Here is a 288,358-nt window from a genome sequence, read left to right as displayed (position 1 = left end):
TGTGAATGGATAAACAAACTGTGGTACATTTATACACTGGGACATTCTTCAGCAATAAAAAGAAATGAGTTGTCAAGCCACCAAATGGTGACTCTTGAGTGCATATTTCTAAGTGAAAGAAGCCAGTCTGAAAAGGCTACGGAATGAATGATTCCAATTATATGACATTTTGGAAAAGGCCAAAACTTTGGAGATTGTGAAAAGATTCATGGTTGTCAGTGGTTTAGAGGGAGAGAGAGGAGTAAATGCGTGAAGCGCTGAGGATTTTTTAGGGTGGAAACTATTCTGTGTGTTACGTGATGTGGCTACATGACACTGCATTTGTTAAAACCCACAGAACTTTGTAGCACAAAGAGTTAACCTTAATGTATGCAAATTGAAAGTATGGAATGCAGAATGTGACAAAACAATCTATCACAAATGAGTGAAATAATCTCAGTGAAGGGCCAGGAAATATACAAGTTGATCCTGTAGTCTCTTGTAGTGCCAGAAAATAAGGCAGTGTAAAAACCAAACCAAACCAAACCAAAACCCCCCAACACCCACATAGTGAGGGTATGTCAAACGGCACAGGAACCAACTGGGAGAGCTTCCAATGGCCAAAGCTGGAACAAATTGAGCAACAAAATAAACTGGTTTTGGATTATAACCCAAAGTATAAAATAAAAACCCATGAGTCCATTCTGATATGAATGAATGAAGGAATGAATGAATGGCAAGAATAGACAACTCTTCAGTGCAGAAGAATTCCCAATCATTTATGTAGCTATTGCGGCTCTGAAGGAGGGAGCGCATAGCTCCCCATTCCGTAAGTGTGGTCTGTGCCTGGTGACTTCTGTCCAACAAGCTCAGTATGGAAAGGGGAGGACATGACCACCATGACCTCAGCCAGGAGCTCAAAGTCGGCGGGCAGTGGCTTCCTGTCGAGGGTCCGTCCCCTCGATACGGGGCGAGGAGAACGGCGCTTTATCTCTGTGGTCTTCCTCTTATAAGACCTAAGCCCCACTCTAAGCACGAGAGAAACATCAGACACATCCCAGATGAGAGACAGTCCACAAAATACCTACCCATTAGTCCCTGTAGCAGTCAACATCATCGAAAACCAGGGAAGTCTGAGAAACCAAGCCAAGAGGAGTTTAAGGAGACAGGGCAACTAAACGTAATGGAATTCTGGATGGGATTGAGGATCAAAGAAAGAACATTAGGGAAAAACCAAGGAAATACGAATGAAGTGTGGATTTTAGTTCATAATAATGCATCAGTACTGGTTCGTTAATTGTAACAAATTTCCTACACGAATGTTAGATGTTAGCATTAAGGAAAACTGGGTGTGAGGTGCACTATTTTTGCAATTTTTCTGTAAACCTAAAACACTTCTAAAATAAAGAGTTCATTAAAACTGATTAAAAACAAACAATAAAACACTGAAAAAAATTTTTTTAATGTGGTAGGAGAAAACTGAACTATTTCAGGATTTAAGCATGTGGAGTCCAGCTTCTTCCATAACCCAGGCATGGGCATATAAACCCTTTAAAACAAGAATTCCGTGATGTAATCTGAGAGCAGTTTCATGGTCAGAGACACAGTCCAACTGCTCAAAGTAAGAGCAAAATAGCCCAAATGCTTAACTTGCACACTGAAAACAAATAAACAAGATAAACACGCATGGACAGAGTGTGACGTCATCACATCTCCACCCTGGAGCCAGTTTCCTTGTTCTAACCCTGAAATGTTTTCCCCGCATGCTGTGCTCAGCCTCAGCCGGGCAAGGGGATGCTCGGTGTCACTGCCAGTCGGATTCAGTTCTCTGCATATTGTTGCTGGCTGCTAGATATTGCACCTGCTATCTCCTCATGCACAAAGTGGGGGTTATGGCATATGCAAACATGGAACAAAACATGCGTCAAGCTCCTAGCAAAATGCTTGTTGCGTGCTAAGTGGCCAATAGCAAGTGGCGATGCACTGCATTTGTTAATTTCACTCCTCAAGATCTCAGTTAGGGAAGATATTTTTTTCTCCGCGATCTTGCTTTCTTTCTCCTTTCGGAAGGTCAGGAAAGCTTTCCAGCCCTTGGGCATGTGATGTTTAATTGATTTCTGGAAGAGCACATGGGGATCCTCTGGGGAGAGCGTGTCGCTACAGGCAGTACCACAAGGGTCCTTCTCTGTCCTCTGCCTGAGCAGCGTTTTCTGCAGTGGGCGCCGGTCTCAGCCTGGGGCCGCCTGGCCTCAGGTGCCGTCTGGCCTGAGGACGGCAGATGGCAGCTGCGGCCCGTCTCCCACTGCTGCTGCCCACCCTGTCACCACCGAGGCGGGCGGCTGAGCTCGTACAAGGTCAGAGCCATGTCTGCTTCTCCAGAACCCTGTTGCCCTGTCCTGCACAACCCCAGTGCCACAGAGCAGTGCCGGTCATCCTGAATCACTAAACGCGCGTCCACAGTGCTTTGGGGACCCTGGGAATTTCACCTCCTTGAGTGGGAAGAGGGAAAACGTGCACAAGCATTGGTCTTTTTTTTTAAAGATTTATCTTATTTATTTATTTCTCTCCCCTCCCCCCCACTTGTCTGCTCTCTGTGTCCATTCCCTGTGTGTTCTTCTGTGACTGCTTCTATCCTGATCAGCGGCATGGGAATCTAAGTTTCTTTTTGTTGTGTCATCTTGCTGTGTCAGCTCTCTGTGTGGGTGGCACCATTCCTGGGCAGGCTGCGCTTTCTTTCTCACTGGGCGGCTCTCCTTACGGGGTGCACTCCTTGCGCGTGGGGCTCCCCCATGCGGGAGACACCCCTGCGTGGCACAGCACTCCTTGCACACATCAGCACTGCGCATGGGCCAGCTCCACACGGGTCATGGAGGCCCGGGGTTTGAACCGCGGACCTCCCATGTGGTAGGTGGAAGCCCTATCCATTGGGCCAAGTCCGCTTCCCAAGCGTTGGTCTTTTAAACCAGTCTCTCCTCTTTCCACACCATACAGCTTCCTCTCTTGGTACACTTTCAGTAAGATTTTGTCTGAGGCATTCGCATGCAGGCAGCGAATTACCTGATTTCACTGTTGCTGAAGCTGAGATTACCCAAGGAATGCTGAGGTAGTTTGGCAATAGAGTAAATGAGGCCCCTCACTGGCAAGAGATTATGAATTGGGCCAAAAAAAAAAAAAAAGGGTGGAGGGAATCCTCGAATTCAACGTTCACCTACTTTTGGGACAAATTAGGAAATGTCTTTGAGGATCCTTTTAGAAAACGTGTGCATGTGGATACTCTCAGGAAATATTGTAGATGATTTGAGGGTTTCCCTGCTTTACTGCTTCTACTCTGGTGAAACAGGCTGAACTCTTGAAAGTCCTCACAGCTGTTATTCTGAACTTCCTTTCCCCAAGTTCAGGACTAGTAGGGAGTTGGTGCAGGTCTCAGCTGTGCTGGCAACGAGAAGGCTGGAACTCCTACTCTGTCGTTGGAGCCCCACAACAATCATCGCTATTTCACCATAGCCCTAGCCCTCTTCCTGAGGGGCTGTTCCAGGCAGCCACGACCTGCTGACTGCAAATGACAGTTGAGGTGAAGTCGATTTGCTAGCCTGGGAAGATTTAGATGTCCTCCTAACCTCTCTTTTTAACTAACTTCTTAATATCCACTGACATTTCTGAGATTTGTTCCTTTTGCCTAAAAAATGTAGGGACCTCCCCAAATCTGAGCATAGTCAGTAGATCCTTCCGTTTCGTGTGCATTTAGCTTAAAGTATTACTATTGATTTAACTGAATAATTGTTCAATTATTTTGCTTTGCCCCGGTTGAGCTCAATATTCATGGGTTTGGAAGTAAACATGTTTGTTTTCTTCTGGGCAGGAACTGCACTTAAAAAAAAAGCCAGCTTTGCACATCTCTAGGAGTTATTGTCTCTTTGCCTGAAGAAACCCTTTTTTTCTCCCCAACTAACTCTGCTCTGCATGTCCCACTCTCGCTCCCTGATTCTTGATTCTCCTCACTACGCAGTTCTCACGATTCCCGACCTTCTTTCATGGAAGCCCGTAGGGCTGTGCTTAGTTGACTTCTCTGAGGGACAGATTGGAACTTTGTCATCTTTGTCTATCCGGTCGTGCTGAGGATTGTACTTGGCATATACTGAGCTTCTAGTAAATGCCTGTGGCAGGAACGGACATGCGCAGAGATTTACTGATTATCAAGTTACCTTTCAAACACATCATTTCATTATTAAATCGTCCACCTCTATAAGATAGGTGATTTTCTAGGAACAGACTCAAGCTCTGAGAGATTAAAGTCGTTCTGAAGATGCATATCTAGAAAGGGGCAGAGCTGGCACTCAGACCCTATTTTTGTAATTCTAAACTATTTTTTTTTCCTTCATATCAGTACTTCTTGATTATGGGCTGTTATGTATCACTTACTGCTATTTTCTGGGATCCCATTGTCTCTATAACTATATTATAAACTCCTCAAGGGTAAGGTAAATAGCTGGCTTCTCTTCTTTCTTCATTTCTTCTCTCATTATTGTAATAGGTTAGTAATTCCAAAAGCATGTATGCTGTATTGTCTGATCACTGGGCTTCATAAATTACTGTGAGGTTTTTAAAAAAATTTCTGCTCTGCCAAAAAATTGATTTGTCTAATGAGGTCATTAAAAAGAAACATGAAAAATATTCAAAAGAGTCTGGAATTTTATGCTGTGATGGCAGTATCTGAGCTGCCTGAGCACATATAAAAAACCATTAAAGATGCTGGTGTGCTTATTAAATCTTTAATAAAAAAAATTTCCTTTAGTCATTATAATTGAGAGGATGTCAGTGTAACACTTACTTGATAAGAATCACAAATGAACTAGTAGGACAGAGCATAATAATAAATCCTGAAACTTGGTGACAGGTCTTGTTTCTGTGAGGGTCTCTTGCCCTCTTTTCTGAATAGTAATTTTCTGGGCAAATGAATAATGGTTAGGCAAACCTGGTATGCTTTTGTGAACTCATCGTTACCCACTAATATTTACCAAAATGTATATATTAATTCCCTAAGTGAAGTCAATAGGGCTGTTTTAGTTTCCTTGGCTGCATAAGCAAATCCCATGCAATGGGTTGGCTTAAACAATGGGAATTTATTGACTCAGGGATTTGAATCTAGAAAAATTCCAAATCAAGGTGTCATCAAGGTGATGCTTTTTTCCTAAAGACTGACATGCTGGGGCTGCCTGCCAGTGATCCTTGGTGCCTCTGTCACATGGCAATGCATATGGCAGCCTCTCCTGAGCTCTCCCTTCTTTTCTCGGTTCTGTCAACCTTCAGCTTTTTGCTTCCTGTGGCTTTCTTTCTCATTGCCTGAATTTTATTCTGCTTATAAAGGCCTCCAGGATTAAGACTTAACCTGAATGAAATAACATCATCCATAGGTCCTACTTACAGTGGGTTCACACCTGTGGGAATGGACGAAGTTTAAGAAGATGTTTTTCTCGGGTACAGAGCTCCCAACCAACACAGGGACCTTCTGGGTTATACATAGAAACACATGATAACTAATGTTCCTCATTAGCTAACCACTGGTTGTGATACAAACTAATTTTGCTCTATAAACATATAGTCTGAAATCGTACTCCCATTTAGGAAAAGCTAGAGGCAAAACCATCCAATTGCTTTGTAATGCTAGTTGGAGAAATCTTACAAAATCTTATATTTAGCCAAATATATATACGGCTTTAAAAGGAATTTAAAAGAGTTCCCTCCAACCTATAATCAATTAATTTGAACTGGAAGGCTTTCATCATTTATCTAAGATATAGATGTCTGGTCTAAGGATGGGGGTGGGGTATTCACGAGGATGAAGGACACTGTTTATACCCTCAAGTAGTTTACAGTTGAGTTTGGAGTTAAGAAAAGTATGTGTTTAAGGTAAATTCTTCAAGAGACATTCAAACCTAGGGCTACATGGAGAGGAGGAAGAGGCTACAACCAGCTTAGAAAATCAGGGCAAGCTTCAGGGAAAAGACAGAGCTTGGAATGTCTTTCAGATGAGGAACTAGATTTTGAGAGGTCACAGTAAACCATGAGTGAAAACACTCTGGAGAACAGTGAAAAATCCAGTTTACACCACTCTCTAGGTATGGGCAGAGAAGTAGTTGGAAATAAAATTGGAAACATGGAAGGGGCCATTGTATATGTGTGGGCTCATATGTAGAAGTCAGTGTGATCAACAAAGACTTTGAATCTCTTTCTATAGGCTATGGGATCTTCTACTGAAGGATTTTTAACCAAGATGCTGGTGGCTAAATTATTTGAGCAGGTAAGCCTTCACATTTATACATCAAATTGAGACTGACCTGTTGGGCAGGTAAGATCACAGAAGCTGGTCAAAGAGGGACCGATTAAAGACAGAACATAATCACCTAGACTTCAAGTACTGAAAGACAGCTTTCCTGTATTGCCGATAATCAGTTTTCAATCCTATGCTGGATATTCTCTGTGGGCCCTTCAGATCCACCTCCACCCTGTTTTAGGCCCCAGGAATTGGATGTGGCCTGCAATCAGTGGGGTTTGCTTGTTCTTTGACTTCTGGTTTGGCCAGTGGGCACCATTTGGAACTGAGACAGAGAGAAAATGGTCATGGGATTTACTCCACTTGGCTATTGCAGGCCTTGCCGTGGCATAGGTTGGCAGTGGCTGAATCCTTCCTGGTCCCTTCAGACGTAGCGGAATAGCCCTGAGGTGCTTCACCTTTCTTTTTGGTCTCCTTAATCCTGCTCTCCTTGAAATCTCCTCAGTGACCCTTCTCAGAGTGCCATCTGCTTCCTGACAAGACTTTAATAGTTTATGTAAACCTTGGTTTTAACAATGACAAAACTGTGGTAGTTTTCCTTAAAATGAGAAACCTGGAATTGCAAATTGAACTTTGAAATGCAGAAGAGAGCAGGGCCTCACTCTTCTTAGCCTTTAAAAGCCGGGTTTCTATTTATGCATAATTAATTTTACTTAGAGAAGAATTGCTTGCAACTAGATTAGCGCAGTTTTATTTCTATCGTTAGCCTACGCTGGCCTGTAGGAACAGCAGTGGTGGCAAAAGCTCCTTTTATTGCAGTTTTATTATACTCAGCTTTCACTGATTTACCACAAAGCCAAGTCTGCCCAGGAAAAGTCAGGTGGACTGGGAGGTCTGTAGAGCATGTCTACTGGGACACTCGGGCCCAACTCACCAGGACCCCCGGGGCCCCCACAGGGTATGCTCTCGCAGGGTTGATTGGGGAGTCTGTCTTCATCGTCACCACTAAGCTTTCAAACCCGTAGACGCCCTTTTCTTTTCAGGAACGTTTAACTTATATATTCTGAATTAAACAGCAGAATGTTTCCATTTACGATTTAAGTTTTGCTTTTCCTGACTCTCCTTTTTCTCCCCTTCATTCTTGCTTTATGCTCCGACTAAAAAGCTCCTTTCAGTTCTTTAAGGTGTCCCTGCAATTTCTTCTCTGCAGTCTTCTGTTGGGGATTGAATCATGTTCTGTGGGTGTGAACTCATTTGTAAATAGGCTCTTCAAAGATCCTATTATGATGAGGCTGTGGAGGGAGTTACTGCAATGGTGCATTGTGGAAACACAGATTCAGGGCACAATAGAAACTTTCAGCAAATGGTCCCTTTATTGAACGGAATAAAGAGTCCAGAAAGGGCAAATCTCCTTGTCACTTACATAGTACAAAAAGCCCAAAAGAGCAGGAAAAGAAGTCCCACCAAGCCTGGTCTCCTGGGGTGACTGAAAACCGCTCCAGGTCGTGATCGATAGATAGGAGCGCTGCACACCTCACTTCATGCTGGAGAAGGGGGACAAATCTATATTGTATGGGTGTAGTTTTTATCCACCTTGCAGGAAGGGGCCTTGCCGCTGAGAATTCCTGTTCTGATGAGTATTTGGGGCTGCTTGTTTCTGGATTTAAGTTCTGGCAGGTCCTTTTCATTAGATTTAATATCTCCCCCAATTTGTGAAATGACACGAAATAGAAGAAAGATGTGGTGACAGTAGAAGGTTGGAGGGTGGCCACTTAGTGTGTGTTTGTAACTTCCACACAGAAGGAGGTGGGAAAAGGTGAAATCTGGGCGATGGACACTTCACCTATGTCTGTGATTTCTCTAACAGAGGCCAAATTGAGTCAGGGTGGGTCTTAATCCAATGTGGCTGGATTCCTTATAAGGAGAGGAAATCTAGAGAGAGATCCAGATACTGAGCAGCAAGGGTGGAAGCCAGAGGAAGAGACAACGGAGACAGGTGGCCATGTGATGGGGACAGAGATTGAGCTACCACCAGAATGCTACAGACTTCGGGGAGAGCATGATAGTGCTGACACCTTGATTTTGAACTTCTAGCCTCCAAAACAGTGAGACAGTCAATTCCTGTTGTTCAAGCCAACCAGTCTGTGGTGTTTCGTTACAGCAGTCTTGGCAAATGAAGACACCGTCTATCTTAGTTTCCTGGCTGTGCTCACGAATACCACAAGATGAATTGGCTTAAAGAATAAGAATTTATTGGCTTATGATTTTGAGGCTAGAAGAACTCCAAATTCGAGGTGTCAGCAAGATGATGCTTCCTCCCTGAATACTGTGGTGCTCTGGGGCTGGCTGCCATTCGTCCCGGGGTCCCTGGGGTTTTTCTGTCAATGGCAATGCACATGGCGGCATCTTCTCCTATCTCTTTGGGGTTCCATTGACTTCCAGCTTTGGGCTCTTTCCTGTGCCTTTCCTTCTGTGGTCTTCTCTCTAAGGTTTTCAGCAATATGATTAAGGCCCATCTAGATTCAGCTGGCCACACATTAACTAAAAATAACATTTTCGAAGGGTTTTGCTTATCATGGGTTCACACCCATAGAAATGGATTAAGATTAAGAACATGTTTTTCAGGGGTGCATAGTTCAGTCTACCACAGCCTCTTTCCTGTGTGCAGAAACAAGGAAGGGTCTTTCAGTCCTTTTGATGTCTCCAAGGAGAAAGGATACTGAAATGATCTCTTGCCTAAAAGCGTTCTGAAGATGTGAACTCATGTATGCATTGCTCAATTAAATGAATAATTGTAAGTTAAATATTTATAATTTAGAACTGGAACTATTTCCACATGATGGTTCTTAGCTCTTGCCCATCCTTCAGATCTCATCTCAAGACTAAGAGTGTTCTGTACGTATCTTATGTCCCACCACCACCACCTGAGCCGAGTTTGGCTGCCCTTCCTCAGCAGGCTTTGACAATCTTGGTCATAAGACTTCACAAGATGCACATTATTCTCCCTCTGTATTAAGAACCCCTTGAAGGCAGTATCCCATTGAACACTCAACGCCAAACACAGAGTCTGCATACAACACAATGCATATGCAACAAATGCTCACTGAAACAATGAATAAAAGACAATTAAAGTGAAAGCCACAATATGTGATTTCTCTATTTTCACATTTTGAGTTTCAGTGCACACAGAATAACTGGGGAGCTTGTAAAAAAATTTAAATTCCTACATCCTGCCCTTCTCTTCCTTCCCTCTCTAGGAGATTCTGATTCATCAGACTGAGATAAAGCCCAAGAATGTAAATGTTTGAAAATATGCACTGGTGTTTATGATGGAGGTAAAGAGTAGGAATGATTGCTCTAATTTTTCCAAGGAGCAGGAGAGATGCTGATAAATTCTACCTCTGAATTCATAGACAACTGCAGTAAACTTGAGGCTTCAGAGGCTTTGCCTCATTCTGTTTTGTTATGAGTCAGTGTTTGAGGGATGTAGATAGGCTTTTGCCCTTCTCAATTTGAAAGCAATCATTTTTTAAGGCTTGAAGGGGGAGTTGGTTGGATGGCTTTATGTTCAAACACATTGAAAGAAATTCTGGTGAAAATTAAATGATTTTTTTTTTGGTGCAAATTTGTAATTCTTAAGAGATTACACAGGATGTCAGAAGCTTTCAGGTTAAGTTCCTCCATTTTTCTCTGGGCGAAGATTATATTTCCCCCTTTAAACTGATTGCTTGTAATGAATTATTGCCTAGGTAAGAAATTTGCTCCTGGAAGTTTTCCTCCCCTGCACTATTAATTTTTTCACATTTGCTTGGATCATTTCTAACAGAAAAGTTGCTATAATATTACATGGTATATGAAAAAATACACCTGATGTGAACTATGGACTATATTTAATTGTAATATTTTAATATTCTATCATAAATTGTAACAAAGATACCACACTAAGGCAAAGTGTCAACAATAGAGGGACATATAAGAACATTGTATTCTTGCATGACTTTTCTATAAACCTACAACTTCTCTAATTAATAAAAATAAAAACTAAAACAAAACAAAACAAACAAAAGGTCATAGTCTTTTTCTCTTGAGGCCTCATTCTAATCAAGACGACAGTGTGAAACCCTTCAAGGTTCTGTCCTTCCATAAAAGCTTTGATCAACAAGGAAGAATTAGTAGAAACATCTTTTATCAAAGCTTTAGAAAACAGTTAGAAGCCTGCAGTAAGAGGGTTAGCACCAAATCAAGGAAAAGGCTACTTAAAAGTGGTAAGATCTCATGGTGACTTGGCTGGCCCTTCCCTCATGGGCTCAGTATAGAATCAGTCCATGTTCCCAATGCAGATCCTTAGTCCCAATTCTACAACAAGCAAAGTAACCCTTATGCACATGTTAGGAGTATAAATCTGTGGCCCAATCTGTTGGTGGTGTCTTGTGGGAGGAGAAAAGTCTCAGAGGGGTATTATTGGAACATATGAAAAAATTAGAATATAGGCTGTAAGTTTTATAATAATGTCAAATTTCTTGAACTTTATAACTGCACCTAAAGTGGCTACATAAGTGTATATCCTTGTTTGTAGGAAGTGTACGTGGCAATATTAAGTGTTCAAGAAGCCTGAGGTATACGACCTATACACAAGTGTTCAGAAAATGGGTTGACAGAGTAATTGATGGATAGAATGATATGAGAAATATGGAAAACGTTAAAATTGGTAGATCTGGGTATCTGGAAGGTATAGGGGTATGTTGGAGTTCTCTGGATGAGGTTTGTATTAGTTTTGTAATGGTCCTGTAAATTTTAAAGTAATTTAAAATAAAAGTTAAAAAAATCAAAGTCTCTACCTTACCTTCTGCTAATACCATATTCTCTTTCTTCCCTTTATCGTCAAGCTGGATAAGGGAAACCTGAGGAATAGTTTTCAGGGTCCATTTTCCCTGGGCGGTAGACTGACAGGGACAGATTTAGGGCCAGGCCCATGAGCAAAAAGGTTTGATTATGGAAAAGGCTCTAGGAAAGATGTGAGTGTGAATGATGTGGGATAGCAGAGCAGCCGTCCCCAATTACGAACTGGACACCATCAGTGGCCTTGAGGTGGTGGTGGGACAACAGTCCTGCCAGCAGGAAAAGAGTGAATGGAGGCAAGGAAGCAAGACAGCAGGCCTGGAAGTTTTCCCAGCAGCCTGCCTATAAAGAAAGCAGGGGCCTGCTTACAGGACTTCAGGGATCGGTTTGAAAATTATAGGGCCCTATCTACCCTGGGCAAGTGTTGGGTTATTTGGAGGAATAGGATTAGGATATTTAATTAATTTTGGCTGCAATTGTCCCTGTGAACTCATTCCTGTTTTCTACTCATAGATTAATTTTCCATTTTTATTGTCCAAAAGTTGGAGGTGGGATCACATGCATCACAGAAAGATTCCCTTCTTTTGTTTGCAGAATAAAATAAACTATGTGAGGTATTGAGTTCACTGGCCATCTGCCATGGGTAGTGAAGTTTCACTGAAATTAGGCAGCACCCAAAGTTCAATTGCGTTCAATGACTTCTCCTTCCAACATGAATGGAATACAATAAATCCCATCATTAGAATCCATTTGAAAGATGCTGTATTTATCATATTGAGTCACATCATCTTAGATTTGAAAGAGTCCATCTAGTCTGATCTACAATCCAGTTTTGAAATTAATTCTGCCATCACCCTCTAGTCTTAGTTTGAGCATGCCTAGATGTGGGAAACTTACTCATTCTGAATCTCTATGTCTCCATGCCCTTGGAAATATATCACTAATTGTCTTCTGAGTTAACCAGACCAGTTTGCTGTTATTAGTAATGGTGAAAGTTTGCCAGAAATGGGATCCAAGGCAATAAGTATGAAAATATGGAATATACTTGAGTGAGGCATGAGGCATAAGAGTGATGGTGGAGGGTACATGGAGGTAACTGTAGTGGTTGGAGAACAAAAAAAAAATATAGAGAGTGAGTGTTTTTCTTTTCCCTGCATCATTTTGCTGAGCTCTGACTGTGAAATCAGAGCCCCATGACTCAGTGCCTAGCAGAGTGCTGTGTACATAGTGTGTCCCCCCAAAATATTTGTTGATGCACCCATAAAAGACTATTGACTATGTGCCTCATGATGAAGTATGTGTCCTGAGCTTGACTGATGATTTCATCATTTATTTGTTGTTGCTATTATCTCACTAACTCTGATTTCTCTTCTATAAAATGGATGTAATGATAATTCTTATCTCTATAAAGAAAGATAAAACTGCACTAGAGTCATATTTACATGGCAGACACTGTTCTGAATAAATCCTGTGAATTTACTCATTTAATCTTCACAATAAATCTATGTGTTAGGTAACTTTACACATGAAAAATCAGACACAGAGAGGGTAAGGAACTTGCCCAGCTAGTAAGTAGTGAGCTGGGATTTGAGTACATGTTCTCAACTGTTACAGCATCTCACCTTTCCCAGGTATAGAGATTTGATATGGTTTTGAACTCCAAAAATAGATATTGGATTATGTTTCTAATCTGGTCTATTACTGGGCGATTGAGTTATTATTAGGGCTTTGATTGGGCCATGTCATTAGGGCATTGAGTCCCCAACCCTTGGTGGGTGGAGATTCACAGATAAAAGGCATGGCAAAGGAAAGAGTTGGAGCTTTTGATGCAAGGGTTCTTAATGGTGGAATTTTGATGATGTTTGATGTTGAAGTCTTAAGCTGGAGTCCTGGGGAAAGAGACAGAATCATTCACCTGATAGTCTACAGCTGACCTAGTGGAGAGAACAGGAGCTGAACCCAGAGGAACCCAGGAAGCCTGAACCCTCGCAGACGTCGGCAGCCATCTTGCTCCAACATGTGGAAACAGACTTTGGTGAGGGAAGTAACTTAGGCTTTATGGCCTGATATCTGTAAGCTCCTGCCCCAGATAAATACCCTTTATAAAAACCAACCAATTTCTGGTATTTTCTATCACCACCCCTTTGGCTGACTAATACACCAGGTAGTGCACCTGGTACGATTTTCCCTCTTTTACTACTATTCCTATTACTTTACCTCAGGTTAAACTCTCCCTTCGGTTCAGAGGCTCTTTATAAAGTTCAAAGAACAAAAGCTTCCTAAGTTGAGAGGCTGAGATGGGATTGTCCTTATCCAGGAAGACAAAAGTGTATCGCCCTTTGGCAATAACTTCTGCTTCTCCAGCACAGCATCGAGTTTTAATAAATGTGATGACGTGATACACTCATTTAGGGGGAAACCAATTTCCTTGTGTGCTCAACACAGCATCCAGCATAGTACATGCACTTGACAATTGACTTTCAAAGTGATTATCACACTTGTGTTAATCTAACAGCCAGCAAATGACCCTAAAAGAGTCACAGAGACTGAGCAATGCAGTGCAAGATCAATATCATATTTCACTTTGTTGGCCGTGGATGTCTGGGATAGCTGAGTAGGATGAGAGTGAAATGAGGTATTGGATTATTGAGCAGGTCCCCTTCTGAGTCATCTGGGATTCATCAGATATTAACTAGGAGCTGAATTTTTGTTAACCATAGACCCAGAAAGACAAAAATAATCTTTTATTTGATAACTGGTAAAGTTCAAACTATGGAGCATGGTATAGTTAATGAGAAGTTTTCCTGCTGATAAACTAAAAAAACACTGTTGTATTGTGATAGTAATTGATTACATGTGTATTATCCTCAATTTCCCCAAATTTACACATGTATTTCCTCAAATATCTGCCACTCTCCATCCTAATCTCTTCTCATTCCTACTCTTTCAAGCATTTTGGTAGGAAAAAAATTCCTGGAAATTATTTCTCTCCCTTTTATTCGTATCACTGGATTATGAGGTTAGTTATTTAACAAATATTTGTGTGATGCCTTTTCTGTGCCAGATTCTGTATTAGCTATTGGGACACAAAATTGAAGGAGGCAAATTCCCTATTATCACTGAGCTTGCAGTCAAACAGGAGAGAGAAACACAGTGAAATACCTGGATATCTTGGAGCCAGGTTTACTCTGTAACATGACTGATGCTTCAAAAGGGAAGGGAAAGAGTGTGAGAGGTGAAATGGTTCAAAGTTAAAAATCATAAAATGGATGCACAGAGGGAGCATTTGTTAGCAAGGAAGTAGGCAGCTGTGCTCTGTGAGTGTGTTTGGCATGTGTGATACAAGGGTGGATATACAGAGTTCTTCCATTTCATCACTTTTATGGTTGGCTCAGGTGTGAGTGGTGGGGGAAGGATGTAACACTGTATATAAGTCAGGATAGTACATGCTATGCTGCAGAAACAAACAGTTCCCAAATCTTAGTGAAAAGGACTTTCTCTTGCTTATACTTGCTGTCCACCTCAGATCACCTGTGGCTTCTGCTCCATTTCCTCCTGGACCCAGGCTGTCTGAGCAGTCGCCATCTCGAATGTTGCCAGTTGTCTTCTCAGAGGGAAAAGACACTGAGTTTCGTGCAGTGGCCATCAAATGCCTACAAGTCTTTGGCCAGAAGTAGTCCCACAGCTGTGAAGAACCAGAAAATGTAGTGGAAGTGATGTGCTACCATGTGCTAGAAGTCGAGAGCTAGTAATATTTGTTGAATAGCATCTATGACAACCTCAAACTCCCACAGAACCTTAAACAGGGAAGACCGCTGCCTGGTGAAAAAGACTTCAGGCTTTTCCCCCAAGACCAGGAAGTACCAGTGAACAGTAATGAAATGGGCAGAGGAACCAAAGTGAGGACAGCGGATTCAAATCCCAAACCAGCAGCTGACCAAGGCCACATCTCTGAGTCACAATTTCCTAATCAAAACCAATTTATGGGATTTTTCTGAGGATTACATGATGAAATTTTTATGCATGAGGAAAGTGAGGAAATGTGGCGAGGAGACCAGAGTTCTCCTGTTTTTTACTTCTTTTCCCTTCTGTAGGGTCTTCTGCCCTACCTAAGCAGTTGTGGTAAATGAATTTAAAAAGACTTGTGTGTTTGTCTCAGGAAGGGGCAGGTCTCAGTCTACAGGAAAAAAGGAGTAAGAGGCTGAATGAGAGGCCAGTTGGCAGTGGCTCTCACCCAGGGATCCTCTGCCCCACACTAGGGATATAGGAACATGTGAGGGGGGCTTTTTGGAGGTTTGCAGTGACTAGGGAGCACTACTAACATTCAGCAAGTATGAATTAGCCAGGGATGCTAATTGTCCTGCAACGCGCAGGACAGTCCTGCACAGTAAAGAATTGTACCACACAAATTACCAAGCATTGAGAAGCATTGGTAGGGTAAGAAGCCGCTGTCAGCTGCAGAGAATAAAAGCACTGTAATTAAGGATGTCCATGAACTTCAGAGAGGCTGCCAGATTCTTGAGGATAGAGTTTTAGCCTTCTTTTGCTACTTAGGCATTTTTATAATACAGTGATTGTTCAGTTAAATACGTGATAAGCAAGTGTCAAAATTACTGTATTCCTGGCTCATGCATGACAATGTCCCTTAAGATAGTGAGAAGCTTAAAAAAGGAAGGGTTAGGCAAATTCATGGATGGTATTTTAACAGTTAAAAAGGGCAGAGAGGAACATCTGGGATATGTCCTTAAAAACCTCAAGTCAGCATCAAGGTCAACTGCTGGTACCTGCTGGCCCACGCCCCTTAGTACTTTGACCCTTATCAGAAACAAGACTGTCTCCTCGAAGTACAGAGCCTGGTCTGAGGTCAAGTTATTCTTTTGCTCCTGTGCTCCCCTGCCTGTCTACACCTGCCCATCTCTCCAAACTCCACTGTTCTTCAATGTCAGGCTCCATTAAGCATCAGCAGGGAAAATGCCCTAGAGCTCCGGACAAACTATGATCACCCTGTCCTTTAAAGTCCTGTCTTGTTTGTCATGTGAAACATTCGTCTGGAAGACAACATGGATTGCTGTTTCTTCTGAGAGCTCCTAAATGAAAAAAGTAGAAAATCTGGATATAGCTCTACTATACTGCTTGCTTTGAAAATGCACATTTGTTCTAACATGATTGAAATATTAGGGAACAATTTGAGCAAAATGTGAATTTTGAGTGTGCTTATGTATGATTTTGTCCATGAGAAATACTAGGTGAATGTAGAGGTTGCACTCAGCTTAACTGAGCCATGGAGGAATATGTAAAATGCATGCATGGCACACATCACGAACATCTATTGGCAACCTTGGTTCACTGTATGCATTTTGAGCCACATCCGTCAATGTTCTATCTGATTCAGATAGCCTTCCTTATATCACTTCACAATTTTGCACATGTTGCAACCCTCCAAATGCCTGGTCCACAAGCAAACCAGGTCTTTCTCAGGTTAAACGCCAAACTTATCATAGTAAATTTACGAATTTAACACATGTAAAACTGTGCTGCCATTTTTGTTTCTTATCTTTTACTTATGTGTCACTGGCAAAGTTTTTGCATGTTGCACCCCTTAACCCTGTTTCCCCAATAATTCCTGTAATTTTTATTGCATGATTTTACTTAGCCTGGTGGTCTTTAAGAACACATTTGTTACATTATAGCACTACTTTCGCAAGCCATTTTTTGGGATACTTGGTGAAGAGTGATTGTACAGGGGAGAAGGTTGTAAACAACTTTTACTCCACTAGTCATCCCCAAAACTCACATGGCATAATAAAGAACAATGATCTTTATCAAAATGGGACTTAAAAGGGAAGTTTTAGAAAAAAAAAAAGAAGCCCAAACATCTGCATCTGTTTATCAAATGACTAAGAGCTCGTTCTGTGTTACATGTGCTTTCTTGTAGTTTGGACCCTTTTACTTCCTTCCACTTGGCAGGTCAATAGAGAGAGGATCTTTCTCATCTCTACAAGCCTCTGATGATTTCCTCTATGAAGCATTCTTATGGCAAATTCTTGCTCACTCTTCTTACTTTATGTGTTCAAGACATGAAATTGAGTTGTTTCTTTACATAGATTCCATATATAACAAAATCCCAGAAAAAGAATAGCTTATCAGAAGTTTACTCAACAAGAAGAAAATAAATAACTAGTATCCTCTTTAGATTTAAAATAACAGCTGAAACCCATCTTTTGTCTTAAATAATAAGACAGCATGAGTTTTGGAAGAGGCTTTATTTTATACAGCAAATGAAATCGGGTCCCTGAAAGATTAGTAGAAAAGTCTGTGAATTAGAGGAAAGGACTTATGCATAGGAGAAAGGGTTCTTTCTTCTAGCTCTGGCTTCCTGCTGTTCTCGCCTCTTCCTTCTTCACTCTTGGCTCTTGACATCTGTCATTTGAATGGGTCTTGGCCTCATGTCCCTGTAAAAAATTCTGTGATTAAAACAGAAATGATACTAACCCTTCCAGGGAATGTATACTTTAGACATGACTTAGAAAAAAACAACTACAGAACCTTTGAGATTCTAAGGAAAGAATTTCTAATGGTAAAATTCCAGGAAATGTGAAAAGTGTTTCTGAGCTTGAGGGTTGAGGACTTACTAAAATTATAGTTGCTGTTGGAGAAAGAGACGTATCTAAAAACAGAAAACACATACAAAATTGGGTCAATGGTATCCATAGATTAAAGAGAAGGAGTTGGTCCTCAAGTCCAAGCCCTTTGAATTCTGGTAAGAGGTTTCTTTGGTGGGGTGGGATGCAAATGAATGGAAAAGCAAATAGTCAGATTTTGACTTAAATTGGTGTGCATTTTACTTAAGATTTTGTTTAAGAAAAAGTTAGGTTACTTAATAAATGCAAACCACTGGTTTAGCCCCATGTTTGTGGGGCTCCCAGTTCAATACTTTTTTCAATCTCTTGTCCCTTGGAGAAGTTTCCTAAAATTAGGGGACTGAGCAACTTAGCTTCCCTGGTACCTCAGAGGAAAGGTCCACCTTGTTGGGTGGGAAAAGGTGGACAGGAAATATGTTTAGGAATTATTTATTTGGGGTAAGATGGCTGAGAACACTTTCCATTTTCTTGTTCCAACAACACAAGGAAGCAGCACAAAAGCACCCCCATTTGATAGTTCAGTGGTTAAGTTCCACAGCCCAGGCCACGGGACTCAGCAGTGGCAAAGCTCCCACGGAGACCTGGTCTTTTGCTTGCAGAGGCCAGTGTCATTCCGCCTCTGCACTAGGTCGAGTAGGGAGAAGCTTCAGGAAAAGGCAGACAAAATATGTCATTCTATGTCTGCTGCCAGCAGAGAAGTGAGGTGGAGACTAAGACCCACTCAGAATTAATGTCTGTTATCCTGGAGGGGAGGGGTCTCTATTTGAAAGTGCGCTTGGCCTTGGCAGCCTTAGCTCACAGTCTCCCAGCCTCCTGCTTTCATCCATTCAAATAGGATAACATCTCCGATAGCCTTGATGATGCATGTGCTTTATTTCCCTGTTCAATTCTTGACTCCCATTTAACCTGTGAGGCTGCCTTTGGCTCATTCATTCCAACCTCGGTGCTTAAGGCTTTCCCTAGCTCTCCATTCTTAGAGAATGCGTGTCCCAGCAGGGACAGGGATGCAGGGTGAAGTCTCCAGAACAGGAGCTGGAGTTCCACTTCAAGGTCTCTGCAATTACCAGCTCTTTCTTTCTGTTCCTCCTGCTTTCCAAGCATTTCCTGCTAGACCTGTACCATTCGACTGCAGAACCTCATATTGAGCTACAGCAATCTGAATCCAGCCCCGCTTTGGTTTCTGCAAACACCAGACTGAAGTAGCCCTGTCCTCCCCAACCTAACATTACAACAGTTTTAGTCGCTTAGTTGATAAACAAAAGGGCCCAATTTGTTTTGAAGGGAAAATGAAGCCTGGAGCTGTAACTGAAAGTTAAGAATTAATAAATAACTATGATTACAAAATCATTACATAGATGTCTTTATATTGTAAAATAACAAAAGCAAATATCTGAAATTTGCTGAAACTGACTGGAGTTAGCCTAGACCTGCTATTGTGATGGTTATTCTGAACAGGTCTCGCCCCTGTTTATGGTTACTTTGGACCTAGCCTTTCCCTTGTGTGTATTTATTATTGTGATGGTTTATTCTAAACTGAACTTACCTTTGTTTATGGCTATTTCGGAAGGCTCACCTTTGTGTACACTTGCTATTGTGATTGCAACCACTCTCTTAAATCCATAAAAACTCCTGCTCCCCATGGTTCGGGGAAGGCAGATATGAGACACCACTGTTTCCTGTCCTTTTGCCGGTATTAATAAACCTGCATTCTCTCATGACCATCCAGTGTGGACTCCAGTTTATCTGCTGTGGGTAAGAAACCAGAGGGCCCCCTATGGGGTTTCCTTCAATATCACTGAAGCTTCAACTTCAGGGGCAGAGGCAAAAATTGCTTTGTTGTTGCTGCGGTGGTTGCTTTCATAGAATTTCTAGAAGCTGGCCAAGGAGAAAATCAACCGTTTAAGAAGAATTCACAATTGCAAGAAAGAGCATGTCTTAGAGAGCAGCACCCTGAACGAATTTGAGGAAGGAAGCAAAGTTGCCACATGTGCACTTTCCCCATTTCTTTGTTCATCTTTGGTGCATCTATGAATTGTCTGTGGAAACTTGGGTTTCTGCTGGGTTTTGTTTGAGGGTCTGAGATGTCTGAAGTGAAAGCAGGTGAGAGCAGCGAAAAAGAAAATTATGGGAAGTGGACTTGGCCCAGTGGTTAGGGCATCCGCCTACCACATGGGAGGTCCGCGGTTCAAACCCCGGGCCTCCTTGACCCGTGTGGAGCTGGCCCACGCGCAGTGCTGATGCATATGAGGAATGCCGTGCCACGCAGGTGCGTCCCCCACGTTGGGGAGCCCCATGCGCAAGGAGTGCCTCCCGTAAGGCGAGCCGCCCAGTGTGAAAGAAAGTGCAGCCTGCCCGGGAATGGCGCTGCACACGTGGAGGGCTGACACAGCAAGATGATGCAACAACAAAAAAAGAGACACAGATTCCCATGCGGCAGACAACAACAGAAGCGGACAAAAGAAGAAGACGCAGCAAATGGACACAGAGAACAGACAACTGGGGTGGGGGAAAGGGGGGAGAAATAAATAAATAATAAATCTTAAAAAAAAAGATAGAAAATTACTAGAAGTGCTAAAATGTGCAGTTTAGTTTTCCCCCTTCTAACCATATCACCAGGATTCCTTTTTATCACAGAGTCGGTGATGGCTGTCTGGTCAGGGAGCAGAGGGGGCCTTTTGTATGGGATTTTTCACTTACTAGACTTCTGGTAATCAGGTCCATAAATCCTTGTCCATGCTGTCTACCTAGTTAAGGCCTTTATGGGGGAATAACTTCCAGTTTATCTTACCACATTTTTACAGCTTCGTTTTGTGTTTGTTTGGAGATGGTAATTGCTTTTCTACAGCTTTTCTAAATTGGATGTGGAGATACCAGGCCATGGGGACCATACACATGGATTTGTTAAAATAAAATATTAGATAAGGTATCCTTTATGGGATATGGGAGTTTATTTGAGCCGTTTACTATTCATGAGTCAGGCAACATCCAAACTGTGCATGGAAAGGCGCTCTACCAAGGAAGGGGATGCTGATACAGGGCAAACACAGAAGTAAGCGAGGAAATGCTTGGATGGGCTGGCATTAAGCTTCCAGCTTACATGGGTGGAGACTTACACAGTGGGGAGCAGATACACATGGATTAGAATGGTATGAACGTCCATCCTGATACGCTCTCTCTATTGGACCAAAGCTGGTTTATTGCTAGGTGTTGCTTATCCACAATTCTGTAGGGTTGCCTTCCCGTGTTCTATTTCCTTGGAAAGCCCTGGCAGGTCAATTGTTTTAGTCTTCTGGAAAATCCTTCTTGGAAAGAAGTCCTTCCAGGCAATGCCCAATGCAGGCAGCCCTTTTATTTTACTTAACAGATTAAGTGATAAATCCCACTCCACGATGTTGATGGTGAGAAAATGCATCTAGTGACTTCAAACAGTACTCACTGGTAAGTACTATTTAATGCTAGCTGACAAGAATCTACAAGATGCAAATAGAGGGCCCCCAAAGAAAAACATGAAAGCTTTCTCTTGTTTGTCCCTTTTGATAGGGGTCTGGTGATTTCTTACTGGGCATGGTTTGTACTTTTACAATGGGTACCCAAACTGTGAGGGGACTGGAAAGAGATACAGACAGAAGTGTAATCCATTAAACTTTTGAGCTACAGCAGTGTCCTGGCATTTCCTGCTCCTCGGGTATGGCAAAGGCAACATGAAGTCAATTAAGGTGCCTGAGATTTCTAGGCCAGACTGTCCCAGAGTGAGCACAGCTGTAACAGCAAACAAAATTACAGAGAACGTGGCCTCAGGTGAACCTTTAAAACCATCAGCTCTCCGGTGCAGAGGGGTTTTCCTGTCCATGAGTCAGCAAACATTTCGTAAGTGCCATTTTGTTTGAGGCACGTGAGGAAGAAAAGAGATGGGGAGGTTTTCATTAAATTTTCCCGAATCATTTGCATGATTCAGGAACTTGAGTAGCTACGAGATGAGTGAACAAACCTGGAAAAGAGTTAACCTGGGATTAAATATTTGGTGACTATGGGTAGAAAGATCTGCATTGTCAAATCTCCCATGCCATAGACAATGAATCAAGGAAATGCAAGGGTGTGAGATAGCTCAACTAACTTCTTCCTGCCTCATCTTTCTGGGCTCTAACTGCTCTGGGCACCTGTGTGAGAAGAGGGGCTTCTAGAAAGAGATGAGAGGCATGAGGAATTGTCTCATTTGCCAGGGTCAAAGAAAGAGAGGGGAGAGAGGGAGTTAGGGCATGTAAGCACTAGCGCTGAAATTCGTGTCCCTGATTCTGCAGGATCCCCAAGGATTACAGAAGCAGAAATCTCTAGTCTAGCAAAGCCCTCTGCCTGGTTGGCACATCTGGTGACAGCCTGCCACACTGCTCAGCTTCCAGGGCTTGGAGAGTTTTCCATTAAAGACAGCTGGCGGACACACACACAATGGAGATGGGTTGGGTCCTGGTAGCCCCTTGAAGTCCCAGAGGGGTTGAAGTGTCTCTGTGTTTCATCTAACTCAAGTTGAGGCACTGTCTCTCTTGCTTTCTCTTCAGAACATATTGCAAGACGCCAAAATTTTGCATGCAAAACATCAGATGGGGCTCCCCAAAGAGAGATGCTCAAAACTCCTTTTGTTTTCTTGCCTGTTCCAATAATGATTCCAACAGTCTCTTAGGATTTTTTATGAGATTACTGCATTTACCAACAGTACATCAAAACTTGAGTTGCAAAAGCACTGAGAGTTTCTAGGGTCCGCAGTCTGCTGTTTTTTTTCTTTCTTTCTTTTTTTTTTTTTTCACAACCTTGACCCTCTTTTGGGGCATCCTTCTGCAAACCTGGAAACACCTCTCAGGTCCAGTTCTCTAAATGCCACCCTCTGCAATCACCGCTCTGCCTTTCCCACCACATGTTGGACACATTCCCACAATTGGCCAAATGCAGAGTCTCTCTGAAAGGGGGGCGTTCGTAGCTGCTACATCTAAGGAGAGGAGAACCATCCTCAGTATCCACAGATTCACTCACCTCATTGGAGGTTTCAACCCTCCACTGCCTGAGGTTTTAGTTGCAAGGAGAGTGTGAAGACATTGTTGAACTTCAGGTTTTTACTGGCCCATCTGGGTCCCTCAACCACATCCTTCCGGCAGTTAAACTGCTCTCCACCTTCCAGATTAACTGGACTTTCTGACCTTGACCCTTTCTATCCCCTGGTTCTCTCCTTATATGGAGAGAACAGCTTTTGGAATTTGGAAAACCATTTACTCTCTCAGCACAGGCTTTTAGGATTATTATTTACCTGTAGATCTGAAAAACACAATGTGAAACTCAGCCTTGAGCAATGAGCCCTTTCTTTTAGGCTGGATAATTCCTCCACTGATTCATGCTGTGGTGGGGAGTGACTGGGCAATAACATTCTGAGGGAAAAGAGGGCATTTAGTTTAATACCTGGATATATATTACTGAAATGGAGTTTATGAATAAATACACCCATGCTAATTGGTTACCACTCAGGTTTCTGAGAATCCGTAGTCTCTTCTGAATGCAGCGCTTCTTAAAACAAGATGAGCGCCCTATTTCTCAAAATCAAGTAATGTGGGGAAGCGGCTGTGGCTCAATCAGTTGGGCTCCCATCTACCATATGGGAGGCCCTGGGTTCGCATCCCAGGGCCTCCCTGTGAAGGCAGGCTCTCACACATGCCGCAGAAAGCTGACAGCCCACAAGCGCCGTGGAGTGTTGCCGGGCCCACAAGTGCCACAGAAAGCTGACTCAGCAGGGTGACACAACAAAAAGGGAGACAAGTAAAAACACAGAAGAGCACACAATGAGTGGACACAGAGAGCAAAACAACAGGCAAGCCATGGGGGTGCAGGAATAAATAAAAAATAAAATACAGACACACTGAACAACACACAGCGAATGGACACAGAGAGAAGATAGCAAGGAAGCTGCAAGTAACGTGCCACATGTTTCTATTGTAATATTTTTGCATCCTTAGTACAAATTCGACACTAGAAGAACTATCAAATGGAAATAAATGCATTGTTTTCATATAAACAATTTGTTTATTATTTTAGTAGCATTCAGAAGAATATTAATTTAATATAGTTGATAATGTTTTATTCAAAGAAATCTACCACTTATAACATGAATATGGCACTCATGGCTTAGTTTGGGTTGTTGGATATTTTGCATTTGGGAAGTCTTTGCTACTGTGCTGTGTGAAGATTTAATTCTCCCATTCATCTGTGCTTAAGCTAGTTCAAAACCTTGGTTTATAAAATACATTAGGGCTCCATGTGGCTCATAAACTGTCTGTCTAATTCTCATTAGCCCCAGCAATTAAAAATTATGCCTAAGTGCCTTTTATTTCCATAGCATAAAATAAAAACATCATTGTGGTAGGCAGACTTCAAAGATGGCTGCCAATGATCCTCTCCTCCTGGTATTCATACCCTTTGGTTATAGGCTAGACCTGGTGATTGCTGGTTACCAAGAGGATTCTGCAAAGGTAAGGGGATGCCACTTCTGTGATTAGCTTACAAAAGCTTATCGTTCTATTGGCTTTTTGGCTAGTACACTTTGGTGAACAAATTGCCATATTGGGGAGACCCGCATGGCAAGAGACTGAGGCTCTCCATCCAACAGCCTATGAAGAACTGAAGCCTGCCAAGAACTATGTGATCTGAGAAGTGGGTCCTTTTCCAGCTGAGCCTTGAGATGACTGCATGATTCAGCCTGTGAGAAACAATGACGCCCAGGACCCAGCAAGGGTGTGTCCTAATTCCTGCTGTACCCAAACTGGGAGATAAGAAATGTATGGCATTTTAAGGTGCTGTGTTTTGGGATAATTTGTTAGGGAGCAATAGATAATGAATACAATCAGTTTAGTAAATAACTTAGAAAATTAGAGTCTTATTTTAATTTGAAGTGTGATTCAGTTTTGTCTGTTAAAAGGGTAAATTCAGGGTTAGTATAATAGACAGATGTGGAAAATTTGGGTCGTATTTTGTTTTAATTTTTTTACATTTGAATATGTCTACCTAAATTTCTCCCGAAGTGTCTCTCAATACACTAAGTAACATCATACTATTGGTGATAATATTTAGTAATAATTTAAAGCCAACTTAGTTAGGCAGCTATTGCAAAGGCAGGAATTGAAATAGTATATTTCAGAACTTGAGGATCCTTGAGACTATATTTAAGTAATACCGGACTAGACCAGTGGACTAGGACTAAAATAGGTAGTAGAATTAGCTCTATCAACAGTCATGTCACTAGAGACGGTATAAATACTTCAGGTAACTGTGGTGGAACCTGTTTATTCCTAATCTACTATTTTCTGTATTAAAAGACAGTTAATTTAAGTTCTAAGCCTGGAGCAGTTTCCCAGGTGGTATGAGGAGAAAGTCTGCATAATATTGTTGATGTTGGATAAGTAATCTCAGCAACTGCATTGAAGTTTTTCTTTTCTTTTCTTTTTTTAAAACTGCAGCTAGGCTTTCTGTCTTCCTCTGTGAGATACAGTTCTGCCTCCCTGGACTTCTGTCATCTTCTAGAGGTAAGTGGGGACCCAGCATGGGCTCCAGCACCTCCGCTCATGTCGTTATTATGTTTTCCAGTTCAGCATCAGTGTCCAGAAAGCTAATCTTTGAGAATTCCTTTCCTGGGTGTGTTTCAGGCCATGCAGACCAAGAACTGTGTATGCAAGCCTGCATTCGCACCTCCATGACGCATTTTAGGAGAGGTACTACTAAGATCTTGTTGTTGGGGAGGTGTTCAATGTTGTTTCCCAGGAAACGCCAAGATGTCCGCATCTTGAACTGAATTGAAATCTACTTTCATTCCCATCATCTCAGATGGAGATTATGCCACAGATGCACAGAAGGATGTAGGACACTCAGCACTCAGCTGTAGAAAGACAGAGAGAACCCCAACACCACACCCACAGAAAGGATGAACATTCTTGAAACATAAAACGTCTGGACCATCACAGGTACTAGTTCATATTTGTCAAATTAATAAAAAATCATTAAATGATATATCAGAAACAAACTATCCTTAACAGAGTAATTGATAAAAGATCTGAAAAGCAAATTTTAAACAATTGCATGAGAAGAAATGGAGAATTTCCAAAAGCAGTATATAAGTTCAGATGAGCAAAGCCTAGCAATTCCATGGGGCTTGCAAGAGAGGATCAGAATAACCCAGGTAATAGGAGAGGAAGAATCTTACTCTGCATGACTACAACCTGGCTTGCTAGTGATAATCCTGATATATGCTTGTTGTCCTGGTATAACTATTCATAGTGTTGTCTTTTACTTCTTGAGTTCAATATGTTCTGGCTTTAACAATAAATTACATAATCACTTTACTCTTAGAAAAAGTCTAAGAATTGTCATGGAGTTTTTAGGAAACTAATTGGAAATCAATATCAAAATCCCCACTTCATAGACTAGCATGGTTCAATAGAAATACAATGCAAGACACATAATTAATTTTAAACTTTCCTGTAGCCACATTAAAAAAGAAAAAAGAAATAGGTGACATTAATTTTAATATTATATGTAACCCAACATATCCAAAATATTATCATTTCAACAAGTAATCAATATAAAATTTTTAATGATGTATTTTGCATTCTTTTATTCATAGTAAGACCTCCAAGCTCAGTGTGTACATTATACTTACAGTGCATCTTAATTTGGACTTGCCATATTTGAACTACTCAATAGTCACCTGAGGCTAAGGCTACCACATTGGATAGCACAGCTGTAGAATGTATAGTTTGTTGACTCTGATGGTATTAAGTTAACTGTATAGTGAAATTTGTGTAGCTCATATTCAGCCATTCTTGAGTCATCTGCTGTCGTTATAAAATCAGAATAAAAAATCCTGTCAGCATTAGGACTCTGTTTCCCCCTCGGGCTCTGTTTTACTCTACTTAATTCTCTAGCAAGCTCTTCCTTCCCCAAATTAATATGATTGGTAGGAGTTCTAGACTTATTTTCTACCAAAGCATGAGTGATTTTCTCTTTCTAATAGTTCTAACAAATGTCTAGGGATTGAGTCTGGTTTGAATAACCTGAATTACACACTCATCCCTACGCAGTCACTGCTGATTACACTTAAAATGCAGACATCTGTCCCTGGAGCTGTAGATGAGGGGTTGATTTCCATCCAGATATGATGAAGAGTGGCTGGGGAAAGGCTTTCCCGGGAGAAGTTACCAGAAGGGAAATGCATGTGAGATGGTAAAACGTCAGAAGTTTAAGAGTTATTTGGAGACCTCAAGTGAAATGGACAACCAGGATGATCCAGGGGCATGGCAGCCTCAAGCAGTTCTGCAAGAGCAGCCCTCTTCCTCAACTACTAAAAGCCTGTTCAAGGCTCTGGTGAAATCCCATCTCCATACTTCTCGGGCAGTGGACTTTGGTTAGTCATGTAGTATGTGACACAGTGTCTGAGAGATCCAGTGCCACTTCTCAATGGGAAGTCTGTGATGAATTTGGCCATCAAACTAGAGAGATTTGGTCTTTCTGGGGAAAGAAGGGAAAGCATCTACTACACCTAGGTTTCATTGGGATACTTTTTATGTTCACTTCAGAACAGAAGGGAGCAGGGCCTGGGACAATGGATACCCCACAAGGCACACCTTAAGAAGAAGAAGAGTAGCAGCCCCAGAGCCTAAAAGGCAAACGGATCCCAGACCAGCAGTGACAGTTTGATGGGTTTTGTCATCTGGAAGTGGACCCTGACCAGATTTGGGGGAGCAAAGGCCTACCAGAGAAGGTGGGGAGCTCTAGAACTTTGTGGTCTGAATGGACCTGGCAAGCAGTAACAGAAAGCCTGGCACTGCCTCCTCTTAGCAGTGTGACTCTGGGCAAGTCCTTAAAATGTTCTGCACTTCAGGTGCTTCATCTGAGAAGTGGACAAAGCAATAATGCCTAGCTCATTTGACCTTTCTGGTAGTCATCTACTGAGTCATTCATTCACTGCATATTTATTAAGTGCCTTCTCTGTACCTGGCACTGACTTAGGCACTCTGTATGAGACAAATCCTGCTCTAATACAGAGGATCAAATGAGATATTTGAGCATTTGAAGAAAAAAAAAAAGCAATCCTATGAACTTTAAAGTGTAACAGGCAGGTAAATGATAATGATGATATTATATTCACGATCCAACTTCTCACTTTCTGAGGCAGCTGTTTATCCCCCCACTCCACCCCTCCCTTGCACATGCTTGAATCTATTAACATTGGCACTTTCCCTCCTGCAGAGCAGGGATTTCATTTTCTCTGTCAGTCTGGGCGGCTGCTGCAGTGTTTGTATTTATAATTGTCCCCCGCAGAGGCTCCCATGGGGAACCCCCAGGGCCGGGCCTGCCAAGGCCATTACAATGCAGCCTTCTTGGCTCTCAGGCACTGCACAATCACCAGCCACCAGGGCCACCAGTCAAATGTGTCCTTGATGTGTAATTAATGAAGACGGAGTAAGGGGCTTGGCATTCAAACACACCAATCGAGGCCTTTGAGCCGGGGAGATGTTGATAGATTTTCAATCTTGTAGCAATATCTATTGTTACAAAAAATGCACAGTCTAGGGTGAACAAGAGTGACTTTGTGGCAAGGGTGACGTGCCTGTTCACCACAAGCCCTGGGGATGGGCAGTGGCAGGATCCAAGCTGTTAATTTAAAGATCCACAGGCTCACGTTGATGAGGCAGCTTCAGGGAACATTCTGTTACAATGCGCACCCAGGGTCCATCTGATTGTGACCTGGCCTTAGTGTCTGCAAGCCCAGGGGTTTTAGGAACTTTTGGTCACCCCAGCTGTTTTGGTTTCTTGGCTGCTAAAGAAAATGGCATGCAATGGGTCGACTTAATTTATGGGTTCATGGTTTTGAGGCTAGGAGAAGTCCCAAAGCAAAGCACCATCCAGGTGATGATGCTTTGTGCTAGAACGCGGTGGCCTGAGGCTGGCTGCTGGCAGTCTTTGGTCTTTGGCTTCTCTAGCCCATCTAAATGTATATAGCAGCCTCTCCTGACTTCTATGGATTCCACTGAATTCTGACTTTTTCCCGTGGATTTCTTACTGTGGGTATGATTTCATTCTGCTTAAAAAAATAATAGTATTAAGTCCTGATTGCGTTGGGCCATACCTTAACTGAAGTAACAAGCTCAAAAGGTCCAGTTTACAAAAGATTCATGCCCACAGGGATGGATTAAAATTAAGAACATGGTTTTCTAGGGTATATTGCTCCAAGCTACCATAGCCCAGCAGTATGAATTTATTGAGGATTCCCTGTGCATCTAGCACCGAGCCAGGCCCAAATGAGATAGAATAAGACATGGCTTGTGAGCTCAGGGATTTTACATTTTGTTGATGGGAAGGGGATTCCCTGTAAATCAGGCAATCAGAGTTGGAAGGAATCTTAGAACTCCTGTTGTCCCATGCCCTGGGCAGGAATCCTTTCCACCTGCTGGCTGCTAAGTTCTTAGCCATATTTTCCTGGCTATGGTTAGACCAATAAAACAGTGGGTGACAACACCTCATTCTTGCTTTTTGGGAGAAGATAGAAAGGAGGGCAAATCAAAAATGAAGAGGAAAATGACATTTTTCTTCTTCTCTGAAGGCTCAGTTAGAGCCCAAAGCATAACAAATGGCAAATCCAAAGCAGTCTGGTGCTGACTCGGTGTACTAGGGTCTACTTCCCTTCCTGGTAGTCACACCACACATGCTGAGTTGTTTAGTTCTGGGGTTTTGATAGTGTTCCCTTCCCATAGCCATTTTTTTGGTCCTTACTATCCCCTTAGGACTGGTCCATATCTGAAATTTTATGTATCACTTTGCCGTTCTCTGAACAAAAATTCCTCTGCCTTCGACCCTCCTGCTTCTTTTTGCGCACCACACATACCCTTCAGCCTCATCTCCTACTTGCTCCCTTGACGCTCCAGGTACAGCTTTGCTGTCTTTCCTGTGCATGGCGAATTGCTTCAGCCCCTCTCTTCCCATGAGCATGTTCAATTTTCTCACCCTGTGGGCTTTACACTGCAGCTTCCCTATGCAGTCCCTTCTTTTGATCAATTTGACCATCTGCTTCTCAGTATCTGCTCCCACGAGGCTGGATGCTGTGGGAAAGGGAAAGCCCATGACTGTGCAGGTTGGGTTTCCAACTTTAGCTGGGTTCTCAGCACTGCTCCGCGATCCTTTTAAGAGGTCCAAGTTGGTATCCTCATCTGTTCTTCACAATAGTTCTTAGACAACTTTGTTCACTCCTCACCTTTCTTTTGCAAAGATGACTTCACATTCTGTTTTCACAGAGGAATTTAAGGCAACTGGCCTTGAGCTTTTCCCATCTTTCTCCCCTAACTGCTACAGATGTATTCATTTTAACTCATGTAGCAAGGTGTCTTTGGGGTCCCGCCAAGTCAGTCCCTGAGAAAAGGATTCTAGTGCGAGTAGTTTATTTGAGAAGCAATCCTAAGAAATACCAGTAGAAAAATAGGAGTCGGATAGGGAAGGGAAGACAGCCAATAGAGGGCGTGCTATCAAGCAAGTTTTCTCTTAAGTACTATACCTTAATCCTGCTGAGAGCTCTGGGAGCCAGCATAGAACAAATGCCTCCGAGTTATCCCATCAAGTGGTGAGGGCTATCACCAACCAACTTCCGTCAGTCTCTGGGAGGTTGCTCCAGGGTTGTTAATTCCCCAGAACTCCTGGCATGTTGTGGTCACATTCTCTTGCAAGGGTAAGCCCTTGTACCAGCTGGTTAAACTTTTGAAATGTTTGGGTGGGACCTATCTGCTACATATTCTAGATTCCCTTGGCAATATATTATTGATCTATAAATATTACATCTTTTTTTTTTTTTAAGATTTATTTATTTATTTATTTCTCTCCCCTTCCTCCCCACCCCGGTTGTCTGCTCTCTGTGTCCATTTGCTGCGTCATCTTCTTTGTCCGCTTCTGTTATTGTCAGCGGCATGGGAATCTGTGTTTCTTTTTGATGCGTCATCTTGTTGTGTCAGCTCTCCGTGTGGGTGGTGCCATTCTTGGGCAGGCTGCACTTTCTTTCACGCTGGGCGGCTCTCCTTATTGGGTGCACTCCTTGCGCGTGGGGCTCCCCTACGCGGGGACACCCCTGCGTGACACGGCACTCCTTGCGTGCATCAGCACTGTGCGTGGGCCAGCTCCACATGGGTCAAGGAGGCACAGGGTTTGAACCGCGGACCCCCCATATGGTAGACGGACGCCCCAACCACTGGGCCAAGTCTGCTTCCCAATATTACATCTTTTATTTCAAGTGATGGTTATTCATTTTTAAGTCGAGATCCTTAGACTAATAAAAATATCTATCTCCATCAAGGACCTGGTTCCTGCATTTGAAAATCATGGTTTTCAAGATTTTGTCTGTGTGTGAGTGTGTGTGTGTGCACATGCACTACAGATTTAGAGAAGACTGCTTATAGCCTGGTTCTGTTGAGTTTTGTCTTCATGGGGTTAATTAGACACATTCTTTTGCTCAAAATTTAATAGTGGAAGGAGCAGGTAGTGATGATGATGATAATGGCGATGATAAAATAACCCCTGAGAAATAAAAAAAAAAAAGGGAAATATTTAAAAATAGTATCTTCCCACATCTTAAGCATTCTCCCCTACCCCCGTGCTTGATTGCCAATTTCAGTGAACATACTGCTGATGTTGGCAAATGTGCATGCTGGCCACAAGTGCTGTTTCTGAAGTTGATGTCCACCACTGATGCCCAGAATTGAGTTCACTTGGGTCTGGCTTAATCCTTTGCTGCTGAAGCTGTTGGCACTAAAACTGCTTCAGTTTTGAGTTCTCCATGTCCCATAAGACTTTGGCAGAACAATATTTTACTTTTGCTCCTATCCTGTTTTCAGCCTCTCCACTCCCTAAGAGTTAGGCATAAATTCTGTGGGCTACAGTAGATAGAATTCAAATGACGGTACACCAAATATCCCTTCCTACCCAATTTGTTCTCTTCAACTTTTTCCTGCGATTTCCTTTTCACTTAGGAAAATCTCTTCCCCTCAAGGCTGGGTATTCTCCTATGCAAAGAGACTCCCAGCAGCCCATAGCTCCCCCATCCTCATCCTCCACATCCATCCTTACACGTATGACTCCTTTTATGAGCAGAACTGAGGTTTCACCATTCCTCCAGTTTCAAAAGAAGCATGGTCCCATTTTCTGACCTCCCTTTTCCCTGTATTTTCAAGATCTTCCTCCATCAATTTCCCCCTCTCTTCACTGTATTTTCAATCTTTCTCTAGGAGCTGCTTTCCTGTGTCAATAACCAAGGTTAAATGTTTCATGTGGCAAAACAATTTTCCTCTATAAAACTTTCAATCTCAATTTCCCCCTTCCTTCACAGGTTAAATTCCTTGAAGCAATAGTCTACACAAGCTATCTCTACATCCTCATCATTCACTCATGCTTTAGCACTCTACAATTGGACTTTTGCACTCATTACTTCATGGAAGCTATTCTAATAGGGTCACTGTAACCTTCTAATGTCAAATCCCATGGACTCCTCTCACCCTCATCATATTTGACTCCCCTGTGGCATTTGACACTGTCAACCACTCCATTCTTTGTGAAGATCTTTTCTTACTTAACTTCGGTGACCCATGTTCCCCTCTGGGTCTCCTCCTATCTCCTGGATCATTCCTTCTCATCACCTTTTGTGGATTCTTCTCAGATGAAATGAACTGAAATTTCTTATTTATTATCCCCACTATCATGTTCCCCTGCGGGACTTGCCTTTTAGCCTATCTCCCATTTCACTGTACATGTTCTCCTTGGCCAGATTTCATCTTCTCCCAGGTTTTCTGGGAAAACGTTGCTGTACCTTTCTGTATCTTCATCACTGATAAGAAATCACCAACTGGGTAATCTATAGACCAGTCAATTGGGGACAAAACTAAATTTGAACTCACTGACTTTTGCTGTATTTCTCCGTTATTACTATACTCAATAAATGGGATCGTCATCATTCAACCTACCTGTGACTGTTTGAATTTGGTGAATCCCAAAAAGAAAAAAGATTATGTTCTTGAACTAATCCATTCCTGTGGGTGTATACTACTTTTGATTGGACTACACCAGTGAGGCGTTGACTTAGGTTGGGCCTCTTGATGGAGTTTCATACGAATGGAGACACAGAGAGAAAGACACACAGGGAAAGGAAGCTTCCATTGTGTTCTTAAGAAAGGAGGTCACTGCACCTCTACAAGACCCTTGTATATAAAGATAGAAGGTGACAGTATCAGCCAAATAGGTGGCTTTCAGGATTTGATGATATGACATGATATAAAACTTGTAACTCTGCCAGATGCAGAGTAAATACATAATACAGGTTATTGATATTAGTATTTTAGAGCAGTCTATTGAGAAGAACTCTGTAATGCATCTTTGGCATCAGCATATGTATTTTTCACTGCTTACCAGATAGGAGCTATGTCCTATTCATCTCTGTGTTTCTAATATTTAACATTATGACAAATAAATGAATGAATGAAAGCTACTGCTGCTATGAACTGTCAATTACCTAGAGTTTTATAGACCAAAAAATACCCCTTCATTATTTCATTTAATTCTTAAAACTGCTTCATGAAGCAGTTAGGACTTGTGAGGGGCATTCTTGGAAATCAGAAGAGTGGTGCGAATGTCATATAACTGAAAAGCCAGTGACAGGATTCAAGTTTTCTCAGTACTGCCCTTTCTTTTATACCGTGTTCTCAACCTTGATTTTTTTCCTCCGTTATGAAATGCTTACATAGTTAGTGCAGGATGAATTTTTAATCTCCATTCAGCTCTTTGTGAGAAGTAAGGCAACCCTGTCATTGAAATTCTCCTTTCAGCACTTTTGGAAAGTAAGTCTTATGTGGAGTGGAGTTTATTAAGGACTGGATGAGAATACCCTTCACTAGACTAATTTAGAGTCTTTATGATACAGTGGAGGCTGTCAATCCTAAGTTATTTGACGTTTAATTCCTGGTGATGTAAATTTTATATGACAAATAGTTTCATTTAATTGTGTCACCTCTGGCTTATATACACCATAAAAGGTTTCAGTTTTAATAGCCAGCAACAAAAGAGCCCTGGCTGAGAGGAATAATGTTGAGAAATCTTGCAAGGGCGCGGCTGACTGGGGAAGGGCAGGTAGTTCTCTAGAGAGAAGATCTCTGGAGGGAGGCTGGCTTTAGAGCAGAAGTTCACTCGCACGCGTGCCCGTGCTCAGCATCTGGACTTGCCAGGACACTGCTTGCAAGGACACTACCCTGACTGATGTCTGTCCAGCCTTCCTCAAGCTCATCTTTTCCATAGGTGCATCTTCCACAAAGACTAATTGTTTCACAACATGCTCTGGAATGTTTTGCGAACAACCACATTGAATAAAACTTCCTTGACTCTGCATCTTTGTTTCTCCATGTCATATCTCTGGGCTTAGAGAGGATGGCATGACTGAATCCCATTAAATCCTAGGAAAGTGCTTGATATGGACCTATCCATCAACAAACTCTTTTCCAAGCACCCACTCTATATCAGGCTCTGCAGGAGGTGTCAGCACCCTCTTCTCTGTGCCAATCTGGCGGTCAGAAGGAGAGACACTGGTGACCACCCCCAGGGGAGGGGTCTCATAGCATAGAGGGTCGCAAAGAACATAACAAGACCTGCCACCAGGAACAGCAGTCCCAGGGTCCCAACCCATTCCATATTGGGGTCACCACAACTCACCCAGGCAATGGATGGAGAGATGTTTACTCACATAGAGAAGAAGCAAGGTCAGCTTCTCTTGTGGGTGTCGGTTCCCAATGGGCAGCATGTCTCAATCTATGGCTCGGGCAGGGAGGTGGTCATTGCACACTTCTTATGCTGAGTCACAGTGGAGGGACACTGCTCCCTCTGTGCTAGGAACAGATATGGCAGTGGAGGTGGGCCAGGAGTCATCAGACCGACATATTCTAGCCAGACTGCCTTGCGTGAATGCTTACATGTGCAGGGACAACAAGGAAGAAATGCGCCTGGTAGGGGAGGTGTTTTATCTCAGGTGCTACTGAGAAGAAAAGGGAGTCAGCCCACATTTATCCTAGGTGCCAGGCTAAGCACAGGTTTATTTGTGGGTCACAGGGAAAGGTGGCAAGCTGTGTTTGGACCTACCAGAGTAGGTCCTCCAGGAAATGAATTGTCTCTTTTCCCAAGAAGCTTTGTATGATCTAATCATATGATGAGGCCACAGGGAGTGGCAGCGCGCATGCATGTAGCAGTAGATAACTTACGTAGAACTTTCACGTACCCATTACTACTTCAGTCTCTGGATGAGTAGAGTGGATCTTTTTTCACATGTTACTGAAGGACTCTGAGGTTGACAGAGAGTGACCTGCCCATGATATGACAGCTGACTTCCCACTTCCAAGGTCTGATATGCTGTCTTGGCATGTTTTGTGCACCTGCCTCTACATACACTATAAAGTTCCCCAACCAAATATAAGCTCCTTCAAAATGTTAATAACACAAAATATATGCTGCTCTCATGTATGCCATTGTCAACAATACCATGGTACAGTTCTAAAATGGAGAAATGAAAGTAGAGATTGGTTAATGACTGTTCAGTCTACATTTTACCATCCAAGTTAGCATCCCACTGATGAAATGTAGGATGAAACGGATTTTATCAAGGCACCCTCTCTATTAGACTTTCCTCGTTTCAAATCTGTTGTACCCATGCAGTCCCAGCCTTTGCCTCCTTAGCCTCTCCTCTATGCAAATGGTATGATCCCTGGCACATCTTTGAGGGGTGGCTCTTGCTGCTTGCACCAGATACCTTACATTTGCTCTAACAGATCTACTCTTTTTTTTTTTTAAGATGAAAACTTTGAGAAATCTGCTTTATATATTAAATACTTTTTCATTCTTTCCATTTATTGAGCTCCTGCTTAATATTAATTTGCTTATTGACTGGTTTTTAAACAATATACACCATAACAAACTGTACATGCATAGTTACATTCATACCTGAATGTAACTGCTTTTTTTTATTTTAAATTTTTAATTAATTTTTTGTTGTTGTTGGTCTTATTTCTTTTTTCTTCTTCTTTATTTTATTTTAAATGTTACATTTAAAAAATATGAGGTCCCCATATACCCCCCACTCCCCGGCCCCACTCCTCCCACACCAACAACCTCTTCCATCATCGTGGCACACCCACTGCACCTGGCAAATATACTTTGGAGCACTGCTGCACCACATGGACAGTGGTCCACATTGTAGTTTACACTCTCCCCCATTCCACCCAGTGGGCCATGGCAGGACACACAATGTCCAGCATCTGTCCCTGCAGCACTACCCAGGACAACTCCAATCCTGAAAATGCCCCCACATCATATGTCTTCTTCCCTCTCCCGACCATCAGCAGCTCCCGTGGCCACTTTCTCCACATCAATACTACAACCTCTTCCCTTACTAATCACAATAGTTCCCCAGGAAAACACCAGTAAGTCCACTCTAATCCATACTCTATTCTTTCATCCTGTGGACCCTGGGATGGATAAGTCCAGTTCCCCTCTACATCAAGAAGGGGCTCAGATTCCACATGAATGATTGATCAACTCTCCTGCCTGCAGTTGCAGGCACTCTCAGCTCCCTGGTGTGGTGGCTGATCCTCTTCACCTCCCTGTCAGCTGGTCAGGGTAAGTCCAATAAATAGATGGGAGGATGGATCAGATGGTCCAAGAAGTTGGGGGGAAGGTGGGGGCAACATTTGAACATGGGAGATTGTCAGGTATGTGGTTGAAATTATAATGTAGAGAAAACTCTTTAGGAAATATAATACAGAAGGTTACCTGTTTAAGATGCTTAAGGTGGGGGGGAGGCTTCTGACACAGGGCCAGCTTCTAGGGAGTGTGTGAGTGCTCATTTTGTCATAGAGGGTTATATCATTAGGTGAAGACCCATACAATGAGAGTGAAGGTATACCCACATCCTGGGGAGGACTGATGTTCTCAAACAGATCTACTCTTCAACCTTCTCCACCCTGCTCTCTGCCCAGGAGGCTGACCTTTATGGACGGTAGAAGTGGCTCCCATGCCCTTAGGTGTTGTCCTGTTGAATGTGGCCAATGGGGACCCTAGCAAAAGGTCAGAAGGAAAGAAGAGAGTGAAACAGGGTGTTTATTTCCTGGGCTCTTCCGGCTGCCTTCTCTCCTTCCTCCATCTGCTCCTTTTCCTTATCCCTCAGGTCTAGGAGCAGCAACAGCTACTGACAAATTTTACACCCATTTACACCTATTTACATCCATTCGGAAAGAAAACTTGTGACTTGTAAACAACCCCTTATTAAATCCTCAAATTACCCTAAGAGGTCCATGCACTTTCAAGGGTCTGTGCCCAGTGCACCTGTCTCTCCCTGGTTCATGCTTTCCACTGATAGACATTTTACAAAGTAAAACTAAGCAGAGTGATCTAAGTAAGAAAACCCAGGTGGAATGAGGGCTGGAAAAAGTATATGTGATATGAATAGCAGGGTGTGGTAGGAGTGAGCAGAGCTGGGCATGAGAGGAGTGATCCCCTACCAAGAAGTCTTTTGATAGACTTACAATGACTGTGGAATACTTCCAGATACCCCCAGAACGCAAGAGACAATCTCCCTGGGAAGTCCATTTCTAAAAATGTGTACCTATGTTTATTAAGGAAATGGAATGGTGCAAGGAGAAGGGACCCGAGAAGAAATTTGTGATCCCCTACTTACCAGTTTCACCATCTGTGATGGTTAGGATGTTGTGTCAACTTGGCCAGGTAATTGTGCCCAGTTGTTTGGTCAAGCAAGCACTGGCCAGCTGTAATGCAAGGGCATTTATGGACTTTAGTCACTATTGACTTTACTGCAGTGGTGAATCATAGATAGCTGGTTATAATTACATCCATCAGGGAGATTGCCATCAGCAATGAGTGACGCTTAACCCAATCAGCTGAATGCCTTAAAAGGGGAAGTGATTCCAGCATTGAGAGAGAATTTCCCAGCTCGTCTTTGGACAGCCAGCATCTCCCAGAACTCATCAAGAATCTTCACTGGACTTTCATTGTACCCCCTGGTTGCAGCCTGCCTGTGGAACCTGGACTTGTGCATCCCCATGGCTGTGTGAGAGACTCTGATAAATCTCTTACTATCGACGGATATCCATTGTTGATTCTGTTTCCCTAGAGAACCCTGACTAATACATCATCTGCTAACATCTCTGAGGCTTGCTATCTTCACCTCTAAAATAGAGATACTGTCGTCATAAGCCCTTAATAAATAGACAGGTGTTATTATTTGGGGTTCAATTTTAGATATAGAGAAATGTTCGTCCTGAGTAAAGAAAAATATTTAGTAAAACTTCATTTGTGTGTCACATGTTAAGAAGAAGTATGGGTTTATTAAGGTTCAGCCTGAAAACTAAGTGCTTCCCCTAATATCCATCAGTCAAGGTCAGACAACCCAAGGTTGGGACAATCTCAGTTGGCCTTAGTCCACCATGAGAGAACCTTGTAGAAAAAGGATTGATAACACCACATTGCATCATTAATGAGTCTCTTTGCAAGGCTTTATGCTAGGTGCTTCAGATATAAAAATTAATAAGCCAAGGTCCTTGTCTTCACAGGACCCCAGCTTAGTTAGGGAGAATGGACGTATTAGGACCTCTCCAGATAAGAGGTAATGTTTCTTATTATCCTTTGTCTTCCCAATGCTAACAGAGCTTCCACCACATTGTATCGTAAGAGCTTGTGGAATTTGCATAAGTTAAAAACCAGCCGTTTCAGGCATAAGAGAAAAGACAGTCTGTGCATGACAAATTCAGAGACCAGATAGCCTTAGAAATCTTCATGGAGGAGCAGGGGAACATTGATCTGGGTTTTTTTTCTCTTTTGTTTTTGTAGGTGCTGGGGATTGAACCCTGGACCTCGTAGGTGGGAAGCCGGCACTCAACCACTGAGCCACATAGGCTTCTCTGAGTTGGTTTTCTCATTTGTTTTGTTTGGGAGACTCAACTACTTGAGCCATATCCATGCCCTAATCTGGGCTTTGATGAAGGTATAGCTTTGGATAAACATTCAGGAACCTGGACAGTATTTCTTGCTTAACATGAATTGAAGGAATCAAATTATCAAGTAAAGTGTTATGCATTTTCATAGGACTTCATTTACATGAAAACTTTACAAAGATGTGATTTTAATAAGATTTCATTTGCCTAGAGGATTCAGAAGGTTGTCCTATCTTTCTTTACCACAACTGGCAGTATATGAAAATACTTACTTCACCATAACTGCACTAGCATAGTGTGCTATCTTTGAACAAATATTTATTAACTAGGGTGATAGGTGAAACCATATATCAATTTTTAAAAATGCATCAAGTGAAAATTTTAATTACTTGAGCAATGATACCATGATTACAATAAGGTAAGAAGGGACAGGTAGGTTTGAGGCTTGGTAAGAAAGGTAAAGCAAAGGTGTGAAAGCACCATGAATATGTGCAGACTATGTTGAGCTGTCTAGGATGCAGTCAGCAGGGGGTTAATAGGCTGTGGGAAATGAGCAAGGGAGAAGTTTCAAGAGTCATGATATGACAGGTGTGTTCAGCAGGTGTGGAGGAGCAGGCAAGGTGAGCAGATCCGCGGGGTAGGCTACCAGTTGGGAATCTTGTCTGTAGAGCAATTATGAGTAAGGAAACAATATGAAATAGAGCTTGAGGCTGCAGATGGGGGCCACCGCAGGCAAGGAGGATAGAGAGCCTCCAGGTTAGGGGGTCAGATGCATTAGCAACACTTTTCAGATGCATCTAAGAATGAGGTTGTGGCGGTTTGATACCATCCCAAAAATAGATATTGGACTATGTTTGTAAACTGGTCTGTTCCTCTGGGTGTATTAGATTGTATTTGATTCGAAAGTTTCACTTTCACTTGATTAAATTAAGATTGGGGTTTTGATTTGGCCACATCAGCAGGACGTTGAGTCCCCGCCCCTTGGGAGAAAATGACTTGGCAGAGGAGTTTTGAAGCTGGAGCCCCAGGAAGTAAATACACAGAGAAGCAGATACACAAGGAAAGAGAGAAGTCTCCATTAGACATGGCAGAGGCCCTGGGAAGAGAATGAGCCTGAGTGTCCACAGCCGACCTTGTGAAGAGAGCAGAGCAGCCGAGCCCGGAAAGAAATGAGCCCCGGGGAGAGAGACAAACTTTATGCCAGCCTACAGCTGAAAGTGGAAAAGAGCTGGGGCCACGGAGCCTTCGGAGGAAGAGGAAGGCTGAGCCCTCACAGAGATGGGCAGCCATCTTGCTCCAACGCGTGGCAACAGACTTCTGTGAGAGAAGTAATTTATGCTTTATGGCCTTATGACTGTAAACTTCTTCCCCAAATAAATACCCTTTATCAAGGCCAACAAATTTATGGTACTTTGCATCAGCACCCCTTTGGCCGACTAATGCAGAGGTCAAGCATTGTGGGAGAACCAAGTGTCACTTAGGGCTAAAAAATGGTGGGGATGCTCAAGAAACATCCTGGAACATGGGGAAAAGTGGACTACTGTGGGAGTGTAAGTGTGGCTTGGAGAACGAGGCTAGAAGGAGAGGTGTGTGCTTGGGTCAGCTTGTATGGGGATCCCAAAGGTCAGTAACTCTCAGTGACAGAGAATGGCCTGTCGCTTTCATTTATTAGCTATGTGATTTGGGGCAAGTCACTTTAACTTTCTATGCCTCAGTTTCCTCACATGCAAAACGGGATTGTCACTGGAGTTTCAATGAACAAATGATGTGGGTACGTAGCCCGTGCTGTACTTTTGCTGCATTGCTGATACCGGAGATGGTGTTTTTCCGGTTATTTCAATTGTATTGTTGTTGCAGTTAGTGTTTTCTGTTGCTGTTGTTTTATCAAGGATGAGAGGAAGAGAGTTCAGGGGCAGGGATATTTGGGCCTATTCTCTAATCCCTTCTGAAAATTGGAGGCAACTCCAAGGGTTTCTGGAAGAATGCTTCAGTGCCCTTATGGGCATCTCATCCAATTAGCAGACGCCTCACCTTTTTCTTTCCCTTGAACACTTGAGTTCTTTTATGTACAAAGTGGCTATCCAAAAAGAAGGCCCAGATCAGGGAAAACATTTAATGTTTGCTGCAGAGTTTTTGCCTCACTGGGAGGGAGGAGAAAAGTCTAGGCTGACTTTTTGAACTCAGCCAAAATGTGAGTCTTTCTGGTGGCAGTCGGGGGTACCAGGCTGACTTCTAACTTTCCTGAAGCCCAGGGGTCCCTAAGTGCCCATTTGCTGTCTTGGCTTAATCTTGGTTTTCTGCCCCTTTCTGTGGGGTTTACACAGCTGTCATCTATTTTGATAGGCTTCTCCCCACAAGATGAGCTTACAAGCTTTGCAGAAATCTTAGCCTTGTTCTTTAGTATCCTCTGGCTCCTTGGTCTGTCCATTTTGTCTGTCCCTTTGGTCGTGTGAGCTTTGTTTCCATCTTGGTGTGGTCTGATGAAAACAAGCAAACATTTCCTGAAAGTTTAGCCCTCAGTTTATAGCTTCTGCTTTGTTTCTGATTATTCTAGTCTTGCCTAAAGTCGCAGCTGTCTGAGAGGTCTGATTCTCATGATGATTCTCATAATGACATCTTTTGTGTGCACAGAGACAGGGTGCCAAAAGATCCTGAGCTAGACTCCAAGTATGCCTTTCAGCTGGGGAATGGGAGCAGTTCAGGTGGGATATGGGAGCAGAGCTTCCCAGCTTTGGGTTACAGATGAAAGCCCCCTTCCTCTTTAGATACTAAGCTGCACAATACAGCAAGCCATTATTTGACTATAATCACCTTATAATTATACGTATGAATTAGTTTATAACACTCACTCTTCTCTAGTGTTCCAGTAAGATGTGTCACTTCTGGCAAAAGGGGAGGGGAGAGGGATGGTCCAAGACCTGCTCAGGAAGGGAGGTTGTATTGGCCACAAATGGGACCCTGGAGAACCAAGGAAATGCAATGCAACGCAAGCTATGTCTGTTTCTGTTGGGAATGTTGGGTTGGGGTAGGGGCGGGTGAAGAGGCTTATGGAAAGAGGGAAAGGAGCCTGGAAGAATCATCACAGATCTTTGCTGACAATCTCAGTAGCACTGGGCTATGTTGAGTTAGCACTGGATATAAGCGAATCAGTGTAAGAGGTCCTGGGAAACATGGCAGTGATCTCACGTGATTGAGAAGAAACCCAGGGAGGAAGGGGTAGAGCTGGGATGACAGATGATGGTGCCTTCCAGTAACAGCCAGCTGGAGGGGAAGGTGCTCCCCTTTACGAAAGAGCAGCATAGGAGGTAGCTCACGATATGATGATTCTTCTTTACAGAGAAAAAATGATTCTGTCTACATCGTTCCATTACTCAGTATGCTGGATCACAAATTGCTAGTGTCTGTAGGCACAGTGTATTTAGAAATGGTGTAGAATACTTTGTCTTTAAGGGGTAGAGGCATAATTCTTTACATATCCATAGGGGAGAAAAAAGACATATAACTGCTTTATCAGGATCCACTCAAACTAGCCAAATCTACTCACGGTCTCCAGAGCACACTTTACACACCCCTGTTTCCGAGCCTGCTTTTCATTTTTCCTTCCTAAGCTCATATATCCAGTTCACATTCTGCTTTCCTTACCTATTCTTCCTCTATGTGTATAAAGTGATGTTCCTTCTCTTCTAATTATTTTTCTGAGTATGTTCCAAATTGTCAAATGTCCTTCTTAAAGTATTATGTTAAATTTTTTCTAGTTTAAGTGATTTAATACAGGTAGTTTTATGATTTTATTTGTATTTTGTAAAAATTAAGAAGATAAGTAACTTATTTGAATACTGTTTATAGTGACTTTATTACTAAAAGAGAACTGCCACTTAGCTAAATGCAATGCATACGGGCAGACAGTGATGAAGCTGGAGTGTTAACACTCAGGTTACCGAGACATACTATGCAGTCACAGTAACTAAGAGAATATGACATTTGAATCAGTAAAAATAAAACAATAGGAAAAGTGAGAGTCCAGAAATTGTTACACACCTACACAGACATGCAACTTAGGACAAAGATGAAACACATTCCATGGGGAGAATATTAATCAGGGTTCTTCAGAGAAACAGAATCAACAGGACATATACCTACATACATTGAGAGATTTGTTATAGGAATAGTCTCAGGGGACTGCTGGCCTTGGCAAGAACAGATTCTGTAGGGAAGGTCACGGCTGAAAACTCCAATGATGTTGAAGTTGAAGTCCCTGAAGATGCTGGAGAGCAGAAGTAGGGGCAGAAATGCTTCCTTCCAATTTCCAATATCCTCAGTTTGGGATTTTTTAAAATAATCAATTTTATTGAAACATATTCATAAATCTTGCAATTCATCTAAAGTGTATAATCAATGACACTTGGTTTAATCACAGAGTTGTGCATTAATCACTTCAATCAATATTAAAACATTTTCATTACTCAAAAAACAAAAACCTACCTCTTGGTAGTAACCTTCCAATCTCTCTATCCTTCCCCTGCCATACATAATTGCTGATCAACTTTCGTGATAAAATTCAAACACAAGATATCAGCTATGACAGACAGTCAAACAGAACAGCTATTTCCCCATTTTCAATGTCATGCTTCTGCTAATGCCATTGAGGATGGCATCCACCCTTCTGGCAGCCACATTCCACAATCTGCTCTTTGACCTTTTAACTTCTGAGAATTTTTCCCATTAGCTGTTGCCGGGTCATATTCTTAACACAGTTGTTTAGAACCAAGTGTAGGAATTTGCATTGATCCTTATACAAATTACATCTTGCAAGACTCAGTCCATCACTCCAGCCTGTCAAAATACTTTCGAAACTGGATTATAAGGAATTAATATCCTTTTCAGCCTAATGTCAACCAGGCACATGATGAGCATGGCTGAGAACTTATAAAATTGTTGACAAAGGACACAAGTGAAGCCACACTCCTGTTTCGGAGAGTTGTGTTGAGTCCAATAGGCTCAAGTCTGTTTTGGATGTTATATGAATGTTCTTTGGGTGATGAGATGCAAACACCAAGAGTCAGCCAGCTGAGAATGCATGAAATTGCAGCTTCATTAGATCAAAGAGCCTAGAGGAAGAGAGAGAACGAGGGTCGTGGCGGGGGCTGGGTGTTACATAACCTGGACTTCTGCTAGGATTCGAGGTTCAGCAGAGAAGAGCAGATGTAGGTCTGTGTTCTTGCTTTTATTTCTTATGACCCAGATGTGGAGGGGTATGATTTTTCTCATGGATACTGGGGATTGGGAGTTTCAAAGTAAATGGGCACCCAAGGCTGGAGTGGCAAGGACTGTTTGGAGAAGGAGAGGGAAGCTTCTTATCATCCAAACCATATGGGAGCACTTGCCCTGCTAGTAAATTGTGAGGTGCGAAAGGGTAAAAGGGGCCTTCGTTATCCTGAATCATACAGAGGCACAGGACTTGCAAATGTTTATGCCCAGGGCAGGGCCAACTGGGGTTGTTACTTGTAAGGGACACTTAGGACCAGGGCAGGCACAATGATGAGGCACCAAATACAATTTCTTCTTTGTCTTTACAAACTCCCAAACCTAGCAGGAGCCTGAGATTCCCTGGGATCCAGACTTCCTTCCAACTTTAGCTCCCAGCTCCTTCTCTCCATGAGCCCTCTGCTCTGGCAGCTGTCCCCACCACTCTTAGGCCTCCTCTGAGCCTTTGCTCAGGTAAGGAATGGGAATGCCTCCTCTCTAAACTGTACCTTTTGTTCTTGGGTGGTCCCGTGACTCAAGTCTACCTTGTGGTCTCCTATTCCTGGACCACTCCTTTCGGTCCTGAGCATGTATTTCTCATTCCTAAAGTAATGATCAAACTCACAGCAGCTAATATTGCTGGAGCTGTTAATATATTTCTGGAACTGTGCTGAGTGTGTTACATACAATATTTCATTTATCTTCACAGGAACTTTTTGTGCTGCTTTCTATCATTGTCCCACTTTCTAAATGAGGGACCTGGGGCTGAGAGAGTCTAAATCACCTTTCCAGGCTCTCAGGGCTCTAGGACTTGACCATAGATCGTTCAGATGACAAACTCTGTGCTCTCCACATGCCTCCTCCATTGGCTTGTAACATAATTGAAAGTAGAAGCCTGTTATATATTTGTTTTCCCACCTAACAGAGATACCTCAAAGAGGACTGACAGTGAACACATAATAGTGCTTATATGTGTATATTGAATGAAAGAGCAAGTTAATGATTGAAACAGGGGTTTACAATGTTCTTCTTCCTGTTAGTATGTAAAGATCTGGAGACTTTTTTCTGTGGCAAGACAGCTGAGATATGTTCATCTAGAACACTGGAAAACAGAGTCCAATGGACACCATAAAGATTCCGGTAAATGTATCTTTCCTGGACTTTCACCAATTAATGCTAATGGATTTGATATAGACTAGGGGGAAAAATCAAGCTTCTTTTTGGACATACCATTCTCAGAGTCTGATCTTTTCCTTTTAATCAAGTCAAAAGTATTTTGGATATTTGGTGGTCTTTGTTCCTTTTCTAAAAGTAGAATTGATGAAGCTTATAGGGTGAGATAAGGTGAGCCTGTTGAATGAGAACAATCTAATTAGGAGGCTAATATTTCCCTGCCTATTGCTTTCCCTATTTTGGCTCTCTGAATATTTTACTTAAAAGCATTTGAAGTTAACATTTGACAAAGTTGACACGGAAGATGTTAAAGAGCGATATTGGGACGTGGCATGTCTAGATTTTTATTGTTACTTTATTATCAGCTGCCAGATTGAACGTTATTTCTTCCTTATCTGTCATTTGCATGGAGACATATTTATTGTCTATGCCACTTGCATATTCAGGATCTGCCAATGTATTCTGATTTCAAGGGTGCCTAGGAGACTGATGGCTGGTATCCTGCTCTTAACGCCAACACTTTCGCTTAATTTTGATCCCAGTGAAAGAACGAATTCCCTGGGAGGGTTATACTAAGTTATTTGCACCCTGACATGACTGAAAGCTCTGAATAAGAAAAGGAAATGAGCAGCATGAAGCTCACCACAAATGAGAAAGGGGTCCAGAATTGGGGAGCTTGAACCCAGAAGACAAACACACCCGCCTCACTTGTTGACCAGGGTCAACTCTTCACTAGAGATAATAAAGACGCTTTGGTAAGGCTTTTGCTATGACCCCATCACGCGCCTCTGATGGGCAACAGTGGTTCTTTGTATTCGCTTTCTATTGCTGCATAATAAATTACCACACACCTAGCACTTTAAAACAACACCCACTTATGATTGCACAGTTCTATAGGCCAGGAGTCAGGGTGGACTTGCTGGCGGGTTCTTTGCTTAGGGTCTTGCAAGGCTGAAGCCAGCGTGTTGCCTGGGCGTCCACTGTTGGCAAGCTCTCTCGGGTTGTTGGCAGAATCCTGCTCCTAGCAATTGTGGGTCTAAAGTTTCTTTCCTTGCTGGCTACCAGCTGGGGGTTGCCCTCAAATCATCAAGGCTGTCCACACTGCTTCTCATGTGGCTCCCTTCTGTTTCAAGTTTTTCTGACTTCTCCTTTTGCCTCCCTTTTCTGTGAGCAGCTGGAGAAATTTCCATGTTTTTAAGGGCTAGGATGATTAGATTAAGCCTCCATATCTTGAGGTAGGACTTTAATTACAACTGTGAAATCTATTCACAGCAATGCCTAGAGTAACATTTGATTTGAATAACCCCGGGACAGGAATGTTGGTGGGGAATATCACCTTCCACGCTCCTCTTAGACACTTCCTGACCTAGTAAACAGCATCCTATCCCCCTGCATTCACCATGGAAATGAAATGAAGGGTTCATCAGGGAGCTGCTTAAAAAGTCCTAGAATCTGATAGTTCACAGTCCGTTTGGTGAACAAACAGTTCAGAGTCCACTTAATTTTCTCTTTTAAGACCAGTGCAGAGCCCTTGGATTTGTCGCATGTCATTTTGTGCCCCTGTTCCACCCTGTGACTGGGATTGAGCTTGTGCATGGGTGGAGTTGGTGTTGCTTTGTGATGAGCTTGGGAGTCTCCCACACACCTTTTCTGATATGCAACTAGTACCACATATCCCCCTACACATACATTGTAGGGAATATCTGACAAACGGCAATTCAGACTCTTTTTTTGAGTTTCCAGCCTCCCACCATCCTACAAAAAAATACCCTTTTCACTATAGTCAGATGCAATCATAACAATATTCTTGCTCAAACTGAGCACAAATCTGCTTCCCATTGGTCCCAGTCCTGGCAATATTTAGAAGAGACTATTCTAACAGCTCTGTTTATTTTTTCTTATTCTAGTTTCTGTTTTGCTAATTTTTCTTTCCCGGGGAGCTGTACATGTCTCGGTCAGCTGAGATGCAGACCACGACCTCCCACTTAAACAAAAATAAACCCTGCTCTTAAACCTCTTGCCCCTCACATCTGTCCTTGACTTTCTTCTCATCCGCATTTCAGACAGGGGGCCACACATCCCAAACTGGGGCAGCTGCTGCAGATCACAGAGACCCAGGACCTGCTCAGGGCACCTCAATAGAGAGCGTGTTTTGCCATGGTGGATGTGTCTTCTGGTCACCTTTCAGAACTGGATCATGATGCAATTTGCAGGGAGGGTGTGATGAACACACTTAGTTGATATGTCCAGTGTACGCCTTGTGAAGGTCTGGTGTCTGCCTGTGCAGAGGCATTCCGGGAGAGCAGAAAACCAGGGATCGGCACAGAAAAGAAACACAAACCTCCGTTTTTGTAAATGGGGTACATGGGTAAGGGTGGACCAGGGACTGATGCGATCTGGGAAATTTCAGTGTCTGCATCACAAACAACCCTTGAGATATAGTTATCTGTCGTGTTTTGTGTACTCTGTACTTATGGTGGTCAGAGTGAATGACAGGCCTTTCAGATCTTTTCAGTGCCTACTGGCATCACCCAATGCTGAGATGTTTCTCCAAAGGCTACAGTGGGTTGGCTGCCTTCCTCAAGGAGTGTGGGGTTCTGTGTGAAAGAAACAAAGTTTGTTCCCTCCTTAAATCTCTCCCAGCACACACCCATGTCACTACCCTGAGCTTTCCCTACAGAGTCCCAGAGCCTGTCTTCTTAGCTACTGGAGACTTTCTTGCATCCACTCTCCCTTGGTTGCGTGACATTCGTTTGATTTCTTCTTTCAAAATCATGCATCTCCTAGGGTTTACTCCACCATGCCCCCAGATAATGGCAGGATGGGCTTAGAGACCATGGTTAGGGGTGTCAGGTGTTGGGAACCAGGAGACCACTTCCAAAGACTGCTTTTTTCCTACACCCTAGCCAGTGGCTCTCAACCTTGGGTGCACTTGAATCACCTGGGGAATTTAGAAACAACTGAGTCCTACTTTACATCCCCTCTCTAAGAGATTCTACTGTAATTGGCCTGGGAATAAGATTTAAAAGCTCTCAAAGTGATTCTAATGTGCCTGCAAGGTTGGTAGCCACTGATCCTGATTTGATTGCATGGTGTGACCTGTGCAATGAGGAGGTCAGCTGGAAGTGGGGAACAAGATGTTGAGATTTATCATCTAATTTTTAGCTCTAGTTGGGATGTGTCCTCCTTCTGAGTCTTTTAGATCTTAGATTTTTGATGTATCATTAGTAATAGTTAAATTATTTCCCACTTCCTGTTGAATCCTTGCTTATCATCCAAATTAGGCTGAGTAGCTTAAAGCAAAAAAGGTCTCTTTAGATGTGTACACTGATCCTTTCTCCATTTCTTTTGCTACCTTTGCTAAATCCACTTTTATTCAAATTTCGTGTTAGTGTCAGGGGTGAATTGGGCAGGAAACTCAGCCCCACTGGGCTGGGTGGGAAGGGAAAGAAGCTGGGATGGTGGGAAAAGGGTATTGAAGGAAGACAGCTCAGCTGCACAGAAAGGTCATTGTAAATGTTCAAAGTACAATGTCCTAAAGGCAAGGAAGCTCAGGAGTGATTGAGGCATTTGTCAGTTCCATAAAAACTAACTAAGGCACAGTGGTAGCAAATCCAGGGGATGGTCGAATGTTTGGGAGCCAGTCTGACATGATTATGAGACATCCGTCCATGTATGATTGGCCGTACTTACAATGTGGCAATACATTCCTCAGAGATGACACCAGATCCAGAATCCAAACAGAGATCAGGGAAGAGGTAACACGATGGAGTAGAATTGGCAGATGAAAGATGAATGGTATAGAAGCTGGAGAATCAGGAAGCAAGGCAGATGGGATAGATGATGGTACTTTAAATGGTACCTTAAGTCAGGTATTATTTTCAACCTTAGGGGTCTGGTTTGAGTCAAGGACCCATTAGATCCTGCTGCTGCTAATCCCATTGTGTCTCACGAGGCTGGTTTACAAAGAAGGCCAGTACCAGGTTGACAACTGAGGGACACTATGGTGGTTTGAAAACATATGTACCTCCAGAAAAGCATGTTCTTAAAGTTAATTCATTCCTGTGGGTATGGACCCATTGTAAGTAAATCTTGTGATGAGGCTTCTTTAGTTAAGGGGGGACTCACCTCATTCAGGATGGGTTTTAATCTCTTACTGGATTCCTTTATAAGAGAATGAAGTCCAGACAAAGAGCAAAAGCCATGGAAGCAAGAAACTGAAAGCAACAAATCCTGGAAGAGAAGGGAGTGACTAACAGACATTGCCATGTGCTTTACCATGTGATAGAGGAGTCAGGATCACTGGCAGCTGGTCTTTAAGAAGAAAGCACTGTCTTGGCATTGCCTTGATTTGGACATTTTCATGGCCTCAAAAGTGTAAGCTTGTAAGTTAATAAATTCCCATTGTTAAAAGCGAACCCATTTCATGGAATCTGCCTTCAGCAGCCTAGCGAACTAAAATAGGCTCCAAAGGTGACCAAAGCACTGGCTAGAGCTGCTGGATGTGGGAGACTACATAAAGGCCTGGACTTCATCAGCTTATGGGCCTGGAATAACGAGGCTCCTTTCTTCCTTCTTTTTCCCCTGTTTTCTAGTTATTAAGTGGCATAAGCTGTCATCTGGAGGCTGGACTGTCTTTGGGCTGTGATATCTGTAGCATGTCAGAAATGTAATTGCTCTGCTTATCACATGCATGGCAGGCGTCAAACTTCACCAACAATTCATCATGCTCTCAGGGGTCACTGGGGACTTGTCAGGAGAAGATTAAAGCCCTTGTCTATGGAATTCTCAGGCAGGATTTTAGGCTTATCTCCCAACCTGCCCCTTAATGCCTTCTCTCAACCATGTAGCCACCTACCACCACCTCCACTTGACTCCTGGCCGTTCATCCGAACTTTCCCTCTTCTCTCTTTTCCCTTCTCTGCCCTCCAAATCCTCATTCATATTTTAAAAGAACTACCCTTTCCTTCTAAGATAAGCATATAAAAGCCTCTTCCATGGAGATATTTCATATGTATCAGCAGGGATTGCCTTTCTCTCCAGCATGTTCCCATCATAGTCTACTTGTATCTTCCACACAGCGCTGATTACAAGCTGGTTTGAGGCCAACATTTAGAGAGCATTTGCACTAAATGTGTCAGCTATTTCCTATTTATCTCATTTTTCCCCTTCAATAATTCTACCAGGTGGGTGTTGTGATAAGTGCTTTATACACATGAAGAACTACCTTTGAGAGATTAAGTGGGTGCGGATATAGGATATGAAACAGACAGTCTTCATTTGTCTACTTCACTGGACTGAGAGGTCATCGAATACAGGAATGTGTTTTTACAAGATTCACATTTATGAGTGCCTAGTATTCTTGTTTCTACATGGCACTATGATCCTATTTCCCAATATACACAATGTTTATTGGGTTGTTTGAGTTATGTAAATAGAAAACATTGAGACTCAAGCAGTGCAGTGATCAATGGGTCCAGTGAAAAGACTTGTTAGTTTAAATTTAAAATGCAGAGTTTTGATTACTGGAAACAGGGCTGCCCTAGGTGCACAGGGCTGTGCACACAGCTTTTGTGGGGCTCTTGTCTATCGAAACAACTTGAGGCACACCAAATGAGCACATCAGCTCCATTCTGGAGGTCCAATCTCATGCAATTCCACTAAAGAAATCCTGCTCCAGACAGCAGGAGTGCTCTTTTCCAAAGGGGGACTGAAGTCCACATGAGCGTCCCCCAGCTGCCCTGAGCCAGCTGTCATAGTTCTGGCCACCAAAGGGGGCTTTTAAAAATTAGGGGCTGGTGCTCCAAAGCATGGCAGTTCCCTGAGGCATGGACCAGAACAGGACCCTGTGTACCTGGGTGTACTCTGTAGAACTGACTGGAAATATGTAACAGACACAGAGTTAAGATAATTGCAATAGAAGGCTTTCGAGGCATACACCAAACTCTATATGCAGTAGGTGCTTAATAAATAACAAGATCTTTGTGTCATACAAATTATAATTGAGCTCTAAGCTTATAAGCACTTTCTTGCTTTCTCACAAGTTCTGTGATTGAATGAGAATAAGTTGGCTCCCTGTCCTGGGCAAAAGTGCTGTGATGATAGCCTGGATTTACTGCTATTGTATACTGCTGGGTTTGAACCATGTCTCCACAAAGAAAGGTTCAAGTTCTAACCCACAGTCCTGAGAATGTGAACTCATTTGTAAAGAGGACCTTTGGAGATGTTATCAGTTAAGGTGTGCCCAAACTGAATGAGGAAGGGCTTTGATCCAATATGGCTGAAGTCCACGGAAGCAAAGGAAATTGGACCTGGAAGAAGAAACCAGAGGAGACAGTTATTTTCAGGCCACTGTGTGATGGAGGTAGAGATTGAGCCACCACCAGCTGGCAACAGACTGTGGGAGAAAACATGGCCTGGCAATATCTCGATGTTGGGCTTCCAGCCTCCAAAACTGTGAGACAATAAATGCCTGTTGTTTAAGCCAGCCAGTCTGTGGTACATGTCATAGCAGCCTGGGAAGACTAAGGCATGTGCCAAGCACTGTTCTAAATGTGCTACATGGGTTTTCTCATTTACAACTCCCAACAGTCCATTGAGATGGTTCTCTTACTACTCTCCTTTTACAAATGGGAAAATGACGCACCGAGAGATACCCCCAATTAGACTTAGGACTCCAATGCCCAAATCTAAGCATATCACCATCACGCTTATTGCCTCGTTCAGCTCATCTCAACCCTGGCTGCCTGGTGGACTTACTTGAGGAGCTTTAAAAATGTACCAAGGACTGGGCAACATCCTCCAGAAATTCTGACTTAATTGGCCTGAAGTGGAACACAGGCATTGATGGTTTTTAAAGCTCCCCAGGTAGTCTGCATAGCAGCCAAGGCTGAGTCCAAATAGAGAGCATGGATATGGTGAGCGTGCGTTGACTCTCACCCAGAGTGACGGTATGAATGTGCCTGTGTGCATTTCAAGACGAAGTACTCCACATATACAAGAAATGCTCAGTCAAGGGACTGTTCTACCATTCAGTATTTAAGCTAGTACTTCTCTGTTCATACCATAGATTAGACAAACAACCTGGTTCAGAGCATCTCTTAAACAAGGTTGGGGTGGGAAACTAGGGGAAGTTGATGGGATGGTGGGATTGTTATGTGACATTTTATTTTATTGCTGACCATGTTTAGAATTTCCAGGGCTCGGAGATTAAAAAAAAACAAAAAACAGGCTGAGTTTTGGTTGGTTTTGTTATTGTTTTAAATTTCCTATAAACAATGGAGCCCTTTATTGCCAACAGTTAGGGTGGGCAATTCCCATCCTCTGCCCTTGGTAAACCACCACTTGATAGGTCGCTGCTGGTGCTTTTAACTACATCACCCAAATTACCAATTAAATGTCTATGTGCATAAATAAATCTATAAATGAAACTATTTTCTCATAATTATACATAAATAATATATGCTACACAATATGTTAAATTATGTATCTATAGCATAAATTTAATTTACATTTTAGTTATATATTTTGTATGCAAATAAATAAAGAAAATCATAAACATTACTTCCCACAGCAACCTTTTGAGAATAGTATCATTATCCTCATTTTGCAAAGGAGAAACTTGAAACAGAGAATTTTTTTTAAATTATAGAAGCTGTAGAGTTACAGAAAAATCATGCATAAATACAGAGCTCCCATATACTATCCTATTATTAACACTTTGCATTAGTGAGGTATATTTGTTGCAATTTATGAAAGGACATTTTTATAATGAACTATTAACTGTAGTTCTTCATTTACAATAAGGCTTACTTTTTGTGTTGTATAGTCCTCATTTTTAAATGTTTATTCTAGTAATGTGTGCATGACCTAAAATTTCCCCTTTAAACCACTTACATAATTCAGTAGTGTTGATTACCTTCACAGTGTTGTGCCACCATCTCTACCATCCATTACCGACACTTCACAATCCACCCAAATGAAACAGAGACTTTATGTCATTTGTCTAACGCTGGGAAGCTAGTGATAAATAGACAACATTATTGTGTACTTACTGTGTGATTTACCCATATTCTTTCTTTTATTACTTTTAACAATCCTAGGAAGGGTATCATCATTATCCCGGTTTTTTTTTTTTTTTTCACCGATAAGAAGTCAAAAGCACAGATGTTACAGTAATTTTCTCAACCTTTCTCAACCAGGAAGTCGTTGAGCCAGAACTTGGCACCATGTAGTATGCACCTAAGACTGAGTTCTTAAGCCAATGTTGTACTGCCTCTTAGGCAAGGTAGTAAGGGGTGCAACCTAAACAATTTTTCTGTGTGCTGCCTTCTCTTCTTTACCCTCTCCTCTTCTTTGATGCTTACTTCCTTGCCTTCACCTTCCAGAATCCTATCAATAATGCACACAGCTCATCACATTGGCATTGAACACCATGACCCAAGCCTTTCTTCTTGATTCAATCATGGGTACCTCACTGAACATGCCAGAAACTGGACTTCTCTCCTAGCATGGACATCTACATCTTCTCCCTTGCTCAAGAGCCTGGTTAACTGCATCTGCATCCACCAATCTCTCACACTAGACCCCTGTTTTTCATCCAGGAATTGTTTTACTGCCTCATTGGGCAGGGACGTGGCTTCAGTGCAAATAGATCCCAGCTCTGCTCTCACAATTGCCCTCTATTTCCTGAGTGCTTCTTTGCTTCTACTACTGTCCTAAATACTGCTAGAATGGATGATAGTACTAGGAAGAACTTGAATCTAAACTTAGTGGCTGTGTGTGACCTTGGAGAGGCTAGCTAACCTCCCTCTTAGATACTTCATCTTTAATATGGGGATAATGATAAGACTCTGAAGGAGGCCAGAGGTCAAAAAGAATGTTAGAAAAGCAATCATTATTACAGGAGTTATACTTTCTTGCAGGAGAGGAAGGATGTATTTATTTAGTCTACCCTTCTTTCTAGGTTCAGTGTGAGACAGAGGTCTGGAGTTTGGAGATCTGTTTGATAGCATCTGTGTTTGGAATTAAAAATTTAATACAATCACCTCTGCTTACGTATCCCATTTGAAGGCAGCTGGCTCCAAGGTGTTCATTCCATCCTGGCTCAGCAGAAGCATGCGTAAGAGGAGCATTCAAGACAGGACCCGGCCATCTTCAAAATAACTTTCATCATTTCATTATAAGAATAAAAATGATCACCTTCATTTGCATACTAAGAGTTCTATCTCTAATGATCCAAGCTGCACAGACATCACCTTCCTGGGAGGAAAGAGAATCAATTTTTTCTTCATACTGTACTTCTTGTCTTTTCTGTCTTTTAAGGGGTCCTGAAACTTTAAAGAGACTCTGATGTTTGTCTCAACTTCAGTTTTGTTACTAAACATCTATGCCTGGCAGGGATCCTCGCTGGAGGACCTGTGCCACCCTCCCTCTTTTTTTTTATTAGAGAAATGTGGGTTAACCAAATAATCATGTATAAAATACAGGATTCCCACATATTATTAACACCTGGCAAGTTGTGGTACATTTGTTATAGATTTTTGTAATTGTGCTATTAACTATAGTCCATGATTTAACTTAGGGTTCACTGTGTTGTGCAGTTCCATGGATTTTTAAAAGAATTTTATTCTAGGAACATATGTATCACCTAAAATCTTCTCCTTTTAACCACATTCAAATATATAATTCAGTGCTGTTAAATATGTTCACAATGTTGTGCCACCATCGCTACCATCCATTACCAAATCTTTTCCATCACCCCAAGTAGAACTCTGTACCTTTTAAGTTTTAGTTCCCTATTCCCCACCCCACCCTGTCCCCTGGTAACCTATATTCTAGATTTTCACTCTATGAGTTTGCTTATTTGAATTATTTCTTATTAGTGAGAGCATACAATATTTGTTCTTTTGTGCCTGGTTAATTTCATTCAATATGCTGTCTTCAGAGTTCATCCATGTATAAAATGCCTCAGAACCTCATTTTTATGGCAGAATGATATTCTGTTTTATGTTCATACCACAATTTGTTTATCCTTTCATTGGTTGACAAATTCTTGGGTTGCTTCTATCTTTGGGCAATTGTGAATAATGTCACTACTGAACATCAGTGTGCAAATATCTGTTTAAGTCCTTGCTTTCAATTCTTTTGGGCATATCTAAAAGTGGTATTGCAGTGGTAGTTCTATACTTAACTTTCTGAGGAAACACCAACCTGTTTTCCAAAAGTGGCTGCACCATTTTATGTTGTCACCTGCAATGAATGAGTGTTCCTATTTCTCTACATCCTCGTCAACACATGCAATTATCCCTCTCCCCCCCACTTTAAAAAAATATATCAGCCATTCTAGTGAGTGTGAAATGGTATCTTACTGTGGTTTTGATTTGTTATTTCCCTAGTGGTTAATGACATACACATCTTCTTTTATTTGCTTTATGGTCATTTGTATATCGTTTTATGGGAAATGTCCTTTCCAGTCTTTTGCCCATTTTTAAGTTGCATTGTTAGTCTTTTTGTTATTGAGTTGAAGGTTTTAAAAAATGTATATATTCTGGGTCTTAAACCCTTATCAGATACGTGGCTTCCAAATATTTTCTATCACTATGTAGTTTGTCTTTATACTTTCATAATAAAGTCCTTTGAGGCACAAAGTTTGTAATTTTGATGATGTACCATTTACCTGTTTTTTCTTTTATTGCTTATACTTTGGGTGTAAAGCTTAAGAAACCATTGCCTAACACAAGGTCCTGAAGATGCTTTCCTACATTTTCTTCTAGTAGTTTTATAGTTCTGGCTCTTATATGTAGGTCTTTGATTCATTTTGAGTTGATTTTTGTATATGGCGTGAGGAAGGGGACCGCCTTTATTCTTTTGCAAATGGAGATCCATTTGCAAAATGTTTTGCCAGCACTATTTGTTGAAGGCACTATCGTTTTCCAATTGAGTGGTATTTGTCCCCTTGTCAAATATCTGTTAGCCATAAATTTGATTTCTGAGCTCTCAATTTGATTCTATTGGTCTATATATCTGTTCTTGTGTTGGTACCATAATGTTTTGATTACTGTATCTTTGTAATAATTTTAAGATAGGAAAGTGTGAGTTTTCCAATTTTGTTCTTCTTTTTCAGGATGGCTTTGGCTGTTTGGGGTCCCTTACTCTTCCATATAAACTTGATGATTGGCTTTTCTATTTCTGCAAAGAAGGTTTTGGAATTTTTATTGAGGTTGCATTGAATCACTTTGGATAGAATTGAATTTTTTTTTTTTTTTTGGGTACCAGGGTCTGGAGATTGAACCCAGGACCTCATGTATGAGAAGCCAGCACTGAACCACCACTGAGCCACATCAGCTCACTTGAGTTGGTCTTTTTTTTTAGAAGGCATTGGGAACCAAACCCAGGACCTCTCATGTGGGAGGCAGGGGCTCACCTGCTTGAGCCACATCCTCTCCACCCAGAATTGACATTGTAATAATAGTTTTCTTTTAATTCATGAATGTGGAATGTCCTTCCATTTATTTAGATATTTAAAAAATTTCTTTTAGCAATGTTTTGTAATTTTTTGTGTCCAAATCCTTTACCTCCTTGGTTAGAGCTATTCCCAGATATTTGATTCTTTCAGTTGATATTGTGTGCAAAATTTTTTCTTGAATTCTTCTGATTGTTCGTTGCTAGTATTTAGAGACAGCACTGATTTCTGAATGTTGATCTTGTACGTCACCATTTAGCTGAGTTCATTTATTGGCTCTAGGAGCTTTGCTGTGGATTTTTTAGGATTTTCTGTGATTGGGATCATATCATCTGCAAATAGGGCAAGTTTTACTTCTTTCTTTCCAAATTGGATGCCTTTTATTTCTTTTTTCTTGCCTAAATACTCTGGCAAGAACGTCTGGTAAGATGTTGAATAATAGTAATGAAAGTGGGCTTCTTTGTCTTGTTCCTGATCTTAGAAGGAAAGCTTCGGTCTCCCACTTTAGGTACTATGCTAGCTGTGGATTTTTCATTCATGCCCTCTATCATGTTGTGGTAGTTTCCTTCTATTCCTAGTTTTATACGTGTTTTTAACAAGAAGTGGTGCTGGATTTTGTCAAATGCCTTTTGTGCATCAATTGAGACACTCATGTGGTTTATTCCCTTCATTCTGTTAATGTGGTATATTACATTAATTGATTGAGATAAAATCCACTAATCCTGCTGTATAATCTTTTAATTTGCTGTCAGATTTGGTGTGCTGGTATTTTGTTGAGGACTTTGGCATCAATATTCATAAGAGATATTGGTCTGTAATTTTCTTCTCTTGTGGTGTTTTTATCTGGCTTTGGTATGAGGGTGATGCTGGCATCATAGAATGAATTAGGTATAGTTCCCTCCTCTTCAAATTTTTGATAGAGTTTGAACAAGATTGGAGTTAAGTCCTTTTGGAATCGTTGGTAAAATTCTCCTATGAAGTCATCTGGTCCTGGGCTTAGCTTTGTTGGAATGTGTTTGATTAATGATTTTCTTTACTAGTTATTGGTTTGTTAAGATCTTCTATTTCTTCTCGAGTCTGTATAGATAGTCTGTGTTTCTAGGAATTTTTCCATTTCATCTAGGTTATCTAATTTGTTGGTGTACAGTTGTTCATAGTATCCTCTTTTGATCCCTTTTGTTTTAGTAGGTTCAGTAGTAATGGCTCTCTTTTCATTTCTGATTATAGTAATTTATGTTCTTTCTCTTTTTTTCTTCATCAGTCCAGTTTAAGGTTTGTCATTTTGCTGATCTTTCCAAAGAACCAACTTTCGGTTTTGTTGATTTGATTTGATTTTAATTCTGTACTTCATTTATCTCTGCTCTAAACTTTACTTCCTTCTTCTCTTTGCTTTGGATTTATTTTAATCTTCTTTTTCTAGTTTTTCCAGTTTTAAGGTTAGTTCTCTGATTAAATCTTTCTTCTTTTTTTAAGGTAAGCATTTAGAGCCATAAATTTCCCTCACAACACTGTCTTTGCTGCATCCCCTAAGTTTTGGTACATTGTACTTTCATTTTAATTCACCTCAAAATATTACCTAATTTTCTTTTTGATTTCCTCTTTAATGCACTGGTTGTTTAAGCATGCATGCCTTGTTTAATTTCCACATATTTGTGAATTTTCCTTTTCTCCTTCTGTTATTATTTCTAGCTTTATCCCATTGTGGTTGGAGAAGATATATGGTTCATTTTTGGTAATTTTAATTTATGGAGACTTGTTTTGTGTACTAAGATATGTTCTAACCTGCAGAATGATTCATGTACATCCAGAAGAACATGTATTCTGTCGTTGTTGGGTGTAGTATTCTTGTATGCCTGTTAGGTCTGGTTGGTTTAAAGTACTGTTCAAGTCCTGTATTTCCTTGTTTATCTTAAGATGAACATCACTTGAAATAATCATATTGTTAATTCTCTTCATTCTATTAATGTGGTATATTACTTTAATTGATTTTCTTTTACCTTTTTACCTTTTTGTGTCTCTTAGTTCTTCTGTTAATGCCCACTTTCATATTTATTTGATTTTTTTGGATTGCAACATGTTGAGTCTCTTCTCATTTCTATCTGGATGTATTTTTCAGATATTTTCCTTGGGGTTAAAATTTAGCATCGTAAATACATAAAAAACATATCTGATTTGATACTACCTTGATTTCAATAGCATTTACATAAATGTTCCTATATCCCACTTTGTCCCACTCAACTATTTTTGTATATGCTATGTTATATCTTTGTACATTGTATTTTGAAAACCAAAGATACACCATGACTTTTTATGCATTTACATTTTAGCACCTGTAAGAAGTAAGAAATGGAGTTACATGCCAAAAAATACAATACAATAATTCTGGGCTTTATAATTACCCAAGTGGTTACCGTTACCAGAGGGATTTGCTTCCTATACTGCTTTGAATCACTGTCTAGTGTTCTTTCCTTTCTGTCTGAAGAATTCTCCTTAGCACAGCTCATAGGGCAGGTCTAGTGGTGACGCACTCCCTCAGCTTTTGTTTGTCTGAGAATGTCTTAATCTCTCCCTTATTTTTGAAAGACAGCCTCACAGGATATAAAATTCTTGGCTGTTAGTTGTTTTCCTTCAGCACTTTCCTTCAGTATTTCAACCCACTGCCTTCCTGACACCATGGTTTCTGATGAGAAATCAGCCCTCAATTGTGATTCCCTTGCGTGTAACAGGTTGTTTTTCTCTGTGGCTCTCAGAACTCTCTCCTTGTCTTTTGCATTTGATAATGTAATCAATATACGATGGACTATAGTTTTCTTCATGTTTCTCCCGTTTGTTCTCTGCGCTTCTTGGATGTGTATGTTCATGTTTTTTGCTATGTGTGGGATGCTCTCTGCCATTATTTCTTTGACTATCTCTTCTGCCTCTTTCTCTCTTTCTTCTCCTTCTGGGACACCCATAAAGAAAATACTGATGCACTTGATGTCCCATAGCTGTCTTAGGCTATTTTCACTTTTAACATTTCTTTTTTATTTCTGCTCCTCAGCTTCATTTCAAGTGTCTTGTTTTCAAGTTCTTTCTTTCTTCTTTCTTCTGTCAGCTCTAATCTGTTCTTGAAACTCTCCTGGGCATTTCTCATTTCGGTTATTGTGTGTTAAACTCCAGTAGTTCTATTTGGTTTCTTTTTAAAATTCTGTTATGGAGACTCTCACACTATTCATTCATCATTTTCCTGATAGCTTTTAGTTCTTTTTCTGCATTTTCCTTCATCTCCTTGAGCATATTTCAGATCATTTTTAAAAAAAGTCTTTCCAGTATGTCCACAGACTGGTCTTCTTTGTTGATGTTTTCTGGATTTTTATCCTCTTCTTTCGGAGGGCCATCACTTCCTGTCTTGTAATGTTTTGTTGCACATTGCTCATTGTAATAGTTAAAGTACTGTCTCTGAGATTTATTCTGGGAGGTGTCTGTTTCTTGAGTATGTAGCCAGCTGCTGATATGACAGAGACGTTCTTGCATGCCAGCCCTCCTATCAGAAGGTCCGCCTGAGGTGAATGCAAAGCCCAGCGTCCTCCCTGTCATTCTGTGCCTTGTCCTGGGTTTGTTCTTGCTAGTGGTTATAGCCTTTGAATGCCTCCTCTACGTTTCAGCAGACGGACCTTCTCGTCTTCCAGATGTTCCCCTGCTGGACTTAAAGCTGATAAATCTTTGCTCCAGGCCATCAGACTCAATGTTTTCTTACCCTGTTTTTTTATGTTGCCTCAAGTTGCTTTTGCCTGGAAGGTAAATTCTGAGAGGTGGGGTGCAAGAAGTTTCCCAAGTGATCTTTTCTAGCAAGAATAAGGCCAGGAATCCATGAAGGGAATGCTGGCTGCATCCAAACTGCCCTGGCTCCCTAAAGCTGTGCTTCCTTGACTTGCCCGGCAACTGTAGCTCTTTAACCATCCTCTGCAGCTCTGAGAAATTGAAGAGTGTTTAACTCTTCTCTGCAGCCTTTGTCCAGGGCTGGTTGGAACAACGGCCGCCTTTAGAGCTGGGTCCCCAGTGATCTGAAGGAGCTAAAGAAAAGCTGTGATCAGCCATCAGCATCCTCCCCCACTGCAGATTGGGGAAGTGGATTTTTATGTCCCTTTCTAACACCAGCCAGCTACGCTTCTTGCCATGAGAATGGGGATGGGCAATAGTAACTGCTACTCAGGGAGAGAGCAATTTACTGGCATTTACTGTAATTTATCAGTCTCTTCCTCCTGTTTTTCTCTGAATGCTGCAAAATGTTCTACCAAACCTTGGAATTTCAAAATAGTTGAACAGTTCCTGCCTGTTTAATAGTTGTTCTGGTAAAGGGACTGATTCCTGGAGCTTTCTAATCTATCTTCCCACAATGTTCTCCCTCTCTTAATTGGACCCAGCATTGAGAGACAGATCAAACAATCTTAAATTAATAACAATGAGAAATTGCCCTCAAGTGCCACTTGTATATAAAATGAAACACTTCCATTAAACAAATGTTATGTCGTCTGGAAACCCATTAATACCTATGCCAATGATCATAACTGTGTAATTTTTCTCATCACTGTTAATAGCCAGCAAAGTTATAATTGCATATGAACCTTGATTAAAATTTTCTATTCTATTAATGAGTGTCCATGCTTCAGATCTCCCATTAAATGGTCTGCAAAATTTAGACCATATTTCTTGAAGTCTAAATTCTTCCAAGATATGAACAGAGATGGGGTTGAATTATAAAATCTCAATATGTTGTAATTACTAATCATTGGATGCTAGAGTGAGAACTGGGCTTGTATATTATTTAAGCTAATTCCAATATTTTAGGCTGACTTTTACTTTATATATTTTACATGTAACATAACCCAAATGATAAAGAAGAATTGTCTGTCTCCTAAGTAAAGAAACCTTTCACTTAGCAAGTAAGCCTATTTCCTTAGGAAACCAAGTCTCCATTTTTATATCTTCTCCCTATTTAGTCATATACATGATATACTGCAGACAAGCCAGATGTTCACCAGACCCACCTCCTTTTCTTCTTGGCATCGTCCCCGTAGACTACATCTTCCAGCACCTTTCATCTGGGGGTGGGGGCAGTGTAACATGTTCTTGCCTATGCTGGTGAGCAGAAGCCATGTTTGTCACTTTCAAGCAAAGGCAGTTTAGAGCAGGTAAGTCTTCTCTACCCTCTCCTTTCTTCTGTCTGCCTGCCAGGGGATGAGGTCCTAGAAAGTGGTCGAGTCCTAGCCGGAAGGGCTAGAAGGAGGAACTGAGTGGAGGACAGCCTGCCCACCACTCCCCACTGACTTGAACTGGATTGTCACGTGAGTGAGAAATTAACCGCTATTGGTTTTAACCATTGGGATTTTGGGATTATTTTTGTCTCACTTAATATATTTTACCTAACTTTACAATTTTTTATTCAAATTTTTTTTCATTTGACATTACTGGAAACAGATTTTCTATGTACTAAATAGTCTTTCCTGTGTGCTATAGAATATTTTAATGCCTAATAATATTCCATGTTAAGTGATGTGCCAAATTTGACATAACCATTTTTCAAACAGTAAACAGATTGTTTCCTGTGTTTTCCTCTTTGGGGAATGTCTTCATGGATATAAAATATTTACTTTTATTTTTTTTAACATTTGTGTGTTGGTTTACATGCTCCTAGCCATTCTAAGAGCATATCTAAGTTTCAATCAACCTTTCTAAAATTGAAACTTTATTTTTCCTTTAAAAATTACTTGAAATTAAATGACTTTTTATGTATAAACACATCATTTATCATTTATATGATATATAAGTATATGTAAACTTTATATAAAATATAGACTTTATACATATACTATATGTATGCACATATACACACACATTACAATTTGTGCTTCTTTAAAACCTGGTGAGGCTTACATTTTCCATCTATGTTTCCACTACTCATAGCTCCTTTCACATGGAGGATATAGTCTTGCCCAGTGGGGAGGATCCAGCCCCTCAATTTAACCACTGACAGCTGAGGGGTGTTAGTGAGGGGAGGTGATGTAAGATAATGCCTGAGTTAGTGCAAGGATACAGATCTTTAAATTTCAAATACAGCACACCCTCCACGTTTATGAAATATGGTATATCATTCTGGTCCTTATGACTATCATCCAGGAAAGAATGATGATGACATAAATAAGACAAGCATCTCATCCTAATCATTCCCTGTCACTTAACAGATGAGGTATATTCAGTAAGGACCTCAGGTGCCCAATGGTGTATGTACTTGGAAGCACAGATATGCTTCTAAGCTCAGTCTTGACAGGGGTAGAGACAAGCACAGCAATGTAAATTGCAATCTAGCCTCCTGGGTTTTGTCCATACGACATAGAGATGGATGAATTTTGGATGAGTGGCTGCATATTAGAAATGGCAAGCAGAGGAGCAGAGGTGCATGCTATTTGAGCAGTGGTGGGCCATCCTGAGCAGAGTGTTTACCTAGAGTAGTGAGAGAGAAGGCTGGAAGGACAAGGTACTGCTGGCATAATTCAACTCAGTAAACAAGCACTGAGTTCCTACTATGTGCTAGGTGCCATCCTGGGTGCTGGGATGATAAGGAGCAAATTGAATCTAGGGGCCTGCTTGAGCTCCTAATCCAATAAAAGAGATGATATATTAGTGAATTAGACAATAGGCTTTGGAATTAGGTAGCTTTGGATACAAGATACACCTTTGACTCCTGTGAATGTGGAAACTACATGATAACTCAGGTTAGCTGTCCTCCTCTGTAAAATCAAGATAATAGTAATCCATAAATTTGTTGAGAAGTGAACCTGGGATTATAACCATAAAGATTAATGCACTTCTTGGCGCATGGTGTGCACACTAAAATGCTCGTCATTATTTGTAAAGTATCGTTAACTGGGAGAGACCAGCTGTCCGCACAGTTACAATACATCATGATCAAGTACAAGTAGACACACACACACACAAGATACAATGTCAGCGCAGAAGAGACCTGGAGGTACAGCACGCCTGAGGGTGGATTGTCTTGTTGGTAGTAATTCCTCCCCCCTTCTGTGTCCATGGGCTTTGCTCTATGAATTAGGCAGTTCTTCCCATTTCCATGGAAGAGTTACACTTTTCTGCCCATTGGCTTTGGTTGGCTTTATTATTTGCCCTGATCAGTGGGATTTTAGCAAGCTTGAGGCAAGCAAGGGCTTGATCTGTCCTTGGAGAAATGCACCTGTGGTGCTTGCATTTCCTCTAAGCTGTGAGAAGAGAAGCGCGTGTCCTGCCTATCTGATTGCCCCAGCAGGAGGATGAGAGACACCTGTAGCTGACCTGGACCCACAGGCCTGCATTTGAAGCAGAGTTACCTTTCCAAAGCCGGTTTAGATCAGCGACCCCTTCCCTACCCCTTCAAAAAAATCTCATGAGAAAGAAAGAAATGTTCATTGTCATATGTGAATTAGATGTGAAAGGTGTTTGTTCCATCGCAATGCTTGATGAATACAAGGTTGATCTAGGAGAGATTTGTAAATTGAATTTTGAAGGATGACTAGGAATTTACCAGGTCAACAAATGGGGTAAGCATATGACAGAGGAAAGACAAGGTGAAAAATCGCAGAGGGGTGAAGTTCCATGCTCTAACATTTTCATAGTTGGGCCCTGAAAGAAGCATATAGTGTTAATAAAGGAATTATGAAAGGAGAGACAATTACATAAAAAAGTACTTCCCAGTATACATGAAAGAGGCTCCAAGAGTCTAAGAAGTAAGAGAAAATTAAAATAGTATCTCTTCCTTCTGAAAGAAGAAAAATCCCTTGTGGCCCTACTTTAACGTATCACGAGATAAAATGGAAGTAATTCTCATTAATTTCCTGTCGGATTTATTTTCAAGCAGGTAAACTGCACAGGAAGCTTTTGGCTTCCTGTCTCCCAAAAGCCCTCCTATGACCAAATCCATCCCATCACAAAGCGTCCTCTTTCCCCGTTCTACTTTATTTTCTGTAGTCAAGGAACTTCCTTCTTTACGTCTCTTAGGACTCTTCAACAGAACTTCTTTCTTTCTAATTTAAATTATAGTGGAAAGATCACTGCACTGGCAACCAGAAGTTCCTGGTTATTGTCCTGTTCTGCTACTGATCTGTTTTGGACCCTTGGAAAAGTCAGTGCTTTTTTTTTTTTTGAGGAACTGGAGATTGTACCCATGACCTCATGTATGGGAGGCAGGTGCTCAATGACTGAGCTATATCTGCTCAAATAAATGGGAACAATGTCTGTTACTGATAGGTGTTCTGCAGAAGAATTAAAATGATGTAATATGGTGACTATTTTAAGTTGAGTGGATGGTAAGAAAAGGCCCTTCTGAGAAGGTGACATTTCGACTGAAAATCAAATGACACAGAGGAGCCTGTCTTGTCAGGATCAGAGAAGAGTATGTTTTATCCTGAGTGATAACTCTCAGGGGCTTAGTTTATCTATGTGGGGGAGTGTGGGGCCATGCTACGTGGGGCTATTGCCAATTTAGCTAAATAGCTTGGATTACTGCAAAGACTGGTGAGTTTTTTACTGACTGCTCTAAAGATCGTACTGCTTGTATATGGGCAAGAGGCATAGGATGCAGGAAGAGGCGTAGGAAGTAGGCTTGAAATGCGGATGGTACAAAGTATAAATGCTACCACCTGAGGGCAACATAATCACTTGGAAATCTAACAGGAACATTAGATGGCATCTGACCCGGCCCTCTTATTCTCAGATGGGGGAACTGAGGCTGAGAGAGACTGAGAGAGAGAGATTGCCTAATCACAAGGCTTGCTCTACTCTGCATGTCATGTATTTTATTCCTAAGTATCATTTACTTAAGTAAATAATGAGTCAAGTCTCTGATGAAATTCATGAATTTGGGAGGGGGAAGGTAAAGTTACCGATGATTGACAAATTTCATTGCTTCTTCGTCTTTAGGTTCCATTTGGGTTTTTAGAGCAAAGTTATTGCTTCACTGACACCCTCACCCATCCATCAAGAGCTCTAAAAAAAAAAAACCAGAAGAGACTGATTGGCTGCTTCTATAGCACAGTTTAATTCCAATTTGGTTTATTCCCGCAGATCTGAGTCCTACAACCGATTTGTGACTAACTAGGGAAAGGCTTGTGTAGCACTAGGAAAACTCCAGACTCCTCGAATCAGAGTCAGAAGCTCTGTGTTCGTCCCTGTGGGCACCCATTAATCTTTCATTCCCCAGACTTCAAATGATCATGTCACCTGTCTAGCCTACCACATGTGGTTATCAACAGTTAAGTGGGACCTCAGGAAAAGATGATTGGATTATTAACTAGCTGGCTTATTTCACTTCTCTGGGTTGCAGTCCCCAGTTTGTAAAAAAAAAAAAAAATGTGTGTTTGTGTGTGTGTGTATATATATAAAGAGGTTTAGATTTTTAAAAAATTCTAAGGTCCTTATCAGCTCTAACAGTCCAGGATTTTATGACAAAAGAGTAGCCTTAAATCCTTGTCAAAGTACCTTTTAGACTTTTTTTTCCTTTGCTATAGAGTTTGCCACTGGCAGCCTAACATTTATATGGTATCTAAGGGGGAATTTCATTATTGAAAAGTTACCTGTCTCAACTCACAAAGGCACAGAATGCTAAAGAACATGTGAATTGAAGCTGGAAAAGGGTGTTTGAAGCAACAGCATCCTTTTCTGGGATTGACTGACAGAATACCACCATTTCTTAGGTTTATTTTGGGACAATAGCTAAACAAGAATTCTCTGATGCCTTTTGCTAGGGTTTTGAATGAATACCCGATAAACTGTAAATTTAAGCAGATTCACACTGCAGGAGTCAAGTCCTTCATGAGTTCCTGGTCATAGACAACCTACTCCTGTTTGGGTTCTCAGGGCAGGATTCTGTAAATCACTGAAATGAATTATGGCTCCCTGAATAGTAAAGCAAATTCACTAGAAGCCCATGAGAAATTAACTCTCGTTTTGAAGGGGCAGATGAATTGGCCAATCTCCTAGATATTTCTGAAGATAATGGGCACCCTGAAGACCTGCAGCTCTTAAACCTCTTTGCCAGAGCTCACTTCTATGGGGCAAAATACAATAAAGACTACCTTTTCCAATTGCTTATACTTTCAAAAGGAGGGGAAAAATGTTTAATTGTGAAGATGTGGTACTGTACAAGCAAATTTTGTGGGGAATTATGCATCTATCTCTTAGCAAGGAGGGTGATGCATCATCTTTTAACTACAAAATATATGTAACTTAAAGTTTAGTTATTTCAAAGTCCTTATATATGTGTATAGATAGCAGGGTACTATGCTATAAATCTATGTGTGGTAGATTTAAACATAGTAAACCCAATCAATAATGATCAGACAAAACCCAAAGTATTTCCAAATTGCAAAGAAGAATGTCAGAAAATGAAAACCATGACTGCAAGACATGAATGAAAGGCAGTGCTCATGAGGCATTGACAACCTTGTCTTATTGTATTACTGAAGATCTACATGTTTACGTTGGCATCAACAGCCATACAGTATTGCCAAGAACTGCAGAACAGAGACACTTAGTAGAATCCCAAACAACAGTCTGTAGTAGTAAACTCTTGTAATACCCTAGTTCTCATTTGATTATCAAATTCTATTAACCTTTGTGGTGGTTTGAAACTCTATGTACCCCAGAAAAACATGTTTTTAAAGTTAATCCATTCCTGTGGGTGTAGACCCAAAAGTAGGATCTTCTGATGAGGTTACTTCAGTTAAGGTGTGATCACCTCATTCAGCGTGGGTCTTAGTCCTCTTACTGGAGTCCTTTATAAGAGAATGAAATACAGGGGAAGAGAGAAAGCTATGGAAGCAAGAAGCTGAAAGCGACAAAACACGGAAGAGAAGGGAGAAAACAGCAGATGTCATCATGTGCCTTGCCTTGTGACAGAGGAGCCAAAGGTCTTTGGCAGTTGGTCTTTGGGAAAAAAGCATTGCCTTGATGATGCCTTGATTTGGACATTCTCAATGGTCTTAAACCTGTAAGCTAATAAATTCCTGTGGTTGAAGCCAACCCATTTTATGGTACCTGCTTTCAGCAACTTATCAATCTAAAACAACCCTTAGTAACTAACTTAGGAGGTCAGCACATGAGTCTAGTAGAAGATTTGCCTATTGTCCACCTCTGAAATACAGGAAGCTTATAACCCAGGAGGAAGAGGTCATGGGTCATGGTGCACATTAATTTTCTGATGCTTAATGTATTTGCTTGCTTTTTATGTGGAAGCTTTGGTATTTTCCATGATACTACATTTTAGTATGGAACAGATCTTACCCTCTCACTGGATCACTTAATTCTAGGAATCAAGAATTTAGAGGACTCAATCAAATTTTTTTCAAGGCTTATGTATTCAGTTTAATAACCATTATATAGAGGGAAGGAGGAACTATCCCTAACAGCTCACTAAATATCAGGAATTTTGACAAATATTTTATGTATGTTATTGTCTGTAATTGTTTAAACAATCTTAGGAGATATGCATTATTTACCTTGATTTATAGTCCAGGAATCAGAGGTTCAGAAAGTTAATTTGCTCAAGTGTATACAACTGATAAGTAGTAGATTTTGGAGTGAACCAGTATCTTCTTAGTTTTGAAAACCTGTTCTTTTCACTTTATTTTCTCCTACAAAGGTGATAGACTTCCTTCCCCAACATTTTGGACATATACTTTCCACACACTCTTCCTGTCAGTATGATGGATTTTCCCATAATCTTGCCCACGGTCTGGGGACCACTGCGACCCTGAGCTGCCGAGCAACGATGAATGGTCAGTATCCTGGGTTCACACATGACATTGGCTTATTGAGAGATTTTCTAGAAATCAAATTTACCAATTCCTGTTTCTCCATGTAATGACACAGGACAGTGGTTTGTGTGTTTGTTTTTTTCTTTCTGCCCCCTTTTTAAGAATCAAAGGAATGAAGAGGATGGTAAGTGTCATCAACTCAATCATCTGAGAAGAAAACCAGTGAGAGGAAGATTTAGTTTTCTGGGGATGTGATAAAATTTCAAAGCCAGCAATATGATTTTCCATCTCTCCTAATCTTCCAGGTCTATGCTACCCAGGAATACCCCTGGAGAATTCTGATGCATTTGAGAGCAGAATATCAAAGAACAGGCAATGAATAAGTCATAAAAGTGGGAAGAGTCTTTAGCCACTTTGTTTTTGGCGCATGGGGCTCCAGGGGCAGCTCTACAGCAAAGACAGGTGAAAGGAAACATCTTGCTCCTATGAGCAGAGCACTGATAGCCTTGCCAGATAATTTATGTGCATAAATGCCTCTAATTACATATGTTCATACATATTCATTCACATGCTCCTGGTTTTAGAGAACAGAGATGTGAATAAATTGATTAGTCATTTGATTGTGTCTGATTCAGCTGGCTCTCTAAGTTCCTTATAAATGTCTCTGAGCAAATTTCACCTACTAGAGAATTCAGCCTGGGACCTTGGAGAGCTGGTGATGATGGAGGGATTAAGCCATTCATTTATTCAAACACTTCATTCATTCAGTCAACAATTACGTCCTGCCATGCCCAGGCCCTGTGCTGGTTCCATAAATGATGGATCTGCAGAGCCTAGTCTCACAGAGGAAGATAGCCAGGTAATGAATGCATTGATTACAGGACAGTGTGGCCAAATATCAAAGACATGCAAAACAGGCTGGAGTTTTGGGAATGGATTCCTATAGATGGCAAAACATGAGCAGCTTCAAAAGAGGATGACGAGTTATCTGGATGACAGCGCAATGGATGGTACTCCAGTGCAGGCGCAGAGGTCTTTTAAATTTCCAACAATTTTGTTCCATTAGAAGGAGATTGGGAGAGTGGAAGAAAAAGTCATTCCATTTTCAAGGAGAATGGCCTTTGGAATGAGCTAAGGAATTAAAGTTTACCTCCCTTAAAAACTAGAGTGGGACATGGAAGGGCTTTAAGCCAAGGGGCGATACACAAGATTTTCATCTTAGAAAAATTACTCAGCCTGCAGTGTAGAGGCTAGATTGGATGCAACACAGATTTCAGGGAGAGAATTGAGTTAGAAAGCTCTTGGAGAAATTCACATGAGGAATGATGAAGCCTAGAGATTAATTCATACCAACTTTGAGGTGGGGGTAATAAATAGTTATGAAAAGTTAAAAATTGGACAACATGAAGATATGAAGGTAAGTGAGGGGGGTCTGAAGGTAAACCCAGTTCCTGTTTAGACAATTGGAGAACTGGGATGGCATACATGAGGTGGAGAACACAATGGAAAGAACCGTTTGGGGAAAGAATGTGTATAGAATTAGTTTTGGAACAGGCTGAGTTTAAGGATAGAAGTCATAGCGTTTTTGTGCTGAGCTGAGGCTTAGCTGCACTATCAAAGTACCAACAGTCAACAGAAAAGACATTTTCCATCCTTTTATGGGACTATTTTCAGACCTCTCTGCCTTTGCACATGCTCTCATCTCTACTTGGGATGCCTCCTCCTCCTCTCTTTCCATTTTTCCCAGAGAAGCTAATACTTCTCATTAAGGTCCATGCCAAATATCGCTTCCTCTGTAAAATCTTCTACCATTTCACCTTCTCCCCCAGGGGCCTGCTCTATGCTAGCTCCCCACTGTTGCCCTGGAAGAGCTAAGCCCTACTTCTCTTTTAGCTCTCTTTTAGTTCTCTTCATATTGCACTGTCATTATCTGCATATGTGTCCATCGTTCCTGACATAGTGAGGGCTCCTCGGGGAATCCATATCTTCTTCACCTTTGTAATCTCAACACCTAACCTTGCTTGGCACCTAAAGGGCACCTTATAAATATTTTTCTTACCGGACATTCTATTCTCACATTAGGTATACCTATAGTTGTTCAAGAGAGTGAAGAGGAAATTACACCTTGATTTTCTCATCTACCTGAGGACTTTAGCCCTGAGAAGGGTTGGAGCAAGGTGGCACTGATCTCAAGCCTGTTTCTCACAGAGGGTGGGAGGGGACCTAGGAGAAGCTTCAGGTCAGAAAAGAGCATTCTGCCCACTCATGAGAACTCCCCCTTATGTTTCTAGTTTTCTGGTGTTTGGTTCTTGGCAGTCATAGAACCCTCAGAAGGAGAGGGACATGGGGAGCTCATGGTTGTCATACAAGGTTTCTCTCTGAACTTGGCCTGGGGAAACACAGGCACTCCGTATCCATGGCTGAAAGAGTGCAGCTTGGGTGGCAGGCTGCCCCTTACAGAATTTTGACTTGGAACCTTAGTGAACTCCCAGCTGGGAGTCCCAGTCTTCTCCAGCTCCACAAGACTGCCCACAGATATAACCTGCAGTGGAGCCCAGTGCAGACAGCCCCTATCTCAAACCAAAGCAAACTCAGCCTGGGACCTGGACAAGCTCCAAGGATATTCTTTGCCGAAGGATCAAAGGCCTGGAGGTGAGGAGCCCAAGGCCGAAGGTGGAAGGCTCCAAACTCACCCATGTGCCCACTCCCTCACAGGCATTGCGTCTGCCCAATCAACCCTTCTTCTAGCTGGGTTTAGACTTTCTAGCTGGAGGATTAGACGATTAGCCAGCTTTCTCTATCAATTTCCCACAGAGGAGCTGTAGCTCTGGGACTTCAGTTGTGAGCCCAGCCCGTTGTCCAGGTGGCACCAAATTGTCCTTGCCTGTTCTTATACCTTGGCTTCACGGCTGAACTTTTCTTCTTTTTTTTTTTTTTTTTTGGAGAAAATAACATAGCAGGGGTCCCAGGTAGAGAGGAAGGGGATGAAAAGGGATAAAGAAGACTGATTTGCAAGCTACAATTCCCCACTACAGATTATAAATGCCCAGGTTTACTTGCATGACCACATGGCAGAGGAAAAATGGGGAGAGCAGCCCCAGAGGACAGGTATGGGTCCAGAGGCCAGAGAGCAGGGCGAGAGCACACGCTCAGGCCTGTGCCTGGCTTTTTTTTTTGAACTTGCTTCTTATAATATGCCACACCTCCTGGACTTGGCTCAATGATCTCATCTTCCCTTATTGCAGATAACTGCTTCCGATGGGCACTCTCAACGCACTTTCTACTCTCTTGCCTTTGCACGAAAGCCCTTAAGGCTCCTACATGTTCCCAGGCTGTTTGTAAATACTGATAATGATCTTGGAAGTCTGATCTTGGCTTCAGGATGACCCCCTCCTGCTTTCTTGCTCCCCAACTCATCCGCCTTCCACAAGTAAACTGTCAGTTTACCTCGGCCTCTATTTACACTGGGAGGACTTGACTGTTACTTTGATCTCCTGGCTTCTGAGGGAGTCCAGCAGGCTGAAAAGCCAGTGGCAACACTAATCTCTTTGGTAGGTTTGTTTAACCTATACCAAGGTCACCCTGTGGGGCTGATTCATTTACTGCCCTGGAGTTTGTGGAAGGAAGCAATCAAGGGAGAAGAAGGAGAATTTTTTTCTGGAAGTGAGTCGGGGAAGCCAGATCTGTCACTTTTTCCCACAAGAGTCATGCAGGGCAGAAGACAGGCCACTTAACTTAGGGGAGAAAGAGAGAATACCCAAGTGACAGGTGGAGATTCAGGAACTGCACTGCCAACACCCATCAGCCCAGGCTTCAGGAAAAGGAGGTGTGCAAAGACAGTAGAAAAATGAGAAATCAACGAGCCTGAGGGAGGTGGACATCTTCAGCGTGAGGGAGGTGGATTAAACTTGCTTGAGGTCCATTTGCCAAGACCACGCTGAGAATCAGAACATCACAGTCTCACAAAACCTCAGAGCTGGGCAGCTTGCGGGACCATGTGAGAGAAGGCCAAGGGGGCAAGGAAGGCAACCTAAATGAATGAAATTGTGGGGATGGTGGCAGTCTGTGGGTGGAGTCCCTCACACAGACAATTAGTACCATGTAGGAAGTTAGCACAATGTTGTAAGATCTTCACATTTTTTCAAGAAAAGTCAGAAATCCAGATTTTTACGTGAACTTTCCTGACTTTTAATGTTGTCAAATAGTTAAATTTTTTTTCTCAAACACAAAAATATCCTTACTGATACTCTATTCTGGAACTAATGTGATTAGTAGGGGAAGTAAATGTAACACCAAGATGGAGAAAGTGGCCATGGTAGCTGCTGAGGGTGGGAATGGAAAGAAGAGATGTGATGTGGGGCGTTTTCAGGACTTGGAGGGGTCCTGGGTGGTACTGCAGGGACAGTCACTGGACATTGTATGTTCTCCATAGCCCACTGAGTGGACTGGGGGAGAGAGTGAACTATAATGTGGACCATTGACCATGTGATGCAGTGGTGCTCAGAGATGTATTCACCAAGTACAATGAATGTTCCATGATGATGGAGGAGGTTGTTGTTATGGGGGGAGTGGGGTGAAGAGGGTAGGGGGTAAATGGGGACCACATATTTTTTGAATGTAACATTAAAAATTAATTAATTAATTTTAAAAAAGCCACATCTGTGGACTGGCTATAGCCTCTGACCTGAATGTATCCCTTATTTTTAGTAATTGAGGCCCAGCAAAAGGAGCAGGCTTCTGTGAGTTCCAATGGTTAAGTAGTAGAAGGGGAATGATTTGGTGGCTCAGTATACTGTCTTTTCTCTCTCTGTCTTCAATTCAATACTCTGTGGAGATGAGGGGAACTTAAGGTGTTTTTCTCTTTCCCACATCAGAGTTGATAAGATGGGGCCAGAGATCCTCAGCTGCTTCTTTTTTTTTTTTTTTTTTTTTTTAAGTCTTTTTCTGGTATATCTCAGTTCTGTTCCTCTTTATTTTCATTTTTTTAAGATTAATTTTATTTATTTCTCTCCCCTTCTCCCCCATCGTCTGTATATTTGCTGGGTTTTCTTCTGCCTCTGCTTGCATTGCCAGGCAGCACCAGGAAACTGCATCTCTTTTGTTGTGTCATCTTGCTGTGTCAGCTCTCTGTGTGTGCGGTGCCACTCCTGGGTGGGCCTCCACCCACGCCCACCTCCACGCGGGGGCGCCCCTGCGTGGCATGGCACTCCTTGTGCGTGGCAGCACTGCACGTGGGCCAGCTCACCACACGGGTCAGGAGGCCCTAGGTATCGAAACCTGACCCCTGATGTGCTAGGCAGACATCAGTTGAGCCACGTCCGCTTCCCTCTGCTGCTTCTTGACTTCCTATCTGCTTCATGCCTCCCCAGCGAACTTGGCTCCTGCTTAGTGCAGTGAGAGCAGAAAGAGAACTGGGTTGTGCTCTTATCCAGGTTTAGCCACTAACCTTGTGACCTTGCATAATTCACCTCTGTTCTTTGAGAACACTGTATCTTCATAGATACAATGAGGTTATTGGTCTAGATAACTTCCAAGTTCCCTTACAAGTCCCTAACCCAAGTGAAACCAAGTTGATATTAAATATAGCACTATAGCTGGCCAACAGGAAGCTGTTAACAGTGTGTCATCATTCACCTTCTGTTCACTGGGCCCTCAGTGTTTGCCACTGAGCAGGGCCCAGGGAAGGAGTGGGGAGGAAAAGAGGTATGGCTTCTGCCCTCTTGGAACTTATGGTCTCATGGGAGCAACAGTGATGGGTCAGATAATTGCACAGGTAGAACTACAATTACAACTGGGGAGGGATGTGAGGAAGGAGAAGAAGAGGACATTCTGAGAAGCAGAGCAGGGATTTTGATTTAGTCAAGAATTCCCTCTGAGTAAATGGTGCTTACGTTGGGAACTGAAGACTAAGTAGGCGTGTCCACCTGAGGGGATTGGGGGTTTGTGTGAGCTTTCTAGGCAGAGGGACAAGCTTATTCAAAGGTCAAAAAGAAACACCAGCCCATTTGAGGAACTGAAACAAGCCTAGTGAGGCTGAAGTTCAGTGGGGATGGGGAGGGGGGAGGCATGGCCTTGGGGTTCTTGGGGGGTCCACCATACCTGGAAGCTGGCAGCCTCCTAGTATGGAGTGAAAAAGAGCCCATTATTCTCCTTTCTGCCTGGAGTCCATGCAGTGAACTGTCAATAAGAAATTTAATAGAGTTTTCAGTGGGGGGCGGGGGGAGCGTCAAATCCTTAATTATACAGCATTAGTTTTTATTATGGAGTTGACCCTTCAGGTGTTTAGAAATAAGATCTAGAGACTGCACTGAAAATACTGGAAAATTAGTTATGGCTGACAGCATTTTTCACAACTAATTTTAATAAACAGAGTGGAACTAGCATCCTAAATTAAAAGGTTGTGGTATCATGTCAAGAATCAATTGCATTGTAATGAGAAGAATTTTATAATCTCTGAAATGTACATAACATTATAGTATCTCTGTGACCAAAAGTCAGTAGTTGGGGGTTAGCAGTTGTAGTAGGCAGTGTCTTGGGGGGATGCACACTCTAGAAGCTAATCGAAGAGTTTAATGAAATGACTTTTTTAGATGTGTGCCCAGGGTTAAGGTAACTCACAAAAATGGGGAGATGGTGCAGCATCCATAGACCTTAAGGGAAAAGGGAAGAGCTGTTCTCAGAAACTAGTGACAGCTGCAGCCATAGAAGAGCATCTCTGTTCACCAAAACATCTATGGATTTAGGTAGGGGAACGCAGCTGCTGCCAAACCACAGCCTGTCTAAGAGTAAGTCAAAAGAATAACTACCCAACCTCTTCTTCCTCCTACTCCCTGATCTCCTGCTGGGTCCTTCATAGACCAAACTCAACTGAAAGCTGGAGGTCAAGGGAGTCCAGGTGATGCAGGCTTAGAGATCAGCTCCCTGTGGCACAGAACAGGGCAGAGAAGAGTGGCGAATGGATCAGGAGGCAGCACATGGGTGAAGAACTTGCTCAGCAGTCCTTTCATGAATTTAAGCCATCCATGCTATCTTGGCTGCTGTCTTAGTTTGCCAAAGGGTTCCTGATGCCAAGTACCAGAATGTGTTGGCTTTTATAAAGGGGATTTCTTTGGGGTAAATGCTTGCAATTCCAGGGCCATGCAATGTCCAAATCAAGACATCGGAGATGCTTTCTCATGAAAGTCAGCTATTGGTGATCCTGGTGTCCTGCCACGAGGGGAAGCAAGATGACAACTGATTTCTATGAGGTCCCTGCCTTCCCAGACTCTACTAGAGCTACTTCTTGGGCCCAGCATCTTGGAGGCTTCGTGCTTCAGCTTTGGCTGCTGGTGATCCTCGAGTCCTTTCTCACACATGACCAGGTCAAAATGGCAGTTTTCTTTTCTGTGTTCTCTTTATCTCTGTGTCTTTATTTGTATAAGAACCTAGCAAGAGGGCAGAGACCCAACCTATGTCATGCCTCACAGACATAGTCCAATCAAAAGTCCTAACACAATCTAATCAAGTCCCTTGACAGAATCTAATGCAATCAAAGGGTCTCATAGCCACAGGAATGGATTAGTTTAAAAACATAACCTTTTTTTTGGATTCCCCAAATTCAAACTGTCCAAGAACCAAAGGGATTTTGACCATAACAAAGATTTGGCACATGGTAATGCATTGAGAGGAACAAAACTCACTGTCAATTTAGCTGATCCCTAATGCTCACACCTCCACTGAAGAGCTAAAAAGTCAAGAGCAACCCAGCTGTTTCACTAGCACTTCATCTCCAGTATCTCCTACTTCCAATCCATATTTAATCCTTCAGCCAGTTACTTTTCCAGAACACATAGGCCAATCCACCTCTTCAAAAACCTACAAAGGCTCCCTTTTACCTTTAGAAGCAAGACCCCTGAAGTTATCCATTTATCCTGGACCTGTGTACAAGCCTCTTGTTTATCTTTTCCTTCTTCTTTCCATTTTCCATGCCTTAGCATGGTGAAATTCTTTTTATTCCTTTGACATATCAAATCTTTTCAATTCCAGAGTTCTGAACCTTTGCATATGTGTACTTACTGCCTTACCTACTTTTTCCAGTCTTTGTCTGTCAAACTTTTTTGATGACTGAGCTGAAATATCATCTCCCATAGGACAGCCTTTCTTTCTTCCGTCCCATACCAACTAGAATTATATTATCTCTCCACTTACATCTATAATACTTTGCTCAAAGATCTATTACAGTGTAGCCTACTAGTATTCATAATCAGTTCTTCCCTCTGTGTTCCTGTCTGAAGAGTGTAAACTGTGCCTTTATAACTCTAGCAGTGCTTTTGGGGCTGACGGACATTATTTGAATGAGATGAGTAGACAGCAGTTGAATGAATAAATGAGTAATTAAATTCACACCAATATATGAATTAGTCCTGATCCACTGAAGAAATTGTAGATTTAGTTAGTAATTTGGGGGTCAAGATGAGGAAGGGGGCGGAAAGAAGTAATTGCTAAACCTCATACGTTTTTAGGGTAATGCTGGCTGATGGACTGACAGTATTGGGCATTCTCGTGCTGGAGGCACTAGGGATTGAGGAAGGGGTGCCCTGGAGATGGGAGTGAGGTATAGAGCAGAAATGAAGAAGAGGCTAGAGAAAGAGGAGCTCACATGCTTTTAGTGCAGTAATGCCTGAGCTTCAAGTATCCAGGTACTACTAAACAATTTTGCCATAGCTATGCGCCACTTGCATTGCTTTGATTTAAAAGTTTTCTTTGAGTTGAAACACTTTAATGCTGAAATACATTAATTTAAGAAGAAAAATCGATTGCTACCATAATGGAAAACCATAATGTCTTGCCAAAAATAGAAAGCAATGATAAAAATAAACATAGAGAAACTTAAGTTCAAGCTGAAATTGTGAGTCTAAGACCTAGACCCTCTTAGTTAAAATGAAGTCTTAGAAGGTGTTAAGTGCACATTTGCCCCAAACCAATAAGATAGTTTCTCTTGTAAATTATCAGAAGAATTACATGCAAATTGAGAAGGAAATGAACGGTCACAGTGGGTGTCAATGCTGCCTGCTTTAAATCAACCAGCCTGTACCCACGCTGCTCTGCAGAGCACAGCTTCTGGCAGTCCACTGCCCTTTCCTCTAAGCCAGAAATTTCCCTGCTTTCCAGAGTTCAGAACTTAAGCCAAAAAGCAATACGTTAATGGGCTTGCCTGGAAACCTCATCACCAATGCTGACATCGTTTCTAGGTAAAAATGTATTCCACATGCCCCAGAAACAGCTTCCTAAGGAACTTTCTGAAAGGAGGACTAGGCAGATGATACCAATGATATCTTAGCTCTCAAACCTAGAGCAAGTGCCTTGCCTTCCATTTGGCTTAATTTTCCTTAACTGTGAAATGTGCATAATGCATCCAATTGAATTGCATCCCCAAGACCAAATTAGCAAATGGGTCTGAGGGGCTGAACCAAATGTATGGGGTGTGTTTCTGTCTGTGTGTGTGGGGTGTGGCAGGCAGCACATGGGAAATATATTTTTAGTTTGCATTGCCTGCTTTTAATTGACCGCCTGGAAATTATTCCTAATCATTTAGTTTATTGCCATGAAACATGAAACATGTAAAATTAAGTCCACTACACATCTTACAATGTGATCATGGTTAACATTCAGCATATTTGTTGCAGATTGTTTTTTTTAATTTTTATTTTAAAATAAAACCTTGCAGTGTGGTTTGTAGTTCTCTTTGTATCTTGCCGAATCACATTTATCTCCTTATCTTGCCAGATAAATTTTTATAGATTTGTTACTTAAGTATTAAGCCATAGACATTTAGATTGTACTATTTGGGATTCTTAAAAGTTTAAATAGTAGTATACTGTAAATTTTATTTTGCAACTTCTCTTCTTCATTGAAAATTTTGCTTGGGAAATTTATTCTTAATGTTATAGGAGTCAAGTTTGTAGAATACGGCATTTTACTTGGGATGCCAAAGTTTTGCTACAGCAAAGGAAGCCAGAATGGAAGTAGCTTTGGGGTACTGGGGATGGCAAAGGATTTTTACTGTCATAAAAAGGAAATTAACATGAATCCTATTGATTGGATGAGGGTTTGTCAACTTATAGAGGCAGGTTTAGTGAAGGTGGGCTTTATTTTGTATTGGGTCAAAGGTAATGAACTAGGGGCTTGATTGACTTTGGGATAATGGGAATGGTTAAATCCCATAGCCACATGGCTAATGGTGGATGCTGCATTAGAAATCTTCTGCTAACATGTTTTTTTTCTGCCGGATTCTTCAACTAGCAGAGCTACCTGTACCTCTGTAGGAAATATTTGTTCACTGTCAGAATAAGAAAATGATTCAGTGCTCAGAATCAGGGCTGGTCTTTAATTTCCTCTGCCAGCCCCCGCCCTACCCCCTGCCACTCCTACCACTTCACTCCATGATCAAGCTCTCGAACTCTGGAGAACCTTTTATCTTTGCTGTATAGAAAGATATTCTGGCTACACATTGGAGTCACCTTGGGAGACATAGAAAAAAAATATTTATACCCAAGTCCTACGGCCAGAGATTCTGATTTAATTGGTTTGGAATATGATCAGGACACTGGGAGTTTTAAGACCTTCCTTGGTGGTTCTAATGGGTGGTCTGTGTTCAGAACCACTTTTCTGGATCTTGAAGTTTTTTCTTCTCCTCTGAATAAGTATTATAACTACCACTCTAACAATAGCTTATAAAACATTTTGATTTCTCTTCCTCTGTTTCTTAAAGTGAGGCTCAATATTTCACACAGAATTCTCTACTTTCTCCAATAAAATGATAACACACACGTGCTTGAATTCTGTTTGGTGACTATCCTAGTTCTGTGCATGTAGTAGGTGCTTAATAAGTACTCAATGGGCAGCACACTGAGATCAGAGAGTGATGAGAGCTCCTAATTGTAACCAGCACCCCATTCCCCAGGGAGCTAAAGGCTGCAAAGTCGAGAAGACAAACTGGTCTTGAGAATGTCAACATGAAAAATGGGAAAACTACTTTTAACAGTTGGAAACCTATTTAAACTCCTAATCCTTTTATTAAACCTGTTGGAAGACAGCCTAGAGAAATCAAAGCTAGAGATGCTTCCATTTACTGTCCAGATGCACAAAATAAATAATGGAATTTCAATCAGCTGGAGAAGCTGCCTAGCCCTGATACCTGATGGGATTCTTTCATTCATTTCTTCCCCTGGGAAAACTAATTACAGCAAACTATTCCATCAAACTGTCCTGAAGAGTGGTTGCCCTTGGCATTGCCACCCTTTAAGGGAGGGAGTGGACTTACTAAAATGATATGACCTTAAATGTACTATGTTAAGGCAAAAGAGACCAATTGTTCATGTGCCATGAGGGCTCTTGTTATCAAAGAGTTTGAAGGTGAAGGAAAGTATTACTGTTTGGAGAACCATTGCCTCTGTCTTCAAAAGTGTCGTTTTTCATTGTTTCAAATAGGCCCCTCTATACGTAGTTGACACTAGCTAATACATACGTTTCCTGTGACCCACAAAGGACTCCTATGCTGGGAACCAGAAGGCCAGCAAGAAGGGCTGACTCCCTTCTCGGCAGGGTCCCCTCGCAGAGAGAGTGGCCTGCTGGCCTTTGCTTTGAGCATATGTGAACACTCGCTGGAGGCAGGCTGGCTAAGGTATGGAGTTCTATGGTATCTGGCTCACCTCTGCCAGCGTAGATCTTCCTGGAGGGGAGGGAATGGGGTCCCTCCACTGTGACGCAAGCATATGGTACGCAGAAACCATCTCCCTTTGTCAGCTGCAGGTCGAGACCCACTGGCTTTGGGGGCTGACATCACGAGGGAAGCTGACCTGACTCAGTTTCTCCTCTCTGTGGGTAAATGCCTTTCTATCAGTGCCTTTGTGAGTCATGGCTTGCTGGCAACCCCAACACCTGCTAACCAGGTGGGGACTGCTATTTCTGGTGACAGGCCTTGTTATGCTCTTTGCTGCCCTCCCTGTGGAGAGATCCCTCCCATGGAGGTAGTCGCAGGTGTCTCTCTCTCTGACTGACAGTTTGGGGCAGTGAGGGTGCCAGTTCCTTTTTAAACAAATAAGGAAACTGAGTCTCAGAGAAGTTAAGTTGCTTGCCCAAATCATACACATTTTAGTGGCAAGACCAAGATTCAGACTGGTCCTGAACTTTCCAAGCGGTCTCCAAGTATGGTGAAAACAAAACAAAGCAAGAGTGAAATAATACAGCCTAAGACTTTCTTGGGTATACAGTGAGCACATAAAATTTGTTCTTTTAAGACATATGAAGGTAGAGATTGGATTATGACCCTTGACCTAAAACAGCACCATCCAGGGGTATGGGTGAGGGAAGAGTTTTGTGACCAGTGTACCCCTCCCTCCTTGGAGACAAGCTGGACCAAGACACTTTGATGGAAGGAGATATTATTTCTTCTGGATATTAACCTGGCTTCTGCACTTGAGTCTACTCTTTTTTTTCTTTTTACCGTTTCTCCTCCATTAAATGTTTACTTTCTTTTGTTTTTTAATAATCTTTTTTTCTTTAAAGGCACATAGATCACACAAAATGTTACATTAAAAAAATATAAGAGGTTCCCATATACCCCACTCCCCACCTCCCCACACTCCTCCCACATCAGCAGTCTCTTTCATCAGTGTGCCACATTCATTGCATTTGGTGAATACATTTTGGAGCACTGCTGCACCACATGGATTGTAGTTTACACTCTCCCCCAGTCCATCTAGTGGGTTATGGCAGGATATATAATGTCTTGTATCTTTCCCCACAATATCATTTAGGACACTTGAGTCTACTCTTGTTGTTTCAGTAACTGCAACTCCAGTCTTTTCTGGTGATGGTTGCTTCAAAGTGTCTGGCATATTTTGTCACCATCTCCAAACTTTGGCTTTATCTCACCACTTCACATCTGGATTAACATGGTTTCCCTACTAGACTGAATGCTTCATGAGGGCAGAATATTTGTCTGTGTTCCACAGAAAACCTACTGCTTAGCACATTTCCAGTGTCTGATATTGTGGAGTGGAAGAACCATTTGTGTGGGTAACAGAGTATACTATGCTACCAAAAATTCAACCGTCCGGTTCTAGTTTTCAGAATTTCTATCCACATTTATTTGTTCTCCTGCATCAGTCAAGTGCAGAGCAGTAAGTATTAAAGTTCCCACCACAATTGTGTTTCTGTCAATGTCTTCCAGTATTTCTGGCATATTTTGTTCATAGGGCAAGGCAATATTGTTCAGAGCATATGTGTTTTTTGACAGTTGTAATTTTGTATGAGTTAGGGCTATTTTGGTTGTAACTAACAGAATCCAGTGTGAGCTCATGACCCATTGAATAGCAGACCATTCAAGAGGAGGTTTATAAAGTTGTATGGGGGTCCCATAGACTTCAAGGGCAGTGTCTTCGTTTTCTAGGCTGCTGCAACAAAATACCATGAACCGGGTAGCTGAAAGCCGTCCTTGAGACTAGAAGTCCAAGATCAAGGTGCCAGCAAGACCGTGCTTCCTCTGAAGTCTTAGGGAAGACCCTGCTCTGTGCCTCTCTCCTGGCTTCTGCTGGTGGCTTGCCAGCAATCCTGGTGTTCTCTGCCTCACTTTTCACAGGGTATTCTTTCCTCCTATGTCTGTCTGTCCATGCCCTACTCTCCTCTTCTATTAGGACACTGGGTGTATTGGATTAGGACCCACCCACCCTCATTCAGTCTGCCCTCACCTTAACTAATCACATCTTAAAAGACCCTATTGTAAGATGAGCACTCACCCACTCCCTAGAAGCCTGCCCCTGTGCCAGATGCCCCCTGTTAAGCACCTTAAACAGGTAATCCTTCCTTATAATGTTTTCTAAAGAGTTTTCTCGACATTATAGTTTCAACCACATGCCCGATAATCTCCCATGTTCAACTGTTCCCCTCAGCCCTCCCCCCAGTTCCTTGGGCCATCTGACCCATCCTCCCAACCCTAAACCCCCTCAAGACTGCAAAGGCCCACCCAAAGGTATCTCTATGCCCCCATCTTATCCCTTCCCTGTACAAATATTTACCTCCACTTTGTCATAGATTTCACCAATCTAGGCATCAGCTCACAATCTTCCTTTCCCCCCCAATTTCCTGTAAGCCTATTATCCAGTATCTAGCTCTCTGAGACAGATTGGTTTGCTTACTTCATATCAGAGAGGTCATGTACGTCCTTCAATACCTGGCTTGCTTCACTCAACATAATGTCCTCAAGATCCATCCATGTTATCCCATGTGTTAGTACTGTATTTCTTCTTATAGCTGAGTAGTATTTCATTGTACAAATATACCACATTGGGTGTATCTATTCATTTGTTGATGGGCGTTTTCCAAATTGGATCACATTCATAGGACTGAGGTTAGGACTTGAATGTTCCTTTTTGGGAAACACTATTCAACCCATAATAGGAACACAGCAAAGCTTCAGGATCTATATATCTATATCTATATCATCTATATCTATATCTATATCATCTATATCTGTACACACATATATGCTTCTGGCTCTATTTCTTTTTGCTTAACTTGGATGGGTTTTAAGTCTATGCAGGTTTAGAACTTGCCCAGAAAAGACATATGTAGAATTTTCTCTTGTTTTTCTCACTGACCACCAAATGACTAAATGGCTTAGACTCTTCTCACATCATAAACAGAAGCCATCTTGATCTCCACACTGTGTCTTGCCTATGTTTGGCAAAGTACCCCCTATACCTGGCCTTCTATCTGGCTAGACTTCCAGATGTTCCTTAGCCCTGGATAACTTGAGCCTGGTTCAATGACCTCCTTCTTGCTGCTCCTGACTGGCTTTCGGCAAGGTGGTGTGATTTCCCCACGATGTTGAATTATAGCAGCAACACAGAAACCAAAGACTTTGACCCTGACCTGTACCACAACCCATTCTCACCTCTGTTCATCAACCCTCAGTGTGTGGTCATAGGAATGGGTTCCTTCCTTTCCCTCCAGGCAAGTCCTTGCTCCTGCCATCATTCTGGCTTTCTGCCCCATTAAGCACCTCTTCATTCCTGACTCTCCTAGGGTTGTGTTTTAGTCTGCTGGGCTGCCCAAAGCAGTATACTAGAAATGGGTCCATTTTTACAATGGGAATTTGTTAGCTTACAAGCTTATGGTTCTAAGGCTGTGAAAATGCCCAAATCAAGTCCTCATCAGTAGTTGCTTTCTGGACTCCTCTGTCATGTGGCAAGGTACATGGTGGTGTCTGCTGGTCTCTCCCTTCTCCTCTGGGCTTACTTGACGTCAGCTTCTTGCTTCTGTGGCTCTGTCTCTCCTCTTATTCACACCATTTATTAAGGACTCCTGTAAAAGGATTAAGACCCATCCTGGGCCATGCCTTAACTGAAGTAACCTTTTCAAAACGTCCCACCCACAATATGTTCACACCCACAGGAATGGACCAGGTTTAAGAACATAGTTTTCTGGGATACATGCAATCTCAACTACTACAGGCTGCATCTCCAAATACTGCTTCCTAACAGATGATTTTGAGAGGGTTATTTACACACACTTTCTATTTTCTCATCTTCCATTCACTTTTCAATTCATTCTAATCTGGCTTCTGCATTGAAGCTCCTCTTTTTTTTTTTTAAGTTACCAATGACCTCTATGTTGCCAAGTTCAATGGTCTTTTCTCAGCCTTTTCCTAGTCTTTGATAGCTTTTGGGATAGCTGACCACTTCTTTGCTCCTTGGAATAGTATATGCTCTTAGTCTTCATGACATGCTCTACTGAGTGAGCTCTTCTTATGGAACACAGGAGCTATTATATCTCCTTTGTCTGTTTCTTCTCTGTCTCAGTGTCTAATGTTGGTATTTCAGAAGGCTCAGATTTGGGTCCTCTTCTCATGTCTCATGCTCTCTTGAGATTACCACACCTTTCAATATCATATCTCTGTCCATGACACACCAATTTAAATACCCACACCATACTTCTTTTATGAAACCCAGACCCATAGATATGGTGCTTGAAATCTCTATCTTGTATCTAAAGGAATTTTAAACTTAGACTACCCCTCACATGAATTAATCTTTTTTCCAAATGTGCATCTCCAAACTTCTCAAATACATTCCATCCAATTAATTGTCTCTGGAAATTTACATACTCCAGTCTCTTCACTTCTCTCTTCAAGTCCATTGCTAAGTCCAGTTTATAAATATCAGGACATATCCTGAGTCTGTCCACTTTTCTCTGTCTTCACTATCATTCATAGTCCAAACCATCATTATCTGTCACATAAATACTGCTGTAGCCACTAACTGAGTTCCCTAATCTTATCATGTTCTCTACTTTGTCAGTTTAGCACATTATGGTCAGAATAATCTTGTAAAATCCCCTGTTCAAAGCATATTTATGGCCCCTTGTGGCTGTTACTTTAATCTGTTAACTTGACCAGGTCATTGTGTACAGTTCTTTGGCCTACTTATTACTGTGAGGGTATTTCTTAGGTGGGGTTTGCACCTAAAAATAGTTAATTGCCTCTATAATCATTGATTGCATCTACAATCAACAAAGAGATTGCTCTTAGCAATGTGGAGAGTCTCTTCATCCAATCAGCTGGAGGTCTTAAAAACCAGAACTGAGGATTTCAGACGTCAGAAGAATTTCTGCCTCAACTTCAGCATTGGCTCTTGCCAGAAGTTCTAGCCAGCCAGCTTCCCCTGAGGAATATAGACTCATGACTTCAGTGTCACCTTTATTGAAGTTTTCAGCTTTCAGCCTGCCCTACAGAGTTCACACTTGCTGGCCTCATGGTCAGGAGGGCCATTTTCTTCTAATAAATCATTTATAATCCTATTGGTTCTAGTACTCTGGAGAATCTTGACTAACACACAACCCCTGCACTTGAGTTAGAAGCCATAATCTAGAGGAGAGTTTTTTCAACTTCCAAACTACTGACATTTCTGTCTGGATAATTCTCTTGTTGTTGGGGGTGGTCCTTTTCATTGTTAGATGTTTAGCAGGATCCCTGGCCTCTATCCAGAAGTACCCCTTTCCCAGCGGGGGCAAACAAAAATGTCTGCAGAAAGTGTCAAATTTCTCCTGGGGGGGGGGCAAAATCACCCCCATTTAAGAACAACTGGTCTACAACAGGGTTTATAAGGTCCTGGATCCTATAACCCTGTCTTCTCTGTAGCTCCTTCTTCCTGGAATGCCTCGTCATTGCCGTTCACACATGTTCATCTATCAAAATTCTGCTCAGTTGTCAAGATCCAACAGAAATGTTACCTCCTTCCTGGATCCTTTCTGAGATTTCCAAATCCCCAAACATGATCTGCCAGCAAAATAAATTGCTCCCTCCCCTCTTCTGTCTTCCTAGTCTTCTGTTTATACTCCCAGTACAGCATTTATCACATTGTATTTGTCACAACTAATTAGCTATATATATGTATATTTTATTCCTCATTTGAATGTAACACCGGCATAATATCTGAAACATTTGGAGCATAATAAATTTCAATGGATTGAATCATTTTATCACATTCCTACAAAAAAGATTGCATCTCTCATGCCATTCTCTCTCCTTGAATATAGACACACAAATTTCATGCTGCATTCCCTTTTGAGATATTTTTCTCTAATGACTCTTTTGATCTACTTCCTCCCCCCAAAGACATTTCAACTATAGGTTTTTCTCTCCCTACCACTGATCCTCATAGACACTTTTCTAGCTGCTCTGCAAGGTGGAAAAACCACCAGAAAGCAAGATGATCCAAGATTGCAGGGCTTGCATGAGACAAAGCTAGCACTCAAACATAATCTGAAAACCCTTGTTTCCTACACTGCTCTTCTAACAGATAATCTACTAGAAAGGGCACCTAAGCCCAAAAAGGACTTACAATGGCTTATTAAGAGGCAGTAAGGGAGAGAGAGAACGAGATTTGCAGTGGCCAATAATGGTATAAAACTATGCCCTAAAGTTCTACAAAACCTTCTGAAAATATTTTATCCTCCTGTCTATCATATAAGATGTTCTTTGTGGCCAAGGCTCCCTCTTTTGGCAGGGAGCAGAAGTATCCCTGATGCTGTGAGATAGTTTCTGGGGTCTCTTTTCCAAGGTCCTCTTAATACAGACACTGGACATTTCAGTCGGTGCTTTCCTGTGGTCTGTAACCAAATGGGGACGTTGTCCAAACAACTAAAGAATTCCTGTAGAAGGTCTTGATATATGCTTGCTCAGTGAGTATGTGCATAATAGGAAGGAATGAATGGATATATTAGAAGCTCCTTTTGAATGAAGTTCATCAGTATTTGTTTCAAAACAGGTTTGGGGACTAGGTTTAAAGATAGAAGAAAAGTGTCTCAACCCAGAATTTAGAAGAGGGGGAAAAAAATGACAAGACGGTGAGCGTAAAGACCCAAATATCTCATTAACACAATAGAGGGAAGCTCTTTCTCACTCGGGATGGGCTGTGAATCCTTGGGGTTTCAGGGACAGCAAGCAAGAAAATGAAAACCACCATTTACAATACTGGGTCAAGCTGGCTTGGATCTGGATATATTAGAGTCTAAGAAATGTGGGTCAACCAGAAACTTATCCCAGCCCCTTGATGAATTGTTGCTGTGCCATTCGTAAACAGAATCTTATGAATATTTTGGATTCTGGAACCAGAACTTTAATTATATATTTGCTAAAACATCACATACGAATATGAAATGGGTATTAGAAAACACTCCATTATTCTGATAACCTCTTTATATACATTTAGCTTTTTCTTTATTTGTTATTATTTGAAAAGAAATATTATTACTTGCCAGTGGATAGAGCACACCATGTATTTGTATACAGTGTTGTTCTTCTCAATATCTATATGTGTAATTAAAGAGATGAAAAATAGTTGTAGTTCTTTGTATATGAAAAAGAGAAAATGAGAGGAATTATTTTTGGAATTGATGAGATGATGTTTCTTAATGGTTTGGAAAACAAATAGGATTAGAAATGAAAATAAGCTACAAACTTCATTCTAATCTCAGCTGATTAAATTGTTATGGGGAAATATATAACAACCTGGGAATTTTATGACTTTTGAAGCCACAAACATTAAGTTAACTCATGAACAAGTAAAAAACAATCACATTCATGCACACATACATTCATTCATTGAATATCATAGACTGACAGAATTAGGAGTTTGTATATTATTGATAGAGGTTTTGCAGAGAAACAAAATGACTTTTCTCAGGTCACACAAAATCTCCATTAATCTCTAATCTTTGCATTCCTCCAACCTCCAGGGTTATCCTCACCATCTCAGATTTGTCGTGCCTGAAGGACTGAGCAGGGAAGAGAGAGAGGCTATATTTTATAGCCTATGCGGTCCTGGTGTAAATAATGAGACCTTCACATACTGCAAAGGCCCAAGTCAAATCCACTGGGGTCTTTCAGCTAGATGATCCCTGAGGTAGAATGAGCAAGGTATGAGGTGGGAGGTAGATGAGATTAATCCAAAATTGAGTATCAAACGCAGGGCTGGGCGCTGAAGGACCATAATTCATCTGAAGTCTCCGTTCTTCCTGTAGGGAAGATGGCAAGGATCACCAAGGCCACCATTTTGGATGGCCACTTTTATTTTGGACGAGTCGTTTGCTCCCCTAAGGATGAGACTCCCACTCAAAATGAGCCATTTATTAGTTTAATAGTCTGTATTAGTTTCCTTGAAATGCTGTAACAAAGTACCACAAACTGGGTGACTTAAAACTACAGAAATATATTGTCTCACCGTTCGGGAAGCTGGAAGTCCAAAATCTAGGGGTGAGCAGGGGCCTGCTCATTCTGAAGGCTCTCGGGAGAATCTTCCCTTGCCTTTTCCAGTTTCTGGTGGCCCCAGGCATTTTTTGGCCTGTGGCAGTATGACTCCAATCTCAGCCTCCATCTTTACATGGCCTTCTCTGTGTGTCTCCCTGGATCTTCTCCTCTTCCTATTAGGACACCAGTTGCTGGATTTCGGTTCACTCTAATCTAGTGTGATCTCATCTCATATCTTATCTAATTGTATCTGCGAAGACCCTGGTTCCTCTTGGTGGACATTGATTTTTTAAGAGATACTATTCAATCCATTGCAATTACTTATCTCCTGCCTCTGCCTTTGTTACTCCTTCTTTCCCAGGACCCAGTCTTGACACTTTTTCATACTTCCCTTTCATTTGAGTACCTGGATGGATTGACCTCTTTTCCTCACCCACAGCTCTGACATTAAACTTTTGTCTCAATATGTTCTTATATATTTTATTGCCCTTTCTATCCTGACTCTCTCCCTTTCTTTCTGTATTAATTGATCTTGTGTATCTCTTTTATTCCAAGAAGGCCATGTCCTAAGTATGCTGATGTTAGAGAAGATGTTGGGTCAACGTGGACAGCAAGGATTATACTTATAAGGTAATATGCATCAAGGATTCCTTCAGGATGGGCAGTCCATTCAATTCTCTAAGGCTGTGGTTTTCAGCTGACAGTGTGTAGCAGGCTTCTCAGAGGGCTCTAGTGCCCTCCCACATCTGCTAAATTGGAATTCGAGGAGTAGGAGCTCAGTGGATTTTGAAAAATATCTAGCACTAGTTTAGATCATCTAAATTTGACTCCAAGACTGTGGTGGTTTGAAACTATGGACCCCAAAAAAGCATGTTCTTCCTTCCTGTGGGTGTGAACCTAGTGTAAGTAGAATATATATTTTGGGCAGGGTCTTAATTTAAAATATGATCTACCTCATTCAGGGCAGGTATTAATCCTTTTATTGGAGACTTTATAAGATAATGAAATACAGACAAAGAGAAAGAAAGTCACAGAAGCAAGAAACTGGGAAAGGAAACCCCAAAGAGAAGGGCAAGACCAACAGATGCCACCATGTGCCTTGTATGTGGTGGAAGAGCCAAGGATGGCTGACAGCCAGTTTTTAAGAAGAAAGCATCACCTGAGGATGCTTTCACTTGGACATTTTTCCCAGTCTCAAAACTGTAAACTTGTAAGCTAATAAATTCCCATCATTAAAAAGCCAACCCATTTCATGGTATCTGCTTTTAGCAGCCTAGCCAACTAAAACAAAGGTCAAAATGCTTTGTCAGAAAATTGTGTGCTTGAACTACATTCATTAGCATCCAATAGAATCACATTTAGAAAATTGCACTTTGGCCTTATGTGCTCATATATGAAACTTGATAATGTCCAGTAAATTGGGTATTATGGAATTTAGATCACAAGGATATTGTCTACAACTTCATACACTATTTTGTATCAGGCTCCTGGGTAAAAATTTCTCTTAGTCACCAGGGCTGCAGCTGAGGTGGAGCAGACAACAATTATTTTTTCTGCCTCCTTTTGCACTTTAAATTTTGTAACTAATCAGGTTTCCCCCCTTTTTTGTATCCTACTACACAGCTCTAATTTCAAGCTAAGCCTCCAAGTAACCCACTTTGAACAACTGTGCATATCTTTCTGGCATACATTTCTGTGTATATCCTTGGATTAATTTTATTTGTTAAATTACATTTTCCTTTGGGCTTCATTTCTTATTCCATTCTATTATTTTGAATTTATTATTGGAAACTATGTAAAATTCTTTCTGGAGTGAAGAAGAACAAGATACAAGCATGCACATAACAGCATTTGCATTATTTTATTCACTTTATGAATTTTATTATTAGATTTGGGAACGTATATCATGGACTCTAGGGTTTGAAAATGTGTAATTAAGGACAGTTGAAGAAATTAAATTAGAAATAATATCTTAAATTAAACTTTCATTAATGCATATTATTTATCATTAACACAATCTTGCAAATGCAATTATTACATTTCTGATGTGACTTTTTTCCTGAACATTTTTCTCTCATATTATGTGGTTGATATAACTATGCTATATTATAACTAGTATTATAATTCTCTTTTTAAAGTTGAAAAACCAGTCTGTCAAAAAGTTTTTTAATATCCACGGAAGTATTATTCCAAGATATTGGAGGCATTCATAAATCCCTGCTTTGGTCCTCCTGCTGATGATTTAAGATCAACTATGTCTACAAATTCATTTAATAATGTTTATTAAATGCATGTAGTATGAATGGCATTGTGTCAAAGGCTATGGCAGGTATAGAAAGAATAATGTGTTCCTTGGCCTCAAGGTACCTATAACTCAAGTTGGAGAGAAAAACATATAAACAAGTGATTTTAAGGAAAGACTAAACAAAATAAAAGTGGCATAATAAAATATAAATATAGCAATTATAGATAGAGAAATTAAAATGATTTTCCGCTGTTGTAAAACTAAAATACAAATCATATTCAAAGTTGGCAAAGGGGAGATGAGCTTAATATATTTTTGGTATATAATTTTTTCACACATACACTTCAGGACATTTTATAATTATGTATAAAGGATTCTAAGAATTTCACTTTCACTGCTCTAACCTGAGAAAGCAAAGGCATAATCAAAGATGTATTCATGAGAATGTTTAAGGCTGAAATATATACACACACACATACAACCACAGGAAAAAGGCAAGGGAGAAAGAAATCAAATTGTTGACAATATTTATCTCTGAATTAAAAATTTTTGTACATGTTGAAATATTTCAAATTTTTATAGGACAGTAGATGACCTTTATAATAAGAAAACAACAACAATAACAATAACAAAAAGCAAATGTAATTTAAAAATTTCCCATTGATAAAAGCAGTTATCTGAATTCATGTAAAGCCAAGTGTCCAGATGTTTAGAAATATCATTTGTAGTATCGCCTTGTAAATAATTAACCTTGCAAAGGGAAGTCTGGGTCTGCCCTTGGCTGCTGGGAGGTGATCTCTAAGCCCTTGGAATGCCCTGCATGATACAGGAGTGTTCTTGTTTACTTGGGGGCCTTGGGCCACACCCAGACAGTCTAACTGTGATTTCTAGTGGGTTTTTAGGCCATGCCATATCAGTACCGACCTTAGAGGGACTGGACAGTAAAGGTCAGCCATGCGTTCAGTGACCTCAGGAGGGCTGGAGAGAGTAAAGGTCATCTGAAGGCAGTCAATCATGTCTATGTGACCAAGCCCAATGAAAACCAGGGCTCAGGTGGGCTTCCCTGATTGGTAATACCCCAGGCATATTTGTCACACAAAATTCCTAGGGTGAAGTTAAGGCTTTCCATGATTCCTCTAGGAGAGGTCTATTAGAAGCTCCACATGTGGAACTCTCCTGGGCTCTACCCCATGTGACCCTTCTCTTGGGTGATTTGAATTGTCCTTACTGTATTGGCCTGTAATCCCTGAGTTCCACGAGTCCTTCTAGCAATTCATCAAGACTGAGGTGGTCTATACTTGCAATTTGTGAGAACTGAGGGTGATCTTGGTTACCCCTGAACTTGGCAGTTGGTGTCAGAAGTGAGGGAGTTTCTGGGCACTCCTGAAATCTGCAAGTATTCTATTTCAACTCCAGTTTATGGAAAATGGAGTGAGAAGAAAAGAGTTTTCAGCCACCACCCCCAAGTGCAGCTAAAGCAATTAAGAAAATGATGGCAAACGGATGTAGCTCAAGTGGTTGGGTGCCTGCTTCCCATGTATGAGGAGGTGCTGGGTTTATTCCCCAGTTCCTCCTAAAAAAAAGTACTTCAAGGAGAAATCTTTATACAAGCAGCTAATGTGTGTCACCTTCTGTATGATGGAGTGGACTTTGATCCGCTCCTTTTGCCAAAGTTGCTCGAGCTGACACAGCCTGTGCAGAGAGGAGAGGCACTAATTCTGAGAGTGGCTGTCATGCCACAGCTGCTCCTGCCATCTGTTCTGCCTTTTGATTCATATTGTTTGTCATTTCCCTTGTGCCTTTTTCATAGGCTGCAGCCCAGTGCTCATTTTTAAGTGACTTCTTTGAGACCAGGGGATGGATCGTTCATAACAGCATGATTTCAACTCTATTTTACCTGGAGGGCTTCTGTTTCAGGAAAAGAAATCCAAGTAATACATCAATGACTCAGGTGGGGCATTGGACGTTCACTTCAAGAAGTTAATCAAGTTTTTGTGATCCTTTTGTTCTGATGACCTATTTAGGTAACTTGAGGATGCATGAGGGGATATGTTTGACCCAATTAGAATGTAGATGGCTCTGGAGGATTGAGGTGTGGTACAAAGATCTCAAGAGACAGCCAAGAATTGGCTTTTACTGTCCAATCAGGCAACTATCTCTTTTTGACTCAATTTCTATCAGCTTAGTGGTTTACTTAATTGGTAGGGTTTTTTTGGTGTGTCATTTTCAGAGTATCAAAGAACAGAAAGAAGTTTTAAATAAAGTAATCAACTGTATTCATTCATGCACTGGTTCATGCTTACTTGGAGCCTGGCACAGCATGAGGTTGGAGCTACAGAGAAGAGTAAGGGGCATTCCTTCCTTGAAGCAGCAAACATGAATTTGTCCCTTTGCTGGACAAAACAAACATTGGAGGCTCAGCACCTGTCTCACCAAGGGGACGGGTGTGAAGACTTAATAGAAGAAAAGCAGGGAAGGATTTGTTATAGCAGGAGGGAGAGTAAATGGAAAGGGAAATGTGAGGAACTTAGAAGAGAACCATGGACTATTAGGATTGAAAACTATAATAAATCAATCAACTGGTTGCCCTCTTGCTTTTAGGTCATCCAAAAGGTGGTTTATTTTTCACTTCCTGGAGATTTTTGTGGAAGGTGTCTTGAAATATTTCCTTAACAGCCTACTTAGTTGTCTCATGTCTCCCTATGACAACATTCTTTTCCATGTTTAACCCATCTTCTGTTGTTTTAACACAGGACTGCTTCCTCCTATTTGATAATAACAATATCTGCACACATTCAGTGTGCTTTGCATTCATTACCTCATTTAATTCTTTCAGTGAGCCTTGGAGGCAAGTGTTTTATTATCTTCACTTAATAGATGAAGTCATTCAGACTCAGAGAATTAAGAAAATTGTGAAAAACCACTAAGCAATAAGGGGTATTTGTGGCTTAGACCAGTCTGACTCAAGAACTTAATGATATTGCAGGGACAGATGCTGGACCTTATATATCCTGCCATAACCCACTGAATGGACTGGGGGAAAGTGTAAACTACAATGTAAACTATAATCCATGTGGTGCAGCAGTGCTCCAAAATATATCCACCAAATGCAATGAAAGTGCCACAATGATGATGAGGTTGTTGGTATGGGAGGAGTGGGGTGGGGTATTTTTTAATGTAACATTTTTTGTGATCTTCAAAAAAATACACTTAAAAAAAAAAAAAAGGAACCATGCTCTAAACCACCAATTATTTTGAGGATATGAAGAATAACCCTGGTTGTCATTGGTATCATTTGCCACATTTTTCAGGTTCTCCTCTTCTAAGGAACTGGTAGGATTGCATTTCCTACCTCCCTAATGGTCCCGTGTGGCCACACAAGTAGTTCAGCCCATGAGTTGGGGGGTACAAGGTAACTGTTGGAGTGAAATTCTCCAGAGGTTCTCTCTTTTGCTTAAAAGTCAGCAACTTCCAAGATGGCGGCTATGGTTGTAACTACCTCAGCTTGGGTCTCTGAGGGACTGTGAAGAACAGAGGTCCTGCTGACCATGATGTTCACGTTTGCAAACAACAAAAACCCTCTTTGTTTTAATCCACTGAGATGGTAGAAATTGTTACCACGTCATAAATTAGCCTTTCCTGACTGATGTGAACTCTAAACTCTTGCACTTCTGGAAAGAAGGTATTCCATGCAAGTGTGCTTCTTTTCTCTTCTGTTCTTTCTGGGTTCTGGGATAATGACTGAAATTTGCAATGAGGATCACTCAGGATTTGCTCTTCTGAGCTCTGTTACAACTGTAAATAGATACTTTGAAAATGAACTTTACACATTTATTGAAATAACCCAGTGGTTATTATGGATGTATCTTTTTGATTGGATTGCATCAGAGGGGAGACAATTCTCTTCCTCTGTGAACTTTGAAACCACAAAATCACCATTATATTCCCCGGCCCCCTGGGATTATTTCCTAGGAAAACCGTTGTTAAATGTGAATGGCCAGTAATGTTCTAAGATAGGAGTCCCAAACTGAGGTTTACTCATAATGATCTGTAGAGTCTGTTTTATTTATTTCCCTTTTTTTTTTTTTTTTTTAACACTAAGAGAAACCATACCTGGAGTTAGTAAGACCATTCCGAAGGCTGCGTTTCACCGGCAGGACTCATGTCATGCCCATGTCTGGGGGACCTGCCACCCTCCACCTGAAATGCACCTCAGAGACAGGTGGCAGCTTTCCAGGCAGCCCCCAAATTCCACTCCCAGGTAATGTGATCCATAGACAGAGTTCTTCTACCTGCTTGGGCACTGTGCAAACATCTTTGCCATCACCTGGTTCTCTGAATCCTACCTAAAGGTCCTTGGTGACAGAATTCCACACTGGCTTGACCTGAGTCACGAAGTGGTGTGGGTTCACCATTATCCTTACATCTTTTCTCTCTTTTCCCTGTTAAATAGTCTCAGCCCTAGTTATTTATTCATTAATAAACAATGGCTCATCTAGAATTAAAGCGCAATCAGTGACAAATGTCATCCGGATTTATGAATCTTTATATTTCTCCTCTTCTTTAGGGATTCTCTATGTAACATGAAGTAGTGCTTAAGCCTGCTGCCAGGCTGTGCGTATTTGCAAGTTCACAACGTTCCTAAGAGGCATAGGACATGCTCGCCTCTAGCTGGTGAACCGAATTAGCCCAGTTCAGGTCCCTCTCACTGTCACACTCATGCGGGTCCTACTCTGTTTTACACTGTTCTGCATAGGGAACTCAATTTTGAATTTTCACAAAACTAAACAAAACAATCATAAGGCACACCCAGAACGAATGTGTGTGTGTGTATGTGTGTGTGTTTGAAGCTTCACAAAAGATTGGAAGGGAATGGAGAGATTGACCCAACAGAAAAGCAAACAACCTGAAGTTGAATGCCAGGGTCTATTCCATAGCTCAAGCATCAGCCTTTCTTACATTGCTCTAACCTCTTCCCTTCTTTTCCACCTCTCTTTTTTCCTGGGCCTCTCCCAAGATCTTGTTCCTTTCACAGAGCACTTTCCCCAGTGCCTTTGTGGCCGTAGATTCTAAAGGCCAAATCCTCAGGCTCCACTTTCTATTTCCCAGAGGGTTATCAAGGTTTTCTTCTGAAAGACACAATTCCTTCCTTAACAGATAAGATCACTTGCTGAAAATACATGAATATATGTAAGTGTATATGTATATGAATATATGTAACCCTCTATAGAATTATAAAGCACAAAATTGCAAAGAAAGTCTGAAGTTAATTTTTGTCTATATTTATCTCAGGAAGAGATCCCTGTGCACACTGATGGGACCGCATACTTAAAAGAGGGAACTAAGTGGCAAGAAAGAAAGAAAGAAACCAAAGTCTAAGACCACAAAGGCATTACTCTCAAACTCTTAATAAATTAAGAATGATACCACATTAGTAATTTTCGACAAAGCAATATAAACCCCAAGATACAAATACCTTTTTTGACTGCATACTCGTTTACTTAAAAAAAATTTTTTTTTGTATTTTCCTATTGAACACCTGACTATTTTACTGCAGTTTTATTTTCACCCTGATATTATACACAAATCCAGATGGTAGACTTGAACTTGATGACTTTCTTTGATGAGGTACTTTCTCAGTTAGAGATTGCCCTTTCAGCTCATGCCACCCGTTGCTGAGCTTGTCTGCAGAGCACACTTACAATGAGAGGAAAGAAGCAGAGACCGGAAAGGCTCTGATCCAGCCAGATGGAAGTAAGGAGAGAGGGCAGTGATCTCCCAGATCTTGAAAGTAGATGCTAATATCTAGGCAGGGCCGATGTAGTAGCTGGGGCTTAGCCCCTGTAATAGATGGATGCTAGCACACAGCATCAGGCAGATGGCAGTGTGGATCCATTCAGAAGAGTAGAAAGCTAGCCGGTTGGAATGGGAAATGGGATCCAACCCTGCCCTCTCCAAGATTTAGACAAGGTGTAAGCAGCCCAGCCTGTGTGATCGGTTCCCATACCATAAACCGGAGAAGCACAAATTGGGAGAGGGATGCAGTGCCCAGCAGAGTGGGTGCTGAGTGCAGGCCGTGATGCCCTGAGGCTAACCAGACAACAAATCTCACCTGCTGAGTCTATAGTGATGGCACCGAGGGCCTCTAGCAAACCTGCTCGGGAGTAGGGTAGGACAGGGCTTTTAGGTGAAGCGTTCCAAGTCTCCAGGTGAGCAGAGCTGGGGAAGGCAAGAGGTGAGAACTTCTTCCGGAACTTCTTCAGGACATAGCTGTTGACTACACTCTCCATCATTTTTTCCATTAAACCAGTTTTGTGTCTTTCTGATTTTCTCTTAACAAGAAGACTGCATTTATCCCGGGCACTAATATTTTATCTCTGGAAGTTCACCCCATTCGTATTTATATTCTAATGCTTATCAATTATTCAGTCGATTCTTAATCTTCAGATGCTCTTAAATCCCTATAATTTGACTAATGTTAGTCTGTCTTCCTGGATGTTTTCCTCCCCTTCCCATCCTCCTCCCTTTGCTTCTTCTTCTTTTTAAGTACTCCTAATAATTCTCCAATGCTTAACTCAGGTGTTACTTCCTGCTGGAAGCCTACTCAGAGCCCCGAAGACTCAGGGAGCTGCGCCTGCTTTGTATCCATGAACGTCCTATGTATACGCCCTCTTAGTACTTAGTACATTATATTAAAACTTCTTGGGAAGCGGATGTGGCTCAAGCAAATGGGCTGCTGTCTACCACATGGGAGGTCCAGGGTTTGATTCCTGGGGCAAGCTGGTCTGAGCAGAGAGCTGGCATGGAAAGCAAGATGATGCAACAAAAAGGCACAGAGGAGAGACAGTAAGAGATGCAGCAGACCAGGGAGCTGAGGTGGCGCAAGAGACTGAGCACCTCTCTCCCACTCGGGACAGTCCCAGGATCGGTTCCCGGTGCTGCCTAAAGAGAAGACAAGCAGACACAGAAGAAAGCACAGTGAATGACACAGAGAGCAGACAACGAGGGAGGGGGGGAGAAATTGAAAACAACAACAACAACAAAACTGCTTTTGGGAGTTGGTGTAGCTCAAGCGGTTGAGCACCAGCACACCACTCACGAGGTTCCAAGTTCAATCCCTGGCCCCAGTACCTGAAAAGAAAAAAAAGTTTTTCTTGCATTTTTGTTTCCACCATTAGACTGCAAACTCCAGGGTGGGAGTTTGTCATCTTGAGGCCCTCAGTCCCTAGGCTAGTGTATGGCACTGGGGATAATCATGCTCAGTTAGCATCTGTGGAATAAAATCAGCTACATGGTTATAAAGAAGTGTTTTGCCAGGAAATTGGAAAATGAGCCTTTCAATGTCTGCACAATAATTTTTAAGAAATAACAGTTCTCTTTGGTTTTTATAAAAATGATACATGCTCATTAAAAAATTAAACAACAGAAGAAAATACAAAGAATAAAAAAATATTAGCACAAATCCCATGAACCAGATCTAAGGTTAATATTGGGAGAATGTTAGTCTGACAACTCTTTATGTCTTTATGTCTATATCCAGATAAATGGATACTTTATGAAAGATCCATTTTATGAAAATGAGATACTATGTATTATTTCAATTAAAAAATTCAAATATAATTTTATTTGAATTTATCAAATGGAAAAGAAAATAAAGTAAAACAGAAGGAATTACTGAATTTTGGGTAAATATTTCTCACCCAAGAAATAATCAGCTTTAAAAGTTGCCTTTAAGTTGAAGGCAGAAAGATTAGGAGGGATCTTAAAAGTTTAGGACCATTGTGCTTTTTCTTATTATGGAATTCAATTTTATATAGTATATACTCCTTGTCCTGACAGAAAAGGAAAGTGCCACTCTCACATGTCTTCTGACCTTTTCTCCTGCCACCTCTGGGTTGTTAGTCATACGATAACTTTTTGAAAAGATTTATTTTATTTATTTAGCTCCCTGCTTTGTTGTGTTTCGCATTGTTTTTTCTCTTTGTGTCTCCTTGTTGCATCAGCTCATTGTTTCTGCATATTGTGCCAGCTTGCTGTCTTGCTAGTTTTCTGCAGGAGGCACCGGAAACTGAACCCGGGAACTCCCATGTGGTAGGTAGGAGCTCAATTGCTTGAGTCACATCCATGTCCCCATATGATAACTTTTATTATATTAAATACTGTAGTGTTTCTAGACATTTTAAATTAAACACCCTAAACAAGAAGTATCTTGGTGTCAGTGATTTTGTATTAGTTTAAAACACATACACACAAGATATGTTCTGGAGATTGAAAGCTTTCTCTATTTCAAAGAAAAAATAACATTTCCTATTATATACCCTAATATTTTTCCCATTTGATGGATTCTTGATCCTAAGACCTCAATTACTCTTATTTGGATAATTTTAAAAATTTTCCTCAATTATTTTCTCTCTAATTTATGTAATCTTTATTATTTTTTCCTCTTCATTCATCGTGTGAAAAACATCTTTTTGGGGAATGCTTTTCTGGAAGGACACATCTGTCTGGGTGTCTGGAAGCTCTGTGGCAATACTTGAACACCTTAGAGCCTGAGGCAGACGTGGGACCACTTAGGAGAATTAAACGTCAAGAGGATGTAAATTACTAGTTAGTTGATCAGCTAGTTTTCAGGCAGCAGACCCAACTGGGAATCCTCATACAACCTTGATTGGGCTATTTAAATTTGTGGAGACTCCAGCTCTTTATTTTTGATGTGCAGTAAATAACACATGCTTTACTGTGTTGTTAGCAGGCCAGAAAGATGATGATGATGATGATGATGATGATGATGATGTGACTGATACATAATAGACACTCAGTATATTTTAAAAACAAAAACAATGTAAGCAGTTTGCAGTAGCAAAGCAGCATGACTTATTTTCATACTAGACAATAACCTGATTTTTCTAAACACAAATTTTATTTCTTTAATTTTTATTTTTGTAATAAACTTGTTTTCAATGAAAAGTGGTAAAAACTAGAGAATTTGGGGGTGATTTAAGTGACTATCTTAGATCAGCAGAGGCTAGTTACTGACAGAAATAAGGGTAAAGAACAAACAGAACCTACAATGTTCAAATTTGTCCCAGACCACTGCATAAATGAGAAAATGGATGTGAAAGTGTTTCACAAAATAAATAGTCCAACGGAAAAATTTGCATTCACTACCTTTTGCTTTGAGAGGTGTCATGATTTGAAAAGAAAAAGAACTTCAGATATGTTTGTATCGCAAGAAGTGTTGTTAGATAATACTGTAAATAATCACAAACAAATACCATTTTTTAGGCTTGATAGGGTAATACAAACTTGACCCTGGTTGCAATCTCTTGGAGAATAGGAGACCCAGGCCAGGAAGCCTGTGTTGTAGAGATCCCATTCTTGCTGTTAATTGGACCTGAGTTCAAATTCACCATTTCCTAGCTAGATGGCTTGGGCCAAGGAAATACACCCTCTCTGATGGTTTGAATTTGGTGAATGCCCCCAAAAGATTATGTTTTTGAATTCATCCATCCCTGTGGATGTAAGAACCTTTGATTAGCTTGTTTTTGACTGGACTACATCAGGGAGGTGTGACACAGGTGGGTCCCTATCCTCTTGTTGGGTCTTACATAAACTGAGAACACACAGGGAGCCACAGAAAAGGGAGCTCTGCCATTTTGACATGGCCATGTGTAAGAGAGGACTCCGGATTTGCCTAGAGCTGCAGACAGACAGAAAAGCCCAGAGAGGCTCAAGCAGACAAGACCCAGGGGTAGATGCTTGATCTCCCACAGGTGAGGCCAAGGAGAAAGCAAAGGGAGACCAGCAGACCCGCCATCTTGCCTCACCACATGGCGGGACTCCAGGATCTGCCAGCGGCCCACCTTTGGTGAGAAAGCATCTCTGATGATACCTTGATTTGGACATTTTTGCAGCTTTGGAACTGTAAGCTTGTACCCCAAATAACTGCCCTTTTTGTAAGTCAGCCTATTCCTGGTATTTTTGCTTTGGGAACCTTTGGCAAATGAATACACCCTCTGAGTCTTACCTCAACTATAACATGGATGATGGGTGAGTTAAGCAAGATCCCAGAGTCCCTCGCAGATGATTGAAGGATGAGCAGAAAAGCAGGGCCATCTCTATGCTTCTTCAATCAGAGGATTCCAAGTTAGTGCCCCTTAGCAAGGGTGGAGTTAGTGAGGTCTACACAGCCCATACGGGTCTAGAACGCACACCCATACTCTTCCCGGGGCAACCCTTGTTTTCTTAGGTGGCCATTCCTATGGCTTTCCCACCTTAAATCTATTTGCATTCTATTTTATTTGAAGCCCCCTCATTCCACAGTTTAAACTCTGCAGCTCCTCAGAGGATATCCAAGTTAGTAGCCTGCTGTCTTCTGACTTGAAAATTCATCTGAATGCATGCTCCTCCATGGGGGGCTGTCTCTGCAGCCGGCGCTCTGGTTTTTCACAGCTTTCTGCCCTCAAGCCTTTCTTTGTTTCTGTGAAACTAGGTTTTAAAAAGGGACCCATGCCCAGACAGTTTACACATCTTCATAAAAATATCATGTACTAAATAATGAGCGTGCGAATGCCAAACACTGTACACAAACTACCTGGCAACCTGGTCCCTAATGAATCAGAGCACTTCTATGCCATTCAAATGCCTTAAAACATCAGTTCCCTGGTCCATCCGAGGCATGTGAAAATTCCAACCATTTATTCTCATTATTATTTATATCTGTCACTTGCCGTTGCATTTTAAATATAATGCGCATGTTTTGGCCACTTTTAAATGGGGGACTCATCCATCACTTAGTCTACTTAATAAAGGGAAAGAACAACTGAAATGTATGATTTTGAAAAGAGAATAAAACTACAGCACTGAGGCATATTAAACATGGCAAGAATTATGCACTAAGATGCTGGTGAGCTGACATATTCCAAATGTTTTTCTCCTGGATACCACTCAACCTCATCTTTTTGGTTTTAGAATTCAATCAAAGAAGGAGTATGTTAATGGAGTCTCTTAATGCCAAAGGAATGGAGTTGTATTGGAGCCACTAACAGAGAAATTGGTAAGTAATTACAGAGTATGAAGACATTATGGGTATCGTCTTTGAATTTCATTCAAAATTATTCTCCTTGGTGGCTATTAATAGCGCCTCATAATTTGCTCCATTTGTCTCACATCTTGAAGAGAGAGGTAGCTCCCTGTCTTCTGAATGGCTGCTGTACATTTTCATCACTCCCTTAAATTGTGAAAATTGCCCAGGTTTTACTTATCTGGAAGTTGAGGAGTGCTTTGCCCCCATAAGGATATTAAAAATTGGCATTTCATAGGTCTTTTAAAGATGCCATCTCTGAATGTGTAAACGAAAGGATAAACCTTTATCTTCCAGAACTCCTCAAACCAGCGATCGGAGCACGCACAGTGTGGCTGCTTCCTTCTGGAGGAACTGTCCCCTGTCCGAGGGGTTGGGTTGATTGACATGGAGTTCAGCTTTATTCTCTGCACTGCGCTTCCAGATCATACTTCTTATAACCTACTTGTCTAATTTGCTAGGCAATCTACCTGGGGCTATTTGCCACTGTGAATTTTTACCACCGCACATCCCAACCCGATTCTGTTTGCCACTTCCTATAAGCATGAAATCATGCTAGGAGTTTAATGAGCAGAAAATACTAGAAAGCTCATAGAATAATATTAAATGTCTGAACTGCAAATGGATATTGACAATGCTCACATACCCTCAAGCTGTTTGTCTTATTTTCTTATATATAAAATCCATTTACTTCCTCCCTTTCCAGGGCTTGGAAGATGAAGCTTTCTATTTGAGCCACCTAGTTCCTGGATTCAGAGACTACTTTCTAAGGGTTTCATTTCCTTTTTTTTTTTTTTAACTTCCTGGCATGCACTTCTCTGAACTTAGCTTAGAGTGTTCATGCTTCTCTAAATTTAGTTTACAGCCAGAGGAAAACAAGCATATTCAGATTCACATTTGCAGAATATTTTTCTCGGCAGCCAGAACTTAGGATCTTTTTTCTCAAATGGATTTCTCCTCTAGAGTACCCCTCCTATTAAGAAATACCTCAAAATGTAGCCCTCTGCCCACTTTCACCAGAGCCACATGGGGGTGCTTTTAAAAAATTTCAAATTTCTGGTCCCTTCCTACAGCTTGACAGAACCAGAGTTTTAGGAGTTCAGAGCTCTCCAGGTGGTTCCTATGCACTTTATTTATTTATTTTTTAAATTTAATTTAATTTAATTTTTAAAAAAAATATTACATTAAAAAAATATGAGGTCCCATTCAACCCCACCGCCCCCACCCCCCATTCCCCCACAGCAACACTCTCTCCCATCATCATGACACATCCATTGCACCTGGTAAGTACATCTGTGAGCATCACTGCACCCCATAGTCAATGGTCCACATCATAGCCCACACTCTCCCATGTTCCATCCAGTGGGCCCTGGGGGGATCTACAATGTCCCGTAATTGTCCGTGAAGCACCACCCAGGACAACTCCACGTCCCGAAAACGCCTCCCCATCTCATCTCTTCCTCCCATTCCCCGCACCCAGCAGCCACCATGGCCACCCTTCCCACACCAATGCCACATTTTCTCTGTGGACATTGGATTGGTTGTGTCCATTCCACATCTATGTCAAGTGGGAGCTTAGATTCCACATGGATACTGGATGCACTCCTCCTGCTTTCAGTTGTAGACACTCTAGGCTCCATGGTGTGGTGGTTGACCTTCTTCAACTCAGTGTTAGCTGAGTGGGGTAAGTCCAATAAATCAGAGTGTAGGAGCTGAAGTCTGTTGAGGCTCTGGGCCTGGGTATCATATTGTCAGTCCAGAGGTTCAAATCCCCTAAATATATCTTAAGCCCCAGCACCAACTACAATTCCAGTAAAGTAGCATGCAAGTCTTGTGAAAAGAGATCCCCTCTGAGTCCAGTTCCATCACGCCGAAACACCAGCTCCAAAGAAGGGCCATCTGACATGGCAGTGAACCCCATCTGCCATGACCATAGAACCCGTGGGTCTCTTTATCCCTCAAAAGAACCAATACCTGGTGTTGTATCTACTTTATCTGTCTCTTAGACTCTGCTCAGTTGTGCATAAGGGCATTCCTTCTGACAACCTCCAGACTCTTTTTTAGAGACTCGTAGCCTTATAAACTCATTTCTCCTTTCCATTTCCCCCTTACATTAGGTCTTTAGAGAGGACAGCCACATTAAATGGCAACATTAGCCTCCCAGTTGCTCATGCCAAAATCCTGGCAGTCAGTCCTGACAACCTTCTGGCCCTTGCCCTCCCCACATTTAATCAATAACTTAATCTACAAATTCACCTCGAAGGGGTATCATGACGACAAGAGAGACAGTCTGAGGAAGTGATTCATAATCTGATTAGGTGGGACACTGAAGCATTAAATTAATTAATTCCTATGTGCAATTTACAGTCTTCCTACAAAACTTACAGATAAGTACTCCGCAGGGAAAACGATGCCAATTGGTTGAACAAGATGCTAGATCAAAGCATGTGATGTCCAATCCACCTGATGTCCTCATCCCTTCTTGGGTTTCCTGCTCCCCTTACTTATTGTTTCCCATTTACCACCCCCAATATCAAAGTAGACAATGTAATATTCCTTAATTCCTGTTCTTGCTCAAAGGGCACTGTGAATTTTTCTTTAGTACCTTAAGGATCAGAGTATCAGAGCAAATATTTTGCTTGTAGTGACAGAAACTAATTTTCCAGAAGCTTGAACTAACCCCGAAAGTTTTATTTTTGTGACAGAATAAGACAGAATAGGAACTCGAGGCTGATATTTCTTTTAATTGTGTCTTATGTTACCACTGGCTTGAGCTGCTTCCTGACAATTCCTTTAATAAGGAAGCACTATAGGTAATGCTTCAGAATATATTACCTTGTTTTTCTCTGAGCTGTCTTTGCTTCTTAAAACCCTTAGTTTAATATGATGTTTTAATGTTCTTTAAAATCTCCAACATTCATTTATATTTTCTTAAAATTAATGTTTGCTTCTGATTATCATGCAATAATGACTAATGGATACAAGTTGAAAAACAAAAAGTATAAAGATAAAAAGAAAATCAACTATAATTCTATAAAATACTTATCTCTACATAAAACCAGGTTTAAGAAGGATTCCTTAAAATTTCAGACATTTGCCAAATAGAGAAAGTGGCAGTTAATTTTTATTAAGCACAGACTTTGTGCCAGGCATGTGCTGATAGCTGAAAATTTTGTAGTGAATAAGTCAGTTAGAGATGCTATAGACTTTCTTATGGAACATGCAGTCTAGGTTTTTATTTTATTTTACTTAACTTTATAATTTAATTTAATTTAATTTTGTATTGTTTTGGTAGAAGGTGCTGGAAAAATCCTAATAAGTGCAATGATATCCTATACCAACCCAATTCACTCATTCAACAAGCATTTAATAAGTGCTACTTTAGTCAGTATAAGTAAGATTAGCTGCTTTAAGAAAAAGCACCCCCAAAATCTTAGTGGCTTAATCTAATATTTCATGTTCTTTCATGTTTCAGACTGATGGAGTTGAGCTTTCCAGGTTGTGCCTCAGGGATTCTGGTAGCTCCTGCTTTGCCATGCTGCTATTTTCAGGGAAGACCTTCATGGAAGAGTGGGGACTATTATGTGGGATTGTTCTAAGGGCTAGATCTGGAAGGGGTTCACATTCCTTTGGACAGAACTGTCCCACGGCTTCTATGGACTGCAGTGAGGGGCCAAGGAAAGGAAAGCAAAATGGTGATCTATGAGCACATAGCTCTGGCTCTGCCAGAGTTCACTAGGTGTCCACCTCAGTATTTTCCCATGCACAGATCCTTCCCTGTTCCCATCCTCTCCCCATGGAAGATAACTCCAAATCCCATGTAGTTAATGGTCCAATATCCCTAGGTAATATGCAGTCCTGCCTGCCACATTTGCTTGGTACTTTCCTCATACCTACATACAAGGGGGAACAAGGACAGGCTAACAGGGATTGAGATACAGGCAGAGAGGCAAAGAATGGGCCCTGATCTGCAGCAATCTAAAATTCCATTTTCCAGATACTGGCAAGTCTTCCATCCTGGGTGTGGGAGAATGAAAACATACCCTATTTGAAGAACTTATCTCTGAAAGTGATTTCCACAAGAAATAGAAGTAAAATTTTAAAACCGATAAAAGTGTCAAGCTCATATGGGTCTTTAGAAAAGTGATGCTTTATTTGAACATGTCTAGAGCAACGTCTGCCACATACTAAGCTTTCATTTAACATAAAGTGACAATATCAGTTACACGCTTTGGCTGCAGGTAAATAAAAGAATAACTCAAACTTGGTTTAAAAATCTGGAAATTAATATCTCAGGGGCCTGGAAATCAGACCAAGTACAGAGCCGGGTTACTGAATGGTTCCCTTCTTTCCTTCTCTTTGCTTTGTTGCAAGACTCCTCACATGGAGGCCACCAGCAGCATGAGGGGAAGCACATTTTCTCGATGACACATTGTGGGACAAAAGCAAGAACCACTGCTCTAATTCCATGGGAGTTCTTTCCCTTCCAGCCTCGTTGTACCAGTTCAGGCCTCATACTCATCCCTGGCCAATACCATCCCCAGGATATTATCAGGCGCTGGTTGGTTTGACCTTAGAATCCACGCCAATTGCTGAAAATGAGCTCCACGTTCCCTGAGTTGCAATGGACCAGTGGAAGGGGGGTAAGTATCCGAGGGAGGCAGGTGCAGAACTGTCCTGAGCCTCCATTCTGTCGGTGCTGCCTGCGCACCCCCTTTGTTATGGCCTCTTGGCCTGTGCTCTCGTTGCTGTCCACATCTACACCCAACCTCAGTGCACCTCAGTCCCCTCCACCCAACCATCTCCACCCACATGCCCCACACGCCTCACCCAGGACCCACAGCTGGACCCCAATGATAAGCTCACCACCCCACCATCTTGGATCCCCAGTCCTGTTCTCCTTTTGTGTGCATTTTCTTTCAACTAACACTTAACTCCAGAGGGAAACCTAACGACCACCACTCCTGAGCCACAATGAAGGCACGAGCCATGGGTCCATTTCCACCAGCTTGTGTGCTCCCCACCTGCTGGTTGAGCCCCCCAAGCTGCTCGTGCTTCCCTGCCTTCCCTAGGGAGCCCCTCTCCCTTCTAGTACCTGTGAAATGTGACCAATGCCACATGTTGAAATGGGACTATTTGGGGAATATTGGGCTAAGTACTAGCCTTTATTAAGATTCACTTCACCTATTTCTTTTTCCTTTAAAAGAAATATGGCTACCCTACCTATGGCATACCTGGTGTTCTTTTGGGCAGTGCTGGCTTAGCCAAAGGAAAAGTGAGAGGAGGGGTGTGGGAAGACATGAGGTTGGGGCAGTAAGTGGAGGCTAGCTCCTGAAAGGTCTTGGGGTTTAAATTTTATCAATTTATCCATAAGAGTCACTGAAGACCTGATGTGCATTTCAGCAAGCTTGCCGGCTGTTTTAGGAGAATGGATTGAAGGGGGTAAAGCAAGTGGCAAGCAGCCCAGGAGACACTTGGTTATAATTCAGGCAAGAAATGATGAGTCCTGAGAAAGTAGCAGAGGGATGATAAATGAACAGATTCAAGTAACACTAAGGTGATAGAATCAGCAGAATTTTGTGATGGATTAGATGTGTGGGCAGTTCTGAGAAAGAATCTCGCAGGACTCACAGATGTCTGGCTCAGGTACCTGGGTGGCTGTGTTCCTTGATGTGGGAAATACTCAAAAGGGAGGCAGTTTGGGGTTAAAGTCAAGACAAAATGCCACATGGTGGGAGAGGGGGACAAAATGAAGCAAGATGGGGGACAGGGGTTGGAGATTGGTGTCTTTGCCAGGCTCTCAACAATGTGGGCTCTTTGGAGAAGGCAAAATGGAATTGGGTTATAGGAGCAGCAGGGTGGCTTTTGATGCCCATTCTTTCACTCTTTTATTGGCATTCTTCTAAGTCATTTTCTTTTCTGGTGTTACAGACCAAGCACACTTTTATTCCTCCTGGTTCTCTAATAATCTAGTTTATTCTCTGACTTACATTAATGAATAAGGAATCCAAGTCTCTAGGAGTTTTTCAGTGTGTGTCTCACTATTATAAATGGGAAGGTAATTTTAGTTTTCACTCACATCAGGAATTAAATCATCTCTGAGCCTTTCAACAGTGTCAGTGCAGTTTTGGCCTGGCACGGCAAAAGGCCTGGACTGTTCCAATTTCCTTTTCAGTTGCTAGGATTTGGGGTCCTCATGGTTATGTGTGATTTCTTGCCGTGTAGCCTACACTCTACTGTGCTCTGCTACATAGTTACTGATGTTGGCACGTGTCTGCCCATATAAATAAGATTCTATTTTCCTGGGGAGGTAATGAAGGACAAAGAAGTTTTCGTGTCCCCTTGGGGTGTGGACTTATCAGTGGGTCTGCTGGAGCGGCATCAGGTGACAGAATACAAAGGCCTGACAGAGGCTGCTGTTGAGAGCATGGCTGTCTGGAATAAGGGCAGCTTTTGAAAATAATGAACAATTTTCCTGCTCTCTTTGGTTAGACTTTTGTTACATCTATTTTTTAACCAGTACAGCAGAGATGAAACACGTCATATTTTCTTTCAGGATTTTGAATAGACTCAGCTCAATAAGATATACAAGTAGATGAGTGATTTGCAGGGATAAACAGGAATAGAGGGTTTTGTTGGCAAAGCACCTTTAAGTCCTCTTTCTGTAGCTAAGATAAATCCAGAAAATTAGGATGTGGCCATTTATTCCGAAATGAGCCTTTTTTCTCCTTCAGCACTCATAATAGTCTCATAATGACCAAAATAGCTCCTGAAGTTTGAGTAACTACCATGCACCAGCCACTTTATATGTGTTTATTTTTTCGATCCTTAAGTCAAGTCTATCAATAAGATATCATTATCCTCATTATGTTATCATCATTATTTGGACTTTAGTTACAAATCACTGGATTTGGTAAAATCTCTGGTTCCTGACATACTATCATCATTAGTAAATGAAACGCTCTTTTATTTGTTTGTTCTTAATAATATCATAAATGCTTATAAACCTACCATCCAACAAGGAAACTGATACTTAGATGGCAATTAACATCTCTTTTGCAGTATTCTGCCACCTTCTCCTCTGATTTCCCCCGTCTGAGGGAACTTCTATCCTTAATCTCAATCTCAACTTACTTGTACACCTAAATCTATTTAACTAGTGGTATTAGGATAATTGGATATCCAAATGCAAAAATGTATATTCATACCATAAACAAAAATTATCTAAAGATGGGTCATGAACCTACATGTAGTAGCTAAAACTAAAACTAAAAACTTCCAGAAGAAAACATGCTTGTTCTTTGTTTGCCTTCTTTAGCAGACACCTGAATGGAACCTGGGACCCCCCATGTGGGAGGTGGGCACTCAACTGCTTGAACCATATCCTATTCCTCAAACATTATATTTTTATAACTACTGTTGTCACTTAGTATCTTATGTGATTGTTTCATAAGGTTAATATTATATTTATTTTGCTTATTATAAAATTTCTTGTTCCATTTTTTCTAACACCTATGCCTTTGATAGCATCTATCATCCAGTTTGTTGTTTTCTTTTGAAGAGATTTTTCAAGCTTATTTGTCCTAAGGTCAATGTTAAGACGAAGGGCTGAATGCCCTTACCTTTTTCTGTGGTTGTGCCAGGGAGTTCAAAGGGGGAGAGGGAAAAGCTCTGTGGGGTAGAATGCAGAGAAACGACAGTCACTCACTCTTCTTCCACCTGAAACTACCACTCAGACAAGGATTTTGTTCTCATCTACTTCCCCATCACTGCCCTTGATAGGGAAGAGATATTCCTTTAATGACAACCTACCATTTGGGTTTAAAGGGAAGGATAGGAGATATTTCTCAGCTCCTCTCCCTGTGAGAGATTCTGTGCAGCCTGCGACTCCCTATACACCTGCACCGGCGGTTTACCTCTGAGGGGCAGGCTCCGATGGTCCCAGGCAAGGGCAGGTCTCCAACAGCCCTCCCTGCTTTCTCTCCTCTCTCCTTGGCTGCCTCCTCCCTCGGGTGGAGCCCCTCCACCTACACACACCGTCCTTCAACCAGCCGGCCCCTCTTCTCAGGTGTTTCTCACAATTGTCTTTATTTAAGTTTCTTTCAGTTTCCTTACACAGTTCCTCTTCTTACCATTGGTGCTGGGAGTAGGAACCAGCTGCCTATGCCAATTTTCCTCCGTGATGGGACCCAGAATCCAGTGGTAGTGTTTGGCATCCTTGGGTAAGCGAGGTTCAAGTGTTGGAAGCTCCCTCACCAGGAAGGAGCTCAATGAGATTTCAAACCATGCCCGACCCACTCCAAAGTCTATGTGCTTTCCCCCCTGCTCTGCTCTGTCTCTCGGAGGGTTTTAGACTAGACTGAATCTACTCTTCTGTGGTTCTGTAGCGGTCAAGCGTTGTCTTTAGACTCCCATCGGGACCCGAGGTACAGGCAATTCGTGTGGCCTCAGAAGGTCTGCGGTGGCAGGTCTTGGAAATGCCAGCAATGAGAACCACGGTCACAACAGCTCACCGTCCCTTCTGTATTTTTCCGCAGAGCAGATTCACTGTCCGTGTGTCTGACCTTGAAATCTCTGTGCTGGTACGTTGCGCAATTAGAAGCCTCTAAATGTGTATTCAGGTCACATCTGTGCCGAATTGTTTTATTTATGTTGATTGATTGTGGATTATGACACAGCATCCTTACTTATTTAGGGTAAGTGAAGTGAGGAGCTCTAAGGACAAGCGGCGAAGCAGCTGCAGAAACGTCGAGAAGACAGACCGTGTGATATTGCAACTTGATGTACACGTTAAGAAGGAATGTTTTATTAAACCATAAAGAACATCTGTACCTTCTTAAGACTGTGAAAGTTCAGGCTTATTAGGCACTGGCTGCATTATGAATTTTGCATACAGTCATCATAAAACTCTCTTCCACCTGCCATGGCTCCTCAGGAAGAGACTACCTGGGAAGTGTTTCAAACTATTCTGTCAATTTTCTCTAATGGCCAACAAGAGTAAATGAGTCTCTTCAGAGTGTTTGGGTCACAGCCTGAAGCAGCTATAGCAATATCTTTTTGAATGATCGTTTTTGACTTTAAAAAGTTATGCAGCTTTGCACTATACTCCATAATAGAGTCATGTTGCTGTAACAGATAAGCAATGTTGCCTGTTGCTGAAATCTTGTGATTTGGGACCTACCTCGGTTCTACTGAATTAGAAGATCAGAGATGTGAGTCTCTGCATACTTTTTTTTTTCTTGTAGAGGTGTGCAAACCAAATCGTGTGGCTAAATTCAAAGCCACTGCTGGTGGGAGATGTCTTCATTGCCAGCACCGTACTCTGCTAGCCATGGGAATGAATTGTCCTTGAGAAGCAAGAAACTGACCTACCAAGATTGGATTCTAGCTGAAACCTTTAGGGAGCTGGGGAGCAGATGGAGCTCAGTGGTTGAGTACCTGCTTCGTATGTACAAGGGCCTAGGTTCAAAGCCCTGGTACCTCCTAAAAGGAAAAAAAGAAAACAAACAAACAAGCTTTAGGAGTCATTACAGCCATGTGGTCACAAGGACAAAACAGAAGAGTGTGACAATTATTTCAGGGGAGATTCTCACTAACTGAAAAGCCTTGGATCTGACAAGGTGTCTGTGCGGAGATAGCAAGGCCCTGAGAAGGCAAGCTGCAACTTTGTCAACCCTGAGCCACTACAATTTCAGGAAATGGGCTGCTGTTCAAAATGCCTTCTTGAAAGGTTTGTGATCGCGTTTGGTCTATTGCTTATCCACATGTGTAAATACCAAGCACACAAATCCACCCCCAACAAACAGAAGAAACGCTTTTTGGCTCCTCGTCAGGCTGTCTCTGTCAGTAGCAGTGACCCCTTCATGTCAGCTCTGCCCAAGGCCAGCGGCGAAATGCAGAGAGAAGAGCACAAATGTCTATGAAGAAGTAACTTTCTCCAGTTGGGTTCTCAGGAGAGGAGACTCTTGGAAAGGAAAATCATTGTCACACTCTTCTGTTTTGTCCTTATAACTGCATGGCTGTAATGACTCCTAAAATTTATTTATTTATTTTTTAGGAGGTACCAGGGCTTTGAACCTAGGCCCTTGTACATACGAAGCAGGTACTCAACCACTGAGCTCCATCTGCTCCCCAGCTCCTTTCCCATATTCGTTCCCTAATCCTTTTTATTAATAGAATCATGATTTACCTTCGGGTCCTCGCCTCTGCCCCACAGGACTCTGGGTAAATTCTGGTTAAAACATGGGGGTCTCAATGTCTTTCTAGTGGTTTGTTTAGAGTGGGCATGTGACCTCATCTAGCCAACAAAAACATGAGGACAGGTCTTCTCAAGGGCTTCTTCTCCTAAGAAGGAGATACTGAAGAACACTGTCCTTTTGCTGCCTTGGGATAATTTCTTGTATGGATGAAATCTTTTGAATTCTAGCAGCCACCTTGCTCTGTGAGGGGAGCCAGCCGAGATGCAAAGATGAACCACTGAAGATGGCAGAGAGAAGAGGTAGAAAGAAACTGGATTCACGGTGATGGCACTGAGCCATTGCATTCCTTTTTATGTGGGACAATAAGCTTCCTTATTTCTAAGACCCTTTGGTTTCTGGCTTTCTGTAACTTGGAAGGTTAAGGAAAAGAACCGATCAAATCTCTCAACTTCTGTACAATGAAAATAGATGTAAGGAGACCCATGCTTCCAAATTGGATTAGGCACTAATTGCCTGTGTGATTTAGGGCAGGGTATTTCTTTTCTGGAGCTCAAATGTATATGTGTCATGGTGGGTCAAATGAAAGTGCATGCTGGCAGATTAGAAAGTCTAGTGGGCAGATTACAAAATTTAAATTCGCTACAAATATACCATCCCTCCCATGTTTAATGCCATGTAATGGAAAAGCTCAATTCTCTCATGGTGAAATATTTCAAAATGTGATTTTGGTAACATTAATAAGCATGAACTGGTCTATCTAAGGGACAGCCAAATTCTTATAGAAGCTTATCACTGTCAAGTTCATTGTGTTCTGGTTTACAGGGAATAAAAAATAACCATTGTGAGGGAATTAACACAGAGAAATATAAATCTTGCAAGTAATTAGGCAGCTGTATATTTATCAATACAGAATGTATTTTAATTTTTAATCAGGGTTTTTGTTCCAACTGACAAAATAATAGCTTGTTTGCAATCTTCCGCTGAAACAGACTTTCCCAAATGGGATTTGGTGCAGCACTGGTCCCCTGTGTGTCTCATTTGCCATCAAGTCTGATGCACCATGTAATAGTGTCAGTGAGAAGTCCCAAGGAAATTCTGTGCTGCTTTCAAATCAGCTGTATTTTTTCCATATGTGATTCACAAGGTAAATAAAAATGGTCTATTTGAGCAATGCATCCCCATTTGCAGGGAAATGAAAGAAAAATATTATTACAAATGTACTGGAATTATTTTATGAGCCTCCAGAATGGTTTTTATGGCTTGAGAATGCAGATTAAATTTCCAGAGAAACCTCAAAATTGAAGAATGCCAATTGGGATTACAGCTCTATTGCCTGTGGCAGAAAATCTCCCCCCCTTACTTCCACCCAGACCATGAATAACATGTACATAATTTAGCTGCAAAGGGTAATGGGATTTCAGAAACACACCTCTCTATCCCTAGCAATTACTTCCTAAGGAAAGATTATTTGTTAAAATTAGTAAATAGGAATATAAGTGTGGGGCCTTGGATAAGATATCAGAGGCAGCTCTAGAATCCAATCAGAAGACCCAGTAAAATCACCTTTTACAGGACTTGAAACACAGGCTCCCTGCTCCTTTTCTTCCTCACCACAACCTGCCGTACCCAGGCACGCTCGGTCCTGGTTTCTCAGGATCTGCAGAACACGTTTCTGCTTGTCTCACCCAGAGTCTGTGCACTGGAGCTGAGGAGGCAGTTCAGGGCAGGGGTCACTGCTGCAGGTTGTGATGTCCGGGAAACATGAGTTCCAGTCCTGGGTTGGCCTTCTGGCATTCATCTGTGTGCCCCGTCTTCCCTTGGCTTCTCACCTGTAAAATAAGCACAATAATAATACCTGCTTTGTGAGGAAATTTTAATGATTAAACGTGACATCTATTATTTGGAATCTAGTAAGTTTTCAAAAATAATCAACTCTGTTTTTTTTTAATCCTCTGGATCTCCTTAGAAAATTAAGTGTTTCTCTAGCATTAGGAAGATAGATTTGGAAGACATTTCTTGTTTCCTTCTCTTTGGCACTCATCGTTGGCCGCTTTGCTGTTGAACTAAGCTGTAGGGATGCTCTGAGCTTGGTGGAGACGGCAGTGGTGACAAACAGGGGCAAGATGCAAGCCTCCTATTAGGGGACACAACCTCACACTCTTCACTAGCTGCTAGCATGTTAATTAAGGCACAAGGAGCCTGGATCCTCAGCAGAACAAACGCTAACTGAACTAAGACTTGCGGATCTACTTTTAAAGGTATATGCTGGGAAGCTGGGTGTCGGTGGTTGTGGATTCAAGATAAGTTACCAACACCAAAGGTTTTCAAAAGATTCGGGCAATGAGGTTTAATGTATGTAGAATTTTTCAGTAGGCTTATTGTAAAAGTATGGAAATGAACAGAGTTGACAGAAATGCATTATAGGGGTGTAACTAGCCCTGCTGATTTATAAACGTGATTGTGAATGAAAGGGGTAATCTGTGGATGTAAATTATTTCAGTTGAAAGGAAGCTAGAGAATAACGTAGGGACTGTATAACAGTGATTTCGGTGGTGGAGGAAGATTGTAGCTAATAGGATAAGAATGTACTTTTACAAAATGTCAAGAATATGGTAATACATGGGAAAATTACAACTAATGTAAATTATGGACGATAGAAATATGGTAATATTTTTGCAGCAATGGCAAGTAAAGGTATATCCATACTAAAGGACAATGGGGAGTTTTAAGGGGGTATGGTATTTTTCCTTTTGGAGTAATGAAAACGTTCTAAAATTGACTGAGATGATGACAGTGCAACTCTGATGAAAACGAGAGCCACTGAGTGCACGCTTTGAATGGATTGCACAGAGCACGGGACTGTATAACACAATGATTCCTATGGTGGAAGACGGACTGTGGTTAACAGAACAAATATGAGAACATTCTCTCGTGATCTAAAATAAATATATAACACTAATGTAGGGTGTTAATAACTTGATGGGTTAGGGAAAAATACCCTTGGGTGATGTGTGGGACTCCTGTATGACGATATGCATGTTTGTTTTGTAAGTTCACAACTTTTACTATGCAGTTATTGTTCATGTATGTTCACATATGAATGTCAAACTTTGAGAAACAAAGTTAAAACATATAAAAAAGAATGAGAGATCCCTGCAAAACTAGAGCAGGTAGGCAAGACACAGGCTGGGGACATAGGGAAAGGGAAGGTCAGGAAAAGGTGGGTTTACAGCGAGGCTTTGCCTAGGACTGAATGGCAAATATTTGGCCATGTATCTCTGCCATATCTACTCTGCTCTGCCACAGACAAAATGTAAACAAATGGGCATGGTTTTATTTATGGACACTGAGATTTGAATTTCACATTATCCTTCTTTAAATTTTTTTTTTTGGGGGAATTTAAAAATGTAAAATCCATTCTTACTTGCTGTACAAAAACAGGCTGTGGGCCTCACTTTGGTCTAGAGTCACATTCATGGACGTGCAAATTACAGAGAACTGAGAAAGAGAGGATAGCAAAAGTTCGGAAAAACAACTGGAGGCTAAAACTCCCTGGGTATCCATTTGGCAGGCCTTGGCCTCAGTCAGAAAATGGCCCCATGCTTTTGGCGGCACTGGCTAGTACTTTTTTTTTTTTTTTGAGGAACTGAGGATTGAACCTGGGACCTCAGAAGTGGGAAGCTGACACTCAACCACAGAGCCACACCAGCTCCCTGAATGGGTTTTTTCATTTGTTTGCTTGTCGTTTGTCTTTGTGTTTAGGAGGCACTGGGAACTGAACCCAGGACCACCCATGTGGAAAGCAGGTGCTCAACTGCTTGAGCTACATCTGCTCACCTGGCTAATACCTGAGTGCTGGCTGAGGGCGTCTGATTTGGGAGAGGAACGTAAAGGAGAATGAAGACTGTTGAAACACCGGCTCTGACTCTGGCAGGTTCTAACTTACTTTTTCCTATTATTTCTAAAATGTTTTCTCTCAAAGCTATCAAATCTTCCCTCTTGTTAAAACTTTCCATTGTCTTCTGGAAAAATGTCTTGAACCTTTGCTAAAGCATAATTTGTTCTACAAGGAGATTTTGTGTAAGATGGATGTACTCTTGGATTTCATGGAACGAGTTTTACTTACCAGAGGGCTAAAATGAGTTCCTGACAAGACAGTCTTGCCCAAAGTGAATGTTATAGAGCAGATTCTCTCATACACACACACAGAAGCTGTCTTAAATGTCCTCTCTTAATTATTCCCACTCTGAAGTCCTGTGCTTCTTTCCCTTATTTGCATAAAACACCTGAAAATGTGCATCACTGAAGACAATGTTCAGCCTGGATAAGTTTAAGTTCTGCCACTTTCTAGCTAAACGACCTTGGGCATTTTATCTGAATTTTGCTTAATATGGATTTTTGAAAACTTTCAAGTACATATAATATCTCCCTGTCTAATGATGCAAGTATTTATCCAGTTTTTTTTTTAATCCCCCCCCTTGTGGCTTTCTTTTTGCATGCTGTCTGCTCTCTGTGTCCATTTGCTGTGCATTCTTCTGTGTCTGTATTTATTTATTTTATTATTTCCCCTCCCCCTTGCAGCATGCTTGCTGTCTCGTTCTCTGTGTCCATTTGCTGCACACTCTTCTGCATTTTTGCTTGTCTCCCTTTTTTTTTTTGTTGCATCACCTTGCTGAGTCGGCTCTCTGAGGCTTGCGGGTTGGGCGGCGCTCTGCAGCGTGGGGGCCAGCCTGCCTTCACAAGGAGCCCCGGGACGCGAACCCACGGCCTCCCATATGGTAGACGGGAGCCCAACTGATCCAGCCACAGCTGCTTCCCTATTTGCCCAGTTTTCAAGATGTGTGGAAATATGTGTATTAGGCAGATTTGAATTTCCAGTATGCTTGTGTTTTAAATAATTTGGAAATACATTTTAAGTATGTTACAGTGTCTATTAAAAGTGTTTGCACATACACACACTGCAGTAGATGGCACAGAGAGATAAAATGGTTATACACATGTCTCGTGGTTTTAAAAGTTTATCTTTGAATGGGAGCAGTATGGGACAGCACAAAAGGCACTGGCTTTAAGAGAAGGGAGACTTGCCTTGCAGACCTGGGTCCATCCTTGGTTAACTGTAATGATGGGAGTTGCCTAATATCTCTGAATTGCTAAAATGGATATCAACCCCATGCTCAATTAATAGTTTTACAGAATCAACAGAAACAATGAAGAGTTTTATAAAAATATAAAGTGAAAATGTAAATCTTGCCTTATTAGGATCATTTTCTCTTCTGTGGAAACCTGAACGTCTTTTCAACAATTCTAGGTATTCACAGTTTGGAATCCACTAGCAGAAAACATTACCTAAATTAGTGAATTTTCACTAATTTAGTGGAAAGGTAACGGTTCACCCATAGGTAAACTATATTTACTGAATTTTCTAAGTGAGACTAGGAGACCTACATCAAAGTGTGTTTTATTAAAACTGAAAAAGTGCCCTCAATGTTCAAAAATTGAATTTTTACTAGCTCTTCATTTGAAAAATTTTAAGTGAATCTCAAAAGGAGAAGGATTATATTTTTGAACTAATTGACTCCTGTGTGTGTGAGACCCTTTTGATGGGAGTATGTCAGCGAGATGTGACTCAGGTTGAATCTCTTCTCTCTTGGTGGGTCTGAGACACAGAGACAGAGAGAAAGACACACATATGGGAAAAAAGAGCTCTGCCATATTTAAACTGGCCAGTGAGGGAAAGGACTCCAGGTCCTCTCCCACAGCTGCAGAAGGGCAGAGAAGTCCCAAGAGATTGAGAGAGGAGGCCAGAAAGAGATGAGCCCTATGCCTGGTTGTGCACAGCTGAGCCCTTGGAAACAGTAGATTCTGGAGGGGAAGTAGGGACCTCCGCAGAGACTGGCCGCCATCTTTGCCACGTGGCAGGACCCCAGGATTGCCAGTAGCTGACTTTGTTGAGAAAGCATCTCTGATGGTACCTTTTTTTAAAAAAAAGATTTATTTTTATTCATTTCTCTCCCCTTCCCCGCCACCCCCAGTTGTCTGCTCTCTGTGTCCATTCACTGTGTGTTCTTCTGTGACTGCTTCTATCCTTATCAGTGGCACTGGAAATCTGTGTTTCTTTTTGTTGCGTCATCTTGTTGTGTCAGCTCTCCGTGTGTCCGGCACCATTCCTGGGGAGGCTGCACTTTCTTTCACACTGGGCGGCTCTCCTTACGGGTGCACTCCTTGCGCGTGGGGCTCCCCTACACGGGGACACCCCTGTGTGGCACGGCACTCCTTACGCGCATCAGCACTGCACATGGGCCAGCTCCACACAGGTCAAGGAGGCCTGGGGTTTGAACCGCAGACCTCCCATGTGGTAAGCAGATGCCCTAACCATTGGGCCAAGTTCACCTCCTGATGGTACCTTGGTATGAACATTTTACAGCCTCGAAACTGGGACGTTTTACCCCCAATAAAATTCGTATTACAAAAGCCAACCCTTTTCTGATATTTTGCCTTGGCAGCTCTTTGGCAAACTAAAATGATCTTGAAATAGGCACTTCTTCCTACATAGTCCATAAACGTGTATCCACTAGTGTTCCTTATGTCTGTGAATGCAATAAAATGTTGGCTCAGTTAAGTGCCAGGAGCCTGATGTTCCCCTTTGAGGTTGAGAAAGAAGAAACAATGACTTTGTTGGTGTTGTGGGGAGAAGAAAATTCCCTCCTAACTTCTGAAGAAGGTCAGATAACTGGCCAATTTTATAAGAGCAGTCAAGCAGTTAGTTGAACTAATTGCTTCCCTGAAATCACTTACCCTGACTGAATATATTGTGATGGAGTCAGGAGGGCAGATCTCACATCGCTTCCCTGACCAGGTAGCCTCCAGTGATGCAGGCAAAATAGTTTAAAACAAACAAAAGCACTTAGAAAGGTGTCCATAGGTGTGTCCACTGGGACCCGAGGTACATAGGGTGTGTGGGACTGTCCCTCCCTCCCTCCCTTTCCTCCCTCCCTCCCTTCCTTCCTTCTTTCCTTCCTTCCTTCGTTCCTTCCTTCCTTCCCTCCCTCCCTCCCTCCCTTCCCTCCCTCCCTCCTTTCCTTTCTTCTTTCCTTGTTGTAGTGATACTGAATATACTAAAAAGAAAGTACAAATAACCCAAGATTTCACAGCTTAGTTATAATAACTATTAAACTTCCTAAAAGAGAAAGCATCCTCTTCTCTTCCATGTACATATACACTCTCATGCATTTTACAGAAATGGAATTATACATAATATTCTATGATTTTTGTTCACTCACTGATGTGGCAGATATATTTTTCATGGCAGTATTTTTAATTTAACAAAAGTTTTGTAGTGATTTTTATGCTACAGATACTGTTCTCAGCCTTTTACAGCTTTTGGCTCATTTATTTCTCGTAGCAATATTAAGAGGTAGGAACTATTAGGATCTCCACATTATAGATGAGGAAACTGAGGAACAGAGAGATTCAGTAGCTTGCTTATATCACACAGCCAATAAATGATGGAGCCAGGCAGCTGTCTGCTATGTTATGCTTGCTGATTAAAAAAAAAAACCCAAACAAACCCAGTAAATGTAGATTTATGACATTTTAAAGGGGTATGCATTTCATTGATTGCATGGGCCATAAATTTCACTTCATTGGTCTCCCATTGATGGACACTTAAAGTTGTTTTTTATTTTTTCCATTGATTTAAAAAAAACACAACACAACACTATGCAGGTGAACAGTACTGAGGATACATTTTTACTTCTTTAGAGCTTTCTTTCTTGTTTTGGTATTGTCATCTCTTATGGTTTCAAAAGACAATTTGATTTTGAATATTGGCTCCCCAATGAAGACTGAATCAAAACATAAAAATCAACAGAGGGCCTCCTATGATAGCCTCTGCTTACTCAGCACAAGAAAATAAAATGAGATAAAGGAAACAAAATACCAAATGGTTAGGGGAAAGAGGATCTGTTTTTCTTTTGGTAAGGCTAAGGGAGCAAAGTCTGTAAACATGCATTCCTTCAAGGATACACATTTGGCAAGATTTTATTGAAATTGACAGCAGGCTAAAGGCATGGTAAAAGGTACTTTGAAGAGATAGAATTTGAGCAGGCTATAGTATTTTGAGAGAAGACATGCAGTTGACAGAGTTGGAGAACCACAATTAAGTCTCATGAGAACACGTGCAAGCTCATCTTTTAGGTCCATGTTTTCTAATCCTGTCTGCATGCTAGTTAGATTTGTAGCTCTAGGACAATTTTCTTCTCTGCATATCAGATGCATAAATCTAATTATCCATTTTATATCTCTATGTGGAGGTCTCAAAGACATCTCAGAGTCAACATGCTCAAACTGAACTCATAATCCCTCTCCTAAAATGAATCTAATTTCAGCATCCCCTATCTTAGTGATTGGACTGCCAGCCATCAAAGAACAGATTGGAAACCAAGGGGTGATTTTTTGAATTTAGTTTCTCTTCACATATCACAACTAATCCATTCCCTTATTTTTCATCCATTAAGTGTGTATTGAAAACTTACTATGCCAGCCTTTTTGCAGTGCTAGGGACATGGTAATGAAAAATGCAAAACACTTCCTTTCCATCATGAAGCATTTTGGTGGCAAGGAGGTGATAAATACGTAAAGAGATAAATATTGTAAAAACTGTTGTAAAGGAATTAGCTCATGACATAGGGAGTAACTGGTTGGGGCAGAAGGGCAGGCTAATTTAGATGTAGTGGTTAGGAAAGGCCACTTGTAGGAGTTTCCATAAAGTAGTGAAAAGCATTCCAGGAAGAGGAAACAGCACGTGCAATGGCCTGAAGGCAGGCAAACACCTGGTGTGTTAAAGAAATGTAAAGCAGATCAATGTGGCTAAAACAGAGTGGCCAAGGGTAAAAGAGAAAGTGGAGATGGAAGTAAGGTCCAGATCAGGAAATGCATGTGGGCCAGGTAAAGCATTTGGATTGTGTTCTCAAAGTGAAAGGAAGCTAATGAAAGGGTTAACATGAGGAGATACCTTGTGGGGTGTGACAGTTTGAAGTTTTTGTGAATGCCAGAGAAGACCATGTTCTTTGAACTAATCCATTCCTGTTGGCACAGGACCATTTGATTGCATTAGGTTCAGTTAAGAGAACTTTTGATTAGATCACTTTAGAGCCTCTAATTGGACTATGAGGGTGAGGCATGACCCAGGTTAGGTCTCTACCCTCTTGCTGGAGTCTTGTATAAATTGAGAACTGAAAACAGAAACACACAGAGAAAGACAGCTGCCATTTGACCCTGCCATGTAAGAAAGAACTCCAGGATCATTTATAGCAGCAGAAAGACAAAGAAACCCCGAGAGGTTGAGTGAGAGGCCAGAGACTAGAATCAGTGGAGCAAACTAAGCTGAAGTGAGGAGGCCCAGGAAGAGACAAGCCATATGCCTGATCACCTGCCGCTAAACTGGATTGAAAGTGAGCCTGGAGAAGAAAGCAGAGACCAGCTGCCATTTTACTTTGCAATGTAGTAGGAGTCCAGGATCTTCCAGCAGCTGGCTTTTGGTGAGAAATCATCTCTGCTGATGTCTTTTTGGACATTTTTCACATTTTTGTTACTATAAGATCTTCTTCCAATAAATTCCCATTAAAAAAGTCAACCCATTTCTGGTTATTTTGCTCCCAGCAGTTTCAGCAAACTGAAACATGGGATTTATATATTAATATATTTTAAAACATCATTTAAGTATCATGCTGAAAATAGATTGGAAGGTGCAGAAGTGGTTACTCCATCTAAACATTTATTGAAGTAACTCAGGTGAAGGGGGGTGTTGGCTTGGACTTGGGTAGTTGTAGCTGAGCTGAGGAAAAAAGATATTTTGGAGGTAGGGAAAACCTACCTAAAATATGTGTGGAGTGTGATAAGAGAGCAGAAAATGAGAAATCAAAGATGGTGCCTACGTGTTTGGCTTGAGCAACTAGATGAGAAGGTAGAGCCATTTACTGAGGTGGAGATAGTATAGGTGGTGGTATGGACAGAGGTCCTGGGAGCAGGGTTGGGAGGACTGGGCATCCATACAAGGTATTGAAGTAGAATGTATTGTACAGTGGAGTTTTATGGAGAGGTCAGCACTAGGGACTACATCATTTGGGTTAGGATGAGATCTTCTAGGGAGAGAGTGAGGATAGAGAAGTCAGAGAACAATGAATGCCTGTTTCAGTCAAGCATTTAAAGGTCAAGATTGGCATCATCAAGTCCTGACAATTTTACCTCTTAAATATTTCCCAATTTCTCTCCATTTCTCTTGCTATTAGGATCCTGGCCCAAGCTACCATCACCACTCTCCTGGACCACTGCCATAGCTTCTTACCTGGCCATCCTGTACTTCTAATTTGTTCTGCATTATACAGTCAGTGTGATCTTAGGAGGCTTAGCTTATCATGTCATACCCCTGCTTCAACCATTTCCATGGCATCTAATTGTCCTTACAGTAATGATCAAAGCTCTTACTTCTAACTCCACAGCTCTGCATGATCCTCCCCAGCGTCACTTTTCTCTGTCTCTTGTTCTTTGTGTTCTAGTCATCTTGTCATTTTATCCATTTCTTGCTCTTATACATACCATGTTCTCTCCAGCCATAATTCCTGGGAATGTGCTATTTTCTTCCGTGTGGAACATTATCTTTCTTCTTTTGTCCCAACTAGTTGATTCCAACCTGTATTTTGGATCTCAACTAAAATATCAGTACTTCAGGAACTCCTTTGTGAAACCTTCATATTTCATTAGTGCATCATTTTCAAGTGACAGAAAACTCAACACAAAGTGACTTAAGCAAAAGGGGAATTTGTTGGCCAATATAATACAAAATCCAGAGATAGTTGGTGTCAAAAGTAGCTTGATCAAAGAGTATACTTATTTCTCTTGGATGAAGTTTCTCACTGTCTTTGATTATGTTGTGCTTGATGCTTACTCTTTCTTAAAATAATTCTTTCCTCCACATCACAAGATGGCAGCAATAATTGCAGTCATTGTATCCTGTCACCCTGCCGGAAGGAGTGAGGGTCTCCTAGGAGTCACATTTCATTAGACCTCTAGATCTAGATATTGGAGCCTACACCACATAGACTGAGAATGGAGAAGAGTAGAGTTCTAGGAAAACGGTGAAAAGATCTGGGCAACCTGTACTTAAGCAAAGTCCCCTTATTTTATAAGATACTCTTGCTGGAGTCAGTAACTTCCATATAGAAGGGATTCTACACTTGGTCCATGAACTTGGAAAGAAAAATTTACACCTTTATTTTCATTAATCTCTAATTAAATTATGACTTTTCTTTCAATTATATATGCAGCAATTTTAGTGTCATCAGTAGAAATAGCAGATATTTTAAAATATTCATTACAATTATTGCAATTTTGAAATATTGCTTATGAGCATTACTTCTATAAAATCGTAATAGTTTTCTTAGACCCAGCACTACATGTTTTATTTGATGCTTTATATGTATTATTCTATCACACATTTCTTTTATATTTTTAAAACTGTATTTTAGTACAGTTGATTTTCTTGTAATCCTGTATATTTTCTTTTATGAATTACAAAATGTTATTTGGAGAAGGAACCCATAATCTCACTAGCCTGCAAATGGGGCCATGGCATAAATAAGAGAAAGGAGCCCTGTTTGATCAAATGTATCATAATTTAAAAATTTTGTATTGATAGGTGGAACTACTTGATTAATTCGCATTAATTTCTGTTTCCATTACTAGATTGATAGATACAAATGATTAAGAGTCACAATATGTTTCTGAACACAGGGACTTGTGCACACACTGTGGCATTTAGTAAGTGTTCAGTGAGAATTTACTTAATAGATGTTTAATAAAATGAGTGCTGAGCAAACCTGGGGTGATGAGTGCTAACACAGTATGATGAATAGTGAGAAGAGTTTCCTTACAAGATGTGGCTTTGAACTAAGCCATAAAATTGAACCAAATGTTCAGGCCTCAATATCTTATGAGTATAAAAATCAATTTTCTTTAATGCATTTGTTGACCTGACCTCCATCCTCCATCCTCTTTACCAATAATCCTACCACCATTTTCAAGGAGATCCCTGTGCACATATTCCTAAGAAACTGCATTTATACTTATTTATTCTATTTCTTTTATCAGCATTTCCCCATTTTTAGGGATATAGTTTAAATGATTTTGCAAACTGCCCAGTTGCCTCACCTCACTTTCCTGAGCACCACTCTATGTATTAGTTTCCTGGTTGCTAAAACAAATGCCATACAATGGATTGGCTTAAACAATAGGAATTTAGTGACTCATGGCTTCAGAGGCTAGGATGTACATTCCTCCCAGCGTTGGTATCTTCTGGCTGGCCAGCAGTCTTTGGGGTTCCTTGGCTTTTCTATCACATGCACATGGAGGTGTCTTCTTTGTCTTCTGGGTTCCGTTGACTTCCAGCTTCTGGTTGTTCTCCATGGCTTCTCCTTCTGTGCCCAATTTCCCCTGCTTATAAGGACTTCAGCCATATTGGATTAAGGCCCACCCTCTTTCAGTTTGGACACATCTAAACTAATAATATCTTCAAAGGTTCTACTTACAAATGAGTTCACACCCTCAGAACCAGGGGTTGGGACCTGAATATACCTTTTGTAGAAGACATGATTCAATTCCCCAACAGTGGAGAAGATAATTACATAGTTAAATATAAAGTCGTTGTAATTGTATTTTAGGCTTCTTCATATATGATTGAAAAGACAAATGCATAAAACACAAATATTAAATATACATTAATGGCTACACAAGGTAAAAGATGTAATTTGTGACTATAATAATATATAAAGGAAGAGATAGAAGTCTGTATGGGAGCAGAGGATTTGAATACTATTGAAGCTAAGTTAGTATTAATTGCAAGTAGATAGTTCTAAATTAGAGTTATTAACTGTAACCCAATGCAATCACTAAGAAAATAACTTTTAAAAATGCAGATAAGGAAATGAGAAGGGAATCAAAATGGTGCACGAGAATAAATCACTTAAACACAAAAGAATGAAGCAATGGAATAATTGAGGAACAGCAAAGATATAAGACATGGAGAAAAGAAATAGCAAAATATTTTTAAAAATGTAAATGGAATACACTTTCCAATTAAAATTCAGAGAGTGGCAGAATAGATAAAATAAAAAAAATGATATAATTATATATTTTCTATAATAGACTCAATTAAGATTCAAAGACACCAGGATGTTGAAAATGAAAGTATGGAATAAGATATTCCTTGCAAATAGTAACCAACAGAGAACTGAGGTTGCTAATATCAACCAAAATAAACTAAGCAAAAAATTGTTACAAGAGACAAAGAAAGACATTTACTGATAATCGGGGCAATTGATCAAGAGAATATAATAATTGTAAACATGTATGTTCCTGACAATAGAGCCCCAGAATATATGAAGCTCACACTGACAGAATTTAAGGGAGAAATAAACACTTCTAAAATAGTAATTGGAGATTTTGATAGGCCACTTTCAATAATGAATAGAGCACTATATTGAAAATCAATAAGAAAATGGAAGACTTGAAAAACACTACAAACCAACTAGACTTGCTAAACATAGAGAACCTGCCACTCAACAGCAGCAGAATGCACATTCTTCTCAAGTGATATGGAACATTCTTCAGGATAGACCATATGTTAGGTCACAAAACAAGTATCTATAAATTTAAAGAGATTCGTATAATTTACGTATCTTTTTCTGATGAAAATGGAATGAAACTCAGCATCAATGATAGAAGGAAAACTGGAAAATTCACAAATAAATGTTAAACAAACCCTTAAGAAACCAACTGTTCAAAGTAGAAATTACAAGAGAAATTAGAAAATAGATTGAGATAAATGACCATGAAAACACAACTTACCAAACTTATGGGATGTGACAGAGCAGTTCTCAGAGTGAAATTTGTAGCTCTAAATGCTGACATTAAAAAAAGAAAGATTTCAAATGAATAACCTAATTTTATGCTTTAAGGAAGTAGAAAAAGAAGATGAAAATAAAAATGAACTAGAAGGAAGGAAATTATAAATATTGAAGCAGAGATAAGATAAATGAAATATATAGAAAAAAGAGAGAAGGAATAAAACAAAATGTTAATTCTTGGAAAAGATCAACAAAATCGATAAGCCTTTTTAAACTACACTGACAAAAAATATAGAAGAATCAAATTACTAAAATAAAAACAAAAGTGGGTCTGTTATTACTCACCTTACAGAAATAAGAAGAATGATAAGATAGTACAATAAATACCAAATATATATATATATTTTATAGCAGAAAAATTCTAAAAATAATGCAAATTACTGAACGTGATTCCAGAAGAAACAGGAAATCAGAATAAATAAGAAAAGAAGTTGAATCATTAATAAGAAACTTCTCAATAAGGAAAATTCAGATCAGATGGCTTCAATGGTGAATTTTACCAACAGTCAAAGGAAGTTAATATCAATACTTCTTGAACTCTTTTAAAGAATTGAAAAGGAGAGAACATTTCTTAGCCTACTCCATGAGACCAACATTACCTTAAAATAAAAGCCAGATTGAGATCACAAGAAAAGACAACTATAGATCAATATTCTTTATTAACATAGATGTAAAAATCTTCAACCAAATGATAGTAAACCAAAGCAAGCATCATATTAAAAAGATTACATACCATGACCAACTGGGATTTATCTTGGGAATGCAAGGTTGGTTCAATATATGAAAATCTATTGATGTAATATACCATATTAATAGAATGAAGGGAAAAAAAAAACCCTACATGATTATTTCAATTGGCACAGAAAAAATTCCGACACCCTCTCATGATAATGATGATAATGTACACAAACATACACACACACGTTCAGAAAACTAGAAATAGAAGGGAATGTCCTCAGTATGATTAAGGGCATTTATGCAAACCCCACAATTAATGTCATATTCAATTGTGAAAAATTGAAAACTTTCTCTCTAAAACCAGGAGCAAGATAAGAATGCTGCTTTCACCACTGTTATTCAGCATTGTACTAGAAGTTATTGCCAGAACAATTAGGCAGGAAAAATAAACAGGAGGCATCCAGATTGGAAAGAAAGAAGTAAAATTATGTCAAATCACAGATGATTTGATCTTTTATATAGAAGACCCTAAAGAGTCCACAATAATACTATGAGAGGTAATAAATAAATCCAACAAAGCTGCAGAATACAAGATAAGCACATGAAAATCTATTGTATTTCTATAAACTAGTGATTAACAATTCAGAAATGAAATTAAGAAAGCAGTTAAATTTACCATAGCATGAAAAAGAATAAAATATTTAGAACTGATTTAACCAAGAAAGTGAAAAACTTGTACACCGAAAAGAATAAAACATTGCTGAAAGAAACTAAAGAAAACCTAAATAAATAGAAAGACATCCCACATTCATGGATTGAAAGACATTATTGTTAAGATGGCAGTATTCCCCAAAGGAGTCTAAAGGTTCAATGTGATCCTTATAAAAGTCTCAATGGCTTTTTTTTTTCCAGAAATGGAAAAATTGATCCACAAGTTAACATGGGATTGCAAGGAGCTCTGAATAGCCAAATCAATCCTGAAAACAAAGAACAAAGTAGAAGGACTCACACTTCATTATTTGAAAACTTACTACAAAACTACCATAATCAAAACAGTGTAGTACTGGTGTAAAGATAGATTAATAGACTAATGGAACAGAACTGACAGTCTAAAAGTAAATCCATACCTTTTTGGTCTATTGACTTTTGAGAAGGGTGCCAACCAAATTCAATGGGGGAAAGAATAATTGCTTCCATAAAAGTTCCTGAGACAACTGGAAATCCACATGAAGAAGAATGAAGTTGTACCCTGTTTTAGTTTCCCAGCTGCTAAAACAAAAACCATACAATGGATTGGTTTGAAAACAGGAATTGACTCATGGTTTTAGAGGCTAAAAGGCTTGCTTCCTCCTGATATGGGTATCTTCTGGCTGGCTGGCAATTCTTGGGTTCCTTTGTATTTTCATCACATGGAAATACACATGGTTGGGTCTTTTCCTTTCCCTCTGGTTCTGTAACTTCAGCTTCTGGCTGCTCCCAATGGCTTCTCTCTTTTTGGCCTTCTCTATAAGGTCCCAGTAATAGGGACAAGACCCATCCTAATTCATTTGGGCCATACCTTATTTGAAGCAACCTTATCAAAAGATCTTATTGACAGATGGCTCTGTAGTTCAGAACTTTGCCAGTGGGCCCTACATTGGAACTTGTGCTCCTGAGTATGATGGAGTTGGGCTCAGATGTAACCTCTTTACACATGCCTCTTCTATCACTTTTACTGAACCTGTAGTTGGTGCTGGGGTTGGTGTATGCTCAGGAGACTTGAATCTCTGGACTGGCCATGTGCCAGTTGGGCCCTGAGCCTCAGCAGAGTTGTAATACTTACTCTCTGGTTCATTGGGCTTACCCAGGTCAGTTAACAGGAAGGTGAAGATGGTCAACCACCACACCAGGGAACCAAGAGTATCTACAACTGCAAGCAGGAGAATTGCATCCACCAGCCATGTGAGATCTAAGCCCCCTCTCTATTTAGAGGTGGAGTGGACATCACCATCCTAGGGTCCACAGGATGGAGGAATAAAATATGGATTGGAGTAGACTTGCTGGTATTCTACTATAGAACTGTTGTGACTCTAGCAATGGAAGACATTGTATCATTGATGTGTAGATGGTGGCCACTGGAGTTCCTGAGGGCAGGGAGAGTGAGGAAGAGGTGTGATACAGGGTATTTTTGGGACTTGGAGTTATCCTGAACGATATTGCAGGGACAGATGCAGGACATTGTTTATCCTGACATAACCCACTGGATGGACTGGGGGAGAGTGTGAACTACAATAAACTATGTCCCATGAGGTGTGGCAGTGCTCCAGGGTGTATTCACCAAAGGCAATGAATATGCCTCACTGATAAAAGGGGATGTTGATGTGAGAGGAGTGGGGGGTGGGGGTGGGGAGTGGGGCATATGGGAACCTCTTACTTTTTTTAATGTAACCTTTTGTGTGATCTATGTATCTTAAAAAAAAAGACAATAAGTGTTCTTTGAAATAAAAAGGAAAAGAATGGAAAATAGGTATTCGAACAAATAGTTGTACATGAATATTCATAAAAACCAAGAGGTGGAAACAACCCAAATGTCCATCCATGGATATATGGATAAACAAATTGTGCAAAATACATAAAATGGGATATCATTTTACCATAAAAAGAAATGGTATACTGCTATATGCTACAACATGGATAAAATTTTAAAATATTATGCTAAGTAAAAGGAACCAGAAACAAAAGCTTACCTATTGTATGATTCCATTTATTTGAAATACCTGCACTAAAAAATAGAGACAAGAAGCAATTAGTGGTTGGCAAACCTTGGAGAGAGGAAGGAATGCGATTGACTCATTAATCACTTCTTTGGGAATAATGAAAGTGTTTTGAAACTAGATTGAGGTGATGGTTGCCCAACATTGAGAATGTACTAAATGTCAGAGAATTTTTCTCTTTAAAAGGGCTAATTTTATGCTTGTAATTTCACTTCAAATAAAAAATCATAAAAAACATTAGAAATTTTAAAAAATTACAAAAAATGATAATTACCATAAAGGAAACCATGAGGAATAATGAGTTGCAGATTGTCATATAAGTCATCTCTAATTGGACATTAATTTGTTATAAAAATGTTTTATTTGATGTTTCCAAATTAAAAGTCAACAGCATTTGTTGTTACAAGTAATATATAAACAAATCATTGAGGATAAGCAATAATGAGACTAAAATTGGGAATCAAGATGAAAGAAAACAAAGAGGTTGGCAGTGGTGACAAAATGAAGATAAGAGACAAAGATGGCATTTAGGCTTGACAGACAAAGATGGCATTTAGGCTTGACAGGAGTTGCTGATGGATTGGTTGTTCAGTGTGGAGGAAGAGAGAGCAATCAAAGACTACCTTTAGATTTATGGCTTGAGCAACTGATGTATGGGAAACCATTTTTTGAAGAGCAGGAATGGATGGGAAAGGGGAGGAGTCAGGGGATTACTAAAATAGATGATTAATTTTGAAACATCAATGGGATACTTGACACCTCCAAGTGGAGACATAGATCAAGAAGACTGGTGTGTACCTCAGAGGAGGAGACAGGGCTGTTACTATGCCCAGAAATGAAATAGACCACCTGAGGGCAGAGTGGGAGAGAGAAGAGAGCCCAGGACCAAGCTCGGAGGAAGGTCCATGAGGAAGAGAGAGCAAAGAAGACTGGGTGGAGTGTGGGGAAGGAGCAGTCAGAGAAATAGTTGCAAAATCAGGGATAGTAACCTCAGTTAAACCTTCAGAGTTGGATCTTTCAATGTTTTCATTGGTTCCAAGCTCCAAGCGCCAAAATCCTAGAAAATGGCTCTGATTTACCCACCATAGGATGGATAACTTCCTTGATATGTTCACATTTCTAGACTGGACGAAGTCTTTGTGACCATCGCAGTCTTTTCCTATTGCATATTAGAATTTAGCTGTCTGCCTTTTCTCTGGTTTTGGGCTATTTTCTCTTGATGCTAATCAGGAGGTTGTATATTCCAAAGGAAATAATACAGATGATCAGAAATGTCCTTGGTATAAATACTATCTCTATCAGTGATTGGCCACTGAATGAGCATTTTCTTTTTTTGTCTCATCCTCAGATTTTGCATTGATTAAGTGAAGGATTTTCAGTTGGAATTATGTTTAGTTTCAGAGAACAGAAATCTCAAATTATAGTGTAAATGAGATGAAAGTTTATTTTTAGCATGTGTAAAAATGTTCTAAGGTAGGAGGACCAAGGCTGTTAAGTGACTTTAAAAAATGTCAGAGATCCAGGTCCGTCCCAATCTACTGCTCTAATATACTTAGCATCTGCTGCAAATTATCAGGCTCCTATCAACTCTCTGCATTCCAGCCCGTAGGACGGAAGTGAAGCACAAAAGCACACAGGCCACTTATCTTTTGAGGAAGTTTTTAAGAAGTTGTCCCATCACACTTACATTTTGGTGGCTAAAACTTAGTCACATACCTAGTTGCAAAGGAAGGTGAGAAATGTGTCCTTTGTTCTTGTGGTCATATGAATAACTAAAAATTTAGAGTTTTTGTTACTAAAAACAAAAAAGAAAAAGTTTAATCAAGTGTCTAGCTCATAGTATGCACTAAATTAATATTAAATTTTGTTCTGCTGATTCACTCCTATTTTCCCTGGATCATGTGTTCTTCCATCACATGATTCCAGGATTAATTTGTATTAAATCTGCCATGATTCTGGATTTCCATTTCCTTTGTCAGATTGGTGCTGCATTTGTTTATACAAAATGCAACTAGTTAAGTAATTATTGCAACAGACTGGAATTTGGTTGAGAGTATGTGTTTCAAATTTAACATTCCATGTGAAGAAACCAAATATTGAAATTATAGGAATAGATATAAGAACTCCAAAGAGAAGTGTAGGGAAGGGAGATTAGCAGCAGGCCTGTCCTTAGCCTATACTGGATAAGTTCAGTTTAGTTTTGGTATCATCAAACTCCTGTTCAAAATGCCTCCTTCCATGTTTTCTTACAGCCACACTTTTCATTCTTTTAACCTCTACCAGAACCTGGGAGACCTCACTTGTTTCCTGTTCCTTTGTTTCAAAAACACTGAGTAAAGAAATGATGGAGAACAGCTTAAAGCAATTGGATTCCAGTTTTATCAAACTTTGAATACAGCCATATGATCATATGTATAGATCTCCAGGAACAATGGCCTGTTGGAATTGCCAACATCTATAATCTAGTCATGGAGATTGCTCCTTCTATGTCAAAGCAGGTTTATGAAGCTGTCAGGGGAAGACCTTGGGCAGAGAACTTTCTCTCCCTAGGTTTGAGTTTTCCCATAATCAACTGAAAGGGTTAGACTGGATACTGCCAATTGCACACTCCAGGGGACACCATTCTCACTGTATTCCAGGAAGCATCTTGATGTGCCAGGCACATAAAGCAAGGTAAATGGTATCTCTGGAATTTGGCAACATGGTAGTCCTAGGTAATATCTGAAGCCTTTTTTTCAGTTCTAAAAATTCTGACTCCCAGATCTCTATAAACTTTCTACTGCCTATTGTCCTCAAACTTGTGTGTGTGTGTGTGGGGGGGGGGGGTCGAGGGTTATTCAGGACAACTGTAAGCCATGGATAACGGGCTCATGGCCAGCTTGATCTAAAGGCATTTTAGATTGTGGTTAAGTTCAGTCCCTGGTACATATTAGTCCCAGTTCTGTTTCTTCTCCTTCCTTTCAAGGAAGCACACCATAAAATAAAGAGATGAGAGTGACTTTGCTCAGTGGTTACCCTTATATTTGCTTTATATAAAAAGGAAGCAATCTATAAACAAATATTTTATAGGTGTTTACAATTATTTACAGCTCACTTCATTTTGGGTTTGAAAACTAAACTAGAATGTGTGCTACGGATTATGTTAATGTAACATTTAAAAAAAAGCCTGATCAAAGTAGACATCCGCCTCTTACCCAAAATAAGGATCTGTATAAAATTCATCAATTTGAATTTTAAACGCATTTTTCACTTTGCTCCTGTATATTTTCCTACTGACTCTGTAAATTTAACCACTTACTATGCAAATAATGATTTGGAATTGCAGAGAAAATGCTGGAATTTTTGTTCAACTGAACAAAATGGTGGAGGATTATGATATCAGTGGATCATGGTTTGTTCAAGGTAACATGGACAACTGTATTAACCATGTGCTGTTTACCATCATCATTATTATTCTAGGTGGTAAGTAGATGATTTGTGATTCCTGAGCTATAAGAAAATATATGAACAGAGTTTACTGTTGTGATCAAACTTACAACACAGTTTATCTGACTTTTTATGGTACACACCATCATTGTGCTGCACAGTAAACTGGCATAAATTGTAAACTGTTTTACTTTAAGATACATGATTAAAACTACTTGTACACAGACAAATAGTGTTTTTATTTTTTAAATTAAATTTAATTTATTGTATCTTGAGTCAGCACCAGTGGAGTCTGGCAATCAGGGAATGGATTCATAATAGAATGTATAATTCTCTAAATTTATAACATCTTTAGAGGGAAGAAGAAGAGATGGGATTTTCATGTTCCAGTAGCAGGAACAAGTTTCCCTGGAGTTTTGATTAGTTGGAAATGAATAAGGGAGTGAATATGAAAGACTGAATGAGTCTACCAGAAAATGGGATTTAAAAAGTAAAACTGTAATTGTAATGACTGCATTTTTTTGCTACACCTGTTAAATATCTAAGCCAGGATGATTTAATATATTAGTTTGCTACTGGCTTATAAATTCTGGGCCTGACTGGAAAGGAGCGACTCAAATGTAGCAGATGGACTGTATTATGTTAAAAATGTTTGCTGCCCTTCTCTGCGAGATGATTATATTTCTCTATTCCATTGACATGGGTGTAGCCATGTGACTTGCTTAGGCCACAGAAATGTGAGTGGAAGTGATGCCTGCCAAGTTGGAGCATAAGCTTTATGAGCCACTATGCAGTTTCACTCTCTTTACCTTTTGGATGAATACTGGCTTGTTACTGATATGATCCTTAGCTTGATTACCAGAAAGAAGAGACCATGGAGTAGAGCCACAGACAAACTACACTGGGCAGGTAATATAAGCAAGGCATTCGCCTGTGTTATACAAGCCACTGAGATTGGGGGAATGTTGGCTACTATGGAATGAGGGATTCTAGGCTTTAAGGTACACCAGTCAATATGAGAAAGCATCTTATCTTTGATATTGACATGGGTCAACAAATGGAGAAGCAACTATATTGTATACACAAGGAGGATTTCCAATGCATAATATTGAAGTTAGGCGTCCAAACTCAAGCCCTGTGAATACGAGTGGGTAAAAACAGAAAATACCACACTATGAATGCTTAAATGCCAGGGAAATAATACAACATAATTAAAAATGTTAAATACGATTAATTTTTACAGATGTGCTACTTTATTTAATGAACATTTAAGGGACATCTTTTCTAATCATGGCATAATACTAAAGGTTTTGAACAGTGTTTTTTCACCTTTACTCAGGAAAACTGATCTCTAAGGAATAAAGATCCCCTTTGGTGGGAGGTGTGTGTGGTAGGGGATGGGAGCAATCTGTAGTTCTAAAAGTTGGGAAATGCTACAAAGTCTCTCCCTCTTGGCAATTCATAAGATATATTAGAGAAATAAAATTTTGAGAAGTCCTATACCATACGTTTGTTTTACTTGGTTTTCCCAGTATTTCTGACACTTCTTTGGACGCAGTTTGGGAAACATGGTCTTAAGGTATTCAGAGATTAATGAGACATGGTTTATTTCAACATCCCTCTCCCTGCCATATCTAGTGGGGGCTAGGAAAAGAAATCTATAAATTCCATAAGGGAATATATGAATGGAGGTAAGAGGAATTGAGGAGCGGAATGTGCAAATAGTCTCTAAGTTCCAATTCAGATCATTAGGGCTATGGGGGAAAAAGACACTTGATATCTTAGGTTAGTTTGATGACAAAAACCAACATCTTGTGCAAGGGAAGGGTTAGAAAGCATTCACTGAGCCTGAGGCCAAGGAAACAGTTTAGATGGAGAAATCAATTCTATTGTGTATGTACGTGTGTGTGCCAGGTCAAGTAAAATTGGATGCTGTGTGTCCATTGAAATTCAATTTTTATATATTAATGACTTGCCTCTGACCCTTCATCCTGTCATAATTCTGACCCATGATTTTAGCACATCGCATCCAAGTTACAACTGTCTCCTTAGTATTCATTTTGTCCTTATCCACTTCTGTTTTATTATGCCCTGTACATTGCTTAATTTTCTTCTTAAAATCTTCTGTGGTTTTGCATTCCCTTGAGGATCATCTCCATGTAATTGATTGATTTTTTAAAAGTGCGTGTTATTATAGTACATATCTCTCCCTGGGTGACTTTTATTCCATTGCCATTGAATTCTTCTTTTAACTATTTATTCAACAGGCATTAACCAAATGCCCTGTCTATGCCTGGTTCGATGCTAAGCAATGGGTTTTGTAGTAGAAAGAGCTTGGAGCTTGATATCAGGCCCTCTGTATTTGCGTCCAGTCTTCTACTCGCTAGAGATTTAGGTATCGGTGACCAACTCAAATATTTCAGTAAGTAGCATCTTTTTTTTTTTATTGATTTTGTAAAAATATTACATTAAAAAAATATGAGGTCCCATTCAACCCTACCACCCCCACCCCACCACTCCCCGCCCCCAGTAACCCTCACTCCCATCATCATGACTCATCCATTGTACCTGGTAAGTACATCTCTGGGAATCTCTGCACCCCATGGTCAATGGTCCACATCATGGCCCATACTCTCCCACATTCCATCCAGTGGGCCTTGGGAGGATTTACAATGTCCGGTGATTGCCCCTGAAGCACCATCCAGGGCAACTCTAAGTCCCAAAGGCGCCTCCACCTCTCATCTCTTCCTGCCATTCCCCATAGCCATCAGCCACCATGTCCACTTTTCCCACTCCAATGCCACCTTTTCTCTGTGGACCTTGGATTGGTTATGTCCGTTGCACCTCTATGTCAAGAGGAGGTTCAGATTCCACATGGATACTGGATGCAATCCTCTTGCTTTCAGTTGTAGGCCGTCTAGACTCCATGGTGTGGTGGTTGTCATCTTGAGAAACACGTGAGCGGTGGAGGGGAAAGGTACTCTTCTGAGTAGGATGCCTGGGATTTTACTGGGAAGTAGTGAGAGCTGAGACTCCATGCCTAAGGCTAGAGGGGATGGTCATAGTAGAAGGAGGACCAGAATATCAGACCTGAGAGTTTATCCTTCTCATGTTAAGCCCAGAATGAGAAAGTTAAAAGCCTAAGGGTACCTGAGCACTGTTCATGAAGGAGGGAGTCTTGGCCAAGCAACCAAAGGGTAGGGGCAAATTGGAGATATATTGCTACTCATTTGCCTCCATTTTCTAGGAGTTAGAGAATAGGAAAGAAAATCATTATTGAGCACTTATAATTTTCCAAACACTATCCTAAGGGATTTTCATACAGGAATTCATTTAATACTCAAAGTCATCCTATAATGTATTATAATCTATTAAAATTTCCATTTCATAGATAAGCAAATTAAGTTTCAGAGAAATTAATGTTTTAATTTAAGACACATAGAAAATAGGTAGGAAAAACTGGGGTTAGCTATCCCAGGTTAGTGTGGTGACAACAACCAAGATCTTTCCAAAATACCACGAGAATCTTACTGTGAATCTTTGTAACCTCCTTGAGTTGGGCAGGTGGACTGGACACTGGCTGGGGACAGCTCCAAAATAAATGGTTCTACCATATTCATAATGTGGTTCCTTATCAGAACCTGACCACAACCAGCAAATGCATACCTGCACACACACCAACACAAAATTCTCTCCCATTGGACATGGATGCTTCTGCCAATCAGGACGAGTTTACCATATTCTTATACTTAAGTTTATTAGATTGACGATTGACCTCTCAAAGACCATTTGTTGATTCCCACTATTGTCTCTTAGCTTCAGCTCCACAGAATCATGGCTCCCTGTTTTGCCCCATTGGACATGCCTCAGAAGACCTGCCATGTCTTCTGTTCAATCCCAGAATGTCTTCCTTATTCTCTATTGCCTTGATCATGTGGTAAATATCAGCTTTCCCTACTCTATATGGTTAGCAGTGTTTCACAAATCTTAAATATAGCAAGAAGAAATTCTCCAATTTATATTTATTGATTTATGACAAAGTATATTCAGACATCTTAGTTACAATTCTTATTCAATTACTCACAGATTCCTGTATTTCTTGGTTGGCTAGTCTGCACAGTTCATTTTTCATCTCTCAGCTTTCAAATAAAGAATGAGGGTACCCTAGGAGTGAGTGAGAGAAATATTAGGGCTGTCAGTATTAGGTTGACAGAAAAAGTCACTTTTTATGTTGGAACTGCTGTTACTTTACCAGGATAAGAGGTGAGATTTCAAAAGACTTTCTTGGTAAGAGACTCAAAAGAGAATGACTTTAATTATTTAGTTTGTAAATACACCAACCTTGAAAACAGTGTGAAAATTTTAATTGAGCAGGAGATACAATGCAATTATGGCCTCTTTGGAGGGAAATGATAGCAATGTTATTGCTTCTCAATGCTTAATTGCCACAGATGAAATGTTTACTGCTGCTTTTGGATTATATTTATTCTTGTTGAAGCTGTGGTAAAGACTATCACAGTATAGCTGTCATTCTTCCTAAAGTCCTTCCTAGAAGTTGAGCTTCTAAAATCCTTCAGGACCAAGAGTGGAAAAGCATCCAAAAATATATAATAAATGAGAGCTAGTGAAGAGTAAAAAACATTTTGTGGAATATAATCCATTCTCTTCATTCATTTACTGACATCGATTTCTTTGCCTAAAGTGACTTCCTTGTCTTGGTAGCCTCTTTCTTATCCTTTGAGACCCCAATTAGGTATTACTTTTTGCTGAAGTCTTCTCCAATTTCCCACTTCTCCAAAATTGCTGCAAGTTCATTCATTCGCTTACTTCTTCATTCATTCAATAAACCTTTCTAGTTTACCTGGAAAGGACTTGGGTTGTAAATACTAATACAACTTATCCTCTATCTTCCAAAGTATAAACTCTACTTGGAGGAGATAGACACGTTGAGAAAAATAAGTACAATATCTGCCAAGGTTTCTATTGGAGAAGTTTTTATGAAAGATAATGAGGTCACGAAGGTGAGAACTGTGAATCACCCCTGGAAGGAGCAAAGGTGCCACAGAGAGGGTGATATTTGAGAGGTATAGTGAGGAATATGTCCATTTGGTCAGTGTATGTAGTGTTTTCTGTAGCCTGACTATATACCTTTGTCCTTACTACATCAGCATATACTGGCTCAAATAGCATCAGAGCTGGCTTTGTCTAGTCTCATGGTAGGTTGGATATGTTAAGAATTAACCATGCCTCCTCAAGCAGCTTTAAATCATTGATATATGGTTTATGATTAGGAGGAAGGTTTGAGCTGGAGTTGTAAGTACAAGAGCTGTGGATAAATACCACTCCTTCACTCAATGGTGAGGTAATTTGGAAGAATGCGATTGGAAGTTCCCCAAAGGGATTAAGCCACAGAAGTAACTGGCTTGATAATGTATATTTACCAATTATTTTCCCTTTTGTGTCTTACTTTCCCATTTGCATACTTCCCAAATAAACTATTTAAATGTTATTAAAATATGATTTTTTAAAGATGCCATCATGACTCTCATATGACTATCAAATAAATACATATTGGAAATTTTATTTAAATTATTAATAAATGAGGGACCCATTAAGAGCCTATAACTGATTCAAAGATAGAATTGCCAGATAAAATACAGGATGTCCAGTTACATTTGAGTTTCAGATAAACAACTCATATTTTCTTTAGTATATCTCAAGTATTGCATGGTATCATACTCATGCTAAAAATAAAATAATGTGTTTTTAATTTAAGATTCAAATATGAATGTTTTTAAATTTTTATTTACTCAGTATGGAAACCGTAGTTAAAGGAAATTTCAAACTACTGCACATAGATAGCAGACAAGGAATGCTTAAATAAATTTGCAAGAATTTGCAAAACTGATAGAACTAACCAATTCCACAGGACAATCAATTGCCTTCCATTGGACAAAATCTACATGTCTATGGACAAGAATCACTTGCAATACTACAGTTTTATACAACTTACAGTGTGGTAAAATAGCTCAGAGATGATGAAAGGTGGAGATAACCAGAAAGGTTGCACTAAATACGACACATGCTAAGCTTTTCTTTCTTTCTTTTTTTTTCCATTTCAAAGTCTTTTATAATTTTTATTGACAATAGGGATTCTTGTCTCAAAGCCTTCCTTTGGTAGAATTTAAACTAAGAATTCTTATGGGAACAGGTCGGGTGATTGTTCTACAAATGGGACAGAATGATGATGCAGTTTAGAAACTGTAAGGGGTAAATGGAGAGTTGTATTGAGAGGTAAGAGTATAGTGGCAGGTTGGAAGATAGATAATTAGAGTTTTATGTACTCTGTTGTATAGACTGAGTTATATCACATAGCAAATCTGGAACTACTGATAAGGCAACAGAATCAGATTTGTTTTTGTATAGATCAATGGACCTACAGGATGAAGGATGGTTTTCAGGGTTATAAAACTGGAGATGGAAAACAGGAGAAAGAAGCAATAGGTGCAAAGAGTGAGAAGATATGAGAGAAGGACAGGAAGAGAAGTTGAGGAGGTAGAATGGGCAGGAATGGCCCTTGATGGGATGTGAAGGTTGAATCAAAAGGGACAGTCTGGGGGTCACTGTGAGGGTTGTGCTCCAGGAATGGTGGTGTTATTAACAGAGATAGATTCTCAAGTCCATGGTCAAAGATATGGGGTTCACTCTTGAGTTCATCAATAGTTCTCAGCAGGCAGCTAGAGAGATGGTCTATGATCAGGAGGAAGATCTGGGCTGGAGATGTAGATGTGGGAGTCTTAGAACTCTGAGTGTGAGTGAGACATTGAGGGGAAAATGGCCAAAGATAAGACCTTAAAGCGTAGGCAGAGTTAGAAAATTTAGTGAAAGGACTTGAGAAGCAATGTTGGAGATAAAGAAATACAAGGAGGGCATGCTCTAACAGAGCCCAGGGAAAGAGGAGAGAGCATCAAGAAACAGGAAGCAAGCAATTATGTCAAGTACAGTAAGAGTAGTATGCCACCATTAATGGGATGAGTGCCGCAACGAACCTTTGGGGTAACGCCTTTCAAAGTATGTTCTGAGGTATGCAAGTTCAAGGTTCCATGCCCAAATAAGTTAGGGGAACTTTGAATACCAAATTCCCCTCTTGCAAGTTTAAAATGAACATTATTTAGATGACTGAGAAATTCTGTCATATTTTCCCAAAACCAAAATCATAGAGAGGAGCATGATCTAACATTGTTTAGTATAGATGTTTCCAATCTGATCTGACAATGAAACACTTTCTGTGGCCTATTACCTATTCATATACCATGGACAATGTGCTTTGGGGAAGGATGCACAAGAATTAGTGAGGAAATAAGAATATTGAAAACAAATGTTTATGGGTAAAGAAATGTGGAATATTTAGAGCAGTTTTAGCAACTTTAAATTACTAGTACTCAGTAAATATACCAGGATCTCTATAAATATTATTATATTTAAACTTCACAATGACTCTGTAAGATAGGTGCTATTTTTTTTTAAAGATTTATTTATTTATTTCTCTCCCCTCCCCCCCCCCCCCCCGTTGTCTGTTCTCTGTGTCTATTTGCTACATCTTCCTCTTTGTCCACTTCTGTTGTTGTCAGTGGCATGGGAATCTGTGTTTCTTTTTGTTGCATCATCTTGTTGTGTCAGCTCTCCGTGTGTGTGGCACCATCCCTGGGCAGGCTGCACTTTCTTTTGTGCTGGGTGGCTCTCCTTATGGAGCGCTCTCCTTGAGCATGGGGCTCCCCTACACGGGGGACACCCCTGTGTGGCAGGGCACTCTTTGTGCACATCAGCACTGGGCGTGGGCCAGCTCCACACGGGTCAAGGAGGCCCGGGGTTTGAACCACGGACCTCCCATGTGGTAGACAGATGCCCTAACCACTGGGTCAAGTCCGCCACCCAGATAGGTGCTATAATCACCCCATTTTACTGTTGAAGAAACTGAAGATATCTAAAGGGGTTAACTAACTTGTCCTAGGTCATACAGATAATTACTGGTAGAGTTAGCATCTGAACTCAGGAAGCCTGACTTGAAGCCCATGCTCTTATCCAAGATATTCGGTTGTCATCCAAGTATTTCTGAAAGCTATTCCAAAATGTTTAGAAGGATACAAAAGGATGGCTTATAAAGTTGAAAACAGGAAAGGGGGCAAGATGGCGGCTGAGTGAACATCCCTGTTAGGGTATTCTGCAGGGAATCGGCTGGGCGGCGTTGGAGACTCTTTGGGACCGGATTGTTTCGGAATTTTTGCTGGTCCGGAGGTGTCTGGATATCGATTTGGAGGGAAAGTAACAGAGAGGATCCGTCTGTGAAATATACACGGAGATCCCAGCTACCTGTAGAGGATTCCCTCCTTGGGTAGGCGGAGACGAGGCATCTAGCGCCGCTCGGTGGGGCTGAGCCAGGCCGGGCCGCAGCGGCGGACGCCGGAGCCAGGCCGGGCTGCGCCGGCGGCGAGCGGGGCCGGGCGGGGCCGAGCCGGGCCGAGTCGGGCCGCGGCGGCGTGCGGAGCCGGGCGGGGCCGGTTCAGGCCGCGGCGGCAGGCGGTGGACGCCGGAGCCGGGCCAGGCCGCTGTAGCGAGCGGAGCCAGGCGGAGCCGGGTCAGGCCGCAGTGGCGTACGGAGCCGGGCGGTGCCGGTCCAGGCCGCGGCGGCGGGAGGTGGACGCGGGAGCCGGCTGGGCTGCTGTAGCGAGCGGAGTTGGGCAGAGCCAGGCCAGGCCGCGGCGGCGTAAGGAGCCAGGCAGAGCCGGTCCAGGCCTCCGCGGCGGGCAGTGGCGGGCGGAGCCAGGCCTGCGGAGGGGTTTCTGTTCTTTGTTTTTTTTTTTTAAATTTATTTTATTTAATTTTTTTTTTTTTTTTGGAGCATCTGCAGTACTGGGGAGTTCGTGGGCCCTGGGCGGCCTATTGGGGGTTTGTGGGAAGGGAGGTGCTTGCAGACCCATTTGGGCAGACAGACGGGGGGTTTTAGGGCAAAGCGGGGGGAAGTTGTTGTTTTAGATAGTGTTGCAATTGTGACACGTGTATACCTGTATCTCTCTTCCCCCTATCCGTTCCCCACCGTTTGCCCATCCTCTTTTTCTTTCTTCCTTTCTTCTTGTCTTTCTATATTTCTTTATTATAATTAGTTTTTTTTTTCGGTTTTCTCTTTTCCTCTTGTCCCTCATCTTCCACTTATTTTATTTTAACTCAAGTATACAATAGGTGCTACAGGGAACACCTCACATCTGCTGGGTTTTCCCATCCTCCACTGCCTCATTTCTGTGTGAACTGATTTAGGCTACCTACACTATCCCCCTTCCCCTGCATCTTGATATCCACTATCATCTACTGTCTCTCCTATATTCCACCCCCCACCTCCCGTTCTTTGATCCACAAAGTGTCTAACTCTTAATTTCTAATACCTTTGTTCTGTTTTCTGTCTGTTATCCACTCTTGAAACTACTACCTTTCTTTTCTTTTTCCCTCTCTCGTGAAAACAATAGCTTTGTAGTTCATACCATATTCCTCCCATATTCAGTCATCTACTTTATAAAAGGTACTCTACCTACAGCTATAACTCTATACAATCTACATGAATCTAACCTCCATCCTCCCAGATCTCATATTCTTGCTTTGTTAACATACATCACCAATACTACTTTATACTTTTCCCTTGCTTACACAATTGCCTTTCCCCAACACTAATACTTTCCTCTAAAGTGAACTTAACCAACAACAAGTAACTAGAATAAGAAGAAAAAAGTGACAAAGAGAAGATATAACACCTATGCAAAAATAACAACTAATTAACCTCCAAGAGCAGACAAAGAAGCTAAGGAACTGATTAAATTCGTCAAAATAAAGAGATGACCAGAAAGCAACAAAAATCTACAAACCAAACCAATAATCAGGAAAACATGGCTGAATCCAATCAACAAACCAATAATCACGAAGGGGAGCAAAACTTGGCACAAGCAATGAAAGATCTCAGAACATTTATCACCGACAAATTTGATGCAGTAATGAAAGAGGTTAACAACATGAAGACATCACTTGGAGGGGAAATTGCAGACATACGCAAAAACATAACAGATATGATGGGAATGAACACCACAGTTCAAGAAATCAAAAATACACTTGCAGCAAATATCAGCAGACTAGAAGAGACAGAGCAGAGAATTAGTGATGTGGAAGACAGTACATCAGAAATCAAACAGATAGTAGAAGGGGTCAATAAGAAGATAGAAAAAATCCAATTAGGATTTAGGGACCTGAATGACAATGCAAAACGCTCAAACATACGTATTATAGGCATTCCAGAAGGTGAAGAGAAGGGAAAGGGGTCAGAAGGAGTGTTGCAGGAAATAATGGCTGAAAACTTCCCAAATCTACTGAAAGAGACAGATGTACATATCCAAGAAGCACAGCGCACTCCACAAGTCATAAACCCCAACAGGCCCACCCCAAGACATATACTTGTCAAATTATCCAATGCTCAAGACAAAGAGAAAATCCTAAAAGCAGCAAGAGAAAAGAAAACCATCACATACAAGGGAAGCTCAACTAGAATAAGTGCTGATTTCTCTTCTGAAACCATGGAGGCAAGAAGACAGTGGTATGATATAGTCAAGGTACTAAAGGAAAAAAATTTCCAACCAAGAATACTCTATCCAGCTAAACTAGCATTCAAACATGATGGAGAGTTCAAAATATTCGCAGACAAACAGAAACTGAAAGAGTATACCAACAAGAAACCTCCCCTTCAAGAAATTCTAAAGGGAGTTCTGCAGGAAGAAAGGAAAAAACAGGAAAGGCAAAGTTGGAGGAGAGTATAAGACCACCACCAACAACAAAAAAGACAAAAAAAAATATACAAACAAAATATGACAAACACAAATCCAATCAAAATATGGCTAACACAAATAATTCCTTGATAGTAATAACACTGAATGTCAACGAATTAAACTCACCTATCAAAAGATTCAGACTGGGACATTGGATAAGGAAATATGACCCATCCATATGCTGTCTACAAGAGACACATCCTAGACCCAGAGACGTATGGAGATTGAAAGTGAATGGCTGGAAAACAATCATACAAGCTAACAATAACCAAAAAAAGGCAGGAGTAGCTATATTAATATCAGACAAAATAGACTTTAAATGTGAAACAATTGTGAGAGACAAAGAAGGATACTACATTTTAGTCAAAGGGAAAATTTGTCAAGAAGATCGAACAATCATAAATATCTATGCCCCTAACAAGGGTGCCTCTAAATACGTCAGGCAAACGCTGGAAAAACTAAGTGAAAGAATAGATACATCTACAATTATAGTGGGGGATTTTAATACACCACTATCAACTCTGGACAGAACATCTCAAAAGAGAATCACCAAAGAAACAAAACATCTGAATAGTATATTAGAGGAGCTCGATTTAATAGACATATATAGATCGCTACACCCAAACACAGCAGGATATACATTTTTCTCAAGCGCACATGGATCATTCTCCAAGATAGATCATATGCTAGGCCACAAAGAAAGGCTGAACGAATTCAGAAAGATTGAAATCATACAAAACATTATCTCTGACCACAGTGGAGTCAAGCTGGAGATTTGCAAGGGACAGAAGCCCAGATTTCACACCACGATTTGGAAATTAAACAGCACACTCTTAGAAAAACAGTGGGTCAAAGAGGAAATCTCAAAAGAAATCAATGACTACCTTGAAACAAATGATAATGATAACACAACATACCAAAATTTATGGGATGCAGCAAAAGCAGTACTGAGAGGGAAGTTTATAGCCATAAATTCATACATCAAAAAAGAAGAAAGAGCAAAAATTGAAGAACTAACTGCACATTTGAAGGAATTAGAAAAAACAACAACAAAGTAACCCAACAGGAAGAAGAAGGAAGGAAATAACAAAGATAAGAGCAGAACTAAATGAAATAGAAAATAAGAAAGCACTTGAACAGATAAACAAGACCAAGAGCTGGTTTTTTGAGAAGATTAACAAAATTGACAAACCTTTAGCAACACTAACAAAGAAAAAAAGAGAGAAGATGCAAATACACAAAATAAGAAATGAGAAAGGCGATATCACCACTGACCCCACAGAAATAAAGACTATCATAAGAGGATATTTTGAAAAACTATATTCCAACAAAAATGACAATTTAGAGGAAATGGACAAATTCCTAGAAACACATAAGCAGCCCATATTGACAAAAGAAGAAATTGATGATCTTAACAAACCAATCACAAGCAGAGAGATAGAATCAGTTATTAAAAATCTCCCAACTAAGAAGAGCCCAGGGCCAGATGGCTTCACAGGTGAATTCTACAAAACATTCCAGAAAGAACTGACACCAATCCTGCTGAAACTATTCCAAAACATCGAAACAGAAAGAACATTACCCAACTCCTTCTATGATGCCAACATTACCCTAGTACCAAAGCCAAACAAAGACATCACAAGAAAGGAAAATTACAGACCAATTTCTCTAATGAACCTAGACGCAAAAATACTTAACAAAATACTTGCTAATCATATTCAACAACACATTAAACGTATTATACACCACGACCAAGTCGGATTCATCCCAGGTATGCAAGGATGGTTCAACATAAGAAAATCAATCAACGTAATACACCATATAAACAGATTGAAGGAAAAAAATCACATGATTATATCTATTGATGCAGAAAAAGCATTTGACAAAATACAGCACCCTTTCTTGATAAAAACACTCCAAAAGATTGGAATACAAGGAAATTTTTTGAACATGATAAAGAGTATATATGAAAAACCTAAAGCCAATATTGTTTACAATGGAGAAATCCTAGACTCCTTCCCTCTAAACTCAGGAACAAGACAAGGATGCCCACTGTCTCCGCTCCTATTTAACATTGTCTTAGAAGTACTTGCTCGAGCACTGAGGCAAGAACCAGAAATAAAAGGCATTCAAATTGGAAAGGAAGAAGTCAAAATTTCATTATTTGCAGATGACATGATCCTATACATAGAAAACCCTGAGAGATCTACAACGAAGATTCTAGAACTCATAAATGAGTTTAGTAAAGTCGCAGGTTATAAGATCAATGCGCAAAAATCAGTAGCATTTCTGTACACCAATAATGAGCAAGATCAGGAGGAAATCAAGAAACAAATACCATTCACAATAGTAAATAAAAAAATCAAATACTTAGGAATAAATTTAACTAAAGAGGCAAAGAACTTATACACCGAGAACTATACAAGATTGTTCAAGGAAATCAAAGAAGACCTAAATAAATGGAAGACTATTCCTTGTTCATGGATAGGAAGACTGAACATTATTAAGATGTCTATCCTACCAAAACTGATCTACACATTCAATGCAATCCCAATAAAAATCAACGCAGCCTTCTTTAAGGAACTAGAAAAACTAACTATGAAATTTATTTGGAAAGGAAAGAGACCCCGAATAGCCAAAGACATACTAAAAAAGAAAAACGAAATTGGAGGAATCACACTACCTGACTTCAAAACATACTATAAAGCTACGGTGGTGAAAACAGCATGGTATTGGCATAAGGAGAGACACATAGACCAATGGAATCGAATTGAAAACTCTGATATAGAACCTCACATATACAACCACATAATATTCGATAAAGCCACCAAACCCTCTCAACTGGGAGAGAGTGGCCTATTCAACAAATGGTGTCTGGAGAACTGGATAGCCATATGTAGAAGAATGAAAGAGGATTACCATCTCACACCTTATACAAAGATCAACTCAAGATGGATCAAAGACCTAAATATAAGAGCCAAGACCATAAAAACCTTAGAAAGCAGTGTAGGGAAACATCTACAGGACCTTGTAATAGGAAATGGATTTATGAATATCTCACCAAAAGCATGAGCAGCAAAAGAACTAATAGATAAATGGGACTTCCTCAAAATTAAAGCCTTCTGCACCTCAAAGGAGTTTGTCAAGAAAGTAAAAAGGGAGCCCACACAGTGGGAGAAAATATTTGGCAATCATATATCTGATAAGAAACTTATAACTTGCATATATAAAGAACTCCTATATCTTGAAAATAAAAAGATAAACAACCCATTTAAAAAATGGGAAAAAGACTTAAACAGACACTTCTCCGAAGAAGAAATACAAATGGCAAGAAAGCACATGAAAAAATGTTCCAAATCTCTAGCTATCAGGGAAATGCAAATCAAAACTACAATGAGATACCATCTTACACCCATAAGATTGGCAGCTATGAAAAAAACAGAAGAATACAAGTGCTGGAGAGGATGTGAAGGAAGGGGAACACTCATCCACTGCTGGTGGGAATGCAGAAGGATCCAACCATTCTGGAGGACAGTATGGCGGTTTCTCAAAAAACTAGCCATAGATTTGCCATATGACCCAGCAATACCACTGCTGGGTATATACCCAGCAGAACTGAAAACAAGGACACAAACTGATATATGTACACCAATGTTCATAGCAGCATTGTTCACTATTGCCAAAAGTTGGAATCAACCCAAATGCCCATCAACAGATGAGTGGATCAATAAAATGTGGTATATACACACAATGGAATACTACTCGGCTGTAAGAACAAACACACTACAAACACATGTGATAACATGGATGAATCTTGAGAACCTTATGTTGAGTGAAGCAACCCAGACATTGAAGGACAAATACTACATGACCTCAATGATATGAAATAAACAAGCTGCCCTAGATAGCAAGAGACTGAACGATAGGCTTACAGGAAATCGGAGGGTGGAGGAAGGATATGAGCCGATGTCTGCAGGGGTGGAATTTAAGACGAGATGGTGGTAAGTATGAATACAAAGAAGAGATAAAAGGGGGGCAAGGGGTTGCCTTTGGTTGGGGCTTTGCGGGTTTGAGGGTGGCTGGGGAGGGACGGATGGGTAACGTTACCCAAAAGTGGGGGGAGGGAGGGGTAGCATACGAACACAGGAGAGGGTCAGGTGTTGGTGGAGAGTAAAATGCCGAGAAAATCATATCAAAATATAATAAAGAGGGTTACCTGTTTAGAATGCTCGGAGGGGAGGGTCTGATGCAGGACGGGCTCCTGGGCAATGTCTAAATGCTCATTCTGCCAGAGTGGGTGACACCATGGGGTAGAAACCCAAGTAGTGAGAGTGGGGGTGGACCCACATCCTGGGGAGGACTAATGCCATCAAATAGAGGGAACTGTATCCCTCGAGAGAAAGGGTGGCTCCCAGGGCATTGGGGCAGTTGAGCAAGTTAGGCCCTGAACACTATTCCATCTATCTCTGGAAGTGGCTCCTCAGGAAACGGAGGTTGGCTGTCACTGTGGGCACCAAGGTGGAAGGGAAAATGGATGTTAAATGTGTGGAACCAAAGTAAATGGGGGGTAAGAGAGGAGTTTCTTGAGAGTACACAAGGATGGATATAAAACATGTAATATTACACCATAACATATAGGAGATGACAGACTGATAATGTAAACCATAATGTAAAACATAGGATAACTAAAAATGTAAAGAACTGTGTATCCTAAAGTATGCACCATAATGTAAGCACAGATGTCACCTTGTTAGAAAGCTAATGTCTCAGACTCTGTACATCACTTTAAGTAAATATGATATGAATAGGATGTAAGAGTATCACTGTGGAAGGGAAAAGGTTTTCTGGTGGATGTGTGGGAGTGCTGTATATTATATATATACATTGCTGTGGTCTAGGACTCCTGTGAAGAAAAGCTGAATAATTAGGGGGGGAAAAAAAAAAAAAGAAAAAGATAGGATGTGGAATTTTTTCAAGTCAACATTCTTTATCTAAGTTCTTTATCTAACTTTATCCAAGTTCTTTATCTATCCTTTAAACCCATCGCTATATGCCATTCCCTAGTAAGGGACCATGACATTATATTGGGCTTCAAATTTCGGGGAGTTCTGGATCACAGAGTGTTTCAACAATGGCAATGGAGGGATACTGGTATGGGATACCAATGACAGGTGATATATGGCTGACAGGGAGCTGTACAGAACATATGTCCAGGGTGCATGGTAATGTTTGGATATACTCATAGTGGCAACAATTAAAAACCACAGCAGGGGGGGTACTGGGTTCCTGGCCAGTGGTGCTCTGTTGTGGTCCCTAGGGGAGCAGCGACAGTCTCCCAGGTACAGTGGCGGGGACCGGGAGGGAGTGAGGGTTCAACAGTGAGCCCCTGAGGCTAATGACTATGCTTGTGAGCTGATAAACCTAAAATAAGAACAAGGCCTAGAGCAACATTGTGCCTGGGAATTTCCTCCTGTCAGCCTTCATGTTACTCAAATGTGGCCAGTCTCGAAGCCAAACTCAGCATGTAAATGCAATGCCTTCCCCCCAGCGTGGGACATGACACCCGGGGATGAGCCTCCCTGGCAACGAGGGACCACTATCAACTACCAACTGATGATGCAACTGGAAAATGACCTTATATGGAAGGTTCAATGCGGATCAGCAGAATATCCATGTCTACATAAAATACCATGACTTTAAAATGCTGTTTGACCTAAAGTAAGGGGGAAATGGAAAGGAGAAATGAGTTTATATGGCTACGAGTTTCTAAAAAAGAGTCTGGAGGCTGGCAGAAGGATTGCCCTCATGCACAACTGAGCAGAGTCAGAGAGACAGATAAAGCAGATACAACCCCCAGATATTGGTTCCTTTGAGGGCTAAAGAGACCCATGGGAGTTATGGTCATGGCCGATGGGGTTAACTACCAGGGCAGATGGCCCCTCTTTGGAAATGGTGTTTATGTGTGATGAATCTGGACTCAGATGGGATCTCCCTTCATAAGACTTTCATGCTAATGTGCTGGAGGTGCAGTTAATGTTGGGGTTTAAGATATATTTAGGGGATTTGAATCTCTGGACTGACAATGTGATAGCCAGGTCCTGAGCCTCAACAGACTCCAGCACCTACAATCTGATCTATTGGACTTACCACACTCAGCTAAGATGGAGTTGAAGAAGGACAACCACCACACCATGGAGCCTAGAGTGATTACAACTGAAAATGGGAGGATTGCATCCAGCATCCATGTGGAATCTGAGCCTCCTCTTGACATAGAGGTGCAATGGACACAACCAATCCAATGTCCACATAGAAGAGGTGGTATTGGATTGGGAAAAGTGGACATGGTGGACGATGGGTATGGGGAAAGGCAGGAAGAGATGAGAGGTGGAGGCGTCTTTGGGACATGGAGCTGCCCTGGATGGTGCTTCAGAGGTAATCACCGGACATTGTAAATCCTCACAGGGCCCACTGGATGGAATGGAGGAGAGTATGGGCCATGATGTGAACCATTGTCTATGAGGTGCAGAGGTGCCCAAAGATGTACTTACCAAATCCAATGGATGTGTCATGATGATGGGAACGAGCGTTGTTGGGGGGGGGGAGAGGGGGGGTGGGAGGGTGGGGTGGAATGGGACCTCACATATATATTTTTAATGTAATATTATTACAAAGTCAATTAAAAAAAAAAGTTGAAAACATAGGTAAAATTGATCACAATAATCAGGTATGGCACACCACAACAAACAGGTGAGGGCAAACTATGGACTGTGAGGCAAATCCAACCTGCCACTTGTTTTTAAGACTTATGAACTACAAATGGTTTTACACTTTTAAATGATTGAAAATGTTAGAACAATGATTTTTCATGGCATCTGAAAATTATATGAAATTAAATTTGTGTCTGTAAATAAAGTTTTATTGGAATGCAACCACTCTCATTTGTTTACACATTGACTATGACTGCTTTCATGCTACAACAGCAAAATTTTTGAGTCGTTACAGCAGAGAAAGTATAACCTGCAAAGCCTTAATTAAATATTTACTATCGGACCCGTTCGTTTCCTGACCCTTATTCTAAAAGAAAGGGAATGTTCCCTAGAGAAGAAATGAAGGTAGAGGCTTAAAGGTTAGGTGCCACATGGATGACAGATGATGAAGGGGTTGGGAAAACTGTTGAATATGTTTTAGTTAACATAAGCCTGCTACAAATGCTGTGGAAGCCAACACATAAGGACACTTGCATTGTTTAGAGACACAGAACAGAAACCATTTAAAATAGCAAAAATAAAGGGAAGAGTAGCATTTTATTTTCAGGATATGAGAATCCCACATCTCAGGGAACTGAATTATAGAAAGCACAGGTAGACTTTCTGCCAATGGACAGTTATCCAGCTTCCACTTGTACCCTTTTTCTCTCTCACCACGTAGAGTCTTGTCTCTGCTGTGTCTTTTCTTCTTCAAAGGACAGCTCTCAGCTTACTCATCTACCTTCACAAAGTTGCCTTCAAATGGTGGTCTGCTTAAGCCAAATGGCTGCATGACCTTCCAGCTTGGCTCCACACCACAACTGCATGTCTATCCTAAAGTGTTGGAGAGAAATCTACTCCAGCTTGGGGAAGGTGTGTGACTCAACCCAATGGCTTGTAACCAAGTGTCCATTTCACATGATCCAAAGGTTTCCTCTATGGTCAGACAGTAGGAGTTCTGTGAAAGAAAAATAGCCACCCCTTGGGAGCAGTTAGGGAAGCAGGGTCCTCAGGGCAGAGCCAGGTTTCAGTTACAACAGTGTGAAGGAAACATTTAGAGATGAGGTAGATTTTGTTGATGATCGACCATGGATTGGAGAGGCACATTGCAAAGGATTGGAGAGGGAGTGGGGGTGATAGGTCAGAAAAGGGAATGGCTTTTATCTATAGGTGTCCTGTTAGAAAACCCCATTGTTTCCTTACAATGGTTTGAGAAACAGAGGAACAAAGTTATGTTAGGGAAACAAAGCAATTTGTCATGAATCCATATATGTTCCTTTATTGTATGTATCCTAGACATGACCTTTCCAGGACTTCCTTTCCCCCATCTGCTTTATATTTTTCCATCACATTTAGCACTATCACATATTACATATTTATTTATTTATTTATTTTGGATTATTCCCCACCAGATTACAATCTTTACAAGAAGAAGGAATTTACTTTTTTTTTCTTCTGATGTAGTTCCTGTACTTAAAAGAGTGCCTGGCATGCAGTATAGTTTCAACTAATGTTTGTGGAATTAAGCAATGAGTGAATTCATTAATCAAGGTTTAATTCATACTTTATGATGTCATGGTTTTAAAGCTTGACTATGAGCCATCATAGGATGGCTCATTCTGGATGACTGGAGCTTGAAGACCAAAAATTAAACTCAGATTCAAAAGGAAAGTGAACACCAGGAGGATGATCAGGAAAGTAGGAAAAAATAAGTTGTCAGCTTTAGCAATGAGGGACAGATGAAAATAGTGAGCCTAAGGAAGGAGAAGGATCTTAGAAGTCAAGCAGAGCACAGTGTCTTGAGAAAGTGAAAGCTGATAGTGGGAATCTAGCTAGATGTTCACAATTCCCCATGGATTCTGGTGCATAGATAGAATGGGAAAGTCAAGTTAGACTTCAGCTTTTAACACACTGTACTAAGGGCAAACTAGCCAGTAAAGAGAGAACTCAAGCTTGGAGGGCAAAACTAATTTTATTGGAAATGAGATAAAAAGTGAGGATTTGGAGAATAAGGCAAGAAGCCAGTTACTATAACTGGGTGGGACTGGGTTGAATTGTATGTCACTAAAAGATATATTGAAATCCTAATTCCCACTACCCCAAATTGTGCCCTTATTTGGTAATAGGTTCACTGCAGATGAATTAAATTAAGAAGAGTAAGATGGTCCCCTAGTCCAGTATACTGGTATCCTTATAAGAAGAGAAGAGACAGAAGAAGAAGGCCATGTGAAGAGAGAGGCTGAGATTGGAGTGATGCAGCTGTAAACCAAGGAATGCCAAGGGTTGTTGGTAAACCATCAAAAGGTAGGAAGAGGCAAATAAGGGTTCTCTCCTACATGTTGACACCTTGGTTTCTGACTTCTAGCCTCCAGAACTGTGAGACAATAATGGTACTTTGTTGTAGTTACCCTAGGAAACTAGTAAGGTAAGCAGAGTCTGCTTCGCCTCTGACTCTTTAAATTCAGACAAATGCAAAAAGTAGGCAGGGTATCTGTGCTTTGTTCAGTGATATCTCCTTTGCAATCTTCTATTCCTATACTCATTTTTCTTCTTCTTGGGTCCAGGCCTCTACAGTTCTTTATCTGCTTCTGTAAACCTTTTTCCTGCATACCTGTTTGTTGAGACATGAAGACTCCCAGCAAACTGGTCTAGTCTTTCTTCTTGACTGATGACTCTCCACATTTGGTTGACATCTGAGCCCTCTGTAAGTCCAGGTAAGACATGTTCCTCTGTTCTTGAATGATTCTCACTCCCTAGGCAGGAACTACTGACACATATAATTAAAGCTTACAGGTGTTTTCCCCTCCAATGGATTGGAAGAAGCTGATCCAAACTGAAACATAATTTCCTAAAAAGCCTTTGAGTCTCCCAGTGTAACAAGATATTCAAATTAAACTCGTCAGGTCTTGGAATTTCAGTAGTGACCCCAATGCCTGAAAATGACAGAACAGATGTCAGATAACCCCCATATCTTAAAACGAGGAGCTAGATTATCTCTGAAAGACCTGCTGAGATTGTAAAACCAGTTCTGCTTGCATAAACCAAACGTCTACTTCCAGTCTACATGAGAGGTTGGGATTCTATGTGGGGAATTTCTATGAAGAAACAGCTATTGGGGTGTTGAGGACATTTTCTTCCTCCCTCTTGGGGACAGAGAAGAGGGATGGCCCTTAGTCTTAAGGCAAGTAAAGGAGACATCAGTAAAACAGCTCCAAGAGCTTGATATGTGTCCACAAATTTGGAGCATACTGGGACTGCCGTTTGACTCTGCTAGGAGAGGTCTAAAAGCAAAAGGTTAAGTTAGTTGGGTATGGGGCAGGAGAGAGAAGGAACACAACTTCCCTGGGAGAAAGATGGCGCACTCAACAAAGAAAACAAGGGCGTAGATTCTAGAGGCTAGAGCCACAGATGACCTGGAGGGATCTCTCCTAAGATGACACCCAGAGAGGCTAAGGGACCCCAAGGGAAGGGAAGTCATGGGAAGCCCAGGGACTGAGAAGTAGTGTTTTGCAAAAGTCCTGTCAATGTTGAGTGCTAACGGCAGTCCTCAGCACAACAATCTTGGAGAAAACCATGCAAGCGTCTTATGAGATTAAAAAACAAACATGAAACAGTAATCAAACTGCTTACAACTGTATCAGAATCATAAGAGTCTACCCATCCTTTCTTATTCATAGTCCCTTTATCTATGTGAAATTTCTGAAGCAGCCTCCAGCAAGTGGGGAAGGAGATAGAACAAGAAAGAAGGACTAAACCAACCCTGTTTCTCCCTTGCTCAGGCTTCCAGGCACCAAAATGACCTCAGCTGATGAGATCTGTCTGAAATCAGATAATGTTTTAGAGTTTCATTGTTTCACTGGACTAGACTAGACTCTTTAATACTTGGTAGTGACAAGAAGACTTTTTATTATCTAAGAGTGTATGCATACATATATATACATATATACATATACATACATGCATATGTTTATCTTAGTGCATAACCTATAAGAATATTCATGGTAGCACTGTCCATAACAACAATAACATTCTAGCAACACAAATGTCCATTGATAACAAAATGAAAAAATAAATTTCTCATTCAATGGAATACTATGGACAGCAGTAAAAATGAATACTAGGCAGATAATGACAAAAATAAAGATGAATTATCATTATATAATATCAAAGAGGAGAAAGGAAGTCCCAGAAGACTAAATTTAGTTCATATCTTTTCTTACAAGATTTAAGGGAGAAAAACTAAACCGCATATTGTTTGGGAGTACCTCGTGTGCTAAAAAAAAGACAGAAAGGAAAAGGAATTAGAGGCAAAAAATTCAGGATGGTGTTAATGTATGGGAGAGGGAAGTAAGGCAGGATGATGGGTAGGGAACAAATATTGGATGAGTTATTGGTGGTGTTCTAGTTCTGGGATTATGGGATTTTCATAACTTTATTAGTAGAAATGAGTAGAGATAATATAATTCAATAAAAAGACACTTATATGAAGCGATGGTCGATTGTGAACCAAGAAAGACGATTAACCTTGTTCTGTATATCTGATGTTTATTAAAAGGAAAGAAACATTCTGAGTCCTACCTGATATTTCCAGCTAGGGTTGAGGAAAAGTGAGTCCACAAAGCAAGTTTAGTGAGTGGTAAGAACAGATGTTCCCTTTTGCTTACACCTAAGACATCCGGTGTAAAAAATGTTCAAAGTGCTATTTTTGCCATAGCTCATGCATATGGAGGAAGTTTTGACTGGCTTCCTCCATATATGACATGGTAAGGTCTTGTCAAAGTCAAAGGGCAAAGTAAAAGGAAGAGCCAAAATGTCATGGCTAGATTTGTATAAACCAAGTGGAGGGGATCTGAATCTCTAAAAAGAAGGTGTCCTTGTCAACTTAATTATGGATCTCGATGTTAATGCTGATGTTTGTAGGTTGTTAGGCTGTCATTTTTTTTTCTCAAGTAAAGGCCATTCTGTCAATGACTGAAGAATAGTGGATGACCTGCCAAAGAGAAGACTATGCGGTACTTCCAAATAATCTAATTAGATAAAACCAGAGATTACAAAAAAAAAAAAAACAATGAAAACACCACCAACAAAAAACAGTATGAAGGTAAAATGAGAGTTCTTCATGAAGATATTCTTCTCACTTTTACAAATTTATTTTACACATGAAGAATATCCTATAATACAATAGATGTAGAAACATTAGAGCTTTTTATTAAATAGCATTGTTTTCTTCATTTTTTTCTCATGTGGCTCGTAGGAGAGAGAGAGGCTCAGACATGCCTGGAATTGATGAGACATCACAAAGGGCATTGGTAAGTATGTTCTGAGGGACTTTATCCATTAGAGGTTTCAAAGTCAACTGGAATCCCAATAACTTATGTACTCTATCACTCACTAGCACTGTGAATGGAAGATATATTAGCACGTTGGAAGTGGAAAATGGTGTGAGTGATTTGAGTGTAATGAGGGTAGAGGGAGTTGGAAACAGGGTTAGGAGGAAGCAGCAGTGTATTCTCAAACCCACTCTTAAAATTAGGTAACTCTTTAATGAAGGTTCTTTCTTTTTGACACCCTCATTCTGTAAACAGTCTCTGTCTTGGGCAGCAAACCTTATTGAAGAATGATTCTGCCTGGTTGGCATCAAACATGCAGGTGCCTGCATGTTCCCCTTCCCAATTTGCATCCACTCCAAGATGACAACACACTCTAGTAAGATTTGGAATTGGACAGATAGGTGTCAGTCTAATGCCAGTGGAAAAATCGTCACACATTGGCCCTGGAAGGGAAGGCTACAGCTGTGATAGATCAATTACTGACACATTCACAGTAAAGGCTGTCAATGCATAATACCAGAAATGGGTTGGCTTTTATCACGGGAAATTATTAGGGTAAAAGCTTACAGTTCTGAGGCTGTGAAAATGTCCAAATCAAGGCATCATCTAAGAGGGTCTCTTACCAAAGGCAGCTGCCAGCAATCCAATCCTGGACCCTTGTCACAATGGCAAGGCAAAATGGCGGCCAGTCTATGCCTTTTACTCCAGGTGCAGTTTCTCTCTGAGCTCAGCTGATGGTGATTAGGCTTATGGCTCATCTTTCCCATTCTCTTTTCAGGTTTCACTGCTTCAGCTTTAGCTACTCAGCTGATTCCAGCCTCTTAGGGTTTCTCTGTCTTTCTGCAGATGCAGATGAACCTGGAGTCCTCTCTCATATGGAAGATAAAATGGCAGCTCTCTTTCTCTGTGTCTCTGCATGGTTCTCCCATTTATAAAGGACTCAGCAAGAGGGTCAAGACCCACCCTGGGTCATGCCACACTGAAATAATCCAATCAAAGGCACACAACTGAATTCAATACAATCAAAGCATCCCACACCCACAAGAATGGACCAATTTGAGAACATAATTTTCTGAGGTCCATGTAAAAGACTCAAACCAACACAGCTTGCATCAAACATACAGGTACTTGCACTTTTCCATTCCCCATTTTGCTCCCACTCCAAGATGACACCACACTATAGTGAGATTTGGAATTGAATAGGTAGGTATCAGTCTAATGCCAGTGGAAAAATGGTCACACATTGGTCCTGGAAGGGAAGGCTAAAGCTGTGCTAGATCAGTTACTGACATATTCACAAGGATGGCTGCCTGTAAAAACGGACTTAACAATTTGAAGACAACCCAAATCCATTTCAAAGCTCTTCCTGGAGCATTTATATGAAGTAACTGGTCAGAGTATTTAATGGAGCAGATGGGCCCTTGGACTGTGGCAAGTGGCATCTGGTGAAAAGTGTCTGCTTTGCTTGACTTCCAGTCATTAAAATATAAAATTGGGGCAGTGGAGAAGTAAATAGATGGAAAAGACTTCCTGATTCCAGCAAATGCTGTTGATTTTTCTCTCCTTTCAACAGATGTTTACCTGGGTGATACCACCATTTGGTCAGCAATTGTGAGAGACGGGCAACGCTGGTTTCTAGGACAGCCAACATATGCACTGAAGTAGTTTTCAAATGGGCTGTGTAAGGAAACGTGTGTGTAGCTCAGAAAATATGTTACATTGCCTTGTTTAGATAACCATAAAAGAGGCACAGGAATCATTTACAGCTATTGCTGAAGCTATATTATATATTTTCCAAGGCTGCAGTTGGCTAAAAAGCCTGAGTAGAGCAGCCAAGCTCACTCAGATACGTACTGGAGCAAAAGAATAAAATCAACTGTCAAGAAAATATCCCATGGGCCATTCACAGCAATTGTGATATCTTTTCCTTGTGGCCAGCTGGGGGAAGCCACACTTCTTTTCTGCCAACCCCGTACACATCCCAGGTAGACAACTTGACAAGGACAGACAACTGTGTTAGGTAGATTTACTTCTGAAACAGGACAGGCAGTTTTTAAAGGCCATAGTCCTGGAGAGAATACTCAGAAAATCTATTTAGTTGACAATCTTTTCTATCCATATATCCATTCAACAAATAATTATATTTATTACAAAGAGAATCATCCACCCGTTTTGGACATACTTTGGAAGAGTTGTTCAGGCAAGCAGAGGCATTTGATAGATTTTAGCTACTGAGGCGGAAGGAATCATGTTTATGGAGGTTATTTAGCAACAAAGGGGGTTGGGAGGTTTGAACAGACAGACACAGTCAGTATTTGTAAGGTAGGACACTCAGAAACAGCAACTCTTCTTGAGTAAATTTATTCTGTTTCATTATTACACATACAAAGCCTAGTTTCTTGCAGTGACTATAAAGATGATTCAATGAATATTTGTACCTAGATACAGTATTTTTCTTAGCACTGTGACTAACTTATAAGAGCCATAATAGCTGTTTGTTGCATGTTGACTGGCTGGCCATGGGTGACCATTGATTTACATGTGAGATTATAGCCAAAGGAGATTAGAGACTCCCAGGTAAATCTTGCCTCTGATTTAGGCTGGGACAGATATTTCAGGATTACCTCTTAGGCTATCCTCTCATGCAAGGGGTGAATAATTCTCACAGATGAACCTGAAAGTTTACAAGAAAACAGGTTTATGTGTGTTTTCCTCAGGAGAACAGTGGTAGAGAATGTGAGAAACAGCTTACGTTTCTTTTGTGCACTTTTGTCATGTTTGAATTTTTTGCCAAGGGCATGGGTGACTTTTGTGAGGAAAAAAAATGTAATGTTAAAAAGTGAACATGGTATTCAAAGACTATGAAAGATCCCTGCACTCTATCTAGCTCAGATGCTCTTTGCAGGATCAGAGGATGGTTTTTATTTATTATTTTTATTTATGTATTGTTGCTGCTTTTCATTTAATTTTCTTTTATTTTTCTTCTGACCGTGAGAACATTTTGTATCATATATATGTACATTGCATATGTATGTGTACACATATGTATATGGATACGTATACATGTATGTGCATGTGTACATATACGTATCTCATGCCACCAAATGCTCTTAAGGGAAACAAAAATTTAATATAAAATCCAGACGTCAAATATTCAATATTTGAGCTATATAGAATTTATAATGTTTCAACTATTTTGGAAAGCAGTTTTTCAACCCGTATTTGGCCTAAGTTAAATAAATAATTGCTATACTACTCAGATGAAAATAAATCAGTTAAACTGATTGTGTTTGTAAAATAATGGTATATACTTTGTTTTGGCTGAGGATTCCCACTTATATGCATTCACTCCAATCAATGGCCTTTCACTCAGTTCCTTCTATGTATAAAATATGCTGCCCTTTAGAAGCTTACTTCTAATTGGTGGAAAAAACATGAGTAAGTGCTAAATAGAGCCAATGAACAAAGATCTGTGGAGTGCAAAAGTAAAGAATGAAATATTGAGCTGAAGATAAAATTGTTTCTATTCCTATGACGATAATGTACTTCAGCTCTTGGGTTGATGATGACTAAAATTTGTAGTGGGATAGAAATAGCACTGGGCTGATTATCCAAATATCTAGATTTCAGTTCCAGCTCTACTAGGGTCAATTGCATCGATGCTTGTCAACCATTAAGCTCAAGGTTCTTCTCCAGTCCCCTCTACTACGCTACACACTCAAGAGGGTTACTGATACAGGTGAATACAACCTGGGAAAGATCATCAGATTGTTGGGCTAGGGTGGAATTTATCATATGATGAAGTGAAGGGCTAGTGTTCTGAGACCTTGAGTTGAGTGTTTCTCTTTGGAAACTTTCTGTTTTTTTTCCTTGTTATCTTCTCTTCCTTCCCTCACTCCAGTAAATGTGTCAGCCTCTTTTAGCTTAGAAGGAAGAGCTTAGAAAGTGAATTAGAGGCGGCCTAGAGAGTAGCTTAGGTTCACAGGGTCAGGTCTTTAGGCCAGACCTTCTTTTTCCTCCATCCTGTACTCCAGAATTTTTTTTTCAGTGTTGAGGTGGTAAGATCTAGATGTGAAGACTGAGAATGTGTGTGGTCTGGGTAGGTGAAAGAGCAGACAAGCCAATAAGCTGGCTTTTGATTTCAGTTCTAGGCTCATCCAGACTGGGCCAATGACTTTCACATAGCTCAAAGGGGTCTTGCCTTACCTGCAGAAAAGTCTATTATTGCTTAAGGAAAATGTCTTATTTTGAATAAATGAAATAAAATTGACTGCAATATTGTCTGTTCATTTTCCTTGGGAACTTGGAGAAGTGATGGGAGAACAGCTGAGGATTTATGTTCTCAAGATAAGCCTGGTCATTTATTTGCTTGTTTTTGTTTTTCAAAAAGAAATGAGATTAGTTCAGTTCTGACTTGTTTCTTATTTATTTTTCTTTTGTTTGGTTTTATAAATATAGTCCCTCTATAAGAAGTAGAACCAAGGCATTGGTTATAGGAAGTTATAGGCATTCTTCTGGGTTTCAACTCAAAGTCTGGAGATGCTTTTAGAGCATTCATTAAGGTTCATTAATTAACTGATTAATTAAACAAACATTTGTTGAATGTCCTCCATTTTAATGCTATTGCTTACATTATACTTTAACCTAGAGCTTCTTCCTTGGTGAACCTTGAATCCTTAGAGATTCAACGATGATTTTTAGGGGCCATGAATTTGCTGAATTTACTTGTAAACTTTGTGTAAATATTTATCTAAATTGTGAATCCATTGCTTTTATTGGATTTCCAAAAGGATCTGAACCACAAACATATAAGAACAACTACTTTAAAATCTAAATTTCTAAGTCAGGGGCCTTATTTTTTATTTGCTTGGTGTCTGGTGAAACAAAAGTCAATATATAGACAAAATCTATCAGTGTGGGTTAGTTCAATATAATAGGTATTTATTGAATATCTGTTCTGACTTAGGAAAATGTTTACAACTTAAAGTAGATGAAGTCAAAGAATACAAAGTTGAAGGTGAGGGGCTGTGAAGAGAAGGACATTTCACAGACACTCGGGGACCATGTTTCCACCTACCATCTACTGAATCAGGATTTCAGGGAGATGGGTAGACACAAAGAGGTGAACAGCAAACAAGGCTTCCCAGGAAACTCCCATAGGTTCTCCTCCCCTTGCCCAGGTTGAAAACCACTGGCCTGGTGGGAAAGTTAGAGAGGTAAACATTAAGTACACTTTGAGACTGGATGCACTCAGTTCTGAAAAGAAATCTCATTAACATGCACTGGAAAGCAGAGGAATCTGGGTGAATTTCAGAGTGTCTGTGGAATCGAGCCAGACCTTGAAGCATGAGAGGATTTCAGTAAGAACTAAATGACAAAACGTGAAAATGCTGAGTACAGAAATTCTGATGATGGTAAAAGAAAGAAAATTGGGCCTTCTGATTTTTTCCTGGGACAAAGAGAGTGTCTAGATAGGGAAATATGTTGTATAGGAATCACACGCAATATATTAATGCAGAGTTGGAAACACAGGATTATGCAAGCCAAATTATCTGATAATACCTTCAAAATTATCATCACTCTACCACAATTTCACTCTCTTTTTATTCATACTCATGCCTACTTTAAACAGTATATACAGCTTGACTAGACTTAAACAAGGAAATGGGATTTCCAAGAGCCAATTCATTATAATTAATAGATATTTTAAAAAGAAGCATGGGCATTTATCAGAAACTCCTTAAGAGAAAAGTACTTAGGATTTCTGAACTATCCTGACAGGGCCAGTGATTGTCAGGTAGGCTGACAATTCCGTCTAAATGTTGTTCTGCGTCTTGATGTCATTAGCCTGTATTTGACTTACATCATGGTATTTTCTTTGAGTGTTTTGCCCAACACACTTGCTGCTGAATGTTGAATGAGTTTCCTGTGACTCTGTAACAAATTATCACAAACTTGGTGGTTTAAAACAACAGAACTTTATCCTCTCACTGTTCTGGAGGCCAAGAAGTCCAAAATCAAGATGTTGACAGAGTCTACAAGGAGGTGACAGTTGAGTCCAGAATCAAGGGCTCATCAGGGCCACACTCCCTCCAGAGATTGTGGGAGAAGCTGTTCCTTGCCTCTTCCGGCTTCCAGTGGCTATCAGCATTCTTTGGCTTGTGGCTGCATCTCTCTGCTCCATTTTCATTTTGCCTTCTCTCTTGTATATCTGTCTTCCTCTGTACAACTCTCAAATACCCCTCTGCTTCTTTATTTTACAGATACTTCTGATGACATTTAGGCCTCCCAGGTAATTTTGAAATAATAAGATTTTTTTTTTTTCATTTCACAATTCTTAATTTAATTATATCAGAAAATACTCCTTTTCTTTGGGCAGTCACTATTCAACCCAAGGCAAATATTAATGATTAATGATCTGGATTAGATTATGCCTTCATTTAAGGCCAAATTTGGCTTCTTGATTTTCTCTTAGGTAAGGGTTCTGATAAATAAACTGAGTTTCAAGGTTATTGTACAGGATCCAGACTCCTCTTTACCAGAGTCTACTTCAGGATACTCTGAAACTCCCCAGTCAAGGGAAAGCAAAGTGAATAGTCTGGGTCAAATAGCCCAGGCTCTCCATGTGTTTCATGCTAGCATCATACAGCACTTTCAATGAACCAGATGCCCACATGGAGACAACTACATCTGAAAGCAAACAGACCAGTGTGTAGAGCCCTCTGAAATTTATCTAGTCCTCTAGCTCAGCTTAAACTCCCCATCTCATGTTATTACAAAGCAAGGAGTACAAAGATGCTCCTTACTCATATCGTTCTGGTGTCTGCTCACATGGCTGCTAGAATGTCGGCACAGGAGGGCAAGGATCATTGGCTTACATGTTCTCTGATATTTCCAAAGCACTTGGACTGGAGACCAGAACAGAGAACAGTGTAAGCATACAATATATATTTGTCTAAGGAGTGAATGGAATGTGATCTCTCAGAGATATCTTTCCTAACAGTCCTGTCTAAAATAGAACAGATGACTCTCTATTCCTTTATCTCACTTTTTTTTCTTTATAGTGTTTTCCTTTATATTACTATAAGCACACTACACATATGTACTTTATAGTACCATAAACACATATGCACACACTCACATATATAATATCTATATTACTAGAATAAATGTAATCTCCATGAATATAAAAACACTGCTCTGTCCCCACCAGTGCTTGGAATTGTGCCTGGCAAGAGTATGTTTACGATATATTTGTTGAATGAATGAATGGATTGATGGATGAAAGGACAGATGGATGGGTATACTACAGCAAGGTCAGCAGGGGTGAATACACAGAAACAGGATGAGAAATTTCATCTGCCCTAACTGCAAGCAGAAAAAATCAGGGACAGATTCTGTGCTTGGTCATGTTTAATTCTCTCACCACTAATAAGAGCTGCCATTCTATGATAGACAGTTTTCAAGTTGACCTTCCAATGAACCACATCTCCTGTATAGTCACATTCAATATTGAGTCTTAGTTGGCTCTGTGTAACCAAGAGAATGCAGTGGAACTGATACTGTGTGACCCTAAAGGTAGGTCAAGAGAAGCCTTGCAGCTTGGAATATGTACTCTGGGGGAAGCCAGAGCTAGGTATGTGGAGAATTCATGTGGAAAAACAGAGATACCTGTTGTGGCAGTTTGAAATTATTTTATGAATCCCCAAAAGAGAAATATTATGTTTATAAACTAATCTATTCTTCTGGATATGATACCCTTTGATTGCACTGAATCCAGTTGAGGGGCTTTTGATTAGATTACTTGATAATATCAAGTTAGGACTTTTGATTGGACTGTGTCAGAGAAGCACGACTCAGGTTGATTCTCTGCTCCCTTGCTGGGTCTGATATAAATGGAAACATAGAGAAAAACTCAGACAGACACAGAAAGCTGCCATGTTGATCATACCACGTAAGAGAGAGGATCACTTAAGCATGAAGCTTAAGTGGCTGGGTCCATGGAGCAGCTCAAGAGGAAAGGGTGAGCCCAGAGGGGAAGACTGAAACCCTGGCAGGGATTGGTGACCATCTTGCTTCAACACATGCAACATGCCAGGATCAACAGTCACTACTTTGGTGACAAAGCATCTCTGGTGATGCCTTGGTTTGGACTTTTCACTGTAAAACTCTAAGCTTCCCAATTAAATACACTTTATAAAGTCAAAACATTTCTAGTACTTTGCATTGGCACCCCTTTGGCAAACCACAGAACACCTGGTGTACCTCCAAATGTTCCAGCCATCTAAACTGATGCATAAGACAAGTGAGTGAAGAGGTCTTTTTACATGTCCAACTTACTTGATCCTTCAGGTGACTCCAGTTCAGTTGCTATCAAATTGCAATATGATGGGACACTTCATGCAAGCAACACACATGTAGGTCCAGTCAATGCATGGACCTGTGAGAGGTAATGATAAATTATTCTAAGCAGCTAAAATCTGGGGTTAATTCTTATACAGTAATAGATAATCAAACATTTCTGAGACTGTGTAAAAAGCATCCAATTTGGAATCTGATAGGCATGAATTTAAATCAGATAACAGGATCTAGTTAAGTGTATGTCCTTGGGTAAATTACTTAAACTCCTGGAGCCTCAAGTTCAATGTGGATCAAATTATGAGACATTGAACTTGAAAGGTCGCATACATTTTCTAGTTAAATTGCTAAATCAGTGTTGAATTCCCATACTTCCCTTCCCTTTATTTACTACTAAATAAATAAATAAAAAATCACTGTCTTTATGGGCCAGACTTTGTGCTAAGTGTTTTACATGTATTAGCTCATTTAATTCTCAGAACAAGCCAAATTTCAGAAAGTAAACCTGAATGCTGTGAAATTACTTGTTGAAAGTGACACAGCAAACTGAGCTAGGTCTCTGTGGAAGAAACAATAGAGTTTGCCACAAATCCCACATATACTCCCCTACCTTTCCCAAACCCCTTTGCAGTGTTGCCTTTAATGTTGACTTTTACGTGCAAGCATTTAATTGCAATGCAGAGGCCACCCATTGTGGCCTTTTCCTCAGTGGCTGAAAAGATGGTGTGGTGAGATGGTGGACTAAGGGCTCAAAGCAGCCAGGACCAGTGAGTTGTTGCTTTTGAGTAGTTGCCCCAGAGAGGTATAGAGTCCTGAAGCTGACTTTACATGAGGGAGTAAAAAAAAAACTTTGTTAATTTACGGCCCTGAGATTACAGCAGCACAGCCACCTTAATCTGACTAATTCAAGCAGAAGACCAGGCCTGTACATGTCTGAGGTGAATTTTCTTAACTTTATTTTATGGGCATCTCTTTTTATCCTTTCATATGTGACTGCTTAATGTGCCCATCCATAGTCAGGAAAACAGAAGATTCATGACTTGAGTTGACTGATAGAAGATACAATTCATTTCACTAACATAAATACATTTCTAAAAATTAGAGCTGCCTAAAAATTACTGATATTAGGTGTTGAAGGAGGCAGATAAATCCACTTTTTAGATGTTGTAGAGTGGACATTTTAATCAGGAAATAGAGCTACACTAGACACTCTCTAAAGTTTCTTCTAGCTCCGAAATTGTTTTAATTCTAACAAAGTTTGCCCTATAAATCGAAAGAGTTCAAAGCCATTATGACACTTCTTTGACATTATAGTTTTACGCAATGTACAAATAGGGTGGGAGACACTGGAGATGAACTAGGAGGGTGATGTCTTGGTCTCAGCTCCACCTATGATACGGTAGTCTAGAAAATGTTGCTTCATATCTCTGGACCTCAGTTTCTTCACTTATGGAATAAGGCAGTGGACTTAAATTGCAAAAAATGCTAGCATCCTATTGTAGAGGATAATTCTTTACCACATCCATAGCAAAATGTGCCTAATTTATTGCTCACAACCTTGATTTTTATACATGAAATATCTTATTGACATTAAGCATATAGCTATTTAAATGTCAGTTGTTGAATCAAGTTCACTACCTGGCAGCCTTCCATTTTCTAAATGGAAAAGAGAGGTCTTGCTGGTGCTTCCATTTATTTTAAACGTAAGAAATATGGTTCCTCATAGTTGACAGATCTCCTGAAAACCGGACAAATTGGTCTCAGTTGAGCAAGAGAGTTTTCGGAATAGTTGTTTAACTGAAAGGGAACAAAAACTACAGATATTACACACTGATTTTCAGCACCTAATATTCAAACTGTTGAATTTGCCAACAGAGTCAGTTGGAACATGGAAAGTTCAGCTGATAATCTGGTTATTTCAGCTATCATGTTCCCGAAGAGCTGGGTTTTATCTTCTTCATAAATTTGAATAGACTTTGGTATGAATTAACCAAACAGACTTTCTTTTGCTGATCTATAGGCACAGAATGATTCTAGGACTTGCCTGTGTACAATTAATTGACATTTGTTCTGCACATCATTCTTCTAATCAAATCAAATATCATTTATTCAATATCTACAGCAATTCAGGTGCTATTTTAGAATCTGAAAATAAAGAAATGAAAAGAGATTGGTTGGTCCTTGAAAGGTTCACAGTTTGGTATGAGAGAGAAACATCCTGATGAAGTTGGATCTTTGGGAACTATACCAGAACTAGAGAAATTGTCTTGAGAGTGATCAATCTAATCATACATAAATATGCAGATAAGCTCAACCAAAGACTGGAATCCTGAGAAACCCCAGTATTTTGAGTTCACAGAAGAAGATCTAGTGAGAGGAAAAACTTCACAGATGTAACTGTAGAATTAAGAAAGTCTGTGTCTTCTGCAATACCCAAGAAGCAGTTTCTGAGGCAAAGGTTGGAGAACAAAGAGTTTATTTGGTGAATGACCCTAAAAAGTACCAGTAGGGGAGTGAGGAGATGGCAAGGAAAGGGAAGAAAGTCAAAAATAGGGTGTGCATGAGGAGTGGATGCAGCTGAAGTGATTGAGTGCCTGTTTCCCGTGTTCCCATGTGTTAGATCCCAGGTTCAATCCCTGGTACCTCCTAAAAACAAACAAACATTAAAAAAAAAAACACCACACCAACTCTCATTGGGGAATGGATGGAACACAGTGGCTGAGTGCCTGCTTCCATATGTGAGGCCCTGGTTCGAGCCCTGATAACTCCTGAAAAAAAGTGGAGTATGTGGTATTGAGCAAATTACAGTTGTGATGGGAGCAACTGGATCTTTTTAAAAATATATATATACCTGGAGAATCTTTAGCATAAGTTGAGAGGGAAGAGCTAGTAGAAATGGAAAAGTAGAGATTAAAAGAAAAGAAGATATAGAAGGTCCAGGAGAAGATGTGATGAGTGTGTGTGTGTCAATATTTATAATTAAAATAAAAAAACTTATGCAAAGAAAAAGTAAATAGTTATAATTAAAAATAAAGCTTTCCTTCTATGATTTAATTCATATATCAGTTTGTCCAGGAGAGCTTCCCTGAATTGCTAGGACTGGCTTAAGTGACACTTATTTTCTTTCCTATGCACCCTTTACTCATTTAGAATTTAGCACACAGACCCTAAGTTATTTATCTGCTACTTAGGCAGGGATAGTATCAGGCCCAGAGAAGTTAGAGCTCCATTTGGTTCTTTTGAGCTATAAAAGCATTGAATTGTTTTGTGCTCCACAATCCCGGGACACAAGAATAGAAAGTGAACCGGCACCTTGGGAGGTATAAACCTTGTCACGTGGGTCCATTATAAGTAGGTCAGCCTGCCCTTGATGTTTTCTCCTAAGATATGGATGAGCTATTGCATTGCAGCCTATCATTGGAATATGGAATGATATCTTCTGAGCAATTAACCTTTTTTCCTAAACAGGCTCTAGATGGAGATATTCATCTATGGTTCTTTTGTTTTCTTACCACTTGAGGTGAACAATATACTCAACAACCAAAAGTAAATTAGAATTATTTCTCATCCTTAAGTCTCTCAAAGATGCACAGAAATGATTTAGAATATTGTTTAAGGCAGCTCAGATATGAAAAATATTTTTGTGTGGTTAACCCAGATAATTTATTAAAGTGGAACACTGCTGTGTATTACCTCTTTCTCTTCGGGTATTATGTATGTATTACATGTATGTGTATGCATATAAAGAAGATGCAAACCAATTGCCCTTTCACATGAAATAGATTTAATAAGGAATACAAAGGAGTTCAAACATTTCCATTTATTTTTAACATCTGCGTTTTGTACACGAACATGGGGGCTAGAAATGCCAATCCACAATTTAAAACAAGCAGAACTTGCCCTGTTCTCGCATAGATTTTAACATTTGGGTAAAGGAATACTGATGATGATAACCACTATTATGATCACATATATAATTCATATGTATTACTTTCCCAGCGAATGAGCTATTCTGCACCCTGAGTACACAAGTTTAAGGTGGGGGAGGAAAGAAAAAGGAAAACTAGTGTGGAACCAAGAGAGAGCCGTGGAGTGATGAGGGAGAACCGAGCCTACCCTGATACTTCGGGCAGCAAATGCTCTCTGGAGCTGCCTTTCTCTTAGCTGTTAAATTGAGATTTTTTTTTTTTCCCCCGCGGTATTTATTTTACAGACTGACCGAGGTAAGCAAGAAATGGTTGTGATGGGGAGACGCTGTGGGTCGTGGGGCAAGGCAGCGCAGGGCAGCCCGCGGGCCAAAGCCCCTCGACGGCGCGCGGGATGGCTGGAGATGCCGCGCCCGGTGCGCTGCGGCTGCTCCCGTCGGCGGGTCGCCGGCTGCTGGCCGCTCCTTCACGGGTTCGAGAGCCAGGCGAGAGCCAGGCTTCCGCCCCTTACCCCGGCCCCGCGGCGGGTTCCGAGAGGCAGGGGAGAGCCAGGCCTCCGCCCCTACCCTGGCCCCTCCGCGGCGTGCGCTCTTGCGCGGCTGTCCATCCGTCCAGCCCGGCGCTGCTCCCGCGCGGCCTTTTCACCGAGGGGCTCCGGACGGCCTGTGGCTCGCAAGGCCTGTCCGCCCGGGGTCTTCTGAACAGGCACTTCCACTCCCACCACTAGTCTTTAGACTTAACGGTGCAGTGACCACAGGCTTCGAGAAGGACGTGGGAAACACGACCTCCTCCTCCTGTGAGCCCGACGAGCTCCCTCCTGGCCTACGGACCCCCCGGCGTCACCTCTGTGTCCCAAGGACAGGACCTGCGCTCCATCTCCAACCCTTCAGACGCCGGCGACTCCGCGATGCCGAGATTGGCCGTTCCAGCGTGACTGTCCCCACGCGCCTGCTTTGGACCAGGAGCCGCTGCTGGCTAATTCAGGCTACTACATCCAGACTTTATCCACTACGTGACAGAGAGGGTTTTCAAGTCGAGTTTGATTCACAAACGTACTAGATACATGCCAGGGACTGGGGCACTAACAGTCTAGCACACCTGTGAGCAGGTCAGTGTCTGGGTTCATCATGAGGAACTACAGGAGATTTCCAGATCATTATTTTGAAAGAAGAAATAAGCCTTTGGTATTTTAAAAATTTGTTTATTTTATTAAAGTGTCTTTTCTTAAAAAGATATATGGATCACAAAAAATGTTACATTAAAAAATATAAGAGGTTCCCACATTTCCCCCCCCTCCAACACTCCCCCTCCCACTCACTTCTCATATCAACAACCTCCCTCATCATTGTGGCACATTCATTGCATTTGGCAAATACATTTTGGAGCACTGCTGCACCACATGGATTATAGTTTACATTGTGGTTTACACTCTCTCCCAGTACATTCAGTGGGTTATGGCAGGATATATAATGCCCAGCATCTGTCCCTACAATATCATTTAGGACAACTCCAAGTCCCGAAAATGCTCCCACATTACATCTCTTTTTCCCTCTCCCTGCCCTCAGCAGCTACTGTGGCCACTTTGTCCAGGTCAATGCTACAGTTTCTTCCATTACTAGTCACAATAGGTCTATAGTAGAATACCAGTAAGTTCACTCTAATCTATATTTTATTCCTCCATCCTGTGGACGCTGGGTTGGTGATGTCCACTCCACCTCAGTATCAAGAGGGGGCTTAGATCCCACATGGCTGATGGATGCGATTCTCCTGCTTGCAGTAGTAGGCACTCTCGGTGCCTGGTGTGGTGGTTGACCATCTTCACTTCCCCGTTAGCCGACCTGTGCAAGTCCAACAAACCAGGGAATAGGAGCTGCAACTCTGCTGAGGCTCAGGGCCCAGCTGGCACATGGCCAGTCCAGAGACTGGAGTCTCCTGGGCATACACCAACCCCAGCACCAACCACAGGTTGAGTAAAAGTGACAGAAGAGGCATGTGTAGAAAGTTCACATCTATAAGTCATGTTAAATTACACCAAAAATGTATAAAAGTCTATAGGCTAAAATGTAAACCATAATGTAAAGCATAAGGTAAGTAAAAATTTAGAAAATTGTACAGTCTAAAATATAAACCATAATGTAAACCAAAATGGAACCATGTTTGATAGCTATGTTTCAATGTTTCAATACCTGTACATCAGCTGCAGCAAATACAACATGAACATGTGAAAAGATCATTGCTGGGGAAGGGGGAAAGGGTTTGATGTTGGGTATATGGGAGTCCCCTATATTATATATGTGACTTTACTGTGATCTAAAACTTTTTTGAAGATAAAATTAAAATAGAATAAAAGAAAAGGATATAGACACTGAGGAAGAAATGAAAGAAATTGCCTTGCCACTGTACATACAGGGCACCACCTATTACAGGGATGAAAGGCAAAAGGTCAAAAGCAAAGCCTTTGGTATTTCATGCAAACCACGATCTGCTCTTGGGGCCTGTCTGTGGGGGAACTTGCACAAGGCTGGCACCGTCTGGCTGTCCCAGCACTGACCCCCGATTTCCCAGCCCTTTGTAGCTCCTTGCAAAGCTGGGCTTTCGCCCTTCCAGGTTTTCTTTTCAACCTACCAGAGGGGTGCCAACCCCTTCCTACCATCCCTTTCTTCCCAGCAGGGGACTTGTAAAGTGGGCTCACAACTGCCATTGAAATCTCTTTAATGGGAGATACCTGATGGTGTGAGATAGACATCCTGACCTTGGTCAAGGAAAAAATAGGCCATTTTGCTGGATTTGTTCTAAAACTAAAAAAGAACACTCCCAAGAAGGTAAGATGTAGCCTCAGCTAGCAAAGGGCAGGTATACCTTAGAGCAGACCAAGCCTTGTGATGTAATTTCTCAGTGAACTGGACAGTTTCAGGTGCTACACCTGGCACTACAAGTGATGTCTCTATATGGCTAGTTGATAAGAAACTTTCCAAGGTAGCCTTCACCTTGATCAATTTACTAAGGGCCAGGATACAGCCTGTAGTCCTGCAGTTTGGGCAGCTGAATTTTATCAGCACACTTAACACGAGGGATGAATTCAGTGACCAGAATCAAGAGACTGATGTAAACTGAGCTGCTTCTTCAAAGAATTTGCAGAGGAACCTGATAAACAAACAAAAATGCTTGTGTCAGTATTGTAAAAGATGCTATATATGTGGAAGGCATTCCAGCCGCCTTTGAACATAAACAAGTGTGCAGGACATATTGAGCTTTGAAGTTCCTGGAAATAAAGAAATTGCAGATCTGACCCTGGGATCTGTTTTCCTGATCTTGAAAAGCCAACTGACTTTCCTGTCCCCTTATAACATAAATCTGCGAAAATGGACTGTGGGCTGGGTAAAGCATGAAGAGGTCTGTCAGGGCAAAGGGCTAAGATAATTAGCCCCAGGAGATTGCTTTGCTCGTAGAAATTCAAGTTTCCTCCACCTCTAGTTGGTAGGATTGTTCTTAGGCTTTTCAAATTGGCATCCTGACTTTGAGGAGAAAAAAACTCTCTCATTTTTCTGTGAGGGAGACTGAGCCGCTGTGAGGAGGCTGGACATAGGATAGTTTATTCCTGCCTCTCCCAAGTTGAAGCTAAGTAAAGGCAAAGAGCCATCGAATTGAATTGCTTCTTTAGAGCAAGTTGGGCAACCCCACATGCTAAACCTAAGTGTGTTGTTTAAATCCAGTGTTTTTTCACAATATTTCACTGGGGGACAATATCTAGAACACTAATCCTAAAATAATTGATCTCCGACCCACACACACATACACACACTCACCTACAATGCTTATTGTAGAGCTGAGCAGCACGTTTAGACCTGATTTTCTTATTACCCAGAATAGAAGACTGAACACCAGCTTCAGCTAGATATAAACTGACCCCCATAGCAGATTCATGGCTGATTGGCTCCATTTATTGCCTGCCTGAAGATCTCTAGACCACATATTGAATTTTCTTTCGTCATTTTGTGCGAGACTCTCCAATCACTCTATTTGCTTTCCCATGGTCTTATTTTCTGCCATCATTTTGTGTCTAATGAACACTTTCACTCATAAGGGCAAGCATGATGTCACCTTGGAAGTTTTGCCAAAAGGCAGAGGCAAATTCCATTAAAATTAGAGGTTTTTCTGTGTGTATGTGTGTTGTGTTTTAGAGGCTCAAGGCAAGTGAGCACAAACAAGGAACTGTCTTAGGAAGCAAATGGTCAAGATCAGTACTCAGAGGTTGAGGGGAGTCCTTTGAATGGAAGGAGTGACCAACAACGAAATGAACAGAAACTGGAGTAGACATTGCCAGAAACAAGACATGATGCCACGTGCATGCCATCCACAGTGTATTTCTATGGGACCTGTGCTTTGACCTCATCTTGTGAATTCTCTTAGTAATTGCATTTCCAGTAAAGGTACTTGCAGAATGTAAAGGTAAAGAATGTGGATTTGGAATCAGATAGACTTGAGTTTGAGTACTGGCACCAAAAAGTAATAATACTGTGTTACGTAAAGAATCACCAGAGGACCCAGCAATCCCACTTCTAGGCATATACCCCAAAGAATTGAAAGTAAGGATGCAAACAGATATATACATTTTTTTCTTCCTTATTTTCTTTTAAATGTTACATTAAAAAAATATGAGGTCCCCATATACCCTCCACCCCACCCACACCACCCCTCCCACATCAACAAACTCTTCCATCATTGTGGCACATCCATTGCACCCGGCGAATACATTCTGGAGAACCACTGCAGCACATGGACAGTGGTCCACATTGTAGTCCACACTCTCCCCCAGTTCACCCAGTGGGCCATGACAGGGCACACAATGTCCAGCATCCATTTGCACACCAACTTTCACAATGGCATTATTCGCAATTGCCGAAAGATGGAAGCAACCCGAGTGTCCATCAACAATGAATGGATAAACAGAATGCGGTATGTGCACACAATGGAATATTATTTGGCCATAAAAAGGAATGAAGTTCTGATGCATGCTATAGCATGGGTAAATCTTGAAGATGTCATGTTGCATGAAATAAGCCACACACAAAAGGACAAACATTGTATGATCTTGCTTATATGAAATAATGAGAATATGCAAATGCATAGAATGAGAAAGACAAATACAGGTTAACAGGGGCAAGGATCAGGGTGGGGAAAGAGAAGTTCATGCTTAATTGATATTCTGTTTTGGGTGATGCAGGGGTTTTGTAAGGGATGGTGGCACAATGCTGTGAATGTAACTGACACCACTGAATTGCATATTTGAAAGGGGATAAAATGGGAAATTTCAGTTTGTGTCTATGTTACCAGAGTAAAATTTTAAAAACCACCTATAGGACTGTACAACACAAAGTGAACCTTGTTAATATAATAATTATGATAGTATCATTTTCCTCAATTGTTACGTTACCACACTAATGCAGAAACACTAATAATAAGAAAACTCTGTGTGTGAGGGGGAGGGTATATGGGAACTCCTTACTTTCTGCATGATTTTTTTCTGTAAATCTACAGCTGCTCCAAGTTCTAAAATTGAAAAAGAGTAATAACCATGTGACCTTGACAAGTTATCTAACCCCTGGTGGCACTCAGATTCCAGTCTTCAGCTCTGTAGCTCCCAATTCCCCAGCTGGAGAATTTTGGCAGCTGGCAGCTCTTGGTCCAGTCCCGCAGGGAATTGCCCTGTGCTGAAGGGAGTTGCCTCATCCAGGCTCAGGAGCAACCTGCATCCATTGGCCAGTCGATGCAAGTACAAAGCCTTTCTCCCTCATCTTGATTTGGGATAACTCTGAAGGGTCCCCCAGCTCCAGAACTTCCTGTGGGATCAGCTGAGGTCTTCCTTGCAACTAAACTGCAGCTCAACTTCTTCCCCTGCCCAGTCCTTTTCCCTTCACTGTCCCACAGTTCAATCTCCCTCTTAAAGTTACTGAGTGCAAACATCTGTCTCTGAGTCTGTTTCTCCTAGCACCCACTTGCAACCCCTCCTTTGGGGATCTGTTTCCTTATAACAACATTGACTACCTTCATGGTTTTCTAAAATTATTTAAATATTAAAGTTCATAGAAAGCATGTCACATACTTCCTAACACAGAGTAAGCAAAAAGGAGATGCTGTTGGTATTTCAGAGGAAGACTTTCATTTCCAGGTTCTTCTGGACATCATGTTTTCTTCCTTTATTTTACTACTGAGTTTCTCAAGCTGCTATTTTGTGCCTGTCACATTCTTTTCATTTCCTTGCACTGTTGTTAGCCCTGTGTAATCTGATTTTCAAATTTCGTTGTCAGCACTCTGGTTCTTAAGCAGAGGAAAGGTACCCTTTTCAGTGGCTCACTTTACTGTTATAAATGTCTGTGTCTGAGATAAGAATTATGAACAAAGTTCCAGGCAATTCTCAGGATGTCTATGTCTGCAATAACACAGGCATTGCCATCTTTTTTTTTTAAAGATTTATTTATTTATTTAATTTCCTCCCCTCCCCTGGTTGTCTGTTCTTGGTGTCTATTTGCTGCGTCTTGTTTCTTTGTCCGCTTCTGTTGTCGTCAGCGGCACGGGAAGTGTGGGCGACGCCATTCCTGGGCAGGCTGCTCTTTCATTTCACGCTGGGCGGCTTTTCCTCACGGGCGCACTCCTTGCGCGTGGGGCTCCCCCACGCGGGGGACACCCTTGCGTGGCACGGCACTCCCCGCGTGCATCAGCACCGCACATGGCCAGCCTCCACACGGGTCAAGGAGGCCCGGGGTTTGAATCGCGGACCTCCCATATGGTAGACGGACGCCCTAACCACTGGGCCAAAGTCCGTTTCCCGGCATTGCCATCTTACTTCAGTAATTACTCCCTCACCACTCCAGGAATTCCTTTGTCACCCAGTCCTAAAACTGTCCCTCTATACTGCCCTAGATGTCCACATATTGTGAATTTTGAATGCCTAATGTCTGCTTAGGGAAATTGAAATGGATGTCTTTGTCAAAATATACAGGTACAAGGGATTTTTTTCCCTTCCAGTCATCACAAATAAACTCCCAGCTGTCAAATTCAACTTTTATCTTAGACTTTGATCTTTATATCTCTTTTTCTCATGTGCACATTTTTCATTTATCCTCTTTAGGCTGGTTTCTCTCAAATCTCTCTCTAGCTTGGCTTCACTCTTGAGAGCCAGTTTCATATTTCTAACTGCTGAATGGAGAGTATCCTGCCACTAACTCCAATTGTACACTTAAAACGAGTTTATGTTTCCTTCAATATGAGTTTTCTTTTCTGGGTGACTTCCACCTGACTAATTGTCCATTTTCTCCACCTACACTTCCCAGTCTGCTTTGCAGAGAGGTTGGAACCATGTGGCTAGCCTGGCCAGTGAACTATGAGCAGAAGTGACAGGTTTAGCTTCCAAGCCAGAAAATTAAGAACCAGTATTCTCCATTTCTCTTCCCCCCACAGTGCCTTAGAAGCCAAATTTTCCAGATGGCATAGCTATAAGAGGAAGGACAATGTCTGCCTACACTAGATTTTGCCTAAGTGTGGAATGAAGCTTTATAACACCAAGTCACGAAAATCCCAGTGTTTATTTGTTATCAAGGTTTTGTGCCTATTCTAATAAGATTTCATAGCTGGGTGCCACCCTAGAGCAGCCATGTCTTATTCAAAAAAGAAACTCACTGTTCTGCCACAGTACATTGCTTCCATGCAGAGATATGCCTGCGATTTTTTTGGGTGAAGCTACAAATTCAGACGATCCAAATTTTAAAGTACTCTACAGGTCACATGCAATGTCTGTGGGCCATATTCTATCCCTGGGCCACTTGTCTGTGATTTGCAGACTAGGTGATCTGTAAGTGGCCACTTACAGCTCAGAACACATAAGTTGCCTTTAAATACATTATCATGGTTGAATAATTTCTTTTAGGAGTACATTAGCTTTCTTTCTCAAACCACAATGAGGAATGGGCCATATGTTGATTTATACCACTTTTATACTGCTTAAAGTGCTCACCACTATTTTTTAGTATTTTATGACTGATTTTCCTGCTCCCCACAGATTGTTCTTGCTTAAGTCAATGGATCACTCAAATATTCCTCGGCCACCATTTAGCATGTGTAGGTGAAGTCATGAATTGAAAGCATTCCATGTCTGGTAGCAGTTGACTTGGGATCTGGGATCAGGATTCACCTGCCAAGAAATCAACCAACTTAATTGGTGAAAAAGACACCCTGCCAAGAAATCAATCAACTTAATTGGTGAAAAAGACACTTATACTCATTATAAATGATCATGGGCATTTCTGACATAGCAGTACCAAAGAAGGCCAGGATGTGAGAGATGCTCAAAGTAGGAGCATAGCTTTGGGAAGTCCTTGTCTCCTAAACAGAGATCCAGGAAGTCCCATGACCATCAGAGCCCACTCTCCTGGCACTCATATTTTCCCTCCCCTCTCTTCAGCCTTGTCTTTCATATGCCACCAACATTTAATGTTTTGTCAGTTTTCTAAACTTACTGGACTTGGTAAGATTTCATAGTCTTCTATAAAGGGACAATACTACAGAGAATGCTTAATAGAGAAAGGAGGAGTAAAGAAAGGAGAATTAGAGCAAGGTATTGGTGAGAAAGAATAAAAGAAGAAATTATTAAGCATAAAAATAGTATAGAGCACAGGAGGAGGAAAATGGCAGATGACAGAAAGATGAGATTGGATAGATAGATAAACAGAGAAAAATAGATGGTCATATGATTAGACATCTAGATCTTGAGCTTCTAAGAGATCTGTCATGACCTACCTTCATTCTTTCCTTGTCATTTTAAACTTGTATTATTATGAGAAATAGCTCACAGAAACTAAGTTTCAACCACTACTCAAAGTTAACAGAGATGGCAAAAAGCATCAAATAGAGAAGAACTAAGATGACTGTTTTAATTTCAGGAATTTTGGAGACAATGGGGAAGAAGTTGTAAAAGGAAGAGGGAGAGAGCAAAAGAGAGAGAGCAAGCAAGTGGGTAGAAACCAGACAGGGCTGCGAGCCGGGAGGTCTACACGTCATGCAGCTTTTTGAGGAAGAAACAGACTCTGAAGAGAGTCACAGTGCTTTTGTTTTGAGATGTTATGCCTGAGTTGTCTTCAGCAGGTTGTTTGCTTTTTCTGAGTAGTTAACCAGTAGTGACAATGAAAAAGAAAGCAGTACCATTTGACTGCATATGGCGTTTCTCAGCCCATAAAGGTGGGGATGTCAGAGGGGGCTGGGGTAGGCAAAAGGCACCATCATGAAGGTCATTTTATAACAAAGGGGTTCATGAGTCAAGCTCACAGCTCCCAATTCCAAATCTTGTATCACCTATTATTATTTTTCCCTTACTACATCTATTTTCTGATTACTCCAGTTGGTTTCAAGAAGATGATATTCTTCTGTCAAATTATATGCAACTTCTGAGGAGAAATATTTAAGAAAGTTGAGTCAAGGGAATTAATACTGAAATGATTTTTATAAGCTTTGAAAATATTACGACTCAGGTACAAAGTAATAATTTTAAGTGCTTTGAATATTTTATTAGGAGAAAATGAGTTAGGCATTGAAGGAAGACTGCAAGAGTTGCCATTCTATGTTGCTTTCCTCATAGCTCGTACTTACCTAGTGTGATGACTAATAACTTTGGAGGTAAAAAAAAAATGTTCATGGAATGATAGAGAAGAATTAGGAGCCCAAAGTAAGATAGATAGCTCTACCTCAGAGAAGAGTGTGTTGAGCTAATTGCTCTCTCAGACCTTTAATTTTACCCTGGAATGTGAGGAGGGAGAAAAAAAAGGCACACTCCTGTTCTGAGAAGAGATCTCAGGGCAGGTTTCCTCACTGCTGAGTGCAATGTTGGCTGTGAGTATGGGTACGAGAAGTGTGGATTCTTGCAGGAGACTCTGCTTGACCTCACATACTTATCTAGACTGTATCAGAGACCAGGCTATTTTGCTGCACTGACCCTTGACCCCATCCTGAGTTCTCACTTAAAATAATGTAATACTGTAGAACAACAGGACGTACTGTTCTGAGCAAGATGGCACAACTGCTTGTCCCTTTTCTGCCACGGTCAACAATTGCCAGACCCCCTCTGACCTACCTCAGACCTAGACCCCTCTCAGTTCCCCTTTCCCCTTCCCTTCTGCTCTCTTAAAAAATCCAGCTATCTCTGTGTTAACTGGAGTTGTGACCAGTTGCTGCTTGCTTCTCTTCTCCCCTGTAGCAGTTTAATAAGGTCGGTCCTGTCTCTTTAACTGCTATCTGGTGCTTTTCTTTAACAGAATGATGGAGAAATGTATCACATACAAGCTACCCCAATTTAGGTCCAGTTTTTGTGAGATTTTAGGCTTAAAATCTGTAAGGATCTGTCCCGTTGAGTGTCCGGGGGATTTGGGGAACTGGGCCTTTACTTCTGTGAGAAGCTTAATGGAAACATTAGCCCTTGAAAAGATATAGGGATTCTCTTGCTTAACTGGTGATATAGTCAGTCCTGGTTTTGGCAAATTATGTTTATCTCTTCCCATTAGAGGAAAAATCAGAACCTCCAGTGATGTAAGGGAATCCCCCACTGATGGAAAGGTTTTATTTTTTTCAGTGGTCTTCTGCCAGAATTCCTCTTTATAATATTTTCCTTCTATTGCTCTGAGAAGAATGAGAGAATGAGAAGGACTGTGCATGATTTAAACCTCTCTCTCTCTTCCTTGGCACCAATTTCAAAGAATGTGCCCTTCTGGCACAGCCATGTGATAATGGATGGTAATTCCAAAGTCGCAGAGTTATTCCAAAAGTAGACTTGGACTGAGTTTGAGTTTCAATGACCACCGGATCAAAACCAGTGCCCCATTCACAATTGCAAATTGAAATACCCAAATGCTACTTCTTTTATGTCACTTTAGCACGTCACTTGTTTCATATATTTAGAAGTGTGCAGCTTGTCCAACTGTGACTTCATTTTTTAAGGATAAAAAACTGTTAAATATGGAAGCATGGCCTCCATAAAAAACAATGAAAATTCACAAAAGGGATTGCTATAATTGCTTAAAACCCATTGGATCTTAATTTGCTCTTAGAATCAAGAATCAAGAAAACAGCCTTAGAAAATGGTAGGAGAAACTCACAATGTCCTTACTGTTTCCTTTCCCAACCCTTCCATGGTATGGCATGGGACCAGCCTACACCCCCGTTGTGGGCTAATTCTGGAGGGAGCATCATTTTTGCTTATACTGTGATGCCTGTGTGTCCACACCAGGTTAATGTGCAGTGGCCTAAAAGACTGAACCAGGAAACTCATCTCTGGCTCACTGTCCAAGAACTTTCTCTTCAGGCAAAAGCAGCTTATGGACAGCTGAAGCAGTATAATAAACAATTAAGTCAAGGCAACCTGGGGCAAAGGATTACCTGCTCTAAGAAATACGATGGCGTATAAGAAGGGATAAAAGTCTATTCACAGGGAATAGAGGGACATTTGAATTCCTGTAAGTGGGGGAGTTCCTATGGCCATGAGAAATCAAGAACCCAAGACAAGACACAGGCTCAGAAAAGAAGGAGAGGACCCTGCACTTCATTTCCCCCTCATTTTGATCTTCTCGATAGGACAGCTAAACATGAAGCAGAGCAAGAGTCAATGCAGAGTCAATTTGAAAAATCTATGAAAGGTGTTTTCTGTTTTGGTTTGCTCGTTTTTGTTAGTTCCCATTCTTAAGATATCTCTGTCATATCACTTAGCTTGGGAAATAATCTCAGAGTTAACATATGAAAATATTAAAATGTAGAGTGTGCAAAAAAAATTGCAAGAAAGATAAAGAAATAGGAAATGTTGGTGCATCCAAAGCAATAAGATAAAAATCTAGAAACCATCAACATAGAATATCAGAATTTAGATGTACTGGACAGAGATTAAAAAAGAAAGTTCCACGGGAAATGGACTTTGGCCCAGTGGTTAGGGCGTCCGTCTACCATATGGGAGGTCCGCGGTTCAAACCCCGGGCCTCCTTGACCCGTGTGGAGCTGGCCATGCACAGCGCTGATGCGCGCAAGGAGTGCCGTGCCACGCAAAGGGTGTCCCCTGCGTGGGGGAGTCCCACGCGCAAGGAGTGCGCCCGTGAGGAAAGCCGCCCAGCGTGAAAAGAAAGAGCAGCCTGCCCAGGAATGGCGCCGCCCACACTTCCCGTGCCGCCGCCGACAACAGAAGCGGACAAAGAAACAAGACGCAGCAAATAGACACCAAGAACAGACAACCAGGGGAGGGGGGGAAATTAAATAAATAAATAAATCTTTAAAAAAAAAAAAAAAAAAAAGAAAGTTCCACAATATGCTCACAGAGATGAAAGAAAACAGGGAGAAAGAACTAAAGGATATTAGGAAAATAATGAATGAACATTATAAGAATCTCAATAAAGAGATAGAAATTTTAAAAAGTAAATAAAACAGAAATACTGGAATTGACCACAGTAATGAAAAAAAAAAATTCCCTGAAGAGTTTCAACAGAAGATTGGATTTGGCAGAAAAAAGAGTCAGTGAACCTAAAAGACAAGACAATTGAAATGATTCAGGATGAGAAGCAGAAAGAAAAAAGAATGGAAAAAAGTGAACAGAGCCCAAGAGACCAGTCTGGAACCATCAAGTATACCAATATATGCATTATGAGAGTCCTAGAAGTAGAAGAAGTGTTCTGAAGGTATGTTCAAAGACATAATGGCAGAGAACTCCCCAAATTTAATTAAAGATATGAATATTCATATTCAAGTAGACCAACAAACCCTAAACAGGATAAACCTGAAGAGAACTACACCCAGTTTGACATAGTAATCAAATTATCAAATGCCAAGGACAAGGAAGGAGTTATGGCAATTTTGAATTAAGTTTCAAAATCAGAGAAGACGAGTCTTTTATATTAGTCAGGGTTCTCTAAGGAAACAGAATCAACAGGATATATCCGTAAATAGTATGAGATTTTATAAAATTCTCTCATGGGACTGTGGGGATGCACAAGTCCAGATTCTGCAGGTATGCTGCACACAAGGGGCTCCAGTGAAAGTCCAATGAAGGACCTTGATGAGCTCCCAGGAGACACTGGCTGTCCAAAGACAAGCTGGGACATTCTCTCTGAACGCTGAAATTACTTCTCCTTTTAAGGCATTCAACTGATTGAATAAAACATTACTAATTGCTGATTATAATCACCCTGGTTGATTGTAGATGTAATCAGCAATCTATGGAATAAACTCATTGATGACTAAAGTCCATAAATGTCATTGTATTACAATTAGCCCAGTGCTTGCTCTACCAAACAACTAGGCCCAATTACTTGGTCCAGTTGACACATTAGCCTAACCATCACAGTCTATCCCTTGTCAACAGAATTGGTGAAAATATTTGGAAACCATTTATTTGATGTGTTTAATATCCAGAATTTATAAGGAAACACCACAACCCAACAACAAAAGGCAAACAATCCAATTTAAAAATGTATGTGTACAGTGTAATGAATCTTAATGTTAACTATGGATTATAGTTAATAGTATATTTTTAAAATGAAAGGGTAAAAATTCAAATTGACATTTCTCCAAAGAAGACATACAGATGTCCAATAAGCACAAGAAAAGATGCTTAACATCATTAGCCATTAGGAAAATGCAAATCAAAACCACAATGAGATAACATTTCACACACACTAGAATGGCTACTATTGAATAAAAAGAAAAAACAAAACCCACTACAGTATTAGAGAAAAGGTGGAAAAATAAGGACACTCATTCATTGTTGGTGGAAATGAATAATGGTGTAGGCACTATAGAAGATAGTTTGGTAGTATGCAGTAAACAATATGCTAAGTGTAGATTTATCATATGACCTGGCCATCCTACTTCCAGGTATGTACCCCAAAGAATTGAAAGCAGGGACTCAAACAGATATTTGCACACTGATGTTCACGGTGGCATTATTTACAATTGAAAAAAAAATGGAAATAGCCCACATGTCCTTTAACAGATAACTGGATAAACAAAGTGTGGAAATGTATTCAGCTATAAAAAAGGAAGGAAGTTTGGATGCATGCAACAACATGAACGAGTTTTGAATACATCATGTTGAGTGAAATTAGTCACAAAGGTACAAATGTTGTATTATTTCACTCATGTAAAATAATTATAATAAGCAATTTCATTGAATAAGAACTTGGGGTATAGGTTACCAGTGGCTGGGGTGGAGGTAAAGAATGGGCAGTAATGTTTAATTGATACAGAGTATTTTTTTAGGGTGATGGAAAATTTTCTTAATTGATTGTATGATGGTAGCACATCACTGTGAATACAGTTAACTTTGAATTGTATGTTTGAATGTGATTAAAATGGGGAAATTTTAAGTTGTATATGTTACTAGAATATTTTTAAAAAACCATAGTAATGAACAACACAAAGCGTGAACCTTAATGTAAACTATGGGCTATAGTTAATAGTATGATTATAATAATATTGTTTCATGAATTATAACAAAGTTACCACTTTAATACAAAGGGTTAATAATGTGTGTCTGATTTGGGTTGATTTTCTGAATGATTTTTCTGTAAACCTACAACTTCTCTAATAAAAAATAAATGTTAAAAATTGTTATGTACATTTACAAAATCTCATATGTAGGAAGTCACCTCTTCCACAACAGAAAAATCTGGTCAGAATAGCTTTTACTCTCTTGCTTCAACTTTTACACATATTTGGGTTCATATTTGATAAACAATTATTGTGAAATGGCTTTTTTCCAGGCAGTATGTTGAGTACATTTGTTTTTTTCCCCCATTAAGTCACTTATGCAATACTAGGAAAAGATATTAAAATCTTCATTTCATAGATCAGAAATTTACAAGGTATTACTCAAGGATGCATAGTGAGCAAATGATAATTCTGAGATTTGAATATTGCTCTTTTTGAGTCTAGGATTCTTTCAATTGTAAAATGCCATAGCTCTAATCACACATACCATTTTAAAAATCTACAGTGTTGTTGTCTCTATCTTTTTATGTATAAAGTTTTACTTTTTTTTTCTTTCAATTTTTGAGAACCTAGAAGCAGAAGTATGCATTTTATCTGTCGAGAGAAAACAGTGCATTTAAGGTATATATTCAGATTTTATAAAATGTTATTTAATGATTTTTATTAGTCAATAGACTTACACAGTTAAGCTCTCTTAATGGAATTAAGCTATCTTAAATGGAATTTAAAGAGCCAGTTAACATTTATTTTGCCCCTAAAATAGCAACTCAGGTGAGATGTCTGAGTATCTTCAAACATATTCATTTAATTCATCTATAATTGGAAGGTAGGCATTTTAATTTTAATTTTTAATCCTTAGGACCCATAATATCTTTATAGTTACTTTGTTTAATTCTAGGTAATTCCCAGAACAAAGCAGAGGCAGTTACTAGCCTATTATGATGGGTAATTAATAGATCATTCATATTACATGATAAATTTGTGGATCATTCTTTAAAAAGATTTTCTTTAAAGTTCTAAAGAGCTTCACAAAGAAGTCAGCATGTACAACATCGCAGCAGCACATACTTGGTTCCTCCCTCATTCCCTTTCTATCATGTTACAAAGGAGAACTCAGACCCACTGACTCCCTAGCTCAGCGTGAAAACTGATTTATTCATGCAATAAATATACATTAAGTAACTACTTTGTACCAATCACTGTTCTATGCTTTAGGAAATACAGAATTTAGCCAGAGACAAAAATCCCTGCCCACATAGAACTTATTTTCAAGTGGAAAGAGAGAGACCATAAAAGAAACATACAAAATATATAGGGTGTTTAAGGGAGCATGAGGTACATTTTCTTCGGTCTTAGTCATCTCATTCTCTTGGGGCAGTGTCTGAATTTAGTTTACTGAATATGGTGGCTCTGCTTCCTTCCTAATAGCCATACTCCATTTTTCTTTACTAACAGTATCTTAATTTTTTTCTGGGCAACATGATACTTTCCCAGACTGTTGCAGCTAGAGGAGGCAATGCAAAATCAGTTCTGATCATGGGATATGGGCAAACGCTCCTGAGTAGTTGTTCTTTTCCCTCTAAAAGGAAAATACTTTAGAGGGGAAAGCACTCTGTCTAGCACCCTTCTGCTTTTCTCTTGCCCAGAATGTGGACACAAACCATGGAGCAGTAGGACTCACCTTGCCCTCGGGTGGAAAACGTGCTAAAGATGGCAAAGCAGTGTAGTTGGCTCAGATCTGACTGCCTCCTTATCTCAAGGCCACCACATTGCAAAACTTCAGGGTACTCCAATGCCAATGCAGTGTCTGCATGGATCCCCCTGAAGCACATTTCTAAGGACTGAAGTATGAATTAGGAACCTTCTGGAATGGTATAACACTGCAGCAATGCATTTTTAAAATTAATCCTTCTTTAGTTCATTCACAGTAGTCAGGTTGCAATTACGTGTAACCAAATGCAATCTTAAATGTTTCAACAGTCATATTTCCTAGGAGAATCCCAATATCCTACATGGCATATATGCAAAGTGGGCTGTACTGGTGATGATAGAAAAGTGATTCATGTATCAAGTTTATTTTTTTGCCTTCTAGAGAATCCGTCCTGTTCAGAAAGGAGAACTGAAGGAAGCACAAGGCTGGATGGGTTATATTTTAAGTCACGCATTAGGGCATCATCACCCAATCTGCACTGTATCTCACATTATATAAATGTGAGGTGTATTACTCTGCCAAAGGGGTGCTGATGCAAAATCCCAGAAATCTGTTGACTTTTATAAAGGGTATTTATTTGAGTTAAAAGCTTATAGTTGCAAGGCCCTAACGAGTCCAACTCAAGGTTGCTTTCTCACCAAAGTCAGCTGTTATGTGTTGAAGGAAGATGGTCATGATCTCTGCCTGGTCTTTCCCTCCTGGGCTTCCTCCTCCTCTTAAGGTTTTGTGGGCCCAGCTTCTTCCTGATTTTAGCTGAGGGTTGACAAAGAGCTTACCTCTCCGGGCTTTCTCTTTTTGAGCTGCAAACTATCAGGTGAATGCCTCATCTCTCCTTGGGGCCCCAGGATAAAAAATGACAGAACTCTCTCTTCTTGAGTGAATGTGCATTTGTATCAGATTCACCAAAGGGGTGGGGACTCATCCTGAGTAACACCTTACTGAGCAGTCACATCAAAAGCCCTAAATTGATTTTACCAAGTAAATGTAAATCCTTTGAATTTAATACAATCACACCCAGATGAACAGAGTAGTTTACAAACATAATCTTTCTCTTTTTGGGATTGGCAAATAATTTCAGACTGTCACACAAGGGGTAGTTGTTGCATCCTCTATCCAAGCACGTGCACATCTCTCAGACCTACCACCTGATATCACTAGAATTTGTGTCCAGATTCAGCCTTCAGACTGTCCTGCTTAAGTCATTGTGGTGGCTTCACACTTGATCTCCATGCCTTCTGTTCATTTTCCCTCTCAGTCAATAATTGAGTTGTCTTTCTCAAAATCACATCTCACACCACCCACTTTCCTTCAAAACCTTCTTTGAAGAAATATTGCCTTCTGGATGAAGTCCATATGCTTTAATTTGGCACAACATGTCCTTTAAGTCATGGTGCTGCTTGACTTACCAGCCTCAATTCCTGCCACTAACAAAAGCTCAATGACACCTGAATACACTGCCACATTTCTGCTCTTGTGCCTTTCTTGTTCATGAGTTTTCTTTCTATCGAGAGTGTTCTCCTTCCTCTCAACATTTTGCATTCCCACTGTCACTTGCTCTGTGAAGTTTCTCCAGTTGGTTTCTTAACCCTGAATTATTTTGTATGTGACATTACAGCAATTATTTTACCCTATTATAACAATCAATTATCATTTATCCATATCTATCTCTTTTATTAGATTATAAACCCCTGAGGGTTCAAGTCCATATAATATTAATGTACATATCCAAGATTTTTGGATAAGTGCTTAGCAAATATGAGGTCAGCCTCAAAAATTTTTAATTTAAGAACTTAATTGAAGGAATTTTACCAATTAATTGCAAACTACTTGGTTAAATCAGAGATCAAAAATTTCAAATTCAAAGTTTTGAGTTATTTTAGAAATTACTAACCCAAGATCATTAGTAATATACAGTCTTGTAGAGCTTCTGAGCTGCATTCATGATAATATCAGCGCAAAACATAACCATCAATAGATATGTGTATTCATATGTATTTTCATGCTGTTACATGCCTAGTGGAAGAATATATATCTCAAAATATTTTCTTACAAACCAAAGCAACAATAATTTAAGAGATTACATTTTATAGCACATGTGTAAATCTTTAGTTGGCTGGGGTAAGAACTTACCTCATTTAGTTAGATGGAACTGGCATAAGCAATGCTCATTGCTATCTAGGGAGCCGATTGTATTTAATGTTGATGGGTGCTTAACATATTCAATTAATACGTGGTTCTAATAGCAGTGCATGAGAACATTGCTTCAGGTGCAAGCTTGTAAACAAATAAAGTTCATTATAAAATTTCATCCAATGGGTTTATATTTCCCATTGGGGGAGGGGGAAACATACAGACTAACGCTTATATGCAACACATCTGAATAAACTGGACTAGGAGACAGATGCCTGATTACAGTGCTCTACTTGGAAATTTTTAGGTTGTCATGAGGAACCTGAGCTGGGTGTACACTGCTTGTACAAAATTTTACTCAGGGCAGTGACATCGCCTCTATTCTCCATTTTCCCCAGATGGGCATTTGAAATATGATATTTGTGGCCAGACCATTTAGATAGACCATTATGTTGTCTGTACTTTACTAACATGGCCTGTGCATGAATTCAAACTTATCTAATTCTGTATCCAAGTTTGCCTAGTTTCAGAAAGCCAATTAAGTGATATAGACTCTATAAGCTTTGAATATTCAGGAAGGATATATACTGAATGTGTATTCAAACTTATATCCAGATGGAAAGTGGGTGATATATTAATTCAGGCTTACCTGATATGTGGGCAGTATGTACATCCAAGCTTATCTGGCCCAAACAACTCCCTAAACTCTAAGAAACTAACAAAGGAAGTCCTTTTTGTACCAAAGTGCTGCTTGACCCCCACTCTTAAATCCTCTGTATAAGAAGGACCTGGAAATATTGCTCAGGGCTCAGTCTTTGGACAGAAGTCCACTGGGCCTGGCAGGCTGTTAATAAACCTTCCTTCTCAGAAAAGTCATGTCCTCGCCCTCAATACCATAATGCATAGATTTCTCTGAGGGTTTGTCTGGGATTGCTGCAAAGGCGAGAAACAGCAACAGCTGATTGCCCCTCTCAGGCACCTCCGAGAAGGCCAGGAGGGCCCAGGTGATCCCTAGCCCAGAGTGTCTCTGGACCCCTTTCATCCAGAAAGAGGTTATGGACTCTGCTGGAGCCCTCCTGGAAGGAATTGGAGGCACTGGAGGGGTTGATGGAGACCCTGAGAATGAAGCAAAGTAGCTCTGCATGCCAGATGGGTAAGACCCCTGGGGGCATAGTGCAGGGAAAGTCTAACTCTGAAAAGTTATAATAGGAGCCTGATCAGTTCCTGAAAAGACCCTAGAACTCCTGAGGAGAAGGGAGGAAGCTGTCTTCTCTAGGTCTGAGAAAGGAAAGGAAAGTGGATGGCTGTGTATGTGTGATTGTGGAGACTGAGTGAGACACAGAGACATACTTCTGCAGGGTGAGAGCAGAGACCCAAGCCATGGTTCTGTGGCAACCTCATCTGACCAAGGGCAGTGAAGGCACCCTCTGGGGCCCTTCATCTGAGTTGGGGGTTTATACTGACTTGCTAAGGCTAAATGGCGCTGTAAGTCCCAGCAAGGGGTGTGGTTAGAGATGGGTGAAACGAAAGGTTGAGTGAGGATTGTGCAGCACCGATGCAGGGTGGAAACATGGGGAACACACAAAGTAGGACCCTGCTAGGTGGTGTACTGAGAAACTTTCCCCAGGTGTTGTATGGAGATGTATACGGCATGAAGTATCAGCCAGGGAAGTTTAGAACACTTTGTGAATTAGAATGGCCAACTTTTGACATGGACTGGCCACAGGAGGGCACTTTTGACCTCCAGATTATCCATAAAGTCCACGATGTGGTAACTGGAAAACCAGGACACCCTGACCAGTTCCGCCCTGATTAAGGAAATATATGACTAGAGAAGATAAGATTTGCCTGATACAAAAGCCTAGAGGTGCTATCCAAGGATCCAGGCCAAACAAGCGCCTCGCAAAGTGTCGAGAGAAAGTGAGCTCGAAATCCAGTTTTGACCTACTCATTCTAGAATAGCCAGACAAAAACCACCTCCTGCTACCTTAATGCAGTTGCTCCTACCACACTGGTGCTGAGGAGTGGGGACAAGTCACTTTCCCTGAGCAGTGTAGCCTCACAGTTTCCACAGCAACTTTCCCCAAGCAACACAGGCCTGCTGTTCCCACAGCCGCTTTCTCCAAGTGACACAGCCTCTTCATCCCTGCAACCACTGTCTCTGCCAATCTTGGCCCCTGGCAGTGTTGTGTCATACTCCCAGGCACAAGTGCCTACCATCAGTCAGGAAGAAGCCCTTGAAAGATGACAACTCAGACCATAGGGGGACCCAGTGGACTGGTGGAGCAGGGAGAATGGCTTCCAACAGCTACCTCTCCATGAAGTCCAAGCTCCAATTTATTACAATGTCAATGGCCAGGTCCAGGGAGGAAACCAAAGGTTCATGTACCAACCCTTCACTACCACTGACCTCTTTAACTGGAAAAACCATACCCTGCCGCACTCGGAGAAACCTCAGGTCATGACAGACCTCTTCCAGTCCATCAGACAAACCCACAAACCCTCCTGGGTTGACTGTAAACAACTTCTCATGACCTTACTCAACTTCGAGGAGAGAACATGAGTCGCACAAGGGGCTCTAAACTGGCTCAAAGAACATCCACCTGAGGGAACGCTAGACAGTGACCAATATGTCCGCACACAGTTCCCAGACAAGGACCCCCAGTGGGATCCCAATGACATGTCTGGGCTCAACTGACTAGAAACTTTCCACAGGGCCTTAGTTGAAGGGTTCAGGACTAGGAGCTGAAAGACAGTAAACATGGCAAATACCACCCATGTCCTACAGACTCTTGATGAAAGTCCTGCTCAATTCTACAAGCAACTGTGCAAGGTGTTTTGTGTATACATGCCCTTTAACCTGGACGCTCCTGAAAGCCAAACAATGTTCAGTGCAGCATCTGTTGTCCAATCACAGGATGACATCTGAAGAAAACTACAGAAGATTCACTGGTATGAACATTTCCAAGCTCATGGAGGTAGCCACCAAGGTTTATGTCAACCATGACATAGCAACCAGAAGGGAGGAAAACTGGAATGCAAAAGAAAGTGGACCTTCTCACAGCAGCAACAGTCAAAAGAAGCAACCCTCTGTCAAGGAAAGTAAACTGGGATGCCCCTGCCCCAAGGAGGGGGGCCCACCTCTAGGATGAAATCAGTGTGTGTACTGCAAGGAGGAAGGACACTGGAAGCAGGAGTGTCCCAACAGACCGCTTGGACCCAGTGGCTCCAAGAAGCCCGCCAAAACATTAGCCAGGAGAGCAAGTGGGGCTCCACAAACTAAACCCTGGGTTTGCAGAAATTTGGAAGGAAAACATGCAAATCAGCTTATCAGATTTGTGGGAATAGAAGGCTCTGAAGAGGATTATTAGGAGATACCAGCCTCCTATTCCCTCTGCCCCACAGAGCCTATGCTTGGGGTCCAAATTGGGGGCTGCACCATACATACAATGGTCATCACTGGGGGGTTTAACACTCTGTAATGACCAGGCCTCTCTCCTTGAAGGTAGCAGGTATTAGAATCTGGGGATCCCAGTAATTTTTGAAGGTGGTATTCCAAAATGAATCTAAAACTCATTTGGTCTTGCGTCTCACACATGAAAGATTGTGTCATCTGATCTGGCCATAGTAGCTGGACCTCCTTATAGAATATTGTCACATTTGCCTTGGAATTAAACTGTCAGAAAGGTGTTCATCTTGGTCTACAAGGAGAGAGGTGAGATGTCACGTGACTGCTTTTGTGCTTGTTTGCTAGTAAACGTTTGTATGTGTTTTTAAGTTTGTGTGGCTGAGATTTTTTCCATTATAACACTATTAGCATGCCACCTGAAAACTAGCCCCCTAATTATTGGGGGCTTGGACATTTACCAAAAACTATCCTATGATTAAAAATACCAAGTTGGTTTTGGGCAGTTTACCAGAGAGACTTGGAAAGTTCACAGCCCTAGAGTTTTCTTTGTTTTTCTAGGAGTGATATTGGCTTATGGACTTGCTCACGGCTGAGGCTGTTTTGTATTCAAAGCAAATCTCCAGTCCATGTCAGATTTAGCGCTACCACCAATGATATTCTGTTCTCAGTGCCACCGGTGGGATTATATGTTCATTTCTTCAAATGGAACTTGGACCTAGACGGCTGAACCTCTGCAAGGATTCATGTTAATTGCCAACAGATGGCACAAATAACCTTGTGCACTTCATAGATATTCTTGCAACATTCTCTTACTTTGTCACTCTCAGGTGAGGTATCAACTCCATTTCTTTACATGTATGCAATTTTATTCTAAATTAGCATAACAGAACCTAACCTAAGTCCTTTCCACAATCCTTGGGTTAATTTTCTGAACCCCACAATGTTTTTAATTTGTAAAATGGCCTGTTGGGTCCCAGCAGTCCATCCAGAGTTCATGGTCACCTGTGAAAGAAGCTGGGAAAGGAAATAATTGTAACATTAATGGCAAAGGATCTGATAGGCAGAGACATTAAATGGTCTGTTCTAAAATGTATTGAGCAGGATACCGTACTGATAACTTAACATGTATTGCATTTTTATATCCCTGCTCCAGCCAGACAGTTGATAGAAGTGGGAAGGCAAGTTATCTTTAGGGGACTAGAGGAATTTCCCTCTCTCAAATCAGGGTAGGAAGTAGAAAGGCCCTTCTGAATACAAATAGGATAGTAATAGCTCTTTGGAAAATGGGTGGATGACACTATACTGTATCCCAGAGTTGGAATAATGAGCCTCTTTGTTTTCACAATTGAAAAGCCTAATGGCTCAAATACAGATACATGACTTTCTAATATAGGCTGCACTAAGAGCTACAAGCTTCAGAATCCAAGTGAGGGGTATCCTTGGGCAAACTGGGAATTGAGAAAGTCCCTAAAGGACTCAAGAGACCAGTGGTGCATCTTCCAAGATTGCTTGTCAGTTGGACTATGGAATCTCAGCATCCAACTGTGTTACCAAGAAGCATTGAGAAATGGTGAGTGCTCACAGAGGTAACTCAAGTATAATTATACAAATTCCTGTTTGTCTTCTTGTCTCCTCATCCAAGAGTATTTTTCTCACATTTGGCTTACTATTATTGCATCATAGATCAATATTTTAGTGGCACAATTTGTATTTTCACAAGCAATTAGTAATGATAATCATAATGTACAGGCCTCTACCTCTCCTCTTGAGTTTCAACCTATATATTCTATTTGCATGGAGGTATTCCTATAGGTCTTTGAACTCAACATATCTAAGATACAACATTCAGTTAAATATTTACTGGAGACCTACCATATGTCAGGCACATTGCTACCTACTAGGTTCATTCTACTATGTTCTCTACCCTCAGCCCCCAACCTGAGTTTTCTTGTAATTTCCATTTTGGGAAATATCATCACCATGCATCCATTACCCAAACCACAGAGTGCAAGCCATCCTTGACATCTCCCTCTCCCTTACTTCCCCAGAAGTAATCAAACCACTATGGCAGGAAAATTCTACATCCTTAATATCCCTGTATTGACAGTCAGTGCAGACCTCCGTTTTTTCTCACTTGAGTGACTAAAATAGTCTCAACTGGTCTCTTCACGTTCAGCCTGACCTTTGTCAACTCCAGTGGTTTTAAGCTGTGTATGAAATTCACCTTTCACCCTTGTGAAAAATGCAGATTTCTCATCATCATCTCAAACTGACTGACTCAAAGATTGAAAATTGGAGTCTTTTTTTTTTTTTTAAACCAGCACTGGGAGTGATTCTCACGTAATTCATCGGTGGCCACATTTGGGAGATTCTGCCTCAGCCTTTCTAGGGTAATCTCTCTCAAATGCACATCTTATCCCATTGCTGCCTTCTTTGACCGTCTATACAATTCTTGTGCTTACACTTTTTCTTTTCTGTTTTTGGATTGTAAACAAGATCTTCCTTGTCTTGCCATGGCCTATTCAGTGGTTCTTATTTTTTTCCCATGTACTCTCTGTTCTTTTCTCTTATACTCTATAATACTGTTTGCGGTCACCCCTCGGGCTGAAGTGTGGTTTGCTGGCCTGGCGGGGGAGCAGCCACGGCAGGCCAAGCCGCTGCCCCCATAATAGGGTGGCTGGTCGGACTCACCGCCACCCCTGAAGGGAGCTCGGCATGGGTGCTGAGTGCCCTCGGATCTCCCCTTCTCGGCAGCCATGCTTCCGTGGCTGCCCCTCCTCTCGGATGGCGCCACACGATGCCTGTGGGGCGGCACCCTTCTTTCTCCCTGCGCAGGCGCAGGGTGGAAAATTCCAGTCTGCCCTTTTCCCCTCCCCCGACAGCAGCAACAGCCAGGCGTGGGCGGAAAAATCCAGTCTGCCCTTTTCCCCTCCCCCAACAGCAGCAACAGCCAGGCGTGGGCGGGAAACTCAAGTCTGCCCTCTACCCCAGCAACAGCAGCCACCAATCACTAAACCCTGCCACTTCCCCCAGCAACAACAATAGCAACAGCCAATCCCTAACCACCACCCCTTCCCCGTCCAGCACCTCCCACTGACATTTCGCGGGCAACCAATCAGAACAGGGCGTGGCTTCGACCAATCAGCCTTCCCCAGCCCCTATAAAACTATTGCCTCTCCCTCAATAATGTTGGACTTGCGTGTTTACCTTGTCTCCGCGGTAGTTCTTCTGCCGTGCGCCCTCCAGTCCTGAGAGCCCCCAACAAGGGCCTGGCCTCCCTTGTCCCCAGTTCGTCACCTGCTTCTCCGGGCGACCCCTTCGTCGCCGGCTTTGCCGGGCGACCCCGTCAGCCGAACCGCGCAACCCCTGTGAGACTGACCCCTCGTCTGCTGCCGGACTGACCCCTCGTCCCAAGTGGGATCGACCCCTCGTCCTGAGCTGGACCGACCTCTTGTCCGCAGTCAGACCCCACCTCTACCGACTGAGCAAGCCGCTGCAACTGTTCTTAAACTTTGTTGCATATTGGAATCACTTGGGGGAACTTTAATAAAAACTACTGATGTCTGAGCCCCACTCTAGACATTCCAATTTAATTGGGATGAGATGCCGGCTAAGCATTGGTATTATTAAAGTCCCCCAGGTTATTCTAATGTGCAGCAAAATTTGAGAATCTCTACTCTCTACACTAGCGTTTTTCAAGCCTTTGTGCATTCTGGAATAAAAAACTACATGACTGTCTTACTCCCAGGTAGTGTGATTTAATTTGTCTTGGGTATTGCCAGGGCATTGGAAAATTTCAAAGGTCTTCAGGTGAGTCTAACTTGCTGAAAAGTTTGGGAACCACTGCTATACAACCTGACACCATGTTCAACTCTTTTATTTCCCTCAGTGCATCACAGTCTTTTACCATTCTGTACCTCTGTTTAAGCTGGCCATTTTCTTTGAGGATGGCTTAACTATTACATCCCTTCTCAGAGCCTAGTTTCTCTGTTTCTCTTTTCCACATTACTCTGTGCAGCCCAGCCACAGTTAACTGGATGAGTAGAGATCTGGTTTTAGCTGGCAATCAGATTATCCTAAGAAATTTGAATGCAGTTAGCTAGGGGAAGCCCATGAGTAACATTTATATATTAAGGTTTGGAGTTGGTGCCTGGGAAAACCAATGAGTTTTGTGGGCCGAATTTATCTGGGAGCAAACAAATAAAAAGTGCTAAGAAAATCTAGCAGAATAAAGCACACATGCAGGAAGAATTGTATGCTGCCCCCGGGAGCCTCGTGTAGGAAACTAGACGAGGGCATTCAGTTTCCCATGAGGATCTTCAGTACTTGGCACAAGGTCTTGGATTCACCTGTACCTTTCCAATAACTACTTTTTGGCTGAATTTATTTATGTGAGGTCCCACTTCTTGCAAGCAAATGATTCCCAAACAGAACATTGAGTAACCTCCACTCCTCCTTTTCTTGGCTAAATTCTACATGCCCATAGGACCCTGGAAAGCACTAGGAATACAGCTTCCTTTTTATTTCATTACCATGCTGTACTTACATTAACTATAGCTCATATTATATTTTACTTTAATTATTTGTGTTTTCTTTATCAAAATCATTACAATAAAATTCCTGAGGGTATGGAATGCATCAGTTGTCCATGCCCTCAGTTTATAGCACAACGGCTAGTTTCAAAGGGATAATCAATTACTACTGGATGGATGGATAGATGGATGGATTGAGGGATAGAAGGAGAGATGAATTCTTCAAGGTGGAGTTTTTTTTCTTTATAAAAGTAATTCTTTATTTCTGAAGAGGTTTTAGATTACATAAATATTACATCAAAAATATAGGGGAGTTACCCCAACAATTGTCCCTCCCATACTTTCCCCACTTATTAACATCATTCATTAATATAGTACATTTGTTACAATTGATGAACACCTATCAAAGCATTGCTACTAACCTCCTGGGTCTATAGTTTAAATTATGGGTTTATACTTTGTACCACACAATTTTCTGTTGGTTTTTTTTTCCAACAGCTTACCCTTCATTTTATTTTTTTTTCTCTTTTTATTTATTTTTTTAATGTTACATTCAAAAAATATAAGAGGTCCCCATATGCCTCCCACCCCCCTCACCCCACTCCTCCCACATCAACAACCTCTTTCTTTGGTCCTGATTAGAAATTAAAAAAACACAACAACTTATTCTCAATCTATCTCCTATTCCAAATTTCTCTAAAGTCTTCCCTAAAATTTGAATATTTGCTATCAAAAACCCTCCTAGCCTATCTTCTGGTTTTTAGGAGAGTCATTCCCATGCCTGGTCTGGTTGTTATTTTGGCCTAGGTCTTTATGTGGAGGAAATTTGAATGGAAGATAAACGTATAGCTATTACAAAATCTCTTTGAGTACAAAACTTCCAATATTTAAAATAAACTTTTAATAAAAATAAATAATTTTTATTAAGATAATTGTAGATTTATATGCAATTGTAAGAAATGGTAGGGAGAGATCCTGTATACCTCAGAACCACTTTTCCTCACTGGTGGCCTCCTGCAAAACTGTAGTGCAACATCACAACTAGGATATTGATAGTGAGGCCATGAAGATACAGAACATTTCCATCACCTTAGAATGTTTCATGTTGCTCTTTTATAATCATAACCACTTACTTCCTCTCCTTTTCCCTCCTTAACCACTAGCAGCCACTAATTTTCCTTCCATATCTATATTTAAGTCATTTTAAGAACATTATAGGGGAGCAGATATAGTTCAAGTGATTGAGCTCCTGCTTCCCATGTATGAGGTCCTGGGTTTGTTCCCCAGTAGCTCCTAAAAACAAAACAAAAAAATGACAAAATCAGCTTTCAATGGGGAGAGGATATAGCTCAATGGTTGAACACCTGCTTCCCATTTACAAGGTCCTGGGCTCAATCCCTGTTATCTCCTAAAAAGAAAGTTGTAGAAATAGAATTATACAGTACATAATAAACTATTTATATATATTATATAATATTTATTTAATATAATCTATTTAGGATTGATTTTATATATTTTGTGATGGACTGTTTTCACTCAGCGTAACTTTTAAGACATTAATTTAGGTTGCTGATTCAGTTTTTATTACTGAATAGGAGTCTTTCCATGGTATGGATGTACCACAGTTTGTTTAACCATTCAACCTTGAAAGGACATCTAGGTTGTTTCCAGACTGGGGATATTAAAAATAAAACTTGCTATGAACATTCATGTACAGATTTTTATATGAACATAAGTCTTCATTTCTCTGTCATAAATGTCCAGAAATGCAATTGATGGGTCATATAGTAGTTGCATGCTTAGTACCTCAAGAAAATGCCAAACTGTTTTCCAAAGTGTCTGTACCATTTTCTGTTTTCATCAACAATGTGTAAGTGATCCAGTTTCTCTGAATCCGTACCAACATTTGAAGTTGTCACTCGTTTTTATTTTAGCTGACAGTGTGCATTGTGTACTGACACCTAAGTATGGTGTTAATTTGCATTTCCCTAATGGCTAATAATGTACCATTCAGTCATTGAAAGAAATATGGTTTGTTTCCAATTTAAGCTGTGCTAATCCATGCTTATAACATTTGTCATCTGTTTATCATTTTTGGGGAAATGTTTCTTCATGTCTTTTGTCCATGTTCTAATTAAAGTGTTTACTTTTTTAGCATTGAGTTTTGAGAGTTCTTTATATAGTCTAGATACTAGTCATTCGTAGGATATGTGGTTTGTTTATATTTTCTCCCACTTTATAGCTTGTCTCTTTATCCCTTAACAGGGACTTTCACAGAGCAAACTTTTTTAATTTTAATGAAGTCCAATTTATCACTTTTTCCATTTATGGATCCTGCTCTTGGTGCCAAGTCTAAGAACTCTTCACAAAGCCATAGATTTCAAAGATTTTCTCCTATACTTTTCTCTAAAACCTTTAGAATTGTGTATTTGTACATTTAGGTCCATGATTGATTTTGAGTTTTTGTGTAAATCATGAGCCTATGGATATTCTCTGTTGAAAAGTCACATGAAAGACTTCTTATATCTGCTTTCTGTAAAATATCCAGAGTTTTTAGTTGTACTCTATGGAGGGAGTTGGGAAAAGTATGTCCACTTCATCTTCCTGGACATGGAAGTCGCTATCAAACCCTTTTTGATCCAATTGTTTTCAGAACACTTGTAAATTATAGAAAATACAATACATCCTTTCAAAGTTTTAACAGAAAGGAGCCACCTGAACTCTGAGAAATCAAATCTAATGGATGGCTTAAGGGGAAATATACTTTATGATTTTGCCCTGAAAAATTTGCATTTCCATTCAATCCTTACTTAATCAGAGTATGCATTTTTGCATATTTCCTCCATTATGTGCTGCTTGTTGCTGTTATTCTGCATTTGTGTTTTTAGTGGGGAAGCCGAAGCAGCTTGACAGAAACATTTCATTCCTCTGAAAGAAAGAGATGTTGCAATGTTGTGTCTGCATGGCTGGCTCTCCCTGCTTTCTATGTATTTAAGAGGCAACTTTATATGTGTGGATACATCTCTGAGAAAATTCACTTTCAAAAATTTCCTAATATATTAAAGGTCAGAAATTTCTTTAATAAGGGACAAAGCTTTTTATTAAGGTAAGAAATGCAGTTAAAGAGCACCATGGCTTGTTTTTACACGAAGGGCAAACCATAGTGACTGAGGTGGAGGAGTTATGGTAGGCCGTTTAGGGAAATATTTATTGATGAGAATCTGTAGGTCTGAATAATGCCTATGCACCTTAACTTAGGGTTCCAGGCCTGACAATCTCATATACTTCTCTCTTTTGCCACTTGCCTGCAATAGTCCCCTATACAAATCTTCTGCCCCCAGCCCTGGGACACCATTTGCATTATTTGCATTTGCATTTTTCAGAAAGGTAGATGCTCTCTTTTAATTTTTTATTTTCTCATATTACACACAATATCTCCACTTTACCAACCAGTGAACAATTGAATATATTGAATTATGAAAACAAGGACCATGCATCTTCTGTCTTTGTTGAATGCCTAGTGTTCTGCACAATAATGTCAATGGCGTAGTGGACCGTAATGTGGTACCAGAATGAGTCTGTCCTCAAATTGCTTGATACTGTAGATGTTGATGATTTATGAATTAAAATCTCTGTTGCAGAAAGTGTCTGGTATGTTGCTCTTAAAGAAATGAATCATCATTTTATAAAGCAGGTCCAATCTTAATCACATATTGCCAATATGGCCAGCTAATCATTTTTTAAAACACTGGATGTTAATAAAATACACAAATTTATACCTGGCACCAATTTCCAGGTTCTTGGTTGTGTCATAAGAAACATGTTTATGTTGGGACAAATTTAATTTAAGATGTCCAAAAGACATCTTCCTGGCAATGTCAATGGGAAATTTAGATTGGAAATCTGAAGCAGAAGGGACAATTCTGTGATGACAAAGAGTCTGAGGATTCAGTAGCATCTATGTAGCACATGGAAAGCACTAGGCAGACTTTGCCGCATGACATGACCAATGGACCAGACTGAACTCTAGGGAAGACCAATGTGGAATTAGAGAAAATATTTTCATGTGTTTTTAGCATAATTGGGGTTTTTTACGCAAAGACAATAATTGGAAGTTGAAGGGTGATTTTATACCTACAGAGAGTTTTACAGATTTATCTCCTGAAGCTGTCTGCATTGACAAGGGGAATATAACCCCTAAAGCCTTCTGTTAATAATTCAAAGGACTGTAAAACATTAGGAAACAAAGATTTTGTCCTCTCTTTGGAGAGGAGAGTGGCACCTATATAGCAGCCCCTATATAAGCTCCCAGATTCAGAATACCTCTCCTGAAATACAAACATACACACACACACACCCCAAAACAAACAAACAAATGCCTGCACTTCCCTGAAGAGGAAGAATGGGGCATGGAGAACCAACACAGTCCTTGTGATCCCAGACCCTCATGTTTGATTTGAAGACAAAATAATAAGTATAGATACTAAAAACATATTTGTCAATACAAAAAAGGTAAGGAGAGGAAGAAGAACCCCAAAAGGTGATTGAGAGCAGCTGGGAGAGAGTGGTGTGTTGAGCGACAACTGAGTCTTCAAATATTTGAAGAGCTCCCATGTAGAAGACAGATTTAGTTAATCTAGATTTGAGAGGGTTGTCTAAAGATCAGTTGTTGCACATTACTGGGGAGCAAGTTTTGGTACAAAAAGTGGAAGCATTCTTACCAAAGTTTTTAAGGAATGGAGCAAGTTCCTTTAGCATCAGAGAAATGATATGGTGTAATGAAAAAAATATGAGACTTGGGATCAGACAATTCCTAGGGCTTTCTCATCCATCCATAGTATATTGTTTTGGGCAATGATTAACATCTTAGAAATCGGTATTCTCATTCTGAATCTGCCTTCCTAGCAGGGTTGTCCTGAATATAAATCATGTGAAAATATCAAGTGTACAGCAATTTGTGAATTCTGAAGTGCTAAATGAACCTGAGATAAAATCTCCTAGAATTAAATATTAAATCAGAAATTAGGTTACCATATCTCAAGGATGTGTTCCTGAGATGATGACACTGAATCAAAATATGGAAATTGTAATCCATTTGGTTTCTTTCAAACTTAAGCTCTAAGTAAATTTGGTATAAATCTTAAACAAAGAGAAAAAAGAAATTCATAAATGCATGAAACAATATAATCTAGATTCACACCAAAATTGAGTTAAATATGAGTAAAAATATATTGAGCTTTTATATGTTGAGAACAATAGGAGTTGAAATATTCTCCTATGGACTGAACTACTTTTTTTCTGACTATTCACTCCTCTTTTCCCTGACTATAAAGATAAAAATGAATACAATGATTTAAAAAAACCCAGCTATTTTCTTCTAAATAAACAATTGCAAGTGGTAAGCTTTTGCTACATAGAGATAATTTTGCTGGAGTTTTAGGGTGATGTTTAAAAGAATAAGACAAGTAGAGTTTCCTCCAACCTGACAAGACCTCAGCATGAAAGAAATAGTAACATTACTTCCCAATTTGTAGACTAAAGATAACCAAGAATAATTCTTTCTAATTTATTTCATTGAGAGATGGAGTCTAACATTCTACCCTTTGAACCTGGATTGCTTTGGTTACTTACTCGACTAATAGAATGTGGTAGAAAATGATATTGTAGGACATCTGGGGCTAGGTCTAACATGCCTTGTAGCTACAACCTGAGTTTCTTGGAACCGTCCCTCTTGGAAAGACCTTGAAGCACAGTCATCATGTTGTGAGAAACCCAAGCCACATAGAGGGGCTGCATGTATGTCAAGAGCCAGAATCAACTGCCAGCCTTTGAGGTAGCTATCGTGGATGTCTGGCACTCTGATGCCTTTAGCTCAAACTATCTCAATGGAACCTCATGAGTGATCCCAAGTAGGAATCATCTAGCTGAGTCTAGTCAATTCATAGAAACACCAAAGACAATAATAAATTGTCATTTTAAATTATGGGAGAGGTGCTTGATAGCAATAAACAACCAGAACATACCAACTCAATATATTTTTTTATGTGAACTGGGGATATACAAGAAAATGTATCACCTGATTTGCAAGCTTAATCTTCCTGATATGCTTTGCTAAAAGGATGCACTATGTGTTTATCACACAATTAATTTTAACTTTTAAAATTTTGTGTGCTAGAGTGCTCATTTTTGCAAGCCTCCAAATCAGTTCTCTGTGGTGCTACTTCACTGTGACTCCAGCAGCCTTAAGGGACATTGACTGAATGTTCCTTTGTAAAGCCATTCATGTTACCAGGGAAGTGCTGCAAATACATTGCATGGGGAGACTACATGGGTTCTCATTACAGCATTTTTGTTTTGTTTTGTTTAAGACAATAAATTACAAAGAGAAAAGGCATACATCTTCCCATCCTTTGAAAGGTCTCAAAAGCACCTGAGAACGGCGTGACAATATGGTTTGTTCTTGAGGAAATAATCTATTTTGGGCATAATTTTCCTGACTATTGAATGTTGATGTTATTTCACCCTAGGATATAGTAGTTTCTCAGCAAGGAGGCAATATATGATAAGGATAGTTTATATTTTAAAACTGCCTTTGACATGTGAAAATGCTTTCACATGGGTATACAAGTGTTAAAGAAAGGAAGGATTTTAGAAAATGAGTCCAATCCCTTCATTTTCCAAATAAGGACCCTGGAGTCTAGTGGCTGAAGAAATTTACTCATAGGCATTTAGCTAATCCCATTGGTTCATTCACATGAAATATATAATTGAGTCTATTCACTACTCAATGGGAAGTGGCAAACAGTGTAAGGGCTTTGAATGTTTGCATACTCGCATGTGCCTCCTAGCTTTAAGTTTTGTTAATGTTATGGTCACCATAGTCATTTGCCTCTCTTAGTCTTAGAATTCTCTTTGATTAAAAGAGAAGGAAGGAAGAACCTAGATTCCTCAACATTATATCATTTCTGTCTTGAAAGTCCCATGTAGGGTGACTATAGCATGACTGTTTTCTTAGTTTTACAACCAAGTTAGCTATGGCAGAGTATCAATAGTTATTGAGTGATTTAATTATGGTCAAATAGGCAACTTGAAACAGAACCCCAAGCACCATTAAGACCTTTCAACATTCCAGCAATTCCACTCCTAGCTCCATACCCAAGAGAAAGGAAAACATATACTTACATATGAATATTCATAATAGCATTATTCATAATAACCAAAAAATAAAAGCAACCCAAATACCCATCAACAGATGAATGGATAAACAAAATATGGTGCATCCATACAATGGACACTATTCAGCAATAGAAAGGAATGAAGTACAGATATATACTACAATGTGGATAAGTCTTGAAAATACTACGCTCAGTATAAGAAGCCAGACACAAATGGCAATATAGCATATGCTTCTATCTATATGAAATGTTTAGGATAGGAAAATCTGATACTGAGCAAAAGTAGGCTCCTTTCTATGCACCTTGAAACCCTGTTTGTGCAAGCAAAGGGGGACAGTTGCCTTAAATGGCCCAAAAATCTGCATCCTGGAACTTCAGTCATTTTGATATTTTATAACATCAGGATGCTAATGAATAACTGGGGTGGAGCTGGCACAGTGTCCTTCATTAATAAACATTTAGGGGCTGAACAGGATGGGGGGTGGTGAGAGCCAAACCAGGGTGAGTCACCAGGTTCTGGGACAGGAGTACAGAACAAAGGTCAGTTACAAGGCTTTTCATAGACTATTAATAGAGAGGGGTGGAGTGGTTACCAACACAATAGTAAGCACACACAAGGGTGGGCCTAGTTTTGGAATAACCATAAACAAGGGTAAGGTAAGGTCAGTTTAGAACTACCATCACAAAAAATAGCACATACACACAAGGGTGAGGCTGAGTCTAGAGTAATCATTAAAGGGGTTGAGACCAGGCTAGCTGGCTTCAGTAATTTCAGGTATTAATATTGGCTACTGGTAATTAAAAAAAGCATGTAAACTATAATCCACACGGTTCAGCAGTGCTCCAAAATGTATTCACCAAATGCAATGAATGTGTCACAGTGATGAGAGCCGTTGTTAATGTGGGAGGATTGGGGGGTGGGGGGTGGAGTATGTGGGAACCTTATACAATTTTGAATGTAACATTTTTTTGTGATTTATGTATCTTTAAAAAAAAGACAATTTACTAAAAATAAATTTTAAAAAAAGCATCTGTATGATTCATTAATCATAATCATTTGTTAATTCCTAACTCTTGGTTACAAATACGTAGAGTCAGAAAGTAAATTAGTAATTGCCTAAGCTTGTGAGGGATGGAGTAATGGCGGTGACTGCTAAAGGCATGGGTTTTTGGGGAAGGAGATAAAATTTTCTAAAATTGATTGTGTTCACGGTTGTACAACTCTGTGAATATACTAGATTCTACTGAATCTTACTTTAAATGAGTCAATTTTATGGTATGTGAATTACATTTCAATATAGCTGTTACTAAATAAATAAATGCTCTCCATCATTGTTAGAGGTCTCTCCCTTACAAAATTTATAATGATGAACCGATTATAAGGATTACAATGGTTAACAGACAGTAACTTGCATTCCTGTGACATAGAACAGCTCCCCCTCCAGAGCCTATGTGTTTAGATACAGTTCATTTCCTCACAAGAACAGACAAAGAAGCTACATGACACCAACAACCCCTCTTGTATCCCTAGAATTCACTACCCCTAGCCCACCACCTTCTAGCCGTCCTGTTGGCCCTCAGGTCTTATCTAAGCCCCAACCCACTCCCACTAACTAAACATGTTCCCACCTGTAGATGTACTGTATAAATTCATGACCGCCTCTGCCAGAGGCGAGCTGACGTCTCTCTTCAGATGCCTGCCATGCTAGTGGGGCGTTGAAGTCTGTTCTTCAGATTCCCTCCATTGGGAGAGCTTCCCAATAAACTTCCTGCCTGTAATCATCAGTCCCAATGAGTGTCATTTTTCTCTGGCATTTGGTGCCAGAACCCAAGACTGGGGTCATGTTAAGACTGACTGACTGGTGAAGAGTCTCCCCTTGCCACTGCTGAGAGCCCACTGAGTCATAACTGGGTGAGTCAAGGATTTCTCCACTAGAGGATCCTGCTCTCTCTTTCTCTCTGCTTTTTCCATTGTCCAGGACAACCCACTGAATAAACCTAGCACTAGGTCAGTGATCCTCACTGTCTCCGAGGGCCACGGTGGGTGGGAGGCCTGTATCCTTGTGGGAAGAAACTCCTTTGCTCTGGAGACATCTGTCTCTGTAGCAGTTTGATATTATTGATGAATTCCGAAAATAAATATTGGATTATGTTTGTAAACTGGTCTTTGCTTCTGGGCATATGGGATTATATTGGATTCAGAAGTGTTGTGTCAGAGTGCTGAGTACCCACCCCTTGGTAGGTGGGGACTCGCAGATAAAAGGCATGGCAAAAGACAGAGTTGAGGGTTTTGATGTTGGAGTTTGATGCAGAAGCCTTAAGCTGGAGCCCTGGGAAGTAAGCACACAGAGGAAAGAGAAGCCAGCCACAGGAAAAGAGGAACCCTGAGCCCAGGAAAAAGCAAGCCCTGGGAAGAAAGGAACCTTGAACTCAGAGAGAAGCAAGACCCTGGAAGGGAGGAACCCAGGAAGCCTGAACCCTTACAGCTGTCAGCAGCCATCTTGCTCCAACACATGAAAATAGGCTTTGGTGAGGGAAGTAACTTATGCTTTATGGCCTGGTATCTGTAAGCCCTTACCCCAAATAAATACCCTTTATAAAAACCAACCGGTTTCTGGTATTTTGCATCAGTACTGCATTTGACTGACCAATACAAGCTCCAAGTGTGGTTTCCTGTTTTCTTGGAGATTTCTGATTCAGGGACCCCTGTCTCACTTGAAATTTCCCCTGCTCTTTCCTTTCTAGAGATCCTTAGTCTCGCCCAAGCAAAAGTGAACCCCTCTCCACCTCTTAATTCTACACGAACATCAACACCCTTCTTACCTCTCAGAAAAATATCAGAAGCTGGAGAAATAGTTAAAGTTCACATTCCCTTCTCACTCTCAGATTTAAGTCAGAGAGAAAACTGGTTAAGCTCATTCTCTGAAAATCCTGCCACATACGTCAAAGAATTCCGACCCACTATTATGAACTCACATATCAGAACACATGCTATCCTTACTCTTTAACTACACCTGAGGAAAAACTGCATCTGAATGACTGCTACCACTTTCAGATTCCATGCACGCTCAAAACCCCAATAAACACCCAGCAAGCCCCATTGCAGTTCCAACCACTAAGCCACCGTGAAACTATCAGCCTGAATCCACTGACCTTCCCTACATGGTCCACTTTTTAACCTGTATAATAGAAGGCATGAAAAAGGCTGCCCTTAAGGCAGTTAATTATCCAGTCACGTTTATGAATAGATTAAGGAGTCCCTCCTTAAATACACCAATTTAGATCCTGAGTCAGCCTCTGCTCGTCTATACCTACAAATCCACTTTATCACACAATCCTACCCAAACATTAGAAAAACTTACAGAAATTAGAAAAAAGCCCTCAAACCCCTCAGAAAGACCTGATTAAAACAGTTCTTAAGGTTTTTTAACAATAGAGAAGAGGTAAGCTAAATTAGAAAAACAGAAATGAGATCAGGCTAAAGCCTCCCTCTTGGCTGCTGCCCTCAGGTCTGATTCTCAGAAACCTAGTCTTTCTTCTTCTCTTCGGCCACCTCTGGGACCCTGTGTTAAGTGCAGAAAGGAAGGGCACTGGGCTCACTCCTGCCCCGATCCCAGGCCTCTGCTGGGGCCTGGCCAGGTATGCCATCATAAAGGCCATTAGAAGTCGGCCTGTCCTGAAAATGCTGTTTCCAGGAAAGTTCCTCCAGCACACCCTACCCACCCAGAGCTGAAATCCTCCTTTCCAGACTTCCTCGAGTTAACAACAAAAGACTGATGGGTCCCTGGTTCAAGATGGCCCCACATCTCCATCAGTAAGTCCAAACTGAGAGTTAGCATCAAGGTTGGAGTAGGTCAATCTCCTTTTTAATTAACACGAGGCCTCCTAAAACATTTGGAACACTTACCTACTTCCGCAATCTCTATTGTTGTTTTTATATTAACAGAACTAGACAGCTAAAAACATAAAAATCATTAATAACTACAGAAATTAATCATGGCTTTCCTCACTTCTTTCCTGTTTCTCCTCACCCTTGGAATCAATCCTTTCACCCTTTATTACTGATGTTATTGCTGCTTCTTCTGTTTAGCTAAACAGTAGCTGTCTCTTACAGCTTCTCATCCAATTCATACACCAAATTGTACAATCAACAACTCAAAAATATGTGAACAGCATCTTTCTGCTGCGTGAACACCAATGCCTGCCTCTCTAAAACCAGAAATCAGAACCCATGGGGCAAGAAAAAAAGGAACCCTACGCTCCCCCTTGACAGCAGGAAGTAGCTAGATGGAGTCAATGCCCCAAACTCCCTCACTCTTCTGTCCAGCCCAGCACCTTATGCCCCTACTTAAGTCCCTTACCATATTTATGTATATATAAATACAACCAAAGAGTTAGGAATGTTAGAGGTTTCTCCCTTACAAGGTTTATAATGATTATCTGATCACAAGGATTATAATGGTTAACAAATAGTAACTTGCCTTCCTATGACATAGACCTGCTCCCCTTCCAGAACCTACGTGTGCAGGTAGAGTTCATTTCCCCACCAGAATAGACAAAGAAGCCACATGACACCACCAACCCCTCCTATATTCCTAGAATTCACACCCCTAGCTCACCATCCTCCAGCCATTCCTATTGGCCCTCAGGTCTTACCCAGGCCCCAAACCCCTCCCACTGACTAAGCATGCTCCCGCCTACAGATGTACCGTATAAATTCATGACTGTCTTTGCCAGAGGCAGGCTGGAGTCTCTCTTCAGACCCCTACCATGCTGGTGGCAGCCTTCAGAATAGGCTGAAGTCTATTCTTGAGACTCCCTCTGTTGGGAGAGCTTCCCAAGAAACTTCCTGCCTGCAATCATGTCAGTCTCAGGGTCCCAGTGAGCACCATTTTTTCCTCTGGCAATCATGACCTAAAAAGCAGGACAGGTTTTAAGCATGGCACAGATTCCAAATGGGGTTGCATTCCTTAGCCCTGGACTATATCAGTGGAATAGCTCCATTAAAGTGATAGACAAGTGGATTAAGGGTTGTGATCTATTCCAGATGTAGTTCAGTTGGATTTGTCTGGAGTAATATTAGCTAAAGTGTGGTAAACATTCTCTTGATGGCATAGATAATTATACTAAGGGGTACCCTGATATTTGTTGGCATAAAATCAATTAATTGATATTAGTATTCTATTTTGGTGGTGATATGAATTTTCTCTTGAAAAACATTAATTTGAGTTAAAAATTAATTAATATAAAGCAACAAAATGATACAAACCATAGTGCAGTTGGTATGAGGATGTGGCAAATGAGATGAAGGTGATCCATAAACAATTGACTTTTGGGAAACTTTAGTCCAGAGAAAGCTTCTCACAGGATTCTGATTATTCCCCTGCTTCATGAACAATGGTGAGTTCTTGACTACCTGAAGGGAGAATTAGGTGTGTGTGGGCAGCTGGCTCAAAGTCACCTTTTCTCAAACTTGGAAGCACGCGGCTTAAAATGGTAAATGAAGAGTGGCTCACTTTATTGGAAAGACTCTACCTCATCTTTGACTCAATGTTATAGTGAAAAGAAAAAAGAGCTCTTGACTACAAGGAATTTAGAATTGAATATTGCCTGTGTGACTTATAAAACTCTTAACGTGTCACAATATTTTTGGGCCTGTGTCTTATTTGTGAAATGGAAATAGCAGGATTTACTTTAATAGTGTGTGACAATTGACTGAAAAAACGTAAGTGACATATATTGCCTGACCTAGAGCAGAAAATCAAAGGTTACATTTCTTTCCTTGCCTTTTAGGTTGGACAATCACATTGGAGCAGTGTGGAAAGTTAATTGGCTGTGCCATTGGGTCTAGGAGACACAAGTTAAGGCCCTAGTGGGGTTGAATGGTGAGGTCCTCTGGCCTTTCAATGTCAAGTGTAGCCAGAGCCAGTCATTGCATTCTTTGAACATAATTCATTTCCTTCTGAAGGACTTTCCTGTTTAACTTTGCTCTTTTATTTGATATTCTCAGCCCCTTGGTCCTTATGCAGAATTTGTTGTTGTTGTTAATTATTGTTGATGACATCTTTTCTCCATACAGAATGGAAGGTCATCCAGGGAAATTTTTAGGGGTCTCAAATATTTCCCAGCAGAGGAAGCTGATTCCCTGGAGCCTGGCAGTACATTTATAGATCAAAGCGAAATGACTTGCCATTAAGTCCAATTGACCCATTTACATGAAATGTGTAATTGGGTCTCAACTCACTATACCATGGGATGTACTTGCACTATACATACTTGCATGTGGCTCTTGGTTTTAAGTTTTCTTAGTTTTTTTTTTAAAGATTTATTTTTATTTATTTAATTCCCCTCCCCTCCCCCGGTTGTCTGTTTTCTGTGTCTTTTTGCTGCGTCTTGTTTCTTTGTCCGCTTCTGTTGTCGTCAGCAGCACGGGAAGTGTGGGCGGTGCCATTCCTTGGCAGGCTGCTCCCTCCTTCGCGCTGGGCGGCTCTCCTTACGGGTGCACTCCTTGCGCGTGGGGCTCCCCTACGCGGGGGACACCCCTGTGTAGCACGGCACTCCTTGCGCGCATCAGCACTGCGCATGGGCCAGCTCCACACGGGTCAAGGAGGCCCGGGGCTTGAACCGGGGACCTCCCATGTGGTAGACGGATGCCCTAACCACTGGGCCAAAGTCCGTTTCCCAAGTTTTCTTAGTTCTGTAACCTCTTTTCTTAGTCTTAGAATTCTCTTGGATGAAAAAAGGTTAGAAAAGGAGGGAAGAAAGAAGGGATGGGGGAAAGAAGTGATAGGAGAAAGAAGGGATGGAGGAAAGAAAGGAGGGAGAAAAGGAAGAAGAAGCAGGGTTAAAATCTTTTTCACCAAAATGTTGTAAAAAGGAATCATAATAGGATAATTTGGGGAGTAATAGAGTAGGCACTCAACACACATTTTGTTCCCACGTTTTCTTTCTCCATGTTTTTTGACTAGGTTTTGAAGTTTGAAAACATCTGTTAACTAACATCTATACAGACATGATGGATGGAGATTATGAAGGCTGGAAGGGCATAGCACTTTTCCTTAAGGACAACAGCTACTTAGATGAGACAAAAACGTATTTAACATAAAGCAAAAATTGGATTGTGAACAATGGTCAATAATTGTATAAAAGCATATATATCCACTGAGAGAGTCTCCTTTCTCCTGTATCATCTAATTACATTGACATTTCAGTCAATACATTTTTGACTTGATGAATGACTAGTTTTGTTCTCAGGCAGTGAATACCATTTCACTTGTCATACTCAGAAACACCAAATGTGGGCTATAACATTATTGTCATTTTATAAATGAGGGAATTGAGGCTTGCTGTGTTAAAGTATTATGAACAAAGTCATCTAAGTAGGGAGGTAACACTCAAACTCTGTTCTGTCCGACCCTAGAGACTTCATTCCTGATTGTTACACCCTCTCCAGGTCTTGAAGAAAGTAAGGAGAACAGAAAATGTGTGAAGGGCATTCTATTGGCTTCTGGGAATGACAAGGTAAAGTCTGAGAAGGTTCTGAAGGTACAGATGTTAGATAAATTGGCACATTTGGAGCAGAGGGGATGGTTTGACTGCTGGTAGCTATTAGAGCACCTTGGGAATATCACTGACTCCTGATTTAAAAGAGCAAACCACCCTTCAATTTGGATGCTTGATTCTGAAATATTTCTCTTTGCTTTGCTTTGTAAGTTGGGTAGAAAAAATGACTTTGCCATCAGTTTTCTTTTTCCTGTACTTACTAAAAACTCTAAAACTACAACAGTCTGGGTTAGTCTGTACTGGTGAAGGTATTTCTGTGCACATGCACATAGAGGTCAAACTTCTTCATTTGCTTGTGGGAAAAATCTATCATGACGTGAGGTTAGAAAAATGCTAATTAACTCTGTCTTCTGAATTTTTAAGGGAACAATCTCAGTTTCTGTGAAACCATCCATGTCTTCTTCAGTATCATTATCAGGATTATGCAGAGAACAGGTGACTTCTACTGCTTTTTAAATTTTTCTATGATGAATACTTAAAAAAAAAATACTGTGAGAAATTGCACATAGAGTAAGGTTGTGTGGGGTCTTTGTGGTATGTTAGGGAGTGTACAGTGTCCATTCTTTAAATGAAGGCCAGCCTAGGCAAAATGATACACTGAGAAAAGTTTGTCTTTATGGTACTTCTTTTTCTCCTTTTCGTAACACTCTCCCACCTCCTGGACTGCTATTACTCATGGAGCCTGGTTGCTCAGAATGGGGTTATTCTTTTGGGTTGATCCATACATCAAATGCTGCCCTCTGACTCCAATTTCCCAGAAAGAGGTTCAATTTTGTAGGAACAACAGTAGTAAAATAAAATCCATTTCTCTAATCTCAAGTGCATCAAGCATATCTTAGATCTCCCTTGCTTTGGACCCTCATAACCAGCCTTTTAGAGGGCATTATAGGCTTCCAATGACTTCTAGCTTCTGATGGATAGAGTCAATGGACAAGGGGAGTTCAAAGTGATGGGGGGCACAGAGATCAGGTTATTTACTGTCATGGGTCTCTCTCTCTAATGGGACTACAGATTCAATACATCCCTCTACCAAATGTCACAGCTCCAACTGGGTGGTTCTTTCTTACAGTTGCTGCAGGTTCCTTCAAGTCCAGGTATAGGAATGAATCTCTGATCTTACAGTGATTCATTGTCCCTTGTTCGTTGTCCTCAATTCTGCCCATACCTTAGTCAATAGTCCTTTATATTTGATTATGCCATTTGTTTCCTGACAGGATCCTGACTGTTACATAAATCAAAATATCATTGGATATATTTAAATTAAAACAGCATTCCAATTAGTTATCATTATTTGCTTACCTGCTTCTTCATACCTTCCCAAATCCATTTCCTGACTCTTCAAATAAAATCGGTGTTCCAGAAAACATGCCGTGTTCTTCCTCTGGTTCCATTCAGTTTTCCTAAGGGTGCTGTGGAATCAATACAGCCACTAGACCTGAGAGAAATGAACAGAGCAAAGAGCAATGCTCTGGGGAACTAAGTTCTTCTCAATAGGGACACATCAACATGGGCTACTCTCTCAGAGGAAACCCCATGTGAACCATAGTAATTGGGTGTCCTAAGGGCTTAGGGACAGAATGGAGATATAGGTCCTGGGGAAAGTAGGGATGAGACCAAAATGGAGGTTATGGAGAAATAAACAAAAAAAACACAACTAAATACCTTCAGTGGAAAGTGCCCATGGCCTCAACAAGGAGTGGGAATGTAAAGTTTAGGATATGTTTATAGTTGTTTGAAAATGTCAACTGTAGAGCATATTTGAATCCTTTGTGAGAAGAGATACCTGGACCAGGTAAGACTGACTGATGGTGCCAGAACTTGAAAGAATGAGGGGAACTGACAAAAGAGTGAGTAACATTGTGAAGAAATAGAAGTGAGCTAATGAGAGGAGAGGGGCTATAAGAACAGCCTTCTCCCAAATACTTGACAACATGCTGATGAAAATGGCTGCCTGAGCTCAAGGGACTGTATATGACCTGTGATGGTTTGAAATTATTTTATGAATCCCCAGAAAGAACTAATATATTTGTAAACTAATCTATTCCACTGTGTGTGGTAACCTTTGATTGCATTTAATTCAGCTTACGGGACTTTGATTAGTTTGATTGATAAGATAGCTTTAAGGTTTTTGATTTGAGGTTAGAACTCTGGCCCTTTGCTGGTCTGATATAAACAGAAACACAGAGCAAAACTCACTCAGACACAGGCCAAGGAAGTGGCCACGTTGATCCTACCATGTAAGAGAGAGGATCGCTTAAGCATGAAGTCCCAAGAGGCTGGGCCCACAGAGCAGGTCAAGAGGAAAGGGTGATTTGGGAGGTGAAGGCAGAAGCCTTGGCAGAGATTGGCAGCCATCTTGCTTCACCATGTGGCAACATGCCAGAATCAACTATAGTTGACTTTGGTGACAAAGCAACTCTGATGGTGCCTCAGTTTGGACTTTTTGTGGCCTTGGAACTGTAAGCTTTTACCCTAAATAAATCCCCATTATAAAAGTCAACAGATTTCTGGTACTTGCATCTGCAGCCCTTTGGAAAACGGAAGCATGGCCCCTGGAAAATGATGAGTGGCCTTTCTGCCTTAATAGAAAGGACAGCTGCCAGGCTTTGACCTGAATCCAAAGAAAAGGAGACAAATGGGAGCTAAGATTTCTTAAGCAGATGCTATATCACACAATCAAACCTAGTAATCTTATTTTATTCCTCCCAAAGAACTTTTTTTTTTTAATTCCCATTTTATGTATGAAGAAACCAAGGTTCAAAAAATTTAAAAGGTCATTAAACTAGTAAGTATCAGAGCCTACTCAAACTCAGAGAGCTCTGAATCTGGAGCCAGCTATATCATGGCTCTTCCTAGGGTCCAGGGAGGATCCCATTCCCATCTCATCATGGATCAATGGAAAACAGTGGATGGACTAGCAATGATTCAGACAATTAAGAAAAATAATGATCATATGTATGAGGCTTGAAGGAAGGGATCTTTGAACTGGAAGGAGGAAAACTGGAAGGACTCTCTGAGAGAAACATTTTTTAGCTTGCAATCTGTGGTCAGTGAATTTAATAAGGTAAAACTCAATGTCTTAAACTTACATTAACCATATGTATTATGAAGCTTCTTTCCACTCCAGCAAATCTTAATTGGCCATCAGAATATATACAAAGTGCTGGACTGCAGAATGACTAAGTTAGGGTAACTGGCCTCAGATTTACAGTGCACAAAAACCACTCAGGAATGAAAGTTAAAAAGACAGATTTCCAAGCCCCATCTCCAGAGTTTCTGATTCAGTAGACCTGGAGTGCAACCCAGGGCTCTGCATTAAAATGACATCTCCAGGAGCATCTGCTATAGGTTGTTAATCTGCTTTGAAGCAGCCCTGACATTGAATCAGGCCTAGACAAAGTAATCTCAGTGGGAAAATAGGGATATATGGCAAACACATAGATAAAGTTCGTTATTAAGGGTTGATTATTATAACTCTATAATTTTTTCACCCATTTTCCTCTCTCTATGCTTAGTCTTCACACCGTTGCCTACTCTTATTAATTCACTCTTAGACTATTCAACAGAATCTATTGCTGGGTGTTTTAGTTTCCTTGTTGCTAAAGTTTGTACCAGTGGGAATTAATTGGTCCCCTGTTTTGAAGCTACAAGTCCAAATCTAGGCACCATCCAAGTGATGTTTCCTTCTTGAAGACTGGTGTTCTGGGACTGGCTGCCAGCGATCCTTGGTCCTGGATTCCTCTGTTAGATGGCAAAGCTCATGACAGCCTCTGCTGGCCTCTCCCTTCTCTTCTGTGTTCCATTGACTTTCGGCTTCTGGTTGGCCCCTCTGTGTTTCTCTCTGAATTTTATTCTGCTTATAAAGGACTCCAGTAATAAGATTAAGACCCATCCTGATTGAGGTGAACCACACCTTAACTGAAGTATCTTCATCAAAATGTTCTATTTATAATGAGTTCACACCCACAGAAATGGATAAAATTTAAGAACATGTTTTTCCAAACCATCACACTGGGGTTCTTGGAAATACTCTTTTTTATCCACCACTTGATCCAATCTACTCGGGGCAATATCCATGGTCTGCTCTCTGCCTACGATCTTTTCTTGCTCATTTCTTTTCCACCACATAGACAGAGCCCTGCCAGCTACAGAGATTCTCCAGGAGGACTAGAAAGCTCCCTTGACTTCACTTGACAGAGGGAGGAGTGAGCCCTGGGGCTCTGGTGTCCCCTAATCTGTCTGTTTCTTTCTAAATTCATCATTAGTTTTCCTTTATCTGGAGTTTCTATTTAGAGGGGTTAGCAGAATACAACTATACCTTTTCTGTCCTTTCCTTTTTATTCTTCTCTTTTATTTTCCTTGTCAAAGGGCTTCTATTTTCATTTCCTACTGAGATAGCCCTTTACTTATATTCAGATTACTCCTATAAACAACTGTAGGATGTATGCCATATGTACAAACGGACTGCTCCCTCCACAGGTGTGATCAAAGGGATAAGAGCAGTGAATACAACTTGTAATGACATTAAGCTTTGACTTCCGAATTTACTAAAAAAATGAGGGAAACTTGTCGCAAATAGTTTCTTCCATTAGGGCTGTCAGGCTGGAGTACACCCTCAACTTAAGTGGACCAAGCTTCTGCATTCAAGGGGTACTTATCCCCCCCCCCCATGGTGTTTCTTCCTGTTGCATAGGAAGTAAGGCTGAGTCTGCACCAAAGATCTGGTTGCCTGTAATATGAGGGTGAATACACTCACTTTGGCCTCAGTATTGAGTGTATTTGACCCAAAGCAGAGTTCTTACTCAAATGTACTAATTTTTTTCATATCACACGGATGGTCTATGGTGTACAAGATGTGTTAGAAGGAGTGGTACATGGTCATTTTGGGCCCAAACACTTCCCACTGTGGTAAGTCTTTTCTTTTCATCTTACTCATTCCATTTCTTACCCATGCTCAAAGCTCAGCTTAAATCCCAATTCCTTGGTCTCACCTTCACATCACAAGTATTAGCCTCTATTTCAAGGTATCCATCAGTTCTGATTCTCTGGCCTGACAGCACCTCTTTTAAAGTAAGTGATGGTATCTTGTAATTACTGTATCCTGTGACAATTGGCAAAGAGTAGACTCTTCTAGGATGTATTTTAGCTAATTGACTAATAATTTAACTGCATATGACAGTTGTCAAGCTCTCCTTCAGAAGGCTTTTTAGATACCTACACACCTTACACACCAGACTCCAGGATGCTCAGTAGTTTCCCTTCAGGAGATCCATCTCTGTAGAGACAAAAGACAAAGAGAATCTTGGCTATTTTACTTTCCTATCCTGTGGTTGAGCCTAGAGTCTAAACTGGGAGACTCGAGAGCTTAAACAACCACCATAGATGAGTCGGCAGTTACCCTGATGGCAATTCTTCCAGAGAGAACACATTGAGCAACTGGGAATGACTTGCTCCTTCAGGGTCTTAAATATTTAGGGGGTAATCTTCTCACTGGATATCTTTAAATTATTTAAACGAAATCGGCTTGCCCTGCGGTCTGCTTTCTCCACAGGATTTGAAAGCCTGTACTATTTCCTTCTCACAAGTGGGTTGGTTTACAGCTTAATCAAAATGAGTATTACCTAAGGCATTATGCCTGTTATAAAGCACATCCATTACAGAATCACCAAGGCGGAGAAGAGGGATGGCAAAGACGAAGAAGTTCAGGCTGCTGGTAAAACTGGAACGCAGATTGTTGTCTACTGCCTCGTACACTTGCCCCTGTAAGCCAGGGATGGACAAGCCTTTGGGGCAATCTGCCCTTCCAGGGGGCAACCTAATTAGGGCTGATAGCACTAGCACGCAAGCACTTCTCATCTGTGCATTTGATGTAGGTGCCACCTAGGACTTCTGACTCCTGCTGCCCTCAACATCTCCAGAATCTTCCCCTCTAGAGACCCAGGCCTTCCTTTCTTTTGAGGAGAGGTAAAAACAGGACTCTGGGACGTGCTAACTGACTTCAAACATTTTAGGGACTGAGGTTTGGGAGAGGGATTATGTTTTCCAATATGGAACTGAAACCATATAATGGGTGGAAGTTGTAATAAGACTGTTTTCAGTTTTATCTAAACTATCTCCTCCATCACACTTGCCTAGCCAAGTACATTCTGGGGGAGATGAGAAGCTCGGAAAACTTGGAATGACATTAAGTTCAAATCTAGGTCTCACTAGAGAAACGATGGAGCCTCTCATCAGAGTTTTTCCCGCTGGGGTTGCCAGGCTGGCATACACTTCTAGGTGGGCCAAGCGGCAGTGTTGCTTTCTGCTGCTCTGAGGCTACCTTCTTCCCTTTCAGGAGATTGGGTTATTAATCCCTTGCTCTCTGGTTACATTAGTTCCTAAAACCAATTCTCTCATCTTACGTGGTTATGGCCACTTTAATACTTCAACCATTAGATTAATTCCCTGAGTATTAATTCACAGCCTGTGTACTCTCCAGCCCACGGAGACTTGATATAATATTTGCACATAAAGTTTTGCTGGACAAATCAGGTGAGGTGAAGTGAGAAGATTGGCAAAAGGGAAGTGTTTCTGAGTCCTTAAACCAGAGAGCAATTTATCCCATAAATGAGATCTTCATTCACTGAGAGGCCCCCATGGCTAAGCTCATTAAAAAATAAAGCCATGAACACATCATAAACCAGATAAAAGGTCTCAGTGTGATCCTTGGAAAGGTGCCAGAGTAGAGAAAGGCAAGGGGGGGGGGTTGGGAAATAGGATGAGAGCACTGAATCTACCATCCTCTGTGGATATCTCTCTCCAAATTATAATGAAAAATGTTTACAAGGAAGACCTGCATATAGAATTTTCACTTCAGGATATATTCTTACTCATTAATCTTGAAAGTAACTTTGTTCCCTCTGTAAAGACCTGTAGAAATGAGTTGGGATGCTCAGATGTAAAGAAAATCACAAACCTGTTTTACTGAAAATAAGGTATACTGAATTCCTAAGTGGGGACAGGAATAAGAATGATGAGCCCAGGATGAGTATAGTTACAGAACTGAGTTTAAAAGACATCGCTGAGGATATATGTGTACCTAAAGTGGAGTGGGATCTTCAAATAGAAAATCATATTCAGAGAGAGGTATTGGGTGCTGGCACTAAGTGTCTGGGATGCTTGAATAAGAGGCTTACATGTTTTCTTTAAAACAGAATTAGATGTCAGGTAATATTGTTCTTCACTCTGGATTCCATACTGAATTGATGGCAAAATAGAATCACAAAATCTTTCTTCCCTGCTAGTGACACATAAAGGTGCCTGTATTCTCCAAGTTTCCACAGGACCTAAGGATTCTTTTCCAGAACTTAAAGGGAAAGACAGACATGACTGAAGAGATGGAGAAGCTCAACAGAGAAAGCTTAAATGTGAAAAAACTACTAAATGGAAATTCTAGAATTATAAAGGAAAAGACATAAAATAAATATTCCACTTGATGAGTTAACAGTGGAATGGCTACTACAGAATAAAAGGTCAGAAAACTTAAAGGCAGATCAGTAAAAACTGTCCAAACTGAAGAACAGAGAAAAAACAAACAGAAATAAATGAACAGTGCTTCAGTTACTTGAGGGACAATGTAAAACCAGTGTAACATATGTGTAATTGGAGTCCCAAAGGAGAGAGGAGATATTAGAAATGAATATTTTCAGAAATACAAGCCAATTTTCACTCCAAATTTGATGTAAAATGTCACTGCACAAATCAAAGAAACACAACAATACCCAAGCAGATAAGCACAAAGAAAATATCTAGCATATTGTCTTTAAGCTGCTGAAGTGGAAAATAAAAGAAAAGGAAGTCTTTAAAATAGTGAAAAAGAGGCAGGTTATATACAGGACAAAATGATAAGAATATAAGCTAACTTATCAGAAAAAAATGCAAGCCAAAAGACAATAGAATGACATTTTTAAATTGTTGAAAGAAAAATAAAACTATTAACTTAGAAGTTTATTTTCAGTAAAAAATATTCTTCAAAAAATGAAGACAAAATAAAGACATATCAGACAAGCAAAATCTGAGAGAACTTGTAGCCAGTAGACCTAAACTACAAGAAATGTTAAAGGAAACTTTGCAGGTTAAAGAGAAAGAAACCAAATGGGATATCACAGATGCACAAGTTAAATAAGTGACAGTAGAACAAATGATGGGAATGGTAAATCAAAACATACAGCTGCAAGTTTCTTACATTATACATGTAGTGATGTAATGGCAATTCAAGGTCTGAAGATCATAAGGTAAGGATAGATATTATAATCCCTAAAACAACCACCTGAAAAATAGAAAATAAAGAGGTATAGCTAAAATCAATAGAGAGGATAAGTAGAATGCTAAAAAAAGAGAAGAAAAAGAAAATCAGTTCATCCAAAAAAGGCTGAAGAGGAGTTACAATAGAAACAAAGTTCTGAGTGGAAAAACTAAAATATGATTGTGCACTTATACCCATCAATAATATCATTTAAACAACTGCATTCTATATAAGCAACTAAACACATGCGTTAAAAGGCAGAAATTAGATTAGATTTAAAAAGCAAGAGCCAATCTGATACTATAAACAAGCTATTTAGCTGTAAAGATAAAGATAAGTTAAAAGCAAAATGACAGAAAAAAGATACATATACATATATACACACCACGCTATTCATAAGAAATCAGGATATGTTGGTATCAGAGAGTGCAGATTTCAAGACAAGTAATATTACGAGGGATTACAAGGGAGATTTCACAGTGGGGAAAAAGGGTTAATTTGTAAAGAAGACACAGCAATACTGAAGTGTTGGACATAATAATTGAGCTTTAAAATATATGAAGCAAAAACTGACAGAAAAAGAAATCAATAAACAACTCCACAATTATAGTTGGAGGCTTCAACATCCAATGCTCAATAAGGAATAGAGTAAGTAATTGAAAAACAGTATATTTATAGAAGAACTAAACTACATCATCCATCAACTTGACCTAATCCATCCTGTAGAGCACGCCACCCAACAACAGCAGTATCTTTTCCAAATAATTAGGAATACTAGCTAAAATCACTATATGAAGGGCCATATAGCGTGTTTCAATAAGTTTCAGATCATGGAAATCTTACAAAATATTCTTTCTGACCACGAAGATACTGAATTAGAAGCGAATAACAAAAATACATCTGGAAAAACACTCAATCATCTGGAAATTAAGTAACACACTTTTAAATAGCTCATGGGTCAAAAAAGAAGTCACAAGGGAAATTAGAAAATATTTTAAATGGGATGATATTGGAAATCCAATACATAAAAATTCAGGGCATGCAACTATAGCACTGGTTAGAAAAGAATGTACAGTTTTAAATGTTGATGTTAGAAATAAGGAAGATTTAAAAACAAATAGTCTAAGTCTAAAAAACTTGGAAAGGAACATAAAAGAAAGTTGAAGGAAGGAATTAAAAATGGTAAGAGCAGGAACCAAGGAAACAGAATATGGAAAAAGAGAGAAAATCAATGAATATAAAATTTGGTCTATGAATTCAGCTATATTGGTCAAGTATAAAAGAGATAAAACCCAAAATATCAAAACCAAGAATGAAAGAGATAAACACTATAGATACTATAGAATTTAAAAATAAGGAAATAGTATGAACAACTTCATGCCAATAAATTTTTAAAAATTAAGTGAATTAAAGAATTCTTTGCAAAATACAAACTACCAAAACCAACACAAGAAGACTTAAAAAAAAAACCTTGATAGTCCTAATAAAGAATTTGAATTTGTAATTAATTAAATCTTTTTCACAAAGAAAATTCCAGGCCCAAATGGCTTTATTCATTAATTTTCAGAAATAGTTAAACATTGACAATGCTAATCCTACTAAAATTCTTTTAGAAATAGAAGAGGGCCCACTGTTAAACTCATTTTCTAAGGAGAGCATAACTCTGAAACTAAAACCAGGGAAGGACATGACAAGAAATTAATATCACTGACCATTATTCTTCATGTTGCTACACATAAAAATCTTTGAACAAATATTAGCTGGTTGAATGCTGTAATATATTTTAAAGAAATATGCTACGACCCATCAGGGTTTATCTCAGGAATGCAAAGGAGGCTGTGGATGTGGAATAACTGGAAATCTCATCCACTGCTGATCAGAATGTATATTTTACAACCATTTCAGAAAAGTGCTTGGTATTATTTGTTACATGAACACATTCATACTGCATGAGTGAGCAGTTTCATGAGTTCATGTCAATAACTAGAAGTGCAGCATTGCTAATGATGAACTATTATAGAGTAATGAAAATGGACAAACTGCAGCTTCATGCAACAACATGAATGAATTCCATAACAAAAACTGAGCAAAAGATGACAGATTAACAAGAGAGCACATTCTATGATTCCATTTACATAAAGTTCAAAATCACTTCTGGTTTCCACTCTGACATGTAAAGAGCTTGGGAGTAATCACGCCCATCCTTATAAGAAAAAAGCTGAATAGACTGAAAATCTAGGACTCTTCTTAGCTCATCGGAGTATTGAGGTTACACAGCAAACCAGTGAACCCAAAACTGAAGAGACAAGAGAATAAACAGAATCACAGCTTACCAGGAGCAGAAGTCTCTGGAACCAGGAAATGGTAGGAAAACTTAAACTATAATTGTAATTGGTGAATGGCTGGAGGCAAGTCAGTCTAGCTTGAGATTAATAAACCTCATTTTGAAATATGTCCAAAGTGTTCTGTTCTGTCCTCAAAGGACAGGACTTTACCAGAGCCTAATCATGGTGGGGAACAAGGAAATGCCCCTCTAATTCTCCTTTGTCACGAAAGGGGAAAAATAATAAAGCTGAGAATCACTTGCAAAGTGCTTCTTTGCCACAGAGACAGACCCCTAAAAAACTGAGACCTAATTAGGACTATAAAATGCTCCTTCTCCCTCCACATCTTACTACCATTTCAACAGGAATCCTGTAAAATAACAGAGTAGTCAAGCTGAAAGAAGAGAGGCTCTCACTCTATTTAAGAAGGTACCTCTGGGAAACCCAAAGACAAAAGGAGAAACAAACACAAGACACCAGAAGAATTAAAAAATTAAAAAATATACCACTGAATAAAAAGTGGCCATTTTGAATAATTGAATATTGGTTCTAATATAACTGCTTCCTCTTCTTTTAGTTAAAGTAATAAATATCTTTTTTTATGGAAAATACTTAGAAAAATAAACAAAAGCATATATTAAGCCACAAGCAAATTAGCACAGATGCTTTTGGCCGCAGCTACTTTCCAATGGAGACCCTTGTAATACGGCATTTCTATTCTCAGCAATAAAAATTTCATTGGGGATGCTGATTTAAACTAGGGCAAAGCACTGACCTGCTGATATTACATTATTATCCTGGCTGGTTCTTCATTATTTCATCCTTTTATAATTCTGTGGCTATTGTAGTGAAGAAATGACTCTTGGCTTCATAAGTCATTGGCTTATAAATCACTTTTCACTCAGGGTATTCTGATTTTTGCCCCCTTAAAGTCTGAGGGTATAAGTGTTTGAAGAAGATATGTTTCTATTTGTATTTTTTTCCTAATGTTAAGGTTATTAGACTTTGTACTTTTAATATTGTCCTAGATGCTTTGGAAAGCATTTCAGTTTCTGGCAAAACACGGTGAGTCCATTCTGATATTTTCTTGGCCAAGACATGGAATTAGGTACTTTCCAAAGTTCACATTGATTTTCCCAGTTCCACATATTATGCTACTTAATCCAACATTTTTAGGATGAGGATTTATCAATCACTCAGGCTCTCTTCTTCCCTGATAATGTATAGAAAGTCTATTAAATGGAGCCACCAAGGGGAAACATAGACATCCCTGCAGCTGTGACGGAGGACCCAGAAGGGGAAACCAGGCACAGCAGAATTCTACCCTAGCTAGCATTACAAGGCTCAACTTTCAGCACTGCCCAGACTTGTGGCTGTGCTACTTCCATGGAAACAGTGGGGATACAGTGATGGTGAGATTGGTAGCTGTTCAATTCACCTGGTAAGTGCCTGAAGATAATTTGATTGTGGTCTCAAATTCTATTTGTGTAAACCAGCCATTTGACAATTTTGTTGTAAACTTCCTTTTCAGCCTTGGCCAATGGTCATTTTGGGTTCCAGATGATAGACTGATGAAAGATGATGGCAGCTTCCTAAGCTTGGTCATATGCATCAACTTTGTATATGAACCCAACATATTATATATCCCACCATCATATTCTGAAGTCTATGCTCCAAATGAAAATAGTTTTGCAGGTCTTTCTGAGTTGGACATGGGTAAGAAATGTGAAAAAGAAATGGAAGCACACGGCAATACCTATAACTTCTTTGTGAGAAAGCTCATTAGCATTCAATGAGAATTTTGTAGCTAGGTACATTTTTGCACCTAATTATTTGCAAAAGTGTCGTGAAAGCTGGTTTTAAACTATCATTGTGTCTAAAGCACTGTTTTGCCCCTGTCTCCTTGGCTCAGCAATATTGGAAAATGGACTAATGTAGGAGAATATTAGAAATTAATGACCCTCATAGTCAAAGCAAATAGATTTGAATGCATCCTGTTCACCATAAAAGCTGTTATTTCTTCAGTATGTCCTGGGTCTTTTAATGGTAATACCAATTAAACTGCAACCCGATGTTCCCAACAGTGTCATCTTTGACTTTCTTCCTTCCCTTCTATTTATTATAACGTAGCAGTTGGTGTCAAACAGGGCTGAACTCAAAATCTAGGTTTGCTATTTACTTACTGTGACCTTGACATGTATTCATCCTCTCTTTAGTTTCCCCATATGCAAAATATGGGAAACAACAATACCCATATTATGGTGTATTTGGCAAAGCCAAATGATTAAATGAATGCATCTAGCAAATAAGAAATGCCTAGCAAATGTTACCAATTATTGCCATTATTATTTCACTAAGTGCCATCAATTTTACCTCTAAATTTGCTTTCATATTTTCACACTTCTCTTTATTCCTACTGCCTGTCACTCTTATTTGTAAGACCTAGATCTTAAATTGGTACCTTAAAAACCTTCAATCAATGACTCCAATTACTCAGAATACAAAGTTGAAATGCCTTACTCTGTTTTGTTTTTTTTTTTAGGTTTTTAGCCTTTTTGGTCCATGTCCCTTTTCCGTTCTTTTTGGTCTCAGTCTGCCCTTACGTGCTCTGTGGTGTTGAATCAGTCTCTAGATGTGGCAGTGATCATACCTCTAGAAGTACTGAGAAGCCTTAGAAGTCGTGGCTTTGAGAGCTCCTCTTACCAGCAGAATGGCCTTGTGAAAATAGAGGACATCCCTCAGCTTTATTTTCCTCATCTGTAAACTGACACAGTTCTCAAATTTTAATGTGCATAAGAATTATCTGGAGAAGCTGCCCTACCCTAGATACTCTGATAACTTTAAAAAATTTTAAAGTGATGGACAACCCACCATACATGCGTAAAGCACCGTAATCGTAGGTGTACACTTTGACTTTTTACATCCATATACATTTGTGTGAGAACTATCCTGGGTAAGGTAGAGAATATTTCCAGCACGTCACAAGTTTCCTGTATACCTCTCCAGTCTGTGCTCCTTCTAGAAACACCTGCTATACTTACTTCTATTACAAAGTCATTTTAATAAGCTGGTTACATTCTTTTTGGGGTCCCTTTTAGCTCTATTGTTTCCCCTGGTTCCACGTTTCTAATTCAGAAAGAAACATTAATGTAATTTGAATAAGTTCACATTTAGCTGTTATTTTAAAACGATATTTCTTCCTCCCATAGGAAACACCAGAAGACCTTCCTCTCCTTTGGTTTCTCACCTTCCCAGACTTTCATACTCTTACTCTTCAGCTCCATGGAGGTTCCTGCCCATGCTAGGCTAGCAACAGAGCATTTTGCCATTAGAGTGTAGGTGTTCCAACCTCCCTCACTTGTAGCAATCCCTTTTACAACATCCCTGACAAATGGTCTTTTATTTCTGCTTGAAAACTTTCAGGGACTGAGGTCTGATTACATCACATTACTGGGCATTTCTCCTGGCCAGAAAGTGCATTTACATGTTGAGCTTTATAAAAGATTCTTTGATACATTTGCTCATTGCCATGCCCTCTAGAATAACAAAGAATATTTGGGTTCTTGTCCTATGGCTGCCTTTCAAACATCTAAGACCTTTGCTGCGTACTCTGTAAGATTTTGCTTCTCTATCATGGAAGTCAGAACTAAAAGCACTTTATCTCCTCTTTCTCTGCCTTTCAGAGGTCAACTCTGAAGGGTGTTATGCAATTGAGGGCCCCCATAACCTACCAGGGGAGAAATTTCATTCCACGCTGCCACACAGCTTTAGAGCAATCCTGTGTAAGTTCTAACCCAATGGGATATGCAGAAGAGTGTGTATCTTTTTTCATCAAAAGACTGCTTTCCTCAGCATAGAATCAGTGCAGGTACACAGGGTCCCATGCTAAGAGGCACCTGTGCTTGGTTTAATGCTGTGCTGTTGTTGTCTTAAAATTACCCATAATTTTTTTTCATTTTATTTTATTTTTTAATTTTAAAAAAGATACTTTTTTTTTTTTTTTAAAGATTTATTTTTATTTATTTATTTAATTCCCCTCCCCTTCCCCGGTTGTCTGTTTTCGGTGTCTTTTTGCTGCGTCTTGTTTCTTTGTCCGCTTCTGTTGTCGTCAGCGGCACGGGAAGTGTGGGCGGCGCCATTCCTCGGCAGGCTGCTCCCTCCTTTGCGCTGGGCGGCTCTCCTTATGGGTGCACTCCTTGCTCGTGGGGCTCCCCTACGCGGGGGACACCCGTGTAGCACGGCACTCCTTGCGCGCATCAGCACTGCGCATGGGCCAGCTCCACACGGGTCAAGGAGGCCCGGGGCTTGAACCGCGGACCTCCCATGTGGTAGACGGATGCCCTAACCACTGGGCCAAAGTCCATTTCCCAAAAAAAAAGATACTTAGATTACATAAATGTTACATAAAAAATGTAGGGGATTCCCATATGCCCCACTCCATATCCCTCCCACATTTTCCCACATTAACAACATCTTTCATTAGTGTGGTATATTTGTTACAATTGATCAACACATATTGGAGCATTGGCACTAAGTGTGGATTATAGTTTACACTATAGTTTACACTGTGTCCCACACAATTTTGTAAATTATGGCAAGATATACAATGGCCTGTATCTCTCATGGCAATGTCATTTAGGACAATTCCAATGTCCTGAGAATGCCTCCAAATTACAGGTATTTTCCCCTTTCCCTCCCCTCAGAGCCTCCAGAGGCTACTGTCTCCACATCAGTGATAAAAGTTCTTCCATTGCTAGAATAAAAATAAGTCTATGGTAGAATACCAATATGTTACTCTAGTCTATCGTTCATTCCCCAATCCTGAGGATTCTGGGATGGTGATGCCCACTCTGCCTCTAATTGAGAGGGGACTTAGATCCCATGGGGCAGATGGATGGGACTACCTTTCTTGCAGTTGTAGATTCTCTCTGTTCCTTAGGATGGTCGTTGTCCATCATCATTTCCTTGTTGTTGTCCTGGGTGAGTCCAATGAACTGGAGAGTAGGTGTTGCAACAGAGTTGGAGTCAATCTTGGTTTCCTTACACATCCTCTGCCCCTTTTTTTAAAACCTGTAGTTAGTACTGGAGTTGATGGGTTTATGTCCACGAGACTTAAATCTTTGGGCTTTCCATGTGCCAGTCAGGCCCTAAATCACAACAGAGTTGCAAAATTATCCTCAATTTTGGACACACACTTCTCATTTTGTACTCTGCAAATTAGGTAGCCAGTTCTGCCTCTCTTGTTGTAGTTCATTTTTTGATGTCCTAAACTTTGAGATTTTCTTCTTTAATAATACTTCCTATAGGATTACAATTTTTTATGGTTCATTTTACTTCTTCCAAAATGTTCTTCCTTAAATAAGCCAATTCATAGAGACAGAAAATAGATAAGAGGTTACCAGGGACCTCTCAGAGGAGGAAATGGGAGTTTTTACTTGTTTGGTACAGTTTCTATTTGGAGTCATGGAATAGTCTTGGTTATAGATGGTGTGACGGTAGCACCACATTGTGAATGTAATGAATACCACTGAAGTGCAAACGTTTAACTGGATAAAATGGGAAGATTATGTTACATATATGTCACCACAGTTTAAAAAATCATTTCAGAAGCTGCCAGAATTTTTTTTAAAACAAGCTTTTCCTTAGAGCAAGGAACGCAGGTTCAATATTATGATCACGTTCACGTTAAAGTTGAATAAACTAAGGCTTAAAGAAATTAAGTGAATTGTCAAGGTTTCATTGCTTATTAGTATCAAAGCTGGTCAGTGTTCCTTGCATAAGGCCTGCCTGCCTTTTTTCTGGAATAGCTCTATATTTCAAATTCCTGAGGTTCAAGTTGGATGCCCTAATTTTATAAACTTCCCAGGTTCCTGTAGTTCTCCTTTTAGCTCATTCTCCAGGCACCATGTTTCTTTCTACTTGACCCCCATGTAATTCCAACTCATATTTTGCCTAGAGTGCCCTCTAGTGCTCCATAGGTCATTTACCCGCAATTGCCTTGTCCTTTCTTATCTAATAATTGAAGTGGATTTTGTTACTTTAAACGATTTACCCTGAGCATGCATTTTTAAAAATGTAATCTCAGGTTAATTTTGAAAGAATTCCAAGGCAATCTCATTTTTTTCCTCCTTGGATTATGTTTCTGATCCATAGCTAATCTCTGGATCATTAAAGATGTTCCTGTAATTGGAAAGAAATCTCCATATTTTTTTCATTAAGTGCTCATCTAAAGTTGTGAAGGCAAGTTAAACTAGCTTAAGCTGCTGAGAGCTGTCTTATGTGTCCAAAAGAAATCCAAAGCAACTCTACGGAAATGTGGCTTCATTTGCAATTATATGAGTTAGGGGAAGGGAAATAGAGAGGATAACATAACAAGGTTATAATGCCCACTGGAATACGGTGAGCCTGATAGTGGCCTGAGGTGCACACTCCACAGATGGATCTCTTAGCCTTGTGGGTTGACTGGCATAAGCAAAGCTGTGCAGTGAGTTCCTGGGTCTTCTTGAAAAGACTATCTCAGGCTCTACTTCCTTGTGAACCCAGACTAAAAAGCATACATTTCCATATAGAATGCTCTCCGCCTGGGGTAGTCCAATCACATCTTCTTAATTCTTTGGGATTAAAAAAGAAGAGGACTTGACCAAGATGACTTAATTGAACTTCCATCTGTTACATGGCTGATGAAGGAATACCATTACAACTGACCCAGAAATAAATCAAATGGGTTATTCTCAACCCAGTTAATGGCACCACCATCTTCTCCACCTCTGCGTTAAAAATCCCAGGACCATTCCTTGATCCAGTCCTTTCAATTACCTCCACATTGAATCAGTCAAGAAGTCCTGTGGCTTCTACCTCCAAAATATACCCAAATCTGACCTCTTTTCTCCACTTCCACAGCTCCACCTACACTACATTCTAGAACTACACACTACATTCTGTATCTACACACTTCCCCCTACAGCAACACAATAACCCCTACAACAATACCCTATCCCTTACCCCACAACTACACACTACTGCCTACACTCTACCTCTTACAGCGACACACTACTCCTTTTGTACCAACCCCTACAGCTACACACTACCTACACCCACACACTTATCCCTAACTCTACATACTCCCCCCCAGAGCTAAACACTACTCCTTATACCCACACTCTACTTCCTACACCTCCACACTTCCCCCTATATGGCACACTGTCCCCTGTACTCACACCCTACAGCTCAGCTCAGCACAGCTTCTCACCAGGTTTCTGTAATGAACTCCCTCTATAATCTATTCTCTACAGAGTGGCTTAAAAATGCATATCAGATCATGCCACTTCGGTGATTGCAAAACTCCTCTCTCCAATTCTACATTCCTCTTTTGTTTTTCTCTTTCAAAATGTACTTAAAACTACCTATCTACACTTTTCCTTGTCTATATCCTTCCTCTCCACCTCCCTCAAGTCTAACCTGAAATGAGAGGAAGGGGCCTCTTATGTCGGTCATCCTTTATCTCCCAAGTGTTTTCAAGAGAGTTGACACCCAGAAGGGTCTCAAAAATTTTTCTCTGAGTGAATAAATGAATCTGCAAGCCAGACCAAAATACAGCCTGCCTTTCTTTATTTCGGACCGTCATTTTCCCAGTAACCCAGGGCTAACTCCAAGCCTTGGAAAACCACTGGCTCTGGTAGGCTTGAGTCTCAGGGCTTGTGCCTCTTCTGCTCAGCCTTTCTTGGCTGCAGTCAGCTATCCCTATGATTGGGGACTGACCTCCCACTCCCTCCCTGGGACCACTTTTCTACTATATCCTCTGGTCTTTGACCCCAAGAGCAACTGCTTCTCCTGTACGAGTTTGGCCTTTGACTAGCCATGCTCTCCTGCCTGCCCCTTTTCTGCATCCATGATCACCCCTCGACCTCTACTTGGCTGCCATGACCAATTTCCCCTGCCCAGCTCCTGCCCCAGACAACCAGTACTTGCAAATCAACAAATACCCTTTAAGTCCTGTAGGGTTCAGTGGATCCTCGGCAGAAAGTGCTTGTAGTGCCTAATCCAGATGAGTGCCTCCTTCTGAGCCATCTTAAAATTCAGGATAAACGTTTCCTCCAAGCTGAGGTTTGCAAAGCTTCACTGCTTAACGATAAGTACCCCTTTCATAAAAATAGCTTGTATGCTGGCGCTTACTGAGCTCACCTATGCATCTATGATGAGAACTCCATTGCTCTACCCCCAGAGAAAAATCGGTCTGCATTTGAATTATCCCCAACTGTTCTCTGATCTTGAAATGTAGCCGGTCACTTAGAAGTCAAGAAAGATTGCAATCAGCAGCTGGCAAAACAATCTTAATGGCAGAGATGGGATGTCGTGCACAACTTTGGCTGGCATTTTCAGGATTTTTAAATGCTTGGTTGCAACTGTTACTTGCATAAGGATTTCATGAAGATTAATAATGTAAGGTAAAGGCCATCTTGAAGCACACTTACAAAGGATTTTTTTTCTAGCAAAATAGGTAAAGAGAAGAAATTTATTTCTTTGTAAGCCCTATTTTTATTTTATTTTTCTTTTTGAAAAATCGGCATTCTTATATCATCAACAGAAGACTACAGCCAAAAGAAAAAAAGCCATACTTTATTAATATTGCTTGGCCCTAATCCTCCTCCCACAGAAGTATTATTTGGGCTCCCTGGTTACTGAGATAAAAAATTCCAAATTAAAAAATAAATTTATTTAACTTGAAAAGTACGACTCATTAAATTTCAGAAACTATCAAAGAGTTACTTCATTAAAACTCATGTCACTATTTTGTGTGCCTTATTGTGATTGCTTCTGCATTACAAAAATAAAAAAAAAAACAGAGCAGGTTTTAACAGGGAAAGTAAGAAGAGAATGAGTGGATGTTGATTTAAATGGATGAGTGAATACATGATTGTACATTGTCAAGGACCAGTAATAACTGGATTTGGAGGACAGTGGTCTCATCTATGAGCTATGATGAGCAGCAGGACTGAAAGAAAGGCAATGCAGAGAGCTGAATTAAAGCTTAGAGAATACTGGTGTAGTCTGCAAAAATAACATAGTTTTATCTTCCTGGTACTGAGCTAAGCTAACATGCATGGTGTAGTCTTGTTATATTTGGGATTGGGCTGGGATACATGGGCAGCCCTGTTCTCCAGAGACCCTGATTCAGAGTAAAGTTTCATGGTTGTCACTGGAGCCTTGACCTCTTTGTCACAAACAAACCAGTAGCCCAGATTCTGACTTCTTGATACAGAGACTCTTTGTATTGATATCTGACACCCTTCTACCCAATCTCCAAGCCTGGACTCATGGGTTGATTTATTTATTAGTCCCTTCATTCATTTACATAGTCACTCAACATTCATTGAAGAGTTGACTACGCAGAATGTGCCCCTGACGTGACAATGGATGCCAAGTTTTGAATGCATGAAAACAAAGTGTGAGAACCCTGTTCACTGGCCCAGCAACTAGAAGTTGGAAGTTTCAGAGGAAAGAGTGAACAGTCTTATTTGACTGGAGAGTAGGACACATGCAAAGGAGCATGAGAAGATAAAAATGGACAGATTAGATCAGGCTTCAGGACGCGTACGCCATCAGCTCCAGGGACTCTGAGAAGCTTCTAGTTGGGATAACAGCATGACTGCTTTTGAAAGATTAATCCAGACGGTAGGAAGAGAACTAAAGGCAAGAAGATCATTACCAGATTGCTTTGATAGATTGTTTTGATAAAAGCCTAAATTGTGGCCATGGAATTGAGCATGTTTGAGAAGATAGGGCATTGGATATTTGGAAAACAAAAACTTGACCAGTTTGTTGATTGGCTGGGGTTTGAATGAACCTGGTGCTTGAACAAACCATAGAGGGCATAACATAAATAAATGAGTTTGAGGGAGGGATCAGTATAAATGAATGTAAATTCCACAATATTCTATTTCATTCATTCATTCCTTCATTCATTCACCCATTCATTCCTTTTAGCTATCAAGAAATATTTCTCAAATACCTACTATGTGCCAGGCACTGTTTTGGTTGCTAGGAATAATGCAAGACACAATTTCCACATGCAGTTGAGCAAGGCCATCAGAAATTAGGCAATTAAAATATATTGTATTAACTGCTTCGGTGAGAATGTCAGAGAGAGGCAACTTCTCTGGATTTAGGAAACCGGAGGAAATTATGTCAGAGATGGGACCAAAAAGACAAATTTGAGGGCCCTAAGGTTAGTCTGGTGGAGCAGACACCCCATATTGAAGTTGAAGTCTAAATTTCAAATTCTAAATTTAAACCTTAGCATTAGAATGAAGGGAAGAGTGTGTCTAAGACTAGAGTTGAGGCTTCTAGGACCGTGCTGCTCGCCCGTCCAGGGGCGTGGCACCTGCGCAAACTGCCTTCTCGTTAAGCATAGATTTTCTTAATTTCAGTAGCATATTCTTAATCCCTTATATGTAGATTCCAGATTTCTGGTCCAAACCTTTTGGGGTCCCTCTGTCCTATATCTCCATTCAAACCTCCATCTCAGAGATTCAGAAGCAGAGGGGAGGGTGGGTGGGTGCAGAAATACCCATTTGGTCGCATGCATTAGGCTTCAGGGCTCACAGTCCCTAGCAGTTATTAGACATTCACATCAATCTGCAGGCCTGGAGAGCTGGAGTACATCAAGCAAGGAGCTGCATTTTGTTGGTTTGGGTGTGCCTGTAGAGCACTATTTATGGGTCTTTGATATCATAAAGAAATGTGGTGGGATCTACTGATCCTCAGCTATGGAGGTGGGAAATTTATAGGTCTCTGCTGGTTAAGGAAGAGTTAAGTGCACAAAGGCAGAGAAAAGGATAGTGATAAAGCTGCCTGGACAGGACCAGGAGCATTTCCTCTTCCTCCCATTCTAAGGTGGAGCTCTGCAGCCTAGAAAACATGCACCAGAGTGGCAGGCTACATGTAAGCGAGGAAATATCCAGAGTGAGTCCTTGGCTGGCCTGGAAAATGAACTGGCTTTTGAGGATCAGGAAGGATTAGTAATTTGACCTGGAGAAATACAACACACTCCTAAATAACCAATGAACCAAAAATGAAATCAAAACTGAAATCAGAAAATACTTTAAGAAGAATGAAAATGGAGGCACAATATATCAAAGCTTTAGGAGGCCAGCTAAAGCAGAGCTGAGAAGAAAATTTATAGCTGTAAATGCCTATATTAAGAAAGAAGTTCTCAAATCAATAACCTAAACTTCTACCTTAAGGCACTGGAAAAAGAAGAGCAAAGGAAGAAGAAGAAAGTAAAAAATAAATATTGGAGCAGATATGAATGAAATAGAGAATAGAAAAACAATAGAGATCACTGAAATAAAAATCTGGTTCTTTGAAAAGATCAACAAAATTGACAAACTTTTAGATAGACTGGCTAAAAAAATAGAGAGAGGATTCAATTTATGGAGTCAGAAATACTACTAACTTTATAAAATAAAAAGTGTATTATAAAGGAATGGATAACAATATGCCAACAGATGAGATTACTTCAATGAAATCGACAAATTCCTAGAAAGACTATCAAAACTGTCTTATGAAGAAATAAATTGTTTGAACAAAACAAGTAAACAGATAAATTAGTAATTATAAAACTACCCACAAAGAGAAACTGAGGCTCACATGGATTCATCACTGAATTCTAACAAACATTTAAAGAAGATTTAATGTGAATTCTTCACAATCGCCTCCAAAAAAATAGATAAGATTTTTAAAGTCATTTTTTGAGGCAAGTATCATCCTGATACCAAAACCAGGAAAGACAGAACAAGAAAAGAAAGATTAACATCTTTTATGAATAAGGATATAAAATCCTTCCACAAAAACCTAGAAACTGAATCCAGTAACATACAAAAACAAAATGGCATATCCATAAGACGGAATGCTCTTCTGGCATAACAGGGAAAGAAGTATCAATATAGGCTATAACTTGGATGGACTTGGAAAATGTCATGCTAATTGAAAGAAACCAGTCAGAAAAGATCACATATTACGTGATTCCAATCATATTAAAGACCAGAATAGGAGCACCTATAGAGACAAAAAGTATGTTAGCAGTTGCTCAGGGCTGAGCAGGGGATAGAGGGTGGTCTAGAGGGATGACAGCTTTCGAGGTGATGAAAAATGTTTTAAAATTTACTGGTGTGAAGGCTGGATATAACCATGGATATGCTAAAAACCATTGACTTGTACGCTTTAAATTAGTCAATTTATGATATGTGAATTACATCTTAATAAAGCTGTTAAAAAAAGAATGCAAAAGTGGGACTACTCACTTAATTGAACAACTCTGTGACAGCACAGCTATTGAAAAAAAAGTTCCAAGATGCTTTAATGGCATTTGACATTCAAAAAACCAGTCTACTACATCTCCACTCTTTTTGCCCGTCCTTGTACTTGTGTTTCCTCATTTAAAAGGAGATTTAAATGTTCATTCTTTCTGATTTATATAGCTGCGGTGATATACATAAAGTATGATAATGTTTGTAAAAATCCTTTGAAAACTGTAAGTGTTGGGAATTATTTTTATAATTATAGTCTAGTCTAGTTCCTTTTCTTTTAACCTAATTATTGAGGGGATCAATGATTGCCCTTCATGCTCTCTCTCTTTCTACACGCACACACAAGGAAAATAAGATACTGAAGCTCTAAAACTTGAGTGTGATCATTGGGTGTATAGTAGCAGCAGGCTCTTGTTTATCCCCACTTAATTCTTCCCATTGAGCTCTTGCATTATGCCCCTTGGCTGGTAATGCTTCCCACACACTAATGCTCATGCTTCTAATCCCTTGCATTTTGCTCTTGTCTCCAGATCCCCGTCTCTGCTTCTGTCCTCACACACACTGAAGACTACTTCCGTTGGGGTGCCTGCCCGTCCAAGCTTTGAATGGTGTCTTTTTCACACCACATGCAGATAATTTTGTCATTAACATTTCAGGAAACACACAGTGGCATTTTAAGTGAAATACAAATGAGAAAGCTCTGCTGTTTTTAGTTACATTTTCCTCCCAAATTTGGAAAGAAATCACTATCAAATTATCCAAGTCACATTTATCTTTTTTAAACTCCCAAAGCTGCTGTCGTTATTCTGCCAAACGCTCTATTTCTGTCCCCTTGGATAGAAATTAAGCCCCCTTTACAGCAAGAGTGGGGAGAAAACTGAAGCGCTAGATATTTAGAGAAAAAACATCAGCGAGGCGCAAACAGGACTCCTTCCCTCCAGCTCTGGCCACATCCTTCCACTTTGTTGGCTTTTGTCCTTGCAGGTCTTGTATCCAGCACAATTTCTGGCTCAGAGTAAGCAATCAATAGAAGTTGGTTGGGCACCTGATTGAGGAATGAAACTTTCATTTACCTAAAATTATAGATGAAGAATATGCTCCTTATTTTTGAAAGCCAACATTTTATTGATTCTACACTGTGTGCCAAGAACTCTGCTAAGCCCATTAGATAAATGATCTCATCTGGTCCTCCTCAACAATTCTAGGAGATAGTGATCAGTGCTACAGCTAATTATCAGAAATGGAACACATTGTAATACACTAGAAGTAGTTAGATTTCCACAATGAGCATTAATTCCATTCAGCATTAACTAATGAATGGAGTATATTGGAACATATGCTTCATTTCATCAGGCAAACCTTGCCGGCATAAAATTAACCAACATTGACAGTGACCCAGGCACTACGATGTAATTTACATAATTTAATTCTAATTACCCTCTTTTCTCGTGGATGAGGAAACTGAAGCTAAGAATGCTGAAGGAACAAACCCAAGATTAGAGAGCCTTTGGTGGAGGGTAGTCTCTCTTGAATCAGGACTGAGCACCTATGTAGCATGATGCTTCAGACTTACCTGCATAGCTCACCGGAGAAATAATACTGGCCAGAAGTTTCCTCCTATTTGCCTGCCTGTCCCAGAAAATCTCCTTTGAATTCACCTTCTTTTCTGGTTGAGGAAAGAACCATGAGATCATTTCCAGCTGTGCATCCTTGTGTGCCCTATAGGACCACGGTGTCAATTTTTTTCTGGGTAAAATCCTTCTAAATATAGTCTTGTATTCTGTTTTCCATTTAATGCTACAATGTAAATGTTTTCTTTTGTTACTACCAACTCCTAATGAGCATAATTTTCAGTGATGGCTTAATTTTTTAAACAACTGAATGCATCAAAATTTAGTTATCCATTTCCTTATTATTGGCCATTTATTATTTCCCTTTTTTTAAGCCATTCATTAATTTTCCTTTTCTTATTATTTTACCTAATGCTGCAATAAGCATCTCTTTATATAGAACTTACCCCTCACCTCTGATTCATGAAAAATATGTAAAAAAGTCACCTGGAGGTGAATTTTGGGGTTTGGACATTTTAATTCTCTTGATGCACATTGTCAAAATATACTTCATCAATTTATCCTCAGCAGCTTCACCATACCTTCATTTGGGGGGGGGGGGTAGAGCGTAAATAAGGAACTTTTGCAAATTTTATGGGTGGAACACTGTATGGCATTAGTATAACTAGTATTTGATTAATTATATGGAAAATATTTTTTGAATTATTAGGAAATACGTTTTCCAGTATTTACCAGACACTGAATCTCCTTCTTTGACAATTTTCATTTCTTCTTCTCTGTTTCAAAGAGATCATCCTCTCTGCTTGAATTCCCTACCTATTTCTGCCTGGTAGGGAAACAGAAGGAAATAATGTTGCTGAAATTTAGAGAGGAGAGGATTTCTTCGAGGAAGAAGCCACAGCAGTTTCTAATGCTGCTAAGAGACCCGAAAAGGTAAGGTCTGGAGACACTATTCCGTCACACACACAGACTATAATGCATGGTAACATTTATATTTTGCTTTAGACCAAATGGGAAATAATTACTATGGCTAATTTAAAAGGAAAGCTGTATATCGATAAAAACCACCTTTATCAGGTAATCGATTACTAGCAAAAAAAACGTGTCACATCTTCAGTACCACACTGGCAAGGAACCTTGGTCCCTCCCCGTCCCTATCACCGCACAGAAGAGGAAATGCACGTTCCAGATGAGACGGGAAGGAAGTCTGCTCCATATAGTTGATGCTGTAACCAGGTTTTCAGACGTCAGGTCCCTGAAAATATACCACACTCATGCCCTTGCTCAAAACAGTTCAAATGGAAACATTTTTGGATGAAAATAAACTCAATAACAATGATGACCATGATGATTATGAAGACAATCATAATATTTAACCTGCTAACAGGGTGAATAAAAATTTAATTAGGTTGAGAATTTTGGTTAGTTTAGGTGCTGAGTGGGGTGTTTCTCATTTAGACATCTCAGAACAGCCTACTCTCTCTTTGCTCCCACCCCACTTTTTTTTTTTTTTTTTTTTTACATCAATGCCACTCTCTTCTACTTTCTCATCTTGACAGTGAGGAAGCTTGGAGGTATAGACTACGTGGGAGGAAGGGGATGCGGTGTGCCCTGAGATTTTAGGCTCTTATTGTCTGTAAATAAGCAAGAATGTTACTGTGCCGTTTTCTCCTGCACACTGAAGTTAGGATGTGAAATGAAAAATTTCTGGTTCAGATACAATTATGCTCTTTTCTGTGACTTATTGTTTTATTCTAGTAAATATTCATTTAGTAGCCTCAGGTAGCTGAACTAATAGCAATTTTGTCTCAGACAAAGGAGGAGACAAATACTGTAATCATATGAAGTACAAATCAAATCATCTAATTAAATAGAGAAAGGAAATCTAAAGTAATTACGGAAGTATAGACCAGCTAACAAGGCAAAGTAAAAGGATCCACAATTCTGAGAAATGAACCAATGTCTGATTTATCAAGAGGAAAATGAAATAAACAAGTTCATTTTTACTTAAAATATACAAATGTCATCTATAATACAACTCGAAATGACTCCTTTCATTTCAGAGATGATATATAGAGAAATGCAGACTTCTCTTTCTGTATTTATTCAGAGAACTGAAATCATATTTACATTGTTTGTTCTAGGTGGAAAGAATAGTGACCCTTAATTGTAGAGACTTAAATACTTCTTTGCTTATATCCAAACTCCAGGAAGCTTCTGTGCTCATTGACAACTCATGACACCTGCGTTATGTACAAATGCTCGACTCTCACACGTCTGAGTCATATCATTTTCTTGGGCACCATGGTTGACAAATAGCTCACCCGAGATGTTCAAGTTATTTCCCATGAGGACCAACTCTGTCTGCCCAAGAAGACTCTAATTTTATCAGAAAGAGAAATTGTTTCTTCCAGAGAGTGTGTGTTTATATATATATATATATGTGTGTGTGTATGTGTGTGCATAGCAGAATCATATTCTGTGCCAGAAAAGGTTGAAGGGCTCATGGCAGTGTCTTGCTAGAATTATGTTAGGGCTTGCCTATACAGTATTATGTAATGCATTGAGAAGCTTGGATTCCAACCAGATCTGATTATTTTGTCCTCAAATCTTGAAAAGGACATGATATTTATCATGATCCCTTAGTCAAAATTCTATATTAATAATTCAATTGCATTCAGAATTTCCTACACATTTTCTCATCTTCTTCTCCTTAAACTGTTGAAGAAATATTTTATTAGGAATTCTCATCTTCTACATTCCCATACCAATTACTCCAGATTTTTAATTCTCCTCTTCACTCCTACCTGTTCATACTCAATGGCTGTACTTAGCTCCTATTTACTGAGAAAATGGACAAATCCAAGCAATTTCCCTACTTTCCTTTTCCACTTTGGAGTCTTCCTATATTCCTGCTTTGGATTGATTCCGATCTCTTTAACTTTTTTCCCCAGAACTTGTTCTTCAATGACCTTGTTTGTCATTAATCTACCTCTAAACTTACTTAGGTCACTCCCATCCTAAAAACCATTCTAGAATATTAACTAGTATTTTATCTCTCTTCTTTCTTTAATGGCCAACAACCTTCAATTACTTGTGTTCCCTGCACTCTCTCAGCCTCTAGGTTTGTGAGATACCCCACAATTAATTATTTTAGAGTTGTCCTTTCAACAGTTTTCATTGACTTTATAACCAAATCCAATGATTATTTTTTGGCCTCTATCCTTCTTGAATTATCTGCATCATTTCAGGCTATTCTGAAAATTCCCAGCTGGACATGTGTTCCCCTTTTAGTTTCCTCTGAACACAGTAATGTCATTTTTCCTGTCTACTTCACCATTGCTTCACCCAGTATTGTGATCTACTGGCAAGATCACTCATTTGGTAAAACAACTGAACCCATTCTCGGTCCTTTTGCAACTGATTGCCCCAACTGAAGATGGTGGTTCTCAACGTTTTTAGTTGTGCAATGAGGAATTGACTATACCATTGGATTTCAATTCTTTTCTTCCGAGCCTTGAGAAATCCTTTTAGATTTCTCAGTCACCATGTAATTCCCATCCTGGTTCCAACCACAACAGCCACACTGTAATCTGATGTATATATTGGACATTGCGGTGAGTTCAAATTCAAGGATTTTGGAGTTGACTAAGATAAAGATTTGACCACTAGATGCCCCTCATAGCAGGAAACATTCCAGAGGCCAGTGGCATGGGAAGCTCCCAGAAGGGAAGCAAGGCAAGGGAAAAACTCCAAAAATCTTGGGGAAAAGAAGGTGTATTAGTCAGCCAAAGGGGTGCTAATTCAAAATACCAGAAATCTGTTGGCTTTTATAAAGGATATTTATTTGGGGTAGGAGCTTACAGTTACTAGGCCATAAAGCATAAGTTACTTCCCTCATCAAAGTCTGCTGCCACATAGTGGAGCAAGATGGCTGCCAATGTTCAGGCTTCCTCTTCCTCTTAAAGCTCCATGGTCCCAGCTTCTTCCAATGTCAGCTGTAGACTGGGCTAAGTCTTGCGTCTCTCCTGGGGCTCATTTCTCTCTGGGCTCAACTGCTCTGTTTTCTCCACAAGGTCAGCTGTAGACTATGAGGCTCTCTAGGCTTTGCCTCTCTTCCTGGGGCTTGATTCTTTCTGGGCTCAGCTGCTCTGCTCCCTCCGCAAGGCCATCTGTGAACTATCAGGTGAACAGCTCGTCTCTCCTGGGGCCTCTGCCATGTCTATGGAGCTATCTCTATTCCTCTGTGTTCTTCTCCTGTACGTTTACTTTCTGGGGCACCAGCTCAAAACCCCCAACTCTGTCCTTGGCCATGCCTTTTATCTGTGAGTCCCCACCCACCAAGGGGCAGGGACTCAACACCCTACTGATGTGGCCCAGTCAAAGCTCTAATCATAATTTAATCAAGTAAAAGTGAAACCTCAGACAGACCAGTTTACAAACATTATCCAATATCTGTTTTTGGAATTCATGAACAATAACAAACTGTTACAGAGGGAGAGAAGGAATGAAAAGTGGTGCCCATGTGTCTCTGTGACGGGGTAGACTCAGCATTAGGGGAGCCAGAGAGCTCTAAGGTGCCAAAGCGCCTTAAGGCCTTCTAAGTGCAGGGTCTTGTTTTATCACTTCAGAGCTCTTGTTGGGCCAGTTTCACAGGGTATGCAAAGCAAGTTACCTCAAAATGTCTAAAATCTGCTTATTTGCACTGTTCTTAAAACAACTGGATGTGTAAGAATTGGAGTTTGGCATTGGCAGGCTTTTCTAATGGACCAAGCTGTTGTGAAGAAGTAAACAAACAGGATCACTACACAGAGGCCACCCTAATTTATTTGTATAACAATCCATTCCCTGGCCCTATGCTATTTATAAACTAAGTTGTATGTTACCTTTGAATGCCTGAGTTTGAAGCAGCGTAAATCATCTTAATGAGACAATGTTAAAAAGGCACAAACTAGGATTTCAAAGTTTGTTAATAGTCAGTCTGCCCATGAGGTGGGGGAAGCCAGGAGAAAAGAAGAGAAACCAAGAAAACTTTAATTTGTTCAGTCTGTTTGGTCAACATAGTGACATCGGGCCCTTTTGGCGCACGTCCCTGGCTATCTGCAATCTTGGTGAGTGTTGTCTACCCACGTAAAGCAAGATATGTTAGTGCAGCACAGACCCCTCCTCCAGCAAATAATAAATAGTTCAGGGCAATGCAGTCATCTATCACCATGGCCCCCTCTAAAGTATGATGAAATTCACCCAAGAGTTCTAGTCCTTGAGATGTTTGATTTGTGTGGGTGACCCCTTGGACATCATTATCTGTATTCCTTTTAATTGCTGTGTGAGGTCCTCACATATGCTGTCCCTACTGCCCCCCAGATTAGTATCCCACAGTAGGTAACACCAGGATAATCTTGGCAAAGCTCTTTCGAGGTTCCAGAGAGATGTGTTTAGCATGGTTTGTGGAGGCAAGTGCTTGGGAGATTCTGATGTTGAGTGAAAATCTACTGGAAGTTTGAGCTGAACTCAAGTGTAAGAAATATTCTCCAGAATCAGACAAGGAGAGGTTTGGTAAAGGGGGAGCCGTTTAATTACGTTATGGGCCCATCAGGCTCCTTCTGCTGCCTCCATTCTCTGTGTTCCCATGAAGGTAAGATTGTATCATTTAGTGCAATTCTAGGTAGTATTAATTGGAGCTTATATTGTTATAATCAAACAAGCTTGCATGTTATCTGCCTTCCATTCAGCACCTGAGTCAACTAAATTGGTGATAGACTCAGTGCACCACTGCTAACATGTTTGCATGAAATTAGCCTTTGGATAGTTTCGTTGATGACAATGGTTAGGGGGATGAGCTCATCTGTATAAGTGAGGTTTGTGGGAGAGCTTGGCCAGGAGAAGGGTGGTATGGTGTGTGTGCTAAAATAAGCTTGGCAGAAACAAATCCAGAATGTGGATAAATTTGCATTCCTTTGTATCACAATGGCTAGAAGCAGATTTGGTTTGGTGGGCGACTGTATGCTCCTCCTTGGTTGGGTTAATGTGCGCTGGTGACTGAGTTTCCTGCCAATTGCCAATGGTAAAAAGCACTGGTATGTTTCCAGGCATGTAGGATTGGAATTGCAGGTGTTCTCAGCAGCTTGAAAGAAGTTGCTAGTTTGGCCATTCACCAAACTACACCCTGAACTTTAGTGCATTTACATACGGGATTTCATAGGTCGGTCAAGTTGTTTCGAAGAGAAGCATCAATTGAAGTTCACATTTGGCCCATTTGGCCCATTTGGCCCCTGTTTATTAGGTCTCAAAAGGGAATAATCTAGCCTATCACTTCCAGTCTTGGAGAAATTTTTCCAAGACAGCCATTCGGGTAGCTTTTTTTAAAAAAAGATTTATTTATTTATTTCTTTCTCTCCCCTCCCCCCCGCCCTGGTTGTCTTTTATCTGTGTCTATTTGCTGCATCTTTTTTGTCTGCTTCTGTTGTCAGCGGCATGGGAATCTGTGTCTTATTGGTGGCCCCTGGGGAGGCGGTAGTGACTATACACCAATACATTTCCTCTCTGGTTAGCTTTGTTACTGGGCTTCTTCTTATTGATTCTATCTTCTATAAAAGGGGTATGTTTCCCCTGTAAGGAGCCTCCAGAAGAGTACCATTTGGTGGCAATCTCCCTCACATATTTCTCAATTGTAACTGAGTAAGCCTGGCAGGTTTTGTAGTAATTTTAAATATGTGGGTATCAGATTAGGAGGAGATACTACCAAATAAAGTGAAGTCACTTTTCCTCATGGGATTAGATATGATTTTCATAAGAATTGCCTTTGTTGTAACACCAAATGCTATGATTATTTACAGTCAGCCATCAGCTTTGCAATTGCTGTAGCACTCACTTCCACTGGGTGCTGTCTAGAAATTGCACTTGGTATTAAGAGGTTAGGTTAGGAAAGAGTTCCTAACCTGATTGTAGTCTGAATTTTCAGGCATGTCTTGACCCAGGTGATATTATGGTATTATGCATTTTCTTCCTTGTACATAGTCATCTGTGGCCAGAGAGGAGGTCCATGTTGAAGAGCTCTTGGACACTTAGTGCTTCAATAAGTGGGGATTGTAATGGTGTGGGAGAGAGATGGTCATAATTGACAGGAAAAAGCGACAATAGTTTTAAAGGAATACACTGGTGTCAGGGCTTGCATTTATCCTCAGCTCAAGGATTAGTAAGAGCTATAATTTTTATCTCTATAAACTCACAGGGTTTGTTGGTATTAGCTCTGGATTACAACATTTTTAATTTGATTGCACCAATCATGAGCCTCCTGGTTGTAATACTGGGTGCATATTATCTCTGGGAATTCCTTAATTGCAACTCAATAGAGAGCAGATCATTGCTCTATTTGTTTTATGACACTACTTAAGAATAGTGGGTCTCATCAGATTTCAAATAAAAGTTGGCTCATGGGGCTTAGGAAATATTTATGAGTCACAAGGGCTAAGGAGCCTGGCTTAACTGGAATGGATTCTGCTGGCAGTGGTAAATATAGCAGGAGGAGTGCTAGCCTCATGTTGATGCTTGTGTCCTGTTCGTAGGATGGATCAATTTGAATAACCAACAGCATAGTTCCCATTTTCCCAGTCTGGCCCTTGTTGTGTGTCTCCTTTTGGTCTGTATGTGGCTTGTTGTTTAGGGTATACATTAGCAGAGCTAGTGTGATCCTTCAATGGATGTGTTGACAAACCTGGTGAGGATCAGAACTTCTCAGATAAGGAAGGGGCAAAACACCAGAGTAGGGGTTAAACTGTGAGGTCATCTGCAGCCAGCTGTAAGGAATCTAAGTGTCTCCTGATTGTTGCTCAAATGACCATGCCTGGTCCAGGACGATTGGTCCACCTCCTGGGTGTCAGGAGTAGTCAAGGTTTGATTCACAGTGCCTTTTCTTGAGCAAAGATTGTGGGTGGCAGCTGAGGATAACTTTGTCTCTAAAGAGCCCTGGGTGGCTAACCTGACTTATGCTGGATGATGAGCCAGTGAGGGCTGAGGATGGTCTCAGAGTCAGTGGTCCATGTCAGGCGCTCATCAGGACTGAGGAGGAGGTGGTTAGGCTCTGGATTTTCTATGAGGAGGAAGGGAAGGGTGAAAGCACCAGGTGGGTGTTCCTTTGCTGTGGGTGTTACACTATGGCTCCCATGTACATGAAACTTAACCGTTGTGTTGTGTTAGGTGTGGTTTGATGGTGCACCAGGATGGGCAGAGTGGGAGCCAATGTGTTGATCATCCCCTATGTCTCCCTACCCCAAATATTTCAACCTTGTATTTTTCAGTCTTGATTTTTCCAAAGTCTTAACCAAGTAGTCAGTCCATTAGCCACCAATCAGGAGTCAGTAAAAATATGAACCTTGGGAAATGTTTATGGAGTACACAGACATAAACTCCATACTAGGAATTGGGCACTTTGCCCTATCCCCATATGAAAATAGGATTATTTAAACAGTAGGATGGGCTGTGGCTGTCCACTGTCTGACTCTCTGAAACCCTGTGCTCATTCCATCAGTAAAGAAAGCCCATTGCTTTTCTTGTTTAGAAAGTGCTAGCAATTCTGTCTCCAGTCCCCATTGAACAAGAGGCAAAGGCATCTCCAGGGATTTGGGCAAGTTACCTTTAATGGCAGGAGTATGGCTATTTCCTCATGTTCAGTCCATTTTAATAAGGAGGCTTCTGTTTCTGTTGTCGATCCAATTTTATAGGAAGCTTTTCTCATTACCCAGGAGATAATAGGAGTCTCATTCTCTAGGCTCATTGGATCTGCCCCAGTAAGGATTTCAGGCTTTATAAGTGCTCATTATGCTACCAGGAGTTGCCTCACTGGAGGTGAATACTTTCTGGCTGAATCTGGGAGCCACTTGGACCAGACGGCCATGACTCAGCATTTACCCATCCATTTGGTTCAAAGATTTCAAATTTTGGGGTGACCAAAAAACCTACTTGTTAAGTCCTGCCCCTGGGCACTAGTGGGAGGACTGAAGTTTAATGTCTGCTGTGGCACAAGTCCCCACTGAAGAGCCTAAGACTTAACAGGTGACTCCCTAGATAGGGACCAGGAAACACTGAAGGTGAGGAATGTGCTGGCACCATTTACCTGGTGCGGGGGGTTGGGGTGTTGGGAGAATGTGTTTTACCAGATAGGGAATAGTTCTTGGGTTCCAAAATAGCCCCAAAAGCTTAATTCTGGGAGGAACCTTGTACTTTATGTGGGGCAATTTCCCATCCCTTCTCAGTGAGGTGTTTTGTCTACTTGAAATTGTGATGGCCTGTGAGTTAGAAGCTTGGTGAAGCCCAACGAGGAGGATATCAATCATGTAATATCAAAGCCAACTTTCTGGTGAAAGTGAAGGGCAGACATCTAGTTCCTGTCTACAAATCCCATATGCAGTTGTAGGGCTGTTTAAATACCCTATAAACTAATGGAAAAATGTGTACTCTGGTGGCCCTCAAAGCTGGAGGCAAATGGTGGTTGACTCTTCTGTGAAAATTTTAACTGAATAGAACATGTCTGACAAATCTAAAGCTCCGAACTATTTACCCATGTGGTTTGGAATGTTATCCACTGAGCTCAATCTGGGGCTTATATAAGAGTATATTTTTAAATAAATATTAAATATTTTTAAATAATTTAGCACAGTATTTGGCACACGAAGAGCAATTCATGCATGCATTTGTTTTCAGAGCTTTCTTTGTGACTTCAAGTAAGGAAATGGCAACTTGCAGTTTCTCTGTGATAGTGGCCTTGCCACTGAATCACTCAAAATTATTAAGTCTCCTTTCTGCTGACTCATGTTGGTAATTGAAGATGTGGTAATGTGGTTCAATAATCAGGAAAGGCAGGGGCGGCATTTCATATTTATCTAGATATGAGGACCTTCTCTTATATTTCAAAAGGAGTTAAAAAAAAAAAAAAAAAAAGCAGCCCTGCCAGGTTCTAATGACAGCTTCTACCGTTTGAAAGGTTGAGAGGTCAGAGGTTGTTCTCTGAAAGCAGCACAACTGAATTTTGGAAGCCTATCTACAAAGTTTCCATCTAGAAAGCAGTAAAGATCACATTTTCCCCACTCCAGAGGGACACATTCTCCCTGCAGTGAAATTCTTTGTTTTATATCACATCATGCTGGCTGGGAAGATAATACTTGTGATTGCTCCCATGTTTAGTTCCTCTGCAAATTGCTGCGAGGACACCCCAGTTCTGTACAGTGGATCATTATTTTGTCATATTGCAAGTATCAGCAGCACCTAGCTGATTGCACTTAAAATAAAAGGAATGAAAAAAAGAAAGAAAGGAAGGAAACAAAGCCCAGACCTCAAGCCAAGCTTTAGATGTCCCCCAAATCCCTGCAGCAGGCATGAAGTTCTATCTACGTAGAGAAACGCAGCCATAGTCTGCAATGCAGCATTGGCTGTTTCCCTGGTTTACTTAGGTTAGCTTTAAAGGAATTTCTGCTCTTGCTGTGCATTTAAGTGTGAATGACAAAGAATATGAGGACAGCTGTGCCTGTTAGCAGCTTCTTCAGACACTGGCTCTTCAAAAAGTCAGACTGTAAGACTAAAACCCGTGCCTTTGCCACAAAAGCTGCTAAGTATATTATGTCTCCCTTTGCTAAATTCTATGATGATAATTATAGTGTGTGATGTGCTACAGTTTCAAAGCCTATTACAGTTTATTAAGCCCTTTCACATATAATATGGTGCTTGATTCTCACATTTATCCTGTAAGGTAAATAGGGAAGGATTATACCCTTTACTTTCAGATGAAAATACAGTGACCAGAGAAGCAAAGTGACTTTGTCAAAAGTTACAACAGCCAGCAGTTGAGCAGTATCTCAAAACTGATGATCCTATTTCTGAATCTGGAGCTTTTTTTTAACTAGAGCCCTTGTTTCTTTGGCAAGTTCCTCTGCAAGTAGACAGACTTTCACCAAATGGTGATTTTGGCAGGTTGTTTTCTCCATTCTCCCATTGCTATGGTGCTGAGGCCACTTCAGACATTTTCCTTTCTTCCTCCTCTCCTCAACATCCAAGGCCTCCTATGCTACCACTTAGACCTTTCTGGGTTGATTTATTTGCTCCATATTCAGCTATTCGAGGAGAACGAGGGACTGTAGAGATGGCTGATAGTGGCTTGGTTCATTTCCCACCCCAGTGTGTGCCTTTCTTCTGTAATAGGAACTAACTCACAGATAAAACAATTCTTAACTTAGAGTGGTGAGTACTGCAGGTCCCATGGCAGAGCTATAAGGCAGATCATGTTGGAAATCTTTCCTTGGCTTATACAATAAGTTAACTCTCCAAGCAAGCATACTTTCAGCTTCTTTTCTACTCCTCTCTCCTTGCCCCAAGAATTTAAGAATTCCAGGTGATTGGAAACTCATCTTAGAATATTGGCCCTTGCTCAGACTGGTCAACCAGGTGAATGTGGGGAGGCTTTTCCTCCCTGGGTTGCAGTTTTTTCACTAGTGAAATAAGAGTATTAAGCCCAATCAGAAATTTTATAAGCTTTTTTTTTTTTTTTTTTTGCTGTACAGCTCCGTTTTCAAATGTAGTATAGTCTAGGTCCTCAACACATACAACAGATAAATATGACATTCTGCTAATGGAAGGGAGAGATCAGGAGAAACCCAGGTTACGCTCCATTTCACCACCCTCAGAGTCCTGTGAACAGCTACCACACAGGCAAAGCCCTTGCATGTAAGGTGGGAGATTGGAAACACCCTAGTCTTTTACAGAAGTTAGATAGTAATGAGTCTCCCTCTTCTTCAACTTATTTAACTCTCTTTTGCCCTTGTATGGCTCTGGGCCTTTCTCCCTACTGTCTTCTCTCCTTCTCCTCCCACCCCTTTTTGAAAGAATAACATGCTAAGGGGGTGAGTATAAAGGGGAAAGCAGCAGATAAGGGAAAAAGAGATATTTTTGCTTATTTGTGTATCCATTTATCAAATATTTATTAAGCTCCTTTCAGATTGTGTGGAAGTTTGAGTCTTTTGGGGGCCCCAGAAAAATTATATTTTTAAATTGGTCCATTTCTGTGGGAGTGCAGCCCTTTGATTGGATTGTATTCAGGTGAGGACCATTTTATTCGATTGCTTCAGGGGGGTATAGCCCAGGGTGGGTCTTTGTCCTCTCATTGGAGTCCTTTATAAACAGGAGAGGGCAGGCCTCAGTAACAGAGAGAAAAACTCCTACAAGTTGAGAGAGAAGGCTCTGGGATCCAGAAGCTGAAATCAGAGGAACACAAAAGCTGAAAGGAAACCACAGACAGAGCAGTCAGAAGCTGAATGCAACGAGGCCCAGGGGAGAGGGGAGAGATGAGCAGATGCCGCCATGTACCTGACTGCCCAATGCTGCAGCTGGTGGAGAAAGCATCTCCTGATGATACCTTGATTTGGACACTGTCACAGCCTGTATTAGTCAGCCAAAAGGGGTGCAGATGCAAAGTACCAGAAATGTGTCGGCCTTTATAAAGGGTATTTATTTGGGGTAGAAGCTTACAGTTACAAGGCCCTAAAGAGTCCAACTCAAGGTACCATAAGAGGTACATTTTCGCCAAATGTCTGTTGCCACGTGTTGAAGCAAGATGGCTGCCGATGTCTGCAAGGGTTCAGCCATCCTCTTCCTCCTAAAGATCTGTGGGCACAGCTTCTTCCAATCTCTCTTGGCTTCACCATAGGCTGGAGGGCTCATTTCTTTCCAGGCCTGCCCAGCTGCTCAGGACTCTGGTCTGTTCAGCTGCAAACTCTCAGTCGAATGCTTCTATGTCTATGGAGCTATCTTTCTTCCTCTGTGTTTCTTCTCTGTTATCTACTTCTGTGTCTCCTTGAATGAGTGTCCATTTATATAGCCCACAAAGGGGGGGAGGCTCAAACCGAGTTGCCCAAAGGACATGGTTGAATCAAAGCCCTAATCATTTTTTAAAATACATTTTTAAAATTTTTATAAAATTTTATATATTTATATATTTAGATTAAATAAAAAGTTACATTAAAAAAATGTAAGGGTTCCCATATGTCCCACTCCCCGTACCTCTGACTTTTCCCCACATTAACAACTTCTTTCATTAGTGTGGTACATTCATTACATTGATGAACACATTTTGGAGTATTGCCACTAAGCATAGATTATAGTTTACATTGTAATTTACACTCTCTACCACTCAATTCTGTAGGTTATTGCAGGATATATAATGGCCTGTATCTGTGGTTGAAATTAAAATTCTTTTTATTTATTTTATTTTTTTAAATTTCTCTCCGCTACCTCCCCCCAGTTGTCTGTTCTCTGTGTCTATTTGCTGCGTGTTCTTCTTTGTCCACTTCTGTTGTTGTCAGCGGCACAGGAATCTGTTACTTTTTGTTGCGTCATCTTGTTGTGTCAACTCTCCATGTGTGTGGTGCCATTCCTGGGCAGGCTGCACTTTCTTTCGTGCTGGGCGGCTCTCCTTACGGGGTGCACTCCTTGCGCGTGGGGCTCCCCTATGCAGGGGACACCCCTGTGTGGCATGGCACTCCTTGTGCACATCAGCACTGCACATGGGCCAGCTCCACACGGGTCAAGGAGGCCCGGGGTTTGAACTGCAGACCTCCCATGTGGTAGACGGACGCCCTAACCACTGGGCCAAGTCTGCTTCCCTTAAAATTCTTTTTTATTGAAGTTTGTCATCCATGAACATCCATGAACAATAAGTATACAGTAAAAGTTGTGAACTTACAAAATAAACATGCATATATCATCATACAATATTCTCATACATAACCCTAATACCAACTCCTTGTGAAACAACTGTTACAAACTATGAAAGAGCATCATCAAAACACTACTACTACCTATAGTCAGTATCTTACATTAGGTGTATTTTTCCCCCAACCCACACTGTATTAATATTATATAGTTTTTATAGTTCAGGAGAGAATGTTCTCATATTTTTTTAGTAAACTACCATCCATCAGTGGCTCTCATATTCATAAAGTTGTGCTGTCATCACCTCAATTTTAGAATGTTTTCATTACTCCGAAAAGAAAAATCATATATTCTTTATACCCCCCAGGAAATAGAATATGGTATGAGAATGGGAGCAGATGCTTAATGCATGTAGAATTTTTAATAACATTTATTGTAAATGTATGGAAATGAATAGAGTTGATGATAATTCATTATAGTGAGTATAACTAACACTGCTGATTTATAAATGTGATTGTAGCTGAAAGAGGGAGTCTGTGGATGTAATATTTCTTTTTCCTTTTTTTAAATTATCTTATCTTTTTTAAAAAGATACATAGATCACACAAAATGTTACATTAAAAAATATAAGAGGTTCCCATATACCCTCATACCCTACCCCCCCCTTCACTCCTCCCACATCAACAACCTCTTTCATCAGTGTGGCACATTCATTGTATTTGGTGAATACATTTTGGACCACTGCTACACAGCATGGATTATAGTTTACATTGTAGTTTACACTCTCTCCCAGTCCATTCAGTGGGTTATGTCAGGATATATAACGTCTTGTATCTGTCTCTGTAATATCATTCGGGACAACTCTAACTCCTGAAAATGCCCCCATATCACACCTCTTCTTCCTTCTCCCTACCCTCAGTAACTCCCTTGGCCATTGTCTCCACATCAATGATACAATTTCTTCCATTGCTAGAGTCACAATAATTCTATAGTAGAATACCAGTAAGTCCACTCTAATCCATATTTTATTCTTCCATCCTAAGGACCCTTGGATAGTGATGTCCACTACACGTCTAAATTGAGAGAGGGGCTTAGGTCCCACATGGCTGATGGATGGGATTCTCCTGCTTGCAGTTGTAGACTCTCTTGGTTCCCTGGTGTGGTGATTGACCATCCACACCTCCCTGTTAGCCAACCTGGATAAGTCCAACGAACTGGAGAGTAGGTGTTGCAACCCTGCTGAAGCTCAGGCCCTGCTGGCACACGGACAGTCCAGAGATTCAAGTCTCCTGATCATACACCAACCCAGTACCAACCACAGGTTCAGTAAAAGTGACAGAAGAGGCATGTGTAGAGAGGTTACATCTGAGTCCAACTCCATCACACTCAGGAGCACAAGTTCCAAAGTAGGGCCCACTGGCAAGGCACTGAACTCCAGAGCCATCTGTCATGACTAACCTGGGTGTTTCCATAGCCCTCAGGAGCACTGCTACCTGGGGTTGTATCACTTTGGCCGTTTCTGAGATCCTGCTGAGATGTGTGTAAGCACAACCCCTCTGATGACCTCCTGGCTCATTTTGAAGTCTCTTAGCTATATAAACTCATTTGTCTTTACCATTTCCCCCTTTATTTCAAGGTCTTTTTCGAGTTGCTTCACCAGCTGGTGCTTGGTCATAATCCCTCAGCTTCAGGGAGGCCTATCCCCAGGCATCATGTCTCACGCTGGGGGTGGGGGGGATGGGAGGGGGGAAAGGTAATGCATTTATATGCTGTGTTTGGCTTAGAGAGAGGCCACTTTTGAGCAACATGGAGGCTCACAGGAGGCAACTCTTAGGCACCCTGCAGCTCTAGACATAGGTGAAATTTCAGGCACACAGTTTCATAAGCGTAGTCATCAGTATCAAGGGTTCATCATTGGACCATTCTTCTTCATTGGTCTTTCCCCTTGCACTTGGGGGATTGTTGCTACTCCATTGGGGAGTGCTGAATGGGAACTCAGCACTACCTCAATGATCATGTGAAACTCTACCTACTATGTCAATACCCAATGAACATCCAAACATATCTATATACCTTATATGCATGCCCTGGAAAACTCCCTCCCACCCATGCATCCTCCATCAATGACACCCCACATCAGTGCTCCTCCCCTGCCATAGTTGAATGCCTCTGTGATCCAAAATTTCTTCAAAAATGAAGTCTAATATATTGCCAAATTCTATTAGTAGGAAAATGAAATAGTATTGACAGGTTTAAAGATTAGAAATAGAATATATAATAATTTAGAAAAACTAAAGTAAAAAATAAATTAGGGTATTAAAAAAATGAAAAAAATGAAAAATATTATTGAAAAAATTTTTTTACGTTTTGCCTTTCATCACTGTAGTAGGTGTTGCCCTGGATATACAGTGGCAAGGTGATCTCTTCCATTATTTCCTCAGTGTCTACATCCTTTTTTTAAATTATGTCTTAAAAAAAATTTTAGGTCACAGTGAAGCCACACATAGAATATAGGGGACTTCCATAACCCAATATCAAACCCTTTTCCCCCTTCCCCAGCAATGATCTTTTTACATGTGGATGTTACATTTGCTGCAAATGTTGTACAGATATTGAAACATAGCTACTAACCATGGCTCCATTATGGTTTACATTATTGTTTACATTTTAGAGTGTAAACTTTTATAAATTTTTGGTTACATTATGGTTTACATTTTAGACTACATGCTTTTATAAATTTTTGGTTAAATTTAACATGGCCTGTATCTATCATTGCAGGGTCATGCAGAACACTTCCATTGCCCCCCAGTTACCCTCTCTTCCATCTACTCTATTCCTCTCTCCCCCTCCCCTCAGGACCCACAGTGACAACTAAGCTTCACTGCTTGAAGGACAAGATTCATAGATATTTGCAACAATGCTGAGGACTTGACACACTAGTCTGTCCTCCCCCACTGGGAACCACCCATGCTTTGGAGAGACACCCTCCCCTCTGTTTGAGAACATCAGGCCTCCCCAGGATGGGGGTATAACACTTGAATGCTCATTGTATGGGTCTCCACCCACTGATGTAATACACTATGTCAAGATGAGCACTCACACACTCCCTAGAGGCCTGCCCCAGGTGAACCCTGTGCCACATGTCCCCCGTCAAACACCTTAAACCAGTAACCCTTCCTTATTATATTTCCTAAAGAGTTTTCTCAACATTACAGTTTCAACCACATACCTGACAATCTCCTAGGTTCACCTGCTCCCCGCCAATGCTTCTCCAGTTTCAACCACATACCTGACAATCTCCTAGGTTCACCTGCTCCCCCCCAATGCTTCTCCCAATTTCTTGGACCGTATGACCCATCCTCCCAACCCTAACCCCCCTCTAGCCTGCATAGCCCAACTCAGTAGTATCACTGTACCCTGGTTTTATCCCTTCACTGCACAACTACTTACCTCCACTTTATCATAGATTTCGCCCATGTGGGCATTGGCTCACAACCTTCCTCTCCTCCCATATTTCCTGTAAACCTATTTTATGGTCTCTAGCTCCCTGAGACAGCTTGATTTGCTTAATTCATATCAGAGAGGTCATGGATATTTATCCTTCAGTGTCTGACTTGCTTCACTTAACATAAAGTCCTCAAGCTCCATCCATTTTTTCCCATGTGTTAGTACTGTATTTCTTCTTACAGTTGAGTAGTTTTCCATTGTATGTATATAACACATTTTGTTTATCCATTCATCTGTTGATGGGCATTTGGGTTGATTCCAACTTTTGGCAATAGTGAATAATGCTGCTATGAACATTGGTGTGCATATATCATTTCTTTTTCTTTATAATGTGTCATTTTTTAAAAAAATTTATTTAATTCCCCGCCCCCTCCCCCGGTGGTCTGTTCTCTGTGTCTATTTGCTGCGTCTTGTTTCTTTGTCCGCTTCTGTTGTCGTCAGCGGCATGGGAAGTGTGGGCGGCACCATTCCTGGGCAGGCTGCACTTTCTCTCGCCCTGGGGGGCTCTCCTTACGGGGTGCACTCCTTGCACTTGGGGCTCCCCTATGCGGGGGTCACCCCTGCGTGGCACGACACTCCTTGCGCGCATCAGCTCTGCGCATGGGCCAGCTCCGCACGGGTCCAGGAGGCCCGGGGTTTGAACCGCGGACCTCCCATGTGGTAGACGGACGCCCTAACCACTGGGCCAAGTCCGTTTCCCCATATATCATTTTATGTCCTTGTTTTCAGTTCTTCTGTGTATATACCCAGCAGTGGAATTGCTGGGTCACATGGCAAATCTATAGCTAGTTTTTTGAGGAACCGCCAAACTGTTCTCCAGAATGGCTGGATCCTTCTGCATTCCCACCAGCAGTGGATGAGTGTTCCCATTCCTCCACATCCTCTCCAAAACTTGTAGTCCTCTATTTATTTTATAGTTGCCAGTCTAATGGGTGTTTCTCATTGTAATCTTGATTTGCCTTTCCCTAATAGCTAGTGATGTTGAGCATCTTTTCATGTGCTTTTAAGCCATTTGTATTTCTTCTTTGGAGAAGTGTCTGTTCAAATCTCTTGCCTGTTTTTAAAATGGGTTGTTTATCCTTTTATTTTTGAGATATAGGATTTCTTTATGTATGCTGGATATTAGGCAAAGCCCTAATCTTAACATAATTTAATCAAAGACATCTCAGCTGAATCAAATACAATCAAAGGGTATTATGCCCAGAGGAACAGATCAGTTTACAAGTGTAATCTCTCTTTTGGGAATTCATAAATAATATCAAACTGCCACACAGCCTCAGAACTATAGGCTTATAAATTAATAAATCCCCATTGCAAAAGTCAACCCATTTCTGATAAATTGCCTTGGCAGCCCTTAGCAAACTGAACCTGATGGTGTGGTGGAGGATGTAAATATAATGCAAGGCCTTCTCCATGCTCTTTAGGTCTAGAGGAGAGAGACAAGCCATATAGATCAATAATTAAATATAAGGTAGAGATGACAAGGGATCTAGGCATACTACAGATAAAATGCTGGGGCAGCTCAACAGTGGGAGTTGAGAGACACACAGAGGAGATAGAAACAGAGATAGATAAGTTTCTCCAAATAAGTAGAAGGAAGATAATTCACAATTTATGACATTCCTGAAGCGTGAGAGATATCTAAAAGAGGTAAAAGGAGGGGGACAATGTGTATTTAGTTCCAATGAGACTGTTTTGGTGTCTAGAGATCTTCCAAGACCATCTCTAACTCCTATCTGTTGTACTTAATCAAACCAGATTCCCATATGGAATTTCTCCCCTTATTATCCAGATTTGCCATCTCCATTGATCATATTTATCAAATAGTACAAATCTCTCACACAGAGACCTCCTTCCTTTCATTTGCTCTGAGAACCCCTCCGCCTCCTCCCCTTTATGGACCCAGTCCTCTAAGTGGAATTTTATAGCACAAGAATCTGATAGCATTTTAATTAACTCAGCTAAGCTCTCCCATTACACCCAGGAACAGACGTTTGCAGGTTAATTTAATTTCCTTAATTATAATGATAAGGCCAGATTAAAAATTCTGATACAGTAACTAGTTAGTAGCCTGCATATTTAATTACTTGAGATTGTTGCAGTATCTGGTGCTTTCTGCTTACTGAACTCCAGAGTCATTAAGGACACCTCTAGATGCGATGCTTAATACATAAGAAAATGGGCTTGCCATTTCTGGACCTTGTTGAACCTGGAATGATTTCAGTTACAGAAAAGTCTCTAGACCTCTGCTGTGACCACAGGGTAGTCTTATCATCAGGACATTTGGGAAATTAGCAGCTTAAAGGGAGAAAAATGCAACAATTTAAATACCATTTTCTGATTAAATTGCTTCTCCTTGGTACCTCTCCTGTACTTGAGAGAAATGGGGTAGTTTAGGGTAGTTTCTCAACATCAGCGCTATTGACTTTTGGAGCCAGATAATTCTTTGTTGGGGGGTGGGGGGGGGTGGCCCTGTGCACTCTAAGATGTTTAGCAACATCCCTGGCCTCCACCCACTAGATGACTGCAGATACCACGACCCAGAGTGTGAAAAACACACGTCTCCAGACAGGCATTACAAATGTCCCCCGGGGAACAAAAGTCCCCACTCCCACCCCAGCCAAGAACCAATGATGAAAAGGTTCAGAGTGCAACTCTAGGATTAGATGGCTTAAGTTAAACCTGGGCTCCTCCACCTAGGGGCTCATTACTTAAATTGTCAATTTCCGTGTATGTAGAATGGGATGATGGTGCCTACCACACAGTCTAGTCATGAGGGTCAAATGAGTTCATATATGGACAATTCTTAGAATTCAACCTGTGCATAAACACTCAATAAATGTGAACTACTATTTATATTGGTATCTTCTAGATCTTCATTTTATAGAAATTAATACAATTTCTATATTGTATATTTTATGGCCATAAAAACAACAACAACAACAACAAACAAAGAGTATTAAGCAGTTATAATCCCAGAATGTCTATAGCTACTTAATTTCCTTCTAGTCTGCTAAAGGCAAGATGTCACATTGGGGTCACAGTTCTAGGTGGAAGTCCTTTTTCCTTTGTTTGTTGTCTCTGAGTCTCAGCTTTCTCTTTTATAGAATATCACCTACCTGTCAGGGATATAAAGATGAAACCATCTAATATAAGGCTCTAAAATAAAAATCTCTTGCCTGTCTCCTTTCCCACTGTCCCATCATTCTTATTTTCTTCCATTTTTCTTCCTTCTTCTCTTTCCTTCCTGGTCTGAAAATCCATGCCTGAATATGAAAAGATTAATTTTCATTGGTCCTGATTCTCAAAGTACTGTGATTCTCAACCACCCAAGGGCTTGCTAAGCCACAGATAACTTGGCCCACTCGCACAGTTTCTGATTCAGTAGGTCTAGAATGGAGCCCAAGAATCTGCATATTGACGTTGCAGATTTGGGGACCACATTTTGAGAATAACATCATGGTCGATACTACCATGGACTGGACTGATGGTTCTTAACTTAAGCAAATAACGAAATCCCTTAGAGGGCTTTTTAAGACACATCGCTGGGTCCATCCTGAATTTCTGTTAGTAGGCCCATACATTGACACACTGAGAACCACTGCTTTAGAATGGTTTTCAAGATTAGGTACACAAATCTCCTCGAAAAAAAAATTTTTTTAAACATCTGGATTCTCTGGTTGCAATCCAAAGCAATTAAACCAGGATCTCTCAGTAGTTTTTAAAGCTTCTCAGGTGATTTCAATATCCAGCCAAAGTTGTGCTGTCATCCAAAAGCAGGTTTAGTGAGTTACAAGATCTGGAAAGGCAAGGAAGGAAATCGAGGATCTTGTATTCAATGTCTCTGACCCTAAAAAGAAAACGCAGTTCAGAGCTGTGGGTACTGATGTCATCAACATCTATTTGGTCCTGTCTACCTTGGATGAGCATGTATTTTAGGACCCACAGCCTGAGGGCTAGGAGGGACTTGGAGAACTAGTTTTCAGGCAGGAAACCTGGAAGGATTTTTGACTGCCTAAGGCTAAAATCAGAAATAGCTTTTTATAAGATCAGATAAATGTGTGATCATTCGGGACATTTTAAAAGGCAATAAGTAGGTTTTCTAAGGCATTCTTAGGCTTTGAAGGTTGATGTAGTCTTGGTTTTCTACATCCTTTCTCCTGGTTCCTTGTTGGGAGACTTGTAGGGTTTTGACTCTGAATGACACTCCTGACCATTGAGTATGGGCCCATGATCATCAAATATAGAAGTTACACCTTCATTTTTAAAAGATATGTCCAGAAATGTCTTGTTTTCCTTTCTCCTCTCTCTTCCAGCATTCCTTGGATTAGCTATATCAGGCATAGAATTCAGAGGCATGCTGAGTTTACTGAGTTGTACAGCAAGGGGTCCCAGGGGCTTGGGTGAGAGAAGGAGGATCAAAGACGCAAGAGTGCTATAGAACCGAGTGCAGAATGGCCTATGGCTAAGTGGGCAATGCCATTTGATCATGTGGAACTTGAGTTGTGAGGTCAGAGATGAGTTCTGAGCTTTAAGGAGGCTAGGAGAGACTTGGTGAGGTAAGGAAGAGCTGGCGATTTGGATTATGTGTGGTCCTCATGGGCCTGTGAGGTGCCCATGGCCAGCAGATGCTCCATTGGGGGTAACCACTCCCAGGGATGCTATGTTGGTGGTACTCACCTAGGAGTATAACTGGCCTCTCTCTGGGCACAAGATCACATTGCTTTTTGGGAATGATAGAGGGTTATTCCTCACCTGGCATTATAGGATTCTTCAAAAGGTAACCCACTCTATCAGTTTTCACACACTACCTTCTTTTAAAGAATGTGGGACAATTCCCTTCAAAGAACAAGGGTTTCTAAGTTGCCCAGTTCCATGTCACACTCAGAATTTCCTCCTCATCTCCATCAGGAGGACCCAGCATGGACCTCTAGATACTTCACAATTCTTCTATGCCATTTTAGTTTCTCTGTATACCTGGAATTCTCCAGAACTTCTCTCCCCATCATTTCTTGTCATCAATCCTGTTAAATTCTCTTAAGTCATCAATGCCTTCTCCTGACTCACAGTTTCTTCTGCAAAGAAGCTGTTTGCTGGCAAGACTAGCATCCCATCCCCTTCTTCCTGGAATTCCTTCCTGGCAATATTTTGGTAAATCTACTTATTTGGCTGGAGGTTAAGATTGTTCATCTAATTTGACTACCTTTCTTGCCAAAGCTCTAGACTTTTAACTTCATCTAGCATGGAAGTGGTAAGGAACCAAAGAATAAGCATATCGACCTTCCTGGAGCACATCCTCCAATACATTTAATTGAATGTGAAGATTTTTCTGAATGCTTTCCAATTCTAAATTCCATAGATTATTACAATATCTATGAAGTGGACATTATGAAAAAGTAAAACCATAGTTGTATATATGTGTTGATAAATTGAAGGGATTTGATTATGGTTTTCAAACAGGTGTCTACCTGTGGGGAGACACAATGGAGAGTGGGGGGCTAAATTCAGGTATTCCTGCCCCCAACACTTCAATGGAGCCACTCTGCTTTCTTTGTTCTCACCAGTTGGGCAGTTTAAATAAGCTTATATTCTTCATATGGCTGTATGCTCCAGATCTATAAATTTGTTTAAGATTAGATGATTTGTGGTATTTCTCTGGAAGGGCTGGGATTAACTCTAACCCTGGGCAGTGAGACTGGTATTTCTTAGTGTCTGATAAACTAGTTGAGGTAGGACTGCCATGACACAGGTGCCAGCTTCAGAAGAGATGAATAGGAAACACTGAGATTACAGGGTTCCTCAGCAAGCCAGAGAAGTGAGCTAAATAATTCTCAGTGACAGGCAGATTTTAGGACCAAGCTCTCTTCATTCTCCACAGAATGACGAGATCCAGTTGGTGTTTGAAATATTTCTTTTCCCATTACTTCATCCTAATACTTCCCCCAAGAGCTGTGATTTTCCAAAAACTTGAAATTAATTTGCAAATAAAGATATTTCATACAATAGCCACATTTTTTTGGTACATAGAAAACTTGAGCCTTAGGGAGGATAAATGACTTACTCAGGGTGAGAAGGACGTGGGATGAAGTGTCCCTAATTCCTTATCCAGGGTGCTTCCCCTTAAGGAGCTGGTGACTTCTTATTTCTGATGCACTTTTCCATAGAGGTTCTGCACACAGACATAAAATAAGAGAGCTGCGTTAGATGAAGCCAAGATGAGGTAGGGTCTCTTAATCTTTTCTTCTCCCTTTTCTCTTTCCTGTCTCCAGCAGTGGTCCAGAGGGTCCTCTGTGGAGCACAATTTGAAAATGACTTTTCTGGGCATGATATCTATAGTTAGAGACCAATGGCTTCCTTGTGTTCTTTCCTCCCATACCTGTTGCTTGGGCAAGTCATATTGGCAAGATTGAATCTTCCAGATTTTCTGCCTAAAGACTATGCAAGGCAAAATATTGGAAAAAATACTTTTGGCCTTTAATTTGTCTTATTAAGTCCAATTAAAACGGTTTGACATTTATGAGTAAGTTAATGACCTAAGGTGAACTGTTTTATTACTTAAATAATGTTGAGTTAATGATACACTACATACTTTAAGTCCACGTAGTATCTTCTTTTACAACATTGCCGTGCTTCTCCAAACATTCCTCTAGAGAAATGCATAAAATCTAATTAAAAATTATGAGTAACTAAATATCTGCTGTATAATTAATTGAAGGAAGATCATGTGTAATTTCACTTTGTTTTTTATGGACCTACCTAAACTACAATTACTCTATCAGGGTAACCTAAAAGTTGTTCATTCTTCCAATTTTCTCCCCTTCTACCTTGACTAAAGTAATACCCTTCAGTTGCACAGCACATTACGTTTTTAAAGTTTTTAATAAATACGTATATAGCATGTTATTTAATGTAATAGCTTTTAAGCAAATAAGATAAACTGAGATTTACAGAAGTTAAAAGACTTGCTTAAGGCCACATAAATAATACATTAAGAAGTCAAAACTAGAATGGTGAAAATTTCCAGGCCTTTTGTTTTCCCTATTCTGCTATTGTCCCAGGTCAGATGGAATATGGAGAGAACCAAACTCCTTTATAGAGGGGGGTTCACCTTTCAAAGGGCCTTCTCTCCACTTGCCCATTTCCTGCCTCACTGGGGAGGGTGACGATTCTCCTGGAGGTAGGGAGGCAGGTCCAGGGCACCACACTGCTTTGTAATCACCAGGAACAGGTGCTGAGAAGGTATTCCGAGAAAGCCTGAACGTGAGCAGTGTGCCACAAGTCAGCTGCCTGGAATTCTAGACGTTCTGTTTCAAATCCCATGAAGGCTGAGCTGGTGAAGAGGAGGCAGAAGTGTGTGGGGTTGGGGCTAGGGAGTATGGGCACGGGAGGGGGATGAAGAGAAGAAGTCAGGGAAGGTCTCCTTGCGTCTGTGTCTTCAAGACGAGAGTGCTCCTCCGTAACTTCTGAGCCCTGAAAAGTCTATGTCCTCTGGCAAAATTCTGAGTTTAGAAAAAGGATGGGTACTGTGAGCTGTTTATGATCAATAGTGAAAGCCCACTTTTACCAATTTTTATTTTTTTTATTTTTTATTTTAGCAACTTCAGTGTGCTCAGAATGGGTTTTAAAAGGTCAGGGAAAAAAAAGTAAAATCAAATCTTTTTATGAAAATATAAACCATCTATATTAATAACACTACTTTGGAGCTACTTTACCCTAGTGAAAGCTCAAGGAAAGTAGGGCATGCTACCACTAGAATTAGATAAATCAGGCTGAAACTCCCTCATTTGCACACAAGTACAAATAGAACAGGGTTTGAGGTGGTGGAAAAGGGATGTGGGAAAGTAGTAATTATTTAGGATATGAATTTCAGCAGTTCTTTATTTATAAAATAGGCGTTTAGTTTAGGATTTGATTCCTTCTGTCAAAGTGATTAACATTCCGTTGGGAAAATTAACAGTGTGTGTATGAATTTTGAAATAAACTTGAAAGAGAGAGTGCAGCCAGCACATGTTTCAGGCTGGTAATTACTATAGAATTTAGTGATGTGTGAAACAGTGAGGGTTAGGGAAGATTTGGGAGACCTTTGGGGAAACCTGGCTGTGTTTTGAATACATTCCTAGTTTCAGCTCTAGTGTCTGTTATTCCTCTAATATGATGCCAGTTCTTATTAAGATACTATTTTTGAGGATCCTCCAACTTTAAGGTTCTAAGGTAAACTAGACTCATTGTTTTTTCTCACCTCAGGCTTGTCTTCATTTAGAACAAAGTCATTTCCCTGTTTGTGATGTAAATTATTCATCAATATAACTATACCACATACTGATATTGGAAAAGAGAATTGAAATAACCCAAGATACAGCGAGAGTGGTGATTGGCTATGGGGAGAGGAGAAATTTGCCTGCATTGTGTTTCAGGACATTTTCAGAAAAGTTAGACAATTTATTGGTTTACTTATTCCTCAGGGAATAAAAGCCAATGCATCTAGTGTTGTCCCTCCTTACGCTGATAATTTACATACATGTAACCCAGCCACAATGAGAAGGGCTAAAAGATATCAAATTATCATTGATAGATTTATACACTTAAGATAGTTTGGCTTCTTTAGAGTTTAAAAAAAAATTGCTTTTTATTATGCAGAAAATATTTACTCTTATCAGCCTTTGAAAAAATGGGTCATGTCATTACAATGATTAGAGCTTGTTTTGTTGCTTTGTTTGGCTTTGGTGCTTCAGAGTAGGCAGACCTGATGTAACCCACATGATGATTCAAATGTGTTCTCTTCTGCTTATTTCATTGTACAAGTGTGGTTGTTGTTTTAAGGGAATTCAAGAACAACTACTATGTACTTCAAGCAAAGAGTGCTCTTTCTAGCCCACTTACTTTCCTAATTGCTGGGTCCACTGTGTAACAAAGCACCACAAACTGCATGGCTCACACAACAGAGATTTATTAGCTCACAACTTTGGGGGGTAGGAGTCTGAAATGAGGGCTTTGACAAGTCACGCACCCTCTGAAGTCTGGCTGGCTGACCATCTGTGGCATAGCTCAACTCTGCCTCTGCCATGTGCCACCTTTTCTCTGTCTCCTACTGACTGTGTCCAAATGCCCTGTCCTGATAAGGCACCGATCATGTTGGATTAGGATTCACCCTCATTCAGTTTGGCCTCATCTTATCATTGAAGATCCTAGTTCCAAAAGAGGATCACATCTATGGGATGGAGGTTAGACCTCGGACCTGCACCTGTTTTTTTGGGCGGATACAATGTAATTTATAGCATTGCTCAAAATTTGCTGAGCATTTCTAGCCCTCTCCCAAGATACTGGAAATTCTCCCCTTGCAGAATGCAAGAGATATAAGGACCTTTTCAAACCTGGGCAGGTGCATCAAAGCCTGCTGTGAGCCGAACTTTGGGCTGTGGTTTTGTTGTGATAAAATCTTTAGTAGCCTAATTCCAAGGCTCAGAATTAGGACAAGAGAAACAGAAAGGATATGGGAGAGATTTGGCAAATCACAGGAAGGGTGGAATTAAAGTAAACAACCCAAGTGCCCAGTGTGGACAAGTAGCTGGCAAGAAGCAAATAGCCTATGGGAGGTGAAAAGGAGGCAATGACTTTGAAACGAATTATTGAATTCTTACTGCTGTCAAGGAATAGTTTATGGATCCTTCTGTGGTCTCAAAGCTGATTAAGTGAAAGTATGAGGGAGAACAGATAATAAAGCCCTCACAAAGAAGGTCACAGTTGGACTTGTAATGTAGAATGTAGAGGGCCAGATTGAGATTCTATTGGTGAGTAGATGAAATACCAAATACCAAAGTGGATAGAGGTTTTTCAAATTGCTCCCACTTAAAACTCCTTACTCAATTTTCTGATATAGCTTGGACTGTTCTCAACCAGGGCTGTTCACCTTTTGTCAAAGAAACAAGCAAACTCCAGTTTACTGGGTCCTTAAGGATTTCACTTTAATGTTCTTAGTCAACCTCATTCTTCTCACCTCCAGGCTATGTTGATATAGAAATCACTAATTTCATATCAAATACAAAAAATAGCCATGAAAGATCTGAAGTGGTGTTTTTCTAAAGGGAGTCCTCTATGACTCTGAAATTCAGTGCCACCTGTGTGCTGTTATTCTAAGAGAAGCTGAAATGTTTATAATGAACATTTTCCTGGAACACACAGTCTGAAAACTCCAGTAACCCTTCAAATTGAGCAGAGCCCTGCTATATTTTTATCATTTGGCTGAAACTGTGCACACATCAGTTCATGGAGAATATAAACAAATACGCTTCACTTTTCCAATCCTTCTGCTGAGACTACTTTATTCCCCTGATAACTGCTTGCTTTGAGACAATCAAGTTTGATATGTACCTCATCATGATTTTATAAGGCAGTAAATGATACTTCTTCCATCTACCGCAATGGATATAAATCCACCAAAGGGTGGGTTTTGGAAACACATTGGTTTTTGGAAGATCATAAGAAATCTCTCTCTCTCTCTCTTGCTCTTGTTCTCCCTCTCTAGCTCTAGCCCTAGCCGTAACACTAAATCTATATCTATCTGTATCTGTATCAATGTCTGCATCTATATCTAAGTCTAAATCTATATCTAATCTATCTAGCTACCTAGTCAATCTTTGGTACCCACAGCTCATGCCACTGTTGCAGATTGTTTCACATCCACAGTCCTAAAACATGAGGCTTGCTCTTATTTTGTTATTCACAAAACTTCGGGAGAAGGTGTGGTGGTACACCAAAGGGTATCATCTAATTTTTGAATATGTGTGGTTGAAAAAATTTTCCTCTGTCAGAGACTTTGTTAGAGAATACCTAAGACTCTGAGGATGTGAGTGAGAGCCCTGTCAAACAGAGGGAATGAACAGAAGGACAGGGGCACTCCAGGGACGTACTTGTTCAAGCCTTAGGATGACTCACAGGTCAAGAGTCTTAAAATAGGAAGAAGAGAACAGAATTAAAAAACAAAAATTTGGGACAAATTTTAGGAACTTCTTTAGTTGGCTATTTTATGTGACTTTGGCTGAGTACATTCTATAGAATTATCATTATCAGTTCATTTGATAATTCGTGTCATCTTTAGCTTGCTGATAAGTGTAATTAATGTGTTCTATGTTTACCAGGGAATAAAGTGCTGCATCTTCTTAAAGTGCTGAAATACTGACCGTATGTTTCTGAAAAATGGAATTTTATTTTATTTTTTCTGGTAGCAATGATAGCAGCACAAATTAAGAGACTATGCCATAACCAATCAGATAATTGAGGCATCCTGGTGTACCCTCGATCCTTCTGGAAGAGTGTGATGGTTAGGCTAACGTACCACCTCAGTCAGGTAATTGTGTCTAGTTGTTTGGTCAAGCAAGCACTGGGCTAATTGTAATACAAGGACATTTATGGACTTTAGTCATCTGTGAGTTGATTGCATAGATGGCTGATTACATCTTTAATCAACCAAGGAGATTGCCATCAGCAACTGAGTGATGTTTTGTTCAATCAGTTGAATGCCTTCAAAGGGGGAGTGATTTCAGTATTCAGAGAGAATTTCCAGATCAACTTCGGACAGCCAGCATCTGCTGGGAACTCATCAGTGACTTTCATCGGAGCTCCTGGTTTGCAACCTTCCAGTGGAATTTGGACTTGTGCATCCCTACGGTCACGTGAGAGAATTTTATAAAATCTCTTACTATTTGCAGATATCTCTTGTAGATGTTTCCCTAGAGAAGAACCCTGACTAATACAAAGAATTTGGGATTTGGATTCATAATGCCTAAATTCAAATCCCAGCTTTCCTACATTTTAGTTTTATGACTTTGGGCAAGTTACTGAAACTCTCTAAGATTTTGTTTCCCCATACATCAAATGAAAATAACAGCCATGGAGTTGCATGGTTGTTTTTAAAGTTAAATGACATAAAGCATGTAAAGCATTTAGCACAGTATCTGAACATAATAACTGATTTATAAATGCTACCTATTATTAATTAATTTATCACTCAGTAAATATAACAGTGAATTCTAAAAAGCAGTCTAATTACATAAGTAGTAAAGTAAGCAGCTGCCGAAGCTGTTTGTTAAGGCTCAGTTTACAAGGCAGTGGTGAATCAGCCGCAGAAGTGTAACACTTAGAGACAGCAAGACCTGGTTGTTTTCCCAGGTACATGACTCTGCCTTTTTTAAAACAATGTTTTTTCATAATGTATTTAAACTATAAATCTCTTGAAAACAAGTACATCTTACATGTCCATTGTTCTGAAAGCAGTGCTTTCAAGACTGAAAAGTGCTTGAAAATCTCTATGAATTCCCATGATTATATACATTATAAGTCTTGGTCTAGGGGATTTGCTCATTGTATCTAGTCAACAATCACATGAGTAACGTGTTTTATTTTTTAGTAGAGAAGTTGTGAGTTTATCAAACAATCATGCATAAAATACAGGATTCCCTTACACCATCCTACCACCAACACCCTGCATTGGTGTGGAACATTCGTTACAATTTATGATAGCTCTTCTTTTTATAATGGTGCTACTTTTTAACATTAGTTACCTTTGTTAAAATTTATGAAAGATTATGAAAATAGTTCTATTCTCTATCATTTACATTAGTTGTATTTTCCCCCATAATAATTACCATCTTGTATTAGCATCATCTGTTTGTTATAATTCATGAAAGAACAGCATGAGTAATATTTTAAAACCCGTAGGAATTATGTTCTTTTGTGATGTCTGTTAGAGTGAAAATCTTTGCCTTGGGAAGAACCATCATAAGTGTATTATTTTAAGATGGTTGACACTAACACAGCATCAAAGTTGTAGATGATACACCACATCATCATTTTCTTTAATTATCCTACATATTTCTCCTTTTTGGCCTGCTTGCCTTACTTTACTTGGAAGGAAACTGTTTGTGGTTTATTAATTCCAGGTGACAGTCAGCTCATTAGCTTGGAATTGAACCTCTACTGATTATTCTTTTTTTTTTTTCCATCACTGTGAGCACCATGATGGCTCCAAATGCCTTTGGAATAACTGCATGACTGAACAGAGGATCATTTGAGTTTTCTAATTCATAGTATGGGCATTTTAGAATAGTAGCGACTAACCAACCCAGCTCATACCAAGAAATTTCATTGTCAGCTATTTCCTAATTTTCCTTCTGGTGGACTTGTTCGGGTTTTCACAGATGTATCTACTAATGGATAAAGGAGAAACAGAAAAAAAAATCCCCATTATCTGAGCTAAAACCAGGGCAGGATGTATGTCATTTACTTATCGTCCACCATCTAGTGAGGAAGAGGTAGTCTTCTATTGATGGCCAGAGTATGAAGTCAGAGATGTATGTTATGCAGAACGCTGTAGATGCTGAATTGCATGACTTTTCCTACCTTTGACACAATGGTCATTGCATACCACTTGCCTTCTTTCTTGGATTCTCTGTCCAGATCATGGTGTCCTCCAGAGAGGTGAATTCCACTTGAAATCCCGTTTGACTAGAACCTTGGCTAGACTCTGAGCCCTGTTTCTAGGGTCTCACACTTTCTTTAACGTGGTCTGTCTACATCCCTGAAGCCCTGCTGTGAGTAGACAATTTCACAATGTTCCACTGTCTAATATCCTCTTAACTACATGAATTTCTTGCTCATGCCTTCACCTGCTTGCCAGTTTTAGAGTTGAAATATCCACAATCATCTAAATCAATATCTCCCAAACATTAGTCCCCAAAATGTGAGTTCTGGTTGATGCTAATAGATGCCCTATGATCATGATGTTTGCGAAATACTTCATTTATCCCTCTTGGAGAAAGGCACTGTATATCTGCACATTACAAACACTTAGATGCCTACCTGAGAGGAAGTTTTAAAAATATTTGTTCAGTTTTGTTTTACTCACAATTCTCAGATTTATTTGAATCACTCCTAAATTAATTCTTGTGAAATAGTGATAAATAGAACACCAGTTTGGAAAACGCTTCCCCGAAAACTAAACTCTCAGCTTAACCATTACTGGAGACACTACTTTCCACTTCTATGTAATGAAATTCTTCTCACTGCTACCTGCTAGACTCACAAAATGGATGAGAAACCAATGCTTTTGGTTTATTAGGACTCCATATTTTCTAGTTCCAACTGTTTCTCTCCCCACGAGTTCCTTTGAGAGGAAAAGGACTTTTTTGCTTCAGGGAACTATTTCAGCTACTAAGCTTTCTGGGGATACTTTATATCTAGTGTAAGACACTTGTTCATCTTGTGACCCTAGAAAACATCTTCAATATGACAATTAAAAGCACACTCCAAATTAGCTCATAACCATCGCCTCCTCATGTCATATCAAAAGTATGAAGCAGGCCCTTGAGCTATACCTCTGATGTCAACATGAATTGTTAGTAAGACAACTTGTCTGTTGTATAACTGATAATGAAATTTTATTATTTCACAACTGTAAGTAAATCCATTGTAGGGACTTGCACTTCAACCACTGCTTTCATATTAAATAACCTCCATATCAGTAGCATTTATCCCTGTACTTATTATAGCCAAATAATCTGGCTAAACCATTGGTTTTGGAAGTTTATATCATAGTTTTTCTCCAGAAAGTAACGTTTCAGAGCAGCAAAGTCACTGCTAGTTTGTTCCTTTCCCATTACTTACATTATTGCTTCCACCTCTTTCCAAAGACTTCTCTTATTCCATCAATTTTTTCTTCTGCCTCACCTATAAAGATCCCAATGTCAAGTTATTATTATCTCATAATTCAGAGATTATGGATAATTACTGTGCCTTATAAGACTTCTATTCCTAGCATGTAGCCAGTAGTCAGTATGTTATTAGACTGTGTGAATGGATGATTGCTATACCTAGTTGGGTAAAATGCACATAGTCTCAAACTTTGGAACCTTCTATTTCTATCTATGCATCTTCCCTTATTTTACTTTACATTGCCTTCATCAGAGACCATATCCTCTCGAGAGAAGGGGATATATGATATTAGAGGCTGAATATAAATATTCAATCACTTTATTTGAAGGAAAGGAGGAGGCATTTTCAGTGATGCTCCTGGGTAGCCCAGTCAGTGCCAGTGCTGATGGGTACACCATGTGGCCTGGAGTAATGCAGAACCTGGAGGGATAAGAAAGTAGCAAAATACTTCTGTAGCTGGAGAAACAGACCATTTGGAGAGGCCCAGTTCTGAATGTAACGTCTCTCTTTTCAAACAGGGATAGGGTGAGTTTTCACCATCAGTTATAAGTGGGAAGATTGGGGAGAAGGGCCTTAAGAAGAGGGTGAGTGGCAGAAGCACAGTTGAAGAAGGAAGATGATGAGGAGAAGACATAAATGGAAGTTGACACCTTAATTTTCCTTATGTAAGTGGAGGGAAAAATATAAGGAGAGATGAAAGGACCTAGGAAGCATCACTGAATGAAAATGGCAGCATTAAATATGGGGGAAAAACAGGAGCCTTAGGTCACTTAGAGGTAGGTTCTGAACCAAGCAATTTCAGCTACATGACCTTCAATAATTACTCGACTTGTTTGAATCTGCTTCTTTATCAATGAAAAAGGATTACAACCCTTACTGCTAGGATATGAAACATGAATTTGTATAAGATAATAGAAACATTAATTGTTATAGCAAAGTCATTATTATATAGCTGTGGTGGTAGCAAATGTGTATTGGGTCTTTTCCTATGCTACTAGGACTTTACCTGGGCACTTTACATAAAGAGCTTCACTCAATCCTTCCAAATACCATATGGAGAAGATCCTGTAATTATCCTTGTTTACAGATGAATAAATTGAAATTTGGACAGGTTAAATAATCTGCCTGGATTACACAGGTATTCATTTCAGTACCTCTAACGATAGAGGAGGAAAAATGATGCATAACTACAGAGGTAGGAAAATATAGACTTGAAGTGGTCCTTAACAAACATGGCATTACTGTGGAGTTCTCACACTCAGCTATGTTTAACAAGTGCTGATTAGGCATTTTCACATATTCTGGTGATACAAATGAATAAATTCTGATCATATAAATAGTGGTATTGCCATAGTATGAAGGCGAGCATGAAGAAGAGATCCAGGGTTGCCCGGAGCACCAGACAGAGTAAACAATTATTCATTAAAAAGTGGTTTATATGGTCATGAAACTGCACTCCCAGAAGAGTAGGATGGCTGAAGTCCCCTTTGAGAGTGTCCACATGAATAAATAAGGTTTCCAGAGAAATCTTAAAACGATTCCAATATGTTATTTTCCTGGAGACTGAGGCAGCATTGCCGACACTTCACGGAATCCTGGGTATTGAACACGGTCTGTATGCTATGGAAATTAAGTCCATCTCAAACCCAATGAGATTGCTATAGACGTAAGATGCTAAATTAAAGCCCCGCGGTAACCACAAAGAAAATATCTGAAGAATATACACAGAAGGAAATTAGAAATGACTCCAAATGGTTCACTAAAAAGATGAACTAAATACAAAAGTAGGCAGTAATGGAAGAACCAAGGGACAAAAAAGGTATAAAACTCAAAATAAAAAGCTAGTAGCAAAATGGTAGAAGCAAGTACTATATTATCAGTAGTTGCTATAAATGTAAATGGACTAACTCAGATTAAAAGACAGAAAATGGAACAATCAATAAAAAGCATGATACAACTATATGTTGCATACAAGAGACTCCTTTAAATTTAAAGACACAAGTAGGTTGAAAGTGAAAGGATGAAAAGATTCTATGCAAATTGTAAATGAAAAAGAGAGGGGATAGCTATATCAATATTAGACAGAATAGACTCTAAGTCAAAACTGTTATAATAGACATTAATATTATAATATAATATAATAATCTACATTGATAGTAGGGAATTTCAGTATACCATTGTCAATAATGGAAAAAACATTTAGATGTTTGGAAATAGAATATCAATAAGAAATAGAAGAGTTGAACAATACTATAAACCAAATAGACCTAATAGACATACACTGAATACTTCACCTAACAACAGCAGAATACACATTCCTCTTAAGTGACATGGATCATTCTCTAGGATAGAACATATGTTAGGGGACAAAACAAATCTCAGTAAATTTATAGGCTGAAATCATACAAAGAATCTTCTCCAACCACAAAGAAATGAAGCTGGACATCAATAGCACAGAAATACTAGAAAATTGACAAATATGTAATAATTAAACTATGCGCTCCTAAACAACCAAAGGTAAAAGAAGAAATCACAGGGAAAATAATGATGTGGGGGCATTTTCAGGACTTGGAGTTGTCCTGGTGGTGCTGCAGGGATAGATGCTGGACATTGTATGTTCTGCCATGGCCTACTGGGTGGACTGGGGGAGAGTGTAAACTAAAATGTAAACCATTATCCATGTGGTACAGCAGTGCTCCAAAATGTATTCACCAAATACAATGAATGTCCCATGATAATTAAAGAGATTATTGATGTGGGAAGAGTGGGGTGAGGGGGGTGGGGAGTATATGGGGACCTCATATTTTTTGAAATGTAACATTTAAAAAAAATAAAGGGACATTGGAGACGAACATAAAAAAAAAATATCTTGAGACAAACTAAAATGAAAATACAACCTACCAAACATATGAGATGTAGCAAAAGCAGTTATCAGAGGGAAATTTGTAGAGGTAAGTGCTTATGTTAAAAGAAATAGAGAGATCTCAAATCAGTAACCTAAACCTTATATGCATAGGAAATAGAAATGGAGGAGAAAACTAAACCCAAAGTGAGAAAAATAAAGGAAATAATGAAGATTAGAAAGGAGATAAATGAAATAGAGAATAGAAAGATAATAGAATCAATGAAACCCAAGAGTTGGTTAACTGAAAAGAGCAATAAAATTGACAAAACGTATACCTAGATTGAAAAAGAAAACTGGACAAACAAACAAGAGGAGACCCAGATAAGTAAAGTCAGAAATGAAAGGGGTGGTGGTAAGAGTCATTACAGAAATAAAAGTGGAATATAAGAGAGTATTATGAATAATTGTAACTAATAAATTAGATAGCCTAGATGAAATGGACATTCTTAGAAACACACAGATTACCTAAACTGATGAATAAGAAGATCACAACAGAAAAAGTAAAGAGATTGAATCACCAGTCAAAACCTCCCAACAAAAAATGCCCAGGACCAGATAGCTTCACTGGTTAATTTTTTCCAAACATTCTAAAAAGAATGAACACCAGTCCTTCTCAAACTCTTCTAAAAAACTGAAGAAGAAGGAACACTTTCTAACTCATTCTATGAGGCTAGCATCATGCTAATACCAAAGCTACATATAGGCAGGTATCACAAAAAATGTAAGGTATTGACTATTTTTAGTAGTAATATTTTGAAGATGATCTTTCATAGTTTGCAACAAATGTTTCACAATAATGCAAGGTGTTGTTGGTGGTGGAGAGTTGTATGGGGGACTTTTACAATAGTAAGCATGTTTGTTTTGTAAATTCACACCTTTTACTATACACTTATTGTTTATGTATGTTCATGTATGATTGGTATACTTTAATAAAATTTTATTTAAAAGAAAAAAGAATAAAAATTATAGAACAATATATAGTGAATTGCAAATATAGATGCAAAGTCCTCCAAAAATACTAGCAAAAAAACCCAATGGTACATTGAAAATAGTATACACCATGACCAAGTGAGATTTATCCCAGGAATGCAAGGGCATTTCAACCTAAGAAAATAATTTAAGGCAATACAATATATTAATAGAATGATGGAGAAAAACGTGATCATATCAATTTATGATATAAAGGCATTTGACAAAATTCAGAACTTCTCTTGATAAAAACACGCAGTTAACTAGGTATTGAAAGGAACTTCCTCAACATAATAAAGGCCATATATGAAAACAAAACAAAACACAGTTAACATCATACTTAATGATGAAGGCCTGAAAGCTTTCCCCCTAATATCAGGACCAACCAAGGATGCCCACTTTCACTATTGTTATTCTTTGAAATCAGATACTTCAACAGGTATTTGCATACTTATGTTCATGATATGATTATGCACTGTAGCCAAGAATGGAAACAACCCAAGTGTCCATCAGCAGAGGAAGGACAAAAGAAATGTGGCCTATTCACACACTGGCATATTTTTCAGTCATGAAAAGCATGAAGTTCTAATAAATGCTACAGCTTGGATGAATCTTGAAGACATCATATTGAGTAAAATAAGCCAGACACAAAATGCTCAATGCGTGCTTCTTACTGTTCACATCTGTACTAGAATATTGTCTGGTATGTGTGAGTAATAATGTACTAGAATATTGTCTGGTATGTGTGAGTAATGATGTACTAGAATATTGTCTGGTGCTCTATGCAGGCTCATTTTCTTCCCATAAATGTGAGTAATGTAGCACCAGAATTGTACCTCACATATACTAGGTTTCCAATGGATGTTTGCTTCCTTTCCCTATGTGTGTTTAAGGTTCCAATATACTAGTGGAATATACTAAATGATCAACCCATGCGCATTCTCTTTTCTAATGTGAGAATAAGGTTGTACTAAAATAGAACCTGGGATATACTAATTAGTTCATACACGATTACTTCCTTTCTACTATGTGTGAGCAATTGTGTGCTGAGTGCTTGGCAATATTATGTGCTCCAGGCATGCTGTTTCCTTCCCTTAAGCATGTGCAAGAAAATTTCCTGGTATGTATTACATATTCCATGCATATTCTTTTCATCCCCCATATGTGAGAAATGAAATTATTACCTGCTATATTCACGTTGCTCATAATTACTTCCTTTTCCCTATATGTGTGATATTATTCCTAGCATGTTTGAAGAGTTCAATGCAGTATTATTCCCTTCCTGTTATGTGAGCAATATTACACTAGAATAGTGGCCTAATATAGCTGTTTGATGTGGTTATGAATTCCAAAAATAGATATTGGATTAAGTTTGTAATCTGATCTGAACCTGGGCATGATTGGGTTTTGATTAGGGCTTTAATTGGGCCACTTCATTAGGGCATTGAGTCCCTGCCCCTTGGTGGGTGGGGATTCACAGATAAAAGGCATGGCAAAGGATAGAGTTGCGGGTTTCTGATGTTGGAGTTTGATTCTAAAGTCTTAAGCTCGAGTCCCAGGGAAAGAGGCAGAGCTGTTCACCTGATAGTCTATTGCTGACCTTGTGGAGAGAGGCAAAGCCTAGAGAGCCTCATAGTCTATAGCTGACTTTGTGGAGGAAACAGGAGCTGAGCCCACAGGAACCCAGAAAAGCCTGAACCCTCACAGATGTCAGCAGCCATCTTGCTCCAACATGTAGAAATAGACTTTGGTGAGGGAAGTAACTTATGCTCTATGGCCTGATAACTGTAAGCTCATACCCCAAATAAATACCCTTTATAATGCCCAGCAGATTTCTGGTGTTTTGCATCAGCACGCCTTTGGATGACTAATACACCTGGCTTGGCCTCTGCATACAAAGCATGCTTGTGTCCTGTCTCATGCATAAGAACGAGGTTGTCCTAGAAAATTGCCTGCACATACCAGGAAACTAAATGCATGCTTGCTCCCCTTCTCCTAATTGCAGGTTATGTTGTAATAGAATAATGCTAGGCAATACTAGATGTTTCAATCATGCCCATTTTCTTCTCCTATTAGAATGGTGCATGACAGATATTAGACCCTTAATACATATTACTGTGTCTCCATTGATTTGTGATTCCATTGATGAGTACCAGGCAAATACTTGTCACTTAATACATATTCAATTCCTTTTCTGATGTGTGAATAAACATGGCCTAGGATGGTACCCACCATATATTAGGCAGTCATTGCATGCTTGCTCTTCCCCATGTGTGAATAAAGCTGTCCTCAAAGAGACCCATGTATATTCTAATGGCTCAATGCATGATTGCGTCCTTCCCATGATATGTGAGCCACGTTTCAGGAATAGTATCTGGCATAGACTAGGCACTCAAGGCATGTTTATTTGTTTCTGCCTCTATGTGAGTAAAACTGTACTAGAAGAGTGCCCAATATACACTAGGTGCTTCATGAATGCTCCTTTTCCTAGAATATTGGACTTGCATATCATGTTAGCTTTCCTCCCACTACCTGGGAGTCATATTTGGAGTAGAATAGTGCCTGGTAAACTGTAGGTGCTCAATGCAATCATCTCTGTTCCCACCTCTGTGTGAGTAATGTACTGGAGTTGGAGCTGGCGGATCCTGCATTCTGACTTTGTGCTCACTTTCTTCTCCTGTGAGTGAGGAAGATTGGAGAGTAATATGACCCGGCATAAACTGGATTCTGAATGTGTACTCATTGTCTTTGTCCATGTGCAAGTTTTTACAACAATTGACCTGTGCATGAGCTAGGCATTCAACGTATGCCAGCTTCCTTCCCTCATGTGTGAGTAGTATTTTAAATAGAAGGGTCCCTGAAATATATGCAGCACCAGCTTGTTGTTTCACCTGGGTGTGATTAAGGTTGTGCTCCAAAGGTGTCTGGTATACACGCTCTGCCCAGGGCAAGCTTGTTTCCTTCCTGTACTTTGTAACAAGGTAGTCTAGCATAGAGCACATGCTCCTTGCATGCTCATTCCTTCTTATATGGGGAATAAGGTTGTGTGGCATATACTAAATGCTCCCAATGGAATAGTGATTTAGTAGAATAGTACTAGGGATATATTAGACTCCCAATGCTTGCCTATTTTCTTCCACCCATGCAAGAGTAGATTTATACTGGAGTAGTGCCTGCCATGTAGTAGGGTTCAATAAAATCATTTATCCTTCACTTACATGGGTTCATATTCTGCTAGAATATTGCCTGGCTTATACTAGGTGTCTCTAGCATGCACTTTTTTTTTTTTAGTTTTGATGAAGTCCAATTTTTTCTTTTCTTTTACTGCTTGTGCTTTCCCCCCCTTTTTTTTATTACCTTTTTTAAAGATACATAAGTCACACAAATGTTACATTAAAAAATAGAAGAGGTTCCCATATACCTCACTCCCCATACCACCCACTCCTCCCACATCAACAACTTCTTTCTGTGGTGTGGTACATCATTGGATTTGATGAGTACATTTTGGAGCATTGCTACACAGCATGGGTTATAGTTTATGCTGTAGTTTATAGTCTCTCCCAGTCCATTCAGTGGGTTATGGCAGGATATATAATGTCCAGTATCTGTCCCTGCAATATCATTCAATACAAGTCCAAGTCCCAAAAATGCCCCCATATCACACCTCTTTTTCCCTCTCCCTGCCTTCAGCAACTCCCGTGGCCACTGTCTCCACATCAATGATACAGTTTCTTCCATTGCTAGAGTCACAATAATTGTATAGTAGAATACCACTAAATCCACCCTAATCCATATTTTATTCCTCCATCCTGAGGACTCTGGGATGGTGAGGTCCACTCCACTTCTAAATTGAGAGGGGTCTAGCATGCACATTTTATTGCCCTATATGGAAATAAGATTGTACTAGAATAGTACCTGCCATATATTGGATGACTAATTCATACCTGCCTCCTTCTTACGTTTGAGACATGATGTATTTGTGGTTATGGTCAGGTATATTCTAGGTGCTCAATGTAATCTTGCTTCCTTCCTTCTAATTATGTGTCATGCTATGCTAGAATAGTGCCTGCTTTCTAGTAAGCTCTGGATATGCTGATATGGTTCTCCTTTGTGTAAATTTGTAAGAGGAGAGTACGTGTCATATACTAGTCAATTAATGCATTTTTACTTGATTCTTTCTATGTATAATTAAGGCTATGGAAAAATAATGTCTGCCATGCATAAGATGTTCCTCACAAATGTGTTTTATTCCCACTGTGTGTGAGTATGTTGTTCTAGACTAGTCTGTGGCATAGAGTAATCTTAAGCTTTCCCCCCAACATGAGCAATATTGTAGCAGAATTGTGTCCAGCATAGTACAATTTCTTAAAGCATTGTCTTTCACTTCAGTTATGAGTAATATTGTATTCAAGTAGCACTTGGAATACACTATGTTCTCATTGCATGTCATTTTTCTAGGTATGCATGTATGTATGTGTGTAGTGTTTTAATGGAATAGTATCTGATATATATTAGGTGCTCAATGCATGCCATTTCTTTTGCCCTAATATATTAAACTAGGGTCTGTTATATACTATGTTCATGTATGCCTGTTTCCTTCCCTTGTTTTTGAGTAATGCCATGCTAGATTAGACCTGGCATACCTAGCTGCTTAAAGCATGTTTGCTTCCTTTCTTCTGTTTTTCAGTAATGTTGTGTTATAACAGTGCCTGGCCTGTCTTAGGTTCTCTGTGCATCCTTTCTCTTTCCTCGTAAATGTGAGAAAGCTGTAATAGAAGACTGCCTCACAGGTGCTAGGGGCTCCATGGATGCTCTATTGTTTTTTGAGCAAGGTTTCTCTTGACTAGTGCCTGGCATATCATTTCTTTTTCATATTTCTGAGCAAGTTAGTAAACCAGTTCGTGTCCTCACCTTATGTTTGAATAAGGTTTGAATTGAGTAGTATCCAGCATATACAATGCTTACTTTCTACCTCCAGTTGGTGAGTAGTATTATCTAGTAAGATATGCCTAGCCTACAATCAACACTCAATGCACCCATTGTTCCTTAATTTACATGAGTAATGTTTTACTAGATAAGTGCCTTGCATTCCCACTTGCTTCACGCATGGACATTTCCTTTGCTGACCTGAGTGTAAGGCTGCACTAGAATCATAGGAGGCATACGTGCTCATGCATGATTGGTTCTTTCCTCCTGTGTGTGGCTAATATTTTAGTAGGATAGTATCCCACACTTACTAGGCATCAATGATTACTTACTTCCTCCACTTATGTGTGAGCTATGCTGTATGCTTGGTGACTTGCATATACTAAAATCCCAATGACTGCTCATTTTCAGTTCCTTATGTGTGATTATTGTTGTGTCTGAATAGTGCCTGTTTGTCCTAGGAGCTCAATACATTCTTGTTCACATCACTTACGTATAAATAATACTACATTGTAATTATGCTTGTCATATCCTTGGTGCTACATGGGTGATTATTATTCTGTCCTCTGTAATTTTTACTGGAATAGTAATTAGCATATCCTATACACTCCATATGTGCTTTTTTCCTCCCTCTATGTGCACGTAAAGATTGTGCTAGAATAACCCCTGGAATGTCCTAAGACTTTGATGCATGATCATTCCCCTTTAAATTTTGTACTAAAAGAGCATCTGTCATATTCTAGGCACTCATTCACAACTTTTTCCTATGTACAAAGTTATTGAACACCTTCTTTTTATTTACGCTGAACAAATGTCTCACTTACATATCACTAAACACATTACAGCAAACTCCAGTTACCGCTAAACACAATCTTTCACACATACGTTACTAAAAATTATCAAACGCACCAAGTACCAATAAACACAGTGTCTTTCATTGCTCTCACTGTATACACTCTCAAACACACTGGGCACCTCTAAATATAGTGCCTCACACATACATCAATAAAGCCAATAACAAACACACCAGAAAGCATCAAAAACATTGCTTTAAACATATATCACAAAACATACAGCACACTCAGTAGGCACAAAGAAACATACTTTTCACTAAGCACAGCAGCATACAAACAAGTAACTTCAGTATATGCCACATACAGTCCTAGAAACAGTAGCACTCAACACAATGTCTTGCACATATACCGCTAAGCACAGTAGAACTAATATAAGGTAATGAGGTGCCCAATATCTCACATAGATATTTCTAAATAAGGTAGGGCATGCACTAAACCCCGTTAAACGTAATGCTCCCACTTGTATCACTAAAGCCAATGGTGCACACATTAGGCGCCCCTAAACACAGCCTTTCACACGTATACCAATAAACACACTAGAATACTCAGAGAACACCACTGACAACCTGATAACAAATATGGTAGAACAAACACCTGCCACCACTAAACACAGTGCCTCCCACATCTGTCACTAAACGCAGAAATGAATACCCAGATGCCACTAACCACGGTGTTTCCCATGTGCATCAGTAAACGCAGTATTCCATACACACGATTTACCTGCCTCTAAACACATGGACTCATACAACATAAAATTCACGCTTGAAACCATGTCAGTAAACACGGTCTCACGTGCACCAGCTGCCATGAGCATGGTGCCTCCCAGCACGCCACAAAACACAGCATCATACATGCTACATTCCACTAAACAAGGTTTCCCCTTCCACACAGTGCTAAGCACAGCGCCCCACACACTCCCCTCAACAGGTAACTCGCGTCCCATACACTACTAAACATTGGGACTCACACACATCACCCGCCATGGTGCCGCAGGCACACATCTTTCAACACTGTCATGCATCGCACCTAACACATTTCCTCAAACCCATTCATGAAACACAGTATTTCACACGCACACCTCTAAGCACAGTTTCTCACTCACACGTTGCTAAATGCAGTGCCTTTGGTGACCTGGGAAATACCTGCCAGGCACTTGGCACGGAATGCCTGCTCTTTCCTTTCTCCTTTGTGCTAGCATAGCCATCTGGTGTATTAGCTGTAGATGCTCACTGTATGTTTTCTTCCTTCTCCAAGGAATGCTGTCCTAGAATAGTGACTTGTATATGCTATCTGCTCAAGTTTTACTTGATTCTGCCCTTAGGTCAAAGAGTATTATCTGGCATATATTAGGCATTCAGTGCATGTTTGTTTCTTCCCCTCTGTGAGCAATATTTAACCAGGAATTGTGCTTGATGTGCTCTAGGAGAGGCATGAATGATTATTTCATTTCCTTCTCCATAAAATGAATACTTGTATATATTAGAATATGTATGTATTAGAATAGCTCCCACTTTAGAACTGCTGCCCCCAAACATACTCTTTTCTACTCCTGTGTGTGAGCCAGGTTGTATAAAATAGGTGCTCAAAGTATGCTCATTTCCTTCTTCCTTGTGTGAGTATGATTGTACTTGAATACTCACTTAACTATATTAGATACTCTTTGTATGCTTCCTTACTTTCCTTTATGGGTGAGTTGTGTGTGCTAGAGTAGTGCCTGGCATATACCAAACTCTAATTGATGCTAATTTCCTTCCCTTCACATGAGTAGTGCAGCAGAAAATTGCCCGATATAAAAGAGGTGCTCAATTCTTCTTCATTTCATTCTCCTACGTGTGAGTAATTTTGTACTGGAATAGTGCCTGCCATATACTTGGTGCTCAATGTATGCTCAGTTCCTTCCCCTCGACATGAATAAGTTGGTGCTGTCTAGTCTAAGCTCTAAATGCCTACCCATTGCCTTCCACTGCATGTGAGTAGCGGGTAGTACAGTAGTGTCTGGCATCTAAGAGCTGCCGAATGTGTCCTTATTTTCTCCTCTATGTGTACTTAGTTATGTTGTTGAATACTACCTGTCAGTAGTTTATTAAGAAAATGAGAGAAAAGAAATGGGAGAAAACAACAGATTACAGATCCCAGGTAGAGAAAAGGAAAGGGCTAAAAAGGGATAAAATGGGCTGATTTACAGACTACAAGTCCCCATTACAAATTTCAAGTCCCCATGTCTATTTGTGTCCTCATCTGGGCAGTGAGAGAAAGAGCAAAACTGGGCAAAACATGCCCATTAGGCTTTTGCATTTGTTTTTTAAACCATTAATTATTCCGTCCCTTTGTTAATGTCAGGGGAAGAATCCCAGGTGTTTGCTGTTTTGATTGGTTACCCCGTCCATCCATCCTCCAGCAGGGCCCAGTCTTGTTCTGAATGGGGAATTCTCGCAGCTTCTTCTTGGAACCATCTTGAGGGGTATCCATGGCCATGTGTTTTTCTGCCAGGTCCCAGATCTGTCTCTTTATTCCCTAATCTAGCCTACCTCAAGTCCTCCCTCATAGGGCTTGCACCTTTACCCTTGGTTTTTATGCTTTCTTTTTTTCTTTTGTACACCTTTATTCTTAAAGGGGTGCTGAAGGGCAATAGTAATTCTCCTGTAATTGCTTCCTGCTGGTTAGGGACAGTAGGCCCTGCCTGATAAGGTGTTAAATCCTCTTGCTAGTCTATTGACTCTGGCACCGTGGGTGGAGCTGGATGAAGTCCCCAGATGGCTAACAAGGCATTGGTTCTGGAAGACATAAACTTAATCAGAATTTAGAGGATATATGGTCTCACTAAAAGGATACTGGACCACAAGAGCAGGAAAGTCCAGTTGCCTGCAAAGGCTGCATTTTCCTGAAATTGGTGGGCTTTATCTTGCAGGTTTCAAATGCTGTTTAGGACTATTTCAGAATGATTTGCCTAGAGATAGCATTCCTCCTTGAGGAATAGTCATGTTTCTCCTTGTCCCGCTCTTAGCATGCCAAGTGCCCTGTGGTTTTGCAGCACCAGAGCAGCAAGAGGGCATGTGCTGTCTTAGAGCTTCTAAGGCATGGCTAGGTTCTTTTATGTTGTTAGTTTCCTCTAGGGAACGTGTAATAGATAATGGGGTTTGGTAGAAATTGCCAATACCAGTTTTCCTTGGTGGTGGTTGTGCCTAAGAATGGGATGAGAAGATGAATTGCCCTTTTAGTTATCGCATAGGGAGAAACTACAGGAAATGAAAACAGACAATATTTCTTAGAGGGTATTTGGCTTGCCCTCCCCCTAACAATAGGTATTTGGGCTAGAGTTAGAGGGAACATTGGTTTTGACACAGACACTAGTTGGCTTTGTCTCTTGAAGAGGTATTTCAGGCCATCCAATGACTAGCACTCGTGCATCCCATCAGGTGCTTCTGGTGAGTTGGCTCTTCCTTGGGCAGCTGGCTTCACTCGAGATAAGTACACCCAGCTGGGAATTCCTTTAACTTTAATAGTTGTGGGAAGTGATTAGAACTACAGACTGAGGTTTCTTTCATTTTGGCTCGAATTGTGAGTGAGGCTTATTATCCTGCCAGGGTTTGATCAGAACCTGGTTTCCAAGTCCTGGGTGAGGAACCATCCTCAAGGGGCTAAGCCGAAGTGGGCTATAGACAGCTCATTTCCATTTCCCTTCTGGTGGAAAAATGTTTAGCCATGGCAGGATGGCATCTGGGTCTGCCCGTCCTCTCCAGGGAGTGAGTGGGAGTGAGTGGGACAGGTTCTGGAATAAGGGCTAGGAGGGAGGCCTCGGTTAAGAATGTTCATTAATTACGTAGACTTTTAACATATTCAGTATCCCTCTGCATATGATCTAGAATAGAAAAGATATCACCATAATCATCATAATCATCAGGTATATAAGTACAGTGCTTAATACTAATTAAGTACTAAATAATGCATATCTTTTTATTTGAGCTGTAATTAAATAGACCTAAGGTCCAGGTTTGCAATGCCATACATGTTATTCTCTCCATAGGAGCAGGCTGTAATGCCAACTGTGTTTAAGTTCTACTTACACCACTCTGGTGATCATTTCTCCACTTGGTAGGCCCTTCACTCAGCCAGCAAGCTGCAGCACTGCTGACCCTAGAGAGAAGCTAGGAAGGTAGTTTCCAGTATTCCACCACCTTGTGCATAGCGCCCTTCAGCACCATGCACAGAGCCAGTCTGGAGGCGATAGCCGCTGTACGACTGGCTATTTTGAGCCATCACTGACTGTTGCAGGAGTCCAAAACTGCAGCTTAGTCTCTATCCACTGCAGGAGCATAACCAGAGATTAAGTAGATACCTTTATTGTTTCAGGGGTCAGTGACCAGCCTAGACTGTATCTCAAATGGAGAGACAAAAAAAAAATGCAGTGTATTGAAGGCCTGATTTGAATACATAAGAGATTTTGCCAACACGGAAGTCTATCTCTTTTGATTTTTATATACATTTTAAACACTTTAGACCAATGCAACGTATAACATATCAAATGAACTCAATTTTTGAGTACTTTGCTTGTATCTTTTACACCTTTACCATGATGATGTTAATTAACAGGTGTTTTACTGTAGCAGTACTGGAAAAACTACTTTTTCCATTTTATGAAAACTGAAGATTCCCAATGGAATCAAGATTATCTTTCTTTACCATCACTTGAATATGCAGGTCGAGGTGGCCTCCAACAGGTTTCCCTGCTATGAAGTTACTTTTGTCATTAATATCAATTTAGGTTTTTTAATCAGTAATAGCTTTCTGGAATTAGTCATTTAAATACTTCAGTTTAGAAGAAAACTCATTATAATTAACCATAACCACACAGACTGGTTACTTTACCTTAAAATAAGCTTATTAAATTACAATTAGCAACCAATGAAATTTACTTTATCCATTTAGAAGAGGGCAGATCTACATTTCTTTAACTTAATTTCGTTAGACATGAATTTAACAACTTTCATGACCTTCAAGATTAAGACATATAATTTTAGTTTGTATACTTGATATTTTATAAACCTAGGGAGATAAAACCCAAGCTAAATAAAATTGAAACTGTTATAGCTTATGCAAGAAATGTTCTTCTTCCTTCCTTTATTGGAGGCTAAAACTTCTTTCATAAAACTCTAAGACTGAATCATCTTAAAATCATACTGATTGCTATGTTCTAGAATAATTATAATCATTTAATTTATTTTAAAAGATCTTTCCATAGCTTTCAAGGACATTTTCTTCACTTATTGAAATTTGGTAATAGGATTATTAACCACCCTTATTTTAAGGCTATTAAAAGGCTTAAATTGAGGAATTACAGGACAAACTATGATTTTTCAATTCCCCAGCTTAGAAGATAAGACTTTCAATCTGTCACACCTTGTCCTCTTCCCACCGTTCTTGCAAAGAGAAGACCTTGTGGGTAGGGCAGTTTAAAGAGCTTAGGAAAACCATTTTCTGCGGCGGTTTGCTCAGTCGGTAGAGGTGGGGTCTGGCTGCGGACGAGGGGTCGGTCCCGCTCGGGACGAGGGGTCGGTCCCGCTTGGGACGAGGGGTCGGTCTGGCAGCAGACGAGGGGTCGGTCTCACAGGGGTTGCGCGGTTCGGCTGACGGGGTCGCCCGGCAAAGCAGACGACGAACTGGGGACAAGGGAGGCCAGGCCCTTGTCGGGGGCTCTTAGGACTGGAGGGCACACGGCAGAAGAACTGCCGCGGAGACAAGGTAAACACGCAAGTCCACTTTATTGAGGGAGAGGCAACAGTTTTATAGGGGCTGGGGAAGGCTGATTGGTCGAAGCCACGCCCTGTTCTGATTGGTTGCCGAAGAAAGGTCAGTGGGAGGTACTGGACAGGGGAGGGGTGGTGGTTAGGGATTGGCTGTCGCTGTTGCTGGTGGAAGGGGCAGGGTTTAGTGATTGGTGGCTGCTGTTGCTGGGGTAGAGGGCAGACTGGAGTTTCCCACCCACGCCTGGCTGTTGCTGCTGTGGGGGGGGGAGGGGGAAAGGGCAGACTGGAATTTTCCGCCCTGCGCCTGCGCAGGGAGAAGGAAGAAGAAGGGTGCCGCCCCACAAGGCATCGTGTGGCGCCATCCGGGAGGAGGGGCGGCCGCGGAAGCATGGCTGCCGAGAAGGGGAGACCCGAGGGCACTCTGCGCCCATGCCGAGCTCCCTTCAGGGGTGGCGGTGAGTCCGACCAGCCACCCTATTATGGGGGCAGTGGCTTGGCTTGCCGCGGCTGCTTCCCCGCCAGGCCAGCAAACCACACTTCAGCCCGAGGGGTGACCGCAATTTTCCTTTCCCAATAGTTTCTATATCCAGATTTCTATATGACCTCTTCATCCTGCTCAGTCTAATTTGGGTTGCAGCAGTGTTCATTCACATATTTAACTGTATATTTCATTTTACAATTTGAATAGAGATCTTTTAAGAATTTTTAATTTGTTAATTTGATATTACCATCCCCATGAATGAATATATTTACTGAACAAATAGGCAGACATGAATAGTTTGACACAGAAACACAGTTCAGTTAGGTCAGTAGTTTATTAAGAAAATGAGAGAAGAGAAATGGGAGAAAATAACAAATTATGGATGTATTCATGGCCACACGTTTTTCTGCCAGGTCCCAGATTCGTCTCTATCCCCTAATCTAGCCTGCCTCAATTGCACAGTGCAAAATTCCTCACTTCGCCTGTTTGTAAGCAAGGATATGACAGATTAGTCCCTGGTCTACATTAGACCCTCAATAAATGCTTACTTCATTCCCCAATGTGTAAATAACATTGTATTAGAAAATTACCTTATAGAGGAGACACTCATGGCATTCTTACTTCTTCCATTTACTTGAGTAATATATTGGAATATTACCAGGCTTAGAACAGGTACATAAAGCAATATTGTTTATTTTACCCCTATACCAGCCTATCTGTACTTGGCTAACATTTGTTCTGAAGCTATGCTAATTTCCTATACTAGATTGTGTTTGGCAGATGCTAGGTAGTCAATGCATCCTCATCTTTACTCACTATTTATAATAAAGTTTGCAGTAAAGTAATACATGGCATATGCTAAATTCTCAATGCATGATTGCTTTATTTCCTTCTGTGTCAGTAAGCTTGCACTTTAACAGAAACTGGCATAGCCTGGGCTTAATTGTGTGCTTATTTTCTTCTCAAGAGTGAGTATTGTGGTATTATAATAGTGTCTGACATATACTAAGTGACCCATACACGGTCCTCTCCTTCCCTAATCTGAGGACTATCGTACTAGAATGACACCTGGCATATATTAGGTGGCCCACGTGTGCTTGTGTCCTTTACCTATATTTGCACACAATTGTACTAAAATAGTACCTGGCATATATTAGGTGTCTAGCACATGCTCACTTCCTTCCCCTTTGTATGAATAAGGTGAAACTAGAAAATTGACTGTCATATACTAGAAGCTCAGGAATGCTGTTTTCCTTCCCTATATTGTGTGAATAACTTGTACTAGAGTAGTATCTGGAATATACTAGCTATTAATGCATGCATGTTTCCTTTCTCTTATGTGTTAGCAATGTTGTATTATAATAGTGACTGGCATATACTAAGTGTTTCATATATGGACATTCATTACCCCTATATGTGAGTGTGATTTTACAAGAATACTTTGCATGAATCGGCTCTCAATGTATACTTGTTTCCTTTATCCTTGAGTAATTTTTGATCTAGAATAAGGTGTGGCAATATACAGTCCTCATTGTGGTCTTGTTTCCTTTCCCTATTTGTGAGTAATGTTGTGCACGAGCAGTACAGTACCTGGAATATAGTATGTTCTCTGTGAGTGCTGTTTCCTCCCCCCATGTGTGAATAGGGTGTACTAGGATTTGCTAGGCTCTCAAGAATGCTTGTGTCTTCCCACTGATGTGTTAGTAATATTGAACTTGAACAGAGCCAGGCACACCCTACATGCTAACTGCAGGTTTGCTTCCTTCCCTTTTGTATGAGCGATATTATACAAGGCTAGTGTCTACTATGTATTAGGTACTCAAGACATCTCTTTTCTATTCTTGTATGTGTGACTAAGATTGTACTAGAAAATGTGTCTGGTGAATACAGATGCATGATGTGTGAGTAATGTATTTTATTGTGTATGTGTATCGTAGGGTACTCAATGGATGTTGCTTTCTTTCCTCATGTCTGAATAAGATGTACTAAGCCAATACATGGCATACGTGATGATCGTTGCATGTTTGCTTTCTTCCAGGTCTGCGTGAGTACCATTGTACTCTTCAAAACTGCCTGGCATATACTCAGTGCTTCCTTTCCCTGTCTGAATAATGTTCCAGAGTTATTCTTGGCTTATACTAGGCAGTCAAGGCATTCTTGTTTCTTAATGAGTAAAGAAATAAAAATTGGTCCTGGTATTTCTAGGAACTCAATGCCTGCTCATTCTTTCCTCCTATCTGTGAGAATGTATTAAAATATTATCTGAAGGGAAGCAGCTGTGGCTCAATCAGTTGGGCTCCCGTCTACCATATGGGAGCCCCAGGGTTCACGTCCCGGGGTCTCCTTGTGAAGGCAGGCTCACTTGCATGCTGCGGAGAGCCACGGGCCTGCAAGCGTCTCAGAGGGCCTCCTGGCCCGCAAGTGCCGCAGAGAGCTAAATCAGCAAGGTGATGCACCACCAACAAAAAGGCGGCAGGTAAAAACACAGAAGAATGCGCAGCGAATGGACACAGAGAGCAAACAGCAAGCAAACTGCGAGGGGGGTGTGGGAATAAAAAGAAAATATTATCTGATATATATTAGGTGCTCCATTTATGTTTGTTTCTTTCTCCTTATATAAGAGGAACATATTAGAACTGTGCCTGGTATGTATTAGGCTGTCAGTTTATGCTTTCCCTTCCTCCTGTAATGAGTAGTGCACTAGTTTCGTTCCTGGCATACAGCAGCAAGTGCTCAATGTGTGCTCATTTAATATCTCCCATGTGTGAGTAATAGCGTTGGGATTTTCTTCTGTCCTTTAGAACTGTCGAGAAAGGTATAATTTAATACCAAAATTGGTGTGCAGACTCAAAGCCCCTGCAGGTAAACAATAGCCTCAGAGCTTGATGAAATGTGACGCCTAGTGTGTTTATTAGGCCTTTGAAGTCTGGGAAGAATTTACACTGGTGAAGACAATGAAGGATCTTTCCGGTAGGGAAGAGTGAGACAATAAAGGAGTTGAACCGGGGCACTGTGAGCAATGCAGGTGAGCATGGAGACATGGCAACGAGCCTTCGCTCTCTATTCCTGTACAGTTCTGAAGATGCCATAGTACTTCCCTGCTTCTCAAAGCTCTTACTTCTCTGTAACCCAAATCTCTCAGGGCGTCTCCAGCTTTGGATATAAATAATTATTATTTTTTTCATTCTTTGCCCTTGCCTCCACGTGAAAAGATCCCACCCAGGTTCTGGGAATTCATAGGCATCCCCTTTTTTTCGAGAGACAGTTGGCGTCTGCTGGGCACTCTCTCATACCAGGTGGTACCTACCTCCCTGGATCCTGCTGTGTCTGCTAACTATCGTGGCACTTCCAGAAAAACTCTGCTCAAGCGACGCTGTGCCTTAAACCAACAGCCCTCAAAGAGCCAATGCTCTTTCACATAGCCTCTCCCACACTAGAGTGGAATTGGTTTTTTTCCCCCTGAAAAGGGGACTTCGAGTGGGAGGCTTTTCTCTTTCTCTGAGCACTGCCTCAAGCTTCATTTGGTAGCCTGGCCACAATGGGAGAGACAAAAGTGTTATATAAGGAAAAAATTGAAGAATCGTCTTGGTCTAAACCTTGATATTGGTAACGCAGAAACTATACTGTGATATAATAAAGCTTTCTGATCAGAGTAAGCGTGCTAATCATCCCTTCCAAATGTAAAACGTGTTGTGGTGGGTTGGTGTATGGGAACCCTGTCCTTTATACATGATTGTTCTGTAAACCCACAACTTCCCTAATATAAGGGGAAAAAATACTCCAAATGTCGTGAGGACATACCAGGCTCACAGCAAGTATGCCAGAGAAGAGGTATTTGGTAATGAATGACCATCTCAGTAATCCTACTCATATTAGTACTTACAGATCAGTGGTGGTGACAGATGTTTAAGTGTGTAGTTACAATTCAATACACAATCTTCTTTGAAGAGGATCATATGGAGATGGGGTTTATTGGAAATGATTCAGCTTAAGTATTTGAAAGGAGCTAAAGAACAGAAGCTAGAATGTACATTAGCACATACATTTCCCTTTCACTTCTAAATCACTGCTATATCCCCATGACTAGGATATGTATAAATTCAATATATATTTGTGAAATAAATGAATGAATGAGTACTGCCAAGAAGCTAAAACACTGTGAACCATGCCAAGAAGTCCAAAAATATGAATTTCAAATTTTTGTCACATTATGTAATGTTTTTACAAATCTGTTTGCTCATCACTGAAAGGTCAATGGTCGGATTTCCCCTATGGGAGTGTTTTGGTGGTTAAATTTTATTTTAACCCTCAAAGCACTTAGCATTCCCATCAGTACTAGTTCTTAGGGAGGGAACTTTAAACCACGATAGCAAAATAAACTGAGCTACATAAGAGAGCGCTCTTTCTTGATAAGGGTGTCACTGGATTTGGGTGATACCAGTCCACTGCCTGGGTGTAAGCATCTCTCACTAAGGGCAGGTAGGCTAGCTTGGAAGCCCAGAGAAAGCCAGCAGGACAGCCGAGTACTTTTCTAAGCATCATGCACATTTACTCCCAAGGAAGGTATAACTGATGTGATGCCCATTTTGAAACTGCCTTAAGATGGGAATTTAGAACAATTGCATTTGGGGTTTCTTTTCTGAACTTGAATAGGCTTAACAAATATCTCTGTGAAATTCTGAAAGGATCATTTTACTTTTCATAAAATGTTATAGATTTTTAGCTAAGGTACTGAGCTTTGGAATTCAAAGAACAGTTTGTTTGTGTCCAGGTTGTGCTTCTGGACAAAAACAAAACAAACAAAAATGTATACAGTAATTTTTTTTTTTTTCTGGGCATCTTAGCAGAAAAAGGCATATGTTGCATCTGAAGACAAAATGAAGAAAAACATTAAAAAAAAGAGAGAGGTAGTGAACACACTAAGGTCAGAGAATTCATTCTTTCCTAATGTTGGATGACATTCAACTTAGATGGGATGAATGTTTTCCTCCTAAGGAGATCCTAAAGTTGCTTTTGTTTTGTGATTGATGTCAAGACAGTATTTACTGATTATGCTGATACCAAAGTGAATTGATTTGCAATTTTGAATAACAATTGTCAGTCAAATTCTGAGATCTTTTCACTAAGTAACCTTCCATTTAATTACTTTATGGGTAATTTGGGATATAAATAAAATGGAAGCATGACCCAGGGGCACTAAAGCATACTTGAACATTTACCTTATATATCTTGCAGGTTAATTTGCTCATTAGCCCTTGAACAAGATACAGTTAGTTTTGGCTCTTTTGGAGTTGTTATTATTTTTTAAGGATTTGTTTTATTTATTTCTCTCCCTTCCTGCCCCCCTCCCCCCATTGTCAGCTTTCTGTGTCCATTCTCTGTGTGTTCTACTGTGGCTGCTTGCATTCTCAGTGGCACTGGGAAGCTGTCTCTTTTTTGTCCTGTCATCTTGCTGTGTCAGCTCTCTGTGTGGGCAGTGCCATTCCTGGGCAGGCTGTGCTTTTTCCTCATGGGGCAGCTCTCCTTGCGGGGCACACTTCTTGCATGTGGGGCTCCCCTATGTGGGTGATGCCCCTGCATGGCACGGTAGTCCTTGTGCGCATCAGCACTGTGCATGGGCCAGCTCCACACAGGTCAGGAGGCCCTGGGCATCGAACCCCGGACCCTCCATATGGTAGATTGCTGCTCTATCAGTTGAACCACATCCACTTCCCTGGAGTTGTTTTTAATGAAAATCAGATCCTACTGTGTGCTTTACTGTGAATCTTGTATTCTTTTTGCATCAATGTATCTTGAGCAACCTCCATGCCTATGCATGCAGATCCATCATTTTTCACACCTTTATGAACTTTTACAGAAATGAACATACCTTAATTTATTCCATTGTTGAGCAATTAGCTTATCTCCAACTGTTCCTTATTTTAAACATATCATGAATATATTTCTACAAATACTGATACTCTTGCTTGAATACCTCCATAGCATGTGGAATTCTTCAAAGATATATATGCATTCAGGTTTTTTTTTGTCTTGTTGTTGTTGTTTTGGAGACATCCCATACTTACAGAAAAGTTGCAAGTACAGTGCAAAGGATTTTTTTCCTGATTCATTTGAGCTTCAGTTGCCAATGCAATGACTTCATATCTCTGAATTCTTTACTATGGTATCACTACTGCCCCTTCCTCTCTTGTGTCTCTTGTGTAAGACACTTTTCTCATTCTGTTGGAGCTCTGAACCCACATGCCAGGCCAAGTCCCCATGTGGATATTCTCCTCATTAGGTCTGGGCCCAAACCATCCAAGGAGTTGCCCCATCTGACTTGGACTCTGATTTCCCATAACTTGTTGTTCCCCACATCAATGTCCTTTCTGTATTTTTTGGGCACCGACACTCTCACCAAACCACTTCCATGCATGGCTTTCCTCCTTCCTCCCATTGGGCTCCGATAACTCACTCTAGATCACCACCACATGTGCGTGCCCTTCTCCCACTTCTTGAGCTCGTACACCCCATGCCGAGCCACCTTCTTAAGTGGAAATCCTCCCTGCCCTGCTCAGATGCTGACATGGTGTTCCAGGTTGTCCTTATGCAAGGCTGCCCTCTTAGCCCTGAGCTGTGACAAAGTCTCTTATAGATATAAAATCTGTCATAGACATAAATTCTGACAGGAGTCATTTTCTTTGTTCACTTAGAACACTTTATTCATTTAAAAATGTATGGTGCTGGGCAAATGTAGCACAGGTCCCTGCTCTCGTAGAGAGTATCTCCTGTAAGGGAGACCCAGACAATAAACAGTAGATATAATAAGTGAATATATTATATTACATTTCAAGAGATGCAAAGTGTGTTAGAAAAAGAAAACTGTAGAATAAGTTAAGGGTGATTGTGTGTATGTGTTTGGGGTTATGGGCTGTAATTCAAAACTATGGACTTTGCATCTGATTATGGAAATAGGCATCTCCTGGGATGAATCTAGCATTTAAGCTGCTTTGTTAAGCGTATTTATTTCCAGCATTTAACAACTGGCAGACTTCATGTAAAATCCCCATTTTCAGCTTCTTATGGTACTTTGGAAAGGTTGGTAACTTGTGGGCCTGCTCACCTCATGGGACTGGTGGTTGGAGCTGAATAAGAGTTGTCCCCTTTACATGAAGCCAGTTGGTTCCTGTTTCCCCCAGTCTGCACCTGGCCAGCTTCCTATATTTATTTTACTTGCTAAGGCATATTGTTTTTGGAAACTGCTCTCTAGTACCTGTATCTGAATACTA

The sequence above is a fragment of the Dasypus novemcinctus genome, chromosome 17, assembly GCF_030445035.2.
Source record: "Dasypus novemcinctus isolate mDasNov1 chromosome 17, mDasNov1.1.hap2, whole genome shotgun sequence".
Lineage (NCBI taxonomy): Eukaryota > Metazoa > Chordata > Mammalia > Cingulata > Dasypodidae > Dasypus > Dasypus novemcinctus.
The sequence above is the reverse complement of the archived record's forward strand: the minus strand, read 5'-3'. Positions refer to the sequence as shown.